The 288,358-nt window shown below is 39.8% G+C and overlaps 4 protein-coding genes and 1 pseudogene across 16 annotated transcripts in view; 2 read left to right on the top strand and 3 right to left on the bottom strand.

Moving 5' to 3' along the window:
• Positions 1-37,013, top strand: part of ACADL (acyl-CoA dehydrogenase long chain) — a 41,416-nt gene extending 4,403 nt beyond the window's left edge. Inside the window, exons 2-11 of the mRNA XM_060782107.2 lie at positions 4,292-4,450; positions 6,738-6,875; positions 11,943-12,107; positions 15,305-15,371; positions 18,011-18,175; positions 19,760-19,861; positions 21,714-21,827; positions 26,170-26,297; positions 32,117-32,203; positions 36,291-37,013. Of these exons, the coding sequence (XP_060638090.2) occupies positions 4,292-4,450; positions 6,738-6,875; positions 11,943-12,107; positions 15,305-15,371; positions 18,011-18,175; positions 19,760-19,861; positions 21,714-21,827; positions 26,170-26,297; positions 32,117-32,203; positions 36,291-36,384 (1,219 nt within the window). The 3' untranslated portion in view covers positions 36,385-37,013. The remainder of the gene's footprint in view (positions 1-4,291; positions 4,451-6,737; positions 6,876-11,942; positions 12,108-15,304; positions 15,372-18,010; positions 18,176-19,759; positions 19,862-21,713; positions 21,828-26,169; positions 26,298-32,116; positions 32,204-36,290) is intronic.
• Positions 37,014-41,024: 4,011 nt separating this feature from the next.
• KANSL1L (KAT8 regulatory NSL complex subunit 1 like) lies at positions 41,025-80,583 on the top strand. 3 transcript variants are annotated; one of them, XM_067470332.1, is made up of 15 exons: positions 41,025-41,259; positions 49,677-50,794; positions 55,415-55,547; positions 58,274-58,471; positions 60,461-60,582; positions 61,569-61,767; positions 68,404-68,551; positions 69,997-70,107; positions 70,522-70,659; positions 71,572-71,696; positions 73,487-73,611; positions 75,187-75,241; positions 75,598-75,707; positions 78,095-78,263; positions 79,144-80,583. In XM_067470332.1, the coding sequence occupies exons 2-15, from the start codon at positions 49,704-49,706 to the stop codon at positions 79,366-79,368; spliced, it is 2,949 nt and encodes a 982-aa protein (XP_067326433.1). In that variant the 5' UTR covers positions 41,025-41,259; positions 49,677-49,703; the 3' UTR covers positions 79,369-80,583. The 3 variants fall into 3 exon arrangements, with proteins under 3 accessions (XP_067326433.1, XP_067326427.1, XP_067326428.1); XM_067470326.1 differs by having other exon boundaries at positions 61,569-61,773; XM_067470327.1 differs by lacking the exon at positions 41,025-41,259 and adding an exon at positions 41,636-41,709 and having other exon boundaries at positions 61,569-61,773.
• A 1,288-nt stretch (positions 80,584-81,871) lies between these two features.
• RPE (ribulose-5-phosphate-3-epimerase) lies at positions 81,872-98,516 on the bottom strand. Its single transcript, XM_060782120.2, has 6 exons — positions 98,250-98,516; positions 89,574-89,653; positions 84,489-84,628; positions 83,964-84,098; positions 83,451-83,537; positions 81,872-82,481 (listed from the first exon to the last, which is right to left on the bottom strand). The coding sequence occupies exons 1-6, from the start codon at positions 98,369-98,371 to the stop codon at positions 82,359-82,361; spliced, it is 687 nt and encodes a 228-aa protein (XP_060638103.1). The 5' UTR covers positions 98,372-98,516; the 3' UTR covers positions 81,872-82,358.
• Positions 98,517-105,243: 6,727 nt separating this feature from the next.
• Positions 105,244-285,537, bottom strand: UNC80 (unc-80 homolog, NALCN channel complex subunit). 11 transcript variants are annotated; one of them, XM_067470300.1, is made up of 65 exons: positions 285,130-285,537; positions 276,966-277,014; positions 266,005-266,161; positions 260,648-260,955; positions 256,953-257,076; positions 254,901-254,974; positions 253,754-253,893; positions 242,645-242,906; positions 241,023-241,157; positions 240,079-240,295; positions 238,563-238,682; positions 235,744-236,012; positions 232,931-233,344; positions 230,209-230,340; positions 228,789-228,936; positions 228,493-228,641; positions 225,486-225,655; positions 224,429-224,527; positions 222,524-222,738; positions 222,206-222,312; positions 220,129-220,285; positions 216,127-216,299; positions 208,382-208,594; positions 207,268-207,439; positions 202,790-202,923; positions 200,833-200,998; positions 193,675-193,878; positions 192,053-192,153; positions 190,561-190,758; positions 187,911-188,018; positions 185,356-185,494; positions 184,332-184,513; positions 182,008-182,139; positions 181,606-181,792; positions 179,921-180,052; positions 177,083-177,226; positions 174,477-174,577; positions 170,522-170,608; positions 168,731-168,914; positions 167,601-167,695; positions 165,208-165,297; positions 164,562-164,663; positions 163,988-164,168; positions 162,167-162,435; positions 160,110-160,244; positions 157,556-157,694; positions 154,615-154,711; positions 152,454-152,624; positions 151,412-151,504; positions 150,023-150,058; positions 146,520-146,738; positions 145,024-145,224; positions 142,458-142,581; positions 139,585-139,710; positions 137,219-137,342; positions 136,132-136,338; positions 135,602-135,786; positions 134,128-134,293; positions 131,209-131,388; positions 130,513-130,651; positions 125,313-125,369; positions 114,745-114,826; positions 112,637-112,748; positions 111,302-111,513; positions 105,244-107,404 (listed from the first exon to the last, which is right to left on the bottom strand). In XM_067470300.1, the coding sequence occupies exons 1-65, from the start codon at positions 285,219-285,221 to the stop codon at positions 107,132-107,134; spliced, it is 10,110 nt and encodes a 3,369-aa protein (XP_067326401.1). In that variant the 5' UTR covers positions 285,222-285,537; the 3' UTR covers positions 105,244-107,131. The 11 variants fall into 11 exon arrangements, with proteins under 11 accessions (XP_067326401.1, XP_067326403.1, XP_067326407.1 ...); XM_067470302.1 differs by having other exon boundaries at positions 179,921-180,049; XM_067470306.1 differs by having other exon boundaries at positions 207,304-207,439.
• On the bottom strand, positions 278,317-278,437 carry LOC137095971 (U2 spliceosomal RNA; annotated as a pseudogene).
• Positions 285,538-288,358: the final 2,821 nt, after the last annotated feature.

Here is a 288,358-nt window from a genome sequence, read left to right as displayed (position 1 = left end):
ACTTTCCAAAAAAATGTTTTGTTATTTACGAATTTTCGTTATTATTTACAAAACATTTTAGAAAAAAAAATTTTCTTGATCAAACAGGCTAAGTGTGAATGTTGCAGTAATGGTCACCTTGATTAGCATTGAATGGCTTTCTCCCACCCTGGACATTCCATAGATAATATTAGATGATATATAACTCACCATTTGCCTAGTTTCCAACAGACCTCTGAGGATGCCTGCCATAGATGTGGGCAAAATGTCAGGAGAGAATGCTTCTGGAACATGGTCATACAGCCCTGAAAAGTCACACAAGCCGGATGGCGCGCGGAGGCCGCTTGTGAGCGCGCGCGCGCCATCCAATGGGCTCCGGAGGAAGAGGAGGAGCCAGAGCCGGATGGCGCGCGGAGGCCGCTTGTGAGCCCGCGCGCGCCATCCAATGGGCTCCGGCTCCTGCGCCCCCCTCCTCCTCCTCCTCCTCCTCCTCCTCTTCCTCCCAGCTGGGAGGAAGAGGAGGAGGAGGAGGAGGAGGAGGGGGGCGCAGGAGCCAGAGCCGGATGGCGCGCGGAGGCCGCTTGTGAGCGCGCGTGCGCCATCCAATGGGCTCCGGAGGAAGAGGAGGAGCCAGAGCCGGATGGCGCGCTCAGCAGCAGCCTCCATGCCATTAACGAGCGGAGCTTCAGCTCGTAAAATACATGGGGCTGCTGCTTCGATATTTTTAAACCCTTCCGGGTTTAAAAATATGTTTTGATATCGCTTCGGATATGCAAAAAATAACGATTTTAATACGAAATAACGAATTAACGAAACGAAACCGACAGGCCTACTATTTAGTATTGGACTACATTTGCTATTGCAAGCTCCCTTGAAGTTCTTGTGAATCAAGTGTAATAGTAATCCTCATATGAACTAACTGATGAAGTGTAGTTGATGAGTTACTCCATCGTTTCAGTAGGGTTGTGAAACACTGAATCTAGATAGTCTGGTTTAGCTCGTTTAAGGATCAAGCTGAGAATGATTTATCCTCTGGCTTTTTCATATCAGATATACTGAAACAAAGTCATTAGATTGTAAGACATCAGCAGAGGAAGGAGAATTGTTTTCCCATTGCACTGATCATAGAATCATAGAATCAAAGAGTTGGAAGAGACGTCATGGGCCATCCAGTCCAACCCCCTGCCAAGAAGTAAGAATATTGCATTCAAATCACCCCTGACAGATGGCCATCCAGCCTCTGTTTAAAAGCTTCCAAAGAAGGAGCCTCCACCACACTCCGGGGCAGAGAGTTCCACTGCTGAACGGCTCTCACAGTCAGGAAGTTCTTCCTAATGTTCAGATGGAATCTCCTCTCTTGTAGTTTGAAGCCATTGTTCCGCGTCCTAGTCTCTAGGGAAGCAGAAAACAAGCTTGCTCGCTCCTCCCTGTGGCTTCCTCTCACATATTTATACATGGCTATCATATCCCCTCTCAGCCTTCTCTTCTTCAGGCTAAACATGCCCAGCTCCTTAAGCCGCTCCTCATAGGGTTTGTTCTCCAGACCCTTGATCATTTTAGTCGCCCTCCTCTGGACACATTCCAGCTTGTCAATATCTCTCTTGAATGGTGGTGCCCAGAATTGGACACAATATTCCAGGTGTGGTCTAACCAAAGCAGAATAGAGGGGGAGCATGACTTCCCTAGATCTAGACACTATGCTCCTATTGATGCAGGCCAATGATGAAACCTGATGATCAGCAGGAGGGGTGATTCCTTGCATCCCATACTTACCACTACCATTAAAGCCTACTCTTGCCTTAAGACCAAAAGAGGAGACCCTTGTCTTCATAGCGTCCTTGAAGACAAGAGCATGGCATATCAACTACAAAAGGGAGTGCCTCTTCTGTGGTTTATCCCACACAGGGAATTCTCTCCTTGTGTCAGGATCACCAAATCACCCTGGATCTGGCTGCTTCGTTTCTCTGTCATAGAGAAGGGAGGTGGGGGGAAAGCCGTAAATAAGGTAGTGTAAATAAGACATCTGTTTTGTGAAGGAAATAGAAATTGCAGTTAACAGATTGTGAGTACAGTGTCTGGCCACTAGAGGGCAGATGGGTATTGGGCTGTTATATCACAGGGTGTTTGAGTGGGAAACTTTAGAAGTGTCTTTTTAGCGATTGAAGAAAGAACGAAATAATAATAATAATAATAATAATAATAATAATCTTTATTTATATCCCGCCACCATCTTCTCAGCGGGGACTGGGGGGGGGGGGGGGCTTACATGAGGCCAAGCCCAACAGCATATTACAATAAATAAAATAAAAGCCAAAACACAATTACAATAAAATAAAAACCAAAACACAAACAACAACACAGTAAAAATACATAAAACATATGAATACAGTAAGCAATATAAAAAAAAACAATACAAAGTAATTTACAATCACAATGACAATGAGCAGGCCACATGTACAAGATAAAATACTAAAAAGCTCAGGGTGAGATAGGAATGGAGCAGATTATTTGAGAATGATTTATCCTTTGTAAGGGAGAAGCTCATAAAGATTATTTGTGAGGGAGAAGCTCATAAAGAAACGGGGGTCGTACAGAACAAGCCTTCATAAAGGGGGGGGGGGGGGGGAGAGTACTGTAGAAACAAAAATGTTGAGGGGGAGCAACAGTGTATGGTTATATGGCTACTCTCCAAAAGCGCAGGGGAAAAGCCAGGTTTTGAGGTTCTTTTTGAAGGTTTCTAAGGTGATCTCACCAGGCAATGACTCGGGACACTTTTGTCTCCAGTGTATTGTTGTTGTGAGCTTGATTTCAACTCCAAAATCTTCCAGAGTCTTACACCTTGGTAGCTATATTGTGTCATTTGCAATATCAGCAAATAAATCAGCAAGGGTATCCCTCTGGGCAGCTAAACCAATTGAATGCCCCCCTCGAGGGTCCGTTTCCAGGGGCAAACCAAGAACTGGCAACTTGGAAGTCCCTGAACAGACTCAGAAGTGGAGTGGGCAGATCAAAAGACAACCTGGCAGAATGGCATTACCTAAAAGAATCCCACACCTTATGTGACTGTGAAACAGAGCAGACAACTCCGCATTTGTGTGCTTGCCCATTATTATTATTATTATTATTATTATTATTTACAGTATTTATATTCCACCCTTCTCACCCCACAGGGGACTCAGGGTAGATTACAGTGTACATATACATGGCAAACATTCAATGCTATAGACACACAACATATATAGACAGTTACTCAGAGGCTATTTAACATTCCAGCTTTTCATGAGGGTATTCTGGCCACCAGGGGAGCTGTCCCTTCACCGACCATTTTTGACACTGATGAAGTACTTCCTCATTCTTTGCATGTTTGCTGGAAATTTTTACGGTCTCGTAAATTAGTTAAATTAGCCTCCCCGCATAAGCGGCACCTAAATTTCCTACTTGACAGATGCAGCTGTCTTTCGGGCTGTAAAAGTCGACAGCAAGCTACACAAATAGGTGGGAAGCTCACTGCACTATGCCCTGCCTCATTTACGGAGGAAGAATTGTTGAATGGCTACAGACAATGCCATTGCTGTGGCCCGTTTTTGGTCAAAAGGTATTTAGCCGCCTGAGCTCCTTCTATTTTTATCAGCTTTATACTAATTTATGCAATGCTTTTGATATGAAATAAATAAATCAGCTTTGTATCTTTTTATATAAATAGGTATTATAAATAAATAAATAGGTATTAAAATGTTAATTAAAATATTTCCATGATACAGCTTGAATTTTCATTCTTAGCCAATGTTTAAATCAATACAATACTTTGTATGTATTTACCCCAAAACTTTCTCCTTTGAGTTGTAAAGGTCTAAAAAATATATTGTAACTGAATACATTGAGCCTTTGGTGTCTGCTGAGATTTCATTACAAGACCCTCGTGGATGTTCAAGTCCCATTATATGAAGCCAGGTAGTGAAGTTGCATCCCCATCAGGGTAGCTTTTTGGAGTTTATGCAATATTCAGGCAGTCCCCAAGTTACACACATCTGACTTACATATGACTAGTTAAGAACAGGTGAGACAATAGGAAGTGTGAGAAATCTAACCCTTGGAAGGGAAATTCACTCCTGGAAGAGTTATTATGGGTAAAAGAAGTCTCCACTGAAGCTGTATCATCAATCCTTGTTCCCATAACAAACCAATTTTTTCATAATCTAAAGACTGCAGGGACATAAATTGAGGGGAAACCTTTGAAACACCTCAACCAAAGTAATATAATGTGATGTTTTTTCTCTATAGCTATATAATCTGTTTTGTTTTATTTTTCAAGAAACCTCCATACAGACAATGACTCTTCACGCCTTGAAACCTCCTCTGCTAAAACGTTAATGGACATTGGAACTCGGGGCATCTTTACTTCTGATCATGACATCTTTCGGCAAAGTGTGAGGAAGTTCTTCCAGGAGTCTGTAGTTCCATATCATGCAGAGTAAGTTAAATACTGGAAATCGCTTCTGCCCTGCTTCTGTTAGAAGAGATCTTAAAAGGCATTCTGCTATGGCAGTGGGGGCCCCTTCTACACTGCTATAAAAATCCAGATTATCTGATTTAAACTGTGTAGAAGGGGCTGTAGCCTCCCTTCCCACCTTGAATTAACAAAGTTCTTGCAGGAGAAGGGTATATTCAATGGGTGGAAGGGAATGCTGTTGAGTACTATTGATCAATTCAGCCCAATAATTGTTTTGAGTGTAAATTGTGGGAAAAATGTCTTTAGGTATCCTTTTAGTGCTATGCTTCTAAGCTGCTTTGACTGCTCTTCCTTGAAGTTGTGCACTGTTTGTCTCTTCTTCTGCCAAGACTGGCCACTTTAGAGGTCACGTCAGCCCTCTTATACCTGACCATCCACAGGATGTCCAGTTAACCATCACATCTTGTGTTGTTGGACAACTTGCTGATGCTGTCACACCATTTCGTGTCTGAAAACCTGGTGTCCCTCTATGAATGTGTGAATTTGATTATTAAATACAGAATCCATTGTTTAAAAGGAAAAAAAGAATACTGCTGCTTTTCCCTTCTTAATCGAGAAATAAGTGCATGTTTATTTTTATTTTCTACTGTATTACGTTAACTTGTTTCATCTAGGAATCTCAGTTATGCAAATGTTTTCTCCCGTTTTGTTTGTGGGCATATACAGAAAACACTTCAGAAGCCTTAATATTAAAGTGCCTCAGAAAAAGGAGTATGTGCTGTGAAATCTTTATTGGCTGCCAGCAAAAATATCACTCCAAATCCTTGTGGCTGTAGACCAAAAATGGGAGCTTGGAATCATTGGGATATGGCTTAGTGCAGCATATGTTTTTCTCAAGACTGCATATATGGAGCTCCAGTTCAAAACAGGCAGCGACTTGTATTTTTAATTGTTTAAATTAGGGTTTGCAACTCTAAAAATGTATTGTCGAAGGCTTTCATATCTTTGCAAATAATATTTCCTCATCATACAGAGAACTGTCTTCACATGTGTATTTTCCTTTTTATGTAAATATTAGTATTATCTGCCCAGAGGTTTTGATTCTATTGTAATAATAATAATAATAATAATAATAATAATAACAACAACAACAATAACAACAACAACAACAATAATAATAATAATAATAGCAGCCCAAGAAAAGGCCATTAGAACCAATGTCATCAAAGCCAGAATTGAAAAGTCGACGACAGATCCCAAATGTAGCCTCTGCAAGGAAGCAGATGAAACAAAAGATCACATCCTCAGCTGCTGCAAGAAGATCGCGCAGGCAGACTACAAGGAGAGACATAACACTGTTGCTCAGATGATCCATAGGAACTTGTGCCACAAATACCATCTGCCTGCGACAAAGAACTGGTGGGATCACAATCCGGAAAAAAGTTACAGATGAAACAATAGATCACAGCTGCTGCAAGAAGATTGCGCAGACAGACTACAAGGAGAGGCATAACACCATTGCTCAGATGATCCATAGGAACTTGTGCCACAAATACCATCTGCCTGCGACAAAGAACTGGTGGGATTACAATCCGGAAAAAGGTTACAGAGAATGAACATGTCAAACTACTCTGGGACTTCTGAATTCAGACTGACAGAGTTTTGGAGCACAATACTCCTGACCTCATGATCATGTTAAAAAACAAATTATGGATTGTCGATGTTGCAATCCCAGGTGATAGCAGGATTGAAGAGAAACAACTGGAAAAGATGACACGATACGAGGATTTAAAGATCGAACTGCAAAGACTCTGGCACAAACCAGTGAAGGTGGTCCCAGTGGTGATCGGCACTCTGGGTGCAGTGCCTAAAGACCTTGGCCTGCACTTAAACACAATCAGCGCTGACAAGATTGCCATCTGCCAGCTGCAAAAGGCCACCTTACCGGGATCTGCACGCATTATTCGCCGATACATCACACAGTCCTAGACACTTGGGAAGTGTCCAAAGTGTGATCCAATACAACAGCCAGCAGAGTGTCTGCTGTGGACTCATCTTGTTGTGTTTCAAAAAGTAATAATAATAATAAAAATAATTTTATTTCTTAATTAAAACTCGTAAACATTACAAAAACACTACAAATACACATATTAAAACCTATTGCTATAAAAGCTACATACATATCTCGCCGCCTCCAGCAATGAAACCTTCATTTTTATAGCAGTTATCTGTGTTACACCCTCTTCAAAAGCCATAAAGTGAATTCCAATGACTTGATGCAATCTTGTTTTCTTTTTTGTTTTTGCAGGTGGGAGAAGGCAGGGCAGGTGAGCAGAGAGCTTTGGGAAAAAGCTGGGCAACAGGGCTTGCTGGGTGTCAACATCTCAGAAGAACATGGCGGCATTGGAGGGGATCTCTATTCTGCAGCAGTTGTTTGGGAAGAGCAGTAAGTACCAGATTCCTTGCAAGGATGGACAAGTCCCTTCCTGTTGCAGGTTTTTACCAGAAACATGGAGCTGTATATCAGTATGATTACTATTCTTCTTGTTTTTAATCCATTTAAAATGTGTTAAAACATCAAATTTCAAAATCTCTTAGGTGTGGGTAGATGTATTACACAACATTTGCCTTTCTAGATAAACATTCCAGATCTAATTAAAAAGGTGTTGTTCCAACTACTGTCCCAGGTTCTTAAATGTAGTGATAACAAACAATATACAATAAAGTAAATAATAGTAATAATATAATAATAAGACTATTTGTACCCCGCTACCATCTCCCCAAGGGACTCAGTGCGACTTACATCTGGCCAAGCCCGCAGCACATCAATAAACAAAGGCAATAACAAATAATCAATACAAACAGTTAAAAAATAAAATAAATAAAAAATAAAACTCAAAACAAAAAATACACAATAAGCAATAAACAATAACAATAATAGCATAAAGCATTTAAAAACCTGTGGCCAGGCCAAATGTAATAATTAAAATTTAAAATGCTGGACATGAACAAGGTAAGGTAAACTAGGATAGGGTTTTCAGAGAAAGATGAGGGCGCGCAGACAATCCTAAATCAATATTAAAGTGCATTTGAGGACATATTGCTAAGAGTTTTCCTTATTCTGGGAAGGCACACTGGAACAACCATGTTTTTAGGCTCCTCCTAAAGACTGCCAGCGTTGGGGCATGTCTGATGTCCTTAGGGAGTGAATTCCAGAGTCGAGGGGCTACCACCGAGAAGGCCCTCTCCCTCGTCGCCACCAATCGTGCCTGCGAAGGAGCTGGGAGCGTAAGCAGGGCCTCTCCAGATGATCGAAGAGAGCGTGTGGGTTCGTACACAGTAATGTGGTCATGCAGGTAGGCGGGTCCCAAACCGTTCAGGGCTTTGTAGGTAAGAACCTGCACCTTGAATTGGGACCGGAAAATGAATGGCAGTCAATGGAGCTCCTTAAACAGGAGGGTTGACCGCTCCCTGTAAGAAACACCAGTTAGTAACCTGGCTGCTGCCCGTTGTACCAATTGAAATTTCCGGGCCGTTTTCAAGGGCAGTCCCACGTAGAGTGCATTACAGTAATCCAATCTGGAGGTGACTAAGGCATGGACCACCCTGGCCAGATCTGACTTCACGAGGTACGGTCGCAATATTCATGTTTTTGGCAAACAAATCCTGATATAGCTATCTTCTTTCTTAATCAGTCTCTTGTAGGTTTCCCATTCTTCTTGATTTTTTTAAAGCCAAAATGCTATAGTCTATCCATAGTCATTCAAAGTTTTTTTTTTTTGTAATCCAGTTGCCATCTGGAAATGAAGTTTCTTGATTTGCTCTTGAATATCTTAAATGCATCTCTAAGGGTTGTATTCTTGGTGTCACATTCCAAATTTATCCTACAAATCTCCAGCCCTTTTCTCAAGGTTTGAGTATCCTCGAGGAATTTAAGTGGCCAATCCAGTCATTGTGGTGGTATATTTTCTTTCAAAACACTGGTTGAAGATTGCTGCCACAGTTGATCTCCTCCTTTATCACCTTCTTTTGTATTTTGTCTGTTTGGCTCAATTTGTGATCTCAAATTTCCAATTGGGTATCAACTTTTCTGATCCGGTTCAAAATATCATCCAGTTTTTATGAACTCTATCAACAGATTCAATCGGTTTCTCCATTTGCCTTAAGTTAGCTTTTTTTTGTTTCTTTACTCATCATAATTTGTTTGGGCTATTTGAAACATTATACGACTTATTCCACTTGGCCACAGGATGTCGCCTTCTTTCTGCTGACTATTTGACTGTTGAACGTACGTCCTTCATTTCAATTAAGCTTGCTATTCTCCTCAGTTTTGTGTATCCATGCAAATTCCAGGAATGTATTCCCATAGATATGGGTGGTACTGTATTATGAAGCAGCCTCAGGTCATGAGTGGTCTTCATAAGAAAACTGGGGGCTCTTCCACACAGCCATATAACTCAGAATATAAAGGCAGATAACCCACAATATCTGCTTTGAACTGGGTTATCTGAGCCCCCACTGCCATATAATCCAGTGTGGACTGCCAGTGTGGATTTTATACAGTGGTATAAAATCCTGGCTGGGCTGAGAGAAAGGAATTGCAGCCCAAAACCTCTTCTGTGTATTGTGCTTCATCCTAGACAGTTTTACCGCTTCCTGGAACCAGATGCAATGAAAACAGCTGTCTCAATTTCCACTGGATTTCTAAAACTTGGTTCTTGATGCCAAAGCAGATGAAAAACATATGTTTACATCTACATATTGCTTGGTTTTTTTTCCAAAACAGCTGCATGGTGCTACTGATTTGGCTGGTGAGGCTGTGGTGGGTGTTAAAATGTTTCTGTCTGTGTTGTTTGCCCCAGTATGAATCCTAAATCATAGCCATATTTAGATGGCATGACGGAAGAAGAATAATTTTCCCCCACCCCCAGGTTATTTATCATCAGATTGGCAGCCTTGGTAGGAAGTAAAGAAAGAAAAGAAAAACCTGTTGCTTATATTCACAGGTTTTAGCTTACACGTGCTAAAGCAATAGGTTTGTGCTGACTTTTGCAGCCCATATTTTATGAAACCCTTCTGTCCATCCATTTTTATTTTTATTTTTTTGCTATAAGCAACACACTGAAATCCTTGCTCCATACATATAAACTTTGGTACTGTTCCATTTTCTGGGCGGAGGCCACAAGGGGATACTAGAGAGAGATGGATAGTCTATTTTACGGGGGGGGGGGGGGGGGGAGTAAAACCATTTCCCCTGTTTTCACTAGTTGTTCCCCCTCCCCACTTCCCATTTCATAAACTAGCATTTCCACAATGGGGATATGGGTGAAGGGAATAAGAGGAAACTGTTGACAAGATTCTTGGAGAGGCGAGGGCAACCACGTGCATCCTGGACCCCTGCCCATCCTGGCTGATAAAGGAAGCCTGAGGGGGGTTGGCAGAGTGGGTAAAGGTGGTGGTGAATGCCTCCATTCGGGAAGGCAAAATTCCAGCCAGCTTAAAACAAGCTGTGATAAAACTGCTATTGAAAAAGCCATCACTGGATCCCACTGATTTGAACAACTTTCGGCCAGTTTCCAATCTCCCCTTTTTGGGCAAAGTCTTGGAATGTGTGGTTGCCTCGCAGCTCCAGGGATTCTTGGACGAAACTGATTATCTGGATCCGTCGCAGTTGGGTTTCAGACTGGGACATGGAACTGAGACAGCCATTGTCGCCTTAGTGGATGATCTCCGCACAGAGCTCGACAGGGGGAGTGTGTCCCTGTTGGTTCTCCTGGATCCCTCAGCGGCCTTTGATACCGTAGACCACGGTATCCTTCTGGGTCGCCTCGCAGGGATGGGTCTTGGAGGTACTGCTCTGCAATGGCACCAGTCCTTCCTGGAGGGTCGTACCCAGAAGGTGTTGCTGGGGGACTCCTGCTCGGCCCCACAGCCATTGTTTTGTGGGGTCCCGCAGGGCTCAGTATTGTCCCCCATGTTATTTAACATCTACATGAAGCCGCTGGGTGAGACCATCCGGACTTTTGGAGTTTGATGCCATCTGTACGCAGATGACGTCCAACTCTATCACTCATTTCCACCAGATGCTAAGGAGGCTGTCCAAGTCCTGAACCGGTGCCTGGCTGCCGTGACGGTCTGGATGAGGGTGAGCAAATTGAAGTTGAATCCAGACAAGACAGAGGCCCTGCTGGTCAGTCGCAAGGCTGAACAGAGTATAGGGTCACAACCTGTGCTGGATGGGGTTACACTTCCCTTGAAGGCACAGGTTTGCAGCTTGGGAGTTCCCCTGGATTCATCACTGAGTCTGGAATCCCAGGTTGCAGCGGTGGCCACCTGCGCGTCACCTGCGCCCATACCTTGGGAAGTCAGACTTGGCCACAGTGGTCCACACTCTCGTTACATCTAGGATAGACTACTGCAACGCACTCTATGTGGGGCTGCCTTTGAAGACTGCTTGGAAGTCCAACGAGAAGCAGCCAGGTTAATAACTGGGGCGGCATACAGGGAGCATACAACTCCCATATTACACCAGCTCCACTGGCTGCCAGTTTGCTACCGGGCACAATTCAAAGTGCTGGCTTTGGCCTATAAAGCCCTAAACGGCCCCGGCCAAAATTACCTGTCCGAACGCATCTCCCCCTATGAACCATCACAGAGATTAAGATCCTCCGGGGAGACCCTGCTTTCCGTCCCGTCATTGTCACAGGAGCGATTGGTGGGGACGAGAGACAGGGCCTTCTCGGTGATTGCTCCCCAGCTATGGAACTCCCTGGTGAGATCAGGTCGGCCCTTTCTCTCCTGTCCTTTAGAAGGATGGTAAAAACTTGGCTGTGGGACCCAGCTTTCAGGACAGGGCAATAAAGCAGCAATAGGAATGATTACCAGGCCAATTAGATTTGATGCAGATGACCAAGACGGTTTTAAACAGTGTATTTTAATATTGAGATAATTGTTTTTAATGTTTATGTATGTATTTAAGAATGTTTCCCATATATATGCTGTGCTCTGCCCTGAGTCCCCTTCGGGGTGAGAATGTTTTAAATAAATAAAATAATAAATTTACTCCCTCAACCCACCCTCCACCCCCATAAATTGGATGATCCTTCTCTCTCAAGCGCCCCCTTGTGGCCTCCTCATGGATAATGGAGCAGTATCCATTCTATGAAAAAGGGTTTTCTCCTAGAGATGCCTCGGGCCTCGTCTGAATATCCTAGTTTCCTGGTTTATGATTATCCATTTTGGTTCATGCCCTCACTTTGTTCAGACTCTCAGCAGGTGGCACTGTTGCATGACTTGTCTTCTCCCTGAACAGACTCTTGGGATAAGTAACTCTGCTTGCTCCCTTGGTTTATTTATCTGCCAAAATATATAAAACTTCAGTTACAAGAAAGTATGGAATATTTCTTTATTGTGATTTCTATGTGTGTTTCAAAAATGTATGCAAAATTTTGCCTCATGCCATTGTGAAGGCTCTTTTCTAAACATTTTCCTCTCCGTTTTTGTTCTTTTCCAGAATGTACGCTAACTGTACTGGACCAGGATTCAGTTTACACTCTGAAATTGTCATGCCTTACATTGCCAACTATGGCTCCAAAGAGCAGATTCAGAGGTTCATTCCACAAATGGCAGCAGGAAAATGTATTGGTGCAATAGCTATGACGGAGCCGGGGGCTGGGAGGTGAGCCAGATTTTTCTTGCATTGGAACTCAGATCCCATTAAATGAAACTTAAGGCCCTTCCACACAGCTATTTAACCCAGAATATCAAGGCAGATAATCCACAATATCTGCTTTGAACTTGGTTATCTGAGTCCACGCTGCCATAGAATCCAGTTTAATGTGGATCTTATACTGCTGTGCAGAAGGGGTCTAAGATCCCATTAAGGAAGAGGTGGCGAGTATACCATCTCCATTGGTTCATTACAGTATGATTGTTGTTTGACCATGTCATTTCGACCCTAAGGTGAAAGGTTTTCTTGGCAAATATTGTTCAGAGAGGAGTTGCCTTCCTTCCTTTTAAGATGAGATAATGTTATCCAGTAGATTCAAACCCTGGATTCCAGGGTCAAAGTCCAATATGCAAACTACTGTAGCACATGCTATCATTTCCTCCTCATTGACTATATTGTGGCTTGGGCTCATGTGAGTTGTTGTCCAACCATTTATGGAAGGCCACTTAGGGTCCTTCCAAACAGGCCGTATATCCCAGGATTTTCTGTTTATCCCAGATTATCTGGCAGTGGGGAACTCATATAATCCAGTTTAATGCATAAATCCTGGGATGTAGGGCCTATCTGGAAGGGCCCACCATCTCCACCTGTACATCAAAATAAATATACATATATGTGATTTTCAGCAAATTGCTCTGGAGATCTTTTGAGACCTGCAGGCCACCCACGTTCACAATAAATGTGAGTGTTATTTTTGTTGTAAGAAATCATAAGACAATGATTTCCTCAAGTGTGGCGCTGGACAGAAGAAAACAAACAAAGGCTATTTGAAGAGTAAATGCTGGTAATGGCCAAAATACATGTGTGTAATTACCATAAAGATAGAAATGCATCAGCTGAAAATCTTATACTAATGTACCCTGAATTACTACTTCCTTTATTTTTATTCTGCATATGGATACACTCCATTGAGGGATGGAAGCTTCTTTTCAAACTGCTGTAACTGGCTAAGAGTGCCCCTGTTTACTAAGAGTACATCCCTAAACATTCAGGCCTGCCTATCTCCACAATCGCATCTCCTTCTATGAACCGGTGCAAACTTCCGGGGAGTCCCTCCTTTCGCTCCCACCTCCGTCAGAAGTACGGTTGGTGGGGACGAGAGAGAGGGCCTTCTCGGTGGTGGCCCCCAGCCTCTGGAACGCCCTTTCTAGGGATATAAGACAGGCCCCATCCCTCCCCTCCTTTTGTAAGAGCTTGAAGACCTGGGGGTTTCAACAAGCCTTTGAGAATGACTAGTTCTAGCTCAGCCTCAGACATTGTTGAATATGGCCTTATTCCCAGGTCACTCCCTCTAATAGACCCCAGAAATAAACAGCCATAGACCGTACCTGTTATTGTTGTTGCCTGCTATAGCACTGCACTTAATTTCCTGGGCTTCCCAGAAATTTTGAGCTTGCACTAGCCTTGGTCCAACCTTTGTAAATTGCCTTGAATAGGCAGGATTACTTTTATGTGTTACTGTGACAATTTTATGCTTATATTGTTTTGTAAATTTTTATGTTTATGTTGTTTACTCTGTATGTATTGATGATATCACTTGGAAATCGCTCTGGGTCTGTCAAGGTACATGAATTCAGTCCCAAGTACAAAGTAACAACAGTTTATTTAAGTTACAGCTCAAAAGAATCAAAAATGCTTAACAGCAGCAAAATTGTGTTCCAAAACAAAACACAGACCAACTAGTCAAAAAGGAGGCAAAACAGAGAGTCCCAAAGTCCTAAAAATCCCAACCCACCAACCAAAATACACAGCAAAGGGAAAGACACTCGCTATCATTCCAGCAAGCACGTTCCAGGGTGTAGCAAAGTCGTAGTCAAGCCAATCCAGGGGTCAGCCACAACAAACAAGATACAGCAGCAGCGTCAAATGTCCAATCCACGGTCAGAGCAAGAGAGCGAAAGCAATGTCCAGAAGCGATCCAAGGTCCAAACCAAAGCAGTAGCAAAGTCCCAAGAGAGTCCACAAAGTTCAGGAACCACAGAAATCACGACCCAGAGTAGAAGGCAACCTAGCATACACTTTGCCAGTCGCAAAATCCCCATTGCAACCAACCTACCTTATAGTACAAACTTTCCTCTGAGCTGCAATGGGACAACGCCCCACCCTCAGCTGCTCCTGCATTCTCCTCCAAACTAGAATCAGACAACACCCCACGCTCAACTGCCAGTTGTGCTGCCCGAGCTGCTCTTTGCCTTGCCTGCCAAGAGGTCCTTCTCCTGCTTCTACATACATCTCCCCAAACAGTAGACGAATCATCCTCCCTCCAAGTTTCATCCCCAGCAAATCCTCTGAATGTATCACTACTTGTAGGCTCCTCACACACTTCTCTCACTTCTGCTAGTTTTGTCCAATCCATCTCATCCCCAACCCCATCAGTGTCACTCCCAGCACTTCTCATAGAATCTGCTTCATTGCCAAACCCATCATCCCCATCAAACCCTTCAAAAGACTCTTCATCAGTGGGTTCAGAAAGTATTCTCTTCTGCTGTTGCTCTTCAATATATTCTTGCTCCTGAGTAGACCTTTTTGCCTGCCTAGTCTCCAACTCCCTGTTGTTACTACTACTCAGAGACTCATTCACAACAGGGTCCCCTCGGGGAGATAGAGCGGTATATAAATAAAGTTTTGTTGTTGGTGGTGATTATTGCAATTCTCTTTAAATCATGAAATGCCCATCATAATAGACATGGAGCATTTTTAGGGCAGGATGTGTGGGATGTCCACATTTCAAGGATCTCTGCTGGGCCTGTTCCGGCCAGATGCCCTTCTATGATCCCTGGCATTGAGAGCTGTTTTCGCCAATGTTACAGCCAGAGAGCCGATCGTGCCAGGCTACAAAATTATCCTCAAATGCACTTGTTTGAGGATAAGGTTGTGGTGGTGGGATACCGTCAATGTGAAGTCTAAATCTATTTCCTACTTTTTCATTTCTAGAGACATTAGATATCAAATTTCTTCTCGTTTGTGTTTTGTTCCATCCTTGATTAGGCGATGCCACAGTGTGACTCTCTGGAGAACTTGTGTTTGTATTTGTGTGTGTGTCAGCGTGCACATTTGTACTCTGCTGTCTCATCGCTGTGTTTTGTGGGATTATTTTGAATATTATGCCTCTTGTCTGTTGTACTTAAGGTTTGTTGTCCTTTTAGTGACCTGCAGGGTGTCAGAACGAATGCGAAAAAGGATGGCAGTGACTGGATTCTAAATGGCAGCAAGGTACGTACAGGGAGGGTTGTTTTCTTGTGCCTTTGGGGTGGAATTCATCCTGCTGCTATTGGAGATCTTTGTTTTTAAGCTGCTAGCGATGAACTTGGCATTGCAGAGTCTTTCAGTCCAACATTGCCAAGCCATCTCCCTTCTCATTTCACAGGACTCTTGCTGCCAAATCAGCATGGTTACTACTGGTGGCAGCCTTAATATTCAGTCAGCTTAGCAGGTGGTTTTCTATACTCCTTTTGTCTAGGAAAGATATAAAGAGCATCTCAAGAATTTGGCCTTTTTGTACTCTAACGTAGTTGGTCCGCGCAGGGTAACCAATGCTGAAATATTTCACAGTTCAAAAGAGTTGGCAGCAGAATGGCCTCCTTGGTATGAAATTGCCTGAAGGAAACCAAGGAGGCAAATAAAAACTTGACTGCGTCAGTACTTAAAAAGTCCCTTTCTTAGTGTGTGTTTTGTTGAGACTTCAGGGAAAATGTCACCTTGGAGGCTGACAACATGCATCCCAATTACTGTCGCTTTGCAGGTGCTGTTAGACATTTTAGTTAGAAGTGTTACTCCCTGGAAAGAAATTTCGAAGAGAAAACAATTGAACATTCTGTATACTCTGTAACTTACAGCTTCATTTATCCACACCTGCCAAAACAGGTCCTTTCTAGGCATTTTTCTAACATGACTATATGGTTTTTCGGGGCCATACATTCTTTATTTCAATCGATTTCACTACTATATGCAGGTTTGTGTGTTCATGCAAAGTTCAAAAACGTATCCCTGTGAATAATAATAATAATAATAATAATAATAATCTTTATTTATACCGCACCATCCTCTCCCCGGTGTGGACTCGGAGTGGCTTACATGAGGCCAAGCCCAAATGACAATTACAATAAAGAAAAAACAAAACACAACCGAAAATGCGAACAATAAACAATAACATCATAGTTTCATAAAACATATGAATACATAACAATATAAAAATTACAATATACACAAGCACAGTAACAATGAGCGGACTACATGTAATGATTAAAAGACAAACTGATTAAAACTAATTAAAAACTCGGGCGAGATAAAAGAGAGAAGCAGATAATTTACGGAGGAGGGCTCATTATAGCGGGAGTTGTGGAATCAAGTTTTCCCATGAGGGGGAGGGAACGTATACTCCAATGACAAAACTTTGAGGTCAAGCAATCGTGTGGGGTTATATACCTACTCATCAAAGGCGCAGCAGAAGAGCCAGGTTTTAAGGTTCTTTTTAAAAATTTCTAGGGAAGGGGCTTTCCTAATTTCTCCAGGCAGTGAGTTCCAGAGTCAGGGAGCCACAGTGGAAAAGGCTCTCTCCCTTGTACTCACTAGATGAGCTTGTGAAACTGGCAGGGGCGAGAGAAGGGCCTCCTTGGAAGATCGGAGGGCCCGAGGTGGTTCATGGAGGGAGATACGGTCGCAAAGGTAGGTTGGTCCCAAACTGTTTAGGGCTTTATAGGTGATAATCTGCACCTTGAATTGGGATCGGAAAATAAACGGCAGCCAGTGGAGCTCCTTAAACAAGGGGATTGACCGCTCCCTGTAGGTCGCCCCAGTTATTAATCTGGCTGCCGAACGTTGGACAAGTTGTAGTTTCCGGGCCGTCTTCAAGGGTAGCCCCACGTAGAGAGGATTACAGTAATCCAGACTAGAGGTAACTAAGGCATGGACCACCATGGTCAAGTCAGACTTCACGAGGTAAGGTCGCAGTTGGTGCACAAGTTTTAATTGTGCAAAGGCCCTCCCGGGGGTGTCATACTGCACTTGGTTCATGTTAATTAACCTTATAGAAGTGTTGTGAAGATAACACCGGTAATTTCAATATCACCACTGTGATTCATAGTGTAATGTCAGCATACATAGTATAGTGGTTAGAGTTGAACTAGAACTGTGTAGGCATGGGTCATATCCATTTTCAGCATCAAAGTCAGTGGGTGATATTGAGCTAGTTGTCATGTCTCATCCTCAGTTTACCCGAGACATAAAGGCACAGTGAGGGAACTGACAGTAGGGGTGGCCTTAGTAGTGGGATAGTCTGAAGGATATAGCTAGGCTTTAGCACAGCAGGTTAACCACCAGCTGCAATAAATTTTGCCAATCGAAAAGTTGGCAGTTCAAAGGCTGGGTCGGGAGTGAGTGCACCAACTGTGACCTTACCTCGTGAAGTCTGACCTGACCTTCAGCCCAGCTCACTGCCCACCTAGCAGATTGAAAACAGCTGTGAGTAGATAAATAGGTACTACTTAATGTGGGGAGGTATTTTAAGGGCACCAAAAGGAAATACTAAAAAAATGCCGGCGATACGATCCAAAGGAGGAAGTCTGTGGACAAGGTTCTTCGGCATGGTGGATGGAGCGACAGTACCCCCCCTCCCCCCCCCCCGGCCGGAAATTGGAAAATCTGATTTTAATTAAATGGAGAGATAGCGTGAAACTCAAAAGTGCAAATTCAGCCTCAGAAGTCTCAACTGTGAACTCATGTCTAATACAGAGTGCCTAGCTATATGGTAGGATTGTTAGGATAGGTTTCAGTAGGTCATACAGCCTACTTTGAAGTATATTTGCAAAAATATCCCCCTTTTTTCTGATTCCCCCTTTTTTCTGGATTCACAGGTATTCATTACTAATGGCTGGATGAGTGACTTAGTGATTGTGGTTGCTGTTACAAACCGTGAGGCCCGTTCACCAGCTCATGGCATAAGCCTCTTCCTAGTGGAAAATGGAATGAAAGGGTTCATCAAAGGGCGCAAGCTGGAGAAAATAGGACTCAAAGCACAGGTGAGTCCTAGTTGTCATAATGTCACCTTATCTTTCAGGTCTTAATTTATGATGGGAGTAAGAGCAGGCTTGGGTGCACTTATAAGACGCAAAAATAATAGTATCCCTGCATAGTTTTCCAAACAGCTTTCTCCGCATCAACCCTATGAGCTTTCTTTTTGTGAGACAGAGAAAGGACCTTACCACATAGGGATATAATCCAGTTATATCAGTTTGTTGTTGTTCATTCGTTCAGTCGCTTCCAGCTCTTTGTAACCTCATGGACCAGCCCACGCCAGAGCTCCCTGTCGGCCGTCACCACCCCCAGCTCCTTCAAGGTCAAGCCAGTCACTTCAAGGATGCCATCCATCCATCTTGCCCTTGGTCGGCCCCTCTTCCTTTTACCTTCCACTTTCCCCAGCATCATTGTCTTCTCTAAGCTTTCCTGTCTTCTCATTATGTGGCCAAAGTACTTCATCTTGGCCTCTACTATCCTTCCCTCCAATGAGCATTCGGGCTTTATTTCCTGAAGTATGGACTGGTTGGATCTGCCCGTGGTCCAAGGCACTCTCAGAACTTTCCTCCAACACCACAGTTATATCAGTATGCATCCCATTTTTTTTAGGACTGGATGCATACTGTATTGCGGTGGGATGCCACTCTCCTCATCACACCTGATTGCTATGATTCTTAAGATTTGACAATATTGCGCTTTGACTCATCACACCACAGAAGACTGGCTCCTCCCAATCCATTCAAAACACCCCCTACATCACTCTATTACCTTTTAAAAAGTATTGTTGCTGATGGGATGCATACATATTTTCCTATCACACACAAAAACGGTGTTTCAACAACAAACGAATCCGTAGTATTTAAAAAACACTATTAGAATTCCAAATAATCCGTTTCTGCAACGCTTTGCAGACAGATTCCAACAGAATATTGATGGATGGGGCAAACCTCATATGATGGGACCCGTTTGAAATCGTTCTCAAACAGTCTCAGAAATGAAGTATTTCCTAATATGAAGGTTTACACTCATTCCAGATACGTGTCCTTGGTTCAGAAACCAGCTGCATGTATTTATTGCCTTATGTGTTGCCCCTGTGAATATAAAGTGTCTGAGTAAGATGGGAACTTGATTTCTATCCTCAAAAGACGTACGTGGGCAAAGGCAGCTGAACTTTCCACTAGATTAGCTCCTTGTTATTTCCCATGACCAACCCTTCTCTTGCCCACTACCTCCCAGTACTGGATGTATGCAAGTCTGGGAGAAAAGTGCCAGGGCTGATGGATTATGAGGAAAGTAAATTAGAGAAGAGAGAGGATTTACTTGATTCATCCATACACTACTTTGATGTTCAAAAGCCAGGCTCAATGCATGAACGGAGGAGACACGCTACGACTTATCATTCTTTTAGATGGGGCATTCATCATTTTCATCATTAGTGCAGCTTTTATAAGCCATCTCTCCCATTGAGACCTGTCCTAGTATGAATGGATTGGTTGTGTGTATAAGAATGAGAAGCTATTGCAAAAAGCAAGACCTTGTAGATCCAAAATGGTGGTGTCAACTGTATGGTTTTGTTTGCTTATAATCAGGACACGGCAGAGCTGTTTTTTGAAGATGTCCGCTTGCCTGCCAGTGCGTTGCTGGGGCAGGAGAACAAAGGCTTCTATTATCTTATGGCAGAACTTCCTCAGGTAAGAGAAAGAGACGAAATCATGTTCAAGGCATAAAACCACACCGGAGAAATCAACACAAAGGCATTATTTGTTCATTACAACATATGTCTGGCTACAGATAATGTATTGTGTGACATGTGGTCTCCAGCACAGGTTGTCAACAGGCACCACTTGCTGATCCCAACATGGTGCATTCAGCCTAGGGCTGTAAATGTTTTGGGGTGTAATCTGCTGATAGACAGACCTGATGTAATGTAAAAATTGGGGGGGAGGGATGGCTTATGACAAAATAGCTTCATCACATTATGAAAGATCTAAGTGTATGTGTGTGTGTATACATATATATATAGAGAGAGAGAGAGAGAGAGAGAAACAGAAAGATAGACATAGAATCATAGAGTTGGAAGAGACCTCATGGGCCATCCAGTCCAACCTCCTGCCAAGAAGCAGGAAAATTGCATTCAAATCGCCCTGCACAGATGGCCATCCAGCCTCTGCTTAAAAGCTTCCAAAGAAGGAGCCTCCACCGCACCCCGGGGCAGAGAGTTCCACTGCTGAACGGCTCTCACAGTCAGGAAGTTCTTCCTCATGTTCAGATGGAATCTCCTTTCTTGTAGTTTGAAGCCATTGTTTCCCGTCCTGGTCTCCAGGGAAGCAGAAAACAAGCTTGCTCCCTCTTCCCTATGGCTTCCTTTCACATATTTATACATGGCTATCATATCTCCTCTCAGCCTTCTCTTCTTCAGGCTAAACATGCCCAGCTCTTTATGCAGCTCCTCATAGGGCTTGTTCTCCAGACCCTTGATCATTTTAGCCACCCTCCTCTGGACATATTCCAGCTTGTCAATATCTCTCTTGAATTGTGGTGCCCAGAATTGGACACAATATTCCAGGTGTGGTCTAACCAAAGCAGAATAGAGGGGGAGCATTACTTCCCTAGATCTAGAGAGATATAGAGAGACAGACAAACAGATAGAGAGCATTTGGAGTCTGTGCTTGTGGCAATAGATCCAATATGCAGGTCCTTGGACAAAGAAGGCAAAGGAAGTATGACAGCTGTTGGCAACGCATAACTAATGGGACACACCCAGCTAGCAGCATAACCCACAAAAATCCCATTTTCTCCAAACTTCATCTTGAAACTTTATCCAGAAGCCTCTTCCCATAAGGTGACCTGGCTTTAAAAGGACTTTAAAAACTCATAATTTTCTGTTCCTAAAAAGTGACATTTATTCAAGTGTAAGACAAGCCATGGGGTCTGCAATTATTCTCAAATGAAAAATAATGTCTCATCAAGATACTTCTAGAGCCATAACTTGCCAAAGAGGTCCAAGGGAGAATAAATCTGGAGTCTTAACTCTTTAGAAGTTGTCCATGTTCGGTTAGACCAGTGATATAATTCGACATCTAGTTTTATCTATACAGGCTACATGTGTGACCATCTGTGTAGAGCAGTGGTTCTCAACCTGGGTTCCCCAGATGTTTTTGGCCTTCAACTCCCAGAAATCCTAACAGCTGGTTAACTGGCTGGGATTTCTGGGAGTTGTAGGCCCAAAACATCTGGGGACCCCAGGTTGAGAAGCACTGGTATAAAGCTTATCCTGGTGATACAGGTATATACAACACAAAGAGAATATTTGGAAACCAGGTAGATCCCCCCTCCCCCCCACACACACACATTAAACACCACAGATTCAATGCAGGTTAGTCATTGAAAAGATTAGCAGCCTCATTCAATTATGCATCTAGTGTCGGGACTGGATATTGTTAATCACAAATATGATGCAGAGAAAGAATGATGCTTTGTTGCTGTTGAATTTTGCGACCACAGCCGTCTGCCAATGTCCCCACTCTTGGTTTTCTCCTCCAGGAAAGACTACTGATTGCTGATATGGCAATTGCTAGTTGTGAATTCATGTTTGAAGAAACAAGAAACTATGTGAAACAGAGAAAAGCTTTTGGAAGAACAATTGCACATTTGCAGGTAAGCATTTAGGTTCATTTGCTTCTCCTTCAGAGTCTGTGCAGTTGCCATCCTGTATTCTGAATTCTAGCATGATTTTGAAATGAAATAAGCCTTCATGACCTTGATGTTCCTGCTTGACTGTTGAGTGGAAGTTGATACTTTCGGGGCTATTTGTCAAATACAGGGCATGAGGGCATTGTGTTGTGATGTGGACACTCAGGGACTCAGTACAGGCAGTCCTTACAAGATAAGTTCTGTAGGTTTGTTCTTTGGTTGTAAGTCGGAAGAGGTACATTTTTAAATGTAACTCCAGCCAAATATATATGAATACTAGCTTTGGATAGCATAGGGAAGAGTTATTTATTTATTTAAAACATTTATATTCTACCCTTCTCACCCCACAGGGGACTCAGAGTGGAGCACAACATATATACGGCAAACATTCAATGCCAGGACATGACAATAAATATACACAAACATTAAAATCACTTATATCTACTTTAAAATCAAATGTTTAAAACCATCTCAAGACACCATTCTGTCAGTGCCCATGTTCGCAAGATTTCACCTCCCTTTCTGTCCCTGTGACAACTGGATTTTGAAAAATTTGGCTTGTTACAGAAACACCTTTTTGCCATGAAAATTTCCCTTCCGAGGGGTAGATTTCTTTCACTTCCTGTTGTCTCATTCCCATTGTTAACTGGGAATTGTTTGTAAATTGGATGTTTTTAACTCAAGGACTGCCTGTATTGTTTCTGGGAAGTCAGGCGGATGATATGGCCAGGAAAATGTTTCCCGCCTTTGGCTTTTGGCCCAGTGCCACATCTTCCTGAAGAAGGCAAATATGGCCACAGAAATCCATGGCTTAGCCATCACTCTTCCAGTCTACTGCAACATGGTCTATAGGGTGGGCTGCCTTTAAAAGGTTTTTGGAATTTCCAGCTAGTAAAAAATTCTAATGAATTGTGTGATATGTGGTTTCGTGCATTCATGCAAGCCCACAGCACAATGCTGGGTCTTGCCTATAAATCTCAAAATAGCTTTAGGCCAAGGTATCGGAAAGAGTCCTTTTTGCTATAGAAGCCTGCCTGAATTAGATGGACATCATTGGAAGCCCAGAATATGATTGCAATGCTCCCTTCCCTACAGAAGTTGGGTTGGTGGGTTCATGAGACAATCTTATCTGTAATAAGGAATCATAATTGTACAGCTCTGAGATTTAGCTTTGCCTTCTGCCTTATTTCTTTAGTGGCTTAATCCTTTCTTCCACTTGCAGGTTGTCTAGCTCTTGCTAGAATCTTTGATCTCCATTTTCCTTTATTCAGGTCTTATCTGGTTCTGTAGATATATTTTAGGATGTAGTTTTGGGGGCATCCTTATATGTGTCCCTGATGCTTCAGTGTGTAACGGATTAGCCTACCTTGGATTAGCCTACCTTACAAGGCTGGTGTACAGGCAGTAACTGGCCTGGCTTGGAAAAGCTGCGGGGGTGGGGGGTGGGGTGGGAGGGGGAGTGATCAGGCTGCTTTATAGCTGGAAGTGCAGTCTGATTGGCTGATGCTTAGCAACTGGAAATGAGCAGAGCCAGAGGAAAAGTAAAGAGCTAATGCAGCCAGAGTTTAGTCAGTTTTAGAGTTGGGAATTGGAATTTGGAGTTTGAAGAGTTAGTTTAGGAGATTTGAAGGGGAAGGAAGGGAGAGAGGGAAGGTGGGTTTGGGGAACTGTTATTAGAAAAGATACCACTTTGAGGAAAGTAATTAAAGCCTTCAGGGAGAAGGATTAAGAAACTAGTGAGCCTCTATAGTTTTAGAGTGCTGGTGTGGAAAGAGGATTCAAAAGGTTTAAAACAACCTGTTTGTATTCCTGTGTGTGGAACATTGTTTTCAAGAAACTCATGATATAAAATCATTCTCTGAAAAAGTAAATCCTGACAGTTTATTTGAAACCACTACACATCTTTACTGTTCAAGAATAAAATAAACATCACATTCTTGTTTTATTTCACCTGAAAAGTTCATGTGTCTTCTTGAACATTCTAGCAAGGAGGTGGCCTATGGATCAATAAATGGTGGCAGCAAAAGAAAACTTAATAATCAGTTGGTGGCAGCAAAGAAATATATAATATACGGTGGTAGCATCCCACTGTCCTGTCTTGTGTGTATGTGTGTCCTGTCCTCTCGGCCTTCGCCGGCCTTATCTATCATCCCATTGCACAGTGCAGTGACGTTTCCAGGTGTTCTGTAGAGTACGAAATAGAATCATTGTTTGGAAGCAAGTCTTCAAACAATTATTATTATTATTATTATTATTATTATTATTATTATTGAGGATTTAAAGATATGAGGATTTAAAGATAGAACGGCAAAGACTCTGGCACAAGTCAGTAAAGACGTCCCAGTGGTGATCGGCATACTGGGTGCACTGCCTAAAGACCCTGGCCTGCACTTAAAAACAATAGGCACTGACAAAATTACCATCTGTAAGGTGCAAAAGGCCACCCAACTCTGACCTGCACGCATTATTCACCGATATATCACATAGTTCTAGACACTTGGGAAGTGTCAGATGTGTGATTGAATAAAAAAGCCAGCATGGTGATCTTGTTTGCTGTGTAATAATCTTTTTGTGTATCAAATAATAATAATTGTATTTCTTACCCGCTTCTCCTTGTGACTTGAGGCAGGTTACACTTAATCATTATATAAAATAGACATATTTAAACATATTTCTACAAAATACATTTATTGAAAATCACAGAAAAATGATTAAAATACAGTGGACACAAGACACAAGTTTAAAATTCATGATTAAAACTGGCTGGGTGGTATGTGGATGAACTCTGTGGGCGGTGCTTTCTGCGCACACTGGAAGGAGCAGGACTGAGCTTGTCTGTCCTGCTCTGTCGCCCACATCTTGGCTCACTGCATGTTTCATTAACCCTCATAAAAATGTAGGAAATAGCCAGGGTTGTATCTGATCTGGCTCTCAAAGGGATTATTTAATTGTGTTTAGAATACCATCTTATGCATGTCTGTTCTGAAATGCAAGCTAATGTGGTATGCAACTGCAGCATGGGATTAAGCCCAGTAGAAGTACAGCCATCCCTCCATGTTTGCTATGATTAGGAGCACAGGACCCTTGTAAAAATGGGAAAAAAACATGATTAAAAAAACCACTTAAAAATGAGATAACATCTCTAGGAAACTCTGGGTCTTCCAGAGTTGTGCTATAGGAGCTAGAGTTTCCTGGAGATACCATGTTAAGCAAATCCATGAATAATCAAACCCACAAAAGTCAATATACAATATGGAGGGCCAACTAAACTACATATTCAAACTACATATTAACAAGATTTTGTTGTAAAACTAAAAGTAGGCATATCATTAAGTTTGTTACATTACAAGGGATTCATTAATGTTCTAAACCAGCCTTTCTCAGCTTTTTTTTTTTTTTTACTCTGGAGATGCCCTTGAAATAAGTTCCCAGTCTCCATGAACCTCTGGGTAAAGATAATTAAATCTAATTTTTTTCCACGATCTCTCTCAGAATTTCAGATTCCCCTCTCCTAGGTTGGGAAATCCAGGTTGAAATTAATATTGTTGCTGATGACAGACACTCTGTTAACAGGCAATCATATTACAAGTCCAATATACGTCACTGCAGAGTTTTGAATTCTAAGTTGAATGTGGAGTAATAAAAATGTTCACCCTTTCTCTATGAGAGCCCCATATTTATTTTCCATTTTCTGTCTGGTGGAGAGAAGAAGCATCAGAAGTGTCCAGCTATGGTCCTGTCATTGGATGTATCATAACAGGCATGCTTTATTGTTGTAGTTCATTCGTTCAGTCGCTTCCGACTCTTGTGATCTCATGAACCAGCCCATGCCAGAGCTCCCTGTCAGCCGTCACCACCCCCAGCTCCTTCAAGGTCAAGCTGGTCACTTCAATGATGCCACTATTTTAACTGACATGGAATCCTGGAAGCTGTAGTTCGATGAGCGCTCTTTAACAGAGAAAGCTAGAGGCCTATTATTCCCTAGCATTGCTCCATGACAGCCAACATGGAATCAAATACAATCATTTGCACAGTGTATATCAGGCATGGGCAAACTTTGGCCGTCCAGTTGTTTTGGACTTCAATTCCCACAAGTCCTAACAGCCAATAAACTGGCTGGAATTTCTGAGAGTTGAAGTCCAAAATACCTGGAGGCCAATTTTTTTCCCATGTCTGGTATAGAAATCTGTCTTGTGGTAATAGAACTGTGCATCTTTTGGCATTTATTGTCTTAGGAGAACCTTTGGGGGAGGGAAATTATAGGGTTTTTAAAAAAAATATTTTTTTTCTCTCTTCTGCATGGAAGACTGTGCAACACAAGCTAGCGGAATTGAAAACAGAGATCTGTGTAGGTCGGGCATTTCTGGACCACTGCCTCCGACTTCACTCTGCGAAACGGTTGGACTCTGCCACGGCGTCAATGGCCAAATACTGGTATGTGTGTCAAACTGATACCTATCTATCTCTATCACAGTTGCATTGACAGTGGATATAGTTGTGTTTTTTTTTTTTTGCTGTTGAAAATCATCACATAATTCTCAAGAGCAAAAAAAATATCTTTGGAAAACTCTGTTACATCTACTGTACGTTTTCCAGTGCAACTTTTCTGCTCCCATTTTCAAATGGAATTAGTGTGAAATGAGTATTTAATTCAAAAACAACGAAGAAGAAGTTAAGGTTCCCGAAAAAACAAAAAAATCACCAATCTACTACTTGTCACGTCTTAGAGAAAACTGGCTTTAGTTCAGGAATAGGATTTGCATGGGGACCACCCCCATTGCCATTTTTGAGAAGACCTCAAATAAATGGAGGCTTTGGTGGTGTTATGAATAACTTTCCCACATTGGAAAAGAATATCCCACTTCTGGCACCAGTTTGTCATGAATAACTTTTCAATAACTTTAAAGCATAGTTTTTTTTCATTGCAATTTCCGGTGTGAGAGGGTAGATCAGAACTTTTGCAGAACTTTTACACAAATAATGACATTAGACATACAGACATACAGATTCTGTGCAACTACATAGGATTTACAATTACATTGGTTAACAAACAAAGGGGAGCTACATTTTCAATCACCATTCACACACATGTACATGTATTCATCATCATGTGTCCAAATATCACCATATCCATTTCTCCCTCCTTGGAGAAGCACCTGTTAGGACAGACCTTGCTTTCCTGCAGCCTACCAATGCATAGTTCCAAAACTTCCATAACGCCAAACCTTCAAAACACCAAAATGCGAGAAAGAAGTTGGCAAATTTATCCATGTATGGTGGAAATGCAAAAAAACCAAATCCTACTGGCGGGAGATTCATAAAAAGATGGAATTAATTTTACAAATAAAATTTGATTTTAAGCCGGAGTATTTCCTACTGGGCTTAACTGACTTTGAAATGGAAATTAACACATTTTTTTTAATTTACTTGATAACAGTAGCCAGGATTAAACTTGCACAATTATGGAAAACAAATAAAATTCCATCTATAGAAAACTGGTTACTGAAGACCTGGGATATAACGAATATGGATTTACTCACACAAAGATTAGCAGACAATAATACAGGGAGACAAAAAACGAATTGGGAAAAATTCATTACCTTTATTAGGAATGAGGACCCAGAAATATATTTGCAAGAACAATAAGAAACCCCAAAGACCAACGGCAGAAAGAAATTAGAAGGCAAAATTAGAAAATTGGAAGGAAAAGAATGGACAACACAACCAGAGAAAACCTGGAAGCTATCTTATCTTCCTTCTATATTTTATTCTCCCACCCCCATTTCCCCCCTCTTATTTCCCTTTCTTGTCTTTCCGATATTCCTATTTTCCTATTCCATTTCTTACTGTACTAAAACAAATGTTCCCACACTTTCATTGTAATTCCATTTTTTTTGTCTTTTTTCCTTTTTGTCGTTTTTCACACTCCAACTTACTGGAGTTTAATTTTATATGCAAGGAAAAAATCAATAAACATGTATTTTTTAAAAAAAACACCAAAATGCATCCTTTCCCTAAGCACTATGCCAGGGACCAGATCTATTTTCCATACAGCAGAACCTGACTCCCTGCACAAAATCTAAGACGCACTTCTTCCTCTTCCCTTGAGAAAGAAGACCAAAGTGACCAGACCGCTCCCGTGCAAATCTGCCACTCTCCATACGTACACTATCTCTCTCCTTCCCATGGAGCAGAGCATAGTGGGTAGAACAGACTCCTCAGGTCTGCCACAATTTGAGCATTATTAGATGGAGTCTTTCATAGGAATATTCTGCTGATGTAGTCCCAAAGTTGTAAATGAATGATAGACATTTTCCATCCTGGTTCCATCTCAGTTTCCTGGCCAGATGTTGATACTTCTTGATTGGTGTTAGCTTTGCGTTGACTTCCTTCTTAACATTATAAACATTTATCTTATCACTGTCCAGTTCTTATCACACTTTACTTTTCAGTTCTTATTAGCAACTTTAATTACAGTCCAGCAAGCAGGAAGTTAGTCATTTCAGGCCTTAATATTACACTGGTGTCTCCAAAATTTTTAACTCCATCTATACATCCTTCCATTCTTCCATTCATTACCGCACATCATATTAAATTCACATTTATCAAATCTGCACATTGAATTTCTTATTACAGAGGAACTAGGAGGATTTTGGGGAGGGGTTCATGGATGGTTGCTAATTATGGAGATCATGGAGAACTAAGTAATTGATAAATCTTGAAGGGCTCAAGTTACAGCTGAAGGGATTGGGGGAATAACAGAAAAACAGGGAAATGGTTTAATTTCCTAGTTCCAACAGACCTCACTACCTCTGAGGACACTTGCCATAGATGCAGGCAAAACGTCAGGAGAGAATGCCTCTAGACCATGGCCATATAGCCCGAAAAAACCTACAACAACCCAGTGATTCCGGCCATGAAAGCCTTCGACAATACATGGTTTAATTTCTTCGATCCCCCTTCCACCCCTACTATGCTTTTCTCTCTAGCGCCCCCTTGTTGCCTCAGCCTGGATAATAAAACAGTACTGCAATCTGATTTTAGCAAAGTGTAACTTGAGCCCTTCAAGATTTATTAAGTAGTTCTATTCAACATTCTGCAAAAGCAAACTTTGGGAGGGATGTATTGCCTACTGCCATATTATAACCAACCCTGACCTAAGTTGCATCTTGTAATTGCATTTTTCATTAGCTGGGGGGGGGGGGGGGAAGCCTCCAGGGTTGTTATTGCTGTTACAGATTAACTTATGTTTCAACAGACCAAGTTAGACAAGTAAAAACATCTAAGGTAATACTTTGTACTGATGCCAGATTAAATTAACTAGATGAAATCAGATGTGAGTGAGATTAGAAAAGGAACAGAAAACATTGTGAAGAGTCTTCCCTTTTTTGTGAGCCACAAACTGGCATACAAAGTCAAAATCAGACACAGATGAGAGATTTCCAGTAACAGAAAAGAATCTGGAGGTGAAATACTTGATAGGGAAAATAATTGACAGTTTGCTTTTAGGAAAAGGAAATCACCATTTGTCTAGCTGTCTGAAATTCGATGAGCTATTCAGTGACCTTTTCTGGAATCTGTGGAATGCAGTGTTGTGGCAGCTGCACATTTTCTCTATTGCAACCTTCAAAGTCCTTATCTTATCCTTCCAATGTAATTTTGTAAAAGATCTTCTTAAGCAAAGTTGTTTTTCTTTAAAGTTATTTCTGTTGGGTTTTTTTTTTTTGCTTTGCTTTGGCAATATTCACATAAAACTCTTCTGCTTCTGCTGCTGAGTGGGAAAAATTCTTGTTGTTGTTCATTCGTTCAGTCGTCTCCGACTCTTCGTGACCTCATGGACCAGCCCACGCCAGAGCTCCCTGTCGGCCGTTACCACCCCCAGCTCCCTCAAGGTCAGTCCAGTCACTTCAAGGATGCCATCCATCCATCTTGCCCTTGGTCGGCCCCTCTTCCTTTTTCCTTCCACTTTCCCCAGCATAATTGTCTTCTCTAGGCTTTGCTGTCTCCTCATGATGTGGCCAAAGTACTTCAGCTTTGTCTCTAGTATCTTTCCCTCCAGTGAGCAGTCGGGCTTTATTTCCTGGAGGATGGACTGGTTGGATCTTCCCGCAGTCCAAGGCACTCTCAGCACTTTCCTCCAACACCACAGCTCAAAAGCACCGATCTTCCTTCGCTCAGCCTTCCCTAAGGTCCAGCTCTCACATCCGTAGGTTACTACAGGGAATACCATGGCTTTGACTAGGCGGATCTTTGTTGCCAGTGTGATGTCTCTACTCTTCACTATTTTATCGAGACTGGACATTGCTCTCCTCCCAAGAAGTAAGCGTCTTCTGATTTCCTGGCTACAGTCTGCATCTGCAGTAATCTTTGCACCTAGAAATACAAAGTCTGTCACGACCTCCACGGTTTCTCCCTCTATTTTCCAGTTGTCAATCATTCTTGTTGCCATAATCTTGGTTTTTTTGACGTTTAGCTGCAACCCGGCTTTTGCGCTTTCTTCTTTCACCTTGATTAGAAGGCTCCTCAGCTCCTCCTCGCTTTCAGCCATCAGAGTGGTGTCATCTGCATATCTGAGGTTGTTAATGTTTCTTCCAGCAATTTTCACCCCAGCTTTGCATTCATCCAGCCCCGCACATCGCATGATGTGTTCTGCATACAAGTTAAAAAGGTTGGGTGAGAGTATGCAACCTTGCCGTACGCCTTTCCCAATCTTGAACCAGTCTTAGTCCCAGATAATTTGTGTGTTTTGTTGAAAACCGGATGAGTTAAAGGGATGAGGAGGTAAGTATCAACCAAGTTGTTTATCTGAAAGGTCCTTTGAGAACTTGGGGAAACTACTGCATTACTTCAACTCAAAGATGAACATCTCTAGAAATTTATTTATTTATCGTGTCAGGAGCACACCGAACAGTTGTATTTCATTTTTGTAAAACAAACAAACAAAACACAAAGTTTGCAAGCTTGGTAGTTGATTCAATGTCCTTTGACCAGTATCTGGCCACTTGGAGTGCCTCTGGTGTTGCCGCAAGAAGGTCCTCCATTGTGCATATGACAGGGCTCAGGTTGCATTGCAGCAGGTGGTCCGTGGTTTGCTCTTCTCCACACTCGCATGTCGTGGATTCCACTTTGTGGCGCCATTTCTTGAGGTTGGCTCTGCATCTCGTGGTGCCAGAGCGCAGTCTGTTCAGCGCCTTCCAAGTCGCCCAGTTTTCTGTGTGCCCAGGGGGGAGTCTCTCATTTGGTATCAGCCATTGATTTAGGTTCTGGGTTTGAGCCTGCCACTTTTGGACTCTCATTTGCTGAGGTGTTCCAGCGAGTGTCTCTGTAGATCTTTGAAAACTATTTCTTGATTTAAGTCGTTGACATGCTGGCTGATATCCAAACAGGGGATGAGCTGGAGATATCATTGCCTTGGTCCTTTCACTATTGGTTGCTACTTCCCGGCGGATGTCAGGTGGTGCAATACCGGCTAAACAGTGTAATTTCTCCAGTGGTGTAGGGCGCAGACACCCCGTGATAATGCGGCATGTCTCATTAAGAGCCACGTCTACTGTTTTAGCGTGTTGAGATATGTTCCACATTGGGCATGCATACTCAGCAGCAGAGTAGCAAAGGCATATGTCTTCACTGTGTCTGGTTGTGATCCCCAGGTTGTGCCAGTTAGCTTTCATATGATATTGTTTCTAGTGCCCACCTTTTGCTTGATATTCAGGCAATGCTTCTTGTAGGTCAGGGCACAGTCCAGGGTAACTCCCAGGTATTTGGGTGCGCTGCAATGCTCCAGTGGGATTCCTTCCCAGGTAATCCTCAGAGCTCGGGATGCTTGTCTGTTCTTAAGGTGAAAAGCACATGTCTGTGTTTTAGATGGATTAGGGATCATCTCTAGAAATATCATGCATCTTATAATAGACATCTTTTTTCTGGTACTGAAATTAGTGTGTGTCTTACAATCAAAGAAGTATGGTATTACAAAAAATCAAGTTTAGTTTTTCCCTTTGAACAATGTCTCCACCTAATACATTATTTCAAACAACTTCAAAGAAGATGGAATTCCTGGCCATTTTTTTTTTCATTTGTTGCATATTAAATTTTGATATGAGTGAAAACTATTTCAAAGCTGTGAATAATTCAACAGGCATTACTTTGTCTACATAAACTAGTATCAGTGAATCAAGATAGCTAGCCATAAGGAATCTTAGGACTACTTATAAGCTCAACTGTTTTGGAAACATTTTCTTTCTCTTCCATCTAAGGGCTTCTGATCTCCAAAACAAAGTGGCTACTCAGTGTGTACAGCTCCATGGAGGATGGGGATATATGTGGGAGTATCCAATTGCAAAGTAAGTGACCTTGCTTTTTACCTTCACAATCATGCCATTTTGCTGGGAAAACCGATCATCCATAAAGACAGACGTTTCACCCGTCCTTTATTTATCCTCTTCATCTACAAGATATTCAAGGGTGAGAGTATTCTTTTAACTAGAGATGTTGATGTAGTAGTTATAAAAGGCAAAATAAGAAGGCTCCCATCTGGCCGAGAAAGCAAATTTCCATTCATCCATAGCCGTATGTTTAATATACTTTATTTTTGGCATGTCTAGCGCCTTTTTGCCTCAAGTTGGCTGTGCACTCTTTATGAAAACATTGGTTGGGTTGTATAGTTTTTAGTCCATAGATGGAAAATTTCCAGGCATTTAAAAAACAAATGATTTTTTAAAAAATGGAAAAAGCAATATTGGTATGCTTTACAATATACAGATAGTAACATCATTAGAAGAGCAAAGTCTATTTAGAATATAGGGAACAATTGTAGTGCAAAGAACTTGGGGGGGGGGGGCAACTAAATAAAACAAGAACCACCAAATGCATTGCTGTGAGTTTTTCAAGGTGTATGGCCATGCTCCAGTAGTATCCTCCCATTTATGGCAGGCATCCTCAGAAGTTTGTTCAGAGGTGTGTTAGAAATAAGGCAAGTGGAGTGTATATAGCTATGGAATGTCCAGGGTGGGAGAAAAAACCACCAATATTAGTAAGACAGAGAAAAATATTTTGTCTCCACTAGTTCTCTATAGTATTCAAGAATAGGAATGATAATATAACAATAACAATAATAATAATAATAATAATCCTTTATTTATACCCCGCTAACATCTCCCGAAGGATTCGGTGCGGCTTACAAGAGGCCGAGGCCCAACACAACAAAAAACAACAGCGTAACAAATACAACAATAAATAAACTCATAAACTCCTAAAACAAAACAATAAACATTAAAAAACTAGCAGTAAACATTAGACAATAACACCATGACGCATTTAAAACTAAGGCCTGGCCAAATGTAATGATTAAAAATTTTAAAAATGCTGGACGTGACAGGTGAAATGGATAGGTTTTTGGAGATATGTGCGGTGTGCAGACAATCTTAAATCTCTAGTAAAGTGCATTTGGGACATGATGCTTGGGAGTTTCCTATTTTGGGAAGGCACACTGGAACAACCACATCTTCAAGCTCTTCCTAAAGACTGCCAACGTTGGGGCTTGTCTGATGTCCTTGGGGAGAGAGTTCCAGAGTTGGGGGGGCCACCACGGAGAAGGCCCTGTCCCTCGTCCCCACCAATCGCGCTTGCGACGCAGGTGGGATCGTGAGCAGGGCCTCTCCAGATGATCTGAGAGATCGGGTGGGTTCATATATGGAGATGCGGTCATGCAGGTAGGCGGGTCCCAAACCATTTAGGGCTTTGTAGGTAAGCACCTGCACCTTGAATTGGGCCTGGAAAATGAACAGCAGCCAATGGAGGTCCTTGAACAGGAGGGTTGACCTCTCCCTATAAGGAGCACCAGTCAACAACCTGGCCTCTGCCCGTTGGACCAGTTGGAATTTCCAGGCCGTTTTCAAGGGCAGCCCCACATAGAGCGCATTACAGTAGTCCATTACAGTAGTCCAATCTGGAGGTGACCAAGGCATGGACCACCCGATTCTAACTGTAGTCTTACATAATGGTGGAGCCTCTGGTGGCGCAATGGGTTAAACCCTTGTGCAGACAGGACTGCTGATCAACAGGTTGGTGGTTCGAATCTGGGGAGTAGGCTGAGCTCCCTCTGTAAGCTCCAGCTCCCCATGCAGGGACATGAGAGAAGCCTCCCACAAGGATGGTAAAAATATCAAACATCCAGGCATTCCCTGGGCAACGTCCTTGCAAATAGCCAATTCTCTCACACCAGAAGTGACTTGCAGTTTCTTAAGTCGCTCCTGACACAAAACAAAAATCATAATGGTAATCTGTAAAAATATTTTTAGAAATGATTTTGGAATGCAAGCACCCTCTCTCAAACATTGTATTCATTCTAAAGAAAAATATTCCATGAGGCATTTATTCAATATTTTCAGGGGCAGAAAAAAGACTGGGGAACACTAGAGATCCCCCCCCCCCCCCCCCCACACACACACACACTAATTTTTCTAGGGCTTTATGTGTCTTTCAAAGGGAAAACCTTCACAGATTTGGGCATACCTTGTTTACTCGAATCTAATGCTCTCTCCAAAATTAAGGGTGCACATGAGATTTGTGTAATACGGTAATCCTAGTCCTGAGCCAAAGTAAAGGGGCAAGCTGTTTCAGGAGTACCTGGAGCTCCTATTTGAGTGCCGTCATATCTAATTTACTATGGCTCAACACTATGTGATCCTGGGATATGTAGTTTGGTTAGGCACTAGCAGGGGCAGCTCAACCCATTGCGCAAAGTAAGCATTTGCAGTACAGTTCATTTTGCCCAGGGGCACTCTTGAGGCGCTCTTGGGGGAAAATAGACCTTGACATATGCGAGTTGTAGTTACTGGGATGTATAGTTCACCTACAATCAAAGAGCATTCTGAACTCCACCAATGATGGAATTGAACCAAATATGGCACACAGAGCTCCCACGACGAACAGAAAATATAGATCAGTGATTGGTTTGGGGGGGGGGGGGGGCAAAATATTGTTTGCTTACCATTGAAAATTACCCAGGGCCACCTCTGGGCACCAGCATTCTTTGGCAGAAAAAGCTCGAGGCCTTCTACAACTACATCATTTCATAACATTGAGCCAGGGCGGTTAAAGTAGATTCATTCTACAGCACGGATGCATCCCAAGGTTTTCTTTTCTATTGCTGGAAGATTTAGCATCCCAATAATTGTTTTTAAAGAAGGAATTTTAAGCAGGCAGCAGCAGTAATGACCAAATTACAAAGAGTACACTTTTTGCCACAGCGCAAATACTTTTTTTTTTTTTGGTTTGTTTCAGGGGTTTGAAAATTGAAGTGCACATTACACTGGATGGCACATTAGACTCAAGTAACACTGGACTTTGGGTGTTACAGTTAGCTTTCCATATTTATGGATTCTGTATCCAGGAATCCCATCATCCACAGCTTGAAAATATATGGGAAATCAAACTGCCAAAGGCAAACCTTGATTTTGACATTTATATAGTGTCCATATTACTACATCATTAGGCATAATGGGATTTGAGCATTATGGGTTTGGAGATCTATGGGGGATCCTGGAACCAAACACCTAGTGCACTGTTTCTGAACCTTCCTAATGCCATGACCCCTTAATACAGTTCCTCATGTTGTGGTGATCTCTAAACATAAAATCATTTTCGTTGCTACTTCACAACTGTAATTTTGCTACTGTTAGCAATTGTAATGCAAAGATCTGATGTATTCACTTGACCAAATTTGGCACAAATATCCAATACACTGGTGGAGTTGGGGGGGGGGGTGTTTGATTTTGTCATTTGGGAGTTGTAGTTGCTGGGATTTATAGTTCACCTACAATCATGGAGCATTCTGAATTCCACCAACGATGGAATTGAACCAAACCTAGCACTCAGAACTTCAATGACCAACATAAAAAAAACTGGAAGGGTTTGGTGGGCATTGACCTTGAGTTTGGGAGTTGTAATTCACCTACATCCAGAGAACACTGTGGACTCAAACAATGATGGATCAGGACCAAACTTGGCACAAATACTTAATATACCCAAAAGTGAACACTGGTGAACACACTATTTTCAGGGGGAAATAGACCTTGACATTTGGGAGTTGTAGTTAATAGGATTTATAGTTCACCTACAATCAAAGAACATTCTGAACCCTACCAATGATAGAATTGGGCCAACATTTTCACACAGAAGCCCCATGAGCAACAGAAAATACTGTTTTCTGATGGTCTTTGATGACCCCTCTGACACCCCCTTGTGACCCCTCCAGGGGTCCCAACTCCCAGGCTGAGAAACACTGCACTAGTAGATACTGCTTTATGATAGATAGATGTGTCCAGAAGATCCCAAGGACAGAAGATTGGCCCTTTGACTTTCTACAGGTACCTAACCTTGGTATGGAGGTATATTTTACTACTCATCAGCACTTTTCTTTCTCTCCAGGTGTTTTGTCGATTCTCGAGTTCAGCCAATTTATGGTGGTACCAATGAAATAATGAAAGAGCTCATTGCCAGAGATATTGTGAGCGACAAATAGTCATATTTGGATCCTGTTTCAGATGGATTAAACTGTATTCTCACCCCACTCTCCACCCTCTCAAAAAAGGAAAGAAAGAGGGTGTCATGTAGGTAAAGAAGAGGCATGATTTAAAACTTGGTAAAAAAAGGATTATGTTTCTCTTGTTACTTTTACACATTTAACATGGGGTGAGTAAGTCTTCTAGTGTGACTTCAGATGCATTTAAAGAGGTAGAAAATGACAACTGCCTTCTTTATCTTTTAACGCTGGGATTATTGAAGCCTGATGTAATTAATTCTAGTACTAAGCATTAAGGACTAGAGAATCACACGCACTGGAGGATGTCTTTGGAGTGGCTAGAGAAAAGGGAAACATAATTGTTGATGTTGAGGTAATGAGGAAAATACTCTTTGGAATTTGTGCCTATTTCTCATATTTCTGACTCATTTTTTCCTTTATTGGAAATACAGCTTTTAATCATAATCTTAATGGTGGCCTGGAAAGAATTCTTTGGACTTGATATTTAATCTTATAATGTTATCAGGGAATTGCACATGAATGTTAACAATGTTTACATACAACACAAACTGCCTTGTTTGCTATTTGTTTCTATTATGTCTAAAACAAATAAAATAACCGAATCAGCATCATGTAGCATTGCTTTCATATTTCCTCAGCCTTAAATAATGTCTTGGAAACACCCATCCAGGGCACACTGGATATGCGAACTGATTTTCATTGGGTGTGGTAATAGTCTCTGCTGAAGTAATTGAAGGCTTGCTTTCTCACTTTTGCAGAGAAGTATAAAGAAAGGCATTTAAGACTTGTTTTTTATAGTTGGCACGGTTTTATAATTGGCACATTCACAAAACCATTGTAGTTTTGGTATTGAATTTAACGTACATACAAGAAGTTGAGCGCTTTGCATTTTAAAAAATTCTCCCAAGTGTGTGTTGGCAACATATAAAAGAGCTTATTCTGCTTTATGGATGCCTGCACCTACAAGTTGCTTCGTGCTTGTTGGCATTAGGTCTTTTGCCATCATCCGTTTGTTCCCCATTGCTTGGCATGACTCACGGCACAGTTCTGCAGAGACTACGGTTTAAGCCCATGCAATGATTCCTGTAACCTTTAGCTTTTTTATGTTTCTAGAGTTCTAGTACATTACTTTTCAGCAAAATCTGTCTGAATAGCTTATTTGCCATTCATCAATAAATAACCAGACTGAAAGGAGATCCTCATAACTAGCAAAGCATTGACTGGAAATACAATGGAATTCGCTCCTGATATGCAGAGAAATGCACTTTGAAAGAAGCATTTTTTCCCACAAGCTTTTTTGCATTTGGTCCTAAAGATATGGAACAAATCAACTCCAAACAGAATTTCTTTTCTTATATTTGAACCCAAGCAACACCAGGTAATACAAGGAGTAGGGCCTATAGGTAGCAACCTGTTACAAGTAATAACACAGAACCATGAAGGCCCTTTGATGCCGCAAATAAGTTAATATATGTTTAGGTAAGGCATCCAAGTCTTTGCTGGACTAGGAACTCTGATGGATTTAGAAAGGTAGGCTGGAACTACACTGCCCTATATCTCAGATTATCTGCTTATCTCAGGCTGTCTGGCAGTGTAGACTCATATAATCAAGTTCAAATCAGATAATCTGGAATCAGATTTTGGGATACAAGACAGTGTAGAAGGGGGCATAGTCTTCCAAATCCATGATGCTTTCAGGCCCTAGAAGTCCTGCCAGTTTATTCTGGGATGAACTTCTGTGGATGTCCACATCCGATGACACTGTCCTGTGCACTACTACCACAAAGTTTATCTCTAACTTTCAAGGTGCTACAAAATTATTTGCTTTTCATGCTGTATTCATTCTGAATGAATTCAGCCTGTATATTGTTTACAAGTTATTTGCGGCAAGATACTTTTTTTTTCCATTGAGCTAGGGCAGAGCTTCTTAAACAATTCTGGCCCAGCTTACCCATCTGAACGTATCTCCTTGTATGAACCATCTAGGAGCTTAAGATCGTATGGGGAAGGCCCTGCTCTCGATCCCGCCTGCCTCACAAGTGCGATTGGCAGACGAAGGACAGGGCCTTCTTAGTGGTTATGGAACTCCCTCCCTAGGGATATTAGATTGGCCCCTTCCTCCTGACTTTCCAAAAAAAATGTAAAGATCTGGCTCTTTGAGCAAGCTTTTGAAAATGCAGTAGAATAGATAACACGGAACTATGAATGATGAACATGGAATGGCCAGACAATGTTATAGGGTAACGTTTTTAACAAGATGACATCAATGATTATATGCTTTAAAGGTTTTTATTTATGTTTTATATTATAATGTTGATTGTTTTTAATTGCACTTTTACAAATGCCTGACATCCAATTGTGCCAATCTGTAATCCGACTTGAGTCGCCATATGGCTGAGAAAGGTGGGCTATAAATATAATAAATAAATAAACAAACAAATTTTCCCAAGAATATAGGTATATAAAATAGATATACAAATCCAGAATTTACTGATAATAAATCAGCATTTGCAAGGTTTTGCTAAACAGGGTGGTTTCTTTTATGAAATACAGCTGAAGCATTTTCAGCAGAGCCCACTGTAAACACTGCACTTCTTGCTAACAAATGTGTGTATATGTCTGAAGGAGCCACTAGGTGGCAGTCAGAAGTCTTTTACTGTTGCCCCAACAGTGAACCCATTTGGGATAGGCACCCACATTTTAAGATCTAGGGCAATGGTTCTCAATCTGGGGTGTTTTTGGCCTACAACTCCCAGAAATCCCAGCTGTTTGGATTTCTGGGAGTTGAAGGCCAAAAACATCTGGGGACCTCAGGTTGAGAACCACTGATCTAGTGCCTCTTCCACACAGCTGAATAAAATCCCACATCTGCTTTGAACTGGGATATATGGCAGTGTGGACTCGGACAACACAGTTCAAAGCAGATATTTGGGATTTTCTGCCTTGATATTCTGGGTTATATGACTGTGTGGAAGGGCCCTAGGACTCAGTGAATGTTGGACCTGTGTAGCCATGCATCCATTTTACCCTCTCAATTTGATTTGGAAGACAAACATCTTTTGTTCTGGTGGCAGGCAAGTGACTTTTTGATTGGCCTGAATGGCCTCAAGATCACAGGGCCCTTCTACACTGCCATATAATTCAGAATAGGTAAAGGTAAAGATTTTCTGCTAACATGAAGTCCAGTTGTGTCCGATTCTGGGGTGTGGTGCTCATCTCCATTTCTAAGCCGAAGAGCCGGTGTTGTCTGTAGACACCTCCAAGGTCATGTGGCCAGCATGACTGAATGGAGCGCCATTACCTTCCCGCCAGAGTGGTACCTATTTATCTACTCACATTTGTCTGTTTTTGAACTGCTAGGTTGGCAGAAGCTGGGGCTGACAGAAGAAGCTCATGCCGCTCAGCACTTTAACTGACCACACCACCGGGGGCTCCCATAATCCAGAATATCATGGCAGATAATCCACATTATCTGCTTTGAGCTGGATTATTGGAGGCCCCTTCCACACAACTGTGTTGAAGGGCCCTGAGTCTACTCTAACAGATAATACAGTTTAAAGCAGATAATCTGTATTTTATATAGCTGTGTAGGAGGAGCCTCAGGGCCCTTCTACACAGCCATATAACCCAGAATATGAAGGCAGAAAATCCCACAATATCTTCTTGGATATGGGTTATCTGAGCCCACACTGCCATATAATCCAGTTCCAAGCAGATAGTGTGGGATTTTATAAAATGTGTGGAAGGGGGCCTAGTTCTTGTAATAAGTATAAGCTAAAGGCCCGTCCATACAGCCAAATAACCCAGAATATTGTGACAAAATAACCCACAATACGTGCTTTAAACTGGAATGTATGGCAGTGTGGCTTTAGGGCCCATCCACACAGCCAAATAACCCAGATTACCATGGCAAAATAACCCACAATACTTGCTTTAAACTGGAATATATGGTAGTGTGGATTTAGGGCCCTTCCACACAGCACAAATAACCCACAATACTTGCTTTAAACTGGAATATATGGCAGTGTGGATTTAGGGCCCTTCCACACAGCCAGATAACCCAGAATACCATGGCAAAATAACCCACAATACTTGATTTAAACTGGAATATATGACAGTGTGGATTTCGGCCCATCCACACAGCCAAATAACCCAGAATATCATGGCAAAATAACCCACAATACTTGCTTTAAATTGGAATATATGTCAATGTGGATTTAGGGCCCTTCCACACAGCCCTATATCCCAGAATATATTGGCAGAAAATCGCACATTATCTGAGTGTGGACTCAGGTAATCCAGTTGGGGATTTTCCCCTTTGATATTCTGGGATGTATGTCTGTGTGGAAGTTCAGTTCAAAGCAGATATTGTGGGATTTTTTGCTTTGATATTCTGGGTGATAGGGCTGTGTGGATATGTCTCTAAAGGACCAGTGTTCCTTATGCTCTGTGGAAGGCTAGTGAGAATGATTGACGTTTGGGTAGCGTGCGGAGGGCGGGGCCAGGAGGATGGACTTCACCCCCTCCCTATGGAATCCAAGAGGGAGACCCTCCAGAGCGCTGATTAGCATAGCACCGCCCTTCTCGGCTTCCGATTGGCCAGCTCCGTCGGCCGCCTCCCAGTGGAGGCCCCGCCCCCTCCGCCCAAACTCTTGCCCGAAGGTCCCGCTTGTTTAGCTGTGGAGGAGCGGAGCGAGAAGACCAGAGGGGAAGCGGCGGAATAATGAAATGAGAGCGGAGGCAAAAGGAAGAGGCGGCCTCGCTGTGGCAACCGAGAAAACAAGAGCTCGGCGTGCCTGAGGGGGAGGCAGGCGAAAGAGCGGGCGCCAGCAAGGACGAAGCGGAGTTGGGCAGGCAAGTCAAGAGCGGGTCCCTTCAGAGGCTGAGGAGAGGCGGTTGGAACTCACTCCTCCCCCCCCCCCTTATGTTTTGGTGGCGCGCGCGCGCGCGAGCGTTCTCAACCGCGATTTAACGGCAGTGAAGCCGCGGAGGGGGCGGGGCTTGGGGGAGGGCCAAGGGAGGGGGCGGGGCCGCGCCTCTGGAATGCGAAAGGGGAGGGGGAGTGGAGTTTGTGGCTCGCGCGGCCTCGGAGCGCGGTGATTGGGTGGGGATGGGAGTGACGCGGAGGGGGGGGGGAATGCCTGGAAGGGGCGGGGGAGTTTCTCTCCCAAGTTCAGAAAGAGCAAAAGGGAACTCTCTCTCTCTTTCTCTCTCAGAGCCAGAAACTGGTACAGAATGCTAAAAGTCCCCAAGAAGCCCTCTCCCTGACTTTAGTATCTCAGGAATGGATATACAGGTTTAGAGGTATACTTTATTACAGATTAATAATAATAATAATAATAAACTTTGTTTTTATTATCATTTGTTTACAATAATAATAATAATTAATAATTTGGATCGACAATCCAAAGTATAATGATTTGTATTGTCGAAGGCTTTCATGGCTGGAATCACTAGGTTCTTGTGGGTTTTTTCGGGCTATAGGGCCATGTTCTCTAGAGGCATTTCTCCTGACGTTTCGCCTGCATCTATGGCAAGCATTATTATTATTATTATTATTATTAAACTTTATTTGTACCCCGCTAGCACCTTGAATTGGGCTCTGAGGATGCTTGCTATAGATGCAGGCGAAACGTCAGGAGAAATGCCTCCAGAACATGGCCCTATAGCCCGAAGAAACCCACAAGAACCTTATAATAATTTGGATCGACAATCCAAAGTATAATAATTTGGATCGACAATCCAAAGTACAGGGTGAGGCAGCATAGCTTCCTTTTTTTTTTTCAAAACTTGGCCTTTGATTTTTGATTTGCTGTTTTTAAATTGTTTTTAAATTGTGTTAGATTTTAGCCATTCTTGTAAGCCGCACTTAGCCCCAGGGGAGTGGCGGCATATAAGTTTGAAAAATAAATAAATAAATAAACTTAATAAAACCCATTGTATGAATCAGAATTTTTTTTATAATGTAGACGCACACCTAAAGTTTGGTTTTACGTAGTTTTGAAGATCAAATTAGGTAGTTGACGTCCCCCATTCTCCTTACATTGTGTAAACCGATTTCTAGCGTTTGTCATGACTCTTGTCAGCATAGCAGGCATTATGTTGGCAATTTCTTCCTGGATGTTGGTCTTAAAATCTCGTAGGGTCCTTGGACGGTTCACATAAACATGGGATTTCAAAAAACCCCATAGAAAAAAATCACAAGGGGCCAAATCTGGAGAGCGGGTCAGCCACTCCAAATCCGCTAGAAAAGTAGGCCTCAATGGCAAAAGCACACTCCTCACCAGGCCCATTGCCAGGATTTTGATTCGGGGGGGGGGGGGGGGGAGTCTGAGCAAAAGAGGGTCTACCCTAGCAAACCTTTTGCATCGTTACCCCAATGCCCACATACTTATTGGATATATTGAGTATGGTGATCCGATCATGATATGAATAAACATAACAGTTTAAATAATGCACCAATAAGGCCTTCTCGCGGACCGACCACCATGAGAATTTCAGGAGGGGGCTGAAGCCCACAAGCCCCCCCCCCCCCGGGCTTCATGCCTGCTCCTCACAGTTCCAACGCATGATGGCGACTGAACTGTGTCTGGACAAAACGTTATACTCCCACCTCTCGAACGAGACCACTAGCGCTCTGCTACGTCTTCAACTGATTGAATGGCGTGCATTTTTAAAAAGGAAGTTATGCTGCCTCACCCTGTATAATCATTTGGCTCGACAATCCAAAGTATGGATTGTCGAGGTTGCCATCCCGGGTGACAGCAGGATTGAAGAGAAACAACTGGAAAAGCAGACATGATATGAGGATTTAAAGATCGAACTGCAAAGACTTTGGCACAAGCCAGTCAAGGATGGTCCCAGTGGTGATCGGCACACTGGGCTTAGTGCCTAAAGACCTTGGCCTGCACTTAAACACAATCGGCGCTGACAAGATTACCATCTGCCAGCTGCAGAAGGCAACCTTACTGGGATCTGCATGCGTTATTCACCAATACATTACACAGTCCTAGACATTTGGGAAGTGTCTAAAGTGTGATCCAATACAACAGCCAGCAGAGTGTCTGCTGTGGACTCATCTTGCTGAAGCAGTAACGGTTGATCTCATATTTGCATGTTTTTGAACTGCTAGGTTGGCAGAAGCTGGGGGTTACAGGAAGAGCTCACCCCGCTCCCCAGATTAGAACCACCAACCTTTTGGTTAGCATGTTCAGCAGCTCAGTGGTTTAACCCACTACACCACCATGGGCTCCAAATTATAGTATATAATCTACAATTAATTAAATTATATCTAGCATAAAAGCATGAACCACCATTTACAAAACTCCCCAAGATTCAATTACTGTTACATTAAAAATAATTATATTGTCAGTAATGTCGATAATATTCCAAGATTCTTTCCTTTCCTTCTCAGGATTTGACAAGCTAACAAGTTTCCCTCTTTGACAACCAAACCTAGGGCAGTGGTAGCTATGCTGTTGCTGCCAAAGCCCTGTAGGCTTAAATTGTGCAAGAAGCTGATAGTGGTGAGTAGATGGAATTCTCCATGCTTGCCAAGTCTAGTTTCTGCCTGAGTGTGGCAGTGGAGGAAAGCACAGTATGCAAGTGCTCCATTATTGTCTGACAGGAGCGCCCAGTGGTACAATGGGTTAAACCCTTGTGCCATTAGGACAGCTGACTGAAAGGTCAGCGGTTTGAATCCGGGGAGCGGGGTGAGCTCCCATCTGTCAGCTCCAGCTTCTCATGTGAAAACATGGGAGAAGCCTCCCACAGGGCATCTGGGCATCCCCTGGGCAACGTCCTTGCAGACCACCAATTCTCTCACACCAGAAGTGACTTGCAGTTCCTCAAGTTGCTCCTGACATGAATGAATGAATATATATATATATATATATATATATATATATATATATATATATATAGTCTGACAATATTGGGTTGAACACCAGAATTCTGAAATACCGTATTCTGAAATTGTCCACATGGGTGGCTGAGAAAATGACACTTTTGAATTCTTATAGATCAATCTATACATACTTTGCTTAATGCACAAAATTATTTTAAACATTGCATAAAATCAACTACATTCTATGTTTACAAGGTATATATAAATTTCATGTTTAGACCTGGGCCCCATCTGTAAGACATATCATTAGATAAGTGTATTCAAATATAGGCATTCAAAAAAAAATCAAAATCCAAAACACTTATGGTCCCAAGCTTCTCAGATAAGGAATAGTCAAAATGCATAAATACAGCCATAAATACAGTTTGTTCCCTTTACCTTGAGAATGAATATTGTGGTCCCAAAATTCAGTGTTTTTGGTTTGGGTCTGACTCCATTTCACACCGAGAGTCTGCTCTCATGTTGTATATTGCTATGATTACTGTGACATTGATACAAGATGAATGTATTCTGTGCGAATTCCAGATAGATTGGGCTTCTCATTGTATTGAGCAAGATTTCTAGAGTGGAAATGTGTTGAAAAATCATTCAGCCCGGAAAAAACCTACAACAACTCAATCATTCACCTACTTCCACAATGTTAACCGATATTTCCATATATCAGAAGAGTAGATTGGTAACTTGTGCTTCTTTCTATGTTGTTGAACTGATAAGTCCATTGACTAGTTTGTAACAGGCTGATGGCAATTTGAGTGCAACCTCTGGATGGCAGAAGACTCATCAACTCTGCATCACATGGCAGGTGTATGAATGATTAGCTGCCATATCCACATTAAAATATACCTGTAGTTTTATTTGTAAAATATGCCTGTAGTTTTATCTTTCTACTCCCCTCTCTCTCAATTTTCATGGAATGATCTAACTTCATGGAATTGGATAATTTGAGGTTTTCTTAGCAAGAAATGCATACCTTAAAAATCTATTTGAATCACCCATCTTGCTTTCTCCCAATTTGTAAAAACTAATAATTGAGATACAGATTATGGTATATTGAATTACATGGGTGATCAGTGATTTGATACTTTGTCCATCAGTGTAGTGAGTCTGCTGATTAGGAAGACATAAAAAATCCTGAGATCATATTTCTGCCTTCTTATTACAAGTACAAAACTTTATTACGGTCACTGACCAGCACAAAGCAGGGCACCAGTGCCCTGAGAGAGAAAGGACAACTCCCCAGTGAGGCAGTTATTTAAAAGTAGATTAGCAAACAGTTTAAAATCACATTTAAACACAGGTTGTTGTAACAGGTATTGAACTGAGGGGGGCGGGGGGGAGACTGATAGGAGGGGTCAAAAACACTGGGGGTTGGGGAACTAAAGGGGAACGGAAGGGCACATTGTGAGTCTAGTAGCATTTCAGCTGTAGCATGTTGCTCTAACTACATTCCCAACAGGGTGTTGCCTTGTGGGGTCAATCATCATCTGTCTAATTTTATGTGCAGCAGCACAAAAATTAGCAATACTGTAAGTTATTGTAGAGTTAGAGTCTGAAAGCAGCAGAGTGGAATAATATTTTTCACTGTGCCCTGGGTATTTTAGAAGCTGTAGTGTAATGAGATTAGTTCTAAGATCTCTGTAGAACATTAATTGAAGAAACATGTGCTCAGTTGTTTCTACATGACCAGACTCACAGGGGCATAGTCTCTGCTTGAAGGGGGTCTTCCAATATCTCCCCTCCAATACAGCTGATGGGAGGGCATGGCATCTTACCAGGGTAAAAGCCCTTTGGTGTTTGGGCTCCTCCAGGTCTGTTAGGTATGCCATGGGGGCAGTGAGGTATCTAGTGGCTTCCCTAACAATAAAGGCTGCAGAACAGGCTAGTTTCGATTGGTGTTCTATGTCCAGGATCTGTTGCTTAATGAGATCTTTGGCTTGGCTCCATCTCATGTTTAGCAATTGTCCTTGGGAGAAATCTAAAGTTGCAATCTTTGCTGCCACTGTTTTAATCCATGTGGACTGGAAATTGTCCCTCATGGTTAGTGGGGCAAGACCACATGGGGAGAAGGATAGGTGTAGCCAGTAATTGAGAATAGCTGTCCATGTTCTCGCTTCCACTTTCACGAAGCCTGTCTCCAATCGCAAGATGGCATTAGAGACACATCTGGGAGCCTGTAGAGCTGCTCTTAGGAATTTTGATTGGACACGCTCTAGTGGGGCATAATTTGAGAAGGGTCCAAGCTGGGCTCCATACAGCATTTGTGCAACTGGTTTTGCTTCAAAAGGTTTACGTGCCACCAGTATAGAGTGACCTCCTTCCATTTTGAGATATCTTAAGATAACGGATGAGTTCTTTTGTACTGTCTCTGCTGTACTCTGTGTGGGCCTTCCTGCTGTTAGTGCTATGGAGGGTTACTCCCAGGAATTTAAAACATTTTCCTTCTTGAGTTTTACTTACATAATTTTGAAATAATGATTTGAGTGACTTTGTTTCTTTGTTGCATTTATGCAATTTATTGTTCACATTGGATGTTTTTCTGAAAAAAAAAAGATTCAACCAACCCAAACTCTGTGTAAATGAAAACAAATCTGTGCTAAATGAAAATGCTAAAATATTTTGAAAGAAACAAGGCAAGAAAATCAATATTCAGGTGGATCTTGTTCATATTTTCAGTTATCCTAAAATGTGAGTACTTGCTGAATGGGAAGTGCCCAAAAGGTGTATATATAAGGTAGCTTCCTGGTTGTCTAGTCTTGTAAATACCATAGATTAGCTTGCAGACTTTTTGTAGCAGTCTGCCCAGATGTTCTTCCATTCAAATGAGTTAATTTATGAGATTCGTCCACTAAGCTTTCTTGACACACACACACACACACACAGCCTTTCAAGCATTCAGTATAGTGACTAAAGACATAAAAAAATTATTAAACTTCCACATGGCCTACCCTTTATTAACTTGGTACTTGACTTCTTTCAGTTTGAAATGCTGTGTGTTAAAGTTGTAATCTCTGGCATATAGTGATGCCCCTTACCTCATCAAGTTGTGCTTCCAAAATGCAACATTTTACAAAATAAAACAGCTTTGCTTATCTGATAGATTGTTAAAACATGAAGCACATTTTCATTCTAAATAGGAAATATTTAGAGCCATGCAGTTGTTTATGTATGCAGTAGTTGTAAACTGCTTTGAGTCCCATTTGAGATGAAAGAATTAATGAATAAATAAATAAATGCATTTTTAATTATGATTAGCAAGAAGAGTTAAATTTAAAGGATGGTATATACATATTTTGGCAACTTTCAGGATGCTTGAATTTGAATGGGACAAAACTGCAGTTGCAGAAAGCTGCTGTTCAGAAAGTATATTAAAGCTAAATTACAGGTTTACAGAACACCAGAAGAAGGAAATAGAAGCCGTGATTGACCTGACTTTCCAACATGTGTTAATTAAAAAGCGTTGAGAAGTATTTTTTTGACAAGAATTGTATGTGTCAGATGTACGGTCTTTTTTGCCCTTAGACAACACATTAAAAGCCTCCTAGGGCTTGTTTTCTGTAAAGTTTCTGAAGCACTGAGGCAATCATTTTTCCAGAAACAATCTATTGTCAACTTGTGTTTGTGGCTCACATCCTATTGAAAATTCAGATTCAAATAACAGGCTTTGTGATTTTTTTTTTACATGTATCAGGTTTGAATGTTTTTGAAGGAAAAAAAAAATCTAGAGAATATCAGAAAAACCTGTCACCTATGTTTTTAGTTAAAACATTTATGCACAGTATTTTATAGCTTAGCTTTCATATAAGCTGCTTGATTTTGCAGCCTGATCCAATATTTATTTAAAATAGTCAGCCCTTTGAGCAGAAAGTGTTGTTTGTAGCAGGCCATGTCAAATGAAGGGATATTAAAATGGTCTTGACAACTGCGGCAACATGGAAGCAAGACTAGTGCATTATTCCCAGTTACTGAAGCTTAATTTATAACATGTGCTCTGAAACAGGAGCATCTGCAAAGCTCATAATTTCCAACACCTTCCCTCGACTTTACTCAGTTGCCCTACTGTGTTCATAATGGATCAGTAGAAGTGTCTCCTATATTTTTACAGCTAAATATAAATTCTGCTATCTTTGAAATATCAAATAGTGAGGACAAAACCCAGTTTTAATATTCCCAGATTCATTTCATGGTGCACAAACTGATGTGTAGAACCAAAGCGGTCTGTGATTCCAACTTACACCTTCTTGTTCAAATAAATTACCCTTCAGACATCATATCTATATAAACATTGTACAAATTCAAACAAAGAGGTTGCTGACTGGGCAGCAGCTATCTTTGTGGCTACCAATTCTTCCCCTCTTTGCACCTATGTCTAACAGACATGCAGCTGAGAGACTAGATTGTTTTATTAAGAGCCAAGTGAGTGATACCTATGAAACTATTCTGTGTTAGTGTGTTGGAGTACTGGCGCTATACCCACATTACCTAAAAATATTTGCTGCATGTGTGTATTTTACAAATATTTTATCCTGCAGTGATTAACTGAAATTCTGTTGCCTCTTTTTCATTTCCTCAGTGTTTCAAATATATATTGAGGTGACATTACAAACAAGATTTTCTGATAGTTCTTCCTGGCCTTGGGATGTGGGTGTCTGTTCTTCTCCATATGCCCACCTTTTCTTTTGACAATTCTTCTCCATGAAGGCGCTCGATACCCGCCTCATTTGAGTTGGGTTTTTTTTGTTTTTTGCCAGTCTTGTTTACTTTTTCTGCACTGTCTTGGTTTATGATAACGATGATAGTTTTAAAACTGACAAAATTGTGAATATTGCTTTTTCCAAGTGTTATAAATGCAATCTGCTGAAATCTCATGGCAAGCTGATTTCACAAATTATATGGCATTCTTGATGTTAGAAGACCTTTGACATATGTGTGATGTCACATTCTTTTGTCTGCCCTACTAAATCATACAAGAAATAGTGAAAATAGCAAGAGCCCTGCCCCCAATTTGCACATTGGATCATGGTCTGTAAAAGGGGTGTGGTAAGAATAAAATCAAGTTGGTCCTTGATATGTGCTGGGTGTATTTCGAAGACAACCACCCCAGTTCCATTAAATATAGTAGCATAGCAGAATGTTCCATCTATAAAATGGCAAAATCAAGGTTTGCTTTTTAGATATATATTTTTAAAATAACATTTTAAAGCTATGGGTAGTTAAATACATGGTTGCAGATTAACTCTCTCCATCAATCATTGCTCAAATGATTTCCAATGAACAAATCTAAATACTATCTAGAATTCCATTTATACAGTTTCACAGCAGAGTTTTTAAAAAGATGTTACTCTTATTATATATTTTCTTTTTACAGGTTTATTGCAAACTGTTTACAACAGCTATGACACCTGCTCTCCAAGAGAAAACAATGAAAGGTCATGGTATCTACTTATCATCTTCCTTGTCTTCAAGAGCAATGGAATCCAGTGAAACACTTGCCATGGGAAGTGCCAGACCTGTAAAAGAGAAGATGAAGGATGGTCCTGTTGCCAAGATAACTTGCTCTGTGTTGGGTGTTCCCACACCTCAAGCTACCCATAACACCGATTGTTTTAATTTAAAATGCTTTGATTCTCAGTCTTCGAAAGATTATTCTTTGTTAATGAAGCCCAGTTTAACTGTCAGTGTAAAGACTAAAAACTGTACACCGAGGAACTCAGAAGAGCATAATTGCACCAAGATAAGAAATACTTTAGGTAACAGCATGAATAAACACTTCAGCCAGATTATGAATTCAGAATCTGGGGAGCAGATCAGAAAGGAAGCTTTATCCAGAACTGCAGAGAATGTACCAGAAATGGGGAGATTGCAGGGTTTACATTCAACAGAATCTAGGAATGAAGAAGAAAAGCTGCTTCCTAATTGTAAGTTATATCGGAAGAATGGTTTTTTGGGGAAGGCTTTATTTGTGAATTCTGAGATAAAACAAGGAGACTTACTCCATCAAGTACACCATGACACCTTGGAAGCAGCAGTGAATTATCATCCCAATAGTAAAAAACAAGAATTGAATTTTCGCTTACTTCAGTGTGTAAACAAGCAACAAATCTTACTCAACCAGGCTAAAAGAACTCAGAAACATTTGCAAATTCTTTTGGCAAAGCATGTTGTTAAACACTGTGATCACCAAATGAAATGCTTTGTGAAGCATCAGCTACAGCGAATGAAAGCTTTTCATGACCCAACCAATATCCTAGGTAGTAATGATGATGAATGCACCTCAATTAAAACTGAAAATTTGAATCCAGATGCTGATGGGAATAAAGATATGCAGTATGATATCGGTGTGGCACCTGGTGAAATCAAGGCATTTGCACGTTCTGCAGTAGGGCTGTTATCTCAGATGGAAGAGAGTTTGGATTCTGAGGCCACTTGTAGCAGTTCGAGTGAAGATGATGATGATGAGCAAGTTTCCAGAAAAGCAATGGCAGTGTAAGTATTAAAGAACTCATTAAAATGAACAGTAAAACATATGTTTAGGCATCAAAATACATTTTTAAAGCAGAGTTAAGAAACAATGTTTAATATGAGAGTTAAAAACAATGGGTTTTTTTAAAATATTTGAATAATAGTGATAATAGCTGAGATAAAATAATTGAGCATTCTAAGACTATGGCAGCATGTTGTGCCAGCAAGCTATGGCTGCTGCTCAAAAACTAGCGATTTTGACTGTAATTTCAGAAGACTGGTCAGCTAAAAGATAACCACTATAAAACCTTTCTGGTAACCTGGTTTACTTTTTAAAATTGGGTTAATAAAATGTTGTTGATCTCATTATTATACAAAACAATATTAGATATTTTTGCATTCTATTATTTTTCATAATTCTATGAGACTCAAGACTGGAGCTCTGTTATGTCGTTCCTCTGTTTTGACTTTGTCTTAGATTGCTGATCAAGTTCATCGCAGATCTCAGATACCCATTGAAATGGCATTCAAAACAAATGGAGGGTTTTCTTAGATAAAACATATAGTGCCAATGCTATATCCCTTCAAGGAATGAAGCAAACGTAGTAGCACAAACCAGGTTTAGTGCAGTAAGATGAAATATGTCAGATTTGTCATGATTTCATATGCTGCAACTGAATTAAGGTCTTAAGATCTCTCAAGAAATGACAAGTATTAAATAGGAAAAAGGAGTGTGGGAACAAAGCAGTGAGAGTGAGTGTGTTGACTTCTTGACTTTAAAAAATCTAGAAATGGGCTTGGCAGCCAATAGGACCCCAATTTTAAAAACATGTTGGTTGGATTACTGTAAAGATTTTATTTATGGGGCTACCTTTGAAAATGGTTCCTAAACCTCAGTTTGTTTTTGATAATTGGAGAGTTTTACAAGTAGAATTTTGACTATGTTATCAGGCTCGAACATTAATTTTAGGAGATTCCATTGGCTCCTTTTTGACCGTGAAGCTCATTTCAAGATGTTTTTACTTAAACTTCAAGCCCTAAACAATTTACACCCACAAATGTGAAGGAGCAACTGATATATTATCCTCCTCATGTACAGTAGAGTCCCACTTATCCAACATAAACAGGCCAGCAGAACATTGGATAAGCGAAAATATTGGATAATAAGGAGGGATTAAGGAAAAGCTTGTTAAACATCAAATTACATTACGATTTTCCAATTTAAACACCAAAACATCATGTTTTACAACAAATCAACAGGAAAAGCAGTTCAATACACGGTAACATTATGTCGTAATTACTGTATTTACAAATTTAGCACCAAAACATCGCAATGTATTGAAACAGCTGTGGATCTGGGCGGGAGATGGACTGCGTTGGATAATAAGTTGGATGAGCGAAGGTTGGATAAGTGAGACCTTACAGTATTAGGAATTTCAAGTACCGTCAGTCAAAAATACATTATATTCTTAAAAGAGAAGGAGGTTTCTTTTTGGTGTTAGCACATGAGGTAGAAACAAATAGCATTAAACTTTTAGGAGTATTGTGTGTGTGTGTGTGTATATATCTCATATGCACTTTAATTAAAAAATCTATTCTTGTTAAATATGTGCTTATTTGTAATTTTATCATATATTTGTAGTTATAGTATTCTGTATATTGTCTAGGAATCCTTTTAAATTTTGAAAGTTATAATAAAATAGGATATCACAGAAACTTGGGGGTTGCCCTCTCTTATTATTTTTTTCTCAGCTGGGATTGTTAAAGGTCTATTGCTAAAATGTGCTGTATTCACTACAGCAAGAAAGCCTTTCAATCTGGATTCTAGTCATTGGACAGGAATGATTTGGTCATGTTGGTGAATAAAGTATTCTGGTAATCAGAACTATTTCCGTTCTAAACCAGTGTCTGTTATGAATGACTGAGTGGGCAAGGAAATTGAATCTTAATGTAAACAAGACAGAGATACTCCTAGTTACTGGAAAGAGAGATAAAAGGAAAGATACTGAGCTTGTGATGTGCTCTGGGTTTTGGTCCTAAACCCAGAGGCTTGGGTTTTTCTTTTGGGAAACTTATGGGGTCTAGCAAAGCTTGGGGCCTGCTATGTTTTTGCACTGTTAAAGGTAGCAGAGTCTGATCTGGTCACATGAACATGCTTTAAGGTGCATCTGCATTGTATAATTAATGCAGTTTGATAGTGCTTTAACTGCCAATGCTCTTAAATCATGGGAGTTGTAATTTAATAAGGTCTTTAGCCATTTCTGCCAGAATGCTGGTGACTCACTAAATTGCAATTCCCACGATTCCATAGCAGTGAGCCTTGAAAGTTAAAGTGATGTCAGACTTCATTAATTGTATAGTACAGTGGTTCTCAACCTGTGGGTCCCCAGATGTTTTGGCCTTCAACTCCCAGAAATCCTAACAGCTGGTAAACTGGCAGGGATTTCTGGGAATTGTAGGCCAAAACACTTGGGGCCCCACAGGTTTAGAACAACTGGTATAATAGATAGACCCTTAGTTATAGTCATCTTGGGGCTGCCTTTGAAGAATGTCCAGAAATTTTAGCTGGTCCAGAGAGTTGAAGCCAGAGTATTCACTTTCCCTAACTCCCAGAGGCACTTAAACTGCCCAGAAAATTAATAAAAAAGCAAAAACAAAAAGCAAGCTGAACAGGGATGTTGTAGAATCCATGCCTAGGTGTTACTGAAGAGCTTATTCTCAAGATAGTTCATGGTCCTGAAAGACAGTGGATTCCACTTGATACTAGACCTTTACTTGACCAATTTATTCATTCCATTGAAGAAACCTCAGATATATTAACTTGATCCTTCCAGTGCTTAAGAAGGTAAGAAGGGACATTGTTTGCAGTGATCAGTCCCTGGGACATTTAGTTCTATTTACTGATCTGACCATTCCGTTGTTCATTCCTTGGTTTGCCCCCAGAAATTAATGCTCCTCTTTCAGAATATTGTCTTTTGAACTAATCACAGCCAAAGTTTCTTTACAAAAGTTATGGTTGTTGTTACTTTGTGGCTACATTACAAAGGCATCTGGTTGATAGCAATTCATGCCAAGGCCAAGATTGCCCAATTTACAAAATCTGAAATGGAGCTCTTTGGAGAAAGGAGGAAAGATCCAAATTTCAGAGACCTCCATTTCAGGTTTTTTTTAAACTGCCTTGCCTTTGGAGAAGGAAGGGAAGGAGGGAGAATCAGTATCAAACGGCTCTACGCATATTAGAATATTACACGAGTAACACAAAAATAGCAATTTTACCACCCAAAAATGAGGGTGCAGCTATTACGTGATGATTACTGTTCTGTGGTGAAATACAGTGTATGATCAAAAGTTTTCTTTGCTTATTTGTGCTAATAAGGATATGGGGTTTAAGAAATATGTGAGATGCGAGCAGTGTTAGGCCAGAGGCCAAATGCATTTTCTATATTTCATGAAGTGTTCATGTCCAGTCTATTCTTCAGTCAGGCTACTTCCCTGAGGCTAGTTGATGTTCCATACTTGTCGGGTTATTTCAGTAGTAAACTGCTGTGTTGATATAGTTCTCATTTGTTTAATAAACAAATGTTTATACAGTTGTTTATAAAGTTGGTTACTTGTTAGTTTGTTTATGGGTTTTCATAAACCCACAAACAAACAGGGTTTATGAAAAACAAGATGGTTTTCATTTGTGGGTGAATGTTTTTAATGGGTCTAAGTATTCTTGTAGGGGATCACCAATTTCTGTTAAAGCAGTACTACTCAAAGTGGTGTTCCATGGATTGGTGCCAGTCCCTGAGCCATTGGCTGCTTTTCTGTAGCAGATTTCCAGGAAAGTAAGAACAATTAGACTCAAATGCAGTGGCAGTCCCTGGCACTTTGGAAACCACTTATTGCTAGCCCCTCACATTAAATAACTTGAGAAGCACTGTATTAAAAAAGTGTCACAGTTAACAAGATGTTAATGTACTTTATTTGTTATCTAGTTACATATATATTCAATTATACTTCTTTTCATATTATCAACATGAGATGATTCTGTGATTTTTCTTCCCTTTAGCTAGATGAACACTGAATTTTTAATTTTTAATTTTTAAACAAACAGATGTTTTTTCTACTTTTCTACTTCACTCCAGAATTTGATTCCTTAACAAACAGTGATCTGTCCTCTTAAGGTTTTTAAACATAGCACTTATTTTACCAATTGGATTACACAGTCTTAAAAATGGAACAATGATATGGGCTGTTATGCTAGACATTAAACAAATCAATTGGATGTGTTTTATGCTAGGAAGACATGTTGCTAGTGAAGAATTTGCCACTCATCAGAACGCGATGTAGAAATCATTGGAGACTTTTGGCAGCAGTTGGGATGCTTTTGAAGCATATGGCATCTTGGATATTTAAACCCTGGAGAACTAACAGTGTTATTCTGTTACCAGAAATCCGTGCACATAAGAGTCTTTTGGCCTCTTTAAAAACCAAAAGATGTATTGAGACTTAATTGTCTCAATGCAGAAGCATTATAAATGGCTTACAGACTTGTGGAACCTTTTACTCTGTTTGTGTGGAAGATTTAAATAACTTCCTGAAATGAAGATCATCTTTCGTTGGCTAACCAATGTTCTCTTTTCTTCCCAATAACTATAGATGTGACTGCAAATGGCTGGTAGAGAGGGCCAAAGTTGGCTGTCGCTGGACATGGCTTCAAGCCCAGATCTCAGAGCTAGAGTACAAAATTCAACAACTCACTGACCTTCACAAGCAGATCCGTGCCACCAAGGTATGGTTAGTGGGCAGAGAAAAAGGCTTGCATAAATTACCAAGATTTATACATGTTTTTTCTGTATTTGAGTTCTTCCTAGCCAAGAATGATATAATATTAACCAAGATAAATTAAAAAGTTGGTTGGCAGTTACGTACTAGATTGTATGCAGGCAGTCCCTGAGTTGCAAACATCCAAGTTACAAATGACTCCTAGTTAAAAATGGCGGTCAGGCAACAGGAAGTGAGAGAAATCTACCCCTCAGAAGGGAAATTCACTCCTGTAACAGTTACAAGTGTTCATGGGGAAAAAGTGTCTCAACTGAAGCTTTATCACCAATCCTTATGTTATATATGTTATATATATGTTAAATATATGGCTGGAGTTACACTTAAAGAATGTACCTGTTCACTGACATAGAAACAAATTCAACTTAAAACAAACATAAACCTATCTTATTCATAACATGGAGTCTGCCTGTTGAAAATAGCAACCTTCCAAGCCTCCACTGATTGTTGGTTAATGTATATACAATTGTTAGCCTGCAGTCTATCTGTATGTTGATTTGCCAGTTTGACTTACCTCTTTAATGTGGGAGGAGTTATAGATGTGATTGTACTGAATGTGATTGTACTGAACATGTGCAAACACAGGACTCCATTTTGTATTCGGTTTGTTTTTGGACTTCAGTGAAGTAGGTGTGTGTTCATGGACTTCGATGTAGTAAGTCTGTTCACCACTTCATTGGAGGTGGATGTGTGCTCATAGACTTTAGTGAGTACAGATATGCTTAAAGACATTTTAAAGACTATGTGCCTATATATTGAATATATACAAGTTTTTAGTAAACAAGATATGTTATTTTTCAAAGAAGACTACTTTGTATTGTCTCTTGAATGCATGTTTTAAGGGAGTTTATATCTTTTGGGTAACTGCAAATTCTACTTCAAACAACCATCCTCTGCTAACCAGAGTTTTATAGTTGCCTGTCTTTATCCTTGGCTGTTTAAAGGCATGGTTCCTTAGTTTAACAGCAGTGGTGCTATTGCATTAATACTGTATAAATATCACTTGTCTTAAGGTTTGACTTCTAACAAGGTCACACCATTATTGACTTGTGGTTTTCAAATGGTCTCTATGTTCATAGAGATTCACATTTTGCCAAACGGAGGTGACATCATTTTTACCTTTGCAATAAGGTTATGGTGCGCTGGAATTTCCAATAGATTATGGACTTTCCAATACTGACTGTATAGGGAAACATGAAGCTTACTGTCTTTGATACCAGTTTACCAGACTTAATATATGTTACTTCTGTGAGAAATCATGGGTTTGTACTGTACTGGTATGCCCCAGGTAAGGAGTTGTGTGGTGTAGTTTTCTCCCTCTGCAAATCTTTCCAGTCTATCAAGATGCTGAGAGCATGGTATCTTGACTTAGATTTGAAAAGGCGGGGAGTGTATTCACAGTATTTATGGAAGGTTCAGAAATAAGAACCAAACTATTCTATGAGTCTCCTTTTTCAAAGAACAAGGAACAGTCATATTTGTCTGAAAGTTGAATATAATCCCACAGTTTAAGTTGCCTGTATCTCATTTCTGCAAGAAAAAATAAATATATCCCAGCTCTCTTGGTGGTTATGTACACATTATGCAATGATAAGGATTTCTATATTAATGCCTTTCTGTGCATAGTTTGTAAAGCTCTACAGTGGCAAAATTTCAAGATGGAATATTGAAAGAGGGTATATATAGTTTTGAGTTCTTCTTTCTAACAATTATCTTTGTGGCCTGTTGTCATTGCAACTTAACTATAAATAGAAAAATGCTGAAGGGAAATTCCTTTCTCCATTTTCCAAAGTCTAATATGGAAAAAAGTTAGAACCTCTATGAAATGCTTTCTCATAAAGTGAATGAGATATTTTAGGCATTTGTTAATTTAGAACAGCCAATGTTTCAGCCTATATTTCCAAATTCAGATACTAACATCTTGCATACATTTTATTACATTGTTGTTTTCATATATTCATTTATCCCTACTATTTCCCCAACTTGGGTATTCCAAAATGCCTTAGGAGTAAGTGTCACTGAAGTCAGTAAAACTGATATCTGAGTCAGTATATACAGGGATAGATTGTTTGGTTCAGTAATGTGTAGGCCTAAGGACAGGTACCATATTTTATCTGTTTCATTTTTGTGGCTGCCACAAATTATGCTGAATTGGTTGAGATTCTATGAGATATTCATTGAAAAACTATAGCAAAATGTCCTGCAGGATGTCCCGCAAAAACAAAAGTTTAATAACTTTTTCCTATGTTTTTATGATCAAACCAATTAGGAAATGACATTTATAACCCAGGAACAAAATCATGTTACATGGTGTTGTTTAAAGAAATGAGAAAAACTAATATTTTCTTCATCTTAAAAAGAAAAACATATGATTGAGGACTTACTCCCTCCCCTCACATATACACAATATCTTTGTCAAAGAATTAGAATCATCCTTGACACTACCCAGTATGAACATGCATAATATTGAACCATGATTAAAGAATTAATGGAGAGCTTGAGCGGTGATCATGGACAGAATGTCCCATTCTTCCGTATTGTCTGTATAAAGCTTGAATATTCTCAGAACTCTAAGTCACTAATCAAAATATTTCAGATCATTTGAGCACTTGTAATCTAGGGATTAAAGTCACCATAAAATTGTTATACAACACTTGTTCAATTGCTGTTGTCTAGGGAATGGTAGTCTTAGAAGAATTTTCCGTTTCAAAAGATGCTCTGAAGAAGCGAAAACAACAGGCAGATCAAGAAACTGTATTAAATGCCACTGGGACTTCTCAAGCTTCCCATGAGAGACAGGATGCCTGGCCGGAACATGATTTTGAAACGTCACCCAGCAGTCCAACTCTGCTTCTTCGTAACATAGAAAAACAAGTAAGAGTAAACATCAAAGAGAATTAGATGTGTTGCAGAATGATTACAAATGATGTATAATTAAGTGATATCCCTAGAAATATTTTGGTTTGTTTCCGTAACTACAATCAGTGTGGATTGTGGAAATGAAGAAATTGTCTATTTGGTATCTTTGAAGCACTAAGCTTTATTGTATTTCTCAAATGCAATAAATCAGTTTAAGTGATTTTAAAATGTTTATTTATGTTTTATTGTAAAGTTGGTTTTATAGGTTGTTGTTACATGTATGGTTAATTTGTATTATTTTTAAAATGTTGTGAGCCACTTTGTATTCTGTTTAGGGAGAACAGCAGGATTCAAATAAAGATTTATTATTATTATATATTATGTTACATTTAGACCAGTGCTGAGATAGATTAAAGATTTGTCCTGGTGAAACTCCTTGTGTAATTTAGTCCTTTTCCAATATAATTATGATTTTTTTTTATTTATTTATAACTTGCCCTCTCTCCCCAGGGGGACTCAGGGCGGTTATCTTGGAGATAGTTGCCTGTGATATATTAATTCTCAAGGAACTTTTCACAGGTGAAGTGGAGTATCCTGTGGATACCACTGCTGGTAGAATAGTAGTTAAAACAAAGGAGTTAGGATTATATGGTAAATCTTTTGCTTAATGTAACTGTACCTCATGCTATGCCATCCCTTGTTGAGATTTAGTGGGATGGAGAGCACATCACAAATCCATCTTGCTCCTTGCCTAAAAGGAAAATAAAATGCCAGGATGCCTCTGATTTATTTTGCTCCTCATGAAATGAGTTCCTCCATTTCAGGTAGAGGAACTATGCTGACTTTCTAAGCCTTCCGTAGTAGCTGTAAGCCTCTTTTCTGCTTGTTCCCCCTGAGCACCTCCTTGAGGTTGATGTAGGGGTCTTGAGACTGTCCCCCACCTTATACACTACCAACTCCTGTTGTTAATTGTATGTGAAAGAGATCCAGGTGGGAAAAAGTTGGCATGAAGAATAATCTATTGTATATGCCAGGGGTCCTCAAACTAAGGCCCGGGGGCCGGATACGGCCCTCCAAGGTCATTTACCCGGCCCTCGCTCAGGGTCAACCTAAGTCTGAGACTACTTCAAAGCACACAACAACAATCCTATCTCATAAGCCAAAAGCAGGCCCACACTTCCCACTGAAATACTAATAAGTTTATATTTGTTAAAATTGTTCTTTGTTTTAATTATTGTATTGTTTTAAAGTGTTGTTTGCACTACAAATAAGATATGTGCAGTGTGCATAGGAATTCATTCATTTTTTTTTCCAAAATATAATCCAGCCCTCCAACAGTTTGAGGGACTGTGACCTGGCCCTCTGTTTAAAAAGTTTTGAGGACCCCTGGTATATTCCTTCTGCTTTCAATGCTATCAAAATTTCTAGTATTCTTTGTTTTCTTAACACTGTTCTCCTTCCAGTCTCCACTTTCTTCACCTTCTCCTCTCCTCTTCTATTTAAACTTATCCCATTTTTCCTAGTTTTAATCTTCCCAATCCCATCAATTTACCTCTTGAATCCTGTTGAGCATTGAATGATCTGCCAAGTCCAAAGTGCCCACTGTCAGAGCTGGGTACTGCTGTATGTGGCTAGCCTGTTCTGCCAGTGTTAATAGATAGTTTTACCCTTTGAGAAAACATTCTGTGTATTTTGTGTAAAATTTGAATTGTGTTTCAGAAATCATGTTTTGTCTTTGGAGAGAGGCAGAAAGACTTGACACAACTGTATTTTATTTCATAAAATGATATTTAGAATTTTAAAAAATTGGTTTCCTTGGCTCTTCTCTGTTTCATTAGAGTTACTTGTTTTGTTTGTTTTGAATACATAATAACTTCAGCAGAGAATGTGGCAGTTCAAATAGGAAGATTTATTTATAGTTCACAAGTTTATGATATGTTTATGATATGATATGTGCTGCACTTTAAATATAAGGGTTTTCATTTTCTTTATGGTTTGTTTCAGAGTGCTCAGCTGAGTGAAATAATCAGCAGTCTCATCACTCCCCTAACTCTATCTCCTACATCCTCCCCACACTCCCCAAAATCTTATAAGCAGAAAGAGCTGGTCAATGGCATCAATTTAAGGTAGGCTGTGCTTTCAAGTACTTCCAGATAGTATTGTAGTTTTAGCATTCGGGGGCATGTATTATAAATTGACATCATTACTTTGACCAAAAATAAATATGCTATTTCATTTGTTTTGTGTGTGTGAGAAGGGGGGGGGGGGGGAGGGAGGTATCAGACTTTAACTATGTATTGTAAAATCAGAATGTCATTTATGATGACTACAGTAGGTGATTAAACGTAGACAGAAATATCTAAAGGAGATATATATGAATTCTTCAGTCTTTACAGGCTATGGCCATAATAACCATAACCCTTTACATTTTATACACTGAACGCATATACATGTATGTTATTATTTTTTTTTAAAAAAAATAGAAGATCAATTCACATTTTGCTAGTGGTAATTTTCCATAGGCAAATGCATGTGCAGAATTATAGATGTGAAGTCTCCTTAGAACTAAGGAGTATGCTTGGTGCTCTGGAATAGGTGTGAATGTGGATCAAAGGAGGATTCCCACCAAAAAGCTATTAGAATATTAAAAGCAGGGCTCTGTGCAGGTACAAACTCTATTTGTGTGAGTTCACAGAACACCATTCAGCAAACCACAATGATAGGTAAACAACCTGTTATTGCGCCACCCCCAAAACTTGCACACATAATTTCTTCCGGCTTCAAAATTTCTTTGGATGTTTTCATCTCTGTTCCCATTTGATTACTTGGAAGTAGTACCCCTGTGAATACTGGGAGTTCATTTTTTTCTTACATAAATAATGGAAAACATTTTGAAAGTTTTAGAATTAAGAAATTAAAATGACTTTTTGATCTGATAAAAATTAAATATGTCTGGACCAGCAAAAATATGCTTCATGGAAGTTCATTACTGAGTGCAGCTGATCTTAAATTTGGTTATGGAACAGAGCTTAAATAATATAATTTTGTGCAATATCCAGTTCATCCCTTAAACTCTCTAATCAATCTAACATAATTATTTGACATGTTTCAGAGATCCTGAGCACAATGAAGAAATTTCATCTTCTAGTACCTGGTTGATTGATCAACAGCATCTGAAGAAAAGAAGGAAAGACAAGACAAAGCTGAGAACACCTTCTGTGATGACCACATCTGCTCGCACTAGACCACTTCAGAGTTTTCAGAGGAGAAAACTCTATAAAATGAGTACCACTTTCCGTTTGAACCAACAGGTGCAAGTGTGTTTCTTTGTTTATATACAAAACTATACTAAGATACTGTGTTTGTTGATTAAGCATAGTAATTATGTTGTTTTCACCAAAATATGAGTATTCCCTGTTTCAAGAAGGCAAGTCTTGAATAAGCTGGTCAAATATAAGGCTGGCCACAAAAGCTTAGCAGGATTTCATAAGTTGCCCAGGTTGGACATTGTTACTTTCATTTTAATAACTAGCTGTGATGTTGGATCATAAGTACTGTATGGAATTTTGTTCTTCCTAGTAATAAATAAATCAGGTAAAGCAAAGACTGGAAATTATAAATTGCATTTTCTTTGCTGTTAAATGCCAGCACCTGAGACTTAGGAAGCATTCCTTAAGGATAGCAGTGGACTAAGTGCTACATGCAACTCCTCAGAGCTCTTTTTCAAATACCTCCCATTTCTTTTGCTCCAGAATAACCCCAGATGCACTCTAGAGGATATGGCAGTATTTCCCACTGAAACATTTGTAGGATGCATGACTTCAGAGCTAAGTTGGAAATACTAAAGATGGAAAAATGTGATGATAGACATATTTTCAGATAAAATGTCTTCTTTTCACATTCTGTTCTGATAGCATATTTGCCTCCCTTGCCAGGCTTCTGTGCAACCTTTGCTACTCTTTAAGGAACATAGTCAGCACTTAAAAGTTTGAGTTCAAATACCATATTGAAAGGTGCCCTTATATAGTCTTTGGCCCCATCTATACTATATAATATAGTATAGATCCAACCAGTCCATACTTCAGGAAATAAAGCCCGGCTGCTCATTGGAGGAAAGGATATTAGAGATAAAGTTGAAGTGCTTTGGCCACATCATGAGAAGAAAGGAAGGCTTAGAGAAAACAATGATGTTGGGGAAAATGGAAGGAAAAAGGAAGAGGGGCCGACCAAGTGCAAGATGGATGGATGTGATCCTTGAAGTGATTGGCTTGACCTTGAAGGACCTGGGTGTGGCTATGGCCAATAGGGAGCTCTGGTGTGGGCTGGTCCATGAGGTCACAAAGCGTCGGAAACGACTGAATGAATGAACAACAACATACTATATACTGCAGTTTAACTGCACTGAACTGCATTATATGATAGTGCATACAGTACTCATATAATCCAGTTCAATGCAGTTGAACTGCATTCTAAAACTGCATTATATGGCAGTGTAGATGGGGCTTTGAAACATCAAGCTTGGGGAACAATTGGTGCTTGAGGTGACATTAGAGTATACAATTCCATGCTAGTATGTCAATGTGGACACACAAAAAGAAAGGTAGTGTAAATGACTGTTCACAAACTTTCTGTTTAAAGGAATGAAAAAAAATGTATTGTCCAGAAAAGAAGTGGGTAGGAATTGGGAATTGGGAGATTGCAGCAGCCCCGTGAGGAGAACTTGTATATCTCCTGCGTTTAAAAAAAAGTAGCCCTGTATTGCTCCCAAACACTCGGTTAAGGTGTTTGAGGGGCACTCTGTGTCTGGACCCTCCTGAGTAGTTTTAGGCCTCTTTTTACAACAGGAAATGGCCTGGAGGGCTTATTCTAAAAGACTTACCATATAACAGAAGTAGGCAGCTCAGTGTCTGCCCACATGGTACTACATTGCAGTTGTCATGTGCTCCAGCTTGCAAAGTTAGTGATTGAGGGATGAGGACAGTTATAATACATCAACATCTGGGACTCACAATATTTTCTACTTCTGTGCTACAGAGAAACACACTCCTTCCCAGCAAAAATGTAAAACAGTGTATATTTAACTAAACCTTTCAAGTGCTTAGTAGGTTTTGATGTTATGCCTTAGTCAGTCAAGTCATCCAAATGCTTAGATAGGGTTGGATTGTATTCCTTTGCAAGACATACGCACACACAAAACCATCTTACCAATGGAAAGAGAACTCCTGAACTTCATACCTTTGTCCTAGTATTGCCTTTCCCTTGAAGCAACGCTATGGGAAAGGAGAAACTATAAATATTTTATTGGAACACTGCACTCTATAGAAACATGTTACCATATGAATCTGTTTTTCGTTTGTTTTGGGGAATATGGGTTTTAGCTGAAAAAGCTTACACAGCTGCAGTGCTCAGTTTACAGGAAATTGAAATACTTAACTTTTTCCATATTTGTGCTGTTCCAGTAAAGCTTCATGGTCTTAGTAGTGCCTTACGATAATCTGTGTTAAATTAGCATTCACCTCAGCATGAGCAAGTTCTGAAGACCTTGAATTGCATTAAATACAAAGCAAAAATCCATTTTTCCTTAAGTAAATAAATAAACCTGAATCTTTTACATAGACAAAACCTTTACAAAATGAAGTATGCTTCATAATGTATGTTCAACATGCTGAGAAGTTTATCCTCTATTTCAGTACTACATTTTGTGTGTTCTTTATCCAAAATGCTTGGGACCAAAAGTGTTTTTAATTTTTGATTTTTTTTTTTAAAAAAAGAATTGGAATACCTTTATTTGCATTCAGTTGGCATTCATATCCAGAGTCTATATCCACGGATTCAACTACTCATGGCTCAATTTTTTTTAAAACAATCCAAAAAGCAATAATTGATCTTGTCATTCTATATAAAGGGTGCCGTTTTGCTACACCATTGTTATATAATGGGTCTTCGACATTCATGCTTTTTGGTATCCATTATGAGGTTCTGGGGCCAAACCACATTTTGGAGATGGGACCCGTCTGAACACATAATTCAGTCATGTTTCATAAGCACTTTAATATATAGTCTGAAGGTAATGTTATACAAAATGTTAATAATAGTTTTGTGCTTTTAACCATCACAAAACAAACTTCTCACTGTTTCACCCACCCATGTAGTTTTGGATTTTAGAGGATTTTGGAATTCTGTATAAGAGATGCTCAACCTGTATTGTGTTTGGGGACATGGAGGGGTCATGTTTTTAGTGCAGGAAATGCAATGTTTTGCAAGTTATACCTTAAGCTCTTGAATCAATATCAAAATAAGATTGGTATGAAATGTACCATCTTGTTGATAGTTCTATCAATATCAAGCTAAAATTAGTTGTCAAATAATTAGGAGAGTTTAAAAAATCTTTAAGCTTTTTGACTGGGATGTCACCAGTTGTCTTAGGCGATCCCTTGTTGGCCGAGTAGGATAGTCTTCCAGGATCAGTATTTTTGTGGATGTGTAGGTGACTGTGGAGTCCTTTTATGTACAGCACATTAGAATGTCTTCACTTCTTTAACAATCTCTCAGGCTCATTAGAAAGGCCAATTGGTTCATGCTCTCATGCTTTTTCCATACATACTTTTGCGTGAGAAAAAAAGGTAAGAAAGTGTCTAGTGTTAACTTTCTGCCAACAAAAAATCTATAAGAATACAAAGTAGCATCTTCAAAGAGCTGCTGGCTAAATTATATCTGATTGTTTCAAATTCTGTAATTCTGAATATTATAAGCTGTATTCTTAGGACCTTAAGAATATTATTTAGTGGAAGAGACAAAATGATAGCATTTTAAAAACTTAGTATTTTTTCTTTTAATAATCTGACCCAGTATGAATGCTGTGTGAAACCACTACTTCATCCCCAACTGTATTCATCTCTTGAACAATTTTTATATGAGATAGCACTACAGGAGCCCCCGGTGGCGCAGTGGGTTAAACCCCTGTGCTAGTAGGACTGAAGACCGACAGGTCACAGGTTCAAATCCAGGGAGAGGCGGATGAGCTCCCTCTATCGACTCCAGCTCCCCATGCGGGGACATGAGAGAAGCCTCTCACAAGGATGATAAAAACATCAAAATCATCCGGGCGTCCCCTGGGCAACATCCTTGCAGACGGCCAATTCTCTCACACTAGGTCACTCCTGACATGACAACCCCCCCCCCAAAAAAAACCAAACCTACAACATTGAACATTACAGCTTTGACAAACCAAGAAAAGGTCTACCACCTGAGCCTCTCTATTTAGCACTGAGTCCAGGAGACCTCCCAAACTGCTCCTTGGAAGGAGTGCAACTTCATCTAAAATTTGTCCAGTGGGGTCAGTTTCTCTACTCACAATACCTTCCATCTTTTCTGAATTAACACTCTGATAAATGCATTTCAAAGGTTTTAATGTTTTTCCATGTAAATAATATCTGGAATTGTCAGATAACTACATCTATTTTACTTGTCTATATCTCAGAAAACATGTATTACATTTATTGAATGGCCTTTTGTATTTGGTATTGTTGATTCAAGGCATATATTTGACTATTGAGAGAGAGGGGCTCAGTGTTGCTATTATGTTGTAGAGTGTATTGTTTCATTTAAAATATATATTTTTCAATAGACTATTGAAGCTTTGTCCTCTGCGCATCAAGGTTTCTCTATCTCAAAATATGTTTTGCATTAAAATATGTCTTTGTTGTTAAACATCTAGTCACGGAGAGAATCCATTTGTGCTTTTTTGCACGACTAGCTGGAAAAAAAAACTTTTTTGTAAGGCATGGTTTACATTTCAAGTTGAAGTTTTATTCCAAGTAAACTTTTTAGTGAAATGTCCTATTTTACTTCCGTGGGAACTTTGGAAAATGTCAAATCTTTCATAAGAGACAGTTTGATTCTAGGATGTCACTTACAAGTGACTGAGCAGTGAGCTCCAAAAATGCTTTAACTAACCACATATTTATATTAGCAATAAATTGTTTACAATGAGAGAGATCTGTGGTCTTCCAGTGCAGCTGTATGTTCTTTAATGAAAACAAATGTAAACAGAGAACACTTTATATAGATTTCATAACATGGATAAATCCCCATATTGCAGCAGGTTTTGTTTTGTTTTTTTGAGATAGTTTTTTTTTTTACCTGCAGATTGGATCATGATAGCAAGTTAGTAAAGACTTGGTCGAATTCTCTTCTCTAAAAAAATACCTTTTCTCCTATCATTTTTCTTCTTCTTCTTCATGCATTCTCAAGTTGAATCCTATTGATTCCCCCCACCCAAAGCATTTTCCCCAATATATTGAAATGTATTACATATTTGACTGAAGGATGTATTAGAGGCTTTAAAAAGAATGAAATTCACATTGATGATAAGCTTAATTACATTTGTATTTTGTAAAATGAATGTTCCCTTTTAATAGTAAATGGCATAACTCTTATTTGGATTTTTATCATAAATATTTAAAGAATGAAATTTTTAATAAGGAAAATTGGAGAATCCCTTCTGTAGTCAAGATGAAGCTCAGATGGATTTTAAGGGGATTAATTCATTGCGGATAAATCTGTCAGGCCACCTACAAGAGCAGGAGAGTGGTATTACATCCAGCTTGTCTGCTTTTCAGAAGTAATTGTATAAAAGATGCTTTGGGAGCTCAGGTGAAAGCATTCACAATTCATGTGTTGTTCCCTTGACCAAATGAACTAGAAACTTTAGTTACATTTCTGCCTCATTACAACACACATAAGGGTTCCTTTCTGGTTTCCCTTTTTTATGTAAACTTTATTGTAAACATCTTATGTCCTGATTTTCTACTTTACATGGGCTTACAACTCAGTGAGTAAAGACAAGCAAATCATGCCCTGGTCAAGCTGTAAACATCTAGAACAGGGGTCCTCAAGCTAAGGCCCGAGGGCTGGATATGGCCCTCCAAGGTCATTTACCCGGCCCTCACTCAGGGTCTACCTAAGTCTGAAACGACTTGAAAGCATATAGCAACAACAACAATCCTATCTCATCAGCCAAAAGCAGGCCCACACTTCCCATTGAAATACTAGTAAGTTTATATTTGTTAAAATTGTTCTTCATTTTAATTGTGTTGTTTTTAAGTGTCTTTTGCTCTACAAATAAGATATGTGCAGTGTGCATAGGAATTTAGTTTTTTATTTTTTCAAATTATAATTCGGCCCTCCAACAGTTTGAGGGACCGTGACCTGGCCCTCTGTTTAAAAAGTTTGAGGACCCCTGGTTTAGAACATCAACATGTTCAGTTATTGAAGCACCACCAAAATACAGTCCAAGTGGATTACCTGGGGCAGTGAGTTCTACCACCAAGGTACTACTGTGGAACTGTTTTACTAATGTCCCCACTATGGATGTGATCAAAGTCATCTGCCAATTACCTCAGCAATTTCACACAGAAAGAGATGGCTTTGAGAGTATTCAAATATGAATATACTGTCCTTTAGAGGTAATCACCAGCAGTCCTGAACTGCCCTGAAGACACATGGAGAGTCTGAGTAATTAACATAGCGATGACATGACATGCTTTAGAAAATGGACTTTGGTGCTTCGCTCTGCATTATTTGAGTCTTGGAAACAGGCTTCAAAGGCAGCTCCGTATGGTCTGTTTTAGTTACCCAGTCTAGATGTAACTGATTGGAGAGTCATCAAACCTAGAGAAGGGTATAATTTTCTAGGAAAATAGAGGAGAGAATTAAAGCTGTGAAAACAACTACTAGCCATAGCTAGCTATTATTTTACTGTCCTGGAGAAAAGTTTGTCCATCTAACCTATAAGCCTGATTTTTGGATGGAAGTACAACTCCATCCCAAAAGTACCTTTTTATTTAAGCGATATTGTGTTGTTTTGTCTGGATTAAGCTTCACTTTGTTAGCAACATTTGTTGTAGAATATGAATAAACGATAACTTTTCTGTGTAATCTTACAGACCATGCAGCTGGAAGACAGATTGTTTAACACAGAAGACGTGAATTCAGCCTCCACGTGGGATAGTTATGAATTGAGCCTGAACACGCAAAAACAATTCATGTTAGAAGTGGATGCTTCATTCCATCCTATCTTATCATTTCCTACAGGTAAACATTTCTTTGTAATCATATATGTAGTGTAACAGTTCTTCAAATGCAGTTGATTTTTTTTAAAAGGTAGTGAATGGGGCAAAAGTGGGAAATAATGGCTTTATGGCTGGAGGTCCTCTCTAGCTACTTGCTGGAAGTGGAATGGAGAGCAATTTGGAGACAGGAAAGTGAAGCAGGGGGAAGTGACACCCACAATAAGCATTCTTATGAACTGGCTACAGGTCTGCTTTTGATTTATTGCGTCATTGCCAACACCGGAAGAAGGTGCTTTCTGTAACCTAAAAATCCATTTCTCTCGTGCATAGAAACTTGTGCAGACTGATTTGAAGTGAATCTGGGATGATGCTGTGTGATCAGGAATGTTTTCCATCATTAGGGTGCTGCTAATGCAATAATTTTTATAAATTTTTTATAATACCACACATGGTATTTCAGAAAATATTATTTCCTGTATTCTCAGGTAACAGAACCTGTTGGTGGGATATAGAGTAATTCTTCTGATGCATGTGAACTGTGATCAGATGCTGGAAATATCCTAAACCTATTTTGGCACTTGAAGCAGTACTTGAATTGACTCCAGAATCAAATAAGCAGTAAATAAAGTCCAAGCAAAACAGAGTCCCAGTTTACCTGTATATGGTTGTGTAAACAAGTGAAAATGTCTGCCACTAATGGAGTGGTGTACTTTGGTACTGTTAGCAGTAGTATGAATCACAGTAATATGATAACATAAAATTGACTTGTAAAAATGGAGGGATAATTACTTAAAATAGAAGTTATTTTTATTTCTTTTTAAAATGATACTTTATTTCATTTTCACAGTTTTATTTTTTATTATTGTGTCAGAAGCGACTTGAGAAACTGCAAGTCGCTTCTGCAAAGGAAAACAAAGGAAGAGGGGAAAAAGATGGGAGATAGTAAAAATATGGTATGTTGATCATGGAGTTTTGTTAGTGAATTAATTCTATATATGTGTCTGTTGTATCACCAAGAGTGTGACAAGGTGGGAAATTATGGTACATATTCTTTAACAAATAAAGGTGTTCCAACTACAGTATATTCCATTCCAAAGGCATTTTTTTTTATTATTTCTGACACTGAAGAAGATGAACTGAAGTATCAAAGGGAAGAGCAAATTCAATTTCAGGTTAAACATTCACTGCAAACTGAGCTGTCCACTGCTACAGTTGCCATGATTCCTATGGTTGGAATGGTTTGGAAAAGATTAATTGTGCATATATCATTGACATTCTTGTTTAGATCCCAGTTAATTTTTCCCCCTACAAGATTCTGGATAACTCACATTTGAAAATAGATTAGTCTTCAAATTAACTCCGGGAAATAAGTACAGTTATGTGGTGGTAACATATATACAATGTATATGTAATCTATTCTTAGTTTTAAAGTTGTTTATTTTCATATTACCCATCCGTATTTTTCAGATACTCCTCTTCATGTACATTTTAGGAGATTGCTCAAGAAGTGTGAGATCAAAGGTGATCCTTTGGAGACTTCTGCCCTTGGTTTCGAATTTAAAATGTCTCCTTCAAATGGTATGTCATCCAGAGATTTTTAATTTATTTACATTTTATATGGCTTTGTTGAGAATGGTCATCACGAAACTTTGGTTGAAAAGGGCTTGTTCATCTGTAGATATCTGCTTGAAATACGAGAACAAAAACTGAATTGTGATTGAAAAGGAAGGGGAAAAATTAGCATTTCTTGATTAGGCTATCTTCTATTATCCTAATATCTTTTAATGAATGACCCACTGAGCTCATTAAGACTTATTTCCAGATTGGTGTCTATAGCTAGAAAAGATTAAATCTATTCACTGTCCACTTCATTTGTCTTTCCAATTTTAGATGGTTTGAAGTTTCCTTAATATGTGTTACTAGAACATGTTAACTTCCTGTATAATTTAAACAGGAAGGATAACTGGTAAAGTTATGTTTATTCTGTTGTAGAATATTTTCAGTATAAAACTCCTCCTCAACAGTGGAACTGTGGATATGATTCCACTTCCAGATATCAAGCTTTGTCAGAAATATCTGAACAGATGACTGACGGAAGGAAGAAAAGACATTTAAGTGAAACGGTGACAGGTAAGTTGGGTTAAAATGTCTCATGATTAAAGAAATGAATAAAAAGTTCATTGATCTTACTGATAGGATAAGTTATAGATTGTATTGTAAGTTTTTAAGCAATACTTTCTATTCCAGTTAGGAAACCCTACCTGCACCTACACTTTTTTTTTGTGCTTTCCTTTCACTATGCACACGATGATGAATGATGACAGCAGTCCACATGTCATTTGTTCCTCAGAAGTTTACTGTCATTTATGGATAGTGCCATTTTCCATGTGCAGCTTAAATGATAATATACGGCAGGACTTTTGTTTTACCCTAAAGTGCATTTTAGAGTCAGTATCTGATATCATTTATGCAATTTGTATTTCATTGGAGTCTGCTGAACTCATGATTAGGGATTAGGGATCCTCTGAAGATGCCAGTTGCAGATGCAGGTGAAATGTCAGGAGAAAATGCTCCTAGAACATGGCCATACAGCACAGAAACCACACAACACCCTGGATTAGGGATCTGATGCAAACCTTAATGAACTTCTGTAGTGTAGCAGTTGGTATATATTTTAGCCATTGTGACTCCAGAAGCAAGAGAGAGGTGTGCCCCCCCCCCCCCCTTCTGTAGTATGTTTGAGATACAAGTTTTCAGTAAACTAAAATCAAATAACATACTCAGAAGAAATATTTTGTTGGGCTCTTGAAGTTCTGATACAGAATCGGAAATCATGGAATACTGTTGAAACATTCCTGGATTAATCCTTTTATAAAGATTCTCATGAAGAATTCTGATAATTACTATGCCTTCCAAATCCATTTATCCATTATCCCATGGGGCATTGAACTTACTAAAGTCAGCATTCGAGCATATATGCAGAATTAATTGCATTGCCTTTTTATTAATAGATAATGGAATCTTGTTCTTTTTTTATGACAGGACAAAGTAAGAATAGATTTGAAGCATTTTCTTTTCAGCATGAAGAACAGCAATCCCATAATAATTTTACAGGCTCAGCCATTGGTGACATGCTGTCTAGATCAAGTCACATTACCTCATCCCAGGTATGGTAAAACAAATTAGCAGGGAGATTTGCAACCTGATTTACAACCCATATATAAATGATAAATCAGATATATGAAAAGATTAATTGTATTTGCTTTGTATATCTCCTGGAACAGTAGAATTGGAAGAGGTATTAAGTTAAAAAAATCTATACCTGAAAAAAAGGATTTAGAAACCTTGGGTTAATTATGTTAGCTAATAAAGAACAATAAGACTAATAGTATGACTACTACAAATTACTAATTCCTTTTTACTTCTTTGTAAAAAATATTTTGGATTTGATTATGATCATTGGTAGATAGATTTTAGAGAGGATAGTAGTTATAATAAAAGAGAGGTATAAACTGATTGTATGTTTAAATTACTGCTGAATTAAAAATGGAACATCCCTTTCCTCCTGTATCTTTTCTTTCTTTTTTTCTTTCAACTTTTTTTGCTTTCTTCCTATTTTTTTTCCTTTCCCTTTATGTATACCTTTTAATATATTGGCCATTTTCAGTTTTTTTTTTTTAAAGGCAAAACTAGCAGTAGCTGCATTAGAATTTGCGTTGTAGTTTGATTCCTATTCTAGTCACACTCATGCATTTACTATTATTAAAGATTTATTCTTCTAAATACTTGTTAGTGCTGCTTTCCTGTGTTCAGTAGTTACAACAAAGTTAGTCAAAATGAAATTTAGTCTGGCAAATATGGTATATACATTTATGTTTATACTTCTAATTACATATTCAACCCCATGTTTTATGGCACTGGCATTGTTCTGTCAGGACAAGCTTCAGAGTAATTCAGGTTTTTAAAAAAATTAGAGCAAGAACTCAAATTTCTGTGTATTGTTTTGGTTTATTAATCAAGCTTACTTTGTGTGTGTGTATGTGCTCTCAAGTCAATTTATGGTGACTCAATTAATTTCATAGTGTTTTCTTAGACAAGGACTACTCAGATGTGGTTTGGCCAATCCTTTCTCTAAAATATAGCCTACAGCACTTGGTATTCACATATTGCACCATAATTTCAGTTTTAGTGTATATACTGCTGAAGCAAGCACTATCATATCATTACTTCAGTTCAGTATGTTTTGTGATTATCCCTCATTGTAAGATGTACATTTGTATTTGGCAAAATTCCACCTGTGATTGTGACATCGGTCAATTAATATTATCAAGAACACCATAAGCATATTATCAAATATTATCAAAACCATCACTAGCATAGCTTTGATTAAGCGCCAGTCTGTTTTTAAAATTACATTCAGCTATTATCTGATGCAATGCAAGAGGAAGTGATTTTTCTTTTATTTCCAATCCCATTTCAAGATAAGATGCATAAGCACAAAATGGATTGACCTGTAGTAGAATCACAATCCCTCCAATTCCATGTTTGCTGCTTGAATAATAGTTCTGAACATTTATTCTCTTATCAGTCCATGCCCTGTACTGGTCTTCCAAATATGGGCCCAAGTAGTCTAGGACAGTGTTCCCAAACATTGATAAGATACTATGGAATTCAGCTCTCTGAAGTCCCAGGCAGCATGGCTAGTGGTCAAAAATCCCAGAAGGTGAGGTTCAAAACACAGGGGTGATCAAATTTGAGAACCAATGGTAGGACTATGTTGCAGAAACAGTGAGGAAAAACTTTAAGCTTAAAAGGGGAAATGATAACAGAAAAGCAGCACTTCGTTAGTGCTCATCTTGAGTGCTATAGTTGATGTTATAGTTCTGTGCACTGAGGTTAATTGACTGTTGTAACCATTTAATGTCAATAGATACATGATATAATTATTTTTAAATAGCTTAATTCTAGACGGAGACTAAGAAGTGAGAGCTCCTATGATATAGACAATATTGTCATCCCTATGTCACTGGTTGCGCCATCTAAGTTGGAGAAACTGCAGTATAAAGAAATTCTTACTCCAAGGTACGTGTCATTTATTTTCAGTTCCTTCTCAAAATAGCTTAAAACTATTTTTTCAATGGTTACTATCAAAATTAAATACAGAACTGAAGAGAAATGGAGATAGTGCTTATACTGACCATTTGTCCTCGGGCCAATAAGGTATAGCAAATGCCACATCAGTCCCAAGATGGTTTTGACTGACAGCCACCCAGCCACTGCAGAGGTGGGCAATAGTCCTGGCTATACAGCAACACTGAATCCAATTTGGCAGCACTGGACAGCCTCTCTTTTTGTCCCTCTCGTTCTCTTTGTCACAGTAGCCAGTAGGCCCAACATGGGTCGTGCTAGTCAGTCAAGGCCTGGAGCAATGGTTGGCTGGTGTGCCAAATGCAGGAGGTTGAGCTTGGGGAACGCAGGATGGCTGGGTAAAGTTGTGACAGTTTGCTCTGGATTCTGGGGAAGAATTCAAGAAACCTGCAACTTTGGTTAATGTAATTCAAGACTGTGTTAAACAGCTTTAGTCTGTGTTAACCTAGATTAGCTCTCTGTGTTGTTTAGCTTTCAAGGAGTTGATTTGCTGGCCCTTTATGCTAAGTGCCTGTGTAGATGTGCCCTGGGAAGGAAAGAGTTATTTGGCACAAATTTCTCATCCTTATCAGAATATCTCAGATTTCAAGAGTGCCAAGTCTTTATGCAATAACAGCACTCCTGGTTTTTCTGTGTTACTCTACAGCCATGAATTAATCAAATCCATGTTGGATTTGTCAGATCCTAATGTTTAGATCTTAATGCTGACATGAGACCAACATCAGTACCAACCAGGTCTTTAGGAGTCTACAGAAGAGCAGGTCATAAACAAAGTATCTCCATATTATGTATTCCTCCCAGAGGTGACAGTCAGTGGTGAATTCCCTCAATAGATCTTACATCTTAAGGAAGTTTATAAAGGAAGTTTTTGAGGTCCTAGACCAGTAACTTCTACGCATCAATTTTGGCTGTCATTTAAACATCATTACTTAACCTGGAGGATATAATAGGCATCTAGGATAAAACCACTGTCCTGTGTTTTTTATATATTGTTCTCAAGAGCAGTTTTGTTTCCGGTTTTGCAGCTTCCAAACATACTCCCTATAAGATAGTAGTTCTCAACCTTTGGGTCCCCAGATGTTTTGGAATTTAACTCCTAGAAATCCTAACAGCTGGTAAACTGGCTGAGATTTCTGGGAGTTGTAGGCCAAAACACTTGGGGTCCACAGTTGAGAACCTTTGCTATAAGACATGTTTTGTGTGTGTATGCATATTATTTTTCATTTTTTCATTGACAATCACTGAATAAATGAAAACATTATTTCAGCAATATAGATGGGAAGTTACCAGCATGTGCATTGTGGTAGTGTTGGAGAGCTCTGAAAATATCTTTTGCCAGCTAGCAGCCCAGAATTTGAATGAAATTACTTTGACCAAGAAGAATTTATTTATTCATATGCTAAATGAATCAGTGCGCAGTTATTTCTATGCAAAATAACTTTTCACAGTGTAACAGAACTGGATTATATTCAGATAATCCTGCAGTGAGGAATATTTTCTTATCAACAGCTGGAGAACTATTACACTCAAGCCTTTGAGATGTCTACAGGAAGATGAAGAAAAGGTAAACTGCATTTCCATTAATCTAATGACGTAAAACATCACATTTTTCACTTTAGAGATGGGAAACCCTGGAAATTGGGGAGCGAGGATGGAAAAAATGGGAAAATTGGGGAAAGAAACAGAAAAAAACTTTAATCCTTAGCCACTGCACCTGGCCATGCAGGAGCCGAGGATGAAATGTCTTTCTCGGCATGCGGCCCCATACTTCTCTGTATGCGGCCGCGTGTCATCGAAAATGGCTAAGCATGTCACTGCTGACACGCATGTCATAGGTTCGCCATCATGGTTTTAGGATGTTCAGATACTTATGACTAAAAGGTTTTACTGCTCTTATAATCTGACAACTTTAACACTTAGGTGGAAGATCTGTCTGATGATGTCTTTGCTGTTCGACATGCAAAATATGAAGACAAAGAGAGAGCTCGATGGTCTCTGTGGGAGCAGTGCCATTGGCCCAAAAGGAACAGGCAAGTTGAAATTGAATGTTTTCCAGTATTAGTCTTCTCAGGCCGCTGGATTTTTCCCCCTCTACAAGCAGACTCCCAAGTTCTTTGTTGTGATCTCTGGTGATTCACACAAGTGAATGACACAGTTCCACACAGAGCATCCTTGGAACTTTCTAGAACAGAACAGTATTTTCAGTAGAGGGCATATATATGCACACTGCTTGTGCTTATTACTTCACTATTTGTCATAATTTATTTTTAAACAATTCTTCCTAAACTGTCAGTCCCATTCTCAAATGGGGTCCCTTTAGCTCAATGCTGGGATCATGAAAAAATTGGCAATTGTGAAAGGTTTATGAACATGACCCATTTCCACAAATCTGTTAGCAACAACATATAGTGTTTACAGTGGACTCTCCAGAAGATGCTTCAGCTCCACAGAAAGGAAAATTGTTTAGCAAACCTTGCAAATGCTGGTTTAGCAAAGCCTTGCAAATGCTGGTTTGTTACCAAATTTTTACACACATTTTATATGCCTATTTACTCGAGGACTCAGAAAAAATTATTGGGTGGAAAGGGGTAGTGAGTGGCCATGTCATTTTATGTGGCCTTCCAGGTGCTGGATTATAACTCTGATATTCCTCATCATTAGGCATCATGATTAGAATTGTTGGGAGCTGTGATACAGTAACTATTGAAATTCTGCAGTTTGTTCTGTTTAGCCAGGATTGTGAAGTTTGAATTGAAATACAAGGCTGTGATGTCTGACTTTAAAAATCCTTTAACCTTTCCCCAACTCAGAGTCACGCATGATATTGGGTTGCAATTCCCATTACCCACAGTCTGCATGGTGGATAATTAAAAGTGGTGGGAGTTGTTCAATAACGTATGGGGGCCCAAATTGGCTAAAAACTGAAGAGCAGCAAACACTAAGTAAATTATAGTGGCCATCTGAATCAATGGATTCTTTATCCATTGATTCAATGGCCCTTTGAAGGGAGATATAAGGCTGTTGTGACCCTCAACACCCCTGGTCTAGACCTAACTTGGCTTTTTATTCTCTGAGTTGATGGGGGGAGCAAACCACATACTCTCAGGATATTCCCCACATGCTAGCATACTTGGCAGGAGTTCAGAATTATTTCCAGTTAGGTCCATTGACTTCCTTCCCTTGTTTGCATTTTTGTAAATTTCCGGTCTTGCCAACTTCATGAGTTTTCCTTAAGCTCATATCAAAACACTTATATTAGGAACAGCAGTTAAGAGGGAGGAACTTTAAAGATAACTTCAATAGTTCCTCCATATTTGTGGGTCTGGGGTACAGAATTCCCATGAAAATTGAGAAACCTAGAATATTAATAAAAATGCAAATGCTTTTTCTAAACAAACAAACCCAACAACCCTCTAAAGCATGTTTCTCTAGGCATTTGTAGATCATCCAATGTGATTTTCTGGTTGGCCCTCCATATCCCCAGATTCAACAATCCACACCTGGAAAATACAGTTTAGGTATCCTTACCCCCAAAATCAGAAAGGCTAAAAAATTGAAACTTTTTTCTGCCCCACTCTCTATCTCTTCCTTTTAGCAAAGGGGGCTAGCTAGTTATGCATTTTTCTCAAGGAGTTGTCACTCCACCACCATCTGAAGTCTGACAGGGTACATGGGAAGAGGGAGGACTCTGGGTTTTGCTGCTAGAATTACACAAAATCAGACCAGGGGAGGAAAAAGTCCAAATACGGAAGTCGGGGAATGTTGCAAATCTCTTGTTGCCTGGCCAAACAATGTTGCATTTTCCTTCTGCCCAGTGGGCAGGACAGGCAGCCTGGAAATAGGCTCAAACACAGCATGGAGCTTTGCGACATTCCCTGAGCACATTATTGCAGCCAGATGCATTTGGACCCCACCACCCCTCCGCCAGATGTATTTTTCCAAGGGATTTGTACAAAATCCTTTAAAAAAAAACAAAAAAAAACTTTCATTTTGTATCGCTATCTGTAATTATAGCATTTCAAATATAAGACATAATGGTAGATTTCAGATATTATAACTAGCTTTTCTGATAAATTTCAAAATGTTTTACTTCCTGCTTCAGTAATAAATGTGAAATGGAATTGGTAGCAGATATACTGCCCTATATCCTAGGATCTGACCCCAGCTTATCTGCTTTGAACTGGATTATATGAATCTCCATTGCCATATAATCTGGGATAAGAAGATAATCTTGGATCAGATCCTGGGATATAGGGCAGTGTGGAAGAGGCCTTGGGTGTAATGGGTGGCCTGATCTTGCTTTTTTAAAGGACTTCTTCAGGGTGTTCAACGTTCTTTTCAGAATTTTACAAAATCAGTCTTATTTTTATCAGAGTAGTTCTCTTTAGAAGAAGTTGAACCTTTTATTTCATTATAGATCCTACAGTAGAAGTTTTGAAGGACAAGATCCAGCACTAAAAGAAAAACAGGTCAACTCCAATTTGACACCCAATTTTTCTGAAAGCTCCATTGATAATACTTCAGAGATATGCAATTATTTCTGCTCGGGGACACCACAATCTTCAGAAGGAAATCAAGAAACAACGGTGACTATATATTTAATAATAGCCAGGTCTGATTAATGTGGGGCTGCTGAAAGGTCCTGTTGTATTAGCAGAAAGAGAGATCAATCCTACTTCTGGTAAATATATTGTTAAACATTCTTACTCAGAATTCTTACATTGTATTTTACTTTTTGAGAAGCACATTGTGTTGTTTCTGTAGTATTTTGCTGTTACGCAATAACTGTGTCATACTAATTCATACCAGGGAATGGCATAGCGTAGGCTAGGGGTGAGGAAAATGCAGTTTTTCAGATGTTGTTGAACAGCAGCTCCTACTTTGTTGGCAAGCCTCTTAGACATCATATGTGTTCCCCCCTAGAGTTTTCATATAACGTTGCTACTGTTATCATCCTTATTTATATCCCTTTTTATTAGAATAAGGACTCAAAAGGGTAATTTAGGAATAGTTATACAAGGTCCGGTCTTCTGAAAGCTTATTTTCTGCTAAATAGGATTTTAAAAAAATGTTATTGTAACATGGGAATGGGAGCCCTTTGAGAGCTGCATCCCAACAATGTCTCTACCTTTTTCATTTTAAAACCTTTAAAGTGGGATTCTGCAATGTTTTTTGTTCAGGGGAAGTTTTCTTAAACCACAAAATAAACTGGAAACCAATTTTTGGTTTACTTCTTGTTTGAAGAAAATGTTTCTCCTGGTCCGTGGCTAAAGGTATGACAAGAACATATTTAGTAACAAAAAATTAGTTAGTTAGTTAGTTAGTTAGTTAGTTAGTTATGGGAAGCAGGGCCTTTAAAAAAGGTTCCATTCAGCCTGCAGGCCATACTTTACCATGCTTTGTTCTAAGCGATGATATATATTTATTGATAGCTTACATCTTCTTTTGCTTCTTTATACCTTTCAGGCTGTTCTGTGGGCACAACGGACTTTTCCACTAAATGATAAAGAAGCAGAAGCTTTAATATGCCAACCTCTGATAACAGTTGTACCAGAAAGTTCAAATGTGGATATTTTCAGTGACTCTCATTGTCATTCATATGGTGCCTTCAGTTTTCCAAATGATAAGCAGCCACAAAAGGAAGAGCATGCCCAGTATTTGGAAACTAGCAGTCTGAGAAAACAAACGTGACAGAAAATAGCATGGACATTGTGAAATCTAATTAGGATGAAAGAATGGGTAAGGTAAAGCATTTTTGTGCTCGTACAAGCAATAGCAGCTGGAACTATAATATTTATACTTACAACCCATGTTTTCTTCCCCCCCTATTTTTGATAGGCAGTATAGAAACACAAGTGTAGTTTCTTTTTATCTGAACCACAAGAAGAATGATTTGACTCCAGAGGACTAAAATCGATGTCAAAAGTGGACACTCTTAAACTGTAACCAGCATTTTGCTGCCATGTTTTGAAAGACTGGAAAGACATTTTAAGTACATGTGCAGTTGCAGTCCATCAGATAGTGCTTCTCCTCCCACGTTAGCTTTAGCTTACACAGAAAGTCAAATTAAGAAACTTGTGTGTGAGCGGCAGGCATACATATAGAAATACATTGTTCCCTTTAAGGGGAATGTTTTATCCAGAGAAGAATCAACTATTTATAAATTTGATTATGTGGATACATACCTATTGAGTTCTGTTCTGAGGGGCCAAAATACATTAATTCTAATCAGTTTTTAAAATATTTTTTGTGTTTTATAGTAGATACATATGCATTTTTAAGTGCAAGGAATAGAAAGGACTGAGAAATATTTTTAACTAAAAGAAACCCCCTCTCGATTTCACAAGAAGTATGCACTTTGTAACATTTGAGCATTATCCATTCCGCACTTGTACAGAAAAATTATTGTTTGTTTATGTGTTACATTTAGCAGTGTTTTACATACCGTGCATAAACCAGGGTTTTTTCCTTATTCATTTTCAAATTTAGTGTTTAGAATATCATCCACATCCTCCAGCGATGTGGATTGCCACTCACATTCAGTGGCACCTTTTTGATTTGGCTATGTTCTGCTGTCAAGAGGATAGCTCTTCTGTTTTAAGACTTTTTGAAGAAGGCATCTCGGTCAAGCAGGTTTTTATTCAATGTCCTATCCAAAACTATGCTATACAGTGGGTAGGTGCCAAATTTTTGTTTCCTCTTTATTCCAATGGACTGGAAGTACACTGGATGTTGTAAAAATGTTCAGTTGCATTTCAACACTACAGCCTATGTTAGATTGTAGTTTATTGCAATTTTCTTTTAACTTTGGAAAAAAAGATTTTTGTTCAAAGAATTAAACTTGGATCTTGCCTCTGAAACAGCAATTTTGAATGCAAGTTTTTAAAATAAAAAGTTATTTCTGTACATTACAGTGTGACATTGGTGGATAAAGATTTCTAGCAGCAAGCTGAATCATGTAAAAGGTTTCTCTTTTAAGATCAAGCTCCCCCTCTAATATCCTAAATTATGGGTCAACATAACTATACACTTTATAATCCATTATGGGGGAGCCTGTTTCCTAGCAAAGGTGGTTCTGCATCAGGCATTGGGTCTTTTCCTGCCCTCTGCTGCCATTTCTGTATTGGAGGCTATGTTCAAGGTCCTGAAATGTAATCTGCAGTTTCTCCCACACTGATCTAGTTCTTCACAACCAAATCCTTTATAAACCCAATAGTGTATAATGTATTGAAAAGTACTAGGTTCCATGCCATTCTTACGTTAGCTTCCATCTGCAACTACTCCAGCTATAATGTTGGCAGCCTATTTCCATCCTCTAATGCAGTGGTTCTCAACCTGTGGGTACCCAGATGTTTTGGCCTTCAACTCCCAGAAATCCTAACAGCTGGTAAACTGGCTGGGATTTCTGGGAGTTGTAGGCCAAAACACCTGGGGACCCACAGGTTGAGAACCACTGCTCTAACGGGATGTAAAGTTAATATGCCATCTGCCCTTACTATAGAAAATATTTTTCTGTACTCTTTCCTCAGTGTTTCAAATCTCTGGTCTTTAGGTTTCCACTAGGAATAAATAAAGGCACAAGTTTGCTAAAAAGCTTCTTATCTGCAACAACTATCTCTGATCTAGCCTACCACAAACACTCTTTTGTCACTCTATTGCACTAGCTTCAGCTTTTTAATGCATAATATATAGAAACAGGTGTTCATATACTTCAGCTTATTCTTGTATGTATTTCACATCTCCGATTCCTAAAGGAAAATTTGTGATGGAGATCTGTATGGACATTCCAATACTCCTGATTTTTCATTTTAAATATGGCCACTTTTACAATACAGTCTCAGAAAGGCCATAATCTAATGAAAAGTTAGTGCCAAACATGCTGCCTGATGGAGGAGACATGCAAATTTCTCTGTATGGCAGAACTTTTATTTTCAATTAGCAAGTATCTCAAGATGGAAATTAACATATTTACCCAACTTGTAAAGGAAGAGATGTTTCCCAGTCAAAAGGCACTCTAGAGCAGCAGAAAATGACAAAATAGTAACATTTCACAAGTTGCTTGCAATGTAAAAATGTTTATGAAATGGAATATTTGTGAAAAGCATATATATTTGATTCATGATGCATTTCTGCAATATGCTTTTCCACAAAACACCTGGCATTTTTAACTTTAAGGAGCAAATAAACACTGCAGTTAAAAGTAGAGTATTTTTTTATTTAAAAATCCTGTATTATTTTGCTATTTCCATAATGAGATTTTCAAGTAGACTTTTGTCTCTTTATCTCCCTCTCCATTTAATTGTTCATTTATACTCACGTTTTTGGACCTTAGAAGACTTGGACCTAACATTTATTGGCAAGGTCAGCCATTCTTAAGACTTCCCTCATCTTGTTTATTTCCAAGTATTTAAGATTAAGGAATGTATAAATGTATGTTGAATGTGGGTTTCAAATACATTTGTCTTCCATGGTAACCACCACATACAATCTTCAAGCAAGAAGTGTCCATATTTTGCTGTCTCAGGCCAAGCAATTGTACTATATGAATATACCCCCAACTGGTAAGACAGTCCTAACACGTTTTCTATTTCCTTCATGACAATGGAGGAATGAATCTTCAGTGTTGCTGTCTTGCTGCTTCCATGATGGTTCTCATGCTCTTAATAGATACCAGTCTGATTTCATCGGTCAAGAGAACGCTTCTGTGCTGCTTCACAACATACATTTCTCAGCAAATTAATCACCGCTCTAGGGTCATCGCTCTTCATTATAGCACTCCCAGACACAATCATATTTGCCCCTGCCTAAGAAAGAGCATAAAGTCTCTTATTGCGTTAGAAAGATTACATTAAAATTAAATACAAAGTTAGTATGCCCCAGAGAGAAAACAGTAATATCTCAAATCAGTTCTTCTGAGTACAGGTCCCTTTTGACCATTAGCAAAGAAAAACATCACAATTCATCAAAAGTACAAGTTTGTTCAAATAACACAAAACACTAATATTTGAAGCAGTAACTCTAAATAAATGGGGTAGGAGATTTTTCAAATTTAAGCATTAGATTTTCTTTATATACTACTAACCGTCCCCTCCCACGCATTGCTGTGGCCTAGTCAGTGTATGTGTTTTGTGTGTGTGTAGATTTGTGTATATGTATATTTGTGCATATATATGTGGTTTTGTGCATGCGTTGTAATTTAATTTTTGGTTTTTTGGCTTTTTAAAAAGCTCTTTGAGTCGAGTATGGTGCCTCAGAGTGTGGCGAGATCTCTTTCTTTGCAGATTTTTAAACAGAGGTGAGATTGCCATTTGTCTAGAGTGCTTTGTGTCTTCCTGCAAGGCAGGAGGTTTGACTGGATGGCCTCTGTAGTCTCTTCAATGGCTCAATGAATCTATTTTAAATTATTATTATTATTATTATTATTTTACCTGTCCCCTGCCATGAGTTGCTGTGGCCCAGTCTGTGTATATGCGTTCTGTGTGTGTATATGTGTATATACATGGTTTTGGCATGCGTTGTAATGTATTTTTATTTTTTGGCTTTTAAGTCTCTTCCACTATGTTTTTCAGTGTTTTTATAGGTGAGGGTCACTTGTTGGCCTGATAGGTGTATTGTGTCCAAATTTGGTGTCAATTCATCCAGTGGTTTTGAGTTATGTTAATCCCACAAATGAACATTACATTTTTATTTATATAGATTAAAATGTTCCTGAAATTTTTATAAGATATAAAATTATGGTTTCCAATCTTAACGTAGACTGATTTTGGTCTTACCTCTGCACATTTATGAATTGTGTCTGGCCCAACACCACCATCCACTTCAATATCCAAAGAAGGAAACTGTGTTCTCAACCAATGAACCTAGTTATCAAACCAGAAACAACAATTTATCAATAGATAATTACAGATCACATCATCTGTAATATTTTTTTCAAAATAATTTTTATTGTAAGAATAGAATAGTGCTTTTTTCTGTATATTAAAAATGGGGAGGGGGCAAAGAAAATTGGGTGCAGTTCAGAAAAATAAATTAGTATGAAATGGAAAAATGTATAAAAAGAAAAAGAGTTAATTAAGAAAAAAAAGAAAAAGAAAAATTGAGTTAATTTCCAATCTTCCCCATGGGTTTCCACTTTATCTTGTTTTCTGATTTTGCTTTGACACTTTCCCATCATCTGTAATATGTTTTTCTATGTACTGAGGACTAGAATATCCATGTTTAATATGACAGCATTACACATGCCTGTGCACACCTGATCCACTTCAAATGAGAAATGTGAAATCTACCTTTGGCATCATATCTTCCATGAATTTCTGTCCACCAAATCCAGGTTCCACTGTCATAACTAAGGCCATATCTATCTGATTGGCCCATGGTGCCAAGTATTCTACTGTCGTTCCAGGCTTGATAGCCAAACCAACCTATGGAAGAAAATATAATATTTTAAAATACTACATTTTTATTTCAACAAGGGGGATACAATAAGACTATCAAGTTGATCCCATCAACTGACAAGAGAAAATGCTGCAGACTAAAGGTTTTCCCCACAACAGAGAAAAGCTGTACAAATGTATAGCGCTCTTAAGTTGGCTTTCTGCTCTACAGGCACTCTCACTTGGATGCTACTGTTTATACAGATCCAGTGGATGTAAATTTGCTTGCTGCTTCTCACATGGTAATAGATACTTTTCAAAGATGATCTACACAATATTCTTTTTCTATTTTGTATTTTTTTCTTGACCTTTTCCAATTAAGATGCATGTGTTTGACAGTAATACTCAAAACTTTGAAAGATATTGCTCACACCTCACCTTCATCCCATTTTCTCTTATATCTTTAATAAGTGCCCCTGCATTATCCGTAGCTTCTATGTGAAAGGTGTATTGATTGGCACCTGCTGCAGCCATGGATTTCACCCACTGTTCTGGTTTAGCAACCATCATGTGCATATCTAGAAAGATCAAAAGAAATTTTAAAAAATGAATTATATGATGTCCATTTCATGAATCACTAGCTAGAGATGGCATTAATTATGCATCAACCCCATGGGAAAAGAATCTGTCCCTATTAGAGAGCATAACCTTTTAGAGAAGAGCCAAAAAACCCTTTAGAGCAGAATCTCCTCTTGTAGTATATAACCAAATATAATTATGATAGGCAATGGTTTCAGTTGTTAGACTGAATAACCTGCAATTTCCTATCTGTCAGGAAAAACAGAGATTTGCCAGTGCATAAAACAGCAGAGCTTTAAAAGTGTTTTTATCAGTGCCTAAAAAGGTACTCTGCCATAAACTTGTTTCATATCATGCATTCAAAAAGGAGCCCCCTTGTGCCACCAAGACAGCTGACCGAAAGGTCAGTGGTTCAAATCTGGGGAGCAGGTTGAGCTCCCTTCTGTCAGCTCCAGCTTCCCATGCGGGGACATGAGAGAAGCCTCCCACAGGATGGTAAAACATCTGGCCATCCACTGTGCAACGTCCTTGCAGACAGCCAATTCTCTCACACCAGAAGTGACATGCAGTTTCTCAAGTCGCTCCTGACACACAAAATAGACTTTGATGGAAATAACATATTTGGTTTACTCACAACTTTCATGTGTTCAGCATACACAGGAACAAAAACTTATTAGTCCAGTTTCAAATATCTTTGAGATGCTTCCCTGTGCCAGCTAGCCAGGGCATCTCTCTTGTAACAAAATAGCTAGCAACGGGTCACATAGTCAAAAGGAAAGAGAGAGAGAGCATGTGGTCTGCAGCCCCTTTTAGAATTTCTCAGAAACCATAGAGTAAAAGAAGCTGCACACCAGAACATACATACAGGAAACTAACAATACAATACAAAACTTTATTATGGTCACTGACCAGCACAAACTGGGACACAAGCTCCCTGGGAAGGGAAAATACAGCTGCCCAGTGAAGCAGCTATTTAAAAATCAGATTAGAAAAGAGTTTAAAATTGCAGTTTAAGAACCAAGGGGGCGAAGACTGATAGGAAGGGTCAAACACTTGGGGGGGAGGGGCACTTACAAGCCTACACTAAACAGTAAGCAACAAGATCATCGACAGATTGCTAGAGAAGGCTTGATGAAGGTTGTCATTTCCAACAGTCCCTGATTATTATTTTAAAAACTAGGCGTGCTTAATTGCTAATTCCAGGAAGAGTGGCTTTACATGTCAATTCCTATTTAGTATATATAATTGGAAGTATCAGAAATCATATTTCCTTTTAATAAGTCATGATTTTTCCAGGCTTTGAATGTGCTAGTTTTGCAGAAAATGCTTTATTTACATTGTTTGATGCATAGAAATATTTATGCTCATGGCATGCATACATACATACATATATGTATGTATGTATGTATGCATGCCATGAGCATAAACACACACACACACACACACACATATATATACACACATGAACATATACACACACACACAAGTGTGTTTGTTTTTAACCTGTTGTTCCTCTTCTGTTTTAAAAAAAACCACAGAGGCATTTTCAGGCATTGCTTGGGTTTATATCTGGTCCATATTCTTAACAGGACACGTCTCATAAAATGATTTTTAAAATCTGCATTAACTTTGGCTTTATTGCACCATAAATATGCAGTCAATCCAAGCATCAGATCATGGCCTACCTCTTCTAATAATATTTTATTTCTCAGTCTTGTAGAATATTTATGTATTCTGTTGCTTAAGAGGCCATAGGAAAAGCTAGTGTGTGTTTGCATGTGTGTATGTCTACAGATAAATAGAACTGTTATTCCATGCCCAATGGTTTATTTAATTGCCCAATAAGAAAGAATAAGCATTCCCATGTCTAGGGTCTTTCACTTTAAGAAAGGATTTCTCATTCTTGGGTACTACTAGGTATTACAATGTAACACCAAACCAGGAAACAAAATATTAACTGTAAACTCAAGTAATAAGTATAAACTCAAAATAGTAACTAAACTAAAATGTATAAAAACATCACAGATTTTTATTAGTTGGCAATAATAAAATGCAGGATTTCAGGAACCACCACATATAAATTGCCTTCAGCAGTTGCATCTTGTCACAACATATACATTACTCTTGTGAATATGTTTGTAGACAGCTCAATCTTGATGTAGTATTGCTAATTTGGAGCATGTTTTCTTCTAAAATGGCTAGTTAATCCACCATATATTTAAGGCCTGTACAACTGAATTTCATAATAAATTCTGCAGAGCTAAAAAGAAATAAGCACCTTTGAGACTAAGTAAGACATTTTGTAAGGAGGAAAGCAAAAGGAAACAGGGATAAGGGGAGATATGCCCAGTTAAATGCGCAATTCCAGAGGTTAGCCAGAAGAGAGAAGGAACTATTTTTAAACAAGCAATGCATGGAAGTGGAAGAAGACAACAGAATAGGAAGGACAAGAGACCTCTTCCAGAAAATTAGAAACATTGGAGGTAAATTTCAGGCAAAAATTGGTATGATAAAAAACAAAGATGGCAGGGACCTAACAGAAGCTGAAGAGATCAAGAGAAGGTGGCGAGACTATACAGAAGATCTGTATAGGAAGGATAACAATATCGAGGATAGCTTTGACGGTGTGGTGAATGAATTAGAACCAGACATCCTGAGGAGTGAGGTTGAATGGGCCTTAAGAAGCATTGCTAACAACAAGGCAGCAGGAGATGATGGGATCCCAGCTGAACTGTTTAAAATCTTAAAAGATGATGCTGTCAAGGTGATGCATGCCATTTGCCAGCAAATATGGAAAACACAAGAATGGCCATCAGACTGGAAAAAATCAACTTATATCCCCATACCAAAAAAGGGAAATGCGAAAGACTGCTCAAACTTCCGTACAGTGGCCCTTATTTCTCATGCCAGTAAGGTAATGCTCAAGATCCTGCAAGGAAGACTCCAGCAATACATGGAGAGAGAGTTGCCAGATGTTCAAGCTGGGTTTAGAAAAGGCAGAGGAACGAGAGACCAGATTGCCAATATCCGCTGGATAATGGAGAAAGGCAGGGAGTTTCAGAAAAACATCTACTTCTGCTTCATTGACTATTCTAAAGCCTTTGACTGTGTGGATCATAATAAATTGTGGCAAGTTCTTGGTGGGATGGGCATCCCAAGCCACCTTGTCTCTCTCCTGAGGAATCTGTACAAGGACCAAGTCGCAACAGTCAGAACTGACCACGGAACAACAGACTGGTTCAAGATTGGGAAAGGCGTACGGCAAGGCTGCATCCTCTCACCCAACCTTTTTAACTTGTATGCAGAACACATCATGCGATGTGCGGGGCTGGATGAATGCAAAGCTGGGGTGAAAATTGCTGGAAGAAACATTAACAACCTCAGATATGCAGATGACACCACTCTGATGGCCGAAAGCGAGGAGGAGCTGAGGAGCCTTCTAATCAAGGTGAAAGAAGAAAGCGCAAAAGCCGGGTTGCAGCTAAACGTCAAAAAAACCAAGATTATGGCAACAAGAATGATTGACAACTGGAAAATAGAGGGAGAAACCGTGGAGGCCGTGACAGACTTTGTATTTCTAGGTGCAAAGATTACTGCAGATGCAGACTGTAGCCAGGAAATCAGAAGACGCTTACTTCTTGGGAGGAGAGCAATGTCCAGTCTCGATAAAATAGTGAAGAGTAGAGACATCAGACTGGCAACAAAGATCCGCCTAGTCAAAGCCATGGTATTCCCTGTAGTCACCTACGGATGTGAGAGCTGGACCTTAGGGAAGGCTGAGCGAAGGAAGATAGATGCTTTTGAGCTGTGGTGTTGGAGGAAAGTGCTGAGAGTGCCTTGGACTGCGAGAAGATCCAACCAGTCCATCCTCCAGGAAATAAAGCCCGACTGCTCACTGGAGGGAAAGATACTAGAGACAAAGTTGAAGTACTTTGGCCACATCATGAGGAGACAGGAAAGCCTAGAGAAGACAATTATGCTGGGGAAAGTGGAAGGCAAAAGGAAGAGGGGCCGACCAAGGGCAAGATGGATGGATGGCATCCTTGAAGTGACTGGACTGACCTTGAGGGAGCTGGGGGTGGTAACGGCCGACAGGGAGCTCTGGCGTAGGCTGGTCCATGAGGTCACGAAGAGTCGGAGACGACTGAACGAATGAACAACAACAAGACATTTTGTGGAGTCAATTTAAATCTGCAGAGCTAGCTGTTGCTTGATTCTTAATGACAACTATCACATGTCCCATGCTTTTGCACTAGTCAGTACAGTACTGAAGTACACTGTATACTTCTTCATAAGTATACTATTCTTCATAACTTGAGACTGCATAATGTTTGTGGCATTATTGAGTTGATTTCTGAATGTTAATTTTACAATGTTTATAGTAATTGTGTGTTTCCTATTATTATCCCACAATAATCTCTGTAAGGAGAGTTCCTAATCTGCACCCTTCTACAACAGTGTGACACCAGAGAGTTTTTCAAGAGCCAGGACAAAAACAGGTGTTAACTCCAGGTTTACTGAAATTTCATTACTTCTGAGCTCATCGAGATGTGAGCAAAATTTGAGCCATTTCTTCTGTGGTTACAGTTTCAGATTTCTGATGTATTCTGAAGTGTGTGACTACTAGTAGTGATTCATCCACAAAATGCAAGAAAATTATTTTTAAAGAAATATAACTTATGATAGACAGTTCAGCTGAGGACATTTACTACATGGCACAATTCTAAAAGATACCTCAGAGTAGGCACACAGTTGTTGAATATTATTTTGAGATCATATTAAATTGTCATAGAATTTATTTAATCCCAGCAATACAGATTAGTTGCTCAAAACTATGCTTAAGAATGAGATAGAAAAAAGTTCCTGATTTCCACCACCAGCCCAAAAGAATGTGTGTGTACCCAATAACAAAGTATACAATTCAGTTAAATGTTAATTGCTTACCAAAGAAGGGTTGCTGGCCCAGCTCCTTTCGAAGGCATTCTACCACAGGATGGCCAAAAGTGATGTTTGGGACAAAATGCCTATGGAGTTAAGAAGAAAATATTTGAGTATTACTACTCCTAAAGAATTCATTAAAAATGTGATTGCATTCTGTTGCAAATATATTTCATTTTATAAGAATTTGGGGCTGTGTGTTTCTCTTATCATTCTGAAAGGAACTCCCAGAGTCTCAGTTCTTTATTAAAGGTTAGTAAAATACCTCAGATTATTTTAATAAAGAAGATAGAATCATAGAATCAAAGAGTTGGAAGAGACCTCCTGGGCCATCCAGTCCAACCCCCTGCCAAGAAGCAGGTGTGTTGCATTCAAATCACCCCTGACAGATGGCCATCCATCCTCTGTTCAAAAGCTTCCAAAGAAGGAGCCTCCACCACACTCTGGGGCAGAGAGTTCCACTGCTGAACGGCTCTCACAGTCAGGAAGTTCTTCCTCATGTTCAGATGGAATCTCCTCTTGTAGTTTGAAGCCATTATTCCGCATCCTAGTCTCCAGGGCAGCAGAAAACAAACTTGCTCCCTCCTCCCTGTGGCTTTCTCTCACATATTTATACATGGCTATCATATCTCCTCTCAGCCTTCTCTTCTTCAGGCTAAACATGCCCAGCTCCTTAAGCCGCTCCTCGTAGGGCTTGTTCTCCAGACCCTTGATCATTTTAGTCGCCCTCCTCTGGACACATTTACACTGCATAGTGTAATGAGTCCACAATTAGACATCAATGCTTTAAAAGTCTAGAGCTCTGCTAAGTACTATTGGTTGCATCCTAAGTTTAAATTAGCTTAAGGAAGTTCTGTGAAAGAAGACAATCTGTCGCCTCATCTTCTATAATCTAAAATGCTATCTGAACAATATGTGCTGTGAATGCAGTGAATAATATGTTTGTGTGAGGAGGAAACTTCTCAAAAAATAAAAGCCCCAATCTCTCTGTCTCTCTCAGCCTGCAATGAGATAGTTCTCCTTGAATTCTGAACACATGGTAGTAAAGCTGAGGAAGTAAAGTCTTCCCCTGGAGAGTTTAATATGTTATTACAGTAAACAAGAATGTTCCGGTCCATTATTTACATAAAGAGGAGTATTGTGGTTTCACAGTGGCTTCTGTTGAAACAGGTTCCACTCAATGATACATAGGCAAGATTTTATTGTTGTGGCATGCCATATTAGTGATTAATACATGTACTATTTCACTGAAAAATATGGTGAAGAACACAGAAAGTGCCAGTAAACAAGCTATAACCAAGTTCAGTGATGTCCACTGATCTCTGTAAGTACATGACAGTTCTCAATGAGGCTGAAAGAGCAATCCACTCTGGATGTAACAAGGGTTAATCCCTTGTTACATCCAGTTCAACTCTGAAACATACCAGTTACCCTCTTCTCTCTTGCCTCCGTTTGTAAACCCCTGTGTTGGCAACTTCCAGTACATCCGGTTCACATATGTCTAAGCCACAATAAGTACATGCTTTTATGGTGCTGTAGGATTAATATAGGTAGTTACTCAAATGTAGTGATTTGAGTGTTAGGCTATGGACAGATTTTCAGAGACGTAGAACACTTAAGTGCTGAATGCTGGATTGGGCGTACAGCAACTCCCCAAATGCTGCAGAGGCAGGATTGTGTCCCCACCACCCAGCCATCCTAACTGTCTGCCTGTGCTTGTCACAGCAGTTTCCTGGCCACAACAGGGAGGCATACCTGTCCATCACATGCCCTGACATCAGACGGGACACTAAGAGAAGATATGCAAAGGTGAAACTGTCATTTTTTTAAAGTATTTTTTATTAATTGATTAATTGTTAACGCAAGTAGAGTACTACAAATCTCAATAATTGAATTCAGATTAACATTTTCACTCGATATAATGTGTCTTATTTACTGAACCTTACCAATCCCAATTCTACACTGATCAACCACTTGTGTCCAGCATTTTTTTTAGTTTATAGTGTGTGTTTTTCCCTCCCCCCATGCATTAGGAACAGTCGCATTTTGAATATTATTTGACTTAATCGAGGATATTCCGTTATTTATATTTTCTTTTTTCTTTTACTATCAAAGTTCCCATTTCGAGTCCCAGTTCATCTTACAACAATTTGTTGTGCATTTCATCCTTTCAAAAATATAATCCCGAAGCATATAGTCTGCTAAATATTCAAGCCATTTTTAAATTCCCATTTTTCTGCTCTTTCCAGCACAAAGCTACAGTAGCCTGAGCTGCTTCTATCATATTTTATAATATCTGCCCATTTATTAATGCTGCCCTGCCATCAATTTTCTGAATCAAAAAATCCCTTTTATTCAGCTCTACTGTTTGCCCTATTAGTTCTTCTATCTTTTTATTTTATTATAACTTTTAATATCTTTTCACAGTCTCACAACATGTGCATAAAAGGGTCTATTTCACCGCATTGGTGCCAACATAGGTTTGATTATTTAATTATATAGGCTAATTTAAGTGGGGTTCTATACCATTTGGTCAATATTTTCCATTGTGTTTTTATGGTCCTAATAGGTTTATTTTTTTTAATTGAATTAATCCAGTGTTCAGTGTCTGGCTCACTGCAGTTTATATTGTCCGTTCAGACAATCAGAATCTCCTTGAAGTTCCCCATTTTAGGACCTTCCACCTGATGTCTACTAGGCGTAGAGCATTCACGGTGGTGGCTCCTTACCTGTGGAATGCCTTGCCAGCGGAAACACGAGCTCTCAGAGACGTACTATCTTTTTGTAGAGCTTGTAAAACTTATTTATTTAGGCTGGCATTTGAATCTTGCTGATTGAAATTTTTCTTTGATTTTAAATGTAATGTATCACATTGTAAACCGCTCCGAGCCTTTGGGGAGTGGCGGTATATAAAATTGATTAATAAATTATAAATAAATAAATATCCTCTTTCCATATCTCGACTGGTGTTTGCTTCAGTTTATATTGTTTTTCAACTATTTTCTTATATCAAGCCTTTCTCCTCCAATTTCCATTTTAACATTGGATCAAAATCTGTTTCTGGACTTTCCTTTCTCCTCCACTCTACAATCCTTTGTTTTAAACCGTTCCATAGCAGCCAGCTACTTTGTCCATATTTGTCTTTTATCATATAAAGACAAGATGATATAAATTGAACCTGTGTCATGGTTGGAGACCGCTGTGATGGGGGGGGGGGGACTGCCCTCCTGTATCCCTGGGCCAAATTCTGTGGGCCTATACCCAATTTTGGGTACTGTTTGGCAAGGTGGGGTTAAGGTACCTTTGCCCCGCATTACACTGGATCAGTCCCGTGTGGTGTTTGGTCACCATGGGGATAATCCTCTTCTACACCAACCTAAAATGATCAGTGTAGATTGGGCCTATGACTGTAGAGATTAAGGTTTAATAATAATAATATAATAAAACTTTATTTATACCCCGCTCCATCTCCCCCAGGGGGACTTGGGGAGGCTTACATGAGGCCAAGCCCATCAGTACAATAAACACAATATTACACAAAAGCATAAGAAAACCAGAAAATAAAATACATAAAATGCAAAACCAATATAATAGATGACACAGCAATATAAAATCAAACATTAAAACACAAAGGAATTACACTGGGCATGGCCAAATTCAAAGGTAATTTTTTTAAGGTTTATATCTCCACTCAACCCACTGGTTGACCCTGGTTGACAGACTCTGCCTCAGAGGAAGGCAAAGGCAAACTCTCCATGAATACTTCTTGGCAGTAAGACTCCATTGCAGAGTTGCTGCATAGCTGAAAACAACTTGAAGGCACAGAAGGATTAAGTCAAAACTGGATCCAGGTATGTTTAATTTATCCGGCACTACTGAACAGGCATGCCTATGCTCGCCTTTTTCATCCAATTGGTAACTAGGACAGCCACTCACAAAGGCTGCCCTACCTCTGAGCTGATTTGGGGGGGGGGGGGGGGGAGAAGACAGCCATCTATACCAGTGGTTCTCAACCTGGGGTCCCCAGATGTTTTTGGCCTACAACTCCCAGAAATCCCAGCCAGTTTACCAGCTGTTAGGATTTCTGGGAATTGAAGGCCAAAAACATCTGGGGACCCCAGGTTGAGAACCACTGATCTATACCAACATGAGCTCAATAGAGGAAAGAAAATAAAGGGGGAAAAAAGGAAAATAGTGAACCACACTACACAACAAAATTAGAAAATAAAATCTGCTCCAGGTTTGAAAGTGTTATTTCCTGTTTAATTGTGCAGTCCTTACACAATGTCATGCTCAAATCACACTGTTTGGGGCCTGGTTTTTCACTGTAAAAATGCAGGTGAAGTCTTCCCTATCCAGAAATCCTAAATGCTCCAAAATCCAAAATCAGCCACATTTTGTGAGGGTTGTTAAAGGCACCAAATCCAAGTTAGTACTCGGTTAGTATTTGGGAGATTAAGGGCCTGACATTCCTCATCCTGCTCTAGATCATGGGATTATAGAGTTTACAATATTCCTAACCTCTATACCTGCTTCTTCAAAGACAGTACAAACCCATCAGAAAAAGGCTCTTTACCCAGTTCCCAAACTGAGAACCACCAATCCAGAGAGCCTTATTACAATGTAGATCATTGGCCTTATCCAATCGGTAATTGAGGCCCCTTTGACACTGCCATATAAAATCCAGGTTATCTGCTTTGAAATTGATTATATGGTAGTGTAGACTCTTGGTTAACAGTACTGAAAGCCACTGAGAGGTGCAGGAGAATCAACAGTGACACACTCCCCCATCTAGCTGTCTCTATTCCATAACCAGGCCTGAAACTAGATTGAAATGGATCTAGATAATCCATTTCATCCAGAAATCCTTAGAGTTGGGAGGCTACCACACGCTCCAAGATCTTGCTCAGAAAGGGGAGATTGAATGCTGGCCGGTAGTTGTCCATTATAGAGGGGTTCAGGGACGGCTTTTTAAATATAGACCTCACAATCGCCTCCTTTAGGCAAATTGGAACTTTTCCTTGTTCCAAGGAAGCACTGACCACCACATTCACCCACTCTGCCAGCTCCTCTCTGGCTTGTTTGATCAGTCAGGAGGGCAAGGATCTAGAATACATGTGATAGCTCTTAGCTCTCACCTCTCTAAGGCTCCTGTCCACATCCTCAGGCTGCACAACTTGAAAGGCATCCATCAACACTCGACAAGCAGGAGCCAAAGTTATAATGTTATACACTTGCATTGGTCTCTGGCTTTGCAAAGATTTTTACTCTCCCTCCCTTGCTTGCTGTTGCACACACACACTGAGCAAAGGCATGTGAAGACAGCATGGAAAAAGATCTTAAAAGGGCATCCTATATGTCATTTGCAAAAGGGTTTCTTCTATGTTACAGTACCTTCTTATCAGCAGTTATGGAGGTCATCCATTAAAGTGACTAAATCTGCCAAGAGACAGGGTTCTAATAATTTTATCTTGCACGATTGGCCCGCCCTTTGTGGTTTGATTGATTTTATTATGTTATTTTGCATTGTCTATTTTATTTTGTTGTACAGGGTGAGGCAGCACAACTTCCTTTTTTAAAAATGCATGCCATTCAGTCGGTTGAAGATGTAGCAGAGGCCTAGTGGTCTCGTTCGAGAGGCAGGAGTATAAAGTTTTGTCTTGACACAGTTCAGTCAGCATCATGCGTTGGAACTGTGAGGAGCGTGCTTTTGTCGTTGAGGCCTATTTTTTGAGCGGATTTGAAGTGGCCAGCCTGCTCTCCAGATTTGGCCCCTTGTGATTTTTTTCTATAGGGTTTTTTGAAATCCCATGTTTCTGTGAACCGTCCAGGGACCCTACAAGATTTGAAGACCAACATCCAGGAAGAAATTGCCAACATAACGCTTGCTATGCTGGCAAGTCATGACAAACGCCAGAAATCAGTTTACTCAGTGTATGGAGAATGGAGAATGGGGGACATCTCCTACCTAATTTGATCTTCAAAACTACGTAAAACAAAACTTTAGGTATGCGCCCTACATTATAAAAAATATAAACATTTCTGATTCATACAATGGGTTTTAATAAGTTTTGAAAAAAGGAAGTTATGCTGCCTCACCCTAGGATATGTATTTGTTGTGTTTAATTTTCAATTGTTGGTATATTATTTTGTTGTATTATTTTTGGGCTGGGCCTCATGGTAGCTGCCCCAAGTCCCTATTGGGGAGATGACGTCGGGGTATAAATAAAGTTTATTATATTATTATTAAAATCCCCCCCGCCCCACTCACCCAATAATGGAACGCCATTATTTTGCTTTCCGACTGTTCCATGTACACAAATGTTGTTACAGGCAAAACACTTCATGCGCAAAATGACCTTGAGGCAAGGGGTGTCCATGAAACAGAATCTCCTGTTTAGACTTGGGTCCAATCACCAAGGGCTCTTCTACACAGCCATATAAATCAGAATACCAAAGCAGAATAACCCACAACTTTGAACTATGAGTTGATGCTGCCTTATATCCTAGTCCGGGTCAGTGAAGACATCTACCCTTGCGCTGTGCTACTCTGCTGCTGAGTATGCATGCCCAGTGTGGAACATATCTCACCACACTAAAACAGTGGATGTGGCTCTTAATGAAACATGCCACATTGTCACGGGGTGCCTGCGCCCTACACCACTGGAGAAATTACACTGCTTAGCCGGTATTGCACCACCTGACATCCGCCGGGAAGTAGCAGCCAATAATGAAAGGACCAAGGCAGTGACATCTCCAGCTCATCCCCTGTTTGGGTATCAGCCAGCACGTCAACGACTTAAATCTAGAAATAGTTTTCTAAGATCTACAGAGACACTTGCTGGAACACCTCAGCAAGCGAGAGTCCAAAAGTGGCAGGTTCAAACCCAGAACCTCAACCAATGGCTGATACCAAATGAGAGACTCCCTCCTGGGCACACAGAGGACTGGGTAACTTGGAAGGCGCTGAACAGACTGCGCTCTGGCACCATGAGATGCAGAGCCAATCTTCAGAAATGGGAGTACAAAGTGAAATCCTCGACATGCGAGTGTGGAGAGGAGGAAACCACTGACCACCAGATGCAATGCAACCTGAGCCCTGCCACATGCACAATGGAGGACCTCCTTGCGGCAACACCAGAGGCACTCCAGGTGGCCAGATACTGGTCAAAGGACATTTAATCAACTCCCAAATTTTGTATTTTGTCTGTTTGTTTGCTTTATTCTGTTAGAAATGTAATATAATTGACTGGTTGCCCTGACATGACAAAATATCCTAGTCCAGGTTCACTCAAACTTTTTAAACGGAGAGCTGGATTATAATTTGAAAAAAACATGAATGAATTCTTATGCACACTGCACATATCTTATTTGTAGTGCAAAAAACACTTAAAAACAACACAATAATTAAAATACATCATCATCATCACCATCATCTTTAATTACTTATTAATCGCCCTCCATCCGAGTTGCTCCAGGCGATTTACATTGCAGAAATTATACAGGGTAAAACACATACATACAAATATTAAAATTAACATGGGTCGAATGCTCTAGTAAAAAGCCAGGTCTTAAGTGCTAGAGTAAAAGGCCCAAAATCACGCATCACTCTCATATAGGGAGGCAAGGAATTCCATAAGGCAGGGGTCAGAAATAGATAAGGCCCTGTGTCTGGTGCTTTCCAAGTGCACTTCCCTAAGACCCGGTATCCCAACGCAAATCGCGTTGGGATGGTCGTGGCGACTTATTTATTTATTTCCAGTTCTTACATTCCGCCCTTCTCACCCTGCAGGGGACTCAGGGCGGATTACAGTAAACACATATATGGCAAACATTCAATGCCAGTTTGACAAACAACATTTAACAGACAAATACACTGAGGCTATTTTAACTTTTTCTGGCCGCCAGGGGAGCTGCTGCTTTTCATCGTCCATCAACGACACCGATGAAGTTCTTCCGCATTCCACATTCCCTGGAGTCTTTTTTCTTTATGGCCTCATAAATTAGTTAAATTTAGCCTCCCACGCAAGGTGGTACCTTATTTTCCTACTTGACAGATGCAACTGTCTTTCGGGTTACAAAGGTTGACAACAGGCTACACAATTGGTTGGAAACCCACTCCAGCCCCGGCTGGCTTCGAACTCATGACCTTTTTGGTCAGAGTGATCTTAATGCAGCTGACACTCAGCCACCTGCACCACAATCCCGGTGCTTCCGATGATGGGAGAAGGAGAGATGGAACAATTTTAACAAATATAAATTTATTAGTATTTCAATCGGAAGTGTGGGCCTGCTTTTGGCTGATGAGATAGGATTGTTGTTGTGTGTTTTCAAGTCATTTCAGACTTAGGTTGACCCTGGAGGGCCATATCTGGCCCTTGGGCCTTAGTTTGAGGACCCCTATCCTAGTCCAAAGCAAATATTGTGAACTTTCTGGCTTGATATTCTGGGTTATATGGCTGTGTGGAAGGGCCCCAATATAGCTCATTAAGTAGATGCAAAATCTCCCCCCCCCCCCAAAAAAAAAACAACAACAACATTTGGAAGCCAAAACTTCTAATGCTTCCTTGTCCCAAGCATTAGAAAGGTTAAGGTCACGAGTGACGTTTCCTCCAGCCAAGGAAGGCTGGCCCTTTCTGGACCGGAAGTAGTGTCCAGAAGGCACACGAAGCGCGACGTTACCCGTCCATGACGTCCAGGTGAAGGTAGTCGGCCCCGCAGTCCAGCATGCGGGTGCATTCGGCGCCCAGGGCCGCCAGGTCACTGTTGAGGATGGAGGGGCCTATCCGGCACCCAGACGCCATGGCTGCTCCGCCGAGGAGGAAGAGGAGGCCTCGCCGGCCCTGCAAGAAGGCCCCCCGGTTGCTAAGCGAGCTCAGCAGCGCCGTCTCGCTCTCTTTTTCCCTCAAGGAAGAGAGCGTCACAGGAAATCGTCACGAGGAGAGCATGACGGGAAAAGTAGTGCGAGCCCTACTCCACCTCCATTGCCATGGCAACACCCTGTGGAACCCTGGGATAAAGGGGGGGGGGGCACAGGCAAAGCCGCTCCAATCTTGCAATACTTACTTTCAGTTCTTGTGGGTTTTTTCGGGCTATATGGCCATGTTCTAGAGGCATTTCTCCTGACGTTTCGCCTGCATCTATGGCAAGCATCCTCAGAGGTCTGCTGGAGCTGGGAAAAAGGGGTTTATATATCTGTGGACTGACCAGGGTGAGACAAAAGGCTTTTGTAAGTTGGGCTAGGTGTGAATCTTTTCAACTGACCACCTTGATTAGCATACAATGGGCTGACTGTGCCTGGAGCAAACTCTTAATGAAGGGTGCTTAGAAGTCCCTGCCTGTTTTTCTCTCTGCTGTTTTAATTTTAGAATTTTTTAATACTGGTAGCCAGATTTTGTTCATTTTCATGGTTTCTTCCTTTCTGTTGAAATTGTCCACATGTTTGTGGATTTCAATGGCTTCTCTGTGTAGTCTGACATGGTGGTTGTGAGAGTGGCCCAGCATTTCTGTGTTCTCAAATAAAATGCTATGTCCAGGTTGGTTCATCAGGTGCTCTGCTATGGCTGATTTCTCTGGTTGGAGTAGTCTGCAGTGCCTTTCATGTTCCTGGATTCTTGTTTGGGCGCTGCGTTTGGTGGTCCCTATGTAGACTTGTCCACAGCTGCATGGTATACGGTAGACTCCTGCAGAAGCATTTCTCCTGACGTTTCGCCTGCATCTATAGCAAGTTTCCTCAGAGGTGAGGTCTGCTGGAGCTGGGAAAAAAGGGGGTTTATATATCTGTGGAATGACCAGGGTGAGACAAAGGGTGAGGCATTTTATTTGAGAACACAAAAATGCTGGACCACTCTCACAACTACGATGTCAGACTACACACAGAAGCCATTGAAATCCACAAACGTGGACAATTTCAACAGAAAGGAAGAAACCATGAAAATGAACAAAATCTGGCTACCAGTATTTTAAAAACTCAAAAATTACAACAGCAAAAACAGCAGAGAGGAAAAACAGGCAGGGACATCTAATCACCTTTCAAGAAGAGTTTGCTCCAGGCACAGTCAGCCCATTGTATGCTAATCAAGGTGGTCAGTTGAAAGATCCACACCCAGCCCAACTTACAAAAGCCTTTTGTCTCACCCTGGTCATTCCACAGATATATAAACCCCCTTTTTTCCCAATTCCAGCAGACCTCACCTCTGAGGAAGCTTGCCATAGATGCAGGCGAAACGTCAGGAGAAATGCTTCTAGAACATGGCCATATAGCCCGAAAAAACCCACAAGAACTTCTTTATGCTTGTCGGTAAACAGTATTTCTTGCTGTTTCTTTGTCAGTGTTGATGTGGAGAGTGTCTGGTTTGCCCACTCTGGAACATGCAACATAGAATTGTCCTTCAGGGATTCCTTTCAAATCTCTGTGTGAATCATATCTATCTATCTATATGGCTCAATATTCTCAATACAGAGAATACAGTGCTCTGACCTACAAGAAGCACTGTCTGAACATCAAGCAAAAAGTGGGCTTTAGAAACAACAACATACAAAAGCTGACTGGCACAACCTGGGGATCACAACCAGACACAGTGAAGACATCTGCCCTTGCGCTATGCTACTCTGCTGCTGAGTACGCATGCCCAGTGTGGAACACATCTTACCACACTTAAACAGTAGATGTGGCTCTTAATGAGACATGCCGCATTATCACGGGGTGTCTGCGCCCTACACCACTGGAGAAATTACACTGCTTAGCCGGTATTGCACCACCTGACATCCACCGGGAAGTAGCAGCCAATAGTGAAAGGACCAAGGCAGAGACATCTCCAGCTCTCCCTGCCACATCCACAATGGAGGACCTTCTTGCAGCAACACCAGAGGCACTCCAAGTGGCCAGATACTGGTCAAAAGACATTTAATCAACTATCTAGTTTGCAAAATCTGTGGTTTTTTTAATCTATTTGTTTGTTTTGTTCTGTTAGAAATGTAATACAATGATATGGTTGCTGATGACACAATAAATCTATATGGCTGGATGGCTCTTTGTCAGGAGCGCTTTGATTATGTTTTCTTGCCCTGGTGAAGGGAGTTGCACTAGGTGGCCTTCAGTATTTTCTGTTGGTCATGGCAGTCCTGTGTAGGAAATTTGCACCAAATCCATCAGTGGTGGGGTTCAGAATCCTCTTTGATTGTAGGTGAACTAAAAAACCCAGTAACTCCAACTCCCAATTGTCAAGGTTATTTCCCCCAAACTCCGCTTGTGTTCATATTTGGGCATATTGAGTTTCTGTGTCAAGTTTGGCCCAAATCCTTCATTGTTTGAGTCCACAGTGCTCTGGATGTAGATGAACTTCAAATCCCAAACTCAAGGTCACCAAACCCTTCCAGCATTTTCTGTTGGTTATGGGAGTACTGTGTACATTTAGTTCAATTCCATCATTAGTGGAGTTCAGAATGATCTTTGATTGTACCTTAACTATAAATCCCAGCAACTACAACTCCCAAATGACAAAATCAACTTTTTTGGGTGATGGTCATTCCTTGGGTTAGTAGGTGTCTTATGGCCAAATTTGGTGTCAGTTCGTCCAGTGGTTTTTGAGTTCTGTTATTCCCACAAACGATTAATAATGCAATATAATATTATGTATACTACAATTTATGATATAGTACAATCTATATAAATAAAAATGTAATGTTTGTTTGTGGGATTAACAAAACTCAAAATCTGCTGGACGAATTACTGCCAGATTTGACACCTACTAACCCAAGGAGTGACCATCACTTAAAAAAAATGATTTTGTTATTTGGGAGCTGTAGTTGCTGGGATTTATAGTTAATCTACCATCAAAGAGCATTGTGAACTCCACCAATGATGGAATTGAGCCAACCGTGGCACACGATCATACGATGCTATAATCATAAAAACAACCACAGTACAATCAGAATATTAAAAAATTAAAACAACAATTAAGACACATCCATTAAAATCGAAATCCAATCCTGCTGTCACCTGGGATTGTGACATCGACGATCCATACTTTGTTTTTTAACATGATTGTGAGGTCAGGAGTATTATGCTCCAAAACTCTGTCTGAATCTGGAAGTCCCAGAGGAGTTGTTGTTGTTGTTGTTGTTGGAAAGGATAACAGAAAGAGTGGTATCTTAACTCTGATGCTTTTCATCCAGATCTTAATGAAAGATATAGGGACAAACTATGCCTAAAATGACAGGAAGGGGAGCTTGGGAATCCCCGCCCCGGGGAGGGAGTTTGGGTTAGGATAGAAAACTAATCTTTCAGCTTCCCAGAAGAAAACACCTCCCGAATTCGGGAGGTTCCTGAAAAACAGATCGGGAACCCCACCAAAATCTGGGACACCAAAATGGATCGCAGTTTACCTGGATTGCACAAGCCTACTGCCTACTAATTTTGACTTAATTAGCAGAGAAGGATCAATATACCCCAAGCTTGTTAGGTAGTTTAAAAACTGCCAGAAAAAGGAGGAGTCCTAATGGAAACCAACAGAAAAAGAACAGAGGACTCCTGCCAATGGAGACTGGAATCTGGGTGGACTGTTCCTCATGCCATTTTATTATTATTATTTTATTTCTCGCACTTCTACCGCGCCCTTCTCAACCCCCGAGGGGGGACTCAGGGCGGCTTACAAAGGCACAATTCGATGCCAGCACAACAACAAGGTAAAAAATAAAACATAAACAGCAATTAAACATTTAAAACAATTAAAAACAATCCACTTATACCTCACAGTCCCTAAAAACCAATCTAATGCTCAATGTTTACCAGCTCAGACTCTATACATTCCATTCCACATTGTCAATCCATCGGTTGTAGTCATCGCTTGTCTTTTGTCTATCTGCGAGATTCCCTGAAAGCCTGGTCCCAGATCCATGTTTTCAATTTCCTTCTAAAAGAGAGGAGGGATGTTGATGACCTAATTTCCCCGGGGAATGAATTCCACAGGTGGGGGGGGGCACCACTGAGAAGGCCCTGCTCGTTCCCGCCAACCTCACTTGTGATAGAGGCGGGGCCGAGAGCAGGGCCTCCCCAGATGATCTTAAACTCCAAGGTGGGATGTAGAAGGAGATGCGTTCGGACAGATACGCTGGGCCGGAAAATGGATCCTTAGAAAAGTGACATCATTACCATGGTCGTGTTTCAGTCTCTGGGGGAAAATAAATGCTACAAACAAACATTCTTCCAAACACAGTTAAATAGTTATAGGCAATGTTTTATTATTTATGCATATTTAAACATTAAACTATTGTAATCTCTCATAAACATAACTCAAACATCTCTAGTATATTTCCATTCCATCTTTGGTTATTTGGCACCCATAGCAGATCTAGAACATCCCTTGAATCCATCAATTTAAGTGCTTCCATATTTTTCATGGCATATCACTTTTTCTGTGAACACGAAACATTAATTTCAGTGGGTATAAAGAGATATTTGGATAGGTTTGATTTCATAATTCGTATAAACCAGTCTAGTCATAAAATCTTCTCAATTTCAAATATTCTCTCTTAACATGGAAGAATAGCCCTTCCTTCACTTCCTATACTTTGCTATATACCAGCAAGAAAGTAACATTCCCCTGACTGCCCTGAGATAATTTGCCAACTATATATAATCCTATTATTAGTAATTTTAGAAACATTCGTACTTTATTTTTCTGTGATATATATTTGTATATATCTCTTTGGCAATGAGAGTGTGAAAATATATTCACTTTTTAAAAGGAATAGTCTGTTTTGGGAACTGGGAGAGAAATAGCCTGCTTGTGCAGCTAAAACTGGTTTGAGTTAGACTTTTACTGCCAATTTCTTTTTAAAATATATCTTTGCAAAGGTTTTATAGACATCCAAACCAATTCTCAAGTCTAGATCACTTTTTTTTTCAAAACCGTGCAGCAGCATTCTTTAAAAATACATCCCTTGACATTCTTATACACATACATGTACATAGAAACACCTATACAAAGATTTCAACATTAAATACAGCTATATTTGGGATGGAGGGGAGAAATCCAGACAAATGCACAGAAGATGGTCATAGTAAAGATTTCCAATACAGTAACGTTCCCTTCCTAGAAAACTGAGTGGGGATCGGATGCTGCTTGAAAAGCTGTCAGGAGGCACATGTTCAAGAGGGAGTTTACAGTAAACGGTGTGAGGATGGCTGTAATCTGGTCTCACAGTTTTTTTTAGAAGGGACAGCATGTGATTTTTAATAATATTAACGCATGTAATGTAAACAATCAAACACTGACAGACACCTTTTTAAAAAAACAACAACAGACATTTGTTCAACATTACGTGCACATAAGGCCTCTAACACACTAAGTAAAGCAGCAGAATTTGTCTTCACGGCAGGAATATACATGTCACGGATATACTGAAAAAAGCACAAATTGTGAGAGTACATTTGCTTGCACCTCTACTAACCACAGTGCAGCCGATATGAAAAATAAATACACTATAAATGTGCCCTCATCTTTACGAAGCAGCAGCCTCCGTCAGCCTTTGGGCTGCTAGGCTTATGTTGACTTCAGAACATTATTTTTAAAAACTGTAACTACAAAAACCAACAAATATCACAATAGGTATATTTTCGAGTTCTCATTATGGCTTCCTAAAATATATTTCATACTCTCCAACAGGCGATTAGAGTTGTGCCGGAATTCGTTTCTCCCGTTTCGTTCGTTCTTTCATTCCCTTTGGGAGCACGTCACGGGAAACCCCCTCCTGGTACAAAAATCAGCTTGACGTGAAAGCAAGTGAGAGCCAATAACTGGTTCCCCCTCTGCTTTCGAGACCACGGGGTGCTCCTAGCTCAACTGAGCTCTAGATCATCGGCTCTTCTTTCCCTGGGACTTCTTGAAATGCCTCTTGGAAACCTGCATGGCTTTTGGTGCTTTTGAAGGAAAGTAGAAACCTCTAGAGTAGAAACAGCTTTAAGAAGCATTAAACCTCGGTCTCATCCTCTACAAAGAGATGGGATCTAGGTTGAGATTAAAATAAATATTTGCTATATATCTTAAAAGCGTGATAACTCTGATGCTTTTGTAAATCCAGGTCTTACTGAAGGATATGGAAGGGGAACCCAGGAGGAAAGTCCCCGTCCCCCCCAAATTGGTGCTTTCTTAACCCCGTTGCTGCCAATAAGCTGAAAACCACGTTTTTTCCCGATGAACAAAAACTCCATTTGGCAACGCGTCCATTTTCAGGAGGTGCTGGTAAACATATATAGGGAGCTTCCAGTTCAAACAAGCAGAAACAAATACCGATTCTACACGAATGCACAACCTTAATGACAATGATAATATCTGATCTTGTGATGGTGAATCTCTGTATTTTTTCTTCCCAGAGTGTGATAGATGATAGATAGATAGATAGATAGATGATAGATAGATAGATAGATAGATAGATAGATAGATAGATAGATAGATAGATATCACACAGGTAAAATGTTCTCTTTATCTAAATTAAAATATCATTGATACCTGTAAAAAAAGTCTTAAATATACAGGTCTTTATTCTTCTTGGCTGCACTGTTGTTTTCTTGTCTTTATCAGTGTGCACCATTAACTTTTAACAATCCCTAACCATAAGTGAAGTCTGAACCTGAAACCAAAAGAGTATAACATGTGTCTTTTTTATAATTCAGATAATTCAGGTCACAGGAGAAATACATCCAGCCTACGACTAACAGAGAGCAAAATGTACTGCAGCTGTGATTCTAAGACAAAAAGGAATACACTTCTCTCATTCTGATATGTTACATACACCTCCAGTTTTTGATATAATAGTTTGACTAGTGCATTTAAGCCTGTAGAATATAACATAATTGTATTGACCGCTGCAGTGCCCTTTCCTAAACCACTTAAGCAGGAGCCCCTGGTGGCACAATGGGTTAAACACTTGTGCCAGCAGTACTGCTGACCGAAAGGCCAGCGGTTTGAATCTGGGGAGCGGGGTGAGCTGCCTGTCAGCTCCAGCTCCCCATGCAGGGACATGAGAGAAACCTCCCACAAGGATGGTAAAACATCCCGGCGTCCCCTGGGCAACGTCCTTACAGACAGCCAATTCTCTCACACCAGAAGTGATTTGCAGTTTCTCAGGTCACTCCTGACATGAAAAAAAACCACTTAACTGAAGTGTAATAAAGTAGAACGAGAATAATGCTTTGCGGGCAGTAACATTCTACTTTCTCATGTATATCTCAATGATATTTGGAAGAAGGCCACCCTAGCAATTCACAAAATCAACTTAACAAACTTTTAAGAAGTGACATGGAGTTACATTCTCTCTTTTAAAAACATTTGTAGTGAGTTACAGAGGCTTGATTGGTTTAAAGTGACAGAAGTGAGGCGCATTCCTTCCTTAAGAGGAACAGTTAACTACATACTTTGATTTTGCCATAACTTTCCTGCATAGCTTTGGAAACCATTCCCAGCTATTTGTGATATGTAATTTAACCTAAAACAACATTTTGTTAGCCAAACATGTGGCTGCCATGTTTAGAAACCTTCTAACATAAATTCAATTCATGTCAAAATAAACATGTCAGAACAAAAGATACTTAGGAATGGTTACATTCATCTTTCATTTAGTCTAAATTGCAAATCATTCATGTATTTAAATCACTAATCTACCCAAATAGAGGTATAATTTATATGTGTTATGAGTTTTTACACCAAGAATAACAAATATTAGAGATGAACACATTTTCATATGACATACTTCCATTATATAGATATATTTTCTCCTACAAATCAACTGTTGGTTGATTTGTATAAAGTAATGGAAAGATGCCAGTTAACGCATGGTTGCAAATGCAAACACTCAATGAGCGTACCTTTTCCTATCGTTTTGATATTCCTTTCTTCCAAATCTCTATATTTTTCCACATTTATGCACAGCATTATCATTTACTTATTCAAAAGGATTTACATGTAGCCTTCAAAATAATGAAAACTAATACATTATAATTCCAAACACAGATCAGAAATTATAGCAAATATACCTCTGATCTTTGTCTGGCATTTGACATTGTGATGTTCACTGGAATACACACAGCCATTAATAGTTCTCTAGCATACACATATCAACTATGTGTATGTTGATATTGTGTATATAGATCTATATATATTTCCTTTTTGAGCTTACAAAAATAAAACTTTGAGGTACCAGATTAACATGGCCAGTCTCCAAAGAGATATTGCTCCTGTCCAGACTAATGTTTATCAATGCAATGTATTTTATCCGACAGGCTGAGGAGTGCAAAAGGGCAAGATGTTATAACCTAATTTTGTGCCTAGGAATGCTTCCAGTTGTTCCTCTTTCTTATGGTGTGCCCTGAGTCCAACAAGAGCTGTCCAATTTATTTTCTAGATCTGGTTTATTTCCTAAAAGACATTTGCCTGCCTGTTCCAGAGGATACAAGATGTGCTCCTCGGTGTTTATAAAGTGCTCTTTCAATTACATACAGAGGGATATGAAGACTCGAGGCAAGCTTCTGCTTCTAACAAATGGTCATCTATCTCCCTCCTAAATCAAACATGTGACTCATCTAGGTCAATGTCAGTCTGCCCCACCTCAACCTGTGCAAAGCTGAACTGGCTGGAAAGAAGGGGGTTCTCCATCCCATTATCTTCACTGATGTGAAGGACAGTGTCTTCGTGCTGCAGTAAACTGGTGGTCTCAAGGCCTGTAAAATCCTCTGTGTCAGAAAGTTGAGTGGGTGGAGGAGTGCTATGTGCTGGCACTGGCGTTTGGTCCGAATCCTCTTCTTTTTTTTTATCCTTTTCAGCCAAAAGTGTCTCTGTCTGCAGTAAAGGAAGATGAATGGAAATCAAGTTATTTGCAACAACCTTTATCCAGTCAGATTATAAGAGCCTAAAACATTTGTACCCCTGCAAAAACAAGGCAAGTATTTCCGTAAAAGCAAAAATATCATTTTCAGCTCTAAGCTACCAATGTTGCTGTGTCCCCTTTTTCCCACAACTTCTTTGTGTCATCCTAGAGCCCTTCTACACATGGCTAGAAACCTGTAAGTAACCGTATTAAAGGGAGGGGGGGGGGGGGGTTGATGCAGCTGAATTGGGTTAACAGGTACTCTTAAAATCCAATTCTGTCTGAAAAAGTAGCACATTCACATGACAGTATATCCCTGTATTCACGCAAAACACATGACTTCCTCTCCCCACCCCTCCTCGATGTGGACTGCTCCAGTGCACGTGTTTTAAAAGCCTGAAACAGCTGATCAGGCTGTGAAAACATGAGCCACAGACACAGAGGTGGCTCAAGGGAAGCACAAGTGGAAAGCAATTGGAACTCTCTAGTTCTTTTAAAAAATACTTTATAATATTAAACCGAGCTAGAATTAACAATTGAGTGAAGAGAGAAGAAACCAGCTTGTATTTACATTAAGATATTCACATGTGTGCTTATGAGGCCCAGCACATAATAGAGTGATTAAAAAAAAAAAAAACTTCCGCTGGATGTGGTCCATCTTGATTCACTTCTAAGGATGTGAGGATGGCAGGGGAGGATTTCCAAGGACTGGCAGGTCTCTGTGTGGACCTGCTGTCAGGTCCTAAGATTTTTTTGCCCCAGATTTAAAATGCACATTTTAGAATTGCCTGGAAGCGCCCTGAGTCAGTGATAGAAGATTTATTCCAGCTGTCATTTAAGTGACTAGCCTCAGTGATAAATCTATAACAGAAAAAGGCTATCAAAAAAGCCTCCCTTGACTCCACGGTGCTGAGTAACTTCAGGCCAATCTCCAACCTCCCTTTTTTGGGTAAGGTGCTGGAGCGGGTGGTCGCCTCCCAGCTCCAGAGTTTCTTAAACGATATCAACTACCTAGATCGGTCACAGTCTGGCTTCAGGCCTGGTCATGGCACCGAGACAGCCTTGGTCGCCTTGGTGGATGACCTCCGCAGAGAGCTGGACGGGGGGAGTGTGACTCTGCTGGTTCTCCTGGACATCTCAGCGGCTTTCGATACCATCGATCATGGTATCCTTCTGGGTCGTCTCTCTGGGATGGGCCTTGGGGGCGCGGTTCTGTCGTGGCTCCTGTCTTTCCTGGAGGGTCGAACCCAGATGGTGAAGCTGGGAGACGCCTGCTCTGACCCCTGGCCTTTAACCTGTGGGGTCCCGCAAGGCTCTATTCTGTCGCCCATGCTTTTCAACATCTACATGAAACCGCTGGGAGAGGTCATCCGGAGTTTTGGAGTTGGGTGCCATCTTTATGCGGATGACACACAACTCTACTACTCCTTTCCACCTAATTCCAAGGAGGCTCCTCAGGTGCTAGACGAGTGCCTGGCCGCTGTGTCGATCTGGATGAGGAAGAACAAGCTGAAGATCAATCCCGACAAGACAGAGGTCCTCCTGGTCGATCGTAAACCGGATCGGGGTATAGGGTGGTTACCTGTGCTGGACGGGGTTACACTCCCCCTAAAGCCACAGGTCCGCAGTTTGGGTGTCCTCTTGGATTCCTCTCTCACACTTGAGGCTCAGGTGTCGGCGGTATCCGGGAGGGCCTTTGCGCAACTGAGACTTGTGCGCCAACTGCGACCATACCTCGTGAAGGCTGATCTGGCCGGGGTGGTCCATGCCTTGGTCACCTCTAGAATGGACTACTGCAATGCGCTCTACGTGGGGCTGCCCTTGAAGACGGCTCAGAAACTTCAATTGGTCCAGCGGGCAGCGGCTAGGATGCTAACTGGGGCTCATTATCAAGAGAGGTCTACCCCTCTGTTTAAGGAGCTCCACTGGCTGCCATTTATTTTCCGAGCCCAATTCAAGGTGCAGGTGCTTACCTACAAAGCCCTAAACGGTTTGGGACCACCCTACCTGCGCGACCGCATCTCCATCTACGAGCCCACACGCTCACTTCGATCATCTGGGGAGGCCCTGCTCATGATCCCATCCACGTCGCAAGCGCGCTTGGTGGGGACACGGGACAGGGCTTTCTCTGTGGCGGCCCCCCGACTTTGGAACGCCCTTCCAAAAGATCTCCGACAGGCCCCTACCTTAGCAGTTTTCAGAAGGAATTTAAAAACTTGGCTGTTCCGCTGTGCCTTCTCAGAATAGGAACCCCCATCCCAAGCCATAGTAGCACTTTAGCACAACTAATGTCGCTGCACACCGCACTTTTATCCTACGTTCCTCCTACCACTTCAGCACTTTTAACCCTGTACCCCATTGCACCGGCCGAGCCAGTTTTAAATAATGTCTTGATGTATTGCCATTGTTGTTGTTTTGCTTAATTGTTTTGATTTGCTTTGTTTATTGTTGTGTTACGTTTTTTATTGTATTGTGTTTTGAGGCTTCGGCCTGTGTAAGCCGCATCGAGTCCTTCGGGAGATGCTAGCGGGGTACAAATAAAGTTAATAATAATAATAATAATAATAATCACATATACTCATGTATAAGTCAGCTTCCTAAGTAAATCGAAGGCATGTTTAAGGGCCAAAACTATGGATTTTGATGTGACCTATAGATAAGTTGACAGTAAAACTCAGGATGTAAATCCCAAAGAACTTGTGCTTGCTTACCCTAAAGGTTAGATGAATGAGGAGGGAGCTATGATAAATAGTGGCTGTGCAATGTGTGGGAGAGGTGACCAGGTGTGGGGGGAGCTTAAAAAACATGATTCCATTCTGTGGAATGGAAAAGTGTGAGCACCTCCTCGGGGACCATCTTCCCTGGCTGCTGCTGTCATTTCCAACCCAGGCATTCAAAAACACTAGAAGCAGCACCATGATGTAAGAAGTCCGGGGGGGGGGGGGGGTGAGGGGGTTAAGGGGGGGGGAGTGCTTCTTTTATATTCCCCACTGGCCATTTCACTCCAGTGTGAGGAAGAGCCATTGGGTTCAGACAGGCAAATCAATTCCCAGTAGCATTGTCTAGCCCACAATTTATTAGTTTCTTTATGAGAATGTCATGGGGAGCCTTGTCAAAGGCCTTACTGAAATCGAGATATGCTGTAACCACAGTATTCCTTTTATCTACCAAGTTTGTAACTCAAAAGGCTTGGGAAAAGACTAAAGCAAATAAGGTGTTGAGCAGTTCTCTGTTTTCTCTGTCCCCTGTTAACTATTCTATCTATTTGTCAGAAAGTAACAAATCTACCAAGTTTGTAAATAAACAAAAAAAAAAAGATTTGTCTGGCATGACTTGTTTTTGAGAAAGTCATATTGACTTTTTGTGACTTGCATTCCTTTCTAAGTGCTAATTGTCTGTGTAATAATCTGCTCCAGAATCTTTCCTGGTATTGATGTCAGCCTAAGTGGGTGATAATCATTTGTGTTTTCTTTTCACCCTCTTTTTAAAGGTGGGGGATAACATTTGCCTTCTTCAACTCTACTGGAACCTTTTCTGTTCTCTGGGAATTCTCAAAAATGATTGCCAATGGTCCTGAAATTATTTCTGCCAGTTCTTTTAATACCCTTGGATGTAGTTCATCTCATCCTGGAGACTTGAATTCACTTAGATTAGCCAGACATTCCTGTACTGCCTCTTTACTTATTCTGTGCTGCATTTCCCAACTGCGCCATCTGCTCCATCCTCCCCAAGTTGAACACTGTTAATCTTTTGGGAAAAGCCTAAAGCAAAGGAGGTGTTGAGCAGTTCTGCCTTTTCTCTGTCCCCTGTTAACTATTCTATTTGTCAGAGAATAACAAACATGCTTTCTACCCTTTTCACCAAATTACCTGACCAGATGAGGCTTGACTGTGGAGATCTGCGACAATAACAGCAAGTGAAGAAGTAACAGCAGGTTTATTTGCAGAATCCTGTTTGCTATCTTCTGCAGGACTGCTCTTTTTGCTGCTCGGTTGCTGGGCTCCCAGAGGTGCTGGATCAGTTTTGGAGGTCGATGCCTCTGATTGGGCTTCAGTGAATGTTACTGATCGCTTTTGATCCACTACAATATTAAGCCATACATGAGAGTGGAAGCACAAGGGCATACATTTAGAAATGATCCTGTATATGTTTTAGTAGTGAATCAAAAAAAATAGAGACTATTTTTTTAAAGTGAGATTGGCAGGGACAATACAATTACATTTGGAGGACTATTTCAAACCCTTGATCACCTTCTACCCCATTGCGATCTTCTTTTTAAAAACTATTTTTTAAAATTTTATTGTGTATAAGAATAAAAAAACCCAACAGAAATCAAATACAAATCCTATATTAACTAATAAAAACTGTACAATTATCACATCTTAGCAAACCCATTACCTCTACCTCCACACCCATGAACCCACCACCTAAGACTTCCGACACTACTCAATGTGGAACATATACCTAATCAAGAATGTTTTGTTTTAAATATTCCCCTTGTTGCTACTCTCAAATTCATATTTGTCTTCCTTTCAAGATATCCAAATGCCAGCCTTCCCTGCTTTTTTGCAAATTTATCATTATTTCCTCCCTGGATACCATTGGTTAGCTTGACCATTTGAATATATTCTAATAGTTTTTCTCTCCAGTCTTTACTAACTCATTGCTTTCAATCAATTTGTGCTTTTTATCAATTTCATCACAATAATGCCCAAGGTCATGTCATGGGGAGCCCTCTCAAAGGCTTTACTGAAATCGAGATATGCTGTAACCACAACAAATGAAAATAGAATGATGTGTAGTGTCGATGATCTTACATCAGCTAGGACTGGAGGCACTTAAATCCATCTCCTGAAGATCTGGATTTGCTCGTGACAGTGTAAACCAGTGGTTATCAACCTGTGGGTCCCCAGGTGTTTTGGCCTACAACTCCCAGAAATCCCAGCCAGTTTACCAGCTGTTAGGATTTCTGGGAGTTGAAGGCCAAAACATCTGGGGACCCACAGGCTGAGAACCACTGGTGTAAACCTTGGAAAGACAGCTGACACATATTACTATTTTTCTCTGCTACTCGTTAGTTGCCTGATAATTGTAACGCGAGGGTGAGTAATGGCAGTTGGTTGGCTAAAACATAAATTGCCAAAAATAGAAACCTTTTTTTTTTTTTAAAGTAACAAGCTAGCCTTGGATAAATGTTTCCTCACCAGTTGGTTTTGCTTTTGGTTGTATGCTTCTACGTGTAGTAGAGAGTCGTGCTCCATGACGGCTACGCGGTTCAGTTTGAGTTTTCTGACGTGATAAAAGAGGTCTCCTTAGCTAGAAAATAGAAAGCAGTTCACTAGACTCACAGAAATATATTTTCATATCGTTTATTTTCCTTTGAACACAGTCCGCATATATTTTTCAGTGGATTTTGTTCTATTTGTATCAAAGTGCTTATCTATCAGATGTAATAAGGCATTGGAACCAAATTGTGTTAATAAGGTTTATCCTTCATCTCTTTCGTGGTGGTTAGACATTAGGAAGAGTTCTGCATGCTGTAGTTTGACTATCTACTAAATCACTACTAGATCAAACTGTAAAATGGGATGTCTCCTGACAAAATGGAAGACATTGAAAACTGGATTCTGTTTTGCATGTATGTAATTGGTTGAGGCAGATTCTCCCTTCTTCTAGACCAGGTGTACAGATTTAGATCTGGATCAATTCCTCCAAAATCTTGCTACGCAATATGGTTCTGCTAAAATACGGACATCCTTAGTCACTGCATGTTCCTTCAATAAACTTTCTCAGACTACTTAAGTACTCTGAAAAATCTCTTTGTGTCATGAATGGAAAAACACTTCTTTCCACAAAAGGAAGTGTCGGACCTTTTTTAAGACAGATATTTTAAAAAGAAATATAGAATGATAAAGCAAGAAATTCCTAAAATACTGAGGTGCTTCTTCTGAATGGGAAAAGTTACACTACAGTCTCTAGAGCAGCATTTCTCAACCTGGGGGTCAGGACCCCTGGGGGCGGTCGTGAGAGGGTGTCAGAGGGGTCGCCAAAGACCATCAGAAAATATAGTATTTTCTGTTGGTTATCTGGGTTCTGTGTGGAAAGTTAGATCCAATTCTATTGTTGGTGGGGTTCAGAATGCTCTTTGATTGTAGGTGAACTATAAATCCCAGCAACTACAACTTCCAAATGTCAAGGTCTATTTTCCCCAAACTCCGCCAGTGTACACATTTGGGCCTATTGAGTACTCGTTCCAAGTTTGGTCCAGATCCATCATTGTTTTCGTCCACAGTGCTCTCTGGATGTAGGTGAACTACAACTCCAAAACTCAAGGTCAATGCCCACCAAAACCTTCTAGTGTTTTCTGTTGGTCATGGGAGTCCTGTGTGCCAAGATTGCTTCAGTTCCATCATTGGTGGAGTTCAGAATGCTCTTTGATTGTAGATGAACTATAAATCCCAGCAACTACAACTCTCAAATGACAAAACCAATCCCTCTCCCCCACCTCCCAAACCCCACCAGTATTCAAATTTGGGCATATTGGGTATTTGTGCCAAATTTGGTCCAGTGAAAGAAAATACATCCTGCATATCACATTATTACGTTACGATTCATAACAGTAGCAAAATTGTTATGAAGTAACAATGTTATGAAGTAACAATGAAAGTAATTTTATGGTTGGGTGTCACTACAACATGGAGAACTGTATTAAGGGGTCACGACATTAGGAAGGTTGAGAACCACTGATCTAGAGCTTCCCACACATACACCACAATCAATTCAATATGCTGTATCCAAAAGTAGGAGAAATGGGAAATGGATCAAAGATTGCTAAATTTAAACTGAGAAGGAACTCTTGTACTTTATTACACTGGTTCTTAAATGGTGGGTCCCAACTCCAAATGGGATCCCTTAGATCATTGTTGGAATCTCCAAAAATTAGCAACAGTAAAAGATTTCTGAAAGTCAACTATTGGCTGTTTTAGACATCTACATGAATTGGTTGTGCAGTGTTTACAGTGTACTCTGCAGACAATGCTTCAGCTGTACTTCATAAAAAGAAAAATCACTCTGTTTAGCAATCTTTGTTATCAGTAAATGTTTGATTTTTATACCTATTTTATATACCCAGTGCACATAAAAAAATATTAGGCAGAAAATGTTCAAGATGGGAAAAGTTTAAGAAGCCCCGTTCTATTGTAAATATTCTATCAGATATTTACAATAGGTCTATTCCACATCAAACCACAATATATGGCACTGTATGTAATTAATTATTTTATCCGGTAGAGCAACCATATCGCAAACTCACCTGCCTCAAGCCTCTTTTTCTCCCTAATGGTTGCTGAAGAAGGAGATTGTGGTGTCCAGGTTCGCTTTGCACACTGGCTACCCTGTTGAGCATCAAAAGTGTTGTCAACTAATATAGAAGAATGTAGATTTTACAGCTACAGGAAGTTTTCTTCACAAATGTTAATAGACATTAATGACATTGCCACTTCAAAGATTATACCACCTTTGAAGGTTAAGAGGTTTGTTAGGTTTGGGACTGGGCTAGAAGAAAAATGGCATTCACAACTATGCCACACATACTTATTGTCAAAACTGAGATCTTAGTGCTCAGCTATGCTGTGGTACAACCTATTTTGAAACTGGCACAGTTGTCTATCATAAATGACGACAACAGAATAACAATAAGGTTACTAGTTAACATCAGTATTTTGAAAATATTTAGCAATATTTCGGTTGAAAAATATTTTTCGTGATTAGTTTTAATAGGTATTCCATATTTTTGCATAACTTTAACTCAGTTCAGAAAGACATGGACAATGAACACAATGGACACCTTGTAATTCACATAATGAGTATGAAATTTAATGGAGGGAGCACACTGAACACAAGCCCCCAGTGCCATTGTGGCTAGGGAATAAAATAAGCATGTTATGTGGGGGGAGGGGGTTGTTTTTAAGAAATTGATTCCACACATCCACAATTAGCTATATTAACAACAAGTGACCAGTATGACAACCATATCCACGAGACCAGTATGTGTGGTTTCATTTATCCATTCTCAACAAAATATGTCCTCTGTACTCTACATTACTCTATCCAGTGGTTCTCAGCCTGTGGGTCCACAGATGTTTTGACTTCAGCTCCCAGAAATCCTAACAGCTGGTAAACTGGCTGGGATTTCCGGGAATTGTAGGCCAAAACATCTGGGGACCCACAGGTTGAGAACCACTGCTCTATGGCATTCTTCAGGCACAAGTCCTTCATTTTAATAGGAATCACTATTATATGCCATTTCACATATCCATGTGAAGTCTTGCAGATATATCCTGCAGATATGGGGGTCGTGTGGTACTCTCAAAACTAAACACTACACATATGCCAAATTCAAATATGTTCTAACCATGCTCCTCACTCCTGCTTGAATATCTTGATTACAGCCCAGGAAAACTCAGTATGGTAATTTATAAATGTCACTTTATCAAAAGCAGAAGCAAAGTGCTAGAAAACATTATGCCAGTTAAGAGACACTGAGGTGTTACATTTCCCCAAAATGAATACATCTCCTGGGTTGCTGTGATTTTTGTGGGCTGTATGGACATGTTCCAGAAGCATTCTCTCCTGACATTTTGCCCACATCTATGGCAGGCATCCTCAGAGGTTGTGAGGTCTGTTGGAAACTAGGCAAGTGATGTTTACATATCTGCGGAGTGTCCAGGGTGGGAGAAAGATCTTTTTTTGGGAAGTGTGGTTGCCCTGATTGATTCCTGTGTGTTCTTTCTTCCACCCTGTACATTCCACAGATATACAACGTAACTTCCCTTTTTTAAAATGCGCACCATTCAGTCGGTTGAAGACGTAGTGGAGCGTTAGTGGTCTCGTTCGAGAGGCGGGAGTATAAAGTTTTATCCTGACACAGTTCGGTCGCCGTCATGCATTGGAACAGTGAGGAGTGTGCGTTTGCCGTTGAGGCCTACTTTTCGAGTGGCCCCTTGTGATTTTTTCTATGGGTTTTTTTGAAATCCCGTGTTTATGCGAACCGTCCAAGGACCCTACAAGATTTGAAGACCAACATCCAGGAATAAATTGCCAACATAAGCCCTGCTATGCTGGCAAGAGTCATGACAAACACCAGAAATCGGTTTACTCAGTGTATGGAGAATGGGGGACGTCACCTACCTAATTTGGTCTTCGAAACTACGTAAAACAAAACGTTAGGTATGCACCTACATTATTAAAAAAATCTGATTCATACAATGGGTTTTATTAAGTTTTGAAAAAAGGAAGTTATTCTGCCTCACCCTGTATAAACCTCACTTCCCTTGTTTTCAACAGACCTCACAAAATCTGAGGATGCCTGCCATAGATGTGGGTGAAATGTAAGGAGAGAATGCTTCTAGAACATACAGCCATACAGCCCAGTAAACTCATAGCAACCCAGTGATTCTAGCCATGAAAGCCTTCAACAACACATTAATACATCTACTGTTTTATACTTGTAGATATGTTTGATCTTTCTGCAACTACTTGTCAATCAGTGCTGCCCATTAGTGTTCTAATTATGATTGCAAGGAATATAGTTCATTTTCTACTTCATTCGTCTCTGCTCCACTCCCTTATTTTTCAGGACTAAAGGAAAAGTAATCCGCTGCTACTGACAGATGGTACTGTTTATTCATTGCTTCCAGGAAAAATGACAAGAACACGTAGGGGCACTGTTTGCGAATACTATAGCAACATGAACTCCTATCAGCATTTTCTCATTTCCAGGTAGTGTGTTGTTTTCTTCCCATCTCAGTTACGTCTGTAAACCCTTTTGTACAGAACATTTCGTAGGAAAGAATTACCAAATGAACCCTTGTTCACCTTGACAAAAACAACTTTTGGAAAGTGGTAAACAGATCAATTTGGAAGCAAACATGTATCAGAAGATGCAAACAAGTGTTTTCCAAGCAATGCTTCAATAAGCCTTAAAGATTTTGAAATAATTTTGAAGCCACCAGCTAAAATTAGCTCTTCTACTGCTGAAAAAATTACTGAAACTACAATGCATATTCCTCCAGAACATATGGTCAAATGGTCCACCACGCCATCTTATGTAGCCCGTGAAGCTTTCAATGTCAGGGAAACATAGTTGCATTTAAACAGTGTTACAACTACGAGGGTTGAATGAAAAGTACTGTCTCCACCTTCGCTACTTGGGTTTGTATGGGAATATTTTAATAAATCAAACGCAGAAATAATCCTTAGAATGTGCTCTTTAGCTACCACTATTCATTTTTCGACACCAGACAATTGGATACATTTCTGCCAATAATTAACAAGTTTTCTGAAGCTGTCACGGAAGAAGTCGACACTCTGTTTCCACAACCCATCATGCACAGATCTTCCGATAGCCAAGCAAAGCAATAATTTGACCCACACGTTCTTGTGAAATCCTGATTATGCTTGAAATTTCTCTCTGAGTGATACGACAATCGTCCTGAATCAATCTGTCAACCTTTTGCTTGTGAAACTCGGTAGTTGCTGTCACAGGACGTTCAACTCTTTGTTTGCCACCTCAACATCTTTAAACTTACTCACCCAACGATGCACAGTACTAACATCAACACAATCACCATAAACAACTTGCATTCTCTGTTGAATCTCCTTTGGGGTGACACCTTCTGCTGTCAAGAATTCAATGACTGCATGCTGCTTAAGTCGCATTGACCAACCGTCTGCGCAGGGTTCCATACTTCGTACTTTAACAACGCAACCGTTCAATGCTAAGGGTTCCTGCCAAAATGGAAGAGAGGAGGGTCTACTGAACAAGCCAGTACCTGCTGCATACCAGTAGAGGAGAGTCTACTGAACAAGCCAGTATCTGCCGCATACCAATAGAGGAGAGTCTACTGAACAAGCCAGTATCTGCCGCATACCAGTACTGTCATCTGTTGAGTTATGAAGGTGGAGACATTACTTTTCATTCAACCCTCGTACAAATGGCCCATTAAAGGCAACCATAAAGATGATGTAGCCCTTGGTGAAAATGAGTTTGACACCCCTGCTCTAGAACTAGAAGAAAATGGGATTTTGTGCATGTGTTACCACTGTAGCAATTTATCACGTGGGTTTACCTACCATAAATAACACACATCTTACAATTCATTTTTATCTTTTACTAAACGCTTCTACACAGATATTTATCCAGTTTCCATATGAAAAACTCCAAGGCAGAAGATTCAATAGCTTCCCTTGTCACACTGCACAATCTCATGTCACTTTTCCCTAGTGCTTACATTTATCTTGTTCCAGATTAAATCTATTGTTTCTATCTTCTCTCACAACAAGCAACATGAGGCATCTGTTGTTTCCATTCACCTAATGGCTGTCTTTAAAGTATTGATTTTTCAAATTGAGTTGTTTTGCAGCTCCTTGCAATATAAATTATCTATTCATTACAGTTACAAGCCTTTTTATCATTATTCACTTGCTTTCCTTGAGTTTATAACAAGTCCCAGAGTGCTAAACATCAATGGTGATATCGAGAAAATAATCCAACAACAACCATTGTTCAGCAACAGAGGTCATTATGACCTGATACAAGACTCTATACCAGAACACAGTAGCTATACAAAGACTGGTTTGTAATGGGGAGAGAAGCGTTCATAGAAGAATTGTAGATACAACCATCTTTATAGGGCTATCCTAAAAAAAATCTAAAGTGACTTAAAACATGGCCAGTTGCTGTCTGCAGTCCTATGTTAGATTGCTGGTTTGTGAATGCTCCCATCATGAGTTCCAAGTTTGATGCTGTCAGACATTTATAAGCACTTGGTACCAAAATAGGAAGCAAAGTTTTGCTGAAAAAATAAGGTACCGTTTTGTGTATCTTAGGGCCCTTCGGACAGGCTCTATATTCCAGGATCTGATCCTAAGAGCCCCCAGTCGCGCAATGGGTTAAACCCTTGTGCTGGCAGGACTAAAGACTGACAGGTCGGAGGTTCGAATCTGGGGAGAGTGCGGATGAGTTTCCTCTGTCAGCTCCAGCTCCCCATGAGGGGGCATGAGAGAAGCCTTCCACGAGGATGGTAAAAGATCAAAACATCCAGGCGTACCTGGGTAACGTCCTTGCAGATAGCTAATTCTCTCATACCAGAAATGACTTGCAGTTTCTCAAATCGTTCCTGACATGAAAAAAACTCAGGTTTTCTGCTTTAAACTGGATTATATAAGTCTGCACTGCCAGATAATCTGGGAGCAACAGAAAACCTGGGATCAGATCCTGGGATATAGGGCCTGTCTGGAACGGCCCTTAGTAGGAATCAGGGATGGACAAATCTGCAAGTACTTATCTACATTCAGTTTTATTTCTGCATTGATCCCCAGTTTTGTAAAGGAATAAATAAATGAATGAATCAATCAATAAAATATAGCAATTAAATTATGGATGACATCCCTCAAATAGGTGTTGCTGGTGCTCCCGCAGCAGCTTCCCCTTTGGCTTTGGTTCAGCACTAAGATTACCGTCTTACATGAATCTAATGCACACCCAAATCTTGGCATGGTCATCAACCAAAAAACGTGAACGGTAAATTTGAGTAAATACAGTATTTTAAGTAAGCATGGATTGCTCCTCCGAACATCTGAGAATTCCTAGTGAGTAAAAACTCCCCATTATCTGCATGTTTCACAGAAGCATTCCACAGTCACATCGAATGTACCCGAACACTTTGGCTACTTAGTTGGTGTTACTGCCTCAGCTACAGAAACGTTTGCAAACCTTTTCCATTGAAAGCAGGTTCTATGGAATGATACTTATCCATTTAAAAATGTTGTATAATAGAGGACTCTAACCAACATGCTGCTTTGTGGATGTCTTCAGAAGAACCACATTGTGCATATGCTCAGAAAGGAGTCAGAGATCCGGTGAAGTGCATAGCTTCCTCTTTCTTACAAACACAAACATACCTACTAGGAATAAATCTCGAAGCATCTGGAGGATTCCATTCCCCTGAAAATATAAAGCATCAGCTCAAGTAGTCTTCCTCTAGGGATGGAAATTTCAGAAATCATGCTGCTTGCTATCCCTCATGAAATGCCATATCTCATTCTATGCATCACAGACACAGCTTGTGCCTTTTAAGTGGTTTTAATACTTGTTCTCATGCTTTTTCTCCCAAAAGGAGTACTCTCTTGAGAAATGTATTTGCAAAATTAGCCCTATATTTTTATCAGCTTTCCAAAGCTGAAGTGAAAAAAGCAAGCAATCGCCTCTGATGAAATTAAGTTAATGTAAAAGATGCAGAAGCCGCTGTGGCACAGTGGGTTATACTGCTCAGCTGCAGAACCTAGAATCATAGAATCATAGAGTTGGAAGAGACCTTGTGGGCCATCCAGTCCAACCCCCTGCCAAGAAGCAGGAAAATCGCATTCAAAGCACCCCTGACAGATGGCCATGCAGCCAACTTGCTGACCGGAAGGTCAGTGGTTCAAATCCGTGGGATGGGGTGAGCTCCCACTGTTAGCCCCAGCTTCTGCCAACCTAGCAATTCAAAAACATGTGAGTAGATCAATAAATAACACTTCTGCGGGAAGGTAACGGCACTCCATGCAGTCATGCTGGCCACATGACCTTGGAAGTGTCTACGGTCAACGCTGGCACTTTGGCTTAGAAATGGAAATGAGCAGCACCCCCCAGAGTCAATTAGACTTCATGGGGAAAATTTTGAATTAAGACATCTGCTAATATTTCTTCCATGCTAGGAACTGCCTCAGAAAAAAAGCTAATGTCTGCAAAAAGGTTGAAGCTTCATGCATCTTTTAAAAGGCATTGGCTGTTCTTTCTTTGCTTGTGATTTTTTTAGCATTAGGGTCATTTTCTTTGGGTGCCATTTCTTTCTGATACTAGTCCCATCATTACAGTGTCTACCTAAGAATCTGCAATTTCTCCCATCTCTTGTTCATTGCAAACATGATTTCTTTCTTTTCTTTCTTTCTTTTTTTCGGTAGATTAATCAGTTGCCTGTTATGCACAAGAATCAGTTATTGAAAAACCTCAGGCAATTGAACTTCCTTAGTTCTTGCAGGTGGCTTAGCGGAACAAAACCCACACTTTGAATCCTATTCGATTTACCTGATCTTCTGGAATTGATATGTTACCTTGCTTCACACGTTCTACTCACAACACTTCATATATTGTAATCATAATGTTTCTATCTCAACACTTTTTCCAAAATTCTCTAATTCAAAATTGAGAGTATTTCATCTTGCAAGTTCGGTAAAAAAATAAAATCTAATCTTCATTTCCAACTAAGACAGCATCTCCTATCATATTCCACTGTCTATATCCTCCAAAAATAGAGTTCCAGTTCTTTATCTTTCTGTCTAGGTAGCTGGAAACACTTGCCCTGAGGCCAACCTTTCCCTGTGCTCTTCCTCTGCATTGATTTGATTATCCTTTATACTTTTCATCATTCCCTTTTGAAAGGCTTTAATTGGAATTTGCAGCACTTGCACTCTAATTAGAAGAAACTGAACTGTTCCCAATAAAATAGAATAAAATTCATTTGTTCCTTCAAGTGATACCCATTAATTGGGAAATGAGGAATAGAGGTATGTAAAATCAATACTATTTTGAGGTTCATAAGCACTGGTTGCTTAACATTTTATGCACATTTCAATAAAATGCTGTTGGGATAGCAGGCAAATATGACTCACCCTCGTTATTGAAGAAATATTGACTCATTTCTTGAACTGATGGTTGGGATGTGTGAACTCTCTGGGAGGATTTCATCCTATTATTCCTCATATAGTGTGGGAGGGTAGGCAAATGTTCACAAATGCTTGTGAACATTTGCCTTTCCTTGTGCCTGTGCAGAAAACTAGTCATGAAAAAATGGTCAAGTGTTCCCTATCTGTTGTATCCTCCTGCTGCCCTGGGAACCTTCCCTCTAATATAGTGGTCAGAACTCTTTTAAAGTGTCAAGTGACCCTGCGATTTTACAGGAGTGGCATCCAGTATTTTTTAATTTCCCTTTTCTTAGTTGTACTGCTCACTAGGCATGTGCAATCCATGGTTCTAAAGTACTTACAAAACTAAAGTTCTGGTGGTGAAAACTAGGGGGTGCTGGTGCTTTGCTTCTACAGGATTGCTAAAGTTCTGGTGGTGAAAATTTCAGAACTCTAACAAAACTTTCAAAATTTCATTATAAATGGCAGTTCCTAATTGGTTCTGTTATAAAAATCATCAATAATGAAATAATAATGAAATTTTGAAAGTTTTGTTAAGAGTTTGAAATTTTTATCACCAGAACTTTAGCAACACTGTAGAAGCAAAGCACCAGTGCCCCCTAGTTTTCACCACCAGAATGTTAGTTTTGTAAGTACTTTAGAACCATTTAGCAGCATGGATTGCGCATGCCTACTGCTCACCTTGTCCACACCCTTATTCCCTAATCCTTCTACCTTACAGCCTTTATTCAGTATTCTCCCTCTTTCTAAACCTCTGATGCTATTTTCCTTTCTGCTGGTGCTGCAAAGAAACCTCTCTACGACATCCAATTCATTTAGAGATATTTCCCAATGCTGCTTCAAAACTTGGAGGATAGTGAGCTAGCAACCAGCAGAGCCAACATTTTACCCATTTTAGAGATGTTGGGTAGTAGCATATAGTTTGTAAAAGAAGATCAAGACATAAACTAAAAGGTTGAGTAACGAAGATAAAACTTGAAGATAGATCCTACAAAGTATGGAAATAGACAAAGGTATAATGGTTGAAGGAAAGTTCTGAAACTGACAAGGCAGGATTGAAAAGCCAGTGGGAAAAAAGAGAAGGAGAAATCAATGGCCAAAAATGATTTTGCATCACATCTCTCCTGCCTCTGGTACTGGTGATGGAGAACGTAATCCACATCAATATAAATGTTTCACCACACCATAGTTCATAAGTAACCATATTTAACACAACTGCCATAAGAAGTCTTAGGACCCCATCAGGTGGTCTTCAGGCTCTGTTTCCATGTGCTTAGGAAACGGAGCCCCACAGGAACCCCACAGAGGCCATCAAACTATGTAAGGGCACTTCCAGTGGGACACTCTCTTACCTAAGTGCATGGAAATGGAGCCCAAAAACTGTCTGCAGGAGTTGGGTGTTACCTAACTCCAAGCAGCAGAATGCGGGGGAAAGTGGGGAGAAGATGGAGGAAGGCGTGGTAAGTATGTGGGATGGGTGGCCATCCCACAAGATGGGGAAGACGGGAGGGAATGGGGTAAGACATTTCCCTCTGCTTCCCCTACTTTCCCCTTCTTTCCGGTTGCCCGCCTTAGACAAGAGAAGAACCAGCCAGGATTAAGAAGATATTTTTATAAGGTGCTCCTTCTCATTTCTATGCCACCCTGAGTCCTCCCCCAGGGGGTTGAGAAGGGCGGGGTAAAAATATCCAAAATAAACAAATAAATATGCAAATATTATCATCACTGTATGTTGTCCTATATAAACAAATATTTATTCCTACCTGTAGTGTAGTTTTTTTTAATTAATTCAGTGGATTTATTTCATTGAAAGACATGTTTTTATCAACTCAGCATGAACAACAAGTTCAATTTAGTTCATTTTTTCACAGGGCAATAATATCCAAATCTACTCTGAAGTTATTATCACCAAGGTCTAGCTGACTTACTCCCAAGTTAGTAGGACTGCTGCCTTCATTCATGCAAATACGTCAGTGCATTACATCCCTGTGCCTCCAAATTACTTATCTGTGTCGCCCACCCACACTTGGATGCCACCGCCAATCTGAGATGAATCCATCTGCCAAGGCAAGAGATGCAAGCACAAAGGACTTCATGAATCATGAGAATGATTGATATGACACATCCAGTGACACATAATTTCCTGTTCTAAAAATCTACGACAAAAACAAAACAAAGATTACACAAATTAATCCCTCTCAACATTTCCTCGTCTTTAGAAAACAACGCTAAAGAAAGCAGTAGTCTTAGGATTGTTAAAAAAGGGGGTTACATTCCTATAGTGAAGCAAAGACTTCGAGAAATATAAATGTCTTCCCAGCTACTGAGGTCAGTTGAGAGGTATCAACACAACAGAACGGCAAGAATGATTAAAATGACTGAGCTGAGTGTTAAAGGTGCAGTCCTCCCTTTCATATGCCAAAATTAATTTACCTTAAAAGCATAGAATGTGTTACTGCTTTTGCACAAGATTTCCTTAACAGTGAGTGGCATTGGAAGATTTATAAACATAGAATCATAGAAATTGTTGCTTTCTTTAAAAGTGAAAGGATATCACCTGGTCAAGCATTTTAATAATGAAAAGTAATACAAAAAGTCACGAGGTGGGGCCTTATTTTAACAAGTAGAGGCGGCAGCACCCCTTCATAATTCATGCATACAATATATTACATAATCTCCAAATTATCTCTTACTGCACTATGGAAACTAAGCAAAGGTTTTACATTTGAAAGCCTCCAGTTGATATTGAAAATATTAACTGAATACAGTAGGATGAGTGTGTTATCTTTGAAGTAAAAACCATATGAAAGAAGGAGGAAAGATACCTTGCAAAAATAATCTATTGCCTTGGCTTGCCAAGTTTTGGGTTATGTTTCATTTACAATTATTATTATTATTATTATTATTATTATTATTATTATTATTTCTCTCTCTTCTCATAAAATTTGCTATTTGGCCAGAGCTCAGCATGAAATAGGGTTGCTACACCTTTGACGTGCAGGCCTGATCATTAATGAAGAACAAGAAACAGGAATGGAAGGAGAGATAATCGAGGATGAGTAAGAGAGACAGTGATAAGAGGAGCAGAGTGTTCCCAGCACAGACACTGACAGACAGGTAGGGTAAACACTGTACCTAGAGAGGCTGCCCTCAGCGGCCAGGCCTTGGGAGTCATCAAGGACATTGGGTTCACTGCAGGAAGGGCAGGGAGGTGAGGCATTTAGGGAAGAAAATATGTTTTTAAAGCATGCAATTGTCTCTGTGTTCAAAGAAAAGAAGTATCAGAAGCTACATCGAGGAGAAAGGGGACAGAAATTATTTGGCCTCACACCTGGCTTACAAAAGATCAAGAAGCAAAACTTGAAGGGGGCGGGAACCTACTTATCTGGTCTAAAATGCTTCTTACATATATATATAAGTTGTGAGGCATATAGATTTGTCAGTTTGCACAATTTGCCATAGGGGTCATTCTCGCATCAAGAAAAAGAAGACCTAGAGGTTCCTAAAATCCTTGCATCCTCTCCTTTTGTTCTACTTACTGTTGGTTACTTTTAAGATGCCCCACTTTACCTCCCCCTCTTCCCTTCACTGATCTTCTTACTGAATACCATAGTTCTTGAAGGAATAAGAATCCTGTTGAGAGGCATGAACAGATAGACACCAGTATGTTACTTATACCCATTTCTGTTCAAAGCTTACTCTAACTCACAGCTGTGGGTCCTAATCCACATGGGGTCCTCTTAACTCAATGTTGGGGACACACAAAACATAGCAACAGTAAACCTAGTGGCTGTTTTAGACATTTACATGAATTTCTTAGAAAGAACATGCAGTGTTTACAACAGACTCTGCAGGAAATACTTCAGCTGTACTTCATAAAAAGGAAAATCAGGCTCTTAGTTTGATTGTCTATACCAGTGGTTCTCAACCTGTGGGTCCCTAGGTGTTTTGACCTACAACCCCCAGAAATCCCAGTCAGTTTACTGTTAGGATTCTTACGATTGAAATTTGTCCTTTTCTCAAAGGATAGTTAGGATTTCTGGGAGCTGAAGGCCAAAACTTCTTGGGACCCACAGGTTGAGAACCACTGGTCTATAACATCTACACCCATGCCATGTAAAAATGTCTTGGGTGGAAAGATGTCTTGGGTGGTTACAGTGGGGAAAGATTAAGAACTCCTGCTCTAGCTACCAGGCTCACACAGTCAAACACCTACATACACCACATCCACAAATAGTCAAACAGCATCCCGTATTTTAGGTTCAGGGGAGCAGGGCAACTTGATAAATGCTGGAAATTGGAGAGGAATACATCACACTCTACTTGATCACCTGCTCTCCAAGCCACAATCATGGAAATGTAATTAGCAGCCAATGTCAGGGTTAGTATCCAACGTTAGGAGAGAATGCTTCTGGAACATGGCCATACAACCCGGAAAACTCAAAGCAACCCAGTGATTCCAGCCTTCGACAGTACCCAGTGTGCTAAATTATGTAAAGATAGAGCCATCAGCAGTCAGAACATACAGCGTGGAGCACAGAATTTCTCTGCCAGTAGGGACAGTGGGCTTCAAGCTTCTACGTTCTCCTCATGAGCTTTCAGTGCTTCAAATTCTGGTCCTTCTATGGGACTTTTAAATACATAGCACTCACTCCATCTTGCAATTTACGGGTCTCCTGGCTGTTTATTGCAAGCAATGCTGCCTACAATTCTGAACTGGGGTGGGATGTGAGAAGATGAGAAGAAGATTTTCCTGGGGAGAGGAGAGGAAGATCATCCCCTCTACTTTGCAACTTTGCCCTCTCCCTGTCCTCTGCCCTCCCACCAAATGGGAAGCTTCTCTTTTAAATTCCATTTTACAGCAAAATTCTATAAGCTGCTAACCAAAATGACTTCAAACATTAAAAAATGCACCTTTACTTTTTTAACCAATTAGCCAAACTGTCTGTCATAATCTGATCAATACCTGCAGTCCTAATATTTTATTCACACATTCCTAGGGACCTCTTCACACGAGCTGAAATTTGGTGGTGGTGACAGTTTTTTTTCCATTTCACCATGGAGTCTGCCAGTTCTCATCACACACTGGAAAAGTACTTCTGGGGCAACTCCATGGTAAAAGTGAAAAAAATCCCATTGGCAATGGATGACAAGAGGCTCCCCGTCTTTCCATAAGGAATGATGGGTTTAGCCAGCTTAAGTAACCTTCCTCTCATGAGATCAGGTAAAGGGGAAGCCAGGATAATGCGGGACACAGGACAACAGGTCCCAATGTCCCTGGGCAGTCGCTGTCATGATCACCATAGTTCACGGCAATACTTGGCGATTCCGGTGCCACGTGTGAAGAATTCCTAGATGAGTTATGACATAGTTTACTAGTAAAACCTAAACGGACATATGCCTTTGAGAAAAGGACAAATTTCAATCATAAGAATCAAAAGCTTATAACCATCTTAATCAATGAAAGTCATTCTCTTTCACTGTAAGAAGCACTAGTAAAGCACTGTTTTCTATGACTTAACTAGAAAAGACACAGGCAATCTAGGATTATGATCTTTCCTATTTTTGAAAAAAACAAGTAATATTGGCCCCATAAGAATAATGGAAGTGTTTTCTAAACAATTTCCTACCTCAAGCCATCTTCTCAATTAAAATACTGTTTCTATTTGTACCAGGAGAGAACCTACCATTATCTACTGCATATAGTCATGTATAAGTCAGCTTCATATATAAATTGAGGGCAGGTTTGGAAAACAAAATGACAGATTTTGGTATGATGTCTGGATAAGTTGAGGGTCACATTGCAGAGAGGGGAAAGCACCAGTGCCATCTGGCTGGGGAAGGGGGACAAACAGACCATTTAACCCTCCAGGAATTCAAAATGACCAAAAACAGTGCAGCAGCAGAGAGATTAGAGAGAGTATGTGCTTTTTAAAAGCTTCTCCCAGGATGGGCTAAGCACTCATCCTTTGACACTCTACTCAGAGAAGGGAATTGTTGCTTTCTTCTTCTTCTTCTTCTTCTTCTTCTTCTTCTTCTTCTTTTTACAAAAGTTAACGTACAGTATGTGCACTGACCCTTGTTTTTAGGTTGAATTTTTTGGACTAAAATTTCTAGACTTGTACCCAAGTATATACAATACCTCATGGTCCCCAAACTGAACTAAAGCAGGTTGCATACTAATGTGATGATCTCAGTCTGGCCATATGAAGGGCGGGGGGGGGGGGGGGGCTCATTTCGACTCATACTAAGTTTTATTTTTCACTATATATGAAATATTAAGAGATGTTTGCTTAAGCATTTGGTGCATCCATCAATGACGCTAACAAAATAGGATTAAGCTAGAGTAGAGGTTGGAATTATTTGACTCTGGATTGCATTTCCTGTCATTTCTTAGCTATGCTGGTTAGGGCTGTTGAGTGTTGCAGTCCAACAACATGATTCCTATCCTTAGGCTAGAAAATAAATCTTCAAATGGAAAATAAACTTTGAGAAGTCATTAAAAAGAAAAGTGACACATTAAAGTAAACATTGGTCTTCTAGTAAATTCAAAATTCTGTTCCCCTCTGCACATCATATATGTACTAACACTGTAAATGGGCAACTTTTCCACCAGTTGGTACCAATGGAACCCACTCTCTCTTTTTAGATCCCTGTTTGTGGAGCAGGTAAACTGTCTTAATAAAAAAAATAAGTATAGGAAGAAATCATCCCCACCACCACCACCTGTACAGGACAATGCCAATCCAAATCTGGCTAATTTCAGATTTCCAAATTCGAAAGAAAAGAAGTACCTATTTTCTGGCGTATAAGACGACCTCCAACTTTTCCAGTTAAAATATAGAGTTTGAGATATACTCGCCGTATAAGACTACCCCTCTTTCAACACGCACCAAATAAAAATTTGAAAAACATCAGATCTGATTTCAATATGGTAATTTTCCTATTACCGTACCTCCTTCTCTGCCTCTCAGATCTTGCACATGAATGCCTGCTCCGGTTCACTGTAGTTCTCAAGAGTGAGACATGACAGGCAGAGGAGGTATGGTAATAGGATACAAGGTTGGGCCAGACGGGCGAAAGAGGCCCGTCTGGCCACAGTGCCACTCTGCTGTTCTGGGCACAGTGCCACTCTATCTCTTTTTTTCCATACCCCGGGCATCCCTGATGCCTGGAGCTTGCTCCGCCCTTCTCGGTGAGGTGCCCCCTCACCTCGTCATTGGGAACGTGTTAAGTCACTTCTTTCCACGAATCCTGGTGAGTGGATTTTCTTCTACTATACTTGTACAGTGCCACCCTTGCTGCTTTCCTACGGTTGCCACATACAGCGGGGATGCGGCCGTGGCCGTTCTTGAGCTCCCCCCACCATATGCAGTGACCACAGATACTCCAGTCCAGTTTGGAAGTTTCAGTACCCACCCTATAAGATGACACCTGGCGTATAAGACGACCCCCGACTTTTGAGAAGATTTCCCTGGGTTAAAAAGTAGTCTTATACGCCAGAAAATACAGTATTTTCACTGCACTTACCCTGTAATTTAATCCTATATCTGAGCTTTAAATGTCATCCCTATGTTTTCAAATGTCATGCATCAGTGTCTGGAGAATGTGAGCAATGTGAGCTAAGAGACCACATCACTCAGAAGAATCATCTTTCACAAACTCCTTCTGCAAGCTAATTGTGTGCACACTTTTATTTTCTCAAATATCTTCAGATACAGGTGTGACTCAGGAGGAAGTATTTGTATCTACAATGCCTTGGAGATGGGCCTTGACAAGAACAATGTCTTTGTTCAAATTACCTCTTACAAAATACATCAAAAACAGGACAAAACAAGATTTCTAAAGAAAGTTTCAAATAGGGTTACTACCATTCTTATTATTCTCTGCTCGCCACATTTGCAGGTTTGATTTTTGTAGATTTAATTATTCACACATTTGATTAACATGTTCTCTCTAAGAATCTCTAGCTTCTCCAGTGCTGCTCTGCAGTCACCTTTCAGTGGACATTGAACACAAGAGTCCTGCTGTAGGACCTAGAGATACCTAGATAAGTGTTCTCTCAGCATTTTTAAAATCATGGTTTTTCCACTTTTGCAGGAGTCCCTAATCCCAGTGAATGTCAAGGACTGACTGCATTGTACACAAAGACACATTAACCACACACTCACACTTTAAGTGAGGCTATTCATCCACAGCCAACACAAGCCTAGTCCCTATAACAACTTTTCTTCCCCCAATTACTTAGGAATGATAAACTATATGATACCTTTGTGAATTCTGTTCTTATGAGAACATACAATGACAGGAAATATGAGACAACACATTCTGTTACCTTTGGCTTGGTAACATGCCCACCTCAGCCTGAGGTGCAGACATGCTGGAGAGATGGCTGGAGAATCGCCTCCTCCCAATGGCACCCATAAGGTATGCTTCTTGTTCACTTACCACACTGGGCATGCTCACAGAATCATCTAGACAGAATTCAGAGGAGAGGATGAAAAATCTCATACACAGTATATCTTTAAGCCTCGCAAGTGCTGCCACCTTTTTTGTGTAGCTCCCCAACTCCTTCAGCTAACTTAAAAACTCAAGCCCTTTGAACATAGATGATTTTACTTACTTACATGCCAAAAGCAAAGTGGCTTCAAGAAAGTAAAAGCTGGAACCTTAATCTTATCTGTGCTCAGCAATTTCCTTCTAAACTCAAAGTTACTTCATTTGCTTTATTTTTAGACAGCCTCACAAGGTGTCACATGCACAGTCGTACAACTGCAACATTGTCCCATTTAAAATATGTACTGAAATGCCACCAAAATGAACAATTAAAAAAGCCAAGAGGACATCCATCCCAAAATGGCTACCATTCCACTTGGGTGGGATGGTGAACATGAGATGGAGAGCTGCATGTAATCTATATTTTGATGACAACCCTGCTAACGCAGTTTCATGTGAAGTTACATGATGGTGACTGATTCAGGCCTAAACAAAAAGATCTACTCAGTGTTATGCCCACAGGGTGAAAACTTACTTTCTTCATCTTCTTCATCTGTCCGACTTAAAGTATCCTGGGATGCCTGTTGGGAAGGCTCACTATCCTGTTCCCACACAGTGCCTGTGCCAGTGTTGGAGCGGGACATAGTCGCAAGGCTCAGTCGGTATGCAGAGGTGGATGTGCCCACAGTGCTGATCGAAGTCTTCCCTTGGTAGGCTGAACAAATTCAAGGGTGGGGTGGGGGTGGGGTGATAATTCAATTAAAAGAAATCTACAATGGTTGGAATTCATGATCATAGTTACAAAAGTATAACTTAGAGGTATGTATTCATAACTAATCTGTATGTATTCCATTGTATAGATCATACATTTTAAAAGATCCCCAAACTTACCAGGCAGTAGCTACTATGAGCAATGAAGTTTTATTCTTTGGTTGTTCAGTAAGTTGGAGACTGACATCCCTCTTGTGCTTCCATGAGAAATTGTGATAGAGATACTACTTCTGTAATATGGATCATGGGTGGGGTGGGAATATCTTTCTACTATATTCTAATCAATGGGAAAATAAATCCGTCACTCACAACAGCTGCTGCCTAGTAAATTAAGATGCCAGGGGTAGGGACAGACTGGAAGATGCTACTTAAGTACATAATTATGGAACTTACATAACTAAGTAGCTGACGTAGAATACCAGCCATTGCTATCAAGAAACAAAGTTCATCATTCAAGCAGGACCTTTAGAAATAACTCAAGGAGGAGGATATATTTTTGAGCCGTTAGTAGTATAAGTAAAGTAAATGAAGGAGAAGAGAACAGAAAAGGGAAGATGATGGAGAAAGGAGAGAAAAATCTAGTAATATATTTAAGACTGGTTCATATTTTAACATGAGCTTTCATTTTTTTTGAAGATTTATGGCCTCAGTCACATTTTTATTCTCCTTTTCACTACATTCTATTACACCTCTGCCACTATGTAATTATCCTTTGAAACCTTGGATTTAATATCACTCTATCAGCACTTTTGGTAGCCATGAAACCTCATGTTAAAATATGAGGTGTTTCAAAATGATGGACCCATTTCCAAAGCAGCATATTTCACAATGGCAACATGTCACAGTTACACAAAAAGTCCCAAACATTTTAAGGAGTTGTCAGGTTATCAGGTTTTACTTCCCATTTGGAGCAAGAAATAAAATTTAAAAAATTGCAAATGGTGGATATCTTATTGGGTCTTATGTTGTGAGGACCCCATCTTGTAAATGACTGAGGCCAGGGGTGTTTGTGTGCTGGGAGAACCATCTAGAAATAATAATTCAAAACTCTATGCCTCACCCTTTCATGGTTGCAAGAGATATAGCAATTTCAAATCAGGTCCATCTTTTGAAATGCTCTGTATAAACCAGTCATTTGAAAAAGTGCTGTTAGGTTTCTTGTATCTCCTTCCTTTTTCTGCAAGACTAATTTGCCTATTTTTCTCAAAACCGCTAGAATGTAACTTATCCAGAAAGCTCCCCACCAACATCATAACAAATTTTCTGAAATTTGCTCACCATGAGCTTTTTATCTTGTTGCTGTAGAGCAGTGGTTCTCAACCTGGGGTCCCCAGATGTTTTTGGCCTTCAACTCCCAGAAATCCTAACAGCTGGTAAACTGGCTGGGATTTCTGGGAGTTGTAGGCCAAAAACATCTGGGGACCCCAGGTTGAGAACCACTGCTGTAGAGCCTTTCTATTTGGTTTGCTTCCAGGGTATTTTCTGAACATGTAATCTCTGCATATATTTTCTTTGGGGCATAATCAGTTTTGATGTCATGAGACTGTGACCAAGTTGAGGGCAGGAGACCCACTGAAGGACAGAGTTGTCACACTTTTGCAAAGTAAGGAGCAGTAGTTGAAATTTGTTATGAACTTGGTGCCTAAGATGTTATGTTTTCGTTTACTAAAAGGGCATGGTTTGGATGCCCTTGTCACACCAAACTAAAAGAAACATTTAGAATAAGTGTCAAATATCCTGTTCTTGATTTAGCATGACAAGGTATCTAAGAATGTAATGTGACTTAGCAAATACATAACTAGGGTTGGCTAATGCATGTACTATGCATAATGCATATTAAGAATATGCTATAACTTGAACTTCCCAAAGGCAGTCAATATGTCCAAATCCATATCCAAATGTTCATATTTCTATTTTGTATTGGTTGAAAAGAAGGAAACCAAAGTGACCATTGTTTATGTGATATGTGCGGTGCTTTGTAACAGAAAGAAAGTGGTGCTGCCAATGGGGAGGGATGGTCCTGGAGAAGGCTGAAGACTAACAGGCAGTTCTAGGCTTTTAAATATGTCAAGAAAGGTATATTATTTCATCTTTTAGACAGATATGTTTCATACAGTCTTGAAAAATCTCTTCACAAAAAAGGATTTTCGCCGTTATGGAGCTTAGGAGCTCGTCTACATGTTTCCATAACCCCACCACCAACAACAAATTTTCTGAGATTTTTTCATGATGAACATTTTACACTGTTGCTGTAGTAGAGCCTTTGTGTTTGGCTTGGCTTCTGTTTCCAGGATATTTTCTAAACATATAATCTCTGCAGAGATTTTCTTTGGGACATTTTGATTTCACGATACTACAAAATTACAAAAGGCCGTTCAGTATCCAAGTGGTCCTAGGCCTCACTATGGGCACTGTCAGTCACTTTATATTGGTTTTCCACCAAAGTAGTACCACCACCACTAAAACTATTGTGTTGCATTAGGAATTCAGGATGAAAGGTGTCAGTTCAGCATTTTGCATAAAATCTAGAAGTAATTTTATCAGTTCTTCATCATTTCAGTTTGTCAGTTATGTATGGTGAACAGTGTTGTGTCGTCCACTAGATGTTGAGTCATGACATGTCTCCTATTCTGTAGGCGCAGTGCCACTTTTTCACTACCTTGAATGCCCTTCAAGTCCTCACCTGACCCACTGTGTACAGCCTCCTTCAGGATCTTTAGCTCATTATTGAATTCAGCAATGAGAGAACTCTTGCAAAGAGGGCGTGGGATAAAGCGCCGCTCTAGTTGGTCCGCAATGTGCTGTCGGGCAGTCAGCTCCTCGTGGTTCTCAGCTGGTTGAGCTAACAACTGGGAGTGAAAGTAGTAGGGGAGAGCCACAAAGAACAACAAAACACCATCAAAGTATCAATTCAATATCTAAAGAAGGAGCCAAAGCTGTTTAACTTTCATAATGTTTCAGATTCAGTTCTCAATGGAAACTATCTTAGGCAGAACAGTTGTGGCGTTTTCAACCTGAGCTCTTGGAGGAACATTGGAAATCACAGCAGATGGCCCTGGTTAAATAAAGCTGTGGCAACTGGATAATGGCTTCATGTGTCTGTGATAATGGCTTCAGTGTCTGTAATTACATTGCTATTCTCCAGAACAAGCCTTTTACAGATGGGATTCTTGAGCATGTCATAATTTCTTTCTTAAGAGAGACACTTTCCCCATAAATGAGTGTTTCCCTTTTCCATTAAAGCAACTAAAGAATTGCTCAAGTTTAGCTAAAATGCTGGCTTTCCAGAAGAGAAGTGGGATATATTCAACCCACTGGATATTATTGAAATGTAGCTCCACTATTTCCCACTGGGTATGGTGGCTATTGCTTCTGGGAACTTGGTCCAAAAACATCTGGAAGCTGCATAATTCCCATCCTTATCCTAATTACTAAAAAAAAAAACCCATTCAAAAACCTTACACCTGAAAGTTCTAGGCGGCTCGCCTATGGTGCAGCTTATCCCTGACGTCTCAACATCACCTTAACATCCAGAACAGAACTCAAGGCATGGAACCATGTGATATTTCTTCTCTATCTTTTAGTGAAGCCATGCCCTCATAACTTTTGAAGAAATTAAAAAATAACATCTATTCTGGAAAATGAGTGATACCATATCTTGTGAAATTACAATTACTTTTCTCAATGCAACTTTTACTTTATTTCAAGTATTGAAATAAAGTAAGAGTTGCATTTAGAAAAGAACAAATTACCAGTAATTTGTTGTTTGTAATATGTTCTGTGGACATCCATGGCCACATGCTGCATTAATATACTCCTTCAATACATGTTTATTCCACAGAAACATTAATAATGCTGGAGCATTGCCACAAATTCCCAAACCCTGCAGAGTCAGACACATCACTGGGAAATTCTGTTCTAAAGAATTAGCCCATCTGATAGATCTCTTGCTGTTTCTTTAATCCTGGAAAGTTAAACTTCCCTGCCTGAAACCTCCTCAAGACATTTTAGTATTTAAGGAATATGTTTTAGACTTTGAAACCGCTGCTGCTACAAAGCATTATCACATTACTCTTTGTTACTAGAGGGATTGTACATCTGGTTTCATTAGGAAATATTCCAAAAGGAAATGGAGACAACATTAGATGTGGCTTTACCTTGCACTGGATGAAGGGCCGAAGAAGCACAAAGATAGGAATTCGAGTGCGCACTATAAAATCCACGAAATCCCATAAGGCCAGCCCTCCTACTTTTCTCAAAGCCATCTCTTTGACCTGCAGACTCAGCCAGTACCATTGGCTGCCAAGCTGCCGCTCAAAACAGACAAGGATCACCTTCAGAGCTGGAAGTCAGAAAGACATCAAGGGAATTAAAGTACTATGAACTGTCTGCACATGTGCTCTTGCATGGATTACCCTTACTGTGCTTACAGGCCTTTTTTCATCAGATTCCAGTTCTTGCATAGGAAACAGACAGTCTTCTACTTAAGCAACATATGTACATGCTAATCCTTCTGACCTGTAAATCTAGAAATGAGGAGGGATCTACATACATTCGAATTTTCTTAATGTAAGGGCCTGGATTCAGGTGGAGAAGGAGGGCACGACAAATTAGTTAAGTATTGCAATCTCCTATATACACTTACTTGGGAATAAGTCCTGTTTGCCAGATGAAAACTCTCACTCACCCAGATAAGCTGCCTGACTAGTGGATTCAGCTAGCCCTTCCTTACGCAGGTCCTTCCCTGCATCTCCCGGAGTGGAGCAGTGGGCAGGGGAGCTCTCCAACATGAAGTTCTTACTGCGGGATGTGCTGATAATGCGAGGTGGTAGCAAAATATTAATGACTGTCTGGAGTAGCAGGAGGACTTCCGGCTGTTCCAGCCAAGGGCTATCTATATAGGATCAAAGGGGGGGGGGGGAATAAAGACAAAAACAGATCAACCCCCCAGATCACAGAAAAGGATTCAGCACCATTTCGAGCACCAGACTCAGATAAAATATGAACATCTGGCACATCCAGTGAATTCCTCTATCTTTTACTCTTGTACACAAAAGTGTGCTTCCTATTTTAGCACAAGCACTGCATGATTTTGACCTCAGAACAATATCATACTCTTGCGTGCTCTTTCTTCATCCTCATATTGTTCTTAAATTTGACTCTTAAGAACAGATTCATGCAGGACATGATGCATGATCAGCAAAAATCCCCCTGGCTACATTCTGCTTGGAGTTGCACATGCACTGAAACTTGGTTCGATGAGGACTAAACAATTGCCACCTCCGAGCCAAGACACTGGTGCAGAATCATTTGCTTAGGATTAAACCACACACATGAGCGACTCCTTTGTAAACAATCAGCATTCATGAAAAAACTATGGTGTAAAAAGCAGCATTTGATCCACACAGGCAGCATGGAATTGGGTAACGATAAGCCCATGTGGAAGAAGTGTGGTTTTCGTTGTTCCCATTTCTGTCTTACATATAGTTGATATTTTGGGCTTTGTCCAGCATGCTCTGTCATTCATTGTTCTGATCTGATTGAGCCGAGCTCCTGTGTCAAAGAGTGAATTCAGAAAACACAGCTGAAGTGAGAGAAGGACACCACAACACTCATTCCCTTGTGTGCATTCCCAAGGAGCCCTACAGACAACACGCCACTGGAAAGAACGCTCATAGCAAAGGTAACACAGAGAAGGAAGGAAACACAGATATTTGCTGTTTGGTAGAACCAGCAGGGAGGGGAGAACAGAAGAATCTCTCTGTTAACCAGACCTTTGCTTCCTGATCCTACTGTGAGCACAAATGGAATCAGAAGATTTAAAAGCATTCCTTCCCGCCTCTCCTGATTGGTGAATGGGGATATCACGTGGCTTAAGGGGAAATCTTCTTTCAAAGCCTGTGCAGTAATAATAAAAAAAGAGAATTAAAACATTTTTATTGGCACGTGATGAAGTGAGGGGTAATGTGGCTATAAAGAAACGGGATCCACAAACACATTGTGTACCAGCAACCTACAGGAGCCTCTTGTTTCTATATCTTTATAAATTCATCACCTTGGAGAATACCTATGAATTCCACTTTCAGTATAATCAAGTGATCTATTCCACATTTTTATTCTAAATAATTTCACAAGAGAAAGAGCATTGATTGCTTTCTAAGCAACCCAAAGTTGGAAATTTTTAAAAGCTGTAAAAACATAGCACAAAGGAAAAGTATTCCGGGACAAGACAAAACACTGCAACTGTCCTAAATTTAAATCTGAAGTCTACCCTATAATGTTCAGTTCTTAACAAGATCAACCAAATGCCAAATATCAGTGTCTGGAATTTAACTATGGCTTGTTTCTGACAACTATGGCTTGTTTCTGACAGCTTAAAACTAGTGACATAAACTGGTTCAAACGATTAAGTTTTGAAAACCAAACATGCACAAACTTGGATTTTTCCAAAGTTGAGTCAACTCAACCAAGTATGCTACTGACAAAGTTGAGTCAACTCAACCAAGTATGCTATTGACAAAATTAAGTCAACTCAACCAAGTATGCTATTGACAAAGTTAAGTCAACTCAACCAAGTATGCTATTGACAAAGTTAAGTCAACTCAACCAAGTATGCTACTGACAAAGTTGAGTCAACTCAACCAAGTATGCTATTGACAAAATTAAGTCAACTCAACCAAGTATGCTATTGACAAAGTTAAGTCAACTCAACCAAGTATGCTATTGACAAAGTTAAGTCAACTCAACCAAGTATGCTATTGACAAAGTTAAGTCAACTCAACCAAGTATGCTATTGACAAAATTAAGTCAACTCAACCAAGTATGCTATTGACAAAGTTAAGTCAACTCAACCAAGTATGCTATTGACAAAGTTAAGTCAACTCAACCAAGTATGCTACTGACAAAGTTAAGTCAACTCAACCAAGTATGCTACTGACCAAGTTCAGGAAATGCACAGCTTTTGTGAGCTTTGTTCAGTTATGCATATATTAAATCTGTATACTGATTGTCCATTCCTTCTGTACTTTGACACCATAGTCTCTCTGCAAGAGAGTCCCAGATCTTCCTTGTAGATAGTAAACACATCTTTAGTATGTTTGTTCTATAGACCAGAGAAAGTCTACATGGTTCCGTAATCTATATGCAAAGATATTTTAACAATGCTGACACCAATAGGAAATTGAGTAGAAAAATTGCATTATAATTAAGTAACATTTTTTTCTTCTCATTCACAGAGAAGAGCAAGATACTTGGAGCACCCAAATACTAAAGCACGTTGTTTTTTTCCAAGATAATAATAATAATAATAATAATAATAATAATAATAATAATAATCTTTATTTATATCCTGTCCCATCTCCCTTCTGGAGTATAACTCATGCAGTATAGCTCATGAATCATGTCACACAACCTACTATATAGTATTTGGGAACATAAAAGATATTTGACAATGAATATAATAATAGTCTGAGTGTTTACATTTTTGATATCTGCTGTTTGTAATCTTAATCAGGGTTTAGCTAACCCTGATGCAACTCCTAAATGCCCTACATCAAAAACAAAATGGTTTTATACAGTTGGAAAACTGCAAATAACTTCAAATGAGGGGGCAGGGTTTTTAAAAAATAAGGCATGCCTTCTGTTAGCTCCAAGAAATCCTGAAATGTAAAACTGGTAAACAACCTCTCACTGAGCCGCAAAGTTTGATATCTTGTGTGCTTGTCATCATGTGCCATAGAATAATATCTGATATGAGGTTCAGTGAAAGCAAAACAACATAAATGGATTTAGAGAATTTTATGAAATTTAAAAGCTGCATACTCATGACCTTCAGTTTGTTTGAAGGTTACGCACCTACCACTTTGCAATTTCAGTAATCCACAACTACCTCCTATGTCTCAGCTCTTCAGAGGGTTTAATCCTGCATAGCCCCATTGTAATTTCAGTAGGGCTATGCTAAATTGACACCCACTGAAGAACAACTAAGTGCAAAACTTCAAAAGATTTGCATATTTGTGGGAAGTGTACTCTATACTTCACAGTTTTTGCCCAGCTTTCGCAAAAGACAAAAGAGCACCAGTGAGTTGGTGTCTTGACCACATGATAAGCAAAGCCTGTTTAACAGGCAAGGCAGTCACACCTGAATCTGCAATGCTACAAGCCGGACAACAGCTGTGCTGAAGGGTAGAGGTGGCGAGAGATAAGGGCTGAGATGAAGAAGGGGTAATCCATCGGCCACACTGGAAGGTCCTACTACTCCCATCACCTGCAATACAAACACAGCACATCACCTTGACCAACTATTGCAATTCCATCCATGCCATACCCTCCAATGTTGATGAGGGATACATTTCAGATAGCGCAAGACTGGGCTGCTCTGGGAAACAGAGCCACCCACAGTGCCTTGCGGTAGCTGGGGCCAGTTGGGGGAAAGGAATGGTTCTAGTAGGAGGGAGGGAGGGAAAGGGTCTGCTACAGGGTTAGCCAAAGGGACCGGAGAGGAGGCAGAGGGAATCCAGCACATTGAGGAATGTACCCAGTACTAGCCCTGAATAACCAGCACTGTACTTGTGGAAAATGTGGGGTTGGAGGGTATGTCATGTAACCAAGGTAGTCACTGGAAAATGTACTGAAATCACAATGTTTCTCGTTGGCTTAAGTTGTTCCCTTCTTATGTCATGGCAATGTCCTGAGTCTCAGAGAAATAGTACAATGTTCAGGTTCTCCTCTTCATTCTCCTAACGTTTTCAAAGTTTAAATTTAAAGGGAGAATGAACTGATTCCAAACTATATTTGCAACTTTCAATTGAGAATAAGTAATTCCATTAACATGCTTTCAGGCAAAGAAAAATGTTCCTTATCCAAGAGTTTTGCATAGCCCAGCATCTCATGATAAACAATGCAGTCTGGATTACACTGCATTGTAACCTTTCTATTAGCTGGTTTTACTGGCACGTTAATCTATTAATTTATTGTTAAATATTACTGATGATGTTGTACAATGTTTTAAAATTATTTTATTGTGAATTGTAATTTTTATGGTATTTATGCTGTTAGCATCCCCTGATGCTCATGTGAGGCCACGCCGAGTCCCCCTTGTGGGGAGAAGGGCGGGATATAAATATATGAAATAAATAAATAAATTTGCTGCTCCAAACTACTGAAATTTGTGTCACACCCCACTAGTCTAGATGTGTGTTAAAATGGTCGTTCTTGAGCACCATGTTATGCTGGCTTTAGCTTTGATCTTGCCGAAAATGTCCGAATTTTCTAGGCAACACATGTAGCTTCTATTGTTATTCTAGGTTCGGTTTGGCTAGAGAACTAGTAGCCAACCCTTGCTAATGCCTGCTTTCCATTTGTTACTCATACACTGTTGATCAGGGTTGGGAATCATGTCACCTCCAGATGGAGTTGGACTGCAATCCCTAGCAGCCCTGAGCAGATTTAGCCAATAGTGAGGAATGCTGGATGTGTAAAAACTACTGTAAATAAATAAATAGTTCAAAAATCTGCAGTATTTTCCTTTTGAAAAGAAGTAGCCCATGACAGCATTCCTTAACTGAGCATCCTATTGGTTTGTTGGACTACCACTCCCACCTCTCCCAGCTAGCATCACAGTTGATGGATTGGTGGGAATTATAGTCCAACACATCAGGTGAGTACCATGTTTATGAAAACAGACTAACTGTGTTCTGTCACTTGGCAGGTAAAGGTAAAGGTTTCCTCTTGACACTAAGTCTAGTTGAGTCCAACTCTGGGGGGTGGTGCTCATCTCTATTTCTAAGCCAAAGAGCCAGTGTTGTCTGTAGATGCCTCCAAGGTCATGTGACTGGCATGACTTCATGGAGTGCCATTACCTTTCCACCAAAGCAGTACCTATTGATCTACTCACATTTGCATGTTTTCAAACTGCTAGGTTGACAGAAGCTAGGCCTAACAGCAGGGGCTCACCCCATCCCATCTGTCACTTGGAGGCACTAATAAAATACACTGTGAAAACTGCAGACAAGAGGGACAATGGGTCTGCATACTTTGCAGAACTGGTAAAAGTGCAGACAAACCTCTCTGCGCCTTCCAGATTGTTTCCCATATGCTTCTGAACTTGTCATTGCAATTGACAGGTATTGTTACTTTCACTACAGTGCCATATCAATATTTATAAATGACTGGAGAAATGAGCCAGTTAATTTAATGCGTATTTTAAGTTTCACTTGAAAAACACCTTCTATGCTATGATTTGAGAGGGTTTCTTAATTTGATTGAAACCATGCAGACTGTTAGATAATGCATTATATTTTCTGATTTGCCTTTTTAATTCTAAAACTATCACACTTGAAATTTAATTGTGTTTGCCAAAAGAGGGCTATGCATGCCAATTGCAGTAGCAGGTAAAGCTATTCCGATTTGGTTATTGGGTCAGCAGTTCTGGCCAGTGTGGCCAAAAACTAGGATAATGGGAGCAATATTCCGAAATAGCCAAAGGGCACCTGCACAGCAAGTCCATATAGTTAAGGGATAGGAGAATATGAACATTGTACAGGAACATTCCAAAGTGATTTTAGACAGTGAACATTGCAAATTTACTTAGGCGATTTCCCAAATTAGTTGATGGCTGATGCCCTTTTGCAGAGCCATACAAATTGTTCTTTTTCCAGCTCCATCCCCCCACCCCTCATCCAAGTCGGTTACCAGGTGTGTGCAGCATCCACCACCCCACTCTCCAACTTGCAGCCCTCAACTCTCGGCGCAACATGCAGGAGTGGATTTTCAAAGTGGTGCATGGAAAGCAGCAAAAACCAACCATTGGACATGGGCTTCTCCTCCTGTTCTCTCCCCAGGCACCACTTTGAAAATGGACTCCACCCTTTCTAGTGTCATTTGAGATGCTTATTTCTGTGATCAGGCAGAGGACAGGAAAACACCAACTGGCACAAGATTATTTCCAAGGGAGTTTCAACCACAGAAGGAAGCTTAGCAGATGGGCAGGACGTTGGCATTTTGGCTACTCACCAGATTGACACAGACATTGATCAGTGACCTAAGATGAGGCAAGAAGGAAATGATTGGCTGCCTCTGAAGTGTCAAACAAACCCCTTCAATCAAACTGCTGGCAGGCTCCCATTCAACCTGTCGCCTGGAACACAATAGTAGTAGCATTAGGCATTTGACACCCTCTGAAACCCGGCAACAAGGTGACTGACACCAAACGGACACCAAAGGTGCACTTCTCAGACAGCAACAACGGACATTGCAATGGAAGCATCTTACCTAAGCTGCCCAGAAAAGCAGAATTGCGCAGAAGAAACAGAACCTACAGCAACAAGGCATCTCCACAATGCTTTGATATCGGTACAAAAATATCCAGGCCCACAACAAACGGAACAAGTGACAAAGGTGGACAAGGGCACAGCATGGAAAAAGTTTTTTTAATGCACTACAAGTCTCAGCACCCCCCAGATGGTTTGGCCTTTGAATATTTTAATGTTGTCTTTTTTTAAGTATTGGGAATGCTATACTTTTGAGAAGTAAATATTCTGAAAATGCAATTTTATATTTATGTTTTCACTTGCATTTCTCTTTCCCTCTTAGCAACATATCAATTTCAGTTATTGTGCATTTGTGAATGTGTGAAATGCACAGCAGCCTTTTGCATTTAGCTTGCCCTGGCATAACATCATCATTATATATATATATATATATATATATATATATATATATATATATATTTGCTGAGAAATGTTCACTTGCTTAAGATTAGCTCTTGACTATACATTCAGTATAAAATAACAGATTGACATAAATTGGATAAATCTACAGGCTGATAAGAGTTGGTGAATCAGACCCATCACTGCAACTCCTTCATCAGGGCTCAAAGAAGGCTGTCAGAAATATTGCTGAGAAAACAGCAAGTATTTTATTAAAACTGAGAGCCACTTGCACAACTTTGCTATAATGTAGTATCTTAGCCCCCTTTCACACAGCTGGATAAAATCCCACATTGCCTACTTTGAACTGGAATACATGGCAATGTGGACTTAGATAACCCAGTTCAAAGCTGATATTGTGGGATTTTCTGCCTTGATATTCTGGGTTGTCTGGCTGTTTGGAAAGGCCCTCCGATAAACAATCCAGGGAAGGACTGGTCCAAGACACTTTTAAAATTGTTAAAATTGTTCTTCATTTTAATTATTGTATTGTTTTTAAGCACTACAAATAAGATGTGTGCACTGTGCATAGGAATTCGTTCATGTTTTTTTCAAATTATAATCCGGCCCTCCAACAGTTTGAGGGATTGTGACCTGGCCCTCTGTTTAAAAAGTTTGTGGACCCCTGTTCTAAAATAACTTGTTTTCTTTTATGATTGGAAAGAGGTCTACTTTCAATTGTTCAGCAGGGTTAGAACCTAAATCCTTCTTATGCCTTCTATATTGAGGTGTAAAAGCACACTTCAGTTAGCAATGCTTTTAACAAAATATATTTGACAAAGTTTCCTTGTTTCATTTTTACCTTCTACCTAACTAGATAGTTTAGCAGCTTCAACAATGGGAAGATGGCAGGGGGTGTGGAAAATAAAGTTTTAATGTTGGTTTGTAGCATCTTATCTACAGTAAACAATATAATAAAGTTTGAATTGGGAAAGAACAGGACCATACACCAGCCAATTGTATTGTAGCTTTGTATGCTTTCCTATAACTAACAAGGTAAGCAGTATCTGCCCCTGGAATCCTTTACTGAGATTGCACGAACAGCAAAACAAGGCATAGGGATGCAGGAAAACTGAATTTATTCAAGAACTCCTGGAATGATTTCTGTTTCTTTCCATATGAGGAACAAGGCTGTTACGTTACCAATTACTCCCAGCATGTTAAAAATGTATAGTTCTATAAATCTAGTCACCATAATGGAAATAATAAGAAAAGTGGTGAAAAAAATGCATCCCTGGATGCATTTTGGAAGAACCCTTCAAGTTGTCTCTAAAGCATTCCAATAGCTTTGTTTACTTATGCAAGGTTTACCTGACCTGGTGGCTACATCTGACACAAGCTTGTTAGTTTTGAATAAAAAGGTTGCTTCAATATGCTGAATTTACTCTTCTTTGTGGAATAGTAACCTAACCTTATTCTTTCCCTGCTACTACTTAATTCTTTTGGAAAAGACATCATGCGATGAACACATCTGATTTGTTAACTATGTATTTTAATGCTATGTCAGTAAATAGGCTTTATCACCAAATGTACATGTACCTCTTAACTGTCTGTATAAGAATATATGCATAATTTTTAAAAACGGAGAATAATTGGTGATTTTAGAAATTATGGTAACCTGGATGCTAGTTTTGAGGAGCATGCTACGTTTTTAAAAACGTTGATGTGGATTCTACATAAAGATGCATTTCCTCTATCGTTGCACATGCATACACACCAATAGGAGAAATACATTTTTCCTTTCTCTCTCTCTCTTTTTTTGCTGTGAGAATTCAGTGCAGCAAAACACTGTCAATAAAATGACACACCCTTCCTTCAAGGCTTGCAACATCAGAAACGGACCCCCGGAGGTTTCCGTCACACCTGCTCACCTCAAAGTAGGCATCTTGTGAATTTTATTGAACATACGATCCAATCTTTTTAAGATGAGGATAAGGGCCGGCCTCACTGCCTCAGCTGTCCAGTCAGTGATGGGTAGCATCTCCATGATGTATCGCCGGAGCCCACGGCTCTCCATCGTCTGGGTGTCATAGGGTGCCAGCTTCAGAAGGGAATGTGCAATTTCTGCCAACCTAAAATCATGGCTTGTTTAGAGGGCAATCTGAGATTCTACAAAATGAGCTCCTCTGCAAAGAATCATGACTACTACATTATTGGAAAAACACATCCCATTTAGTAGAATAGTCCATGAACACAACCTCCAGCATGCACAGGAATCATGGTTAACTTCTTTCAGGGGGTCTCCTTCAATCCACTTCACTGAACAACATATAAATGTATATCATATGGGGAAATGGGTTATGTTGCTAATTGTCCCTTACTGGGGGTCATTTCGAGTGGAAAGTGTTTTCAGGACAAAATTGGAAGAGGCCAGAGAACATAAATAAGGCCTTGGGGTCTTAAGGGAGGCTGATAATGGAGAGTAACCCCTGTCATTTGTTGGATCCCATACTAAGGGCTAGTGCTTAATACATCCAGAGCAAGTTCCCTGTTAATTCTTTTCTTGCATTAGCACCACTCCTACAATAGTTATGCAATAGCTGTAAAAAAATAAGCTACATTAATGTAAAAGCCTTGCTATATGTGTGTGTGTTTTGGGGGGGGGGGGTCATGTTTGTCCTTCTAAGTAAATATCATTATGACATATTTGTCCTTCTAAGTAAATGTGACTACAAAATATACAAAATTATGAGATGCTGCTTTAAGGAAAGGAACATTTCACTCCATTACTTTTGTATTTCTAAAAACTAAACATAGCTGAAATACTGCTAAATTGTCAACTTCAAAACCTACCAAAACTTAATAGAAGGCAGAATATGTTTCTTAAATCCCATCTACACTGCCATATAATTTTGTTTAGCATCACCAAATTGCATTATATGGCAGTGTAGTTGAGGGCTTGGTCCCAGAGATATCTTGTCTACTATAGTCTAAAAGATGACTATGATGGTTTTCCAACCATCATAATTTGTTGCCGAAGCACTGAAAAAAGACAATTTCTCCAAATGGAAATATAAACTGAAAGGTGTAATGATACTCGTTCTCACAACAGAATGGCAACAGATTTCCCGAAAGCATGCCTTAGCAATGTTATGTATATTTGTATTGTAGTTTCTATTACATGATAGAATAGATAATTTCTTTACCATACTCAAATTTAGGAAGGAACGAAGGTACCTGGGAGTATCTGTAACAGAAAGGATGCTGTTTGTTCTATTTCAAACCCAAAAGCTGAAGAGCTTTGCTTAATGTGTTGTGATAACATTACATTAAGCCCCTGAGATATTTTAGCCACATATACTTCAACAGTTTGATAGATGCATTACATTTTCTATTTTCTAAGATGCATGCATTTCGAAAACGATACCTCATATGAGACTTAACATCCAGCAGCTCTAAGGAAGTCACCCTTGGCTCACCAGCTAGATTCTGCAAAATCTTCAGGCGAGGGCCACAGTGCTTGTAGAATTCAGTACAGATATTGAGAAGGGACTCACGAGGCCGCCTAAATTCTTCCCTAGCAATGCGTTCATCCAGCTCTTCCCGTTGAATGCCTTGGCCTTCTTCCAGCAAATGAAGGTTTTCTCTGAAGGACACAAAGGGGAAAAGATGCAGGATGAGAGTTAGAACTTACTGTGGAAGTGCATTCTTGGATGGTATGGAGGGGCAATCCATGTACTTTTGGGTTATTCTTATGTGCCAGCAGATGAAGCAGGAGTCCAAAATCAAAATTCTTTTTCTGTTATTTCCATTGTCTTCTTTCCCTTTCATGTCAATTTCATTATAAAGCCTATTTACACTGATGCAGTTTAATGCAGTTTCAAACAGGTATTGGCGGATATAATTTGGCTATGTGGATGATCATATAGGAAATCCTAGAGCAATTTTGAGCCCTGGAGAGTAATTATAGAAACCACAAAGTACGGATGCAAATAAAGAGCTTTCTTTTGCACACTGTGATGAATTGCCTATCTTTTAGGCCTGGGAAAAGCTCAGAAAGTAGGCCCAAGTATTTTGGCAGCCATTTTTTGAGATGGTGCATGGAGGCAGCCATCTTAGAGTATCCATTTCCTAGAGGAGGCGGAGCTTAGGAGCAGCCTGGAGGGAAATGTGGAGAGCCTTTGCGATTGGCTGGGAGAAAGTGGGCAGAGCTTAGTTAGAGTGCAGAAAAAATTGCTTGAAAAAGTGCGTTTTAAAATCTGACAGTTTAGTCAGGGTCTGAGTGGTGAAGAAGAGTCAGGGTTTGCGTGTTAAAGAAGCAAGTTAGGTTTTGGGAGAGTTAGGAGAGGAGAAGTTAAAGGAGCCAAAGTGGTCAGTTAGTAAAGATAGATAGCTATTAGGAAGAATAGCTAGTATAGAGAATAGACAGATCCAAGGGAAAGGACTGTCTGGAGTTTTAGGAATTCTAGTCAGAGGGAATTCTGCTAGTTTCCTGAGGGAGTGAAGAGTTGTTTTTGGAACTAAGTATTGAACAGTATTTTTAGTAACCAAAAAGCTCCATCTCATTATTGCAACCATTGCGCTTAAGTGCCTGTATTTTTGAAATCCACACAAATAAACAACTTTGTTCTTTGGTAATTAACAACTGTCTCAAGAGTGCCTCTCTGTGTGAAGAAGTTCCAAGCAGTTGAAGAAACAGAGTTTCCAGAATGGTGGCAGCGACATTTTAAAAGAATCTCAGTGTTAGTTACCCCAGAGTTCTGAGCCCTGAGTGCGAATTCAGCACATTCCAAACTACTTGAAAGCATTGGTCCAACAAGAATTGAAAACTTTTTTTGAAATTGGATGGTAGCCAGTGTTCATACTAAGGTTACCTCAGATTATTGTGTTTAAGTCGTTTTAAATTATAATCTTTATAATTTTAACACAGCAGTGGGATCTCCAAACTAGTGGTGATCCTCTTTACGTGGTAGAGATTCCCCTTCTCTCCCTCCTCTAATCTTTTGCACACACTATTGTGGCAGTTTGTTGTTTGGTCACCAGAGTTTGAAACTCACTTTCAAGAAGTAATACATGGCCAGTGTATATGGGACATTAGAACACTTCTACACAGATATTTAAGCCAGTGTGAGGGTTACATCAACCAGCAGACACCCCACAATGCAGACAGGCTGGTGCAAGTTAACTTGGGATAAGCTTCTTAATACGGCTGCACACAGGTTCCAAAATCATAAAGACAGGAAAAATCTAAAGCCTGCAGCATCCCATATTCTTTCTTATGGCTTTTTAACTTTATCTGAAAAATTGCTTTCCATATAATGGTTAAATAATGTGCTTCTCTCAATTTGTATTTAAGATATAGAATTGTCATCTTTTACAAATTTTTCTAATTGAACCAACTGGAATGTACCATAGTACAGTTCTAGATTGGGAAGGACTAACTTTCCCCATGACAGGTGACCATATTTAGTACTGTTAATAAGTCTTAAGGATTTCCCTCCAGCTATGAACTTTTCAATTTTTTGCCATTTTGAACACTTTATCCTTCCTACTGACATAGAAAAAGTTTGAAATAGGAATTTTTTTAAAAAATAGGTAAAACGTGACAACGCCCAATAACAATAATTGTAGTGTTGACCATTTCTCTCACTTTCAGGAAAGTATTGGCTTATAGTATATACCTAAGATGTGCCATGCTTTTTTGTCAACAGAATCCTTAAATATCCAAATCCTGAAAAACTAGTAAATTGGACGTTTTTTATCTTAACTGTATGTTTATAGTTAATATTTTTGAATTATCATTATTTATTTTGATACCTGAATGTATCTAAAATGTACTCAAAACTAATAACAGCTGCTATAAACATTGTTTTGGATTTAATAAAATTAATAAAACATCATCTGCAAATAAATTTACTTTATGCTCAATATTTTTACATTTTGTATTTGAATTTTAACATTTTTCCTTAATAATTCTGCTAACAATTCCATTGCCAAATCAAAAAAGAATAAAAAACTGTGGGTACCGTATTTATTTCACATTTTTAATCCTTCCCTGCCTAAATACAAGGTGCTTTGAATTAATATATAATATGCCTTATTGGCTAAGCAAGAAGATATTTTTAAAATGATATAAAGAAGGAAGAAATTATCAGAAATAACAGAACGTTAGCTTTAGATTCCTGCCTCATCTGTTGGCATGTGGGAATAACTCAGCAGTATGTGAATTGTTTGTCCATCTCATTCAAAATAAAAAGATTGTAACAGTGTCCTCTTTATGAACAGTGATGTACCTAAGAGTCTTTAAGATCGTCTGGGGAGGTCCTGCTCTCGATCCCGCCCTCGTCACAAGCACCATGGGCAGGGATGAGAGACAGGGCTTTCTCAGTGGTGGCTCCTTGGCTATGGAACGCCCTCCCTAGGGATATCAGATCGCCCCCCTCCCTTTTAACAGTCCGAAGAAAAGTCAAGACTTGGCTTTTTGAGCAAGCACTTGCAAGTACAGTGTAACTGACATAGGAAAGTGAAACAATTCGACAATGTGATTGGCCAATGTTTACAGCAAGGAGACGCTAATGTTTGTTATTGAATTTGATATGGTTTTATAATATTTTAATGTTTTTAATTGTATTTTATGGTCTTGGTACCAACTGTAAACTGCCACGAGTCACCTACAGGCTGAGAGGGATGCTACATAAATATGGTAAATATATATAAACATGTACCTTAGTAAGGAAATAATGGCTTGCTAAAAGTAATTATCCTAATAAGAAATACCAAGGAGCTCAAGGACTGAAAAGATAATCTTTCTCTGGTTCTCTTTTCATGCATACACACATCACGTGTGGCAATTTCTGCAAAAGGAACCCAGAGAAAGATGCACACTGGAAGAGTTCATCACAATGTTAGGGAGACTGGGTCTTTAAATACCTGATAAAGTGCAGCTTGGCTCCTTGCTCTGGGTACCTAAAAATGAAGAGAACACAGTGAACATTTCACAAGAAAAAAAAGCAGGATCTGACTTACATCTCATGCCAGGTCTGACAACACCCCTACTACAGTACGGTGTAGATAGAAGAGTGAAAGCATAGCCCTGTCTGCAAGCTGCCTCGAATGCTTGCCTATTGGTCAGCAGAGATTAGTAATAACATTTGAAGAAAGTGTTTGGTGTGCATCAAAGTCATTGTGCAGAAACTTGTATGAAAGATAGTGCAGAAACTTGTATGAGGGCCGGAGGTTTAGCACAGCTGGTAAATCATCAGCAATTATAAGATCTATCAACCAAAAGGTTGCAAGTTCTAAGCCCTGTGTTGGCATGAGCTGCCAACTGTCAGCCTAGCTCATTATTTACCTAAGCAATTCGAAAACAGCTTTAGCTGTGATTAGAGAAATTAGGTACCGCTAAAAGCGGGGGAGGTGGTTTACGACGCCATAAAGAAAGAAGATCAGAAAATGCTGGGCGACCAAAAGGAAGGAGGAAGTCCTGACAGCTCTTTGTCATAGAGGATAGAGCAACAGCACCCCCTGGACTCGAGCCCAACCTTCCATGGCACCTCCTTCTGTTCTGTCTGTCTGTGTACTGTCTATACAAAGTGGCATTGAATGTTTGCCATGTATGTGTACTGTCATCTGCCCTGAGTCACCTTCGGGATGAGAAGGGTGAAAAATAAATAAATAAATAAATAAATAAATAAATAAATAAATAAATATTATTATATCAAACAGCCCCTTGCAGCTCCCTAGATCATATTGGTCACACAACCCCATCTCCATTCCAAATTCTTCTCAAAAAATAATGTGGCAAAATTTCAACAGCAAATTTCAGTGGCAAAAAGGGGAAAAAATCATTCTAATAGTTTATTTGCTCTGAAGACATTTACTTCTCTCTTCATGATAAATGTCTGCAGGAAAGAGATGCCTGTGTCTCCAACTCTTGTCCCCATGTTCAAAGTGGAGCTACAGGCACATTAACTTGGTTCATCCTTCTTTCACTCAAACACTGTGATGTCAGATTGCCCCTTAGCTTCGGGTTCTGACTTCACTCCTGCATTCCTTCCATGTCAAGGGCAGATGCAGGATTATCAGATCCTGAGTTACTATATGTGGCTGTGAGATGCTAGAGAGAAAACAAAGGGTTATAACGTTCTTTATCATGTTCTTGCTGAAAACTGGATTGACAACACACTAGTCTAAATGAACCTTTAATTTGATAGAGCAAGGTAATGCTTAAGTCCCAGTCTCCTCCAGCAATTTTTCCCTTTAAAACCCATACAGTATCACAAGAAAGATGGATGCTTAAAGCTATCAGCTATGAATTACCTGGTGTTTGTTCCGGATGATATAGTGTGGTTAGCAGCAGTGGTTCCTTTATGGCCTTGATCACAGCGACTCATCTGGGGAGCAGTCATTGGCCTATTTTTTTATTAAAAAAAATAAGACTGTGAGACCTCATTTATTTATTTATTTATTTACGACATTTATAGCCTGCCTTTCTCAACCATACGGTGACTCATTCTAGTGACAAAACTGAATATATCACAATGATTGGATTTTTTAACATGCTACAACACTATGTAACATGTTTTTTGTTCCTGGGTTATAAATGTCATTTTCTAATTGGGTCTATCATAAAAACATGGGAAAAGTTTATTAAACTGCAAAAAACTTTATTTTTGAGGTATATTCTGCTGCACATTTTGCTCTAGCTTTTTAATGACTATCTCATAGAATATCAACCAATTCAACATAGTTGAATAAGCAATGCTTATTTGGATGATAATGTGAGAAGTCCACACAGGGACTGTGGTGCAGCTGGCTGAGAATCAGCTGCATTTAGATTACTACTGACCAAAAGGTCATGAGTTCGAAGTCAGCCTGGGTTGAAGTGTCTGACCAATTTGTGTAGCTTGCTGTCAACCTTTGCAACCAGAAAGACAGTTGCATCTGTCAAGTAGGAAATTTAGGTACCACTTATGCGGGGAGGCAAATTTAAATAATTTATGAGGCCATAAAAATCTTCAGTAAGCATGCAAAGAATGAGGAAGTACTTCATCAGTGGCACAAATGGTCGGTGAAGGAAAAGCTCCCCTGGTGGCCAAAATATCCTCAAGAAAAGCTGGAATGTTAAATTGCCTCTGTGTCTGCCTATCTATGTTGTGTGTCTATGGCATTGAATGTTTGCCATGAATATATACATTGTAATCCACCTTGAATCCCCTGTGGGGTGAGAAGGGCAGAATATAAATACTGTAAATAAATAAATAAATCCTCACTGTAACAGTTATGACAAATATCCATTATTAGTATGGGAAAAATACATATATAACACAGACGTCATGGTCACAAAGGTGAGGCATCTCACCTAGTAAGAACTTCAACACTGTACAAAAGGGCTTGCAAGGATGTAGCAAGAGCAGCTGTCGCAGCAATTTCTTCTCGAGCCGCTGTCACTGTCTCCACTTGGGAGGTTTGCCTCTTCAGCCTCTGAAGGTAACAGGGGACCAGGGCTTCAAGGACCATCAGCATCTGAAGACTGGGACAATTGGCACAGTTGGAAAATAAAATCAAAGTAAGGATATAGTTCAGAAGTGCAGATGAGGGGACAGATGACCCAGGAACGGCCAAGACGATGAAACGGATGAGGATTGGAATGAGAGGATATAGCTCTTTTTAAATTGTTATTATGCACTGTCTTTTTTGTCTTTTTTATCTAAATGCACTTAATTGTTTTTGCTGTTGTATTGTATTGATGGCATCGAATTGTGCCGATATGTAGACCGCCCTGAGTCGCCTGCGGGCTGATATGGGCGGGATATAAATGATGCAAATAAAATAAATAAATAAATAAATAAATAAATCAGTGTTATACGTTTTCCCATCCATGCGTACTAATGTTATTATTTGTCGTTGTCTTTACTGGTTTATTTTCTTGGATAGCCATCTGCCCAGTTTATTCGCATTTTCAAAATAATTTTGTTTAATGTATCTTAGCTTTTTTCCTGTTTGTTCTATTTGAATCATGTCTATTTGTTTCCTTAGGATCTTTCAACTTAATTTAGTTTTTTCATCCTTGGGATTTCTTTTTAGTGCATCTTCCTTTATTTTAATTTCTTCCATAATTTCTTAGATTTTTATTTCAATGTTTAATTCTAATTGAGTTTTGCTGAATAAATTGGCCTCTCATGTAGGCCTTACTGGTATTCCATAGCGTCTCTACCGTTATTTCCTTAGTGTTATTTATTTCAAAAAATTCATTTAGCAATCTTTTATTTTTCTGAATAGCAGTTATTTGAGTAATTAATTTTTCATTTAGTTTCCAACTAAAATTCGGGGGTTCAGTTTTTAGTTTGATCTCAAGTGGGCAGTGATCTGTAATTGTTCTTGGCATTATTCTGATGTTGTTAATTTTAGTCATCAAGGTTTTAGATATCCAAGCCATATCAATCCTTGACCAGGATTCATGCTGATCAGAGTAATAAATATAATCTCTTTCATATATAAATGTTTTTTGAAAAATGAAAATCTGGAAATAATAGTAGAAGAAGCTATTATATGAAATACATGGAATGACTGGATTCAAAACTTTAAAAGTACTAGCACTATATAAATAACTCTCTTTTACCTTTACCTTAGATATTAATTCTTTGTGGCAAAGATAGGAAGTACCAAATTTCTGTTCCACTCTTGCTCTATTTTAGGAATTTTTTCCTTTTTTTCTTTCTTTTTTCTCTCATCTTTTAGAAATTAGTTTTATTTCTTTATTTCTCACTTTATTTCCCTCTTTTCTATACTCATGAAATGTTCCCTTTCTTTTATTGTATCACTACAGATTTTTTTTCTTCAGAATAAAAATTATAATTTAAAAAAAGAATAAAAGCTTTTAAGGAAGCACACAGAAGGGATTTGACAATCTGAAATTATTAAAACTTGGATGAAGCTGAGAAACATTACCAGCATATTCTTTTATTTAATTAATGGTAGAATTCTCTAATCTTTATTAAAATGTTACAGAAAAGGTCAACCATACTTAAATCATAGAGACATGGAAGAAAGTCTCTAAGATTATGAAAAACTGGGGTATTTTCGACAAAATTAAAAGCAACTAGAACGTTTCTGATAGCAAAAATATTGTACTAGTCTAATAATAATAATAATAATAATAATATTTTTTTAAAAAATAGATTCATTGAGCTATGGAAGAGACTACAGAGGCCATCCAGTCAAGCCTCCTGCCTTGCAGGAAGACACAAAGCACTCTAGACAGATGGCCATCTCACGTCTGTTTAAAACTCTCCAAAGAAAGAGATCCCGCCACTCTCTGAGGCACCATACTCGACTGTCAAAGAGCTTTTTAAAAAGCCATTTTTGTTTCAATTACAAACAGTGCTGTGATAAATATCCCTATTAAACATTTCTGCTGGAGTCTTATATTTCCCTGCGTGTTTGGCACACTCTATAGTTCTTTGGAATGGCATTCAGGAATAAAACAACAGCAAACAAACAAAAGCCCAAACAGATGTTACCTTCTGAATGACTCGGGGGCATATGCTACAACTGTTACACACAGCTTGATGGTTTCACTGATGGAAAAGGTCAAGTCCTCATTGCCATAGCAGAAATCTGACAAAAGAAAACAGACACTAATTACGAGAAAATGTGGGCAATACCAGGAAAGTCAGCTCTCGTCAAATGTTTGATTGCAGTCTTCTCAATAGATTATTATCCTTATGATTTGAGGCAAGTAATTATTTTTCAGTTTTAGTTTCAGATTTAGGGATAAGGAAAGCCTCCCCTGCCTGGAGCTTTAGAGATAATTTGTGCCATTAAGCAGAATAAATAAACACTAAAAACCTGCAGCCGTCATTTCAACAGTACAGTGGGGCATTCGTGGAACAAAACGAGTAGGTCATACTTCTCTGTAGGCAGTGAACTGATTGCAACGTAAGACTATAATTCCTGCCTTTACAAGAGACTGGGTCCTGTGCAACATACTGGGACTTTCAAGTAAACATGGATGTGATTGCATTGTAATTAAAGTGAAAGAACAGGATTCCAGCTACTTATAAAACCCAAGAGCCATGGATTAGGATAGAACCATTTTTAACAAGTAAAAACAATATATAATATACAAAAGCCTGTAATCCCAAACCAGTTTATTGACATTTATGTGACATTTCTTTTGGAAATTTATTTTTTAAAATATTTTTTTATTAAGGATAATCTGGGAAAGCAGGGAATAGGTCGGGGAAAGATATTTTTCTTTTACATGTAAAGTGGGAGAACAATACTAAGATAGTGGGTTGTTGTAGGTTTTTCCGTGCTATATGGCCATGTTCTGGAGGCAATTTTTCTCCTGACGTTTCGCCTGCATCTATGGCAAGAATCCTCAGAGGTAGTGAGGTCCTTGCCATAGATGCAGGCGAAACATCAGGAGAAAATTTGCCTCCAGAACATGGCCATATAGCCCGGAAAAACCTACAACAACCCAGTGATTCCGGCCATGAAAGCCTTCGACAATACTAAGATAGGATAGTAGGAAATGGATACAAAGATAGATAGATAGATAGATAGATAGATGATAGATAGATATATAGATATATAGATATATAGATATATAGATATATAGATATATATATAGATATATAGATATATAGATATATAGATATATAGATATATAAATAAAAATGTAATGTTCGTTTGTGGGATTAACATAACTCAAAAACCACTGGACAAATTGCCGCCAAATTTGGCCACAAGACACCTACTAACTCAAGGAGTGACCATGACTAAAAAAAAAGATTTTTGTCATTTGGGAGTTGTAGGTGCTGGGATTTATAGTTAACCTACAATCGAAGAGCATTCTAAACTCCACCATTGATGGAATTGGGCCAAACTTAGCACACAGGACTCCCATGACCAACAGAAAACACTAGAAGGGTTTGGTGGGCATTGACCTTGAGTTTGGGAGTTGTAGTTCACCTGCATCCAGAGAGCACTGTGTACTCAAACAATGATGGATCTGGACCAAACTTGGCATGAATATTCCATATGCCCAAATATGAACACAGATGGAGTTTGCGGGAAATAGACCTTGGCATTTGGGAGTTGTAGTTACTGGGAGTTATAGTTCACTTACAATCAAAGAGCATTCTGAACCCCACAAATGACAGAACTGGGGAACACTTCCCACACAGAACCCCCATGACCAACAGAAAATACTTAAGGCCATCCAGTCCAACTCCCTTCACCAGGGTAAGAAAACATAATCAAAGCCCTCTTGACAAAGAGCCATCCAGCCATAGATATTTATAGATATATATGATTTACACACAGATATAGTATCATAGATTTGAAAGGGACCCCTAAAAAGGACAATTATATGTTGCATGTTCCAGAGTAGGCAAACCAAACAATCTCCACATCAACACTGACAAAGAAACAGCAAGAAATACTGTTGAACCACAAGCATAAAGAAATTACATATATTGGAAACCAAATCTTTCTCATTACTTTATTTTCCAGATCATCACACTGGGCCACAGCAACGCATGGCAGGGGATGGCTAGTATGTGTATGTATGTGTGTGTGTGTGTATAGGTAAAAGTTAAAAGATAAATATTTAAGAAAAAAAGACAAAAAGGGGAAGGTCCTGGTGACTTCTATTTAGTCCTTTGTGGCTTTATCTTTAACGGTATTAAGATGTTTTATATTTGAGGGTAAAAATTCTTCATAATGAAATAAAATAAAAATAATAATGAAAAAAAGATCGGCTATTCTTGTTTCTTCATTGAAAGTAATGTCTTTTGGTGTTTGTTTTATTTCCTCATTATTTCATATTCCTCTATCTTGGACCAGTATGTGTATTTTATCAGGGTTCCTGAATTTTTCTTTAATAAAAAGGTAAATTTCTCAATGTCTTTGATCTCTTTCACTTTCATTATCCATTCATCTGTGTCTGGTGTTTCCTTTTGCTTCCAATGTTTAGCATAGCTAATTCTGGCGGCTATAGTCAGGTATGTGAACATAAGGTCATCATTAGAATTTAATGGTAAATTCAAGTCTGTTATGCCGAATAAATAAAATTCTGATTTCATGGGGAATCTAAACTTAAAGACGTGTTGGCATGCTGTATGTAGTTTCTCCCAATTTTTTTTGCTTCTCTGCAAGTCCACTACATGTGAAAAAAAACCTTTCCTCATGCTCCTTTAGGCAATTTAGTACTTTCAAGAAGAAAATGGAAAACAAACGTTTGTGAGAATGGCTATTGTGAACTCAATGGTTACAAGAGCAGAACAACAGTACTTTTAATTTTTCTATGTTTTATAAGCAAAGCTGTACAATCACAAGGTATATTTATATTAATTATAATCCTTTAAAAAAACAAACATTGTAACCGAACATATTTTGAGGAATGACAGGGAAAAAATAGTATCTTTCACACAAAAAGTTAATCTTTGAAAATACCTAATGATTTCAGTGGCTTTTCTGCTTTCACCAATTCTAGAATGTCCAGGATGTCTGGAGTGTCTCCTTCTAAGGACTGAAGCAGGTCAAAGAGGCACTGAGCTGAGAGCCCCTTGCTGGGTCCATTGTTTGTAGCATCCTTTATTTAAAAAAAGGGGGAAAATCAATATCAACTCTGATTTTCCAAGTTCTCACTTCAATGTCGTTTATGCTTGCACATGTGAAATGGTTTCATTTCAGATAGATGAGTTTTGCCATTTTTACCCCAGTATGAACCTGATAGCCCCATGACCCATGTGAAAACAAAAAAGCAAACAAAATCCAGAGGTGGCATTGCTTTGAGATGGTTGTAATTTCTAAGAGACAGAGTTATTTGTACTTAGCTGGGTAAATTCAGGAAGTCTAGAGTGGAAGTGGGCCAAACTAGATTGTTGATTTAATTGACCTATCCATTCTTTCTTTCCTTTAATTAAACGGTACTCGAGGGTAATCTAAGCCTGTAATGAGATGGTGCTGTGTATGTAGGCATTTGGTATGTGTGGTTATTCCTCCCTTTGCCATATTCCTGGTGAAAATCATGCTCCTGAAGCTGCTATTTGCAATAATGCTGTCTTCAGAAAAGCAGATTTCCTCGCTCTCTCCATAGCTAATTACAATATGTGGTGAAAGTTTTATTGAGAATGAGGTAAAGACTTTTCAGGTGGCTTCATAAATGTTGGTGCTTAGTTTCTTTCTGATGCCAAGAGAGTAGAAATGACTCAGTTAAAGTAACCAAGGTCTTTCTGATCCCACTGTTAAGACCTTCTACACTTACCTAAAACCTGGGAGGAAGCGGGTTAAAATAACCCACTTCCTCCTGGGTTTCAATCCCCACCCCAACCCAAACCCCAGGTTTTTCCTTGAGGGGTGGCCAAATGCCATCCTGGATCAAACAAAGGTTGGCCTGGGATAGCATCCAATCCCCTCAAGCCTCCAATTTTCTCCAAAATCATACTGGAAGGGCCTGCTGGCAGAACAGGGGCTGCGTGGGAGGGGGTGGTTACCATCCTGGCTCCCTCACGCTCCAGGAACCTGAAGAACCAGGATGGCTGTGGAGCTTGACACCCCGCCCCCCCACACTCCTTGGGACTGCTGGAGCAGTCTCAGGAGTCAATCCCCATTGGGCCTGCACCTGGAAAGACCTGGACCTTTCAGGTGGTTAACTTCCAGGTGTTTAATTAATGCAGAGTAAACTGGGAAAACCCAGTTTTCTCCACATTAATTTGCCTGAGGAATCATTTGGATGCCTCAGGTAAAAGCGAGATAGGCCCTGCATTTTGGGCCTGTCTGGAAGGGCTCTTAGATGGCTGGTCTACATCAAGGTTCCAAAGGTCTGGATGTGGATCCATGGAATTACTAACGCAAGGTGAAGCAGGACTGGAAACTAAGATCTCCTAGGTGAAAAGAGGGATATTATGACCACCTGAGCTTTCCCTTCCTGAAACTTCCTGATCACTTGGGTGTGGAGTAGAAGAGGAGTGAAGAGACAGAGCATGTTCATCTGCAGTAGGATTACCAGTTGGTCTATGTTGGGTGCAAAATCTTGCGTGAAACCTGGGCAGTTTGTGATTCTTGTGAGATGCAAGCATGCCCATGGTCATTTTTCTGAAGTGCCATTAGACTGGATGGAAAACAACTACATTCAAGTTTTAGAAATTGAGTATGTCTCTTTAGATAATCTGCTGAAAATTCACAATTGATTCTCCCATGCTGAGCTGTTTGACAGAGCAGCAATCTCTTTGCCCAGCAGAATGGCAAGGGTACCTCCCTATAAAGCAATCTGGAATTGGACCTCTTTGATTTGTAAAATAAGAATGAGTTGTGAGGTCCTCCATGAGAAGCATAACACATATCCTTTAGGGAAGAGGCTGAAATGGAGTGGAGCTAAAAGGGCAGATCTTAATTCTAACCAACTTATGCTGTTTTTTGCTCTCCCCCACAGGCCTTGTCCCATTTGGCCCTGGCAGTGGGCATCCCAACTGAGAAGATTGGCATCTCTTACTTTTGTTTGGTGGGGCTTCAAGAAAAGTAGTACAATTTGTTGGAATTTTGGAGCAAGCCTACCCCTCGGGGAACTTCTTAGCTGTGGAGGAAGCACTGGAATATGTGGTATGGATGAGCTATACAATCTTGATCAGGCTTGGGAAATGACTGAAGTGGCCTGGAATAGAATCTGTGCTTCTGTTTCAGTTGTTGAAATAACAAGGTGCAGGAGTCTGTCCAATGTCATTAAATCTGCCACACTGAAAGAAGGTGTAGCCTGTTTCAGAGGCCAGTTTTGACCTCCTTCTGAAAGAAGACAACATTTTTTCTCTGGCTATCTGAAAAGAGCCAGCATGCCCGATTGCCTAAATATGGAATAGATGCTAGAAATCTACTAGAAATTACTAGAATCACATCTACCTTAACCATGGGTTGTTCCATTTGCTGGCCAAACCAGCATGTGTAGCTAGCAATTATCATGTAAGCTAAGATAAGGTTACCAATATTGTCAAAATCGGTACAAAATACTTACAGGAAACTCCAAGAGGGGAGCAACACTAGCAAACAACTGCAGTACAAAGGGTTTACGATGGAGAATGTAAAACTGGCGGCAGGCAAATTCAATGGCTTGACGCAGTTGCGGGTTGCTTTCATAATCAGCATATACCTGGGCAAAGAGAAAATACTTCAAAACACTGTTTGTTTACAAGCTGGAACAGCCCTGTGCTGGAAAAATGCACACATTCTAGATGGGGCCACACCTCATCATCATCATCATCATTTATACCACATTTTCTCTCTCTACAAGAGAGACTCAAAGCGGCTTACAGTAAAACCAAATGAAATATAATTTTAAACCTAAAAATATACAAATATTAAAATATAAACAGTTACAATCCTTAACAACTAATTAAAAACATATTCAAAGGAAAAACCACAGCCTCCTGACTTGACACAGTCTCTCTCTCTCTCTCTCTCTTTCTCTCAATCAATTTCTCTGTTTTTCTCTCATATTATTTCTCTTTATACACATATACAAAGAGACAGACAATCTTTTGCTTTTGTGAGGATTTTATATTGCTCTGAATAATAGAGAGGCAATATCACAGGGAGGCAGTTTTTGCTCCACATTTGCCCATAACCACCCATATCACTTTGGGCCATCATTAAACTGGATTTCAGAGGACAAGGTGGCTAAGGCTCCTTCTACAGTACCATATAAAACTCAGATTATCTGCTTTGAACTGGATTATATGGCACTGTAGACTCATATAATGTAGAATATCTGATTTCATAATCTGGATTATATGGTGCTGTAGAAGAGACCTAAGAATGGGAGTTTAAAAAAAAGACAAACTGCCACATTTGTAGATGTCTTTCTTGCACTGGGCGAGGTTTACAACTGAAGAATTGTCCCCAAATCAGGTTAAATGGAGAGGGACATGCCACAGGGTTTTGAGTGACTGCTGGCGCCATGTAACTAGGGTTATGATGGATTGCACAAGGAAAATGTGGCACCTTTCCTACCCCTGGACTACACCCTTAAATGTTGAGATGAAGGAACCAGCACCATGTCTCCAAAAAAGGGGGGAAAAGGGGCCAGCAATGGCAAACCACCTCTGAATATTCCTTACCTAAGGAATCCCCTTGAAATTAGCAGGCTTGTCATATGTCAACAAGGTCATATACACACAGAAGTCAAAAGAACAAAATCAGCACACTTGTCCTAGAACACTGGTTCCCAACTTTTTTTGGACCAGGGACCACTTTGACCAGGGACCACTCTCCAACATTAGTAACAAAAGGGTTACAGATCAATTGTTGGTCGACTTTAGATTTGCTTTGGTTATTTGAGGTGCTGATTCAGAAAATTGCATTGGATATACCTCATCAGCTTTAGTTTCTGATACAAAACAAATGCAATTCCAGTAGTCGCCATCTGCTCGCTCACAGAGAACCATATTTAATAATCTAGAGCTGGTGTGGTAGTAGTAATTTTTCATGGGTAAGTCAGCTTCTCCCCTCCCATTTTAAGAGACCAACCACTCTAGTTGCTGCATGGTTTTGAGGCAACAGTATAGTAATGGTGAGACCATATTTTCATTCTTGCAGGCCAATGGTGGTCCATGGACCACAGTTTGGGAACCACTGTCCTAGATTAAGGATTTCCAAAGCAGATTAAGCATTTCCAAATCAACCTGGCCCATTCATTTGAACAGCCTTGAGTGATGTTTATTTGTTTTTGGCATTGAATGTTTGCCATTTTTGTTTTTCTTGTGAACCAACCTGAGTCCCATCAGAGAGAGAGAGCTACCTACAAATAACATGTTTTAAAAATATTATTATTATTTGAAACACTACAAGATGAGTCCACAGCAGATCACATGTTGGACACTTCCCAAGTGTCTAGGACTGTGTATCAGCGAATAATGCATGCAGATCCCAGTAAGGTGGCCTTTTGCAGCTGGCAGATGGTAATCTTGTCAGCACCGATTGTGTTTAAGTGCAGGCCAAGGTCTTTATTACTACGACTACTACTATCTAACACCTACTCAATCCCTGTTCCTCTCTCTCAGAGGAGAAAATCACCTGAAGCATCGTGGGCAGGATCCACTGGTATCCACTAAGAGAGAAGAGGTGGTTGAAATGAACTGCCGTGTTGATTACTGTGGCAGCATACTGCCTCAACAGAGCACTGTCCTCAGGGTGTAGGATCAGAGCGCCATTGAATACATTCAAGAACAGCATAATTTCATCCCCCCAGGGAAATTCACTGGGCATCCCCAGAAACATCTCCTCCAGTAGTTTGATCCACAGGCTTTTCTGAAGAGTGTCGAGGCCAAAGAGCTCCTTTCCAGCTGGAAAAAAAAAGAAGGGCTATATTAATTTCAAGCCAGGAACCTATTTCAACGAGGAATGTCTGGTCTTCTAAAGAAAATCCCTATAGTGATAGGTAGTTTTCACAGATGTGTTCAGGGAGACTGTCATTGCTATGTTTACAGAAGAAATATTTATGTATTTATTTATTTACGGCATTTATATGCCACCTTTCTCACCCCGAAGGGGACTCAGAGCGGCTTACAAGATATATATACATACAATATATTATATTAGCATAATACAATATCAGTATTATATATTACTAGCCGTCCTCTGCTACGCGTTGCTGTGGTCCAGTCTGTGTATATGTGTTGTGTGTGTATATATATGTGTATACGTGTGTATTTATATATTTGTGTATATGTGTATTTATGTGGCTATGCGCATATGTTGTAATTTTTTTTGGCTTTTAAAGTCTCCCGCTGTGTTTTTCAATATTTTTATGAGAGACTGTGGCCAAACCTTCCCTCCTTCTTTCCTACCTTTCTTTCTCTCCTTCCTTCCCTCTTTTTCTTTTCCTTCTTCTTTCCCATTTTCTTCCTTCCTTCTCTATCTGTTTCTTTTCTCCCTTCCTTTGCTCTTTGGTTCCATCCTTCCTTCTCGCTTTCCTTCCTTCCCTCCCTCCCTCTTTCTCTCTTTTGTTCCTTCTCTCCTTCCTTCCCTCTCGCTTTCCTTCCTTCACTTTTTATTTCCTTATCTCCTTCCTTCATTCACTACCTTTCTTTCCATCTCTCCTTCTTTCCTTCTTTCTGTCTCTCCTTCTCTCCTTCCTTCCTTCCTTCCTTCCTTCCTTCCTTCCTTCCTTCCTTCCTTCCTTCCTTTCCCCTTTCTGTGTATATGTGTTTTGTATGTGTATATATGCATATGTGTGTGTTTATATATATTTGTGTATGTGTGTTTGTGTATATTTGTGGTTTTGCACTGTAATTTTTTTCCTTTTAAAGTCTCTTCTGCTGTGTTTTTCAATGTGTTTATGAGTGATGGACACTCGTTGGCCTGATAGGTGTCTTGTATCCAAATTTGGTGTCAATTTGTCCAGTGGTTTTTGAGTTATGTTAATCCCACAAATGAACATTACATTTTTATTTATATAGACTATATTGTACTATACCATTATGTTGTAATATTATTAGTAATATTACATGTAATATAAAATATATAATTATAATATTGTATTACTATTATATTGTATTACATTATAATATTATAAATATTATATATATATACACAATATATTATATTATATTATATTATTAGTAAAGCACAAAAGACAAGATGGAAGTGTTTTCTGCCCCGCCCCCCCCTTTCTGGCCCAGAGCAGCAGTTGGTGTTTGCGGGGGGGGGGGGGGGGGCTCCCAAGTGGTAACAAACTAGAGTCTTATCTTCTCACACTTTTCTGAACTAATAATAACTTCATAACATTATTAAATGTGATGCTAAGACTGTCAGCAGACATTCAACTGTATCCAAACTGAATCTCTCAGCTGACCCAAGTCACTGGAATCTCAGCAAACCTTTTCTCTCAGATACCTTGTGGATCATTGAAGAGTGAGAATTCGGCATCAATAGCACTGCGAGGGAAAGAGGGCAAGCGGAGAAGGTCCTCTTGCAGCAATGACACATGTGACTGCTTATGGGCCACAGGGATCTTCTGGGTCAGAGAAATGAGGAAAAGCACCCGGCCAACTTCCTCCAACTTGCGCGTGAACACCTAATAAAACAGAGAGACAACGTTTTGGTTCCATTTACACCTCTATGCTTAAGAAGATTGTGGCGGATGCAATTTTTTAATGGGGTTTCACAAGCAGGGATAACCTTTAAAACAAAGTGAGTAAATTACCAACAAAAATAGATGCAAATAACACATGAAGCCAAATTAAAGCATCAATAAAAGCCGAGTGGGCAAAAAGGAGTCAACCCCCACCTTCCCAAGCCAAGTCACCAAGGTATGGGGTAACTAACCACTGAAAATCTCTGTCCATTATGTCCACCAAGGGATGGCTCTTAGTTGCAAGCCTTTATCATCTTCCTACCAACTCATGAAACTTGAAGTATAAGGGCTAACCACATTTTTCATTGGTATTTCCATCGGAAAATAGGATACCTGTTTCTGAATAAGTTCTTGTCCCTTTTCTGGATGCATGTGTACCAGGTTCAGTTGGGGGGATACTGATCTTCGAAATGGGTAAATATCACGGACATAGGTCTGCAGTAGAACAACAAACATTATTAAATATCATATATTTTAAAAATGCACACACCCATAGATTGGGGTAATGGGGGTGGGGGGTGGACCAGACTTTGCAAATGCAGCCAGTTAGTTATCAGTATGGGAGGGGAGAAAAAGTAGCATGAGTTCACAGTATTTGTAATTAAAAGGTGTCTTACAGCTGGCTGAAGAGAAACTCATTAAAGCTCAATGTGTTTGATGAGTTGCTTTGAAATAGTCAGAAGTGGGCACTACTAAATTCAATCGAGTGGATTCTCAGGTGACTTGACATACAGTTACTTTCATAATCCATAAATTTAATCATGGGAATCTATTAATGGTTTACATGTTTCAGATGTCTGTCGGTGGTTTTAGATGTACAGTTGTCCCTTCCCTTTTGCATTTTTTTTTACTTTTGCCGCATTGATTATTCATGAATTTAAATAGAAATGTTCTAGAAATCTCTAGGTTCTCCAGTGTGACTCTATGGTCAAAATATAATTAATGTAAAACCTCAAGAAAACATTTTTTTAAATCTCACCTTACTGTAATGAATAAGGTTCCACCGTTTATCCATCAAAAAATAGTTGGAAGATTGAGATTCTGGTATGTTAAAAAATTCCAGACATTCCTGATATGGAAAGAAACAAGCATTGATATTTATGCATTGATTAAGTCATGCAGACCTCGTACAGGACATTATTACAAATATCTTCTCCCGGTAGATCTGCTGCTGTGAAATTAAATGTCTTTTCATTCAAGAAAGTTATGATTGTTTGTTGCTTAAAATAAAATGAAAAAAAATTCCTAGTAAGAATTATGGCTACATATCTACTCCTTCACATAGATTATCAGTGTGTGAAGCTTTTGGAATGGAAGTAAAAGTTGCAGTTTTATACAGAAAGCATGCAGAATGAAGAAAAAGTTGTGGACTCAGTCCCTTAAAATATTTTTTAAAATAACTAAACTCCTCGGGTGATTGATTGTTATGACAGAAAGCCGGCCTGTGGGTTCCACTGTGTTTTAGGAGTTTTATAATTTTGAAATTTCTTTAATTTTATTAATGAGATTTTTATGCACTGTTGATTATCTTTATGTCATTGTATCTAACTATTCATTGTTGTTTGCATGTGGCCCTTGGAGTGCTTTTGTGAGCCACCCTGAGTCCCTTTGGGGAGATGGTGGGAGGGTTCAAATAAAGATTATTATTATCATTAAAAGCTTTCTTTTGTCTTTTTTTTTCTAGGATACAGTAGTAAACATCTGATTCTATACTTAAAAATATTACATTGTAAATAAGGATTTATTAGTTGTAATTCAAGTAAAGGTATTATTTTCCTTTTTGCGTAACAGCCAATAGTTCTCTCAAATTGGATTTTCAAATAACAAACAGATTAAGCATCATGACCTCCTGTCTGTTCAGCGACGTACATTACCATTAATTGGCTGTTTGGAGATGGTTTTTAACAATTGATTTTAATGTTTGTGTATATTTATAGTTTGTTTTGTGTTCTGGAATTGATTGTTTGCTGTATATATGTTGCGCTCTGCCCCAAGTCCCCTTCAGTGTGAGAAGGGCGCAATATAAATACTTTAAATAAATAATAAATAAATATTTCTGCAGCTAAAATAATGTAAGATTTGAGATTGCAAGAGGAAGTATCTATACACAATGTACTTCATTACAGAGTGTTTCTCTCCTATCAGACTATTTGAGATAGTAAACATACATGCCACTCTCCTAGAAATAGGTCTCCTTGTGAAGTATCTACCTCAGTGGATAAATGAGGAAAGGGAGAGAAGTACATACCTCCGGCATGTATAGTCAGATGCTGGGTAAGTATGTTTGAACTAAATGTAGAAAAAAGCAATACACTAAATAAAACATATGTAATTGTGGGCTGGTCCATGAGGTCACGAAGAGTCGGAGAAGACTGAACGAATGAACAACAACAACAAAATTACTATGGCTATATCAGAGTTGGTGGATATTGGATCAAGCTATTGCATCTCTAAGGAAAAAAGGAAGATACTGAAATATGGATGGGTTTGAAAATACTATAAATGGAAAATGCACAACATCAATTATATAGAAATTATAGAATTATATCAATGTGTTTATGTATGTATGTATGTATGTATGTATGTATAGCGAGAGAGAGGGAGAAGAGAGTGTAATATAAGAGAAAGCTAGACAGGCTGGTGGGAGCAAAACATTGGGGAAGAGAAGTTTGAGAGAGCTGGGCCTCAGGAGCTATCAGGGAAAGTTCTTAAAAATGAACTATATAAATATTATCATACTGAATAATTATGGTTAAATCAGAAGAGTTTTTGAACCCAAGAGATGTTAGATGGAAAATATATTTGATGTAACACAGAAAGTGAGATGGCATGATAAAATGATATAAATACTAACCTATTAACAATCTAAATGAAAACTGTAGAACTTTCTTTGCAGATAATAATAATAATAATAATAATAAAGAATTTAAGAAAAGTTTTAATGTGAAATAATCTGTTATGAAAAATTAAAATCAATTTTTACCGAAGAACCGGAAAAGAAGATATGGAGATCAGGAGACAAAGTGAGAAGAAATAAGAAAATACAACCAAAGGACTTAAAATTAAAATTGTTAGAATCCTCAACATTATATGAAATATGTGTTAAAGAAATGGAGATGAAGACTTAGTTGTAACAATGATAATTTTGTACAAGAACTCCCCATACCTCAGCAATTGTTTTTTCCTTGTGACATATTAAACATTTGTAAAGATGCAACTAACCAATAACAAATCTATTATCCCCAATTTTTTCCTTTTCCTTTCCTTGTCCCCCAACTCTCTTAGTAAATATTTAATTAAAATTATTTTGAGAGAGAAAAGAAAATACTGGTATGAAAATGTATTAAAGAATCTTAAAAATAAATATCAAACCTTTAAAAGAGCTTCAAACTGGGTGTCTTCATGGACTGGCAACTGGGTCGGGATATCACATTCATTTTGCCCATGAACTACCAGGGTTTTGGTGCCTTTGAAAAGGAATATGATATAATCAGGTCAAAATATAACAAGAGCCATACTCAAGGGTTAAGGCAAATGGTGTTTTAGTCCTACAACTGTGTGAATTGTGTTATGTAGAGAGAAGGACTGGAAAAAGTTATGTAGGATTGCTGCTGATAACAAATAAGAATTACAGGTTTTTTAAATATATATATATAATTTAGTGCAAGATGGTATCCATATTACATCAAAGTTAGCACAAAAAATCACAAGAAATATACTGAATCACATGGAATTTTGCTGATTGGTAGTCCAACCTCCACTGTTTGGGCTGTTTACAAAATTGTTTTAAAAATTCAAAACACATTCTGTGGTGTTTGATTTTGACTCAGTGCAGTGTCACCTCTGGATATTTCTCCAGTTGATGCTTCTGCTGTGGCCAATATGCCCAACTGAATTGAGGAGGAAATGAAAATGGTCTTGTCAGCCAAAGAACAATCAAGTTATTAATAGATGTACAGCGAAGTGAGTTTTAAAGTGACTGTGGCCCCTTCTACACTGCCATATAATTCAGATTATCAAAGCAGATAATCCACATTTTTTGCTTTGTCTTGGATTATATGAGTCTACACTTCCATATAATCCAGTTAAAATCAAATAGTCTGGATTTATATGGCAGTGTAGAAGGGGCCTTTGTTTCAATTCTGAAAATTCGGTAAAAATAGGCCCTTTGCAGACAGTGAAGTGAGGGATCACAGTAGAGAATAAAACAGGAGTACCCAATTGTGCAGTGGCATCTATTCTGCTCAAGGGAAATGAAAGCTGAAGCCCTCTGCATTCCCAACATAAGAAGACGGAGGAGATAGGTAGCATTAAGTTGGGACCAAAGTTTGGGAGGAAACCTATGACTCCTCCCATCACATGAAGCAGTTAAAAGAAGAGTTTTTCAATTCTATATTAGTGAATATCAAAACAGTTAAGGCAGCAATTTTACAGCATTGACAGCAGTACATATAAAGAGAAAATTTAATCCCCAGCATGTGTAAAGATAGTGAAATCCATACCTGGCATGGAGGCAGTCACCAGCAGCTTCACTTCGCATTGTTCCTTCTTCATAGTCTGTTTGAGGTCCTTGAAGAAAAGTCCTTCCACATAGCCCACTACTTCCCAAAGGAAGGTCAGTGTCGCTGAAATGGCATCCATGCCCCATTCACAAGGTGTGCGGACAAAATACATGATCAATCCCACCTACGTGTCAAAAAGATACACCTAATGTTGCTTTCCGAAGTGCAGCTTTTTATTGTTTTTGCTGTTGTATGTCTGTCTACAAATAATTTCTAACTTATGGTCATTCTTAAGGCCATATCACAGTATTTTATTGGCAAGAGATATTCAGAGTTTGTCTTGCCTTCCAAAGGCCAATAAGCTAACTCATAATATCAGAGATACATGTGACATACAGACAGTCCCTGAGTTACAAACATCTGACTTACAAATGACTTAAAGTTAAGAACGGGGCTGAGACAACAGGAAGTGTGAAAAATCTACCCTTCGGAAGGGAAATTCACCTCTGAAAGAGTTATCATGGGGAAAAAGCATCTCCACTGAAGCTTTATCCTTAATCCTTGCTTGTACAACAACGTAAAATTTTCAAAATTCAATTCTCACAGAGATAGAAAGTGAGGCGAAATCTTCTGAACAGCTGCACAGACAGCAAAACAAACGCCACAGAGCTGTTAAACATTCTAGATGCTATCCAAAGCAAGTATGTATGTATGTATGTGTGTGTAGATATAGAGATAGATAGATACACTTTAAAAATATATCTATTCTGACTTACATACAAAATCAGCTTATGAACAAATCTACAGAACCTATTTTGTTTGTAACTTGGGAACTGCTTGTATGCCATCCTATGCCAGGAATGCCCCTCTATGTTCTACAGGGGATAAACAGGACAACAGGATTGTTGTTGTTCATTCATTCAGTCGCTTCCGACTCTTCGTGACCTCATGGACCAGCCCACTCCAGAGCTCCCTGTCGGCCGTCACCACCCCCAGCTCCTTCAAGGTCAAGCCAGTCACTAGGACAACAGGATTAATGAACATAAATTGACACTGGAAATGGGAATAAACAAAAACCATAGTTCAGCCTTCCTGGAAATGGAAAGGGGATTTACAGGCAATGGTTCTTGCACAAGGAAATTTTAAAGGAGACTGCTGAACTGAATTACATTCACAGATTCCTATTCATTGTTTTCGTGGCGCACTACATATATTAATACAAAGGTTGACATTTAACAAAATAAATTTTCTCAGAGTTTTGAACCCAGGAAACTGGTGTTTGGAAAGCAGATACATTGCTTTCAGTAACTGGCCATTGTATAGACTCAAAAGACCTCAGAGAAAATTTATTAGTGAGGTTTTTAAAAGACTGGAACCCTTGATTGATCTCTTGCAGCAAGAAGAAAATAATTTGATGCAGTTGAGTTTTGAAAATTAGTAGGTTAGTTATCTGAAGAAGTGTATGACGGTTTTTAGAGAAGGAGGTATGATATAAGTATAGTCACATTTTGTTTTATGCGTTTTCTTTCTATACTGTGCCTGCCTCTTTTTCTATTATATTTCTCTCTTTTATTTCTTCTTTTTGTCTAAATGCTTATACATATTATAGTATCTGGAAAAATAATTTTTAAAAAAGGGAAAGTGAGAGAGGAACAGCAGAAGAAATAAATTATTTTCTTGCAGGCAGCACTAAATGTACAAATCTGAAAGTCACACTGTTTTTTACATTTTGAAGAGGTGTATTGATAATGATGACCTTTCAGGTTCTGTTAAATATTCTAAACAGCTTACCAAGTAGTTAAAGAGGATATGGGATGTCTGAGCAGGGAAGTCTCCAATGTTAAGCAGAAGTTTCCTGAGCATATACATCAACTCATCCTGAAACAAGAGCAGAATTTGCTTTTCAATCTGATCAAAACATTCTTGAAAATATTCTTCACAATCTTTATATCACCCATTCCATCAAGAATACCATTTATCAACCAGTTTCACTACTTCCACTAGGATAAATGATCTCAGATGAGAGACAATTGCAATCATAGCATTATAAGATTAAATACCCCCTCACTCATGACAGGGGACACATCTACATTGATCATTTAATGCAGTTGGAAGACATTAAATGAAGATTATTTGGAGATGTTTGAGAGTGTGGTGTTTACATAATGCACACCAAGAATGTGCAGAGCATTGCATCTTAAACCTGTGGGTCAGCTGCGCCAATATTTTGGTAGGTCTGACTTGGCCACGGTGGTCCACGCTCTTGTTGCATCCCAAATAGACTACTGCAATGCACATTATGTGGGGTTGCCTCTGAAGACTGCTCGGAAGCTTCAGCTAGTCTAACGCTCGGCAGCCAGGTTTCTTACGGGAGCGGGGTACTGCCCTTGTTGAAGCAGCTCCACTGGCTGCCTATTAGCTTCCGAGCTCAATTCAAAGTGCTGGTTTTGACCTATAAAGCCGTAAATGGTTCTGGCCCACTTTACCTGTCTGAACGTGTACCTCCCTATGAACCATCAAGGACTTTAAGATCATCTGGAGAGGCCCTGCTCTTTCTCCCACCACCATCACAGTCGCATTTGATGGGGACAAGAGACAGGGTCTTCTCCATGGTGGCCCCTCGGCTGTGGAACTCCCTCTCTAAAGAAGCTAGATCTGTCCCCTCCCTCCTGACTTTTCACAAGACACTTAAGACTTGGCTGTGGGAACAAGCATTCACAGAATAGATGGTTTTTATTGACTTAGATGAGATTGTATGGACCTCATATTTTGGACTGATTTGGAGCATGTTTTAAACTTGACAAACTGTTTTTAAATGCACATTTATTACCATTTTATGTAATTCTGTATTTTATTGGTGGGATAAGTAAAGCTAGGGGAGCTTCTGAAATAGAGTCTTTATTGTGTATCAGTATAAACCATATCACACAGCAAAAGCAATTCTGCAGAATTCAAATCATCGTGTGGAAGCCCCAAACACTACACTAATTCGCACATGTGCATTGCAGTGTGTATATGTGGGGAAAACCCCGCCTTCTCCAGAGTTGTCAAGTTGCAGATACTATAGATCATGGAATCAATTCAAAGCCAGCCTCTGCCATTTCTGTAGTCACCAAGCGGACCTTGAATCAGTTCCAAGGTTTCCAGTGTAATCACCAGCACACAGACACAACTTTGTTCTATGGGCTCTTCCCACAGCCATATAAACTAAAATATCAAGGCAGATGATCCACAATATCTGCTTTGAACTGCATTATATGAGTCCACACTGCCCGATAATCCAGTTCAATGTGGATTTTATACAACTGTGTGGAAGGGTCATACAGTGATTTCAAACTGACCTAAAGTGCTCAGTGTGGATATGTCCAGAGACATAAATCCTTTATAGGATAGGCAATTGTCAGACTAAAGGTCTGGATATGATCCACAGTTTGCTAAATGGCCAATTTTATTGTCAATTTTTTGGGCATTCAAATAAACTGGTTTAATCTTATGTGAATGAACCTTGGGTTCATGCATTACCTCCTACCATTTGCCTTCATTTTCAGTCATCTACTGTGTCACATTTTTAAGCAAAACCCCTATAATATGGCTTATCTTAAAAAATTGAAGCTATCTCATCGCAGCAAACAAAATTAAAAGCTAACTACAGTTGATTTCAATTTGGGTATAATGTTGGCTTCATCTCTATAGCTTCATAAATAGAAAGGAGAATGTTCATGAGCAGGAATGTCGCTAGGGAGGAGGGATTTGGTGACACCATCAAAGGAGATGGCAGTCTAGAAACTTTTTGAACAGTGTTTCAGCAAAATGTATTATTTTTATACAAATATCCTGCAGTTTTTTGCAAGCCCAGTTCACATTTATTATTATAAATAAGAGTAACTTTATCTGCTAATTTATATTTTGAACCTTCTAATGCATACATTCTCTGGTCAGAGCAATCATTATTACGCAATAATATGTTGTTGTTTTCATTGCAGATGGGGTTTTAGAGTCAATGGTTTTGTGAAATTAGCTGGTATTTCAGTTACATTATTGTGGAATGGTTTGGTACAGGAGGAGGTCTATGGGGGTTACACAGACACGAGTGATAACACTGTTCGTGAGTCTCATGATTATCCAGGTAATGATAAACCAAAGTTTATTTAACCTCAGACTAGAAAACTTAATTTATATTGTATATATTAAATTACAAGTCATCTGACAGCACTTTTCATTTTTAACACCACAAAATGTGTTACTATAAAATACAGGGTTAGTCAAAATGAATAGGCCAATAAGAAAATTAATTTTAGACGAATGTATGTTTATTGTAACCAAACTACAGCTACGTATCGACAGATAAATTATCAAAGTTTTGTCTCACCTTCAGAGATGTTCGATATGGGCGCCCCGTGTGACACGGCAGACGTCCAAGCGATAGTCCAGTTCATTCCACATCCGTTGCAGCACATCCGACGTAATGGTATCGAATGCAGCACATATGCGCTGTTTTAAGTCGTCCAAGGTCAGCGGTAATGGAGGTCGGAACACAGTGTCTTTCACATACCCCCAGAGAGAAAAGTCGCATGGTGTGAGGTCGGGGGACCTGGGGGGCCAGAGGAGGAATGGAAGATCAGTCACTCCAGCACGGCCAATCCAACGTCTGGGAAGGTGTTCGTTGAGGTACTCGCGTACACTGTTGTGCCAATGCGGAGGGGCACCGTCCTGTTGGAATACGAAATCGGGCACTTTCTCTTCTAACTGTGGCATCAACCATTCAGACAACATGTCAGCGTACACTGTGCCTGTTACGGTTTTCTTCGCGAAAAAGAATGGGCCAAACACGTGACGGTTGGTTATTGCACAGAAAACGTTTACCTTCGGCGAATCCCTTACATGTTCCAATACGGCATGAGGATTTTCAGATCCCCAAAAGCGGAGATTATGCCTATTGACCTTCCCGCACAGGTGAAACGTTGCCTCGTCACTGAAGACCAGTCTGTTGGCAAAGCCTTCCTCCTCTAGTCTTCGCTGCATTGATTCGCAAAAATCGTGTCGTTTCAAATAGTCACCTTTTTTCAAAGCCTGCACCATTTGCAATTTATACGGCTTGAACTGCAAACGTTTGCGTAACACGCGCCACACAGTTTTTTGCGGAACGTTCAATTCCATGGCAACACGATTTGTCGACTTCTGGGGACTTCGTTGAAAGGATGCACTAATGGATTCCACTGTGTCTTCGGAGACACGCGGTCGTCCTGTGGTTTTACCCTTGCATAAGCAGCCCGTCTCCTCAAATTGCTTTACCCACCTCGCAATGGAATGTCGATGAGGTGGTTCCTTGCCATACTTGGCTCGAAATTCTCGCTGGACCGTAATTACTGACATTGTTTTAGCAAATGTCATCACACAAAATGCCTTCTCTTTGCCTGATTCCGCCATTTTGAAAACAGCGACTCCTAGCGACGCCTAGTGGCATTAACGTACATGTGTGTTGCTCAAAAAAAACTTTGATAGTTTATCTGTCGCTACGTAGCTGTGGTTTGGTTACAGTAAACATACATTCGGCTACAATTAATTTTCTTATTGGCCTATTCATTTTGACTAACCCTGTATTGTTTACTGACTTCAGCTGAATATCAGGAGAGTCAAGTCAGCAAATAAATAAATAAATAAATAAATAACCAGGTTCATGAATATACCCAAATGCATCCCTTAGAATTCTTTTGAAGTTTATATACTGGAAAGCAAGAGGTTATACCTGCCGATTGCTGATCGTAAGTTTCTCCAGAAAATGTCGAAGAACTGTAGATGGATCTTCAATGAGACAGTTCCATAGGACTTGCTGAGCCACTGCACTCACTGAAAAAGACAAAACAAGACAGCTAGACTGGGCAGGATTTCAAGAAGAAAAAGTTCAGGTCCATACCAGTTGTTATAGGAATGACATTATGTCCCATGTAGTCTTCTGAACCCAGAACACCTGATAAGCATTGTGTATTTTAAATAATGAGCCACCCAGCTCTTCACAAAGTAGATTGGTTCCATACTTGATGAGACATTGCTCTTCCACAGTTAACCTGCAATTGAAGTAAAATAAAAATTCCTCGCGTGCAGTACAAAAACCTTTGCATGTCTATGGGAAAGTAACTCCCACCATCTTCAGTAAGAAATGTAGTAATGTGTTCAAGGCTACATAATTAGTAAAGTACTAGTCTATCCTTTTGTCTTAGCAAAATTCTTCAGTAATTCTACTCACAAATAAGTCACATTCAACCAATATTGTTTCCATGCTAGTCATTCGTTGTGAGTTCAGCCCATTTTATTTTGTCCTGGGCGACACAGCTGGGATTTGGTGATAAATTGCCTCTTAACCATTTCTAATTGAATCAGCTGTTATTGTCTGTAAAAAGAGGTTAATAGCTGCTTTCCTTCCATTATTATTTGGGTAGTTTTTTTCTCTTATAGTGAAAAATAAACTTGCAAATAGGAAGTTTTTCAATATAAACATATTGCTCTTTAAAATATTCATTGGCAAACTAGTTTTCTCTACAGATTAGACTGGAAAAAAGGAAGTCCACAAAAGAAAACATGCAATTCTTATTGAAAAGTAGGGGAAAAGATGTGTCCAATTCCAGAGAGATAAAGTCTGGTTTAGAAGCAATTCAGTCCTAAACACACTTATTGTCCTCACTGTAACAAAGATGCAGTACTTATTTATTATTTAAAACATTTCTATTCCGTCCTTCTCACCCTGAAGTACTTCTGACTGTAATCTAGAATTCTAGATAAATTCTTGAAAGCACAGTTGTTTGCTCTGGCTTCTTACTTTTTGTTGTGGACATCGTTATTTTTTATTTTATGCTCTTAGATATTACTTTACAACAAGCAGTGCATAAATTGTGATTAATAAGTAAATAATAATTAATAAGTAAATAATAAATTATAACACAACACAACCAAACATTTTCTTCTTGGTTTCTAGGCTTGTTCCTAGGGTTATTTAGAGTTCTGATTCAGAAAATTGTACTGGATAGACCACATCAGCTCTAGTTTCTTAGATACGGTTATCATGATTTTCTATGGGTGAGCAGGCGGCAGCTGGTAGATGGCATGTGCTCTATATTTCAAAAACTAGAGCTGATAGGGGGGAACTGGTGCCATTTTTTGAATCAGCAGGTCAGATATGCTCAGAAATAGGTCTAACATCTGAGGCACCAGAATGTGTGTTGGCCAGTGTGATCTAAGAGTTACTTCTTACGTAATTGCACTATTACTTTAGTTATGCGCTCATCCCATTGAGGCCGAGAAGCGTCTTCTCCTTGCTTCTCTGAGCTGCTGGCACAGTGATGGCACCGAGTCCCTTGGAGCCCACCGTATGGCATAGGGCTACTTTCGGTGGGCCTCCGTGGGGCTTTGCGCCAGCAGTGTTTACATCCAACTTCTCATAGAAGGAGCTGAAGGGAAAGCAGGAGGAAGTGGGGGACAGTGCAGAAATGCTGTGGGAAGGGATACCATGACCCCTAATGTTAAGGGAATACAGCATTACATTGCCTCATGGTTTCCCTCACTGTTCTTCGGCTTCCCTGCCTCCATATGATGAGGTCTTTTGTCGTTTATTCGTTCAGTCGCATCTGACTCTTCATGACCTCATGGACCAGCCCATGACAGAGCTCCCTATTGGCTGTGGCCACACTCAGTTCCTTCAAAGTCAAGCCAGTCACTTCAAGGATACCATCCACCCATCTTGCCCTTGGTTGGCCCCTCTTCCCTTTTCCTTCAATTTTTTCAGCATCATTATCTTCTCCGAGGTATCCTGCCTTCTCATTATGTGGCCAAAGTACTTCATCTTTGCCTCTAATATCCTTCCCTCCAGTGAGCATCTGGGCATTATTTCCTGGACTCTTCTTGCAAACTCCCAGAATTTTCCTCTGGCACCACAAGTCTTTAGTCTACAAATATTTCATGCCTAGTTTCCCTTTTCCAAATGGCAAAGGAGCTGGTGTTCTGAGTTCTTACATTTCAAAATAGTTTTTACATTTTCAAAAATGTTGACTCAAATGTTAGCCTTTTTTTGCTGTCAGCATTTCTACAAGATAATCCAAGTGAAACCTGAAAGAATTTCGTCACCTCCATTTAAATGCTATAGAGCCCCCTGATTCTATATCAACATGTCACAGAAAAAGTATTTATTTGAAACTCCCCTACTCCCACTCTCCATGCACCCATTCCCCTACGTTTTGTAACATCTTGCTCAATGAAGTTATCTGAAGATCTCAAAACCTTACACAGTTTTAGATGTTAAAACCAGTGTGGATATTTTAGGATTCTCAAATTATTCCAGTAATCTTGAAACTAAAACAATACCTGCAACACCATCCTCCCGGACTTCCCCATCTTCCATCAGGTGAACAATGGGAAGAACAGCTGCACAGATACATGCTGGGAAGACCGCTTGTGGAGGCTGTGGCACGTGATGATTTGGTGTGTGCTCTGTTGTGTGTTCCTCATCTAAGTTCAAGGGGAAAGAATAAACATTGTGTAACTAAAGCTGTCTCCACTAAATCTTTGCATTGAAGAAAAAGACCCACACTGAATATTGAAATTGGGGGGGGGGGGGGAGAGATATACCAATTTTGAGCTATTCAAAACTCCATTTCAAGTATTCGTAAAATAGCTCAGCTTTTTAAAATATGAATCACTATTGTGATTCTTTGCTTCATATGTTTTCCCAGAAGTTTGGTTGTCTTGCAGGGACAAATTGTTGTGTGTAGTTAGCTGCTTCTATCTTTATACTGTATATTAATGCTGCTTTGCTGTAGTTGTAGTTGTTGTTGGTGAAAGTCAACTGTAACTTATGGTGGCACTATCATAGAAGGTTTTTTAAAGCAAGATTCCTTCAGAAGAGGTTTCCTTTTGCCTTTTTCTGTGGTTCAGAGTGTGTGATTCCCAACATCCATCCAATAGCTTTCCATTGCTGAACAGTAATTTGAACCTTCCTGTCCAAGAGTCATAGACTTTATCTACACATGCTGAAAATACAAATGATGTGGATTATAAAGGGGTGTGTGGTGTGGCTAGAAAACATACACTTTTAATGTTCACTGCTATGTGCATCCACATGGAAAACACATGTTTAAAAAGGGCAGGAGAAAGTCTGAAATCGGCAATAAAATGCTCACTGTATGGATGCTGCAGAACAGAAATTTGGGAGGAACATGCACAGCACTCCTATATATAGCACCACCTCAGGGTTTTTTGTGGGTTTTTTTTCATGTCAAGAGCAACTTGAGAAACGGCAAGTCACTTCCGGTGTGAGAAAATTGGCTGTTTACAAGAACGTTGCCAAGGGATGCCTGGATGTTTTGATGTTTTACCATCCTTGTGGGAAGCTTCTCTCCTGACCCCGCATGGGGAGCTGGAGCTGACAGAGGGATCCCATCCATGCTCTCCCCAGATTCGAACCTCCAACCTGTCTGTCTTCAATCCTGCTGGCACAAGGGTTTAACCCATTGCACCACTGGGGGTTCCTAACACTGGTAAATTCAGATAAAGGAAATGGATATGGTACTCTCAGGAAGGTAAACAAATGCTTTTTCCTACCCTCACCAAGAAGAAATTTCTTCCCCTTTTTGTTTTTTAATTGAAAGATGAGCTCCACTACTGATTCTCATCCTATGGGCTGCTGCAGTTCAGCAGATTTCTCTAAATAGGTTAAGAAAAAATGCCATTAATTTGGCATGAGGGTGCTTTGTGGATGCGACAGGAGCTTTTCCATGGTTCCTGGGGTGTGTGTGGAGAATCTCCAGAGTGGAACTGGATTTCTTGAATCCACATTCTGATCTGGATTACGTGGCTGTGTAGAAGCAGCTTGGATTAATACACAAGCCACTACAACATACTGCTTCATATGGTATGTAAAGGTAAAGGTTTCCCCTTGAGATTAAGTCTAGTTGTGTCCAACTCTGGGGGTTTTTGCTCACCTCCATTTCTAAGCTGAAGAGTCAGCACTGTCCGTAGACACCTCCAAGGTCATGTGGTCAGCATGACTGCATGGAGTGCCATTACCTTCTTGTTGGAACGGTACCTATTGATCTACTCACATTTACATGTTTTCAAATTGCTAGGTTGACAAAAACTGGGGCTAACAGTGGAAGCTCACCTTGCTCCCCGGATTCGAACTGTCAACCTTTTGGTCAGCAAGTTCAGCAGCTCAGCAGTTTAATCCATTGCACCACCTGGTACTCCATATGGTATGTACCAAGTTTAATTATATTAGAACAACCAATGGATAAGCAATTTAAAACACATGAGCAAATATGGCCCTACAAAAGTGAGTACTGTTTTAAAGGCAGTGAACCGTACACCCCAGTGAACTTGCTGTATGAAACATCAAAAGTACCTTTCAGAATAACATCTAAACTAATCACAAAATAGCTTCCACAGTAGAGTGTCAGAAACTTAGCTTTGAGTAAAATTTTGGAGTACAGAGATCTCACCATAGAGATAAAACTCATTCTATTATTCCCAATATGTAGCTGGAAATTACATAAATACATTGGTAATATGTAACATATTCCAGATCCATAAACACAACAATAATCCGTAAATCGTATTGTCGAAGGCTTTCATGGCTGGAATCACTGGGTTCTTGTAGGTTTTTTTGGGCTATGTGGCCATGTTCTAGAGGCATTCCCTCCTCTAGAACATGGCCATATAGCCTGAAAAAACCTACAACAACCCAGGAGAGAATGCCTCTAGAACATGGCCATATAGCCCAAAAAAGCCTTCAACAACCCAATCTGTAAATCCATTTCAGTCTAGGTTTAGGCCTGGATTCAGGATTGAGTTGACCTTAATCACCCTGATGAGTGATAATGTTTCGCATCTTTCTGTTGCATCTTTTTCTCTTCCTGAACTTTTTCCATTGGATTTTTTTAATCTATTGTGTAACTTTAAGAACTGGAAGTTGGGTTTGCCTTTATTCCTCTTTATTCTTGATCCTCAGTCCTGTTGTTGTTATTGTATATTTCAGAGTGTACTCAGTCATAGGAACTGTATTTTTTTTTACTGATCTCACGTAAGCTGTTCCAGGAATCAAGTTTTGGTAGACGAATAGCTTATCCATAAACAAATCATACAAGAAATGCAATGATTGATACGATACATAAGAGGACACTGAATATCAATCTTTAAATGTCTTACCTTCAGCACTGACTGCTGAACGCACGGACCAAACTGAACCACGCCGAAAAGAGTAGTTTCTGTGAGATGTACTTGAAGTGCATGAAGGACTCACAGAGAGACGACGAGATGCCAGGTTAACAACTTCTTCTACTGGCAAAACAAATAGAAGATGTGAATTTCAGTTTATAAATCCTGGAAAAGATCTAGTGCTGAACATGCAATTTAAGCTTCATTTTTTAAAATAAATTCTCTTGGACCTAGATTATAGTTCTGGCGACCACTTTCTACATAAATAGGGAATAAGATGTAAAACCTAATATAGCTCAAGGTATTCTCTTATACTTTGAGACAGGAAACATGGGAAAGTTTTCCAGGTTCTGCAAAGACTTCCACAGAGACTGGGACAAACATTGCTATTTTTCCTGCGGACAGAGGAAAATCTTTTTCTACAGATCTATGGGGATTGAGAACACAAGGCCCATCCCAGCTAAACAATGTGCTGTGCTGTGCTTTCTATTTATTTTTTTTGCTGTGCTGTATATATAAAATGTTTTTTTTTTTTTTGTTTTAATCATTGGTTTTAAAATCACCATTATCATCATCTGGTTTATATGTCCCAAGTAGCTGAAGTTACAAGCACTGGGAGTTTACTGTTTGGATTGATACAGAAATTACCAGTTATGCTCTTCCAATTTTCTTTTCCCTTTGTGCTATCTTATAGTGCTAATAAGACCATAACTATCTGCTGAGAGGGGATTTGAACCACGATCTCCCAGTGGCCTAATTTAGGACCATGCCACTTAAAGAGTGTTACAGTCTATATTACATTAGACAAAAAGAATTGTTAATGATTATCTGTTTAAATTAGGAGAAGCATTGAAATAAGGAGGAAGAATGAAAATACTTTTTTCTTGGACAGCTCTCATCCCTTTTCACAGATAACAAAATGGTTTATGTTTAGAATAATTAAAAACTTGAGTAGAGGGGGTGCATCGTATCCATGAGGGGGTTAGTTCCATGATCTCACATGAACATGAATAAATGCAGATGATCACATTTTAAATCAGTGGTTCTTAACCTGTTGACCTTGGACCATCAGTGGGCCAAGAGGATGAAAATTTGGTCCACAAGCCTCCTTCCTCTTTATGTATTTATTTTATTTATTTTCTTTCCACTCCTTTCGCGTCACCTCCCACTCCTTTCCTGTTGCTGACCATGGCACATGTTCTTTTTCAGAAACTAGAGCTGATGTGGTCTATCCAACGCAATTTTCTGAATCAGCAACCTAAACCGAATCTAAAGTTGACCAAGAACTGATTCACAACCCTTTTGGTAATAATGTTGGAGAGTGATCCCTGATCAAGTGGTCCCTGGTCAAAAAAAGGTTGGGAAGCATTGTTCTAAAATATTAAATGGCAATGATGTGAACACGGATGTTTGCCATAATCCCTGTTAACATTGCTGCTACTTAATAATTTGGAGCATGATGATTCACAGTCTGTTGAAATCATGGATTCAGAGCCCACGGATCCAGATCATATTGCTGCCACTTAATAATTTGGGGTGTGATGACTTGATTCAAGTCATTGATTCAGAACCCATGGATCCAGAGGGTCCAATGTACTCTACATTAATGACATTGTATCTCCATAGCTATGGAGATCATCTGCATCTGGCAGATGACTCCTATGTCTAAAGCATACCTTCTTCCTCTTGTTCTGAGTTTGGGGAACATGTGGGCTCGTAACAAGCTTCCTGAGTGATGGGTATGGCAGTGATTAGACTAGCTTCTCGCCCCAAACGTTTTTTCTCTTCTTCTTGCTGCAGATTCTTCAGAATGTGCTCTGCACGCTGATGAGAGCGTGACACTGCTCGGGCTGAAAATGACTTCTGTAAGAAAACAGTTTGAAAAAATTGTATGCTGGAGTTGACCCAGGCTATGTAGAAGTTTAAAATCTGTGTAAAATATTGCAGTAAGACAGAAGAGGATGATGAGTGCTCTGCGGAATGTGTGACTCGTGTAACTCAAGGTGGCCCCAATTTACCATCAATATCACTTTCATATAATAAGGTTGCATGCAGCAAAGATATTTTCTTTTACTTACAGATTGATCTTCATTAATAGGGTCCTGCACACTTCCACCACACTGTGGTACCCATGGTGGGTCAAACATGGGGACAGAGGGCATTCCCAGTACTGGAGATGGCAGAGTGAAGTTTATGCTGGGTGGAGGAATCTAGAAAAAACAGACAAAGAGAAAAGGGAAATGTTTGTAGGAGCAGAAGACTTGTTCCTTTGCACAGAAGAACTGAAGATCTTCCTAGTTTAGCAGCTTTACCTAGCCATCCCCTACCACGTATTGCTGTGGCCCAGTCTGTGTATTGTTTTCTTCAGTGTTGTGGGCACTGCTGACTTGGAGGCCTGGTTTTACAAAGACAGTGCTTCCATACTGTGCACGTGATCTTTCTCCTACTAAGATCATTCCAGTGACATCTCCGGCCCATCCCCTGTATGGATATCAGCCAGCATGCCAATGACTTAAATCAAGAAATAGTTTTCTAAGATCTACAGAGACATTCGCTGGAACACCTCAGCGAGCGAGAGTCCAAAAGTGGCAGGCTCAAACCCAGAACCTCAATCAATGGCTGATACCAAATGAGAGAGTCCCTTCTGGGCACACAGAAAACTGGGCGACTTGGAAGGCACTGAACAGACTGCGCTCTGGCACCACGAGATGCGGAGCCAACCTTAAGAAATGGGGCTACAAAGTGGAATCCATGACATGCGAGTGTGAAGAAGAGCAAACCACAGGCCACTTACTACAATGCAACATGAGCCCTGCCACATGCACAATGGAGGACCTTCTTATAGCAACACCAGAGGCACTCCAAGTGGCCAGTTACTGGTCAAATTACATTTAATAGAATGCCAAGTTTGCAAACATTGTGATTTTGTTTTGTTTTGTTTTTTAATGCAATACAATTGTTTGGTTTGCTCCTGACATGATGAAAAAGTCTGTGTATATATTTGTGTATATGTGTGTTTGTGTATATATGTGGTTTTGTGCATGCATTTCAAAGCACTTCAAACTGTGCTTTGAAATGGACTGGTGGCCATTAGAGCTGTTGTAACAAGGGAGTTATGTTCTCCCTGTAACCTGGTCTCCAGAGAAAGGCAAGCAAAATGATAAAAGACTTGGAAGCCAAGCCTTATGAGGAGTGACTTCAGGAGCTGGTCATGTTGAGCCAGGAAAAAAGAAGATGAAGAGGTGGAATAATAGGCATATTTAAATACTAGCCGCTCCCTGCCACACGTTGTTGTGGCCCAATCTGTGTATATGAGCTTTGTGTGGGTATATGTGAGTATATGTGCATGTATATATTTGTGTATATGTGTATATATATGTGTGTGTGTGTGTGTTTGTATGTGTGTGGTTTTGTGCATGCGTTGTAATTTATTTTTTATTTTTTGGCCTTTAAGCCTCTTTTCCTGTTTTTATGAGTGATGTTCACTTGTTGGCCTGATACGTGTACTGTGTCCAAATTTGGTGTCAATTCGTCCAGCGGTTTTTGAGTTATGTTAATCCCACAAATGAACATTACATTTTTATTTATATAGATACTAGCTGTCCCCTACCACGTGTTGCTGTGGCCCAGTCTCTGTATATGTGTTTTGTGTGTGTATATATGTGTGTATATTTTTGTGTATATGTATATATGTGTGTGTGTTTGCATTTATTTACATGGTTTTGCACATGTGTTGTAATGGGTTTTTTTTTTTTGGCTTTTTAAGTCTCTTCCACTGTGTTTTTCAGTGTTTTATGAGTGATGGTCACTCATTGGCCTGAGAGATGTCTTGTGTCCAAATGTGGTGTCAATTCATCCAGTGGATTTTGAGTTATGTTACTCCCACAAATGAACATTACATTTTTATTTATATAGATGAATGTATATTGTATTGAGGAGAGAGTTTGCTTGTTTTCTGCAGCTCCGAGAGTAGGACAATGCATTCAAGCTGAAGGAAAAGAGGTTCCACCTAAATATTAGGAAGACCCTCTTGACGACAAAAGCTGTTTGACAGTGGAATACATTGCCCTGGAGTGTGATGGAATGTCCTTCCACACAGCCATATAACCCAGAATATCAAAGCAGATAATCCACAATATCTGCTTTGAACTGGGCTATCTGAGTCCACAATGCCATATAATCCAGTTCAATGTGGAAGGGGCCAGAGTCTCCTTCTCTAGAGATTTTAAACAGAAGCTGGGAGTGCTTTGATTGGAAGTTTCTGCATGGCAAAAGGGGGTTGGATTAGATTTCCCATGTAGTCTTTTTCAGCTCTGTAATTCTATGAACTACCATGTAGACTGGTATATGATTTGAGTAATATTCCAGTGCTATTATTGCATCAGACAGTGCCATAATTTACCTTAAAGATTTGCTGAGCTCCTTCCTCCATCCGAGGCCAGACTTGATACCTAAATCTCCAGAGGGTGTGGAACTTGAGTATAGCATTCAACCTCTGCACTGCCTCAGGGTGATTAAATTCAGACATCAGCATATCTGACACTGCTTCAGGCACTTTCACAGCACACAGAAGGAACATGGCAGCTGCAAGGAGACAATATTTCACCCAACATATACGTTTCATAACATAAATACCTTTATCATAAAGTTTGAAAGCACTTCTGGAGAGCATGAGGTGGATGTATGTCTTTGGCTGGATCTACACTGTGCTATATCCCAAGATCTGATCCCAGATTACATGCTTTGAACTGGATTATATGAGTCTACACTGCCAGGTAATCTGTGATAAGCAGCTAATCTGGGATCGGATCCTGGGATACGGGGCAGTGTAGAAGGGGCCTTTCATTGCTCTGTTAAGTAATTTGGAAACCAGTATATTTTGAGCAGATTTAGGGTGCATCTGTACAGTAGAATTAATGCAGTTTGACACCACTTCAAGTGCAGTACTACGGAATCATTTTTTAGCCTTTAATGCAGTTTCATACCACTTCAAATGCAGTGGCTCAGTACTATGGAATCATTTTTTAGCCTTTTTAAACAAATAGTACTGATGCTTCACCAGACTACAGCTCCTATGATTCCATAGCATTAAGTCTTGGCAGTTAAAGTGGTGTCAAACTGGATCAGTTCTACACTGAAGATGCATCCTAGGTAGGATATAGACAGTTACCATGGAATGCTTATATTTCTTATATGGATAGGTTTTAACCTCCAAAAAAGTATGAAAAAGACATGTTAACAACAGGAAGTAAAGGTGGCACTGGGTATTCCATAGGTAGGATTGCCCAGAAATACTTTTGTTCAGACAAATATATAATCAATTGGCTCCAAAGCTAGGCCAAGGTCCTGTAGTATTCTTACCATCTCCAAGCCCAATTCACCCACACTGTATGAATAAAGGCTACCTTAAAATGTCATCATCTTACCTGCTGCGCCAGCCATGTGCTCATCCATGCTAAGCAACAGTTCCCATGCTGCAGGCTGGATGTCCCCGTACATCTCTTCTGTGAGGATGGGAGCAGCTTTGATTAACAGTGATAACGGTGCAGGAGACAAACTCATCACCTGCACAAAAGCAAATCCCGCTAATTAAAAGAAAGACATTCATAACCTAGCTGCATACATGTTTATGCTGCGGTAAGTCATCCTGAGTTAAGAATTGCAAGTTCGCAATTCTGGGCAAAACTCTCTGTATCTGCAGCCATGCCCAATCAGCCTCAATTATACCTATCTGAGTGATTAAGTAAATGTTACAAGAAACTAAGAGAGATAACAGTTTGAGAATATTCAATGAGAATATTTCATAGCTTCAGAGTGTATATATCAGAGTGTATCTGAGAGAGGACCAACCCTTTCTGCTATGAAAGGGCCATATTCTGAATTTTCTGGCACAGTGAAAAGCAGTGACAAACTTCTACCTGGTTAAAACTCCCTGTATGAGTCCAGATGAAGCTTTCATTCCTCAACTGTCCTACCTGAGTCATAGAATTTGAAAGGGCATCCAAGTAAAGTCATCTAACTATCTCATGTTTTTGTACCGCTTTGTCTTTTACTATTTTAAAATATGTAGACATATTTATGTGATAAAGAATGAATAGATCACAGTGCTTTATGAATGATAATACTCTCCGGAAGCATATTATGAACACAATATGACCAAAGGACAGCAGCTAATATATATATATATATATATATATATATATACGGTAAAGGTTGTCCCCAGACATTAAGTCCAGTTATCTCCGACACTCTGGGGGTTGGTGCTCATCTTCATTTCTAAGCCGAAGAGCCAGCATTGTCCATAGACACCTCCAAGATCATGTGGCTGGCATGACTGCATGGAGCGCTGTTACCTTCCCACTGGAGTGGTACCTATTGATCTACTCACATTTCCATGTTTTCGAACTGCTAGGTTGGCAGAAGCTAAGGCTGACAGCTGAAGCTCACACCGCTCCCTGGAATCGAACCTGCGACCTTTCGATCAGCAGCTCAGTACTTTAACCCACTACGCCACCGAGGGCTATATATATATATATATATATATATATATGGGGGGGGGGGAGTTGAACAAAATATCAGACTTCATGAAATGCTTTCATCAAATCTGATTATGTATGTATATCAGATTAAACAATCATAATTATAATCAAACCTAATGTTTTAATTAATTACATTAATATTTTATTTTTTTTACTTATATCAGTTAAGCAAAATGAACACAAATTGACAATAGATAGTTTGATAAAGTCACAATTTGCCAAATGTAGGAAAGAATGTGAAATAATAAGCTCATCATAGAAAGATATCAGTTGACAAGCATCAGGCCAACTCATTTGGCTGACTTCACCGTAAATCTACCACTTATACTATGAATTTGTGCTCAAATTGTGGGCAATGCAGTATATTACAAGCATTTTTAAAATGGAGGAACTGGTTGAAAAGGAAAACTTGCTCTGTGATTAGAAAGACATAGAGTTTAAAGTACACTGTCACTCTCTCCATGCTTGCAAAATCTTTGTTCTTTGGAAAAATATGCAATTGGATGTGGAATCACGCAAAAGGATTTTCTTCCAGGAAACAAAAAGGAATCAAGGGAACAAGACAATGGTGCACGGAAGATATCTGCTGAGATGAATCTTCAAAAAAAGTTCACTCATTTCTAGAACTTTCTTGTAAAAGGCATTATGCAAGTGACCCATAGACTGTGAAGAACTATTTGTTGTTATCTTAAGCTGCTCTCATATGGAAGACTATCAACAGTGAAAATTCACCAACAGAGAGTTCATAGCCAGGGAAAAATTAATTTGGTCTTCCTCTTTTAAATGAGCCAGACTAGTTCCCATTCCCTAGATTAAGTTTTGGATCAGAACACAATTACCCTTCACATCAAAATGTCTATACAAAAGAAATTTCATAAATACATGGACATGAAAATAAATGCAAAAGTTGTGCTGTCCTTTAAAAAAAATCAAAGACAGATGAAAACATGGTTGGAATGGACATATGAGTCAGTAATATGAAACTGACATAGAATAAAGAGAGATTGATTTGTCCTAATTGGGGTAAGGTCATAACTGAACATTAGTAGACAAATGTTGCTCAGAGGTAGAGCACATGTTTTACATACACAGTTCCCTAGGTTCAACTCCTGGTCTACCCAATTATAAGACATCACAGTATAAGCAGGAGGCTGCAAATCTGAGGAAAGCTTTTAGAGAACTCTGCTAGTTAGACAATACAAGTCGATATAAGGTATTCAATCTGACAAGGCACTTTGATGTGATAATGGTTATATTTGCATAAAACATTACACATTTTTGCACAACAACAAATATGGAACCTTTAACCTGAAGTAGCCAAAAAAATGTATAATTCAGCATCTCTTAATGCTATTTTGCCAGCAGAAGACAAACATTACAAAGATTAAAATGATTAAATCTGCTAGTACATTGTTTATGTAACTACCAGAAATTTTCATTACCTGATGCCTTATATATTTCAACATTCCAGAATCCTTCTTTCCTTCAAGGTTGGTATCCATCACTCTTTTCTTAAGAGAAGGTGTTCTCAGGCATGACTTGTCTGAACACTGGAAGAGAATTAGATTTATGTTCAGAGGTCAACTTACTTGGTAGAAAAATATTCCATTGTGACACTAATATTGTGAAAAATTGGTTGCAAACTATAAAGCTTTGCTTGAACTCTCAGAATGTGACTGGGAACTGATAAGAATCAGAATACACTAAAGCATCCCATCCACCACACCTCAAACTCATAATTAAACATTTATCTGGGGTGCATATAAGGTTGGGAAACTTTCCTAAAATGGTGCATTTGTGACTTTGCTATGGAGATCCATTCTTTTAAAAGAAAAAAAAGGTGACATCCAGGAATGAGTTAATCTCTTCTACTGGCCAGGCAAGGCAAGATAGCCCAAGACTTAACTTGAAGTCTTTTTGATTGAATTCCTAGTTCTCCCAGATTCAGTGCGTAACTCAGAACCCTAAAGAAGATATATCCTTTGCAACAAGGGGGATAAAATCATTTATGATAGTTATGGATATCATAGAAGGCACAGGATTTTGTACACATGAAAACCTTTATGAAAGGTTTCATGAAAACCGGGACTGTGGCACAGCTGGCTGGGAGTCAGCTGCATTAAGATCACTGCAGACCAAAAGGTCATGAGTTCGAAGCCAGCCCAGGTCAGAGTGAGCTTCTGACCAATTTGTGTAGCTTGCTGTTGACCTTTGCAGCCTGAAAGACAGTTGCATCTGTCAAGTAGGAAATTTAGGTACCGCTTATGCAGGGAGGCTAATTTATAATGCCATAAAAATCTCCAGAAAGCATGCAAAGAATGAGGAAGTACTTCATCAGTGTCACAAATGGACGGTGAAGTGACAGCTCCCCTGGTGGCCAGAAAACCCTCATGAAAAAGCTGGAATGTTAAATAGCCTCTGTTTGTCTGTCTATATATGTTGTGTGTCTATGGAATTGAATGTTTGCCATGTATATGTACATTGTAATCCGCCCTGAGTCTCCTGCGGGGTGAGAAGGGCGGTGTATAAAATACTGCAAATAAATAAATAAATAGATGTTTGTATAGTGTATTAATAAATAATTATATAAGATATGAAAGAATATCTGAGGAAGTAGACTTGGTCTACGAAAGGTTATTCTAACAACCTAGTTCTTTCAATCTCTAAGCTGTTACAAGATTGTATATGAAAGGATATGATGGTGATGGTGGTGATGATGATTATGATGATGATGATGGACATTATTAAAAATGGCTGAGTTTTGCTGCTTAAGATGGTAGTGTTCCTACATGTCTTAACTACCAGAAAGCATTTGAAGAAAAAAAGGAGATATAAAGTCTAACTTCTTAATGGCCATATGATGTAATCATTTTATAGTACCTTACATTTAATGTGATATATTGTGATGCAAGATCAGCACCCAGACATTGATATATTTTGTGTTTCTCTTTCAGGAGAAAGTATATGTTTGCATAGAAAAAATAGCCTAAGAGACTGTTCCTTATCTCATGTAACTGTCTTGAGTTTCCAATACTTAAGAATGCTTAAGTGGTGTGTTGATGACATTAACTCTGCCTGTCTTATTTTCAACGATTTTTATGAATTGGGTACTCAGATGACCAGAGAATCCAGATTCGCTGACAAGTGTCAAGAACTCTCAGATTCTCAATTTAAAGAGATGGGGGTGGAGAATGCAGGCTGCTGCTTCACTGGGTTACTGGGAATATTCTGGGTCAGATGTCTGAACTTCTGCCTTTTCCTGTGACTTGGGGACCTCTCCTCCAGGTCTTCTTCTTGCTCTGAACCCAACCTAATTGGATGAAGAGAGGAAAGGCAGTAGAGATGTTATCTAGATACTGGAGTGAAAAAGTGAACTGAATGGAAACGGAGATAGAGAACTAAAGTGTTTTTAAAGTATTGACTGGGGATAAGGAGAGAGAAGGGAAAGTAGGAAGTAGAAGCTATAAAGTGGACTAGCCAAAAAACAGAGGAGGGCCTTTTATAAGTTCTGTTTGGGGTGGAAGCAATAATAATATAATAAATATTTATGTTCCACTCTATGTCCCCAGGGGAACTCAGGGCAGATTCCAACATACAAAAAGGCAAATATTCAATGTCTCAGTAAAACAAACAAGTACTGACATAGTAATCCAGAATGACTTCACATATTAAAACAACTTAAAGCCTAGCATCTATAAATTAAATAAAATGTAATCTTTCAAAAATTATATCGTGACATAAAACCTGAACATAAAACATTCACTTTAATTTAATAAAGTTCACAAAGTTTTGTGGATTGATTGTTTAACCTAGGCTAACATGGACTAACAGAACCCAAATACAGTAATAGTTCATAACCAGAGGCAAGGCAAAATAACAGTATGAAGGAGCTAGGGATCAATCAAAAACACTGAGAATTACATCTCTTGTCTTGTCTGAGTGGCAGAAGAGGCTAACCCACTGCGGGCAGAGAATGTGCTGACAATTCCTCACTCGCCAATTGATTACACCTTCGATAAGTGAATTAACCAAACTGATTTAAATAACTTCCCTGCACTGATAGGATGCAAATTGTTTAATTAACTTTCTTACCTCTTTCTGCTTTTTGCCCCTAGATACACCATTAGGTATATTGTTTTCTCTGAGTGAATCCACAGTGTCTCCATATAGGAGTTTGATGGCCCGCACGAGACGAGCACAAGAACGGCTGTGATGGAGATAACAGTGAGGGTGGCAGTAATCAATGTGGCTGCAGATAAAACTCTGCTGGTTGCAGAAGAGGATCATCACCTGGAAACATAAAGCAAACCAGAATTTTCAGAAGCTGTAGACATGAATTCAGATCAGATCGCTGTACAAAGTGTAGGTAGCAGAGATACATTTTACAGCTGTCTAAAAAACAAAAGGATCTATCCTTTTTACAATCTATATAAATAAAAATGTAATGTTCATTTGTAGGAATAACATAACTCAAAAACCACTGGACGAATTGACACCAAATTTGGACACAAAACACATATCAGCCCAATGAGTGACCATCAATATAAATAAAAATGTAATGTTCATTTGTGGAATTAACAAAACTCAAAACCCACTGAACAAATTGACACGGAATTTGGACAAAATACATATACCAGGCCAATGGGTGACCATCACTCATAAAAACACTGAAAAACACAACAGAAGGGACTTAAAAGGCCAAAAAAGCAAAAATATGCTACAGCGCATGCACAAAAATGACTCCCCCTGACAAACAAAACACACAAAAGCATATCCACACTCTCTTTTGGACTACAGCTCCCAGCATCCCCTAAACCAGGCCCTTTAGGAGAGGAGAATGCTCCAAATGTACAGCTTCTAAGATCAAGCTTTCTTCTCCTTGGATCTCTTTGAGAGCATCCCAATTCTTGCATATTTCCAATTTTCTATTCTTGGACTGTAACTCCCAGCAATTCTCCAAATAGATAAGATAGATAGATTAAATAGAGATAGAGAGATGGGCAGGTAGATAGATTGGTCAGGAGGACTGCTGGGAGTTGCAGTCCAAGAATAGTTAGAGAAGGAAGAAAGGAGAGAAAGAGGAAGGGAAAGAAAAGGGAAGTAAGGGGAGAGGAAGAGAAGGAAGGAAGGAGGTAATGGAAGAAAAAAGGAAAGGGAGGAAGAAAAGAGGGAGGGAAAGAAATAGAGAAAGAAAGGAGGAGAGGAAGAGGGAGGGAAGTTTGGCCACAGCAACATGTGGCGGGTACAGCTAGTCACTCATAAAAACACTGAAAACACAGCAGAAGAGATTTTAAAAGCCAAAAAACAAACAAAAAATATATTACAATGTATGCGCAAAACTATATATATATATATATATATATATACACACACACACACACACACACACACACACATGCACAAACACACATACACACACACACAAAACACATATACACAGACTAGGCCACAGCAATGCATGACAGGGGACAAATAATATGTAATAAAAGCATAAACTTCGATATATTATGGGGAAGTACAAGCCTTGGAGGCAAATTGTGATTTTGTGTGCCATTCCAGAACCTCACTGATGAACTCTACTTACATGTAGCCATGACATATTGCGATGATAATTCTCTTCCGTACCAGTGCTGCTCAGTACTTCGGGTTCTATGCTGGGTTCACTTGCACTCCAAGGACTCCCTTCTTCAAAAGAAAGAAAAAGATACACCCAAAAGTAGTTGTCTTCTGAGGCATGCTGCCCACTTTAAACCTAAGGCATATGCTTGTAAACCAGCCCAGTTTATTTGCACAGATAAATGTTACCCCCGCCTGTCTTCGGGGATGCACAAAATGGTTCGCCATCAGTGCATCAACCCCAAGGGCCAAAACTCTAGAAGGTAGTTTGGCTATGCTAAGGAAATATCCGGTGGTTCTGCTCACTCCTACCCCCACCTGCCCTTCCTAAATACTCCTGATGATTAGCTGGACTGGTAATTACAAGCATACTTCATCAACATCGGTAGGACAAGTGTCAGGGATAAACATTGCCCCATTCAGGGAAGAGGGGAAGGTAAGTAAGTGGAAGGAAAATTCTTGCATCATCAAGATGCTGCAAATGGTTGGTTTCAGTGATCTGCATTGACTGGGCTCTGCAGTTTAAAAAAGGAAAGGAAAGGATCAAGCGTTTATCCTTGAGACACGAGCACATTGGCTACAGCTACAGCTGCCACAAGCAGACCACAGCCCTGTACAGTCCCATTAGCAGATTCCAAAATGTCTCGGGATGAAAGGGGGAAAAATCCTGCCAAACCATTGTGAACAAAGGCAGGGGAGTGCTCGCTCTGACCCCGGAGTTTCCTGCATGCATTTATTGCCAGTGGGCCTTCCAAGGTGACAGACCTTTTGCACAGAATTTGTTTGTGGGAGATGATCACATTCAGACTGCAATCCTATGCACACTTTATCTGGAAGTAAGCCCTTATGAACTCAATGGGACTTACTTCTCAGTAGACATGTATAGGATTGTGGTGAAAACGTTTGAAGTGGATTCCAATTCGTTTTTCCTCAGCTGTTCTTTTACATGAAGATGCACCTGGCAAAATGCAAATGTCCCTAAAGCAGAGATAGAGCATGGACAATGCCACTGAGACCACAGGGTGAAAGAGGTTCAAAATTAAGGATTGAACTGTGCCTGACTTTTTCTACACAAGGACTCTATAGGGACTAATATTTTGGAGATTCACAAGCACACATATACTTATATCTCATATACAGCAAAATATATACATACTGTATATGAAACTGAAAATACACAGTATATAATATTGATATGAGATATGTATATATATCTATATATCTATTCTACCATATATATTATATATGTCATAGATATATGATATTTGTATATATACCTTCCTAAGCATGACATGCATTTGGTTGGTAGTCAAAAAATGCCTATATACAGTGTTCATGCACCAGACACTAGGATTTTAAGAACTGAGCATCCTTTGAGTTGAACACAACTAAGGGCCAGGTTTCAATTCTGTTCTTGCTAGGTATCAGATCATGCAAAAAAGTGTGAATTTCCTCTTTCAGCTCAGACCACAGGAGTCTGCTGGCCTACCAACCCTTTTCCTCCTTTCCTAGGTCTGCGGGGGTTGCTTCCAGATTCAAGATGCTGCCTCATCATCCCGTGCCCTTTTTAGCCCAGCTCATCTATGTTACCTATGTCAGTGACAGTGTCCCTGCTGTGGGACAGCTGCAGCTCCTCATTCTCAGACTCTGAATCCTGACGGGATAACTTGGTGCTCTTTAGGCTGCCGGCCCGGCGAATGCTGGACAGGGAACCCCCTTTCTTCACCCGGAAACTGCGGGTTCCTTTAATCTGGAGCAAGCGGGAGCCTCCTATCCTGATCTTCCTGCTGGGAACTGTATTAAAAGAATAAAAGAGGACTTTTTCCCCCTTAATTCCCTTCATTTAAAAAATCTTATAATTATTTATCTTATATATGTATATAATATACCTAGCCCGCCCACATTCCCCTTCCTGCAATGCAGGGTCTTTCCTTTCTCTCAAGAAAGACAGGCAAGAGACTCCTCCAAAGCCAATGCCAATGCAGCTCTATTGATCATCCAGTCAGAGAGGCCTTCAAGAAGGTTGTGACACATTTCTTGCCTGTGACTTAAGTTTTTTTTAAATTACCCTTGAATTCAGCCATTAGTATTGCAAAAAGACTATGTAAATGGCACTGTTGCAAACCCCGTGGCTAAACCATGAAAGCTATAATTTGATCCAAAGTGTTCCGGATTCATTCAAAATCAAAATGACAAAGGAGAACCGTTTTCCTTCTGTGTTTGCCAGTTCAAAGATTTGCTATTGCATCTACATGGGCTGTTGGCTACCAGTGGCTGAGCTGCATATTTAGACAAGGCCTCAGGGGCAAACCTATTGTCCTGCTAGCCCCACATTGTACAAATTGTGTTATAGAGGTCAAAGTGTTCAATCATGGGGTCCCATGATTGTAAGTAGGCAGCCTTCTTGTTTATGCTCGGCCTCTACTTTCTTCATCCAGTTTGGAAATTACCTTTGCATAAATCGTTGTCTTTGTACATTAAACTTCACCAGAACTGTACAGAGAAAGCAATAATATGTTGTCCCACATCTTCATACAGGTCCGCGACTTTCAAGCATTAAAGACATCTTTGGATGCTGGGTGTGCTGTTGTTGGTTTTTGGTATTTAATGGGCACAAAAATATGGAATGGTTTGAAGCACTAATCACTGACATGTTGATCTCCACTCAGCTCTATGGCAATACATGACATTATGCAAGTCCAAATGTTGCAACACTCAGTTATACATCTACTTAAAAGTGAACATACTTCACAGATGCAATGTAGGTAAATGACAGCTGTCACTTTTCAAAGGGGCAGAGAAAAGTGCAGCTTTATGAAGCAAGAGATTTGTGTTTGAAAAAGATCCTTCAAATTTTCCCATTCACACCATTAACAGACCTTAATTGTTGGCCAATAAACCCTGGCTAATAATTACAAATTTATGACTGTCATGCTAGGAAAAGACAAGTACCATAATATCAACATGATAGAATATTTTTTTCTAAAAAATTGCCATGTTAATCTACACATAGAGGAGTTTAGACATCCATAATTTCAATGCATTGTAACGGGTGAACCTCCCTTACCTCCCATGACATTAGCAAAGAAACAATTCTTCAAAATACTAAAGCAGGAGCACTGATTCCTGAAGAGGTCCAAATCCTATATTCTACTAAGTAACTAAATCTTTTGTGTGTGTGTGTGTGTGTGTGTGTTGTGTCAAGAGTGACTTGAGAAACTGCAAGGTGCTTCTTGTGTGAGAGAATTGGCCATCTGCAAGGACATTGCCCAGGGGACACCCGGATGTTTTGATGTTTTTACCATCCTTGTAGGAGGCTTCTCTCATGTCCCCACATGAGGAGCTGGAGCTGACAAAAGGAGCTCTTCCGCGCTCTCCCCGGATTCGAACCTGCAACCTGTCGGTCTTCAGTCCTGCTGGCACAGGGGTTTAACCAACTGCACCACTTCTCTTCCTAAGATACTAAAGTTAGGCAGGAAAAAATGAAATGCGAAGATACAGAATGGGTGACACCTCGCTTGACAACAGTACATGTGAAAAAGATCTTGAAGTCTTTGTGGACAAGTTGAACATGAGCCAACAGTGCGATGATGCAGCTTAAAAAGCCAATGAGATTTTGGGCTGCATCAGAAGGAGTATAGTGTCTAGATTGAGGAAAGTGTGGTGCTCCTCTATTCTGCTTTGGTCAGACCTCACCTGGAATAACACTATGTCCAATTCTGGGCACCACAATTTAAAAGAAATATTGACAAACTAGAAGGTGTCCAGTGAAGGGCAACTAAAACTTTCAAAGGTCTGGAGACCATGCCCTATGAGGAGCATCTTAAAGAGCTGGATATGTTTAGCCTGTAGAAAAGAAGGTTGGGATGAGACATGACAACCATGTTTAACTATTTGAAAGGATGTCATAAAGAAGAGGGAGCAGGTTTGCTTTATGCTGCTCTGGAAACTGGAACTTGGAGCAATGGGTTCAAATTGGAGGAAAGAAGATTCCATCTGTACATTAGGAGGAATTTCCTGATGGCACATGCTGTTTAATAGTGGAACTCTCTTCCTCAAAGTGTGGTGGAAGCTCCTACCTTAGAAGCTTTTAAGTAGAGGCTGAATGGCCATAAGTCAAGGGCACTTTGATTGTGCTTTTCCTGCATGGCAGGGGGTTGGACTAGATGGCCCATGCAGTCTCTTTCAACTCTAATTCTATGATTCTATGATCTTATTTTGGAATCCAGAATAAGTGGTAATAATTTTTATATGTATGTCTGTATGTAAGTATTTCAATAGTAAATGGAATCATACTAAGGAAAGAGTGAAAGATGGAGGAGTCATCTCTAGAGAACTTGTGACTACTGCTGGGAGAGCAATACTTCATTGTGTGTGCACATGCAAATTCTGTACTTTTCTAGTAGATAACAATTTGCTTTGAAAAATCACCATCATTACGACTGTATAGCTCCTATATATCTGAGAACCAATTCACAAGTTCAATCTTTGCTGAGATCCATAAAAAACCGATGAGAGTGTTTTAACAACTCCCTCACAGGTCGGTGTTTTGAAGAGTCTTCAGGAGAGCTGCCTGAGTTTACTGCTCATCCACATGTCATCTTCCATGGCTTGCAGACATGGAAGGGATTTTTCAAGTATCATTTCAAGTATGTAAAATAATGTAAATAATACAGAGACACCACATCACTGTGAAGTGAATATAGCTGCAACGAAATGTTCTAATTAAGAGTTTGAAGAAATGGGCATTCTGCAGGCTTTGGGGGATATTTAATATATGTAAATAATATACACCCAGAGGCACCTGGGGTTCTTTTTCTTGCTTTAATTAGGAATCTGCAACTATAGGATATCAACAGGATATTTAAAAATTGAACATAATGGTGAGACGTAAGCATGTCACTCTGCTGAGCAGAGCCGACTTCACCAAATTCAGAAATCTGTGAGCCAGTCTTTCACGACAGGCTACTTGTAATCAATTAACATTAACAGATTGAGTTGCCACTGAAAACAAATGAAAGGTGAGTGAGACAAATTTATCATTAACTGAAGGGTTTCCATGTCACTTTCAATAAGCTATCCTTGCAAACTCTATTGTGTTGAGGCTTGGCTCTGGGACAATGAAACTAGAGGCACATTCCTCTGGGTAAAGATGTGCAGAGGAAATGATATCTGGTCCAGGATACACACATTTGGCAATTGAATGGAATCTCACAGTTCCAGAAGGTAAGCAAAGGGCCTCTGGGTTTCCTACAGATCATGACTGGGAAGTATTGGTTTCTTAGTAGGAATATTACTTCTCTGTGTAGCTGCATATGGGAACACTCAGCATGGAAAGCTGAAAATCCCCCAACATTTGCTCATCACTGCTCTGTGTGAACTTCTGGCCATTGAAGGTGACTTTGGCTGAGATCAGCTAAGGCCATGATGGTGAACCTATGACACGCGTGTCAGCACTGACACACATGGCTATTTTTGATGACACGCGGCCGCATACAGAGAAGTACACTTTATAAGAGCCAATCTAATTCCATCCTTAAATTTGTAAAAGACTACAAATTTAACATCTGCACGTTTGAGAATTGTTCACTCCATAACTCAGCATGGAATATAAATTTTTTTGTATTTAAACTATAAATATTGCAAAATTACGTTTATTTTTTTCTCGAAGTTGACACCCCACCCAAGTTATGCTCAGGTTTTTGGCCAATTTTGACACACCAAGCTCAAAAGTTTACCCATCACGGAGCTAAGGTGTCCATGCAAACACCAGGAATAAGAGATCTATTTCATCCTTCTTGGAATCATAGAATCATAGAATCAGAGAGTTGGAAGAGACCTCATGGGCCATCCTGAATGAATTGGTACCTCTGCTGATGTCAGCATTGGGTGCCCACAGTGGCCAGTAGCTCACATGCTATTCTAGGAATGGTGACAGAAATGGAAATGGTAAGATGAAGGTCCAGTTGGGTCAATGTAGTTTCAGCCTGGCTGGTATCTGTGGAGTTTGATATGCTATGGGTTAGGGACGTGCATGTGAGTAGTGCAGACTTGTCTTCGGAAACAGGTTTTATGAGCTCCTGCTTCCACATGAATGTATTGTGGTGGATGGGCAGTATTGTACAACATTTGAGTCAATAAGAGAACAATATCTCACCAGCCTAGATACAGCTATAGCAAGAAGTCTGCAGGGGCTCTATGAATCTCTTCTTTCCATCATTTAACATGGGGATTTGGTAATTAATTCATCCTTTGGGTGAGAAATGAGGGTGGAAAATGGAGATGCAAAGAAATAGGAAAACAAGGAGGATTGTTTTTAAAGGAGAAGAAAGTGTGGAAAATGAGTGAAAAAGGGAGAAAAAAGAAAACTAGTCTCACATAATAAAAAGAAAAGAGAATAAGGTCTGTTAAGACTAGAAGGAGCAAGAAGTATCTGACATGGGGCAGATCTACACAGACCACCTATCCCACAGTTGATCCAGAGTAGTGAATGCTGGATCAGTCCCAAGATGTTTTAGACCACCATCTCACCAGCCATGACCGAGGGGGGAGGGAGTCCTGACTGTCCAGCAGTATTGAACCCACCCCTCACATTCCCACTCCTGTTCTTCTCATTGCAGCAGCCAGGGTATGAGGTACGAGTCATGTTGGTTGCTCATCTCCTGGATCATGCCCATGTTTGCCAGGGCAACAGAGAAACATGGGAAGGGGGAGAAGAGGAACTGCTCTTTCCTCTTTCCCTCACTTCTCTGATCATCACATTTCTCTGACTAGTGTCACTCAATCCAATGGGCAATCAACATGACCGATGTCATGCCCACTAACCACAGTTGATGACCTGTGTAAACAGTTGTGGTCAGTTCTATCTTGGAACCAGAAAAAATGTTTATATGGGCCCAAATTGCCATTTGCTCCAGATTTTGGGATTTAATTCAGAGCAACACAACTTTGGTTGAAAAGCTTCAAGGCCATGTTAAGCAGCTTTGGTCCATATTAATCCAAAGATATTAGTGTTTTTTGCTAAGTGGTCAATGTAGATGGATTCCTGGACTTTTCAGCTGCATGATTCTGCCTTCCCTGGCTAACATTACGAGCTAATGTATGTATGTATCCACTGAAGATTTTCAGTTAATCTGTTGGTTTCATAAATCCAGGCTGCATTTTCTAGGTTGCATTTCTTCCCATGTATTAGGCATTGTGTATGCATATGCTAAAGAAAAAGGTTTAGTTTGAGTTTTATGTCCCTTAGAGAAGTCCTGATCTTTTGGAGGTTTCTAAGTTTCTAAGTGGAGTTCCGATTTCTTCATCTTGGTCAGGATGAAGATAAGTCAGTTGACTATTAGATACATAAGACATCTAACTTGAAAGTGCAGAGAAAGGATATATCATAACAAAGATGGAAATGCAGATATTCAGACAGATTCTAACTATAGGAAGGGTAATTTTTCAAATAGGAGCAGAGCGCAGGGGATCAACTAAATAACACAAACTATATGATTGAATTTGTATTTCATCATAGTAGCATAAATCACAATCTTATTTTCCTTTAAAATCAGTGTTATATAATTTCTACTTTGTGAGACTGCAGAAATGAAAACAACATTATATACAATATTCCAGTATCTCAATCTATTATTTACTATCTATACTTTTAAATTCTATTTGGTTTGGTTTGTATTGCAACACTTGAACCATAAGACAGAATGAGAATCTATGCGGCTGTTGTTTGTTTGGTTTACGCTTTTTTCTGCATGAGATGACATTACAATGACACACATTCTGCTGCTTTTAACAACCACAGTGACTTAAGCCCTTGGCGCATGATATTTGAGGGGATGAGAGGGGTGTCAACTATTGAAAGCCACACAGCCGATGTGCTTTAAGCATGTAGTCATTTCATGGGTTCAGGAAGCAAACTCATACATTCTGTTAAACTTGACAACATTCTGGATTTGATACTTGAAAATATAAAACAAGACCTCTTTTTTCTTCCACATGTGATAAGTACAATACAGTAAAGGCTTAATGCAATGTTTCCTTATTAAATTTGGCTGCAATCTTGTGTACCCATACATTATATTATCTGTTGCTGTTAAAACCAGATTAGTTTTCAGGATCTTCAACTGGATGACCGCCTTTGATGCAAATGTAATACATGTCCTTTCAGAGAATGTCAGTGTTAGTTGGGAAGGATTTTACTTTTAGTCAGATGGCAGATTCTGGCTATGTTCACAGATAACAATTGTTATTTTGGATTTGTGGGACTAAGCCTAAGCCCACTTTCTGAGAAATAAGTTTCTCGAAAATGTAGTGGGAATCATGTGATCCTCTAAATGTTGAATTGCAGTCCCAGGATCCCTCACTATCTATCTATCTATCTATCTAGATATAGATATAGATATAGATATAGATATAGATATAGATATAGATATAGATATAGATAGTATGTGTGAGAGAGTGTGTATGTATACACACACACACACAATATATGGATATATTGGCTAAGTTACATGGGAGCTGCAGTCTGGAAGGTCACATGATTCCCATTTCTTCTCTAAAATGGAAACCTCCAAACAAATGAGCTTAGGATGATACTGCCAAAAAAACCTTTTTGAAGTTAGAACACCCAACTATGGAAAAAGACGAAAGAGCGTTCAGCTCTGTGGCTCCACAGCTTCTGGCTTCTTAGAACACCAATGTATCAAATATAGATCTTGGAAAAACTGGAAGCCATAGTAGGCAACAAACCTTTCTTCTCTTCACAACCTGTGTCGGATTTCAGGGTATGACTGCTGCTGTGCAAGGAATCTTTTGAATCTTCATTTTCATCCAGAACCCCAGCAAAACTGATCTTCCTCTCATACCTGTGCCGGTCCATCTCAGGGTCCAAGCGTAATCTGCAACTTTCCAAATCCTGTAACATTACATAAAGCACAGAAGAATTTTACCTACAAAGATACTCACCTTTTCTTCTAATATAGGCTAACAATTCAGATGAAAATGTAATTAGTATTTTTATTCCTTGCAATTATACAGCACCTTTCCCTATCAACCCTGAGAAGTAAGTTAGGCTAAGAAGCAAGTAATTTTATTGTTAGTCTCATAGAATCATAGAGTTGGAAGAGACCTCATGGGCCATCCAGTCCAACCCCATTCTGCCAAGAAGCAGGAAAATTGCATTCAAAGCACCCCCGACAGATGGACATCCAGTCTCTGTTTAAAAGCTTCCAAAGAAGGAGCCTCTACTGTGAAGTCTCAGCCTAGTTTTACTCCTGTTCATTCCCTGTTTGCTCTCTTGGAGGTGGACTGTTCCATTTTGCTGTGTTTTAGGGGAGGAGCTTAGGATTCCCCATATTATCCTTTTTGATATCTCTTCCCAAGAACTGAATGGTGTTTTTTCAAGTATTATGGCTTTTTTTCATGTCAGGAGCGACTTGAAAAACTGCAAGTCGCTTCTGGTGTTGTTTCTGGTGTGAGAAAATTGCCCGGGAGTGCCCGGATGTTTTTGATGTTTTACCATCCTTGTGGGAGGCTTGTGATATGTTTTTTACTTGATTGCTGTTTGTTGATTTTATTTTAATGTGTTTGTTTTAATATGTAATTTTCAGGGTTGTCCCTTTGTAAGCCGCCCCGAGTGCCTCAGGAAGATGGAAGCAGGGTATAAAAATAAAGCTATTATAATATTATTATTTTATCATGTCCCTGCATGAGGAGCTGGGGCTGACAGAGGGAGCTCATCTGTGCTCTCACCAGATTCGAACCTCATACCTATTGGTCTTTAGTCTTGCTGGCACAAGGGTTTACTACATTACGCCACATTACATTATTATTTGGCATGATAATGTAACATGAAAGAAGATATTATGATGTTGTTAGATTTAGGAATTTCTTTTTTTTTCCACAATTGATGCACGATGGGATCAATTCTATCATGAAAATATCCACCACAACCGTAAGGTCCCTTTCCAGCTCACATTCCATGGAAGGGTTAATTTTGATTAATTTTCAAGTACTGGTTTTCTAATTTGGATGCCCAGACAATTGGGAAGCATTCTGCCCTATGAAGCTCAAAAGGTTTTCTGATCCTCGCCATATGCTCTAGGCCAGGGGTCCCCAAACTTTTTAAACAGAGGGCCAGGTCATAGTTCCTCAAACTGTTGGAGGGCCGGATTATAATTTGAAAAAAAACCCGAATGAATTCCTATGCACGCTGCACATATTTTATTTGTAGTGCAAAAAACCCCACTTAAAAACAATACAATAATTAAAACGAAGAACAATTTTAACAAATATAAACTTATTAGTATTTCAAGGGAAAGTGTGGACCTGCTTTTGGCTGATGAGATAGGATTGTTGTTGTAGTTGTGTGCTTTCAAGTCATTTCAGACTTAGGTTGACCCTGAGCAAGGGCCAGGGAAATGACCTTGAAGGGTCGTATCTGCCCCTCGGGCCTTAGTTTGAGGACCCCTGCTCTAGGCCTATGGGTAACTCATCTGCTAACCTATATATAGTATTCACCAAGCCAAATCTGTAGATCTTTTCTAGTTATAAAAACCCAATCCCATCCCTTGATCTCCTATCTTGAAGACATCAATATATTATCTAGTTATAATTGCTGGCTGCATCTAATTATAGTTCTGATATTATTTATACTATGTTTTCCAACAATTCTTCATCCCAAATTCAATTCCGATGGTTCACTCACCACAAGTGGTTCTGTACGTGGCCTGGGCATGTAGGGGAAGGTCTCTCGAAGGAATGTGGTGATCTCCAGGAGCAGCTGACATGCTGCCATCTTCAAGGCAAAAGGGCAACAACATTTGGTGGGGTTGACAGTACCTAAACAGGGACAATGTATGGGTGTATTGTTAACAGAAAGAGTAGTAATAGAAAAAAATAGATCAAAGAACAAATGATTCACCACACATGGCACACAATATGAACTGCATATGAAACACAATGGCCCCTTTATGTTCTTATTCTGCATTTCTCAACCCTGTAATTTACGCATACATGTATGCACATACATCTATATGTTCTATTTCATATGGCAGTTCAACAACAGCAAGACTGTGAGGGTCTCAATGTATAATTCTTCTATGTATGAATATAGATGTTGACACCAATACCTTTATAACCTGCTCATCTCGCCACTGTGCTTCCAGTGTACAAATGACAAACTACTGTGTGTGTGTTTTTCTCTCAGAGTTGTCCCCCAACACACCTTACAAAAAGCAACTCCTGATGACTGAGAATTGAAGCCAGGGAATGGCAGAGGAAAAAGATTCTTAGGACTTTATCACACACACATTAGAAAATATTTTTTTAAGTAGACAGCCTGTTGTTCAAGAATGCTAGATAAGGACAGGATACCTACCCATCCCATCTCACATGCTTCTCTCCTTTCTGTATCTAATAAAATTATGTGTGTTAGACATATCACACAGCCAAGAGATGACTCCTCTCAATCCATGCCATGTTTCCTTATGCCACTGCTTTCCTCTTTTTGGGGTGGGGAGGGGGGCAGATCTTGTGCAATGATGCAAGTTTGTGATTTTTGTCCCAACAGAGAGGCATCAAAATGTATTTTTGTTACTACAAAACTGTGCAGTTCTGAATTTTTAAAATTTTATTTAAAACAAGGAAACAGTAACAGGAAACTGAAAAACATTTATGGCTTTACTCATGGTCTTTCTCTGACTGCTGGCCATTTCCACAAAGGAAAAGACCCCCACCTCAGTAAATAAATTCCCTAAAAGACACACCCATAATACAGAGGACAAGCTGCAGATGAGTTGCAGATGAGTCTACGCATCACACAGAAAAAATACACTTCCCTAGATAATTTAATTACTCATCCAAAATCCCTATTTTCACAGCTCATGTGTAAAAATTAAGTGTAAAAATTATCATTTACTCTTCATGAAAAAGGTGGGGGTTGTAATTGCAATTTGTTATGTTTTTAAAAAAATGAAGAAAGATACATGTAATGCTGAGTATTGACCTCAGATACACAATAAAGGGTAAAAACAAAACAAAACAATTTATTTAAGATACTGAGTGACTTGGGCATCTTCTTGGAAATGTGATGTCACTCATGATGTCATTTGTAGTTTAGAAGAGTACTATGCTGTCTACCTAAACTCAAAAAGAATTCAATCATTAGTATGAGCAGCTCCTGAAAATTATGTCAACTCGGGGGGAAAGTGTGAAATGAGTCATTGTTTGTCATTTAGGTCTGAAGTCTTAAAGTTGCTGAAAAGAGATTACTCTCATTGTGATGGAAACAAAAAAGCATATATTACTATGTCTTATCTCACTTTTCTTCTTCAGTTCCTGTAACTGCACAGTGTCATTAACTTCTTAGTTCACACCCCTTCTATGAAATATGGGCACTTATACCACATTTGCCATTCCAACAGAAAATTGGGGACTTTGGAAAAGTAGATAAGCATTGGGGTAAGCCACCCTATCCACATTCAGAAGACAAAGACATCACACAGCCACATGCCTCTGCCCTCACTTTCTTACAAAGAGCAATCCATGCACATGAAATTAAGCATACACATTAAAGGACATTTGTGGAAAATGTCTCTTCTCAGCTAATACTCCAGAAAGCCTAACAGAACATAAAAAGACTCCAGTGTTTACAGAGAAAGGCCTGTTTTCTACACACAGTTTTGTTTTTTAGGATGACACCATCCTGACAAAAGTGTGTAGCATTTGTAATGAACACTGAGATGGGTTGTCACATTCTAGATTTCCATATCTTTCTATCAGATGTCACACTCAACTCATGGAATGATTCCATCAGTGTTTCCTCTGAAAAATCACACAAATCTCTTGTGAAGACACGCAGACAAAATGTCAGCATGTTGGAAGAAGCAAAGACTATCAGCACTGAAGGGATGCTCCTCTGCCATCAACTCAGCTGGACTGGCCATGTTGTCCAAATGCCTGATCACCATCTCTCAAAGCAGTTACTATACTCCCAACTCAAGAATGCAAAACAAAATGTTGGGGGACAGAAAAAGAGATATTAAAATGGGCTTAAAGCTAACCTTAAAAATGTGGCACAGGCACTGAGAGCTGGGAAGTCCTAGCACTTGAGTGCTATAACTGGAGGTCAGCAGTGACCAGCAGTGCTGTGGAATTTGAATAGGAATGAATGGAGGGCAAAGGGGAGAAACATGCCAAGAGGAAGGCACGTCAAGCCAACCCTGACTGGGATCACCTTCCACCTGGAAACCAAAGACCTCACTGTGGAAGAACATGCAGGTCAAGAATAGGGCTCCACAGTCACCTACATATCTGTTGCCAAGATACCACACTTGGAAGGCCATTATATTTGGACAATGAGGGATCTCCTAAGTAAGTAATCTTTCTATCAAATTTAATTTTCAGTTAAAATGCCTTCAGAATTGTGTAGTACCCAGATGAATACAACAAGCTTAGACAAAACTTTTGCAGATTACATGCTTATTAAAAAACAAACAAGTGCATATATTAGTGGAAGACAGCAGTACATATAGTGCTTTGTAACAAACAGACAAACATTCATAGATGATGTTGGGAGAGGGTATTTTACAGAGTGTTAGTGTAGTTTGCACTCTATATTGGCATGAAATTATGTTCCATATGGTGATTTGTAAACTGTGAAACTTCTTTTCTTCCCTTTTCTAAATAGTGATCAATATAATAGTTTAGTTGCTTCATTATACAATATTCTAGGTTGCTGGAATTTGTATTTTGTAAAAGATCAGCACACCAACATTTAGCCACTAGTTTTAATGACTGACTTAATTTAAATTTGGCTTGGGTTCTGCACAGATTTGAAAATACTGAAGATGTCTTACAATAAAACATTTTAACGGGCTAATCTCATTCCTAGCATCTTTTAAAAACAATATCCTTTTTGTTATGAACTGTTTATTGCATTTCCTACAGATTTGTTATAAATATAATCAAGTTTATTATAGAACTAGCATCTAAGGACAAGCATGTAGCAAATTTTATTGTCAGAAAATCAATTTTAAAACTCTAGTGGGATCTTTTCTAGATTATGGTTTTTAGATATTACTTATTATTGTTGTTGAATTAAATAACTGTGTGACATGTTGTCTCAATAGAGAAGTACAACCATGTACAAAGAAAGAACATGAAAAGTGCATAACAAAAAAAATTCCAATAATAAAAAGCCACAGAGATCAACATGATTTACTGTCAGTCATCTCAGTCTCACCAGGGAGAACCATATCTGGAAGCAGATCTAAATATACAAAGGGGCTTTATAGTTAGTTAGGGCATTGTGTTGTCGAAGGCTTTTATAGCTAGAGTCACTGGACTACTGTGAGTTTTCAAGGCTGCATGGCCATATTCCAGAAGCATTCTCTCCTGACATTTCATGCACATCTGTAGTAGGCATCCTCAGAGGTTGTGATGTTGGATGAAAAGTCAGGAGAGAATGCTTCTGGAACATGGCCATACAGCCCGGAAAACTCACAGCAACCCAGTTAGGACATTGCTTTATCTAGAATGAGAGAGAATAATAGGGGACTCCAGATCATGGTAGATTTCCTTTCCCATCATGGCAAATGTGAAAGATGGTTGTGAGCTGCAGTCCAATGATATATGGAGGCCCTCATAATTCCCATCCCTACTCTACTTTGGTATTATCTTTCCAAGGTCTCATATTTAAAAGCAAGTTTCTCCCTGTTCTACTATTAAAGATAATTATAATTGATGGTGTGTCTGGAACTGAAACTCTGTAGATACTAACATAAATTTCTGGTCCCTCATCTATAGAACCCACACAGATTTAGCTCCAAATCATGAATATCTACACCTTTTCACATTGTCCTGGTCATCCAGACTTCACTCAACTTACTGGAAGTGGCCTTTGGAGGTAAGTGAGGAGGTATGTCCCCATCTGGTCCTAACATAGCAGTACATAGGACTAGCTCTATTGGATCTCAAGAATGGGTTGTAAAATACAACACATCTATTGTATTTGTGAATCCCATTTCTTTTTGCAATTTCTACCACTACAGAATGCATTACAACTAGACACAGGCAGCTAGAGAGGAAGGAGGGAAAAGAAGTGTGGAATACAAGTGGGTGGAAAGGGAATGAAAGAGAGAAAGAGAAAAAAGAATTAAGTGTTCCTAAAGCAGAGATTCTTACAAGCAGGGGTTCTTGTAGTAAAGGGAGTCTCCTTACTGTCATCTAAAAAGTCTTCTTCCTCATCCTCCTTTCTTAGTCTCCGCTTGGTCTCCTCATCATAAATGAGACCCAGCAGGTTAGCTGGGCTCTCACTCTCGCTATGGCAGAGCTCATTCAGACGTACTCCAATGGCCTGCCAGCAGAAGAAAGAGTGAAAAACAGCTGAGTATTATGGTGAAATCTTTGGGTTGCAAAGCTTTGTCAGGGAGCTAGTGGTCTCAGATCAGAAACCGCCCCAACTGTGCTTCCAAGTGGATGAGTTAGTGTGACCGAAAGTACTAAAGGCGGAAATGTTCAAACGCATTTGTTTTAAAAATGGATTTGCAAAGTGTTTCTATTTATATAAAAAAGAAACAGGAGATAAAATGGAGAAAAAAATATTACAGTAGCACTTACGTTGCTCTTCAAACTACATTAATTCAACAGTGCAGATGTACTTAAAGTTTCAATATACACCAATCCACCAGAAAGCAAAAATTGTCCACTCAGGTGAACAATTTTGCATTTTGGAGTATTTGATTTTAAAATTTTAGATGAAAGATGCGCAACCTATAATATCAAACTATCAGAACATCATTGTCATCATTATCATTATACTTATATATACCCCACTTTATTTATTTATTACGTTTTTAAACCGCTCTTCTCAGCCCTCAGGGCAACTCAGAGCGGTTCACAACCACAATACAATACATAAAATATGATAAAAACAGTTAAGAAACATTTGAAAGGATAAACACTTATAACAATCAATAAGCAACAACATCTCATATCGTCTCATAGTTAAAATCAAAATCCAGTCTCATCATCCAATTGTTCCATATTTCTATATTAGTTATTAGTTATCTCTCCCAAAGGGGAGATAAAATATACAAAAATGCAAACAATAATACATGGATACGAGCATCAGTGAAATGCAAAAATATCTGTGTTTGTGCATTACTTTAAAGAAAAGAGAAGCCAAAATATTTGGATCTGTAAAGCCAAATAGAACCTGTACTCTCTCATGCACATGAACCCACATTGTTCCAGGTCATGTTGGTGCACCTAGAAGAAAGTAAGAACAGAAACTTACATCTCCCCACTGATAGAAGAGTTTGGCTGCGTTCCACTGTAACTTCTGGTTCCGTTTGTTTCCCACTATTGGAGAGCGCCCGCGAGAAAGGCCTTTTTTGGTGATGTTCACATGGTGTCCCTTCATCCATTCTGGCCAATTTCCACGATTACAGCGGTGGACAAAGCGAGCACACTCCAAGAACAAGGCTGCTCTTGCTACCACCGGTGCTTCCTGGAATGTGTTATTAAAATTTCATCAAGATTTCAGAACAATGGAAAATAATTCTAAAACAACCTTGTGCCAAAGTACTTTTTTCTGGTTCGTACCTGACTGTACTGCTGAAAGACAATGTTATTGAGAGAGAGATCACAGATCATGCTATGTTGACAGTTAATAAGGGATAATAAGTTAGGAGATGCTAAGAATTTATTCACAATTTTAGGTTTGTGGTCATAGTCTTGTCCCAGCAAACAATACAACAGTTAAATGTGTCTTTTTATTTAACTTTTGGAGGAAGGCATTATACAAATGCAATAAATAAATAATCCTGTTATATGTACTGAATTTGCTCAGCTAGTAGCAAATATTCACTGAACATTTTCTCCTAAAAGGAGCACATCTTTATGATCTTTCCTCATTTCCCTTGGTTATTTTATAGCAGAAGTTAGGAAGCTGTGACCCATGGACCATAAACACCAGCCAAATCTCACTTCTGCCAATCTGACAAGCCAACCAGCTCCCTGAAGTCCCTGATTTTTCAAAAAATCCATTATTTTAACATGATATTTATTCCTAAATCATAGCAAAACACACAACTGCATTGTTATTTGCATCTGCTATCTTCTGGAAACTTATAAACCAATTTCAGCACAACTAAGAGAAATTACTCTGAAAATTGTGGATAGATGGTAATAATAATAATAATAATAATAATAGGCAAAATCATGATCTATCAACTGCAAAAGGCCACCTTACTTGGATCTGCGCGCATCATTTGAAAATACATCACACAGTCCTAGATGTTTGGGAAGTGTTCGACTTGTGATTTTGTGATACGAAATCCAGCATAGAGATCTCATTTGCTGTGACATACTGTGTTTTTTTGTCAGTAAAATAATAATATACTTGATTTATGACCCACCCTATCTCCCCGAGGGGACTCAGGGCGGTGTCCAACAAAATAAACACAATGGCAAACATTCAGTGCCGAGAAACAATGACAAGTCAAGCCAATAAATCAAAACAGACTCAATAAAAATTATAAAATAACAACTTAGATAAACAGACATAATACAGCCCAAACATATACAATATGACAAGTTCTTAAAACTCTTAAAAACTACGTTAAAATGTTGAAGATGGTGTACAACTTCCAATGAGCAACGATAGGTGTCCAACAAGCAGACAAAGTTATGCATAAAGATGTGTTAATTTTCCTCCTCTCCATAAGCTAGGGTATATAAATGGGTTTTAGAAGCTTTTTGAAGGAGAGGTGAGAGGGTACCTTTTTTTAGTTCTTTAGGGTTCAGGGAGAGAGTGGCGGGGGGAGGGGGGGAGAGAACCACCTGATTTTTTAATTGGGGGAATGGGAAAGGTCACCCTCAAGAATTCTAGGAAATTATAATGATCAAATTCACTAAAGTATGTTATAAACTTCTATATTGAGAAATTCAGAGAATTGGAGAAAATTACTAGGAAAAATCAAGTAGATTGATAAACTGATAATAAGTAAATAATTCCAAGTTCTGCACACACATGCACACGGTCTTTGACCTAAATCAAATTGTCAGTCCTAAATAGATTAGGATTAGTGATTTACCTAATATCTATTGATTTGACAGATCTTCTCTTGTTGGGACTAATTGGATTTAGGCCATGTTCTTAAATATGCTGGTATTCTGATTTAAAAACAAAACAAAGCATGATGATCTGAAGGCAAGGGAGATCTTCTGGAGGAGATGCAAAGTTTTGGAGATTGGAAATGTAATGAATAAACCATATTGACAGGGACAGGGCGGGATTTACTAGCTCTAGAGGCCATCTCCTTTCTGTTTCTTTCTGTGGTTAGTTGATTTATATGTGATGACCGATGCTCGTGTTCTTTTAAGACCAGCATGTAACTCTTGTCCAAACTCAATCCTTACACAGCAGCTAAGCATCAAGATGTCTTTATTACATTTTTTCATGTTATCTTTCTGCATCAGCAGGAGGCGCTCATGACTGCAATGTCATTAAAGGTTAACAGAGTTCTATACAACTTAAAAACAAAACATAAGTAATGCATGTGTTTAAAAAAACAGCAGAAAGCAGCAATTATCTACTATGAGATCAAACATGGAGGGAAGAACTTAACAGTTGATTAGTCAAAACGAAAACAATTATACCATGCAATTGGAAGTAACTATGGGAGGATGTCTAGTCGAGCCTCCTTGTGAGGATACAAATACTATAACAAATAGACAAGCAAATACTCTACAAAACAGGATATTCCAAACTCTGGCCCCAGCAACAGGGAGATGGTTATCATGACGTTATTGAACAAGAACTTGTACCATGGCCTCTCCAGATGATCTCTGGCAGTGCCTCATATTGCATTGTGGGATTCTGTGTATCCCACAATGGCATTTGCTGCCTTGGTGGTAGTGGTCCTTTGAAGCAAATTTTAAAAATCCTAATGTATTATATAAAAATGCCCTACAATGCATTGATCAAACCCTATATTTCTTGAAATGACAATTTTGTCTTGTCAATCTTCTTTCGCTCAGGACAGTTCTTGGGATTTATTCTACAGGGGTAAGTAGAAATTTTAAGATGTGGTTTTCATTTGTAAAATAGAGCCTTTTCACAGAAGTTTTCTGTCTTACAACTGGAAATCATTCCATAAAGGAGGCAGGGAGGTGCTTTTCCAAAAGAGATGGGCTGAGATATCCCCTCCCTTAGATCTTAGCTACTGACAGTCACAGCCTGGATCAGAGGAAAGAACATGGTTGCTTTTTTATTAGGAAAGAAGCAAGGACAATTCTAAATAAAAAACAATATACAATTTGTCCCTGAGTTGTTCCAAAGAGGTTTGTTGCCTGGTAACGTAAGCTCTGAGCTCTCAATTGCATGATCAATTTCCGTGAGCTCTTACGTCTAAAGACTTATCATAGACCAGAGGATTTCATGATGCAGATTCCTATTGACCCATTCTAAATTTAAAGCAAATTTTATAAATGTTATCTTCAGAGGGAGTTAACACACTGAATGTCAGAGCATTATGCAAATACCCCGCCATCGCTTACCTTATGCCCAGAGCAATCTGAAGAAGCAGCGAGAGAAAGATGAAGATGTGTGACAGAATGGATAAGGATGGATTCACACCACAGAGAAACACATCACAAATGAAGAGAAATGAATCAGCCAGGAGATGCATAGCTGAAAAGAACCACAGGTTACCACTGTCACTGACAACAGAACACAAAAGCAAAACATGGCTGCAAAACCGTAACAAAATGGACACTTTCTTTGGAAGTCTGTGTACAAAACAGCTTCCTTATTTCTTCCACTGCAGGATTTTAAATAGGGCAAAATAAAGAAATGAAGGAACCTCCATTTATCTTCATATTACCTCACATACCCCTAAAAGGATTCCCAATGGTCAACTCAACCCTTACAATGCAGGACAGGTCCAAGGATTATAGGACGAGTAGTATCCTTGAAGGGAGAAAAGAAGTTGAATTGTAGGCCTTGCATCAGGATATTTTTGCTAATGTGTTTTTCTGTGTCCACATGAGATGTCCAGTCCTTAATAGATCAGCCCAGATTTATCACATTTCATTGTGCCAGTTAGATGCAGCCCTAAGGAAAGAACCAATAGGATTTAACACTTTTGCTTCTCATTTTATTTGATGAGAGGAGCAGTAATTTCCTCCCCAATTTGTCAGCAACTGGAAGCACATTACTACTAATTAGTTACAAGTGCTTCTTTCCTGGAAACATGCCACAGGCTACCAGCCAGTCATGGGCTGGACTTGGTTAGTGGACCATCGCGTTGAGGAACACTGTTCTAAATACTAACTTAAAGAATCCAAGCCCAGAAAATATGCTTGTACACTTCCGTTTCAAGGAATAGATAGAGTGGGCTCTCCATATCCATGGATTCTGTATAATGGATTCAATCATCCACAGTTTGAAAAGGCAATTTTTATAAGGGATCCCATTTTACTACAACATTGCATTTAATGAGACAGAGAGATTGCATTTAATGGGATTTAAGCGTTCATGGATTTTGGAATCCATGGGGGTCTTGGAATCAAAACTCACTGGGTAACAAGGCTTGTGCAATCTGGATAAACCATGATCCGTTTCAGTGTCCTGGATTTCGGTGGGGGCCTCGATCTATTTTTCGGCAACCTCCTGAATACCGGAGGACAGAAATCCATTTTTGATCTGGAAAGCCGAATGATTCATTTTCTATCCGGCCCACTGATGGCAACTTTCATTAAGATATGGATTAAAAGCATCAAAGATAATATAGCACTCTTTCTGCAATTATTTCCATTTTATCTGTAGAGGAGACTGGGTTTAATGTTTAATGTTTCGTTAAAGCTGTTTCTACTCTAGAGGAGACAAGTGCTACAGGTGCTGCAAATGTGCCCACACTCTCTCCCTGCAGTACGCAGCTTTCCAAAGCATTTTAAGGAGGCTTCCCACTTCCCGGGGAAGGAAGAGCAATCAACCTGGAGCTATTCTACCTGGGCTTCCTTTAAAAAGCCTCTCTTTTATCTTGATTTGACCTGGAGTGGTGCCTTTCCCCCCCTTGCACTTTTCCTTCTAGCACAGTGGTTCTCAACCTTCCTAATGCCGTGACCCCTTAATACAGTTCCTTATGTTGTAGTGATCCCTAACCATAAAATTATTTTAGTTACTATTTCACAACTGTAATTTTATCTCTGTTATAAACTGTAATTTAAATATCTGATATGCAGGATGTATTTTCATTCACTGGAACAAATTTGACACAAACACCAGATACGCCCAAATTTTAATACTGATAGGGTTGGGGGGATTAATATTGTTATTTGGGAGTTGTAGTTGCTGGGATTTATAGTTCACCTACAATCAAAGAGCATTCTGAACTCCATCAACGATAAAACTGAACCAAACTTGGCACAAAGAGTTCCCATGACTAACAGAAAATACTGGAAAGGTTTGGTTAGCATTGACTTTGAGTTTTGGAGCTGTGGTTCATCTACATCCAGAGAGCACTGTGGACTCATACAATGATGAATCTGGACCAAACTTGACACAAATACTCAATATGCCCAAATGTGAACACTGGTGGAGTTTGGGGAAAATAGACATTGACATTTGGGAGTTGTGGTTGCTGGAATTTATGGTTCACCTACAACCAAAGAGCATTCTGAACGCCACCAACGATAGAATTGGGCCAAACTTCCCACACAGAATCCTCATGACCAACAGAAAATACTGTGTTTTCTGATGGTCTTTGGTGACCCCTCTGACACCCCCTCATGACCCCCCAGGGGTCCCAACCCCCAGGTTGAGAAACACTGTTCTACCGGCTGCCCCCCTCTCACATTCCACTTGTAACCGAGCACAGCTGGTTTTCAACACCCACCGTTCAGTTGTGTCTGGAAAAAACATAGAGGCTGAGCCCTTGCCATTATGGCCAACCGAACAAGTCGGACTAGCTGGATTAGCCGAAGGGAACCTGCCAAAACAAATCTGTGCACAAGCCTACTGTATATATTTCCATATCCAATGTATTCCTTTGAAAATTACAAATCCCATAACACCTTTGTTTATGCTTGCATTTTCTGTATACAGGGCAAGAGAATCTAAAAGAATAAGGCATGTATCTGATATTTAGGTATATTGTTATTTCAGGAAGAGTGAAAGGATTTTGGGGTATCAGGGTAGATAAAAATTAATCTCCAGAGTAGATAGAAATGTGGTGCCCCGGACATGCATCATTTTTGTGTATGCCATATAAATGAAAATCAGAAACTATGTGTTAAAAGAAGTAAATCAGCCGTATAATATTCAAGACATTTTCTTGGAAAAGGGCTCTGTACTTTACATAAGCATATACCTGCATCAGCAAAATCAACAGCTTTCATGACCAGAATCACTGGAGTGTGGAGTGGTTTCTGGACTGTATGGCCATTTGGCCGTATTGATAGATCACAGTTTATATCAGTAAATCTTGGCCGCGGGTACAAAAGGCAATCGGGATCGACAGTGCACACAAACAATTCTACCGATTTTTCAGGACTTCTTAATGTAACGGTCTTTCTTACAGAAAATAAGAGGTGTTTCTTTGAAATTGAGGTATTGTGTTAAAAATAAACATCAGCAGAGAAGTGTTGAGATCATTCCTCTCTTTTAAAAAAGGATTCTAGAGATATGTGTGTGTGTTTCTCTTTAAATGATTTAATGAATTTTAAAGTACTGAAATTGTATGATTAGAAAAAATATTGTCGAAGGCTTTCATGGCTGGAATCACTAGGTTGTTGTAGGTTTTTCCGGGCTATATGGCCATGTTCTAGAGGCATTCTCTCCTGACTTTTCGCTTGCATCTATGACAAGCATCCTCAGAGGTAGTGAGGTCTCAGACCTCACAATCTCTGAAGATGCTTGCCATAGATGCAGATGAAACATCAGGAGAGAATGCCTCTAGAATATGGACATATAGCCTGAAAAAAACCTACAACTCCTCAGAAAAAATTATTGTTCAAAAAAGTAAGCTTTCAAGCCTAAATTCAAATTCTACATTGATTCAGTCACTGCATGAAGCGATTTTCACAAATGTTGGCTTACCATTCAGTTGTTGAGTGTGACCATTTTTAATTATTGCAACGTGTTGGAAGAGGTATGTAAACATACTTACTATTACAATGGGAGACTAAAGAAGAACAAGAGGCATAAAGGGGATAGTTTGAGCATCTTTATACATTCTCAAGGGCAGTTAAAATAGCTTCTGGCTAATAAAATGAATTTTAAAAAGATTTCAAAAGTGTCCATATGGAGTTGAACTGGCATAGGATTGCTGGTGAATTGTAAACATATGTGCAGATGTAGAAATAACCATAAATATATGCCATGCAACACAAAAAGAGTTAATATACAAAAATATTGCTTTGAACAGCAATCACATTACAAAATCAACAGCAGGCAAGGAGTATTTCAGTGGTGCATGAGATGAGAGGAAAACACAAAATATAAAGCAGCTGAAGCAACAGCACAGATTGGATCAAAATCTATGCTAGGCTTGGATCTTCTAGGCCTTGGATCTACAAATCACCATCCTATAAATAAATCATAAACTAGAAAACTTTGAAGGCTCCTTTGCCTCCAGTGAATAACCAGAGACTCATAGCTATGGTTTGCTTTAATCATTCATAACAGCATCTCAACTTCCCCAAGGAATTATAGAAGTCAGAGACATATACACCAGTCTTACATTTATAAGACATTTACAAAGGCTTAATAAAAAGCTGTGACATATGGAGCCTTAAAGAAATCTGAATAATAAAAGAGCTGTTTTCATTAGATGCAGCATAAGTCTAGTAAATCAAACATTCTCTCCATATATTTACAGACCAGAGAAGAAAAAGCCTTGCTTGTTAACAATTGTGCTTAGCCATTCCATCACATTTTATCTCCTGCATCCTTACGTTAGTCAGGCTACACTAAGCATTACATTTTTTTTAGATTATTTAATTGTTAGTTGGAAAACGTGTTCAGGAGTGACTTACAAGGTCAAGGGCAGCTGCCAAGATAGAGGCATCAGGGATTGTTCCCGGTTCGCAGCAGTTTAAGAGAAATTGAAAACGTTTCATGCCTTGCCGTATCGCACCCAGGTTCACAACGTTCTTGGATTTGCTTCCCTCTTGGTTGGGAGCCATCTGATCATCGTAAGTTTGGCAACCTTAAATGAGAATACAAAAGGGGGTTGTGGGAGAGAGAGGGGAGAAAGAGACCTCCAACAAAAGATTAAACATATAATGGGCTCACAGAAAATCATGATACACATGATTTTCCTACTTCGTCTATATATCACAGCTAAACCTAATTTAAGAGAAGAGAGGTGCCTATGGAGTATCCATGACTAAAGCAATATCAGTGTGAACCATCTGATGTATTGTTTCTGCTCAGGCTGGATCTACACTGCCACATAATCCAGTTGCTGAATCCAGATTATCTGCTTTGAACTGGATTCTATGAGTCCACACTGCCATATAATACAGTTCAAAGCAGATAATCTGGATTCAGAAACTGGTAGTGTAGATGGGGCCTTGGTTCACAATGGGGAAAACAGACAAGAGAATAAATGTATATCGACTTGCTACAGGAAAGCAAGTGTTCTCAGGTTCCGCACTCTTGCTGTTTGAGTTATAGACCTGAGAGGTTTCGAGCGTTCGTTACTTCACTATTTGAGATGGTTGCATCTTTAGAGAATTAGTCGGAAGAAAATATGATTGAAAGAAAGACAACATCGTTCCTGCAAACTAACAATGATTTTCAAAATGTGGAGGATAGTTTCAATGCCCAGAGCCAGACCTCTAAAGTTAGTCATGACTAAGTCCCATTGAATCCAATAAATTACAAGTAAGCTAGAGGTCAAGATGACTAATCTGAGATGGTCATCATTTGGTGGATATAAAGATAAATGCCAGTTGTGTGGGTGACTGGCACACTGTAATGGGAATGTTTATGCAGAACAAAAGGCTATATTTTCAGGGGGCACAATCATCTATAGTGAAGAATGGAAGTATTTTTGTCTATGTGCTATATGTAACAGTGTTAGAAACATTTGTTTGCTTGATCAAAGAAGCAATCATTCTTCATTTAAAGTGTGGCCCCTTCCACACAGCTGAATAAAATCCCACATTTTCTGCTTTGAATTGGAATATATGGCAGTGTGGACTCAGATAACCCAGTTCAAAGCAGATCTTGTGGGATTTTCTGCCTTGATATTCTGGGTTATAGGGCTGTGTGGAAGGGCCCTGGATTACTTGTCAATGGTGTTATATATGAGGGGCTGGAGACATAAGACTGCTCGTCATTGAACCTGAAGCCCTCCAGATATCTGGACTGAAACTACCATTATCTCAATGGCCCAAATGGAAATTGTTCTCGGATCCACACAGGGTATTCCAGGTTATAATGAAATGCATGTTTACAGGTTGATGAGTATTCATGAACCTATTAACATGCATTGAATTAGGTTCATGAATATTCATGAACCTATAAACATGCATTGAATTAAGTCCTGAGCTGCCCCCTTTAAAGCCCTGGTGTGATAACATGATATGTGAAACTGTGGTTAAGTGAAATGGTGTATGGATACGGGGTCATACTATAGTTTGCAGCACCATCTCTAAAAGGGTTGTATGGATAGTAGAGTGATTGCAAACTTAATGTAGGCTATGGGTTAAATCCTTGTCTTGCTGAACTGCTGATCTAGAGGTCTGCAGTTCGAATCCATGGGACATGGGCTGTTAGCCCTAGCTTCTGTCAACCCATCAGTTTGAAAACATGCAAATGTGAGTAGATAAATAGGTACTGCTTTAGCGGGGAAAAGACACTCCAAGCAGTCTTGCCAGCCACACAAGCAGGAGGTAACAACACAGGCTCTTCAGCTTGAAAATGGAGAAGAACACCTTCCCCAGAGCCAGAGCTGAGCACCACCTCCAGAAGCCGGAAATGAAAAAGGAAAAGCTTTTGCCTTGTCTGTGTTTGTGTGTCTCATTGTATGTGACTGTAAGGCATTGAATGTTTGCCTATGTCTGCTGTAAATACTGTAATCTGCTCTGAGTCCCCTGGGGGAAAACGGCAGAATATAAATAAGGTGTGTTGTTGTTGTTGTTGTTGTTGTTGTTGTTGTTATCATAGGTTTCTTGACTGTTGCATGGCATGCACATCTAATTAATTAAAAACCTGTATACATCCACGAAGGCATAGAACTTTGTGAGGCATTGAATTTTGCTGTGAATATGTTGAAAACGGGGATGAGTCGCCCGAGAGGGTGAGAAAGTAAATAAAGTAAATGAAGTAAATAAATAAATATCTTATTGGCTGTTACAATTAGGAAATAACCTACCACATCATGCATTTTTTCAATGATATTTTAGTAATTTCTTCAAACTATTGCAAGTTTACAGACATTTTTGTTTTTTGACATCTAAGATGGCCTATACAGTAAGTAAGCTATGGATTCCATCAAAGGATGGCCAATCTTAAAATGGCATCTGGAACACAAATCACCTCTCTCTATCCATCTGTCGGTCTATCTATTTACATACCTACTTACCCCAGCATCCACATGTTCAGTAACATTGAATGATCAAAAAACAAAACACAGTGCAGAACAATAATATAACCACCACATTACTTCATTGACAAATGAAATGGTGGCTCTTCATTAAACCTGTCCTCCCACTTTACTGGCTGCATTCTTGAGTGCTATGCTGATTTATATGAACTATGGTGCAGTAGAGGAAAGAAAGGCCAAAAGGTTATATAAGGTATACTCCCAGATAGTCAAGAGTACATAGAAAAATAATAGAACTATCTAACCAGTGCTCATCACACCATGCCCTATGTTCATGCATGCATCTTACAAAGGAAGCTGAATCATAGACCTACATGCAGCCACAAGGCACATAAACAATACTAATTTCTGTACAATTAATTTAAAAATACCTTAACATGGGAGGAACTTCCCAATTAGCTGTTTATAAGTACATTGGGAATTGTACAAAATGGTGGGGTGATGGTGATGGTGGTCAAATACTGACTTGGCACATTGAAATCAGAGAGATTGCAACTGTTAAAACACCTTCTGAAAGCTATATTTGGTGCATTACCCCTCCATGTATAGAAATGTACTGGATGATGAAGCAATGGGTAATGCAGTGACGTTACTTCCATCTTCGACAATGTAGTATGCAATGTCAGATCATATACAGAACCATGAAAAAAAATAGAAAGGATATAAAATTCATTGAGATGGGATGCTGCGTTCCTTTTTCTGTACGAAAATAGGAGAATGTCAAGATGCAAGGTTGTTTCCTTGGAAACAGGGAGCTTACATCTGCAACTGGGTGCTTCTGAAGTTCTTGAAAGAATATTATAGTATGTATATATTATATAATATATATACATTCCAGATGCTTCTGTATTAAAAATGAAAAAGTCTCAGATAATAGAATAGTATTAATTTTGTTGAGAATGCAGGACAACATCTCTAAGAAATGGCATGAAAATACACGACAAGCAAACACAGAAGAAAAGAGATAATTAAAATACATTTTGTGCAGGGTTTTCCATTTCATCAGTGCTGAACTTTACAGAAAATGGTAGATGATCAAGAAATGGGGAATAAGAATTGGTGGTCATATCCACAGAGTGAAATTAAAACTTAACATAATGCATTTGAAACCAGAGATCTTCGTTCAAATCATTTTCATTTTTTCCCCAAGTGGTCAATTTTAGGAAATCCAAATGTATATTTAAATTTAATTTATTAGTCCATATTTGCTTTTCCTTCTTGGCTTTAAATCTGCTGAAATCAAAGTGACAAAAGGGGAAAGGGGGAAAGAAATTACTTCAAGTGAACAGAGTGTGTGAAAAAAAGAACTGAAGAGATAAAGGCTAAATTAAAGAAAGAGGGTAAACAAAATAGAGAAATAAATATAACCGGTGGAGAAGGGGAAAATTCAAAGGACTGAAGAAACAGAACCCTGATTTCTAACCATCTTTTTCTTCTATGTGATGAAGCTTGGATGGATGTCTTCGACAGGTGCGCCATTTACCAAGACGCTTGAAGAAATTCTCCTCTTCATCGCGCCCATTCTCCAGGCCACTTCCTGGGCCCCCTTCTGACAGCTTCACTGCACTAGTGAACTTCACCTAAATCAAAGAGATTTTGTTACTCATCCCTGAAGACATCCATTTTTACAAATAATTCTAAACATTCAAAAATTCTATGAAAGAGAAATTGCATTGGGGGTCTGCTGTTTAACTTTGTTTGCATCTCAGCTTAGAAGAAAGTCTTCTTCACGATGATTCTTAGGATAAATTTGCCATCAAGGAGATAGAGACTAGGGTCCTTATCACATTATGAAATGTTTCATTTCTGAGACTGTTCGAGAATGATTGTTGGAGATCAGCCTGTGATTGTGTTTCAGAATCAGGGTGCTTTGAATGTGGGGAGTGATGTCAATGAGTGGCAAGATGAGTTTCAAGATGGCAATGGTTTGGCCAGTGATATTGATGCAGAGAATGACCAGGAGATACCTGTTCAAAGTGTAGTTTCCCATGAGAATGTCCCTAAGGGGTGTGGGCATGATTATGTGCTTTCTGAATTGTTACCAGAGAGTTCCCATGATAGGGAACATGAAAACAGTTCGGCACCTGGCCCAGCTGCAGAAATGAAGGAGCAAATAGATAGATGGGAGGAGATCAGTCAAAACAGGAAAGCCGAACAGTGGCTTCGGTGGTCTTCCAGGCTCCGAGAGAAAAAGATAAGAAATTCTCAGCTAAAGCGAAACTAATTTCTGAGTGCTAGAGACATAGCTAACGAGGAGATAAAAGTCCCAAGTACAGGATATGTAGTCAGATGAAGCATCGTTCGGAATCAAGTCAAGATCTCGTCCTTGTTCACGGAAACTTTGCTTGGAAAATTCACTTTTTAAGTCCCTTGGTTTCATGGTTTTGATCTATTCTTTTATATTCATGGTTGGATTTCTGTTTTCTGATTTCTTGCATTTTATTTGGGAAGTTTTACTGGACTTTTACCCTTTTACTTTGCTCCTGCTTATCTTCTTACCTAATTGGATTTACCTATTTCTTTAAAGTGTTTTTTTTTTTGCTTTATTGTTTTTTTAATTATCTTCAATAAAAGGATTGTTTTCCATCCAACAGTGTGGTGTTTAAAGTCAGAGGGCTTTTCCTGTCCTGGAGTGCAAGAGTGATTTTGAACAGGTCCCATCACATGATGTTTGCCCCATCCCATCAGTATTCTGTCAGAATCCTTCTGCAAAGCATCACAGAAATGGATTATGTGAAGACAGAATTCTAATCATGTTTTTTGAAATACTACGGATTCTTCTGTTGCTGAAGCGCTGTTTTTGTGTGTGAGAGGAAAATTTGTATGCACTTTTTAAAAGGCCATAGAGTAATGTAGGGGTTGTTTTGAATGGATTGGGAGGAGCCAGCCTTCTGTGGTGTGATGAATCAAAGCACAGTATTTTCAAATAATAAGAATCATAAGAATCTGATATGATGAGTATGCATCCCATCTCAATATAGTATGTGCCCAGTCCTTTAAAAATATGACGTGCATTCTGATATAAACAGATTATATCCTTATGTGATAAGGTCCTAACAATGTACAAAAAAGCTAACTAGGGGTAACTGACAGTGACCCTATGCAGCTTTTTTTAAGTATTTTCACTAGGTAGATCCAGACTGTTTCATGAAGATAGCTTAATTTTCTTAGGCTTCTCCCCACCCCCTTTCTTTTTAAGACCTCTAATGAACTGTTCAAGACAGCAGTGAAATGAAACAAAGCCCAAATAGCTACATCTAAGAGATTTATTACTTCTCATGGAACAATTTCAATTGTAACACATCTCACACCACTTAGGCCATCAGCAGTAAGGCTATGTTTTTTCCTGCATTTTCATACTGTCTTTTGTTCAAGCATTTTAGACCCCTGGAAATCTAGCTGAACTAGATGTTTTTATTGTTACAGGAGTGAAACGTGAATATATTTAAGACCCATACATATGTTCTCATCTCTTGGCTGATCTGAAATAATGTATTTACCTTGGAACTCTGCCTGATAAAAGAGAGACGGTCTACAGAGCTGATATCAAGGAGATCTTCTACACCATCTGCCAGACCAGAAAGGGATGAGCGTTTCAGCCAATTCCCTGTATAGAGAACGAAAAGGAAAAAGAGATACACAAACTCAACATCCTGTGATTTACACTTTTACATGTAAAAGGGAAAACAGAATCTAAAGGTATGGTAATGAACACAGGGGAAGACTATTATACATTTATTGATTTGCATTTAAATATATTATTATATCAAAGAAATGGAGGTGGAAAAGTTATTTGATAATATAAAAAAGCAACATACTTTTACCTAGAGGAAGTTTAAGCTTTTTTCGGAGAGAGATCCGCCTGGAACGGGAACGGGAGCGCCTCTCGGTTGTTGTCCCGGAGTGTGCTGTTGTGCATTCTGAGGTATCTGGTTCCGACTGGCTGCTGGTATCACTTGCTGCACTCTGTGATTTGAACATCTTCCGCCAGAAATCTTTGCGGCCTAGGCCTGCCCCTTGCATTTGTTCATCACTGTGGTACAGATTGTATAGTTGCTTACTTGAACATATCCAGGAATGAAGAAACCACAGCACTGCTTTACTTTTCCAACTTTTCCTGCTTTTGGGCAATTAGGGAATCACATAATCAGCTGATGTTGTTGTTTGTTTGTTTTGGTTCACATTTGATTGGCCAATTTCAAATGTGAACCATGTGGGACAACATTGTTCCATTGTAGTAAAAGTAAAAATATTTAGCATTATGGATATTCAAAAATATTAACTATGTCATCGCAAAAAACCATACAGCAAACTCTATAAAGCAGGCTAATATATTTCATTTATATTGCAGGTGGAGTTTTCTATAGAGATTAAGCTAGTACTTTCTATTGTTATTTTGTCTGTTAAGTTTAATTAGATTGTGTTATACTGTCAAATCTTGATGTAATTGTCTATATGATTTCTTTCTGCAAATTGAATGTTTGCCTTACATGTTGGAAACCACTCTGAGTCCCTTTGGGCTGTATACAAATAAAGTTTTATATTGTTGTTGTTGTTGTTGTTGTTCTTCTTCTTCTTCTTCTTCTTCTTCTTCTTCTTCTTCTTCTTCTTCTTCTTATTATTATTGCTTATTCTGCTTAGAATAATACATGGCATGTGGCAAGAGAATAATAATAATAATAAACCTTTATTTATACCCCGCTACCATCTCCCGCAGGACTCAGTGCGGCTTACAAGAGGCCGAGCCCAAATACATCAAAGACAAAAACACAACAGCAACAATACAACAGTAAATAACTCATAGCAAAGCAAAACAATAACAAAAATATCACAACGCATTTAAAAACCCGTGGCAGGGCCAGATGTAATGGTTAAAAGAGCAGACCACAGGTTTATAGGGCCCACTTTGATTTACCTATATTCCCAAAGTCCATCAATCAAGTCAGGTACAAAATAGTGGGAGTGAGGACAATCCCTACCATAATTATTACCCAAGATCAGGGGTCCTCAAAGTGTGTTCTGAGGAACCCTAGGGGCCCCATGAAGCATACTGAGGGGGTCCATGGTTCCCTCCTTCCCCTTCCCTCCAAGCTTTCTCTACGCTTTCCTGCTTCTCCCCTCTCTTCCTCACCTCAAAAGCCTTTCCCCTTCACCTTCTTTGCTTCCAAAACACTATTTCCCTCCCACCACTCAAGGAGTGCATTGATTGTGCTTTTCCTGCATGGCAGAAAGGCATTGAACTGGATGCCCCCTGGGATTTCTATTATTATTATTATTATTATTATTATTATTATTATTATTATTACAAAGGCTGGGTGGCCATCTGTTGGGGGTGCTTTGATCGTGCTTTTCCTGCATGATATAAGATATAAACATTTATTGGGGCTTCACAAGAAACTTTTGCTTCAAAAAGGGTTCAGTGGTTGAAAACGTTTGAGAACCCTTGCTCTAGATAATCTCCACGTGATACCCTATATACTCATGTCAAAAATCAGGCTAAGAGCCAAAAACCGTTGACTTATACATGAGTATAAATGGTACCAGAAACAAACTCACCATCAGAACATCAGTAAGATATGAAGCATCAGCACGGTCTACGCTAATTTAGGTAAGATTCATGGAATATATTCATGAGTTATATCCATGAAGGTCACGTCCAGACTGATCACCAGGTTTCCTGGAAAGTTTGGATAGATGTCAGAAATTTTGCAATGTTTACTTACTGCTCAGGAGTCTGTAATGGACGGCTTGAGAGATAACTACGGCATTCATCAGGAGCAGAAGGCTGTCCTTTATCAATAACAACACTACCCACTTCGGATCTACATAAATAAAACAACCAGTTAGAGGAATAGGTTTGGCATTTTTCAGTTTCTATACTTTCTTGGATACTCAATTTCATTATTTTTATCACAAAGAGAAAACAAGCACGAGAGAGAGATCAATGTTCACATTCTAGCAATCTACCTATGACAAATTTATCACAACAAAGAAAAAGAGGGGATACTTAAAAAAAATTGAATAACCAGTTTACAAGAATCACAAAAATATATGCTCAGAAGTAAATTCCCTTAACTGAAATGAGATTTCAAGTATACACAGGATTATTTCTGAAACATGATAAGGATCAGGATATAATTTTCAAATTAGAAATAATGGATAAATACAACTGCACCATGGGACTGTGGTGCAGCTGGCTAGGAGTCAGCCGCATTAAGATCACTACTGACCAAAAGGTCATGAGTTTGAAGCCAGCTGGTGGCCAGAATACCCTCATGAAAAAGCTGGAACGTTAAATACCCCTGTGTGTCTGCCTATATATGTTGCATACCTATGGCATTGAATGTTTGCCATTGTAATCTGCCCTGAGTCCCCTGCAGGGTGAGAAAGGCGGAATATAAATACTGTAAATAAAAATAAATAAATAAATAAAATATATACAGATCTGGAATGTGCACAGACCCACACTTAAAACACTCCACATTTAGGTGTGATGATAGTACAGTTGATATAATCCCACTGATCCCAGTCAAAGAAGCACAGAAGATGCTGAAGCATTCCTAGTGTCAACAGGATGAAGATAGATATAAAGGCTGAACACGGTCTCAAGTGATTTTTTTTTTGCTCAAAAATGTTCATGGGCCACTTGCTGAGAAGATGAATCTCTTGCTTCCAATGAGATAATCTCTATGAAAACCACACAAGAGACAGTGATTCCCAAACCTTCAACCTATGAGAAATCATTCCCCGTATTTAGCTTTTCTCACTTCAGATACAAACCTTTTGCTGCCAGGTGGTTTGGGTTCATGCTCAGTAGTTTCTTCTGCTTTTCTCCCTGGTGCCAATTTCTCAGCACTGTCCAAAAGGGCACTAAGAGCGACTCGTCTAAAGACATTCCCATGAGCCTCCTTGATAAATTGCACAAGTTGTCGGATGTCACAGTACAGTCCCTAAAGAATGTAGAATTTTGTGAAAGAAGAAATGAAAGCAAGATAATTTGAGATATGAATATATTGTTGTTGTTGCTGCTGCTTAATAACAAAGGCAAATAAAGTCAATTGGCCAGGACTTTTTTTTATTAGGAAGGATGTTAAGGACATCCTTGCTCCTTCAACTGCCCTTGTTCTCCTTGATCTCAGCTTCACAGAAGTTGGGAGGAGGAAGAGTGGATATTTTCGGAACAATATGTGCTGTAAGCTATTCTTCCTACAATGCAAAGTATTTGGGGATATTGGTTTGGCTTCAAATTAAGACTCAATTGGCTTTCGAAAACATAATTTCCTCATGGGCCTGTTTCCTGATATTGAGGGTGCTACACTGAGAAGAGCCAGGATGACCCACAGCTTGGAAGAATTACAATGGTTAGGATTCTGGCCCTAGTATTTCACCAAAATTAATGTCACCATCTGTCTATTTATGTGGTTGTGCCATTGTAAACTAAACCACCACACATTCTGAATTGAAATTGCTTGAAATTCCAGGCATCACCAAGGTATCATTTGATATTGAATATGGATGTTAATCGGTGGGGCAGACAAGCATCACAATCCTTTTACTCAAAAGATCCGGCATCCCTTCACAGCCAGTGGTATAATTGGGCCTTTTAATCAACAAATTCTGCCCGGCCTGAAGCCAATGCGAAATAGGATTGCCAAGGTTTATATACTTCAGAAGCAGAGAAAGGAAATCGAAGCATGCAGGAATGAGTCATCTTCCACCATAACAGCTATGAGAATTGTACAAGCAACTAATTTGCTCCCCTGCTGTATATTCTCTTTCCAGTTTAAACTTTCAAGCTAAAATAAAATTATCTTTCAAAACAATAATACACATTTTCCCTATGCCACTGGACAACTGTTAACATATGACCACACATTCGCAAGGACATCTGACTGATGTTTAGGTGGTATACATCTAAAGTGTTACTACACTGATATTAAGATTACTGTCATTGCCAGAACACAGAGGCTGTCTACACCAGAAAACAAATTGATAACTATCTCAAACCTGCTGCTGTGGTATCACATATCATATGACTATTTTGAAAGTGAATGTTAATTTTAAGACTTTAAAAGACTTCAATGCATTTCTGAAAAAAAAACTCATTTCTTGCTTTACAGGATTTTTTTATTGTGTCCATCTGGATTGGGATGGTGTCATGATGGCATCTTTGGGGCTACCATACCTCATGAGGTCTGATTTGACCATGATGGTCCACACCTTAGTTACCTCTAGACTGGATTACTGCAATGCACTCTATGTGGGGCTTCCCTTGAAGACAACCCGGAAACTCCAATTAGTCCAATGTTCGGCAGCCAGACTACAAACTAGAGCGAATTACAGGGAGCGGTCAAGCTCCCTGTTTAAGGAGCTCCATTGGTTGCCATTCATTTTCCGGTCCCAATTCAAGGTGCAGGTTATCCCCTATAAAGCCCTAAATGGTTTGAGACCCACCTACCTTCGTGACCGCATCTCCTACCACAAACCTGCACGTTCCCTTCGATCCTTGGGGAAGGACCTCCTTTCACCCCTTCCTCTATCACAGGCATGGCTTGTGGGAATGAGGGAGAGAGCCTTCTCTGATTGCCCCCCCCCCCCGGCTATGGAACTCGCTATCTGGTGAGATTAGGCAAGCCCCCACCCTAGCAGCCTTCAAGAAAGATCTAAAAACTTGGCTTTTCCGATGTGCCTTTGAAAGTGACCTGTTGTTTCACCTACACTGTTTTCCTCATATTGCACTTTCCTCCACCTTATTGAAAGTCTAATTCCACTGTTCAGTCCCCTACGAGCTCCTCCCCACAAATATACCTTTTTCATTGCTATCTCATCCAAAGTTTTATCATTTTATGTCATGCATTTTGCCCGCCCACTGTGTCTGATTTTCCATTATGTTATTTTGTACTGTTTATTATACTTGACTGGTTTATTTATTTTATTGTGATGTTATTTTGCTGTTTATATTTTATGTTGCTGTACTGTCACTCTGAGTCCCCTTTGGGGAGATGGTGGCGGGGTATAAATAAAGATTATTATTGTTGTTATTGCTACTACCACTACTGCTACTACTACTACTGAAACACCACCACTGCCTTCTCTTTGAAGTATTCATGGCTGGGCTCATTTAGTGCTGATCTCATTCATAGCTGGGATAAGTCAGGGAGCAGATGGCAATCCCAAAGAGAAGGAGAAAAAAGCAGCCCCAGTCTGAATGTGGGCAGGGGAAATGTGTGACCATCAATACAATGTCAGTGTAGTGTGAGTAGATGTGGCACAAGGGGAAAGGGATATCCAGCACAGCTCCGGAGCAGACAACCACTCAGACTCTCACAAAAAGAGAGTCAATTTAATCAAGAAATGAGTAGTTGTCAGAATTTATCTCAGATTGCTTTGAATGAGATTTTCCAAGAGGCTCAATCACTCATACAACAAGGAAAGGACTCTTTCAGGTCAATTCAATGATTGGATAGGAATTAAGATATGTTGAGATAATTTTGCTCTTGGAAGATATTTTGAACTGTGAAGTAGATTGCTGAAGGCATATGCCCACAAAGTTTTCCACTAAGGAAAGTTGCAGAGGTCATCAACTAAGAATTTGAAAACTGTATCAATATGGTGCATTATGTTCTTCAAGCAACACATAACATGTTTATTTGCTTTACAAATGCGTAACTATTAACACATGTAATGCTATCTTATGTTAAAACTGTAAGACACAATAGCATGAGTCATGCCAGTATTACAAGAGATACATAACACTGAAGTTAATAAATGTAAAGGTTGTCCGTACCAGATTCTCAGGACTATGGAGCTCATGTGTAGTAGAGGCACAGCGGGTGATCAGGGATTTGAACATTGCACTGACAATAATACCTTCCACACTTTGGGCTGTGGACTTGTTATCCATTGTGGTGAAATTATTTCCAAACCCAGCTTTGTCTGAAAAAGAGTAAATTGTCTTGTCAGCCTTGTTTGGGAATTACTGTAAATAATGATGCTGGTTTCAGCCCAAATTTCTCTTGCTTGGCTGTGAGGCCTTTTCTCAAAGTAAAAGGTGGGACACTTATAATGATAGGGTAAACTTACTGTCTGTAACGGGCTCCATGCAGAATCCTAGTAAGGCATGTAAGAAATCAACCACATTGTTGAGTGAGTCCTTATTTACATAGTCTCTCATGGTTTGTCGGAACTGCATTCTATCCAGCTTGTATAACTTCGTGAGACAGTTCTGAGCCTATGGAGAGATTTTAAGAGCATGAGATGAACCCACTGTCAAACTGCTGACCTGTCACTTTTTCAGAAGTTATTGTCTGGGGTATCCCAACACAACATGATATGCCACTGTGATGGAGTTCAAAAGGAGATGAAACCATAGATTTGTAAGCCATCCTGAGACCTTGAGATAGAATGAGATATAAAAGCCCTAAATAAATAAAAAAGTAAATAATAGATATTGAGAAAGGAAAAGGGGGCAAAGTGTGGCCTGTGTGCTCCATGTGCTCTATGAGGAGTGGTTTGAAGAGCTGGGCATGTTTAGCCTGCAGAAGAGAAGACTGAGAGGAGACATGACAGCCACATATAAATATGTGAGGGGAAGTCATAAGCATTTTTTTCTGCTGCCCTGGAGACTAGGATGCGGAACAATGGCTTCAAAGTACAGGAAAGAAAGGAGATTCCACCTGAACAGGCACGTAGCCAGGATTTTGATTCAAGAGGGGCTGAGTTTGATTCGGGGGGGGGGGGGGGGTGGGCTGAGTCTGAGTGAAAGAGGGTCTACCCTAGCAAACCTTTTGTAAAATTACCCCAATACCACCATGCATATGGGATATATTGAGCATGGTGATCAGATAATGATATGAATAAACATAACAATTTAAATAATGTACCAGTAAGGCCTTCTTGCGGACCAACCTGAAGCTCCTCAAGCCCCCCCCCCCCCCCCCGGCTACATGCCTGCAACTGAACATTAGGAAGAACTTCCTAATTGTGAGAGCTGTTCAGCAGCAGAACTCTCTGCCTCAGAGTATGGTAGAGGCTCCTTCTTTGGAAGCTTTGAAGCAGAGGCTGGATGGCCATCTGTTGGGGGGTGCTTTGAATGCAGTTTTCCTGCTTCTTGGCAGGGAGCCCACAAGGTCTCTTCCAACTCTATGATTCTATGATTCTATGTGGTCCTTGGGACCCAAAGTGTGATCCCAGAAATCCACACACACCATTATTTTGCAAATTTGTGTTAATTGTTAAGCACTTTTTGCCCACTTCCAGCTGTGAGATAGCTCCCAAGGTAGTTGTAAATGTAGTAGTTTTGTTCTTCCATCACCACTACAAAAAAAAAAAAAAAAAGCTAAACATGGCCCCAAACACAAAAAAGCTGAAAATTGGAAGATATGTGATATTTTTCCAGTGCATCCTCCCTCTGGACTAGATGAGTGATGTGAGCTCTCAACATTGAGGGGCTCGAGAAAATCAAGATTTTCAAAGTGATTTGAGCATCAGTGATCTGCCATACCTGATGTCTCAGCCGATCTCCAGAGAGTCCTCGGTGACCTTCTCCACAGCCATAGGCACAGCCCAATGACTTCACAATTTTTATCAGCATTGTCAGAGCCAGCCTGTGAGTGCTTACAGGGGTACTTTCCTCCTTCAAGCCCCACATTTTATGAAAGAGAAGAAGTATAGGCAGAAAAACATATCTGAGATAATATATAAAATCATTGTGTGCTGCCATACCTATGATAGCATTTTGTGTATAACATACTCAAATGTAAGTTGCACTGTGATTATGGATTTATTTATATGCTATCCAGTTCATAGTAGCATAAGAAGAGTTGTATATCTGGGACCACAGCATAGGCAGTTGTTGCCAAAGTAAAATATTCATTTATTTTAAAGTGGCCTTTACTCATTGTGCAATGCAATTGCATGATGGATTGTCATCCATGTGTCTTGGCCATTTATCCACATTTTGGGTTATGTGGGTATGCAGTATAGGGGTTGCATAGGACCTCAGTCCAAAGGTATTTTCTTCATGCACAAGCAAACTGGATTTTATGAAACCAATTAGGAAGCAGAAGAGGAGCACAGGCAACTGCACAATTTCCACTGCCCTGAATGCGGGGACAACCATATATCAAACTTCCCATTTTCTATTTAGTAATTGCTTACTGTTCGCATGAGAAAGCTTACTCTTCAAGAACAATCCTAGACTTCACACAGAGCTGTCAGTCTATTTGAGCCCAAGGTTTAGTGCTGCCAAGGTGAGGCTTCCCTTGTCACCCATTATTTATTTATTTATTTATTTATTTATTTATATTTATATCCCGCCCTTCTCCCCCTCCCCCTCCCCCGAAAGGGGACTCAGGGCAGCTTAACAAAAGCATCATATGATGCTAGTATCATAAAAACAACCACGGTACAATCAAAATATTAAAAATTAAAACAACAATTAAAACAATTAATTAAGACACATCCATTAAAATAGAAATTAAAAAACCAGTCCAGGTCAATTCATTGCCATAAGTTGTGTGATCTTCTTCCACTTGCTGTTCACTGCTCAAACACTTGGTCCCATAACCAGGTCTTGATTTTCCTTCTAAAAGACAAGTGGGAGGTGGCCAATCTGATATCTCTAGGTGGGGGGCCACTGCTGAGAAGGCCCTGTCTCTTGTCCCCATCAACCATGTTTGCGATAGTGGTGGGATCGAGAGCAGGGCTTCTCCTGAAGATCTTAAACTTCATGATGGAACTCCTCAGTCCCTCCTTCAGCTATACCTATCTAATATTATCATTAGCAGCAGGTAAGCAAGTCCCAGGTGAAGCATGGGGAGTGATCATGAGTTCCAGCACTGTTTGAAGAAGCCTATGCTTTCTTTCCTTTGACTGCCTGCCTGTTGCAAAGGACCTTTCAATATACACTGTATATTGTGTTGCTCCTATTATGTTTTAAGCATTTTCAGATAGTTGTAAATTAAAGTTTTATAACATGGTTTATCCATATATAACAATGTTGTGAACTCTATTGTTTTCCAGTATGTTGTAACATATTTTACATCCTATATTGAAAAAAAGGCTCGTAGGTAGGCAAGTAGTGGGAAATGGAAGCAGGAGATGTGTCAACCCTGGCAGGGATACATGGGCTCTGGAAACAAGGTGTGTGTGCGAGGGGTGGGGGGAAGAAGGGGGTGTAGCTCATGCCAAATTGTCTATCGTATATGCAAAATCCCTCAGATACAATCGCCAATGTGATCTCACTTTCAAGAGTGGTGGTGGGAAAGCAGCAGGTAATAGCTGAGACCTCAGCCTGAGATTGTGTGGATTCACTATCAGACAGAAAATGCAGTACTATTGGGGGGGGGGGGGAGGCTGAGTTTGATTGGGGTGGGGGGAGGCTAAGGATCTACCCTAGCAAACTTTTTGTATTGTTATCCCAAAATCCCCATGCATATGGGATATATTGGGCATGGTGACAGGTCATGATATGAATAAACATAATAGTTTAAATAATGTACCAGTAAGGCCTTCTCGTGGACCACCCTGAAAAATTTGGACCCCCCGCTACATGCCTGCAGGAAATAGTAGCAAATAAAAAAACAAGGCCTTCTGGATATTCTCATACTCATGGACTTACCCAATGCTTAGTGGCAACATCAGGAGATGCAATTTGAGCCTTCTAAGTTTGGGCTACATTGACCAAATATAAATTATTTTCATGTGTTTGAGTTCAAAAGTACAAAAGTGTAATAGTTTTTCTAATCTCACACAGAAATCATTGATGCATATTTGAGAAGTCTCAGTCACCTGACAGCCTTGCTTGAGAGAGAATTAAAGCACAAAATGCTGGTGAGACCCTGAACTGAGGATGCAGCTACACTATAGAATTAATACAATTTGACACTTTAAATGACATGGCTCAATACTATGAGATTATGAGAGTTGTAGTTTTCTCCTTGGCAAAGAAGGCTTTCAGCCTTTTCTGCCAAAGAATGCTGTTGCCTCACCAAAAAATTCAAATGGTATCAGAATGCATTAATTCTAGTGTAGAATGTCACATCATTAATCCTGGATCATCATTCTACACATGGCATCTAAATACACGGATGGGGATAGACAAATCACATCACAGAAGATTTAGTAATCTGAATGTTGTTCAGGATATAAAGATAATTTGTGATGCACACATATAAAAGCACAGTAGCATAGCTTATAGTTAATATATAGGAAGCTTTATATACCTTGTCTTCCTTTTTGTCATTCTTTTCATAAGGCCGTCCTCCACCTTCTCCTCCTCCTCCTCCTCCATCTCCACCGCCTCCATCTCCTCCTGCACCACCACTACCTCCTCCACCACTGCTGCCACCGCCGCTGCCACCGCCTCCTCCTTCACCACTGTTGTCTCCAGTTCCACTGACTGTGGCAGCCCCAAATGCAGATGCTGAACTACTCAAAGCCCCCTTGAGTTGGAAGGAGGTCTCACTTTGCCTCTTTTCAGTGGACTCATTCTCTTTGTTTTCGCTTTTCCTTCTTGCCTTCTCCACACAGGGCACCACCCCAAGCTGAAGCAAGCATTCCACAATATTGAGAGCCACGTCACAGATGCGGGAGCTGATGTCATGGTTCAGTACCAAGTAAACAGCCTTGAGAACCACCTGGACAGAGGAGTGAGGAGATAAAAGAGAAAGCTGATGGCTTTCTTGCTCATTTACTGCCTATGAAATCCAACTTTGCAGGGGGGGGGGAGGGGGTTAACCTAGGTAGTCCCCTGACATTAGGTCCAGTCATGTCTGACTCTGGGGTGTGGTGCTCATCTCCATTTCTAAGCCGAAGAGCCAGCGTTGTCCATAGACACCTCCAAGGTCATGTGGCCGGCATGACTGCATGGTGCGCCGTTACCTTCCCGCCGGAGCGGTACCTATTGATCTACTCACATTTGCATGATTTCGAACTGCTAGGTTGGCAGAAGCTAGGGCTGACAGCGGAAGCTCATGCCGCTCCCCGGAATCGAACCTGCGACCTTTCGATCAACAAGCTCAGCAGCTCAGTGCTTTAACCCACTGCGCCACCGGGGGCTCCTGGGGTTAACCTACAGTTGTGTAAAAATGTATTGCACTCTTTGAATCTGTACCTCAGCTATGTTTCTTTCAGCCGTATTGTTTTCATATTGCTTTCAATTGTGTTGTTATTTGTTTTATCTGATGTTTTAATTGGTTAAAGTGTTTTACATATGTGTTTTAATTGTAATCTTGGGCTTGTCCCTTATAAGCCGCCCCAAGTTCCCTAGGGGAGATGTTTGGCGGGGTATAAAAATAAAGTTATTATTATTATTATTATTATTATTATTATTATTATTATTATTAAGGCATTTTTGGTATGGGCACCTGGTTGCAAAGTTTTTGTATCTTACATCATAGTGACATGGTGTGTGTGGCAGGCTATGAAGTGAATTGTGAAAATGCGTGATTTATACAATATCAAGGCTCTGACCCTTAAGTCAAGGCTTGTTCATCTCAGTTAGTGAAAGAATTACCTTTCATATCAACTTGTCATAAAAAAATATATTGACACGAACAAATATGATCACAAGTTCAGATAGCCTTATGGTTTGACAGTAATCCATTTCTATCTTAGCTTTCTTTCGTGTCAGGAGTGACTTGAGAAATTGCAAGTCGCTTCTTATTTGTGAGAATTGGCCATCTGCAAGGACGTTGCCCAGGGGATGCCTGGATGTTTTGATGTTTTACCATCCTTGTGGGAGGCTTCTCTCATTTCCTTGCATGGGGAGCTGGAGCTGACAGAGGGAGCTCATCCGTGCTCTCTCCGGATTCGAACCTGTGACCTTCAGGTTCGAATCTTCAGGTTCGAATCTTCAGTCCTGCCAGCATAAGGGTTTAACTCATTGCACCACTGGGGGCTCCTTCTCTTTTAGCTACTCTGAGATTTTGAATTACCTCTCATATACTTTTCATACTGCAGAAATAAAGAATGTCAAACTTCTGCAATGGGCCAGGGCAATTGTGGAAAACTAGGAGTTGCATCAGGAGACCTTGGAAGGCACATCTGCTCTCAAAAACATTTCACTATGTAATGTCATCATCCTAAATTACTGAGTGCACAATGCTCTCGAGTTAACATTTTCAAGCAATTCAGAACAAAAAAATATTTTTGATCTGGAGTCGGGGGCAGGGGGCCTCCAAAAATTGTGTTAATGCTCTCCACATTATCGAGAATATATTTGGAGACAAAGGGGGGGAGGGAAAGAAAATTGTATTTTATTTGGGGAGAAAAATTGACCTGGAGAGCTGTGTATTACCCATAGACTGAAGATTTTTAACCTCTGCTCTAAAATAAGTTTTTCCAGCTGATGGCAATGTGGGCATAAAACAGCCATACATTCTGTTATCTCTTACAAGGCAGGCAATTGTTGCCTCTTACACAACATTATCTTTTAAGCTCATTTAGCAAAAGTGTCCATTTGTCATTGGAAGCCTCCCAGTGAGAACCAGCTGCTTATTTTGGCATCTCCTTCAAATCTAATGAAGGACAATCTTCATACACAAAGGCAGGGACAACAAAGACACTTTTCCTAATGGCAATTATTTCAGATGCAAGTCATTGTGTTTGAATGCAATTAACTGTGATGTGAATGTTATGCCTTGCATTTCAAAGAAAACTTAGAAAGGGGAGGAAAGATTTGACTGACTACCGTTTTGAAAAACCCGATCCACTCTAAAGGCAGAGAATGGGCAACAGAAACTTTAGAAACTATAAACACAGTTGTGGTCTATGAAATAAAACATGCAACTTCTAAGTAGGGAAAGGAGTGGTCTCCCTTTCATTTTCACCTTTGTAAAGAAAAATGAAAATATATCTGGGAAATTCTATATTGTGTTGTTTTTTTCACTGATAATGTCATTGTGCCTATTCACACACTGTATTTAACTTTGAACAGATTTTAAGGCAAAAGGCTGGGAGATAAGAAGAGCAATTATTTCTCTTGTCTGAATGGCTATCAGTACAGAAATGGACACATCTTTACACTGCTATTTACCGAAAGATCTAGCATGCCATTCTTGTGGACGAAATTGCTGGTTCCGTCTATGTGGTCAGTATCCTCCAAGCAGCTGTAATTGATGCAGGAATCTGTCAGACTCCGAGGGAGATTGGCACACGCCAAGGGCTCATGAGGCATTTCTGGTATGGGCACCTGGTTGCAAAGTTTGCGCATGTGCTCACTGAAGAAGTCTGCATACCCCACATTAAAAGAGGCCAGTGTGGTGTTAAAAGTTGCCACCGTGATGGTGGAGATCTGAGAACGCACTGCAAAAAAAAAAAAATACAGATCATATTAGCCTTTAATAGGGACTTATTTTATTATGTTAAATACTTCAACTGTACAATTCATGGGTTCAGCACTTATGGATTCAAACAATTGTAGCTTGAAAATATTCAAGGAAAATTTCCCGAAAGCAATTGTTGATTTTTTGCCACATGTTGAACACTGCATCGATATGTAGGCATGGGCCCCTTCCACATAGCTGAATAATATCCCACATTTTCTGATTTGAACTGGAATATATGGCAGTGTGAACTCTGATAACCCAGTTCAAGGCAAATATTCTGAGATTTTCTGCCTTGAGACTCTGGGTTATATGGTTGTGTGGAAGGGCCCACACTGTCTCTACCATCATTTAGAGATTATCTGCTCTCATCTGGCACTCATTTGAGTTGTATATACATAAGGGATACAATTTTACCACACCCTTGTATATAATGGGACTTGAGCATCCACAAATGTTGATATTCATGAGAGGTCCTGAAACCAAACCCCAGTGGATATTGAGGGCCTACTCCACTTGCCTCACCTTCAACAGACCTCTGAAGATGCTGGCAACAGATACAGGTAAAATGTCAGGACAGAATGCCGCTGGAATATGGCCATACTGCCTGAAAAACTCACAACAACCCGAAGAGAGGAAATCTACTGCTGCCCTCTTTAAAAACTTTCCAGGATCTGGCAGAGTTCTTAGGAATCCAATGTGATTATAATACATGGGGTATTTCAGATATGAGCATAAATTCCACATTTGTTGGGGGGAGGGTACAAACTCCTGCTCTGTTTGGGAAAGCATTCTTAAAATTTTCCATCCTATACAGGAAGAATGAAATCTTTGAATGAAATCTTACTGTTGTAGCCTGGTCAGATTCTGAGTGCTCTGAAGATGAGGAAGGGGATGCTAGAATAGATTCAGAGGACCCAGAGGAAGATAGAAGTGGCCTAGAGACAGTTGTTTTGGAATCTCCTGACAGTTCCCACAAAACTGGGGAAAGCATTTTCTCATGAGTATCTGCCAGAAGTGCAGGCTGAGAAAAATGTGGGAGATGAATGTTTGTCTAGGTCAAGGCACTTGGAATTGCAAAGACAGGGCATGCAACAAAGACAGATGCAATGTTCCCAGAAAATTAGATATAAGGAGCAGAAAAGTAGGTGTGTGAGAAATGATGTTATGGGAGGGATAGAGGCCTTTTAAAGTGGTTCCTGTTGGTACAATCCTTTATGAGAGCAACATTGTTTTCAGGTGAACAGCTCTCTATTTTTTGGCCCTATGTTTCTGAAATTCCTGCATTCAAGTTTTTAAGTTTGTTCTTGCTTTTAGTTCATGTGTGGCATAGGTTGCCTGCCATGGATTCATGCTATCTTGTTTGTGGCTATAATTGTGGATTGATTCTGGAGACTGTATTTGAAAGGATTTTAGACTCTTGCAAATAACCTTTTGAACTTTGATTCTCTTTCTGAATTTGCTTATTTTTATATGCTCTTTGTGGTGATCCTTACCTCATAGGCCGCAGTAGGAGCCTAAGATGTCAGTAAGCCGGCCTCCATTTTGTGAAGGTAATCCTAGGAGGCAGACATCTTGGGAGTGTTAGAACAGCAGAGGGGTGGAGCTGGAGCTAACTCTGGATTGGCTAAGGCAGGCTGGGAGGAGTTTTAGCCCTGGGAGAAAAAAGGCTATCAGATTGTCACAAAGGGAGAAGGAATTTGGCTTTGAAGGGAGAGGGTGACAGATTTTTGGGTGAGCACAGATTTTTACTGACAGAGAGTTTTAGGACAGGTGATTCTACATCTATTTGGCCAGAAGGGTCAAAGTAGACACCTGGGGGCTTGTGTTGGATTGAGAACACAAGTGTTTTACTCTTTGGGGATTAGAGTAGTTTAGCTGTTAGTGAACTCTGTTAAGAGGGAAGCTATTTACTCTGGAGACAACCGGGCTTGGTTTGTCTGAGGGACTCACGGCTACTGGATCAGGGTAGAGTGAGTGATCTAATTCACATTTAAGTTCGGGAACCTATTCTAGTAACCACTAAGATTATTGTGCTCTGTAACCATTTAAGCTTGTGTGCCTTGGTAAGAAGACAGTTGTTTGTTTCAAATATCTTAATAAACTTATTCTCTAGTTCACTGTTTAAACAGCCTCAGCATTGATTCATTCTATAAGATTAGTTCCAGTGATTTTCAACATCTTTACAATTCAGTCATTTGAAGGGAGCCAAAAGGAAGAGCTGATGTATAAGAGGATGTACCTCAGAGACAACAACATCTTTAGTTTCCCAAGTTCCCTTGGGTGGTGGCAGCTACTACAATCAGTCCATACACGTTACCTCATCAATCATTTACATTGCTCCATGCCAAGTAACATATACCACCAGATTGATAGTTGTGGGATCTGTAGTATTTTGAAGATTTCTTTCCCCGTATGTGTGATCCTTGTTGTTATACTCTTCTTTAAATAAACTTCTACTTACTGGATTTTCTGGACAGAGTGTTGTTTGTTGTGAAAAGGTGATTCAGGACTCTAGTGCAACACTTACCATGGCTGTTGGAATGATCCGGCATATCAGTTACCAATGTATGATGGGAATGGGAATGCCTTGCACTCAGGCTCTCCATCTCTGTGGCTGCATCAGAGCTACCCCGTCTGGTAAACCTCCCTACAGCAAAACAAACAAACAAACAAACAAAAAAAAAAACAGAAGCACTTAGTTCAGTTGATGCATCAAAAAGTAGATTCTTTTGGAAAAAAAGAGGGAAAAGAGCTGGGATTTGTGATATAGAGCAGCAATCTGTTTCTCTGTGCATTCTCACTATACAGGTTACAACTTGTGAATATTTTCTTGGCTGATTAATTATATCCCTGAGATGTGAGGTGATGGTAGACTGCCACCATAACTGGCACCCACAAACTGCATTAATACTATTTGAAAAAGATTTCTCTCTAAATTGCATTGTTCATATTACCAAGCAAGTAATTGCTTCGGCTGAACAAAATAGGATATAACCATAACTAAAAAACTTTTCTAGGAAATAGATATAATCAGTCATCATATGTAAATAATACTATAGTGACTCCTATAGTGACACTTACATATGACTCCTCGTTCCAAATGGGGGTGAGAGGAAATCTACCCATAGGAAGGGAAATTCACTCCTGTTCAGATTTACATACAAACCCAACTTAGGAACAAACATACAGAATCTATCTTGTCTGTAACCCAGGGACTGCCTGTACCTCATTCAAGTCTTTCCCAATTCCTACTTTTTTAGATGAATGGCCTTGTATTAGTAAAGGGGAGAGTGGGGGCTAGCATTGTTTATAAGATCTAACAATTAATTAAGGAATACATTGGGTTAATGAGATAAATACTTTGATTGTAAATTCCTTCATGCCAGGGAGTTGGATTGAATAGCCTTGTGGTTTCTTCCAACTATATGATTCTATGTTGTGTCTTCCCCTAGTTAACATCAACTAGTTAGTGGGGACTTGGGGTTAACTATGCACACAGCCATATAGGTCTTTTCCCCTGAGCTCCTGTAGTCTTTTGAAGCATGAAAAACAATCTGCTATGGGAAATTTCAGGTTTTTAGGTTACATATAAAAACTATAACAATGGGAAGAGCTGGTATACAGAGTAGTTTCAGTAATAGACCAGGACTTTGGAAGACTAAGTTTTAAATCCCCTCACTCTTACCACATTCTCAGTCTAAAAGGAAGGCAATGGCAAACTTGCTTATATAGGTTCCCCATATAAGTCAATAGAGAGGCACAACAACAACAAAAGACAAGGGAAATGAAGCATTTGCTTATAGTTCTGCTTTAGAAGTTCCTTCTGTAAGTTCCTTCTTATGATCAAACAGACTGTAGAAATGTGAAGTTACAATCTGGCATAAATAACAGCATGAACAACCTAGCAATTTCTGTAAGGATTAGATTAGAAAGTATGCAACATTATTATGAATTGCAAAGTTTATCCCTACTGGCTAGATTTAGAAAATGCCAAACTTAAGGCTGAGAAAACTATCTCCTCTCAATAATGTGTTTTTATTCACCTAAGATAGTGGTTTGCCACCCTCCTCTCTCCATGCCCCGTCTCTCTTCCCCAATCCCAGAGAAACTGCCAAAGGAGAAAGTGCTCCGAGTGGGTGACACATCCAAATGGTCTTCATGGAGCAAGAAGGGAACTCCCATCCGTCGTTGCCGTTTCTTCCCCATGTGATGGAAAGGAATCGAGCCCTTGCGCTCACGATCTTCTTTGCGGCTCTTGAACTGTAGGAAGAATGAGGAAGGGGAAATTTGAGTACTAAACCCATAAGGAAACTGTAGTGAGATTGACAAGAACAAAAAGATACGCACTGGAATAAGAATGGAAAGGGTTCAGAGAGATGCGGAATCATTCCCTAGAGTTTTAATTCCTGAACCCAGAACAGAAATGCATTTTACACCAATAATTATAATTTTCACTCAAGTTCATAGTTCTAGAGGAGGATGGAAAACTCAACATTTGATATTGGTTATAACAAGTACACAACATTTCTCAAGATGTAGCAGTAGTTGAGCTGATGGACCAAATCTGACCACTTGCCTAGTAGTAGCAGTGGGTGGCTTCTACGTCAATGTGACAAACTCAAGAAAAAAAGTATATGGAATCAAGGGAAAAAATGCAGAGTTCATTTCAATGAAGATGACCACTTTCATCTAGTCTGAGTAGTCTATAACATTATTACTTATTATTATTTTATTCATTTATATCCTGCCTTTCTCCTCATAATGGGATTCAAGGTGGCTAACAATGTATTAAAATAATGCAAATTAAATCATGTGATTTATAAACACTTTATATGTTACAAAAGTAAACATTAAAATATTTTAGGGCATTAGAAAAGCTTGACTCAGACATTTACACCAGCGCCATGCAGCATTAAAAACCCAATCTTTATCAGTATACATCCTTATCTGTTAAGAGACCAAAAATGGGATTTATAGCTTAACTCACCTTCTTAAAAATATTCATTCCTAAATCTGAGGAGAGGTCTGGAACTGCAGGTCTCCGCAGGTTGGTTAATGACACTTTGGCAAAAGCTTCTGTGCTTAAGGATTTTTCTTCCTCATTGCATTTCATTGTGAGATCCTACACGCCCACAAAAACACAACAAACAGGATAGCTGGATTAGCGATTACAATATCTGGCATTACTTCATTGTTGTTGTTGTTGTTGTTGTTGTTGTTGTTGTTGTTGTTATTTGAAACACAACAAGATGAGTCCACAGCAGACAATATCACTCTGCTGGCTGTTGTATTGGATCACACGTCGGACACTTCCCACCACTTGGCCTTTGTGATGAAGCCCCTAGTCCAGCACCTCAACCATTTCACCACACTGGCTCCATCTGTTACTTATTTGAACATGCAAATCAATATGCTGTCCCATTATCATTGCCCCAAGGCAAAAATTAATCTTTAAAAAAATCATCAGATGTGTAACAAAAGTCTTCTAAAGGCTATTACTATATTCTTTAACTCTCTACTATTTAATGATTTCTAGATCTACTGTCTATGACTTTAAAAATAACCATATTTTCTATGACTTAAAAAAACCCATCAATTTGATAAAAAGTAACATAAAACATGGAAAACATTACTTAAAATACCTCTAACAGTGTCCTTAAGAAGTATGAAAAAATATACTGTAAACATTATTCATGGCACAAAAATAGTAATAGCATTCCTACTCAGCCCCATTTTAGAATGTAATGTAATGCAATTTTTTCTACATATTCAACATTCCAAGATCTGATCATTTATCTAAATATGATTCTCTGCAGCGTATTATCCTAATATCCTTTAGAGTTCTCAAAAATCATTTGGATCATTCCATAAAGAAAAAAGAGCAACTGTTTAGATAATAAAATTTGCAATTATTGGGCTATGACACCAGGGTTTGAGTCCCCAGTTGGCCATGGCATCTCATTGGGTGAATTTGAGTTAATCAGGCGACCTCATCAGATGGTGTGAATTGAGCATCCTAGGATACTTTCACCCCATCTAAAGGATGGAGCCCCACACTGGAAATCACAAAACATTGGTGAAGGCTCTGCCCCCAAACAAAGCTAAAAGCAGACGCTTTCACTCTAACACAGGAGGCTTCCTGTGTTTTGATGGCTCCAAGGGAGCCAGCACAGGGCCTAGTTGGGAAGGCAACACTTTCCCCATGTGATGGGGAAAGTGTAGTGGAGAGCGAGCTGTGTGCAGGGCAACAGATTTGCCCCACTGCTCTCCCTTTCCTCCCAGATGCCAGACGAAGCAGAACGCTTTGCTTGGCCTTTATGATGAGGCCCATATGCTCTCAGTCCCAGAAAATCCTGTGATAGAATTACATTGTGCTCGTTATATGCTTGAAATGTCTTTAAGCACACAACAACAACAACAACAACAACAACAACAACAACAACAACACAGCTCTACTCCCACCCACAGCTATATCTTCTTATGTCTTCTGTGTAACCATTAGAATTGATGGGTGCATCCAGGCTGCTGACAACATCTTATGACATAAAATTGTGAACCACAATAGCCACACAATCTTCAAGAGTCAGTGGTATAAGACATGGCCTTCACCTGTGTTTTGTGAGTGTTCACCAACGACGGAGCGGCAGCCACCATGGAGCTGCTGCGGGGCCTTGGCAGCTGTGGGACATCTGGCTCAGGGGACTTCTCAGGCTTTTCCTCTAACATATGGCGGAGCCTCTGGAGGTAATACATCAGGGACCACTGTGTGCCTTCCTCAGACCAATGTGGCTGAAGCAGACATCGCAAGACTGCCACGTCAAAGTAGGTGGCATACCGAGACTTCTGGCATGGTGGGATCACCAAAGACACCCTGTAACAAATGAAAAAGAGAGGAGTGCTAGGAAAGATAAAGCTCCCAGATGCATGTGTATATACAACTAACTAGTCAGAGAATTAGTCAGAATACAGCAAAGCTGTGTGTGTATGTGTGTGTGTGCGCGCGCATAAAATTGCTACTGTTAACATTGATCTTAATAACTAAAATTTTATATTGGCCTAAACTGAACACATTCTGTAAGCTCAATCCTGAAATCAGGACAAACCATTTATATTTAAAATTAGTAAACACAATTTAATATAGAATGATGATTTAAATATACCTTTTATTTCAGGGCTTAAGATATCAACAATAATAATGAGATATTTAACACAGAGCCAGGGAAAGATTTTAAATTATGGAGAGGGAGTTGTAAGTTTTTTTTTATTTTGGTCAGTGACCAACATTAAAACAGATGGCAAAAGGTTATTAAAACATACTTCAGACATAAAAACATAGTTTTTAAAAACAAAGTTAAGAATAGTGAAGCAGGAGAGTTAGAACAGTGTTAAATATTTGCATATTTAAATAACAGTGATAAAAGCCGAGATAAAAGTAATGAAACCTTCTTAAGACTATGACAGCATCCCGTACTGGGAAACTGTTGCTGCTGCACAAGAGTTGGCAACTTTGGCTGTAATTTCAGAAGACTGGTTAGCCAAAAGATAATACCGGTCTGCCTAGTATACTGTATAAAATCAGATTAATAAAACGGTCATGAAGGTTTTGATGTTGTTTTTTATTTATTAATTCGTTCCCCACTTTTTATGACCTTATGGACCAGCGCATGCCAGAACTCTCTGTCAGCCATTGCCAACCCCAGCTCCTTGAAGTTCTGAAGGTCTCTTTAGAAAAAATATTACAATAAAATGTGCCCCACCATTTTTACCATCACAGTTTCTGCTTTATCATCAAACCCACCAGACAACATTAATCTGTTACTTCTGTCAGAATAAGTTTCAGACATCATTTAAAATATTTTATGGTGAAAAATCACCTTCTGGAAATAAGGGTCTTCAGGATCCCATGGAATGTACTAAATTCTTTTGAATCCAATAGTTTCACAAATCAAACAGATAATGCTTGAGGACCCAATAATTTAATATGATTTCCTTCTGTTTCATGGGTACATGTGGTGAGCATGCTCCGTTTAGATCTAGAGCTGTATAACATATCATAGGGAAAAGTAGGGAACTTTATTCGATAATAAAAATCCCAACGCTGCTTCACCAAATTATAACGACCACACAGCAGCCTACCAAATTATAACGATGACACCACTACAGATTAGCTCACCAAAAATATAGAGGGAGAATAGTTGTTGAACCAACTGTCTATTTAGAAGTTAAGAACTGGGAACCACTGGAACTGAGAGACTTAAAACGATTATTTAAAAGATTTCCACTGCCACCATATTAATAAACAGGCTGAGGTATTACTGAGAGATTGTTCTGTGACCCACTCTGAGTCACTATAGTTTTCTTAGAGGCTGTTAGAAAGCTGACTTAAATAATGCTTTGACCACAAAGGTATTTACACTGAGGCTGGTATAAGTTGATAAAAATAACAAGAACGTTTTTTGAACAGGCTTGAATAATTCAGGTACAAATGCTTATTGGTTTCAGTAAGGTTCTGGCATACAAAGCTTGTGGTTATGTTTGAGAAGAGATCTTAAAAACTTCTGGGTTTCAAGTCTTAAAATTTCAACACAGAAAATTACTTCAGGAAATGAATTTCTGAAAGTAACTCCCACAAAAATCCCCCTTAGGAATCTAGCCAAAAACCAGACTTAGTCTTCCTTAGGAAAAGAACAGACCACTAACGGGGTACTGCTCCACAAAACAGTATTCCAGCTATTTCTTCAATAACTGTTGTGAATACTACACAAAAGACTGACCCAAACGTCTTCTTCAAAACCCAAACTGCTCTCTACCCATTCCAAACTTCAAACTCCCAACTGGCAAACTGGGAACTCAAACCTCAGTTTAAAAGTCACTTTTTTCCTTCGGATACTTAGGCTCCCATCTTCCTGACCAATCCTAGTCTTCTGGTTTTCCCTCCAAGACTAGAACACACCTCCTTAAGGCAAACCTAACCTAAGATGGCGTCTCCCGGTCTCCCTTCTCCAGAATGGATGCCGTGGCCTCACCAGGCCCATGCTCTTAGACCTAAGCTAGCCTGCCAAGGTAAGGGATTCATTACAAGCTGCCAAGTTATAGCTGGACTTTTGTTTTTGGTTCTTGGATTAAACCCAATGATGGACACTTTCTGGGGAATAAAACCAATTGAAAGTCACTGTGTGCATGGCATTACAAGGACTAAGTTGTCAATCTAATATGAACTGGATTCTTTCTCCTGTAATAATTGATTAATTGTATAATTAGAAAAAACAGTAACCTTTCCCATTCAGGTGATAATTCAAAGATGTTTCATAAAGGAGTATTTATTTTGCCAGAACCTCAGACAAAAATGCTACTGATTGATGTAAGTGTTTACATCATTGCTATCAATGAATCCCTCCTCCAGGGAATGCCTATTGAAATGTGACTAATCATCCACATCTTTACTGCATGATTCATTAATTAATGAGTCATCCCTGTTAATTGATTAATGCTTTCAGCTCTGTTTGTGTCAAACCCAGAGACACTGAATCAAATGAATTTTCTACAAAAGCCTTGTAGAGCATATAAAAACTCTTTCAAGCATGAGATTGCCACAGATTGCTGCCACAGTCTTGTCTGCTTTTTTCATATCAGTTGTAGTCATATCAGAGCTGGCCCTATGATTAGCTAGTGGGGCAGTTGAAGCATGTGGAAAGTGATTAGTGGAAGGGGGAATAACAGTGGCAGCCTCCTGACCATGCCCCTAGTAGGGCTGGGCGGTTTCGTTTCGTTAATTCGTAATTCGTTAATAATTCGTTATTTTTTTCAATTACAAAACGATAACAAACCATTCTGGAGCAATTATTTAAAAAAACGAATTTTCAAAAACGTTTTGTAAATGCTTCGTATTTCGATATTGTATTCGTTTCGTTATTGTTTTGAGGTCGTTTCGTTATTATTTCCGCATGTCTGGGCCAGTTTTATGGTTTAATTAGTGAAAAAAAATTATAATATCACACCAACAGTCAACAACAGAGGGAGAGGGAAGCTTCAGAAGGTTTTGGAGGTTTTTTAGCGTATTTCGTGGTCGCGTCCGCCATTAACAAATCGATTCGTTATTGTTTCGGAAATCGATTCGTTAATTTTTTACCATTTATGAAATTTCGTAAATATCGAACTTTTTAAAAGGAAAATTTTGTAATTATTTTAAATATCAAAACAAAAAAAAACCCCAAATACAAATCGATTTTAGAAACAAATTTTTCCGTTGTTACCCAGGCCTAAAAAACAGTCAATTATTTCTTAAATCATTGTGATCCATTGTTGAATGGATCTTGCCATTAAATGCGCTTTCCCAAAAATTTAGTTCAAATTTACTATTTGTTCCTATTGATTCTAGTACTGACTTCAAGACCAACCCAAAACTACTCTTTTCCATCTTCTACATGAAAGACCTTCAGATATTTGAATGCCTCTTTCATCTTCAAATTAAGAAATGAAAGAGCATCCCTCCCCCCCCCCCCCGATGTGTGACAGGAAGTTGCTGCTAAATGTGAGAGAAATAAGGTTGAACACTGTGAAAGCCACCCACTACATGGCTACCAGCCTCCTCCCAATAGACACAAATCAAGGAAAAGCATTATGAGAACTACCACTCCTCTTGGCGTCCCTCCAGCAACAGCAAGGGTATCCCTCTGGGCAGCTAAACCAGGATATCCCAACTGGATGGCCCCCCACGAGGGTCTTCCTCCAGGGGCAAACCAAGAATGGGCAACCTGGAAGTCCCTGAACAGACTGAGAAGTGAAGTGGGCAGATCAAAAGACAACCTGGCAAAATGGCACTACCTAAAAGAATCTCACACCTTGTGTGACTGTGGAGCAGAACAGACAACTCCGCATCTGTATTGTCGAAGGCTTTCATGGCCGGAATCTAATCACCTCTCAACAAAAGATTGCCCCAGGCACTGCCAGGACATCAAATGTTAATCAAGGTGGTCAGTTGAAACATTCACACCTAGCTCCAGAAGACAAGAGTCCTTTGTCATTCCGCAGATATACAAACCCTTTTTCCTAGTTCACTACCTCTGAGGATGCTTGCCATAGATGCAGGTGAAACGTCAGGAGAGAATGCCTCTAGATCATGGTCATATAGCCCGAACAATAGATGGATAAACCTACGACAACCCAACTCCGCATCTGTATGCTTGTCCACTATGCCCTGCCTGATGTACAGAGAAAGAATTGTTGGAGGCTACAGACAATGCCATTGCTGTTGCCCGTTATTGGTCAAAAGATATTTAGCCACCTGCGCTCCTTCTATTTTTATCGGTTTTATACTAATTTATGCAATGCTTTTGATACGAAATAAATAATCTCCCAATTTAATCTTCCCTTCTCCATGCAAAATACAACCAACTCTTTCAACTGTTGCTTTACATCCAGTGGACAATCCTGCAAAGTCATTCTGAATTTTCTTCAATAAGTATACTCCTTAAAGAACTATCTGCACATTTTAAGTCTTTTTGTTATTATTATTTTTATCCTGGAAGATCTGTGAGAACTGAATTTTCAGGGGAAATAAGCCTTGTAAAATGTACCTATTTAGTTTTAAATTGTTTTCATTTGTTTTAGCAAATTTCAACGTCATGGTGTTTCATAAATTTTTAACTTTTGCCTGCTACTCATTATTAACTACTAGTCGTCCCCTGCCACGCCTTGCTGTGGCCCACATGGGGGTTCTATGTGGGAGGTTTGGCCCAATTCTATCAATGGTGGGGTTCAGAATGCTCTATGATTGTAGGTGAACTATAAATCCCAGCAACTACAACTCCCAAATGTCAAGATTATATTTTCTCCAAACTCTACCAGTGTTCACATTTGGGCATATTGAGTACTAGCTGTCCCCTGCCACGCGTTGCTGTGGCCCAGTCTGGTGATCTGGAAAATAAAGTAATGGTTTCTAATATATGTAATTCCTTTATGCTTGTGGGTAAACAGTATTCCTTGTTGTTTCTTTGTCAGCGTTGATGTGGAGATTGTCTGGTTTGCCTACTCTGGACCATGCAACATATTATTGTCCTTCTTTAGGGGTCCCTTTCAAATCTCTGACACTATATCTCTCTGTGTGTGAATCTATCTATATCTATGGCTGGATGGCTCTTTGTCAGGAGGGCTTTGGTTGTTTTCTTGCCTTGATGAAGGGAGTTGGACCGGATGGCCTTAAGTATTTTATGTTGGTCACAGGGGTACTGTGTGGGAAGTTTGCCCCGATTCTGTCGTTCGTGGGGTTCAGAATGCTCTTTGATTGTAGGTGACTACAAATCCCAAATGCCAAGGTCTTTTCCCCCCAAACTCCATCTGTGTTCATTTTGGGGTGTATTGAGTGCTTGTGCCAAATGTGGTCCAGTTCCATCATTGTTTAAGTCCTCGGTGCTCTCTAGATGTTTGTGGGGTTCAGAATGCTCTTTGATTCTAGGTGAACTATAAATCCCAGCAACTACAACTCCAAAATGTCAAGGGCTATTCCCCCCAAACTCCATTTGTGTTTATATTTATGCGGAGTATTTGTGCCAAGTGTGGTCCAGAGCCATCATTGTTTGAGTCCACAGTGGTCTCTAGATGTAGGTGAACTACAACTCCAAAACTCAAGGTCAGTGCCCACTAAACCCTTCTAGTGTTTTCTGTTGGTCAGGGGAGTCCTGTGTGCCAAGTTTGGTTCAATTCCATCGTTGGTGGAGTTCAGAATGCTCTTTGATTGTAGGTTAACTATAAATCCCAGCAACTACAACTCCCAAATGACAAAATCATACTGTTTTGAGTGATGGTTACTCCTTGCGTTGTGAGACGTTTTGTTGCCAAATTTGGTGTGATTTCGTTCATTGGTTCTTTTGTTTTTAAGGTACTCATTATGCACAGAGCATTTTTATATAATATAGATAGATTCGTGTAGAGTTTGGTCCAGATCTATTATTGAGTCCACAATGATCTCTGGATGCAGGTGAACTACAACGCCAAAACCAAAGGACACTGCCCACCAAACCCTTCCAGTATTATCTCTTGGTTATGGGAGTTCTGTGTGCCAAGTTTGGTTCAATTCCATCGTTGGTGGGGTTCAGAATGCTCTTTGATTGTGGGTGAACTATAAATCCCAGCAACTACAACTCCCAAATGACCAAATCACTTTTTTTGAGTGAAGGACATACATTGGATTGTTAGGTGTCTTGTGTCCAAATTTGGTGTGAATTTATCCAGCGGCTTTTGAGTTCTGTGAATACCACAAACGAACATTACCTTTTTATTTATATAGATGTTCATTTTACCTCATGGAAGTCACACTGGGAAATAGGTGGGATAGAAATAAAAATAACAATAGGTGGTTATTCTGTATGTCTGCTTCATTCCCACATCAGCTCTTCTTTTCACCTAACCCAAAGTCTGTGAGTTTCCGGAGACAGACATTTAGTTGCATTTTTTCTTCAAGGACAAAATAACGTCACAGAGGTTGGACTGATAACTGGAGCAAACAACATTTATTTCTCCTTTGCCAGTTGCTAGGCAACAACTGCCCCCCCCCCCCCCAAAATCTCGCCAGTTCAGTTTGAGCTGATCAATGAGTATAGCAAATGAGGAGAAATTAATGACGCAGGCTAGAAAACCTGCTTGCAGCTTCATTGCCATAGCTACCGCCCAGCTTAGTTTCCAGCACTGGTTGCCTTATTTTTGCTGCCTAAAAACCAGCCCCTTCCACCTTGTGGTACTTTGGGCTTGTAAGTTGATTAATGGGGAGAAATGGTAAACTCAATTATTGTGGTTCAGCAAGAAAGGCAAATGTTGCATTATGTTTTTAATTGTTTATATGCACATATCTGTTGGTCCTCCCCTTCTACGTCAATGCCATGACAAAGAGGTTCTGTATTCCCACTGCCCACCAGCTCACGGCTGGTATACACTGCAGAAGAAGACCAGGGCCTGCTTTTTCATGGCTTCTTGCCACAGCATTGCTGCAACATTTAAAGTCCTTTCACTGCCAGAATAGGAACAGCCCCTTGCATCCATTCAAGACAATTGTTTAACTAACCAATAAATACTTAAATACTTAGGTAAAGGTAAAGGTAGTCCCCTGACATTAGGTCCAGTCATGTCTGACTCTGGGGTGTGGTGCTCATCTCCATTTCTAAGCCGAAGAGCCAGCGTTGTCCATAGACACCTCCAAGGTCATGTGACCGGCATGACTGCATGGAGCGCCGTTATCTTCCCGCCGGAGCGGTACATATTGATCTACTCACATTAGCATTGTTTTCGAACTGCTAGGTTGGCAGAAGCTAGGGCTGACAGCGGAAGCTCACGCCGCTCCCCGAAATCGAACCTGCAACCTTTCGATCAACAAGCTCAGCAGCTCAGTGCTTTAACCCACTGCGCCACTTACAAATATCTAAAAACGCTCCATTGTTGGTATCTGACCCCGAAAAAACTCGCAAACTATATCTATATATATAAAATGCTCTGTGCTCATCTCCATTTCTAAGCCGAAGAGCCAGCGTTGTCCATAGACACCTCCAAGGTCATGTGGCCGGCATGACTGCATGGAGCGCCGTTATCTTCCCGCCGGAGCGGTACCTATTGATCTACTCACATTTGCATGTTTTCGAACTGCTAGGTTGGCAGAAGCTAGGGCTGACAGCGGAAGCTCACGCCGCTCCCCGAAATCGAACCTGCAACCTTTCGATCAACAAGCTCAGCAGCTCAGTGCTTTAACCCACTGCGCCACTTACAAATATCTAAAAACGCTCCATTGTTGGTATCTGACCCCGAAAAAACTCGCAAACTATATCTATATATATAAAATGCTCTGTGCATAATGAGTACCTTAAAAACAAAAGAACCAATGAACGAAATCATACCAAATTTGGCAACAAAACGTCTCACAACACAAGGAGTGACCATCACTCAAAAATTATGATTTTGTCATTTGGGAGTTGTAATTGCTGGGATTTATAGTTCACCTACAATCAAAGTGCATTCTGAACTCCACCAACAATGGAATTGAACCAAACTTGGCACACAGGACTCCCATGACCAACAGAAAATACTGGAAAAGTTTGGTGGCATTGACCTTGAGTTTGGGAGTTATGGTTCACCTACATCCAGAGAGCACTGTGGATTCAAACTATGATGGATGTGGACCAAACTTGGCACAAGCACTCAATATGCCCAAAAATGAACACAGATGGAGTTTGGGGGGAAAAGACCTTGACCTTTGGGAGTTGTAGTCACTGGGATTCACAGTTCACTTACAATCAAAGAGCATACTGAACCCTACAAATGACAGAATCGGGGCAAACTTCCCACACAGAACCCCCATGACCATCAGAAAATACTTAAGGCCATCCAATCCAACTCCCTTCACCAGGGCAAGAAAACATAATCAAAGTCCTCCTGACAAAGAGCCATCCAGCCATAGATTAGATAGATAGATAGATAGTTAGATATGATTCACACACAGAGAGATACAGTATCATAGATTTGAAAGGGGCCCTGAAAGAAGTACAATGATATCTTGCATGTTCCAGGGTGGGCAAACCAGACACTCTCCACATCAACACTGACAAAGAAACAGCAAGACATACTGTTTACCCACAAGCATAAAGAAATGACATATATTAGAAACCAACACTTTTTCATTACTTTATTTTCCAGATCAACCGACTGGGCCACAGTAACGTGTGGCAGGGGATGGCTAGTAATATATAAAAACTTAGACAATAATGGTTGGAAATGTAAAAATAAGATAGGGTCATACTACCATATGTGGTGGGGCTTGCACAAAAATGCAAAATTATTGGGAAATGATACACAAAGAATGTCAAATTATTTTAAAAAGGAAATTCCCGATGAAACCTGAATATTATTTACTAGGCATGTGCGATGAAGAGCTTGTTACAGATTTGAAGACAGAAAAACGATTCACTTATTTCACAACTGCGGCTAAAACGGTCTTTGCAAAAGAATGGGAATCAGAAATAATACCGGATATAGATCTTTGGAGGAAAAAAAATACTGGACATTAAAAACATGGACAGATTAACTTTCTTGCTTAAGAAAAATAATGGCAGAGGCACAACAGACAGATTGGACTATGGTTGAAGAATATATTCAGAGAAATAATGGATAATACTGACTTAATAACCTAACTTACCAAGAGGGAAAGGACAATTTTACTAATCAACAAGAAACTATAGAAAATGATGTGAGGAAGATGAACAGAAGTCGAGAATACCCCCACCCCCACCCTTTTTTAATATATATTTTCGACATGTCTTTTCTATTTCTTAGGTAAAGGTAAAGGTTTTCACTCTGATATTTGCTGTCTTCAATTCTCTGTATAGTTTGCCTTTTGACACTAAACTGTATTTCTAAATATTAAGTTTAGGTTTTAATGACTACAATGTTAGAAAAATGCTGAACTGAACATGTTATTGGGAGATGTCACCCATCCTATATTTTTTCTGCCTAAGTGAGGCAGCCTACATATTTCCTTGCTGTAATTCATTTTGTTAGTTTTGGCCCAACTCTCTAACCTGTTAAGGTCATTTTGAATTCTGACCCTATCCTCTGAAGTATTGGCTATCCCTCACAATTTGGTTTCATCTGTAAACTTGATAAACTATTTATTCATTTATTTATTTATTTACAATATTTCTACCCCGCCTTTCTCGAACCCCGCCTTTCTCGTGACTCAAGGCAGCTTTACAACATAGGCAGCTATTCAATGCCATTAAAACAATGTAAAAATTACAAACAGAATTATAATATATACATTAAAACCTTTAAAAACATCTAAAACCACTACCTCCGCTATTAGCCTCGTCGATCAAAAACATTGTCTAAGCCATTCCAGTATTTGATTTCACATAGTTTCGTGTTTATCTATTGCACTAGGTTCCCAAAGGCTTGTTCAAAAAGTCATGTTTTCTAGCTCAGGTGGGAAGGGGCTGATCTAATATCCCTAAGGAGACTGAGGGGCCACCACCGAGAAGACCTTGTCTCTCGTCCCCGCCAATCACACCTGTGGAGAAGGCGGGGCAGAGAGCAGAGCCTCCCCAGATGATCTTAAACTCCTAGATGGTTCATAGGGTTCATAAACATGGTTCATAAACATATCCTCTAAACCTTCACCAAAGTCATTAATAAAGCTGTTGAACAGTACTGGGCCAGGACCAAACCCTGTGGCACTCCACTAGTCACTTCTTTCCTGGATGAAGGAGAACCAATAATGAGCACCCTTTGGGTTCAGTCTTCATTGTCCAGACATCATAAGTGGAGTGACTTCACTTTCTTTGAGGATAAGGGAGAGAGAAGGGGAGAACCATGTCCACTCACATCACATAACTACCAGGATAGTGGACCTGAAGCAGAATGAAATGATCACAACTAAACAGTAGTTGAACAGCAGTGATATTGGAGCTATTAACAAACTTTCGCTGTCAACAAAAAGATGTGATCCAATACAATAAGAATGCAGTGCAACAACAGGAGAGACACAAAACTGGGGACATGTACAGACAAAGATTTCAGTATCCAGCTATAACTACAAATTACCAGCCTTGTCTGATAAAACCTCTAGAGCTGGAGCAACCTGGAGCGCTTTGATTGTAGAAACTATTCTATCTATTCCATGTATGAGAAAGTGAAAGGAGAGACAGAGAAAGAGATCCTGCTTTGTAGAAGATTTATGGGTACCTAGGATATGGTGGTCCTTTCTCTTGGGATGCTTGGGATGACACACTTCCTTCAATGGAGTTTCCACGATGACAGCCTGAAAATGTTGGCCTTGGAGGCTTGTAATCTGGCTGGACTGTTTCACATACGACCTGCAATCCCTGAAGAGATACATATATATTCACACAACAAAGAAGATAATTACCAATAAGAAATCAACATTAACATTGCTATTAACTAGAAGAAATGAACCATAACACCCCACTCTCTCTTGTGTGCTTCACTACAAAAAAAGTTGAAATCATTTAAAGTAGGCTACATACGAGTATCAAAGGTGTGAGAAGTTTTCAGTTATCTACAGACGATTAATACAGTTGTCTGCGGAGCTCAAATAAGTCAGAGTTAGTTTCAGGTAAAAAAAACAAACAAACCTAAGCACTTAATTCCAGGGTCTAGCTTGGCAAATTTAACCTTGTAGCCAGTTATTGCATTTTGTGTTCTTTTCTCACTGCTTCTCTCTTGTGCTATACTGTTTTAAACATGAGGAACAAAGAGATGAGATTTTTCTACTTGTATAGAAAAAAATCCTAATTAAAAATAAAATAAAGTAGTTATATATTAAACATATTTCATAATTAGTGCAAAGTTTAAATTCAGTGATTAGCATAATTTATTGTCTGAAATGGTAATTGATGTCACTTTTTGTGTAAATGTTACAGGGAGTCCAAGTTTTCTCCCTTCACTAAGAATGGAATTGCTATCCACTGTTTCACTCACCCACAATGAAAAAAAAATTGGCCCCTCAAGGCATTTTCTAGCTTCTCTAATGCAACTCTATGGTGTGGTTCCACCAGAAATTAACCACAGAGGTATGCTGGAAGACTTCAAAATCTTAGCAAGGTGTTCTCTCTAAACATTTTCTAGGTCCTCCAGTGTGAATCTATGGCATGTTTCTGCTGGAAGCCATTCATTTAAATAAGGTTTGCCATTATTTGTGGTTCTATGTTTCGATGGTAAGTCCAGGAAAATATTCCTTATTGATATGGGGGTTGAACTGTACTTGTATATTGAGAAGAGACTCTAGATAAAATTCTACCCAATGCAGATCTTTCAACTCATCCTCCTGGTCCTCAAACACACAATGCAACTGTACAGCCTTGGCTATTACCTCTGAGCGGCCAGCATCCAGATTTGGAGATTCACATGTCTGAGTCTGATTTTTGATTGGAGAGGTTCTCTTTGCTGGAATATTGAAGTGCTTGTTAAAACATAACTAAATGAATCAAACTTTTGTATCTTTTGGGCTGGACTATCATCATCATATTTATATCCTGTTTTTCTCCCCATGGGGACTCAAGGAGGCTAACATCTCTCCACACTAAACATTTTGAAAAGAGCAATACAAAAGTTAAAAAACAATTAAATAAATAACAGTGTGGTAAAAACAGAATTAAAATACAGCAAATACATTAAAATGGCCTTTAAAACTCATCTCCACCCACCAATCCCATCCCACCCTCCCCAGTGCCTCCCCTTCCCCTAAAGCCTATTGGCAGAGGAAGGCCTTGAACTGCTTGCAGATGTATATACATTTTAAATGAAGCAAACATCTAGAAAGCTTTTTTAAAAAAAATTACAGTTAAAACTGCTATTCCCTTTCATTAATATGCCATAGTAGGTTTGCAGCTTGGGTGTGATCCTGGACTCATTGTTGAGCCTGGAACCTCAGGTCTCGGTGGTGACCAGGAAAGCATTTGTACAATTAAAACTTGTGCGCCAGCTGCGCCCATACCTTGGGAAGTCGACTTGGCCACAGTAGTCCACGCTCTGGTTACATCCCATATAGACTACTGCAACACTCTCTACATGGGGTTGCCTTTGAAAACTGTCCGGAAGCTCCAAATGGTTCAATGAGTGGCACCCAGGTTGCTAACAGGAGCGGCACTCAGGGAGCACACAACTCCTCTGTTGCGCCAGCTCTATTGGCTGCCAGTCTGCTACCAGACACAATTCAAAGTGCTGGCTTTAGCCTATAAAGCCCTAAACGGTTCTGGTCCAGCTTACCTATCCGAACATATCTCTTCTTATGAACCATCTAGGGTTTTAAGATCATCTGGGGAGGCCCTGCTCTCGATCCCGCCTTCCTCGCAGATGTGTTTGGCGGAGACGAGAGACAGGGCCTTCTCAGTGGTGGCCCCTCGGCTATGGAACACCCTCCTCAAGGATATAAGATCAGCTCCCTCCCTTCTACCATTCTGCAAAATGGTTAAGACCTGGCTCTTTGAGCAAACTTTTTCTACTGGAGCATAATTAGACGTAAATGAATATATGGAATGACTGCCGATGCAACTGGACAACGATTTTAGTAAGGAGACACTGAGGATCTTGTTTTTATAGATATATTTGCTTTTTATATTACATTTTAAATGTTAAATTGTTTTTATAATGGTTTTAATTGTATTTTGATATCTGTTATGGCATCAAATTGCTGCTGACTGTGAACCGCCTTGAGTCGCCTCTGCTGAGAAAGGTAGTATGCAAATGCGGTAAGTAAATAAATAATAAATAGCTTAAAGCACTAGAAATCACTGCATTTGAGTTTACTGTAGTTATATTAAAAGCAAACAATATTGTGGGTGAGCAGAGAGTTATGACCTGCCTCTAAAACTTTAGATAACACTTTAAACTTTAGATAAGCTTGTAGACGACAACTAAAAGCTGCTGAAATTCATTGTTCTACACAGCAATTATAGGTACAAAGATGCACATCTTCATGATCTTTTCAGGCAAGCATGAATAATTGAATGAGAACATGAGGATTTGTGTGAGGTTTTATCTGCAATGAAATACACTTTTCTTATCATGCAAGAATACAATGTCTGTATCATGTGCAGGAATGTAGTTTTATGTCCCATGACCAAGGTTGCGACAAATGCAAGACCAGAATCTTCAATATGCAAACCCAGAAAAGGGAAAAGGGAGGGAGGGTGGTGAAGCTGTTCCAAGGTTGACTTTTGGAGCTTGCCTTTGAGTAACAGTTCCCAAAATTATCTGTTCTATTATTTTTCATTCCTTTTTACAGCATGCAATTGGTATTTAGGAAAAAACTAAAATAAAATCTAAATCCTATACACTAATCATATGCACTCGAATGGCTGTATCTACACGGATGGGAAAAAATCAATTTCTTAACATTTGTACATTTACAAAACAATCACACCTGTAATTATATTTCTGATGGGCTTAACCAGTGCAGTAAACGCTGTTACTTCAGGTTGCCTATGCTCCCACATCGGTTGCCAAATAACAAGGCCACTGGCTAGACGAAAGGTCAGATCAGATTCCTAGAAAACACAAAGAAACATCTGGATTTGCCAAAGTAATTCAATGGAGAAGAGTATTGCTTTATCTTTTTCAGCACTGAATTCCTCATTTGCAATGCTGATTCATCATTTCATTTTGCTGGTGGTGTTGTGGAACCAGCTCTCACAGAGACAGATCACAACCATCTCTCATCCACATTGGACCTCCTATTCCTTCTAAGTTTAACTGTAACTCTCACAATTGCAGTGGTATTGGGGCTTTGGAGATCATGATGCCTTCTTTGAACAAACTGGGGACAATGGGGTCTGGATTAGGATTGGGAGACAGGGGATCATATCATATTGGGATATAATCTGATTATATCAATATGCATCACATGTTTTTTAAGGATTTGATGCATACTGTATTGAGATGGGATGCATACTCTCCTCATCACACTTGTTTATTATTATTATGATGATTTGAAAATACTGTGCTTTGACTCATCACACCACACAAGGCTGACTCCTCCCAAGGCATTCAAAACACCCCCTACATCACTCTATGACCTTTTAAAAAGCATTGCTGCTGATGGGATGCATACAGATTTTCCTATCACACATAAAAAGTGCTTAAGCCACAGAAGCCATAGCATTTCAAAAACCATGTGTAGATAATCTGTTTTCCAGACAAATTCTGATGGAATATTGGCGAGATGGGGCAAACTTCCTGTGATGGGAACTGTTCAAAATCATTCTCCAGCAGCCTCAAAAATGGAGTATTTCCTAATATGATAATATCCAGGGATTCTCCTCTCCTGACTCAAAATAATAGCTGAGAATGAGAAGACAAATATTATTGTTATACATTCCTCACTTCCCTAAACAGGAAGAATTTCCTTCAAAAGCAAGCATTAGAGATCTATCGTATCCATAAAATGTGTTGTGTGCAGGTGACAAGGATTGAAGCTAAGAGAGGATTGAAAGGGCAAAAATGACAATGGTGGCTGCATGGTGAGTAGTGTTGGAATCAGTTGGGCACTACTTGAACTCAACTACTTGAACTCAACCCTGATTTACTACCATTCCCTTCAGCATAAAGCACCAGTAAACATGCACCTGAAGACATTTCGCAAGCAAAAACATCACATTCGTTTCTGTTGAACTTCAGCCTTTCCCAATTTGTATGGTCTCCCTCCCTCAATGGCAGCACCCAGGTTTCAAACTGTTTTCTTGACTGAAAAGTGTCACTATCTAAAAGGTGACACTGCCCGATGTGTCACTTTCTAATGGCTTAATACTTTCAGCCTAACAGGAAAAACATGTCCCCTGTCAACACTATGAAGGTTCTGCTATTAAAGGGTATAGAGCAGCGGTCCTCAAACTTTTTAAACAGAGGGCCAGATCACAGTCCCTCAAGTGTTGGAGGGCTGGATTATAATTTGAAAAAAACACGAATGAATTTCTATGAACACTGCACATATCTTATTTGTAGTACAAAAACACTTAAAAACAATACAATAATTAAGATGAAGACTAATTTAAACAAATATAAACTTATTAGTATTTCAGTGGGAAGTGTGGTCTTGCTTTTGGCTGATGAGATAGGATTGTTGTTGTTGTTGTTGTTGTTGTGTGCTTTCAAGTCATTTCAGACTTAGGTTGACCATGAGCGAGGGCTGGATAAATGACCTTGGAGGGTTGTATCTGGCCCTCGGGCCTTAATTTGAGGACCCCTGTTATAGATGCTCATTTACAGTAATCAAGAACAGCCAAAGTTACATCTCAGAAACAAGTCTTTCAAATTAATACTCCCCCCCCCCCCCGCCCCAGAAAAAATGTCCAAAAAGGGTTTGCAATTCCAGTTTAGAGAGTAACTGTTTCCTAAATTAGAGGTCACAACAAATGGAAATGAAATGGAAGATGTGACTGAGAGAGGGTGGTGAAGATGCAAAGCCCCCTGATTATAATCTCTTAACATTATGGTTGTAGATCTTCCAGAGATTGCACGTGTCTTTGTGTGAACTTGAAGGGAATCAGAGCCAAGGTAATGGGTAAAGGGGAAAATAGACGTGGAAATGGACTGTGGATCTCATCAGTCACTAGAAAGAGTAGAAAGAAAAGAGACTGAATAATTAAGAATGTCAGGTCACAACACTTGCAGAAGTACTGCCCAGATCTACAGGCTTAGCCCTAAATTTCATCTCTAGGCAAAGAGGAGAATTCTCAGGATGAGAGTGATGTCTTGAAAGACATGTGATCATCCCACATTTAATAATCTTGGGCTTTTAAAAATTTCAATAGCACACTTAAGATATGTTTCTAAAACCATTACCAGTCCTCTAGCCTGTCAGATCACAAGGGGTTCTCACTAGGTCTCCAGGTTTGGTTCTGAAAACCCAGGGCTTGGGATCATCCTCATATGGCAGCCCTAAGATTGACAGCTTTCTTTCTGAAACTGTTCTGTGCATTTAACAGTTGTACAGAAGTCAGAAAATTAAGAGATTTTTTGTAAACAGTCTCACTGTTTAGGTTCTGCCTCTGAGGCAACTATGACAGATACAAAAACCTTTCAGGCACAGAGGGAGAAAATGCTGACATTCAAGGTTAGATACAGTTTGTCCGTCTTTTAATTTACATTCTACCACAAACTAGACTCTAATTCCACTAATATATATGCACATATATTTGATAAATTCAATGAGAATGGTAAATAGTGTGTGTATCTTGTTTCCCAGAGTGCTCAGGACAAATTTTACACCACCCTGTTGCTGCCAGACATCAACTCTGTTACAACCTATAATGTTGCCAAATTATGTGTGGCAGATGATGACTGATATCACACAAAAGCATTCTAACTTATCAGAGAATTGGACCTACAAATATGTTTAATGCTTTCATTTTCTAGAACTGTGTCTGACTGTATCCCACACTTCTTGTGCTCCCTCATATTCCCTGAATGTGTCAACCAGATTTTCTTTCCTTTTTTTTAAAAAAAAAATAGTATCTTGTGTTTTAGCTAGATTTTAATATATTATGCTTTTATCTGGCTGTACATCACACTCCTTATGCTGGTCTAGGCCCATAATAAACAAAGATGAAATTTATGTAATTTGCATTTTGCAGGCTAACCTTCACAATAATTCAGGAATTCAGAACTGTGATGATGAAATTTGGGTTAAACCCTCTTAGAATCATAGAATCCTAGAGTTGGAAGAGACCTCATGGGCCATCCAGTCTAAACCCCTGCTAAGAAGCAGAAAAATTGCATTCAAAGCACCCCCGACAGATGACCATCCAGCCTCTGTTTAAAAGCTTCCAAAGAAGGAGCCTTCACCACACTCTGGGGCAGAGACTTCCAGTGCTGAACAGCTCTCACAGTCAGGAAGTTCTTCCTAATGTTCAGATGGAATCTCCTTTCTTGTAGTTTGAAGCCATTGTTCCGTGTCCTAGTCTCCAGGGAAGCAGAAAACAAGCTTGCTCCCTCCTCCCTATGATTTCCTCTCACATATTTATACATGGCTATCATGTCTTCTCTCGGCCTTCTCTTCTTCAGGAGAAGGCTGAGAGGAGACATAGTCCTTGTTCTTGTGCACTTGACATTAGTACTTACTTTAATCCTATGAACCAGAGGAGCAAACAGGAAAACAAAGAGCTCAACAGTGGCCATGGAATTCTGAAAGAACTTCCTTCTGTTATTCTCTTCTTCTTCATTGATGCTGTCCCGCCTTGAATGCCCGGGAGATCCCTGGTTTTCAATCTGGTGAATGAAAGCACTACTGCTTCCCCTCCAGCTGGATCCGCGGTCTCCTCCTCCACTTCCATAGTGGTCATTACTGCAGTCTTGAGGCGCTTCCAAGAGCATCCAGTGGAGTGTGTGAAGGAGCTTTGTTTCTGCAACTCCAAGTTTGTCCTGATGACCTAGGAGGAAAAATACAGCATTATGTACAGTCCAACATATGTGTCAGGTCACTTGTAAAGGGATAAATGGGTTTATAGCAGAGTATTTGCTTTCCAAGATCCAAGTACAATACAGGTTTAGTGGTTTGCATCTAGCCTGATAATTCCATGAGCTGGCCTGCTGTTTGGAGATACATAATTTTCAAGTTTATTTGATGACATGGATAATGTTTTGAAAACTCCCATATTCTTTCAAAAATTTCTAGTTTGTCGAAGGCTTTCATGGCTGGAATCCCTGGGTTGTTGTAGGTTTTTCAGGCTATATGGCCATGTTCTAGAAGCATTCTCTCCTGACATTTCACCTGAGAGGATGCTTGCCATAGATGCAGGCAAAACCTCTGAGGATGCTTGCCATGGATGCAAGCGAAATGTCAGGAGAGAATGCTTCTAGAACATGGTCATATAGCCCGAAAAACCTACAACAACCCAATCTCTAGTTTATTACTCTTGTATTTTGACACTTTTAAATATACACACATCTTGTATCTTTAGAAGGTCTTGGTCATTATGATGTATCAATATTTTATTATAGATTATGGGAGCAAATATTGATATTACAGATGTCAAATGCTATGCGTGGATTTAACTTCTGGAATGTACTACAGATCCTTGAAAGTAGAGGTGTAAATTATTATTTGTTAAATATAACACATAGTGTTGGTTGCTCAAAAATAGAAACAAAATAGGGTTGGCACTTCATCACCATTGAGGTTGGTGACAGAGAACTGTTGTGAAAGTGGCCACAAACATATTTTTTTATCCAACACTTCTATAGGCTTTTGTAGGTCCGCCAGTGCAATTCTATGGTCAATTTTGGCCTAAATTTGACCAAAAAATCACACTGAAAGACCTACAAATGTCGTGTGTGTGTTCAGTTTCATGTAAGGCAGGAATACTTCTGGCAGCAAATACAGCAATCCACCAATAATCCAAATCCATGAATGCTTAATATTCAAATATGGAGAGACAGCTGTAGTTAAAATCAGTTATCTTTTAACATAGATATGTTCTATAATACTGAAAAATTTAATTAAATTCAATTTGAAACAAACTGATTGACTGAAGTTGGAATTTCAGCAATAACTTAATTTCAGAATTCCATAAGTTATCTGCTAAGATAACACACCAAACAGCTCTTTTTTCATTCATAAAGCAACACAGCTGAGAACTGCGTATGTGGAGGCGATTGAGGTAAACTGTAGGGGTGACGCAGATATTTGAAGTGGCTTGGGATTGTGTAATAGCTGGTCTATTTTAACCTTTGTTTTAACCTTCATTTTTAATTTTTGTGGCTTGAAATTTTACCTTGGCATTTTAGTGATGATATTTGTAATGATCTTTTAACTTAATCAAGTTTGAATGTATGTTAGTTCACTATTATGGGAGTCTTAGGATAGTGATTATTGTCTATTTGTGTAAGTTTCTGTTTCTGTTTTTAATGTTGATATGGTCAGTGGACTAATCAATAAACTTTGCTTCCCATAAGTTATAAATGAAGTTATCAATTAATTACATAAGAGAACATGAAAGTACTAACAGGTGAAGACATTTTATATTTCCCATCTGGTTCTTTACCACAAAGCCTAGTTGACTTTTTTTTTTTTTTTTTTTGTAAACCCACTTCTTGCATCTTCAGAATCCTTCATTATTGGGAAATTACAAGGTTTAGGTCACAGGACACAGGCATATAGATAAAATAAGGGGAAGATAAGGAGATGAGATTATATGAGAGAAAGTGAAAGAAAAGCAGAAGTTTTCATGGGGTGAATTGAAAAAAAAATCCAAGCAATTGTTTCCTTTTTTCCCTCAACCTCTGAACAGTGATGGAGGAGCTGGGGATAGAGGCAGGAATAAAATCACAGATGGCATTTTTGGCTTTGTTCTTGGAAAGTGCTATGTACAGGAGTACTTCTTCCATTTAAATGGCAGTTCAACAAAAAAACATAACAAATCCCCCCTTTGATGTATATAAAAGTGAATAGGTTTCTTAAGCTTATGATTAAGTAACCCTGGTTTCTACTAACTTATCTACTTTTGCACAAGAAACATTACATAGCAGTTTTAGTACTCTTGATTTGCTTTATACTGTACATTTATATTTTAAAAAGTAACTGTACTGTTCCATTATCTGGGTGAGGTCACGGGAGGGGGGGTGGCTAGAGAGGTAAGAATAGTCAATTTTTTAGGGGTAGAGGGTGGGTTGAAGCAGGAAAAATATTTTCCCGTTTTCCTGTTATTTCCTCCACCCATGGAAACATATATGGCAAACATTTCCTCCACCCATCATGGAATCAACCCTTGTTTATGATAGGGGAAGTGGGGGGCATAGTCAGCAAAAATGGGGGAAATGGTCTTCTTCCTTCCACCCCCCTACCCCCCGTAAAATCCCCCTCTCTCTAGCACTCCGTAGTGGCCTCTGCCGGGATAATGGGACAGTACCAAAGTAACTATGGTAAATCTGAGTTTGATGAAAGCAAATCTTTTTGAATTAATAAAGTACATTCCCACTGTACATGGAGTACAACTACACTGGCAAATTAATGCAGTTTGACACCACTTTAATTGTCATGGTTCAAAGCTATGGAATGATTTTAATCTTTGTAAAATATGTGGTATGTAGTATAGGTAATGTGATTATGATACAATGATGGTATATCAATCTATTATAAAGACAATGCTTGGAATGTGGGTACAGTTATTGCTAAGGATGCACAGATTATGAGCTACTGAACATTTGTAATTCTTTAGTGGTAATGAAATAGGACGATGGCAGTCACCCATCCTTAAGTATCTCCAAATTATTTATTTATCGTGTCATCAGCAACCATTGTATTACAATTCTAACAGAGCAAAACAAACACAGAGATTAAAAAGAAAAAGAAAAAAAAAGAGAGAAAAAAAAACCACACAGATTTTGCAAATTTGGTATTTGGTTAAATGTCCTTTGACCAGTATCTGGCCACTTGGAGTGCCTCTGGGGTTGCCGCAAGAAGGTCCTCCATCGTGCATGTGGCAGGGCTCAGGGTGCATTGCAGCAGGTGGTCAGTGGTTTGTTCTTCTCCGCACTCGCACGCCGAGGATTCCACCCTGTAGCCCCATTTCTTAAGATTGGCTCTGCATCTCGTGGTGCCAGAGCGCAATCTGTTCAGTGCCTTCCAAGTCGCCCAGTCTTCTGAGTGCCCAGGGGGGAGTCTCTCATCTGGTATCACCCATGAATTGAGGTGCTGGGTTTGGGCCTGCCACTTTTGGACTCTCGCTTGCTGGGGTGTTCCAGCGAGTGTCTCTGTAGATCTAAGAAAACTATGTCTTGATTTAAGTCGTTGACGTGCTGGCTGATACCCAAACAGGGGATGAGCTGGAGATGTCTCTGCCTTGGTCCTTTCACTATTGGCTGCTACTTCCCGGCGGATGTCAGGTGGTGCAATACCGGCTAAGCAGTGTAATTTCTCCAGCGGTGTGGGTCGCAGACACCCCGTGATAATGCGGCATGTCTCATTAAGAGCCACATCTACTGTTTTAGTGTGGTAAGATGTGTTCCACACTGGGCATGCATACTCAGCAGCAGAGTAGCATAGCGCAAGGGCAGATGTCCTCACTGTGTCTGGTTGTGATCCCCAGGTTGTGCCAGTCAGCTTTCGTATGATGTTGTTTCTAGCATCGCCTTTTTGTTTGATGTTCAGGCAGTGCTTCTTGTAGGTAAGAGCATGGTCCAAAGTGACTCCCAGGTACTTGGGTGTGCTGCAATGCTCCAGTGGGATTCCTTCCCAGGTAATCCTCAGAGCTTGGGAAGCTTGTCTGTTGCAAATTTGGTATTTGAAAGGTGAAAGGCGCATGTCTGTGTTTTAGATGGATTAGGGATTAGTTGGTTTTCCCTGTAATAGGCAGTAAGAGCACCTAGAGCTTCGGAAAGCTTCTGTTCTACCATCTCAAAGCTCCCTGCTTGAGCAGTAATGGCACGATCATCAGCATAGATGAAGCTCTCTGTCCCTTCTGGCAGTGGCTGGTCATTTGTGTAGATGTTGAACATGGATGGAGCAAGCACGCTCCCCTGAGGCAGGCCGTTCTTCTGTTTCCGCCATCTGCTTCTCTGGCCCTGGAGCTCAACAAAGAAGCTCCTGTTTTGTAGCAGGTTTCCTATGAGGCGGGTGAGGTGGTAATCCTTTGTGATATTATACATTTTTCTCAGGAGGAGGCGGTGGTTCACAGTATCATAGGCTGCTGACAAGTCTATGAAGACAGCTCCTGTGATCTGCTGCCTTTCAAAGCCATCTTCTATGTGCTGAGTCAGGTTCAGCACTTGCAGCATGTGCAGCTTTTGCCTTTTCTGAAGCCTGCTTGCTGTGGGATCAGACAGGGGTCTACTTTTTCCATAATTCTATGCAAAATAAGTCTCTCCAGAACTTTGTAGAGGTGGCACAACAGGGAGATTGGTCTGTAGCAACCAGAGTATCTCCAAAAAGAAATACTGAATTATTCTTAGAAGTTCTGCATAACTGCCAGCTATTGGCCCACAGAACTAAAAAGTGTGCCAGTGTCTATTCAGTCTTCCAGCCCTCAAAGAAAAAGAGCCAAAGAGAGGTAGTGAGCATCTCAAAAATCTTCTAGCAATTGCTTATACCTTCTTAGGGTGGACTAATTCACTCCCGAAATCCATTCATACTACACAATTACAGCTATATTTCATTTCAACTGCCATGACAATATTCTTGGGTTTGTAGTTTGGGGAGACACTAGAACTCAATGGTTGAGAATACTATACCCTTCCCTAAACTCAAAATCCCAGAATCCTGTAGGACTAAATCATGGGAGTTAAAATACAATCATGCTGTTATACTGTATTGAGCAACACTCAATAATGAAACCTGTTGGAAAAATTAACGTCATGGAAAAATAATGGATGGAGGGGACCTTGGAATTGTAGTCCAAAAACATAATGTCCCAAGCTCTGGATAACCTTGAAAGAGCATAATATCAAACAATACTGCTAGGAAAAAGTCAAACAATACTGACCTAACTTGTTCCGATTTGACAGCAAGGTGGCCGTGCAGTGAAGGACATGTGGTAAGGCAGCTTGGACCAGTTCCCAGCGAGAAATGCTCTGGATGGCTTCCGAAAGGGCCGGTGAAAGGCCATGCAGTTTGTTTTCCACCAAAACTCTTTCAAAGGACTAGAAGGCATGAAAAAGTAGACATTTAAAGAATTTAATACATACCCTGGAAAGACCTACTACACTGAAATTTGTAAATTTGAAATTTCCATTTCCCATTAAATATTGTAAATTTGTAAATTTGAAATTTCAAATTTCCATTTCCCATTAAATAATATTGATAAGTCCAGTTAATTAATTAAGAAGCACATGCAGAGTCTCCCTTTTCTGAAATGGATGGGACTGGAAGTGTTTAGATTTAGATTTTTTAAAAAGATTTTGGAATATTTGCATATACATAATGAGGTATCTTGGAGATGAGACCAACATCTAAGCACGAAATTCATATATATCTTATATATCTTATGTATTAATATATATCTTATGTATGTAGCCTGAAGGTAATTCTATGCACAATAGTTAAATAATTTTGTGCATGAAGCAAAGTCTTTGTATATTGGACCATCAAAAAGTAAAAATGTCACTAGTTCAGCCACACCATGTGGACAATTTTGGTCCCCCCCCCCCCCCCCGCCGCCGCCCCAGATTTTGGTATTTCTGCTCACACTGTATTTCCATAACAAAAAATAACATTTAAAATAGGATTGTTTGAAAATTGGAAATGGCTTTATGACCTGCGATTATGTGATCTGTTCTGTGTGGTTATGTAATTTTAATTAATATCACTGTTTAATTGTTATGTAATGGATTTTATATTGCTGTTTTATATTGTTGTTTTGATACTGTTGGCATTGAATTGTTGTCTGTGTTAGCCGCCCTGAGTCCCCCCTCGGGGTGAGAAGAGTGGGGTAGAAATTGTCTAAATAAATAAATAAATAAATAAATAAATAATTTACAATAGGGACAACCACTTTCCTTTCCTTAGAAAGCCAAATGATAAATTTAACACTGCTGTTTTGTTCTTTTTGTAAACTCGGTAGGGAGAGCAAATTTAATTTTAAAAAAGCTGTGACCCGTGAATCGAATCTGATCAGTTTATTTTGGTAAAAGGGAAAATAAAAGGCTAATCAGATGTTACACTTCTAACATAGTGTATCATTGGATCCCAACATCTAGAAATTGTGGATACCACTTTAGTAACTCATATAGACATGCCTTAAAACCTTGTTTGGTCATATCTGTCAGACACGTGTGGGGTTTAAAAGTGCATGTGTTTGATTCATCTTTGTGTACCTGCTGAAAGTACACACAGAGAGAGAATTGGTTTTGATGCAGGTTGTTGTAAAATGTTTTCATCAAAAAGCTTCCAATGAATTGATAGGATTTAGTGCTCTCACTTTCATTAAGAATATAGATTCATCCGATATTTCTCGTGTTAATTTTCCCTTTATTTCTTTTCCCTCCCCCACTTCACTATTTTGTGCAGTGAAAAGTGGAACTGTAAAGGATAACAATTAGGGAAACATCAAAATGAAAAATGGGATGTCCTTATTAATGATGGGTTCTGCTGAAGCTCTTCCTGAAGAACCGGTAGCCAGGCCTGTTTTTGTTGAAGATATGACAGAAGAACAGTTGGCTTCAGCTATGGAGTGACTGTGTGGTTTAACAAATCTTGGGAATACTTGTTATATGAATGCTACAGTTCAGTGTACATTTAGTGCTGCAGTTATGGGTTTGTTGCCTAGAGATACTTAATTGTATCTGTTCTGTATTCTATAAGACTATACAGTCTTACTGTAAAATTACATAAGTGCATCTTAAGAGCCAGCAGCTGGAGTGGATGAAGGAGGTCCAAACAGCTTTTGAGGAGGTCAAAGTTTCCACTTCATTCCTGCTAACAGGCAAGGCAATGAGAAGCAGGATCCCAACACAAGTCCTTGTCACAGCCTCTCTTACTCACGGGAGAAGGATGGAATTGCCATCTTAGATTCAGTCTGAAAGTTGAACAAACCTCATCTACCCAATTCAGTTTCTATCTGTTAGGACAGTGGTTCTCAATCTGTGGGTCCCTTGATGTTCTGGCCTTCAGCTCCCAGAAATCTTAGCAGTTAGTAAACTGGCTGGGATTTCTGGGAGTTGTAGGCCAAAATACCTGGGGACCCACAATCTGAGAGCCACTGTGTTAGGGCCTCATCAGACGACCCTTTGCAAAGCAGTGGACAGCAGGGAAATTGTGTCATGTTGCATTTCTCACTGTTGGGGTTGTTGGAGGCTGTGGTATCCCTTCTCATGACATTTCCCCACTGTCTCCTGCTTCCTCTTCATGTCCTTCAACTTTCTTACATGTGAAGTCAGAGCATCATTTCTCTCAACTGCTGACGTATTGCCGGAAGTAGGCCTGCGTCATGTGATGGGTTCAGGAGGACTCTGTGCTGCCCATCACATGACGCAGTGAGGAGAAGACACTTCTCTGCCTTTGTCTGATGCAGTGGTTAGTTATACATAACTCAGTAGATGATGTAGACCATCTGTGTAAATACAGGAGCCCGTGAAAGAAGGAAAATCATGAATAAAAGAACACTATATTTTCAACCTAAAAAACACCTCTCTACAAACCTCTAGGTTCTCTAGCACAGCTCTATGATCAACTTCCACCAGAAGTAAACCATAGAATGACACTGGAAGGTCTAGACATAACATATTAATCAATTAATCCTATAAGCAATCAAATCCTCTAAAGTTCAGCCTTTAAATGTGGAGAGCCAACTACACATTATATTGGGATGTCCTACCTGTGTGACCGTATCTCCATTTACGAACCTACACGCTCGCTTCGATCATCTGGGGAGGCCCTGCTCGTGATCCCGCCTACGTCGCAAGCGCGTTTGGTGGGGACGCGGGACAGGGCCTTCTCTGTGGCGGCCCCCCGACTCTGGAACGCCCTCCCAAAAGATCTTCGACAGGCCCCTACACTAGCAGTTTTCAGAAGGAACCTGAAAACTTGGCTGTTCCGTTGTGCCTTCCCAGATTAGGAACCCCCATCCCAAGTCCTAATAGCACTTTAGCACAGTTAATATTGCTGCACACCGTACTTTAATCCCGACGCCCCTCCTACCATTTCAGCACTTTTAACCTTGTACCTCTCACCGGCCGAACCAGTTTTTAATATGTCCTGATGTATAGTTACTGTTGTCTTGCTAATTTTGATTTGATTTGATTTGTTTTTGTTTTTAATTTGCTTTGTTTATTGCTTGTTATGTTTTCTATTGTATTGTGTTTGTGGCCTCGGCCTGTGTAAGCCGCATCGAGTCCTTCGGGAGATGCTCGCGGGGTACAAATAAAGTTAATAATAATAATAATAATAATAATATGTTATATTGACCATTATTTATTTATTTTTATTTATTAATCGAATTTATATACCGCCACTCCTCGAAAGCTCGGAGCAGTTTACAAGATACATATACAATACATTACATTTAAAAACACAGAAAAATTTCAATTAACCAGATTCAAATGCCAGCCTAAATAAATAAGTTTTACAAGTTCTACAAAAAGATAGTAAATCTCGGAGAGCTTGTGTGTCTGCTGGCAAGGCATTCCACAGGTAAGGAGCCACCACCGTGAATGCTCTACACCTAGTAGACATCAGGTGAAAGGTCCTAAAATTGGGAACTTCAAGGAGATTCTGATCATCTGAACAGAGGAATCTCAGGGGTTAGTAGGGGGTGAGGCGGTCCCTCAGGTACTCCGGCCCCAAGCCATATAAGGCCTTAAAGGTAAGAATCAGCACTTTGAAGGTGATCCGGTGGTCAATCGGCAACCAGTGCAGTTGCTGCAAGATTGGAGTAATATGACACCTCGCTGGGACCCCTGCGAGAAGCCGGGCAGCAGCATTTTGCACTAGTTTAAGTTTCCGGATCACCGACAAAGGCAGGCCTATGTAGAGGGCATTACAGTAGTCCAGCCTTGAGATGACCATAGCCTGGATCACCATGGCCAGGTCGTCCCTGGACAGATAGGGAGCCAGACGCCTAGCCTAACGCAGATGGAAAAATGTGACTCTGCTTGCGGCGGAGGCTTGGGCCTCCATTGTCAGCAGAGGGTCTAAAAGGACTCCCAGATTCTTTACCAAAGATGACGGGCATAATGTCACGCCATCCAGGGCAGGCAACCAGATCACCCCTCCGTCCGGGCAACCCAACCAATGAAATGCTGGTGTTGATTGCTGCTGCCTCCATAGATATAAAATGTCACAGTACCTTTTTACACGGTGACTGGGCTGTTTCCTCTTAAAGCATTAATAATAGTATCTGTGTTACCAGTCAGTTCTAAGAATAACTTCAAGTTTTTGTTGTTTGGCTTATTTTCAGCCAATCTGAATGTGTTAACTGAGATATACGTCACTAAGTAAATGTGACCTAGTTGTTGCTCTTGGTGTTCCTTCAAGTTATTTCCAACTTACAGCAATCCTAAGGCACTCTTATCACAGAGTTTTCTAGAACTGAGAGTGAGTGATTTGCACAGTATCATACAGTTGGTTTTCATGTCTGAGCAGGGATTCAACCCTAGTCTGCACAGTTTTAGTCCAGTGTTTAATAGTTTCTCTGATTACTCTCGGCACCTAATATGTAATTTTGATTAATGAAGGTGGAGGAGCCAAGAACAGAATATGTTTGGTTCCCTGTGACCAGTGCTAAGTGACAATGTTTAAAAGGACATTATAACCTTTCTTCACAGAAGGCAACATAGTTAAAAACAGTGTCATTTGGTTTGTTCATTCTTGTGTAATCATGATTAAGGAATTTTAATATTACTTATGTTTCTAGAACTGTAACTTGATGCGATGTCTGGAGAAACAGTCCTAACTCAGGGAGTATTTGTAATGTAGTGGAAATAAGTCACATTCACATTTGAGGATGGACTTAACATATTTGGACATCCTGAACGTATAAGCAAACCACAACACTGGGTTGTTGTAGGTTTTTCCAGGCTATATGGTCATGTTCTAGAGGCATTTTCTCCTGACGTTTCACCTGCATCTATAGCAAGCATCCTCAGAGGTAGTGAAATCTGTTGGAAGTAGGAAAATGGGTTTATATATCTGTGGAATGACCAGGGTGGGGCAAAGGACTCTTGTCTGCTGGAGCTAGGTGTGAATGTTTCAACTGACCACCTTAATTAGCATTTGATGGCTTGGCAGTGCCTGGGGGAATCTTTTGTTGAGAGGTGATTAGATGTGTCTGATTGCTTACTCTCTGTTGTCTTAATGTTGTAATTTTAGAGTTTTTTAATATTGGTAGCCAGATTTTGTTCATTTTCATGGTTTCCTCCTTTCTGTTGAAATTGTCCACATGCTTGTGGATTTCAGTGGCTTCTCTGTGTAGTCTGACATGGTGGTTGTGAGAGTGGTCCAGCATTTCTGTGTTCTCCAATAATATGCTGTGTCCAGGTTAGTTCATCAGGGCGCTGTGTTTGGTGGTCCCTATCCCAAACACAAATCAAGGAACACGAACGGCACTGCAGACTACTTCAACCAGAGAAGTCAGCCATAGCAGAGCACCTGATGAACCAACCTGGACACAGGATATTATTTGAGAACACAGAAATGCTGGACCACACCAACAACCACCATGTCACTGAAATCCACAAGCATGTGGACAATTTCAACAGAAAGGAGGAAACCATGAAAATGAACAAAATCTGGCTGCCAGTATTAAAAAACTCTAAAATTACAACAGAGAAATCAGCTGCCATTCAATAAAATAGAACTATGAAATGAGATACTGACATTGCTTCTGAATCGGGGATCCATTCTCAACCTATTTCTGTCCAGAAACAGATTAGAAACTAAGTCAAAGTTCTAATTTCCTGATTTAATTCTGTTACATTCTATGGAGTTGCATAGACATTATCAATGATGTTGCATAGAAATCTGTTTTATATTTATTTTTATATTTAGGAATGTTGATCAATTAAATGATCTCTACCAAACCAAAAGCTTCTAAGTAGAAATATTACCCAAAGAAATCCACTATAAATGCCCCTTTGGTCAACTGCAAAAACCTGTACTCTCTGTCAAAACAAAACTCCATAATTTCTTTTATAAACACACTAGAATAAAAAATAAACTCAAAAGCAAACAGCTATCTGTTTAATTCAACATGTTACCTATTCAAATCACCCCTATAAAATATTTAAAGTGGTTGTTGATTAATATACTGCTTAAAAACACTCGAAGGCTGCATTACTACTTCAGTTGTTAATGTAATTCAGTTTTGGACAAGGGCCTCTGATTAGGGAAAAATCCTCCTTCCATAATAACACAATACAGCAAAACAGAGCAACAAGTACAGAAAATACAAAAGGGATGCATCTAAAAATAGGGCACTGTAACAGACTTGAATGGTGTCATCTTTGCAGCTGAAGTGCTAAATATGCATAGGACACTATTGATTTTGGTAGGACTGTTGCTATCTTAAATGAAAGGGACGTTGTCTCCCTGACATTTAGGAAATTGTAGTGTCAACAAAACAAAGAGCTGGCTGAGGAACAGAGCATCAAAGACTGATCTGGAGGACAATTTGCACACAATGAGAAACAATTTGGGACTCCAATATGTTGATGGGGGAGTAGGATAAGGGTAGAGGTGAGGCATGATTGGAGCTATAGCCCAATAACATCTGGAATATGTCATGATCTCCATGCCCAATGTGGTGGTCTAGCCAAATTTGCACAGACCAAAAAAAGAGAGGTTCCATTGACCCTTGAGATATAGCTGTCTTCTACTTTGATGGAAAACTAGAACTTATTCTTCTTTAGGTCTTTATTCTATATCATACTTTGCATTCATTACAAGTAATAAAATGCCAGACAGCTGCAAGTGCTCTGTTTCAAAGCAACCTTGATACTTCCCCTCACAGCCCTCAGTCCTTGATGAAGGGAAATATTATATATCACAACCTCTGAGGATGCTTGCCATAGATGCAGGCAAAACGCCAAGAGAGAATGCCTCTAGAACATGGCCCTATAGCCCGAAAAGCCTACAACAACCCAGCAATTCCAGCCATGAAAGCCTTTGACAATATATATACCATTTTCTCCCTCTTATTACCAATTCTCAGTGGTACATGCGAGTGCGGAGAAGAGCAAACCACTGACCACCTGCTACAATGCAACCTGAGCCCTGCTACATGCACAATGGAGGACCTTCTGGCAGCAACACCAGAGGCACTCCAAGTGGCCAAATACTGATCAAAGGATGTTTAATCGACTACCAAGCTTGCAAACTTTGTGTTTTACTTTTTTATCTGTTTGTTTGTTTTGTTCTGTTATAAATGTAATGGATGCCCCTGACACGATAAATAAATAAGTGGTACATCAAATAACTTAATGGACTGTAAGCAGTAGTGGACAGTAGCTTCTATGATTATAAGATGGTCAAATTAAAAACATTAGAGGAACTACCTTAGATTTTGTATATCAGCACTAAACCAGGTTCAGCACCAGGGACAGCTCCTTTAAACATTTGCCCAAAACATGGAAAGGTTACATAACTCCACTATAAGTACCATCTAAAATTATATTTTATACAGTGGACCTTGAGTATCAACTAGAGCAGGGGTCCTCAAACTAAGGCCCGGGGGCCGGATACGGCCCTCCAAGGTCATTTACCTGGCCCTCGTTCAGGGTCAACCTAAGTCTGAAATGACTTGAAAGCACACAACAACAGCAATCCTATCTCATCAGCCAAAAGCAAGCCCAAAGGGAGAAAGAAAAGAAAGGGGAACATCTCTAGAACCTAAATTTAGTTGGATGAAATATGCTTAAAATAAGAAAATGTAGTCAATATGCTCCTCCTTATATTTCTACAAGGGAAAGACCTTGAAAAAAACTGAAAATTATAAGAAGGAAAGGAACTGGGATTTTCCAGATGGCATCTCCTTGGCTGCTGTCCTTTCCATTTACTCCTCAGAATTGAAGCAGTTAAGGCAAAGCTTCCGTTCCAGCTTTCTGAAGCAGCTTTCATTGACAGTGGTTGTGTAAGTGAATGTGTGTGTATGTGAATGCTTTTGTATGTGCTTGCACATGTTCAAGACACACCCATATGCTAAATACAACAAAACATATACTCCACCCCTTTCAATAGTTTCATTTTGCTACTGCATTAACAATTAATATGCTTCATGTAATGCACATAAATTAGAAAAGAAAAACATGATATTCCCCAACATCTGATTCTTAAAAAGGCCAGGCAACAAGGATATTTTATTCTCAGAAGGGAGATTACAAAAGGCTCTGCTGGATGAGACTTTTTATTTCACAATTATCAAGACCTTCACAGACTCCAGCAGTTCCCTCAGAAACTGTCTGACTGAGAAGACGCATCTTTTGAAAATCCTGCAGTTATATAATGCTGTAGATGATGCAAGTGTCTACAGCTGACACTGGTACTGGGAACATTACTCACTTAAAAATAGATCTTTATTTGGAAAGATTTGGCACATACATTTCATATTAAATTCCACCTGGCTGTACCCCCAGCCCACCTCCAAAGCAAAAGGCACTTCAGCTATGATAGCACATCCTTTTGAAAGAAGACCTTGGGGCCCTCTGGGTTGCTGCTCTCAAAGACCTTTCCAAAACACTATTGCTAGAAACTGGAGCAAAAGAGCTCTCCATGCGCAACCAAAAGATCCTTGTGACACTTCAAGATCATGTCCTCTGATGTTCATAGTCGCTTCATAAAATGAAAGAGGGGTCTTTTGTTACAGTGACATTGACCAATGAGAATTAATAAGGTGTCTTCAAAACAAGGTGCCAAGAGTATACTTTTTATTGGCATATTTTAGCTGTACTTGAATGCATTGTGACATGTTTTGGATCTTTTGATTGCTAACACTTCTCCAGAACTGAAGGGTTCTTGTCATTCTTGTTGTGTACCTTCAAGTCACTTCTAACTTATGGGGACCTAAGATGAACCTACCATAGACATTTTTGACCAGGGGATAGATAATTGCTTTCCTTTGAAATGGAGAGTGACTTGCCCAAAGGATATCCACAGACTGACATGGGTTTAGAACCCTAGTCTCCAAAGTTGCAATCCAAAAATCATTACACCATGCTATAGTAGTTGCACCTCCTTCTAGAAGCAGAAGGCTTAAAAATGCTAGTGCATGTATTGGTAACTTCAAGGTTGAACTTCTACAATGCATGTAACATTAGTTTACTTAGGGCTCTTCCAGACAGGCCCTATATCCCAGGATCTGATCCCAGGTTTTCTGTTTATCCCAGATTATCTGGCAGTGCAGACTAATATAATCCAGTTTAAAGCAGAAAACCAGGGATCAGATCATGGGATATAAGACCTATCTGGAAGGGTCCTTAAGTCTTTCCCAGGCCCCTTCCACACAGCTGAATAAGTTGCCACATTATCCATTTTAAACTGGAATATATGGCAATGTGGACTCAGATAACCCAGTTCAAAGCAGATATTGTGGGATTTTCTGCCTTGATATTCTGGGTGTATGTGGCTGTGTGGAAGGGCCCCCAACAAATGAAATCCACTCTCTAGGACAGGGGTCCTCAGACTTTTTAAACAGAGGGCCAGGTCACAGTCCCTCAAACTGTTGGAGGGCTGGATTATAATTTGAAAAAAAAAACATGAATGAATTCCTATGCACACTACCAATATCTTATTTGTAGTGGAAACCCAACTTAAAACAATACAATAATTAAAATGAAAAACAATTTTGACAAATATAAAATTATTAGTATTTCAATGGGAAATGTGGGACTACTTCTGGGTGATGAGATAGGATTGTTGTTGTTGTTGTTGTGTGCTTTAAAGTCATTTCAGACTTAGGTTGACCCTGAGCGAGGGCCAGGTAAATGACCTTGGAGGGCCGCATCTGTCCCCCGGGCCTTAGTTTGCTCTAGGATGTTCACCTAGCTGGGTTGGTTTCAGAGCCAAGGCAAGAGCACTTGCAAAGATGAAGGGTTCAAACCAATATCCTCTTCCAAGTTCTTCCATCCAAGGTTTGAATCTCTGTGTTTTCTATGTAAATTACTGTCCAATCCTCACACCAGCCAGAGGAATTGAGAGGCTGCGTTTGAATGATGCTATCACAATTTCATAAACCTTAATTCCAACTGTTGGGAATATTTAGCCCTTTGGAGAAGAAAATTCTTCAGCTATCCTTGCAAAATCCAATGCCCACCACAGCCATGACCATCTGGAAATAACTTATTATTTCTATGGGATATGCCACTATGTAACCGTTAGGGATCACTGGCTGACTTTTCAATGATTACATGTCAAAAATATATGTTATCCATTCACTTCAATTAAAAAGTCACATCATGTTTTCCCTAATTAGCATCTGTTAAAATATTTAGTGGGACAATGACAAAGTTGGTCATAGGAATAAAGATCTGCTCCAACTACATGTTTCACTGTTTCTAGCATGGTAAGACCATTTCTTGCAATGTGTTTAGTAAAGATTTTCTGGATTTTCACATGAAAACAAAACAAATTATGCATTTTTATCTTTCTTGTCATGTCTTTAAGATGGTTTATACTGCTTTAAATTAAAACAGTATAAACTGTTTTATATCTTGATTTAAATCTAGTTATATCTTATTTTAATCTTGTAGTATTTATTTATTATTTATTTATGACATTTCTACCCCAACTTTCTCCAACCAGAAGGGGACTCAAGGCAGCTTTACAGCCAGGCAACCATTCGATGCCTTCAGAACAATGTGCAACTAAAACAAACATTTAAAATAGAATAATAAATTATAGTACATTGCATTGGGTATCCTGTTGGGGAAATGGTGGGATATAAATTAAACAAACACAAGCAATTAAATAAAGCAAGCAATTCATGCCAATCGGTGAGTCAAGAACATTGTTACATACCACACATGATGCTTCATATTGCTTTCCCAGCTTGGGTCTCAAAAAAGCGCTAAGGAAAAACAAAATAGACTTGTTAAAGGACCAGAATACAAGCATGACAGACAATGAAATAGCCGGCAGTTTACATTGACAAAATTATTTATGATACTGTAGCTATACAGAAGGGCTTTTGTGCTAAAGTCCTCATAAAAATCCATGTTACAGTGCTAGTAATAATCACCATGTAGCAATCTCAATTTCCCAAGAACAGAATGGAAATCACATTAAAACAATTGTGAGTTGGTGATGGAGTTGGTAATGGGCGAGGGTTGGAGGGCTCGTGTAATACTTGGTTCATAAGCTGTCCATGCAGTAAGGAGAGACAAGGATTGAGACCTTGCTTTCTTTGCATCATCTTGGTATTTATGATATACATCTAAATGGTAATAAGGTTAGGGTGGTCCAATAGAAGTTGCATTCTGTGAAGGAGATCTTGATATATTCCCCTGATCTTGGGGCTCCAAAGGTTGTGAATGTAAAGGAGTGGCAGCAATATGTCATTGGAGACAAGTTGCCCAAGCTTACTGACTGGCCATGCTACCTTGATAAGGAAAAGTCTTACTGTATGACTTTAGCAAAGGATAAAGAGGGTAGATTAGTACAAAGATGAAGGGTCCTTCCAGACAGGCCCTATATCCCAGGATCTGATCCCAGGTTTTCTGTTTATCCCAGATTATCTGACAGTGTGGGCTCATATAATCCAGTTTAAAGCAGAAAACATGGGACTTCAGCAAGCAATTCTGTTTGTACAAATACACATACCACAAGCTAATGCCTTTGTTTGTTTTTTCAAAAAAAATTAAATAATGGATTATATAGTGATGAGTTATTTTATCTGAACTTTTGTGATTTTATGCAAATCAACCGATACTAATATGAAGGGAATGGTGGGATATACAGCTATATAAATATATCATATTTATATTCTCAACCATATTAAGTATCATTCAGTCACAGCAAAAGACATTTCAAATTACTCAGTTGAAATAAAAGTACTCAACATGCCCGTTGATGTTTCTAATTGGGAAATTTAGACTTACAACAGCTTCTCTTTCACTGGATGGTGCACCTGTGTTTATATATCCACTTTTGATATTGTAAAACTTTGATCTCCTACTGTTTGAAAACCCTGACATGGCTTATGTGCAAATGCATGCCTGTTATGCTTTATCTCAAAAGGCCTTCGATTTCCTGGTAAAGTTGATCAACAAAGCTGCAACCAAAGTATAAATCAACTTAACTTTTCTGCTGGTTTCATTTTTTTTTTTGTCATGAGCCAAGACATTTCTGGTTCACATCTAACCCAAATTGTAAAAAGTGCTCTTAGAGAGGGATATTGTCTCACTTAATAGTATGTGGGATACTACACAGATATTAAACTGATAAGAACAGATACTACACTTGATCTCGGCCTTTTGGCTAAGATCAAGTGTAGTGTAGTATATGGGATTATTGTTGTTAAGTATTACTGAGATAATGATATGAAATGTTTTATACAACTTGATGTGGTTCTAGATGAAGATTTGTTTCATGGCATGGCACTCTTCCATTCACAAGGATTCCAGATTAAGTTGGTCTATAACAGAGGGCTGGTTTCTCTGTTGCTGCTTTCCATTTTCCATAGGAACACTAAGGCAAAGAGCCTTTTAGCTGAATGCATTACAGAACATTTGGTAAATCAATTTAATAGTTGAAGTCTAAAACCAGTTACTAGTTTTTCTTAGAGGAGACGTATTAAATCAATGGGCATTATACATTACAATTATGTAAATAAACAGGTCCTAGAGCAGTGTTTCTCAACCTGTGGGTCCCCAGATGTTTTGGCCTTCAGCTCCCAGAAATCCTAACAGCTGGTAAACTGGCTGGGATTTCTGGAAGTTGTAGGCCAAAACACCTGGGGACCCACAGGTTGAGAACCACTGTCCTAGAGCAAAGAAAGCCCAAACTATCTTTAGGAGCCAAGATGACTAAACTGAGGCTGTTGCACTTTGGACATATAAAGAGATGACATGATTCACTAGAAAAGACATGAATGTCTAGCAAGGTGGAAGGCAGTAGAAAAAATTAAGACCCCATTACAAGTGAATAGAATAAATTAATGCAGCCATGATCTAAACGAAGCTATTGGTGACAGGATGAGTTGGAGGTCTCTCAGTCAACAGAGACGAAAATTCCATTGATTCAACGGATTGGCTCTAGTTCAGTGTTTCCCAAACTCTGGTCTTTTAACCATTTGGGACTTCAGCTTCCAGAATCCTTGATCACTGGCCATGACAACAGAGGCTTCTTGGAGTTTATTTATTTACTGTATTTGTATACCGCCCTTCTCAGCCATTCAGGCGACTCAGGGCAATTCACAGCCAAGTCTTGACTCTTTTCCAAAATGTTAAGAGGGAGGGGGCCAATCTAATGTCCCTAGGAAGGGCATTCCATAGCTGAGGGGCCACCACTGAGAAGGCCCTGTCTCTTGTCCCCGTCAAACGTATTTGTGATGCAGGCGAGATTGAGAGCAGGGCCTCCCTGGATGAGCTTAAAGTCCTAGCAGGTTCATAAGGCGAGATGTGTTCACATAGGTAAGTTGAAGTCCAAAGCACCTGGAGGACCAGAATTTGGAAATCACTGCTCTACTTGGGTCTTACAATTGGATTTAGGCCAAAGTGGAAACGTGTGCATTTATAAAAATGGGGCATTTTAAAACAGAGAATGTTTTCTCATCTATTTGCTCCAAGAACTTTAGACTCATCTGCTGTGCTTTGCTCTAATCATTTATTGTGAGGACATTTAGGTTTGTAATTTTGACATGCAACGGACTCCCACACAGGACAGAAAAAACATGAATATTTCCTGAGGAAGGGATCAGCAGACATTTGGTCAGGCTTCTCACGCACCACAGCACAATGAGAATTTTTCTTTGGGTGGTTTCCCCAACCTGTTTTTCATATAGGGCATTGCAAAGTGCAAAAATGAAGCTGCTGATCATCATCATCATCATCATCATCATCTTTATTTCTACTCCACTTTGTTTCTCAGGAAGGGAGTGTAGACCACTAGGGGCCACTAGAGAGAGAAGGAAAGTCCATTTTATGGGGATGGAGGGTGGGTTTCCCCCTGTTTCCTGTTATTTCCCCCACCCATGTCCCCTACATGGAAACAACTCTCATCATCACCTTCTCTCAGGCCAGGCCCAGGAGGGCTTCATCATAGCCCTCTTCCAAGGCGGGTCCAAGGGGACCTCATCATTACCCTCCACCAGGCCAACATGGTTCCAGTTGGGGGGGGGGGGGAGAGAAGAGAAGGGGTCTACATTGTTAATTGCAGCAATAATATGTTTTATGCTTATGTCTATGTTTGATTTTTTATAGTTTAAATGGTTTTTATCTACAGTTATATGTTATTGATTTAGATATGTGATATTTTATATATATATGAGCCATTGAATTTGCCACTGATTATGTTGTAAACCACTTTGAGTCTCCCCAGGGGTGAGAAAAGTGGTATAGAAATATAGTTAATAATAAATAAATAAATAAATAAATAAATAAATAAATAAATTTGTTCTGTGTTCATTTTGGCATTGAATATTTGCCAGTGTTACTTTCGTTGTAAACTGCCCTGAGTCCCTTTGAGGTGATAGGGCGGTATAAAAATAAATTATTATTGTTATTATTATTTGAAAAACAAAAAGATTAGTACACAGCAAACAAGGTCACTCTGCTGGCTGTTGTATTGGATCATGGGTTAGACACTTCCCAAGTGTCTAGGACTGTGAGATGTATCGGCGAATAATGAATCCAGATCCAGTAGGGTGGCCTCTTGCAGCTGACAGATGGTAATTTTGTCAGTGCCAATTGTGTTTAAGTGCAGGTCAAGATCTTTAGGCACTGAACCCAGTGTGCCAATCACCACTGGGACCATCTAGACTGCCTTGTGCCAAACTCTTTGCAGTTTAATCTTTAAATCCTCGTATCTTGTCAGCTTTTCCAGTTGTTTCTGTTCAATTCTGCTGTCGCTTGGGATTGCAACATCGATGATCCATACTTGGTTTTTTTAACACAATCATGATTATTATTAGTATTAGTATTATTATATGGGAAGGTTGGGGAGGGGGAATAACCAGCTAAAAATGGGGAAATGGTTTTCCTCCTTCAACTCCTCTTCCAATAAAATGGTCTATCCTTCTCTTTCTAGATCTCCCTTTTGGCCTCTGCCCAGATAATGGAACAGTCCCAAAGTGGCTTACATTAAAAGCATTACCACACAATTTAAAACATATAAATATGCAAACAGAATTAAACATTTTTTAAAATCCCATTTCCTTAATGTCCACTTGTTAGAAACAGAGTCATAGAATATTCACAGAGTTGGAAGAGGCCCCAAGGGGTATCCAGTCCAACCCCCATTTGCCATGCAGGAAAAGCACAATCAAAACACTCCCTATTTATCCATAGAAATCGCATTGGATAAATAACAGAATAGAATAACTTCATTGTTATTGTATTTTGTACAACGAAATTAAAAGCCTTCCCCAATATACTTGATATATGTAGAACTACAAAACAAAACACCCACCCTTCCACATTCTAATCACTATTGCACAACTCCTCATGCCACATCAGGGTGAAACCAGAGAGTTCAGAGAACCATAGAATCAGAGTTGGAAGAGACCACATGCACCATCCAGTCCAACCCCATTCTACCATGCAGGAAAGCACAATCAAAGTATCCCTTACAGATGGCAATCCAGCCTATGTTTAAAAGCTTCCAGGAAAGGACCTTCCACCACATTCCAATGCAGAGATTTCCATTGTTGGGTTGTTGTAGAGGACCTCACTACCTCTAAGGATGCTTGCCATAGATGCAGGCGAAACGTCAGGAGAGAATGCCTCTAGAACATGGCCATATAGCCCGACAAAACCTACAACAACCCAGTGATTCTGGCCATGTAAATCTTTGACAATACAGTTCCATTGTTGAACAGCTTATACAGTCAGGAATTTCTTCCTAATGTTCAGGTGGAATCTCCTTTCCTGTAATTTGAATACATTCCTCTGAGTCCTAGTTTCAAAGGCAGCAGAAAACAAGCCTGCTCCCTCTTCCTTATGACATCCTTTCACATATTTATACATGGCTCTCGTGTCTCCTCTCAACATTCCCTTCTGCAGGCTAAACATACCCAGCTCTTTAAAATGCTCCTCATAGGGCCTGAGGCTACTTTGGCAAAACGGAAGGAGGACCTTTGATCATTTTAGTCCTCCTCCTCTGGAAATCTTCCAGCTTGTCAATGTCTCTTTTGAACTGTGGTTCAACATGCAGCTTGCACTGTTGCTTTTGTGATCCGCCCCGAGTCCCCTTGGGGAGAGGGGGCATGATATAAATTATTATTATTATTATTATTATTATTATTATTATTATTATTATTATTTGAAACACAACAAGATGAGTCCATAGCAGACAAGATCACTCTGCTGGCTGTTGTATTGGATCACACGTCGGACACTTCCCAAGTGTCTAAGACTGTGTGATGTATCGGCGAATAATGTGTGCAGATCCCAGTAGGGTGGCCTTCTGCAGCTGGCAGATGCTAATTTTGTCAGCGCCGATTGTGTTTAAGTGCAGGCCAAGGTCTTTAGGCACTGCACCCAGTGTGCCAATCATCATTGGGACCACCTTGACTGGCTTGTGCCAGTCTTTGCAGTTTGAGCTTTAAATCCTCATATCGTGTCAGCTTTTCCAGTGGTTTCTCTTCAATCCTACTATCATAATTATTATTATTATTATTATTAGAAACACAACAAGATGAGTTTACAGCAGACACTGTGCTGGCTGTTGCATTGGATCACATGGCAGACACTTCCCACTTCTTCTTCTTCTTCTTCTTCTTCTTCTTCTTCTTATTATTATTATTATTATTATTAGAAACACAACATGATGAGTCCACAGCAGACACTCTGCTGGCTGTTGCATTGGATCACACGTTGGACACTTCCCACTTATTATTATTATTATTGGAGCTGTCTTCATAGACCTGTCTGCAGCTTATGATACTGTGAACCATCGCCTCCTCCTGAGAAAAATGTATAATATCGCAAAGGACTACCATCTCACCCACCTCATAGGAAACCTGGTACAAAACAGGAGCTTTCTTGTTGAGTTCCAAGGCCAGAGAAGCAGATGGCGGAAACAGAAGAATGGCCTGCCTCAGGGGAGCGTGCTTGCTCCATCCATGTTCAACATCTACACAAATGACCAGCCACTGCCAGAAGGGACAGAGAGCTTCATCTATGCTGATGATCGTGCCATTACTGCTCAAGCAGGGAGCTTTGAGATGGTTGAACAGAAGCTCTCCGAAGCTCTAGGTGCTCTTACTCCCTATTACAGGGAAAACCAGCTGATCCCTAATCCATCTAAAACACAGACATGTGCTTTTCACCTTAAGAATAGAGAAGCATCCCGAGCTCTGAAGATCACCTGGGAAGGAATCCCACTGGAGCATTGCAGTGCACCCAAATACCTGGGAGTCACTCTGGACCGTGCTCTTACCTACAAGAAGAACTGCCTGAATATCAAGCAAAAAGTGGATGCCGGAAACAATATCATAGGAAAGCTGACTGGCACAACATGGGGATCACAACCAGACGCAGTGAAGACATCCGCCCTTGCGCTATGCTACTACGCTGCTGATTATGCATGCCTGGTGTGGAACACATCTCTCCACTCTAAAACAGTGGATGTGGCTCTTAATGAGACATGCTGCATTATCACGGAGTGTCCTATACCACAGGAGAAATTTCACTGCTTAGCCGGTATTGCACCACCTGACATCCGCCGGGAAGTGGCAGCCAATAGTGAAAGGACCAAGGCAGAGACATCTCCAGCTCATCCCTTGTTTGGGTATCAGCCAGCACGTCAACGACTTAAATCAAGAAATAGTTTTCTTAGATCTACAGAGACACTTGCTGGAATACCTCAGCAAGTGAGAGTCCAAAAGTGGCAGGCTCAAACCCAGAGCCTCAATCAATGGCTAATACCCAATGAGAGACTCCCTCCTGGGCACACAGAAGACTGGGCGACTTGGAAGGCGCTTAACAGACTGCACTCTGGCACCACGAGATGCAGAGCCAACCTTCAGAAGTGGGGCTACAAAGTGGAATCCACAACATGCGAGTGTGGAGAAGAGCAAACTACAGACCACCTGCTGCAATGCAACCTGAGCCCTGCCACATGCACAATGGAGGACCTTCTTGCGGCAACACCAGAAGCACTCCAAGGGGCCAGATACTGGTCAAAGGACATTTAATCAACTACCAAGCTTGCAAACTCTGTGTCTTTTGTATTTTTGTATGTTTGTTTGTTTGTTCTGTCAAAAATGTAATACAACTGTTCGGTTGCCTGACACGATAAATAAATAAATAAATAATAATAATAATAATAATAATAATAATTAGAAACACAACATGATGAGTCCACAGCAGACACTCTGCTGACTGTTGCATTGGATCACACATTAGACACTTCCCACTTATTATTTTTATTATTATTATTTGAAACACAACAAGATTATTTGAAACAACACTTCCCACTTCTTCTTCTTCTTATTATTATTATTATTATTTAGTCACAGCTCTGGGATCAAACCCTTCAGAGCAGGAGCCTCCACCATCAAGAGAGCAAACCTCATTGAATAGACAGGGGCGGGCCCATCTACACTGCCTTTTATATAAAATCCGGATAATTTGCTTGGAATTGGATTAGAGGACAATGTAGACTCCTATAATCCAGTTCAAAGCAGATAATGTGGATTTTATATGGCATGGTAGATGGGGCCGGGGATAGGAGAGGGAACATACCCCAAACTTCCCCAGCTGAGTTATAGACAGGTGGGTTTGCCCTTTAAAGGGCGGTCATCTCCCTCTCTGCACAGTCACACAGAGAAGCATGAATCTCCTTTGGCAAAATGGAAAGAGGAGGAGGAGAAGAGCAGGGATCCCAGTTTTGGCAAAATCTGGGCGAAGAGACTGGTGCTTTCCAAGGAGAGTGAGAAGCCCTCCTTGGAAGGAAAGGAGGGCGCCTTGGAGGGCTCTGGTGGGCCATCCCCCGCTCCTTCTCCCTGCGGGCATCATCGTACCTGGTTTGCCTCCAAAGGAAGGTCTGGATGGGCAGCGGGACTCCGCGGCCGCTCTCCTGCTCGGGGCCTTCGGAGCTTTTCCGCTTGACCATGGCTGCTGCTGTTGCTGCTTCTCCCGGGCTAGCCCATCTCTGCTGCTGCTGCTTCTTCTTCTCCTCCGCCTGGGGCTCGGCTGGTGCAAGATGGCTGCAAAAGCGGCGGCGGCGGCCAAAGGAGGAGAGCCACCAAGGCGGGAGGGCTCAGCGGGGAGGCGGCAGGAGGAGCAGCAACAGCAGCAGCAGCAGCAGAAGAGGCAGAGCAGGCAGCGGCTGCCCGGTGCGCGCGGAGGTCCGCCTCCCGCCCGGCATGGCTTTCAGCACCTCCTCCGGCGGACAGCGACCAGCGAGGAGCGCCAGCCCCGCCTCCCCACCACTTGGAGGGAGGGACAGAGCGAGAGGCAGAGGGAGGGGCCCCTCACTTGCTCAGACTTGGCTGCTCCTCCCACATCCTGGGTCCAAGAAGGGAGGCCAGCTCCCTCTGCTATCCCCAGGCCTGTAGCGGGGGGGGGGGGGGGGGGGGGGGTTCAACCCCCCCCCCCGAAATGTTTCAGACTTTTTTTAAAACCCAGTTTACTCGTGAATTTTAACTGGTTACCCAAATCCCCATGCTAAGTCTATGAGATGCAAAAAATTAAGAGTCCCTCCAGAACTGCAAACACTATCTCAAGCAAATATTTATTTGTATTGTCGAAGGCTTTCATGGCCGGAATCACTCAGTTCTTGTGGGTTTTTTCGGGCTATATGGCCATGTTCTAGAGGCATTTCTCCTGACGTTTCGCCTGCATCTATGGCAAGCTTCCTCAGAGGGTGAGGTCTGCTGGAGCTGGGAAAAAAGGGGGTTTATATATCTGTGGAATGACCAGGGTGAGACAAAAGGCTTTTGTAAGTTGGGCTAGGTGTGAATCTTTTCAACTGACCACCTTGATTAGCATACAATGGGCTGACTGTGCCTGGAGCAAACGCTTCTTGAAAGGTGCTTAGATGTCCCTGCCTGTTTTTCTCTCTGCTGTTTCAATTTTAGAATTTTTTAATACTGGTAGCCAGACTTTGTTCATTTTCATGGTTTCTTCCTTTCTGTTGAAATTGTCCACACGTTTGTGGATTTCAATGGCTTCTCTGTGTAGTCTGACATGGTGGTTGTGAGAGTGGTCCAGCATTTTTGTGTTCTCAAATAAAATGCTGTGTCCAGGTTGGTTCATCAGGTGCTCTGCTATGGCTGATTTCTCTGGTTGGAGTAGTCTGCAGTGCCTTTCATGTTCCTGGATTCTTGTTTGGGCGCTGCGTTTGGTGGTCCCTATGTAGACTTGTCCACAGCTGCATGGTATACGGTAGACTCCTGCAGAGGTGAGAGGATCCCTCTTGTAAAGATGAAGATCCACCCAGAGGAAAAGTGTTCCTGCCATACATCAAGGGAACCACTGATCGCATAGGGAAGCTGATGATGGTATACGGTAGACTCCTGCAGAGGTGAGAGGATCCCTCTTGTCCTTTGCTGAACGTAGCATTTGTTGGATTTTCTTGGTGGGTTTGTAGATTGTTTGTATGTTGTGTTTCCTCATCAGCTTCCCTATGCGATGGTATGTCTTACATGCCCTGCGGAAAGCTGATAGGTCCCGCAAGGCACGGACTTCAGATGGCAGAGTATTCCAGAGTGATGGTGCCAGTGCTGTAAAGGCTCTGCGTCTGGTTGCTGTTAGACGCAAGGTCTTGACACTGGGAATTTCCAATAGATCTTGGTCCTCAGAATGGAGGGATCTCTGGGTTTGGTAGGGGGTGAGGTGGTCCCTCAGGTACATCAGCCCCAGACCATGCAAGGCCTTAAATATTGACAATTTATTCACACTGTCATTACTTGCAGCAATAGCCAATGTAGTGAAGCAACCAAGTTGGGTGTGTGTGTGTTGAATGCTCTCATTAAGGAGGCCAGACTTGGTGGAGGTGGTTGACTGGGGAGGAGCTGCAGGCTATTGAAGGCTGCTCTGCCCCCTGCTGTGCTCTTGGCTTCAGCGTGAGCTAGAAGGCAGGTTTCAAACCCCCCCCCCCCCCCCGCAAAATTTTCAACCCCCCCAAAAAATTTCAACCCCTCCTGAAATCTTTTTCTGGCTATGGCCCTGCCTATCCCCCTCTGTTTTCTCAATGTTCAACCAGCCACACATCTTAGTTCCAACCTCCACTTGCAATCCAGACCCTGCCCTTGTTTGGATCAACGAGGGAAGCAGCATAGTCCTAGGAGTTGCTGGAGATGTATTGTCGAAGGCTTTCATGGCCGGAATCACTGGGTGGTTGTAGGTTTTTTCAGGCCATATGGCCATGTTCTAGATGCCCCTAGAACAGTGGTTCTCAATCTGTGGGTCCCCAGATGTTTTGGTTGGCCTTCAACTCCCAGAAATCCTAACAGCTGGTAAACCGGCTGGGGTTTCTGGGAGTTGTAGGCCAAAACATCTGGGGACCCACAGGTTGAGAACCACTGCTCTAGAACATGGCCATATAGCCCAAAAAAACCTACAACCCATGAGCTTGTTTGGAGGTTCTAGCAGGGGACCACAGCTATCGTATACCCGGGACCAAAGACTGGAGACCTCAGTACACTCCTTCTATACCTGGGACGTCGTCCTCTTCCACTGAATGCGCAGCGTCATGAGGGACGCACATGGGGCGGTAAGGGAGGAACCTTAGATATACAGATGATACCACTTTGATGGCTGAAAACGAGAAGGAGCTGTGGAGCCTTCTAATCAAGGTGAAAGAAGAAAGCGCAAAAGCTGGGGTGCAGTTAAACATAAAAAAAAAAACCAAGATTCTGGTAACCGGACTGATTGACAACTGGTAAATAGAGGGAGAAAACGTGGATTTGTATTTCTGGGTGCAAAGATGACTGCAGACGCAGACTACAGCTAGGAAATCAGAAGACCTTTACTTCTTGGGAGGAGAGCAATGACTCGATGAAATAGTGAAGAGTAGAGACATCAGACTGGCAACAAAGATCCACATAGTTAAAGCAATGGTATTCCCCGTAGTCACCTATGGATGTGAGAGCTGGACCATAAGGAAGGCTGAGTGAGGGAAGATAGATGCTTTTGAATTGTGGTGTTGGAGGAAAATTCCAAGAGTGCCTTGGACCACCAGAAGATCCAACCAGTCCATACTCCAGAAAATAAAGCCCGACTGCCCATTGGAGGGAAGGATACTAG

This window comes from Anolis sagrei, chromosome 1 (genome assembly GCF_037176765.1).
Source record: "Anolis sagrei isolate rAnoSag1 chromosome 1, rAnoSag1.mat, whole genome shotgun sequence".
NCBI lineage: Eukaryota > Metazoa > Chordata > Lepidosauria > Squamata > Dactyloidae > Anolis > Anolis sagrei.
Note: the sequence above shows the minus strand (reverse complement) of the source record. Positions and strands in the feature narration are given on the sequence as shown.

Excerpts from the sequence above, each read along its gene's own strand:
- KANSL1L (XM_067470326.1), top strand. The coding sequence starts at position 49,704 with ATGACACCTGCTCTCCAAGAGAAAACAATGAAAGGTCATGGTATCTAC. Across the intron at positions 50,795-55,414 it reads TCCAGAAAAGCAATGGCAGT|ATGTGACTGCAAATGGCTGG; the intron begins GTAAGTATTAAA and ends CAATAACTATAG. Across the intron at positions 58,472-60,460 it reads TTCGTAACATAGAAAAACAA|AGTGCTCAGCTGAGTGAAAT; the intron begins GTAAGAGTAAAC and ends GGTTTGTTTCAG.
- RPE (XM_060782120.2), bottom strand. The coding sequence starts at position 98,371 with ATGGCGTCTGGGTGCCGGATAGGCCCCTCCATCCTCAACAGTGACCTG. Across the intron at positions 84,629-89,573 it reads GGGCCAGCAACCCTTCTTTG|ATATGCACATGATGGTTGCT; the intron begins GTAAGCAATTAA and ends TGATCTTTCTAG. Across the intron at positions 83,538-83,963 it reads TGGAAGATATGATGCCAAAG|GTTCATTGGTTGAGAACACA; the intron begins GTAGATTTCACA and ends TTTGATAACTAG.
- UNC80 (XM_067470300.1), bottom strand. The coding sequence starts at position 285,221 with ATGGTCAAGCGGAAAAGCTCCGAAGGCCCCGAGCAGGAGAGCGGCCGC. Across the intron at positions 236,013-238,562 it reads GGATCATTCCAACAGCCATG|TGCGTTCTCAGATCTCCACC; the intron begins GTAAGTGTTGCA and ends TTTTTTTTGCAG. Across the intron at positions 139,711-142,457 it reads TCAATGTCTGTGTCAATCTG|GTGATGGGAGTAGTAGGACC; the intron begins GTGAGTAGCCAA and ends TTTGTATTGCAG.